Here is a 288,358-nt window from a genome sequence, read left to right on the forward strand (position 1 = left end):
CACTAGATTTAGTGAAACAAAGTGAGCAAGTGTCATCCCAGCTAAATTAATTCTCTTTTCATCACATGAATCTGCAACCAAAAGACATGTCACGCCTCTTTTGAAGCATTCCTGATAGAACAAAATTTCATAGAATATCTTCTTTCAATTGTTATTTTTTGTCATGTAGTTCCTCTAGTTGTTTGTCGTTTGGGCGTGATAAAAAACAGTCCATCTCTTATATATGTGAAATACTTTCTATTAGTAATAATACTGAAAAAATGCATCTCTTCTATGTAACCACAAATTCACGTTCTAAATAGTAATTTTCCGTCATATGGTGTTCCAACTTTTAGATTTAAGTTTCTAAATCAGTTCACAGATATTTTTAATGATTTATTAGTACGTCAGCTAGCCCATGTAGTTTCACACGTTGATAATTTGTGCCATTCGAAGACTGAATAGTACGTGGAGGATCTCCTCCTGTTGCTCCTGCTGCTGCTTGAGGGCCTCGTGGAGGATCTTGGCGCTGATGGAGGAGGGCACGAACTCCTCCTCCTCGGCCTGGTGGCGCTTGGCGGCGCCGGAGCGACGACGCTTCCTGGCCGCATCGGCGTCGGCGCCGAGCGGCAGGCGGCTGCCCTTGGGCTGCTTCTTGGAGGACTTGTGCTTCTTGCCAGTCATGGCCGCTGGCTCGGGCCTCGGTGGTGGTCTGCCAGGTAGGAGGTGGGGCGGCGGGGGACGGAGGTGGGGAGGGAGACGGCGGTGCTGCATAGTAAAACCCTAGAGGAGGAAGGAGGATGGCGGATTGGCGGGTTTTGTTTTTATGGACTTGTGGACTTGTGGAGGCCTCGCTCGTCATTGCTGGGCCTGCTTGCTTCTTCTCCTTGCTTAAGGGGCCGGCCATCATGTCATACTCAGGAGGCTGGCCGAACAATGCCTCAGATTTTTTTGAATGATTTGAAGATTGCTCGAACAATGCATCAGTTAAATGTGCTATTTTGAAAAAAGGGAAATCGGAATACAGAGGTACACTCCGCCAATCCATGAGCGTGTTAATATCATATTTCAGTTACTGGTTATAGTTGCTTTTAGCTAATTCAAGTTTGGCATTAGCAATCTTTGCCATCCGAGTATATTTTGTCTTGGAAGTCAGTAAATTCCAATGAGTCATCAGTTGATAAAAGCGATAGACAAAACTGGGAGAAGCTCATCCACTATATATGCTTTATTCCGTCAGTTCACATTGTAAAAAAGGGTACTTAGGATTTCTTATTGTCTTGATTCAAATGATGTTCTATATATCCCATTGACACTTTTATAAATCCAATGTTGGTGTTTCTCCAAAAAGGAAACAAATGATTGCTTGTTATGCCTTCAAATATAATGAACATTCAGTATATATGCAAGTAGCCGCCTTCTTCGTCATGTAAGTGCCTTATTTTTGAAATATATAATTGCGCATTTGAGTCAGATCTATATATCTAGGTAGATGACTAGGATCTCTCTAGAAGTGCCAACTAGAAAAGAAACCGACATTATGAGAGAAAAGTTCTACTTATTATTTTCAACTATAAAAATATGAGTAATGAGGCAGATTCCTCCAAACATTCCAAATACTTTGATGATGATTTTTTTATTAATCCAAAAGTCCCAACATCAATCACTATGGATCGGTAGGTTTCTAACTTGAGGGTCGTTGTGATCCATTTTTGGTTTTGGGCCTTGTGATGCCATGCCTCCATAGGTCTCCAAATATGAAATTCGCTGCCGTCACAAAGAGGTTATTCACTAGATTTAGTGAAAGATGGTGAGCAAGTGTCATCCCAACTGAATAAATTCTGTTGTCATCACATGAATCTGCAACCAAAAGACATGTCACACCTCTTCTGAAGCATGCATGATAAAACAAAATTTCATAGAATTTCTTCTTGCAAAAGTTAATTGTTTGTCATGTAGTTCCTCTAGTCGTTTGTTTGTTTGTGCGTCATATCAAACAGTCCATCTCTTATATATGTGAAAACTTTCTATTAGTAATAATCCCTGTTCAAGAATTCATCCGATTAACCAGTTAACTTGCCGATTAATCCCTAGTCGTAGGGTCACCGAGTAGCCGATTAACTGATTAATCACCCGAGTAATTGATTAAATGGCCGATTAACTTTCCGATTAGCCTATTAATCCCCTACTCCCCAACCAACCGAGCAGCTACCAGTTAACGATTTCCTCAACAATGGTAATAATACTAAAAAAATGGATCTCTTCCAGTGGTAACTATACTAAAAAAATGTGTTCATGTACCCAGTGAAAATATATAGCGCATGTAGTACATATCAGGCTTCGTATAACAATCGGAGTATTGGCACCATGGTCGCAAGGTAATAAGCAATTTATATCCAAGAATATGCGGATGGATACCTTGGATCTCAGCCGATGGAAAACTTACTGCATACTGCAAACCCTGCGCTTCGGGCACAACAAACTGTGTCCACAACAGTTAAGGATACGTGTATCACGTAACCACAAATACATGTTCTAAATAGTAGTTTTCCGTCATATGGTGTTCTAAGTTTTAGTTTTAAGTTTCTAAATATGTTCACAAATATTTTTAATGATTTATAGTACGTCAGCTACCCCATGCAGATGCATGGGATGATAACTAGTGCCATTCTAAGACTGAATAGCACTACAGTACCGGCGATGGATGTAGTGAACTATGCATTTATTTTAGGCTGATGTGATTACTACATCCTATAGTTGTATACTGATGGGGTAAACATGCCACAAGAGATTTTGGTATAGATAATAGTGTATTGAGCGCATGCCTTTTGCACATATAATTTCAAGTAAATAAAATACAATACACAGTTGTAGGTTCAACCAAAATTAGAAATCTCTCCGCGTAATGAGAGTACATAGCCCTTGATTATAGTATAATAGTACATCTCTCTCCGGGGCTCATATGAACCTTAAAATAAACATAAATTTACTTGTCTAAAAGCTAGATACAAAGGTGACACAATGGACATATTTCTCAAAGAATCAACCTTCTAGCATGCTTGCCATGGTAAACTACATGTAAAAGATGATTTAACTTGACATAGAGTCCATCATAGATTTGATGTCATTAGCGATATTCTTGGCATCTGTTGCAATACCAGCTAATCCTCTCCTCGCCAACCCAGCACAGTAAAGCCCATTTCCACCTTTCCAATGATTCGGATATTTTTGGATGGGCAGTCCGTTGCCATTTAACATGCTCTCACCATTCTGGATTAAAAACACATAGACCCTGTTAGCAGATTTAATAATGGTTACACCAAGAAAACAAACTCAGACATGTTCAAACACAAGCTATATTACCTTGAGCCACATATTTGCCGTGCTTTTGTATCTAGTTGCAAACACAATTGCATCAAATGACATTCTTTTGCTGCATTGAAATTTAATTATGTTGCCCTTGATCTTACTAATGCTCCCTTGAACCTTTAGGAGATAAAAAATACATTGATAACTTGGCATATCAAATCAACATATGTTATAAATTTATGCCATGTCAAGGATATACTTACTTTGATGATGCCTTTTTTGATCAATCCAACAGTCCCAACATCAATTACTGCAGATCGGCCTGTTTCTGATTTGAGGGTCATTGGACCCATTTTTGGCCTTGTGATGCCATGCTGTGACAGGTCTCCAAATATTAAATATGCTACCATCACAAGGAGTTGATCCACTAGATTCAATGGAAGACGGTGAGCAAGTGTCATCCCCAAACGAATTAATTCCTTTGTCATTACATGAATCTGCAACCACAAAACATGTCACACCTCTTTTGAAGTATGCACTATAAAAATAGAATTTCTTCTTTCAAGAAATAAATTTTTGTCATGTGGTTCCTCTAGTCTTTCAGTTGTTTGTGTGTGATATAAAACAGTCCATCTCTTTTTCTATGTGAAATACTTCCTATTAGTAATAACACTAAAAATTGCATCTATTCTATTAATAACTATACTAAGAGTTTGCGTTCATGCATCCAATGAAAATATATAGTGCATGTACGTACCGGGCTTCGTATAACAATCCATGTGTTGGCACCATGGGTCGCAAGGTCATAAGCAATTTCCATCCCGGAGTTGCCAGATCCAATGACCAATACATTCTTGCCAGAGTAGCTCTTGCCTGACTTGTAGCTTGAGGAGTGGATAACATCACCTGGAAAGTTTTCCAGTCCAGGGAACATTGGAATATTCTCTGCACTATTCTCACCACTTGCCACAACAAGAAACTTCGCCGTGAACTTGACTGTGGTGCACTTTGACATGTCCTTTGCCACAATGGACCAACATTTTTCATCATTGTCATATGTGGATGACTCCACGCTGGTGAGATACTTTGGTTGAATGTTGAAACGCTCAACATAGTCATCCAAGTACTTCACAAACAAGGTTTTTGGTATGTACGTTGGTGCATCTACAGGGTATGACATGTGTGGCAACTCATAGAACTCCTTTGCGAGATGCAGCTTGAGGCGATCATACGCGCGGTTGCGCCAGAGTGACGCGCTACAGCTCTCGCGCTCGACGATGGCATAAGGAATCGAGAATTGGCTAAGGCATGCTGCCGTTGTGAGGCCTGCTGGCCCAGCACCAACAATCAACACTGTAACACCCTCCATTTCAAAGAGAAGACTTGACAAAGCTGTGGGATAAGTTCGGTGGTAGTCCAGTGTTTGTGTGTTTGCTCGATGAACTTTGGATGACATGCTCGTGTATGGGGGCATATATATACTGGTATCCTTCATGGGCCAATCCGTTTTATGGATTGAGGGATGAAAAAGGTAAATATTTATTGAGGCCTAATCCTAGTGTGTAGGAGTATTTCCATCTAAAAATGGAGCCGTTGTTGGTTGTGAAGGCGTGTACTGATACAAAATAGGTAGGAAACACACCGTTGATCGATTGTTGGTATTGGAAACTTATCGACCATCTTTTTTATGTGTAGATTAAAGATTCTTCATGTTTCTTTCCTTTTGCATCATCACCAATGACAATTACTACTCTAATAATATTCAAGTGTTTCTTCCTCTTTGTATATGATATAGGATATTATAAGGATAAGTCTGATTTCCAAACACACATTTATAGGCAAAGTCAAATATAATGTGGATGACAAAAGGAAACAATCATCTGAGAAGGATTTGTTACCAACCATGTTAACCGGTTTTGTCGGCTAGTTTTGCATCCGGTTCAGTTGTATGATGGTCAGTTTTGGTTTTGCCTCCGGTTGAGTTGACGACCATTGCCATACCTTTGGTGTCAACACAACGAGCCGTTCGATGTTGTGAACAAAAAGAAGTGGAACTTTAGTTCAAATATTTGAAACCATTTTTTTTAATATAAATTCGTTTCTATACTGAACACTCGTTTAATGTGAGGCCATATTTCAACTTTGGTACATGCATATTGTCCTATGCCTGAACATCAAATTGAACGCTCATTGTATTTTTAACTCTACACACCAGAGTGTGGATATATTTTGTTAAAAAGATAATAAACCAATTTACTGAAAATCAAAATTGTCAATCCTGTCTCAATGCGGTTTTGCAAACTTGTGTGGTTCCAAACTGACTGACACAGATTAATCACAATTGTACGCAACTTCCATGCAAAACTGAACTGGAGAAGTGGATCTCGTACAGTTCATCGGATTTTGATTTGCCCAACAGAATAATCCACTACCTTCTGTGACTTACATTTAGCATGGCACAAACTGCAGACTAAACCTATCGAATAGATGATTACATTCGATTTACGACCGTCGAGTCCAAATGATTTCAACATCTATCAGACTACCACTCTGCCTCCCGCAGTTGGATCTTCTAAAGACTTGTGTGCTGGGTAGGTATATTCAGGCCTTCCTCACATGAAGGATCGTGTGGTATAGACAAGTAGCATCTTCTCTTCTTTCCAGATGGTCACTTCCCTTGGATCATTTTTGCGTGCGGAGGAACTCCCGCATTTCTTGGTGGAACTCCCCACTCACTATCAACCGCATCTTCTTCGCGTCCTCCCACAACAAGTACCCATTATCCCTTGCGTGGTCACAACATTGGTCAAACATGTCCTACGCAAATAAGCGGCACCCAGATGTAAGTATAGTGGTAATCAGACTACTAGAGTACATGTTTTGAAATGTGTCCAAGCACCGTCCATCCGCAAGGAGCTGAAAGGGTTTGATGGGTGAAGGGTTTATTAATCCAACTGTCCCAACTCAATCGTTGTGGGTCGGTTGGTTTCTAACTTGAGGGTCATTCGACCATTTTTGGTTTTGGGCCTTGTGACTCCATATACCTCGATCGATCTCCAAATATGACATTCGCTACCATCACAAAGAGGTCACCCACTAGATTTAGTGAAACAAAGTGAGCAAGTGTCATCCCAGCTAAATTAATTCTCTTGTCATCACATGAATCTGCAACCAAAAGACATGTCACGCCTCTTTTGAAGCATTCCTGATAGAACAAAATTTCATAGAATATCTTCTTTCAATTGTTATTTTTTGTCATGTAGTTCCTCTAGTTGTTTGTCGTTTGGGCGTGATAAAAAACAGTCCATCTCTTATATATGTGAAATACTTTCTATTAGTAATAATACTGAAAAAAATGCATCTCTTCTATGTAACCACAAATTCACGTTCTAAATAGTAATTTTCCGTCATATGGTGTTCCAACTTTTAGATTTAAGTTTCTAAATCAGTTCACAGATATTTTTAATGATTTATTAGTACGTCAGCTAGCCCATGTAGTTTCACACGTTGATAATTTGTGCCATTCGAAGACTGAATAGTACGTGGAGGATCTCCTCCTGTTGCTCCTGCTGCTGCTTGAGGGCCTCGCGGAGGATCTTGGCGCTGATGGAGGAGGGCACGAACTCCTCCTCCTCGGCCTGGTGGCGCTTGGCGGCGCCGGAGCGACGACGCTTCCCGGCGTCGGCCACCGCATCGGCGTCGGCGCCGAGCGGCAGGCGGCTGCCCTTGGGCTGCTTCTTGGAGGACTTGTGCTTCTTGCCAGTCATGGCCGCTGGCTCGGGCCTCGGTGGTGGTCTGCCAGGTAGGATGTGGGGCGGCGGGGGACGGAGGTGGGGAGGGAGACGGCGGTGCTGCATAGTAAAACCCTAGAGGAGGAAGGAGGATGGCGGATTGGCGGGTTTTGTTTTTGTGGACTTGTGGAGGCCTCGCTCGTCATTGCTGGGCCTGCTTGCTTCTTCTCCTTGCTTAAGGGGCCGGCCCATCATGTCATACTCAGGAGGCTGGCCGAACAATGCCTCAGATTTTTTTGAATGATTTGAAGATTGCTCGAACAATGCATCAGTTAAATGTGCTATTTTGAAGAAAGGGAAATCGGAATACAGAGGTACACTCCGCCAATTCATGAGCGTGTTAATATCATATTTCAGTTACTGGTTATAGTTGCTTTTAGCTAATTCAAGTTTGGCATTAGCAATCTTTGCCATCCGAGTATATTTTGTCTTGGAAGTCAGTAAATTCCAATGAGTCATCAGTTGATAAAAGCGATAGACAAAACTGGGAGAAGCTCATCCACTATATATGCTTTATTCCGTCAGTTCACATTGTAAAAAAGGGTACTTAGGATTTCTTATTGTCTTGATTCAAATGATGTTCTATATATCCCATTGACACTTTTATAAATCCAATGTTGGTGTTTCTCCAAAAAGAAAACAAATGATTGCTTGTTATGCCTTCAAATATAATGAACATTCAGTATATATGCAAGTAGCCGCCTTCTTCGTCATGTAAGTGCCTTATTTTTGAAATATATAATTGCGCATTTGAGTCAGATCTATATATCTAGGTAGATGACTAGGATCTCTCTAGAAGTGCCAACTAGAAAACAAACCGACATTATGAGAGAAAAGTTCTACTTATTATTTTCAACTATAAAAATATGAGTAATGAGGCAGATTCCTCCAAATATTCCAAATACTTTGATGATGATTTTTTTATTAATCCAAAAGTCCCAACATCAATCACTATGGATCGGTAGGTTTCTAACTTGAGGGTCGTTGTGATCCATTTTTGGTTTTGGGCCTTGTGATGCCATGCCCCCATAGGTCTCCAAATATGAAATTCGCTGCCGTCACAAAGAGGTTATTCACTAGATTTAGTGAAAGATGGTGAGCAAGTGTCATCCCAACTGAATAAATTCTGTTGTCATCACATGAATCTGCAACCAAAAGACATGTCACACCTCTTCTGAAGCATGCATGATAAAACAAAATTTCATAGAATTTCTTCTTGCAAAAGTTAATTGTTTGTCATGTAGTTCCTCTAGTCATTTGTTTGTTTGTGCGTCATATCAAACAGTCCATCTCTTATATATGTGAAAACTTTCTATTAGTAATAATCCCTGTTCAAGAATTCATCCGATTAACTAGTTAACTTGCCGATTAATCCCTACTCGTAGGGTCACCGAGTAGCCGATTAACTGATTAATCACCCGAGTAATTGATTAAATGGCCGATTAACTTTCCGATTAGCCTATTAATCCCCTACTCCCCAACCAACCGAGCAGCTACCAGTTAACGATTTCCTCAGCAATGGTAATAATACTAAAAAAATGGATCTCTTCCAGTGGTAACTATACTAAAAAATTGTGTTCATGTACCCAGTGAAAATATATAGTGCATGTAGTACATATCAGGCTTCGTATAACAATCGGAGTATTGGCACCATGGTCGCAAGGTAATAAGCAATTTATATCCAAGAATATGCGGATGGATACCTTGGATCTCAGCCGATGGAAAACTTACTGCATACTGCAAACCCTGCGCTTCGGGCACAACAAACTGTGTCCACAACAGTTAAGGATACGTGTATCACGTAACCACAAATACACGTTCTAAATAGTAGTTTTCCGTCATATGGTGTTCTAAGTTTTAGTTTTAAGTTTCTAAATATGTTCACAAATATTTTTAATGATTTATAGTACGTCAGCTACCCCATGCAGATGCATGGGATGATAACTAGTGCCATTCTACGACTGAATAGCACTACAGTACCGGCGATGGATGTAGTGAACTATGCATTTATTTTAGGCTGATGTGATTACTACATCCTACAGTTGTATACTGATGGGGTAAACATGCCACAAGAGATTTTGGTATAGATAATAGTGTATTGAGCGCATGCCTTTTGCACATATAATTTCAAGTAAATAAAATATAATACACAGTTGTAGGTTCAACCAAAATTAGAAATCTCTCCGCGTAATGAGAGTACATAGCCCTTGATTATAGTATAATAGTACATATCTCTCCGGGGCTCATATGAACCTTAAAATAAACATAAATTTACTTGTCTAAAAGCTAGATACAAAGGTGACACAATGGATATATTTCTCAAAGAATCAACCTTCTAGCATGCTTGCCATGGTAAAATACATGTAAAAGATGATTTAACTTGACATAGAGTCCATCATAGATTTGATGTCATTAGCGATATTCTTGGCATCTGTTGCAATACCAGCTAATCCTCTCCTCGCCAACCCAGCACAGTAAAGCCCATTTCCACCTTTCCAATGATTCGGATATTTTTGGATGGGCAGTCCGTTGCCATTTAACATGCTCTCACCATTCTGGATTAAAAACACATAGACCCTGTTAGCAGATTTAATAATGGTTACACCAAGAAAACAAACTCAGACATGTTCAAACACAAGCTATATTACCTTGAGCCACATATTTGCCGTGCTTTTGTATCCAGTTGCAAACACAATTGCATCAAATGACATTCTTTTGCTGCATTGAAATTTAATTATGTTGCCCTTGATCTTACTAATGCTCCCTTGAACCTTTAGGAGATAAAAAATACATTGATAACTTGGCATATCAAATCAACATATGTTATAAATTTATGCCATGTCAAGGATATACTTACTTTGATGATGCCTTTTTTGATCAATCCAACAGTCCCAACATCAATTACTGCAGATCGGCCTGTTTCTGATTTGAGGGTCATTGGACCCATTTTTGGCCTTGTGATGCCATGCTGTGACAGGTCTCCAAATATTAAATACGCTACCATCACAAGGAGTTTATCCACTAGATTCAATGGAAGACGGTGAGCAAGTGTCATCCCCAAACGAATTAATTCCTTTGTCATTACATGAATCTGCAACCACAAAACATGTCACACCTCTTTTGAAGTATGCACTATAAAATAGAATTTCTTCTTTCAAGAAATAAATTTTTGTCATGTGGTTCCTCTAGTCTTTGAGTTGTTTGTGTGTGATATAAAACAGTCCATCTCTTTTTCTATGTGAAATACTTCCTATTAGTAATAACACTAAAAATTGCATCTATTCTATTAATAACTATACTAAGAGTTTGCGTTCATGCATCCAATGAAAATATATAGTGCATGTACGTACCGGGCTTCGTATAACAATCGATGTGTTGGCACCATGGGTCGCAAGGTCATAAGCAATTTCCATCCCGGAGTTGCCAGATCCAATGACCAATACATTCTTGCCAGAGTAGCTCTTGCCTGACTTGTAGCTTGAGGAGTGGATAACATCACCTGGAAAGTTTTCCAGTCCAGGGAACATTGGAATATTCTCTGCACTATTCTCACCACTTGCCACAACAAGAAACTTCGCCGTGAACTTGACTGTGGTGCACTTTGACATGTCCTTTGCCACAATGGACCAACATTTTTCATCATTGTCATATGTGGATGACTCCACGCTGATGAGATACTTTGGTTGAATGTTGAAACGCTCAACATAGTCATCCAAGTACTTCACAAACAAGGTTTTTGGTATGTACGTTGGTGCATCTACAGGGTATGACATGTGTGGCAACTCACAGAACTCCTTTGCGAGATGCAGCTTGAGGCGATCATACGCGCGGTTGCGCCAGAGTGACGTGCTACAGCTCTCGCGCTCGACGATGGCATAAGGAATTGAGAATTGGCTAAGGCATGCTGCCGTTGCGAGGCCTGCTTGCCTAGCACCAACAATCAACACTGTAACACCCTCCATTTCAAAGAGAAGACTTGACAAAGCTGTGGGATAAGTTCGGTGGTAGTCCAGTGTTTGTGTGTTTGCTCGATGAACTTTGGATGACATGCTCGTGTATGGGGGCATATATATACTGGTATCCTTCATGGGCCAATCTGTTTTATGGATTGAGGGATGAAAAAGGTAAATATTTATTGAGGCCTAATCCTAGTGTGTAGGAGTATTTCCATCTAAAAATGGAGCAGTTGTTGGTTGTGAAGGCGTGTACTGATACAAAATAGGTAGGAAACACACCGTTGATCGATTGTTGGTATTGGAAACTTATCGACCATCTTTTTTATGTGTAGATTAAAGATTCTTCATGTTTCTTTCCTTTTGCATCATCACCAATGACAATTACTACTCTAATAATATTCAAGTGTTTCTTCCTCTTTGTATACGATATAGGATATTATAAGGATAAGTCTGATTTCCAAACACACATTTATAGGCAAAGTCAAATATAATGTGGATGACAAAAGGAAACAATCATCTGAGAAGGATTTGTTACCAACCATGTTAACCGGTTTTGTCGGCTAGTTTTGCATCCGGTTCAGTTGTATGATGGCCAGTTTTGGTTTTGCCTCCGGTTGAGTTGACGACCATTGCCATACCTTTGGTGTCAACACAACGAGCCGTTCGATGTTGTGAACAAAAAGAAGTGGAACTTTAGTTCAAATATTTGAAACCATTTTTTTTAATATAAATTCGTTTCTATACTGAACACTCGTTTAATGTGAGGCCATATTTGAACTTTGGTACATGCATATTGTCCTATGCCTGAACATCAAATTGAACGCTCATTGTATTTTTAACTCTACACACCAGAGTGTGGATATATTTTGTTAAAAAGATAATAAACCAATTTACTGAAAATCAAAATTGTCAATCCTGTCTCAATGCGGTTTTGCAAACTTGTGTGGTTCCAAACTGACTGACACAGATTAATCACAATTGTACGCAACTTCCATGCAAAACTGAACTGGAGAAGTGGATCTCGTACAGTTCATCGGATTTTGATTTGCCCAACAGAATAATCCACTACCTTCTGTGACTTACATTTAGCATGGCACAAACTGCAGACTAAACCTATCGAATAGATGATTACATTCGATTTACGACCGTCGAGTCCAAATGATTTCAACATCTATCAGACTACCACTCTGCCTCCCGCAGTTGGATCTTCTAAAGACTTGTGTGCTGGGTAGGTATATTCAGGCCTTCCTCACATGAAGGATCGTGTGGTACAGACAAGTAGCATCTTCTCTTCTTTCCAGATGGTCACTTCCCTTGGATCATTTTTGCGTGCGGAGGAACTCCCGCATTTCTTGGTGGAACTCCCCACTCACTATCAACCGCATCTTCTTCGCGTCCTCCCACAACAAGTACCCATTATCCCTTGCGTGGTCACAACATTGGTCAAACATGTCCTACGCAAATAAGCGGCACCCAGATGTAAGTATAGTGGTAATCAGACTACTAGAGTACATGTTTTGAAATGTGTCCAAGCACCGTCCATCCGCAAGGAGCTGAAAGGGTTTGATGGGTGAAGGGTTTATTAATCCAACTGTCCCAACTCAATCGTTGTGGGTCGGTTGGTTTCTAACTTGAGGGTCATTCGACCATTTTTGGTTTTGGGCCTTGTGACTCCATATACCTCGATCGATCTCCAAATATGACATTCGCTACCATCACAAAGAGGTCACCCACTAGATTTAGTGAAACAAAGTGAGCAAGTGTCATCCCAGCTAAATTAATTCTCTTGTCATCACATGAATCTGCAACCAAAAGACATGTCACGCCTCTTTTGAAGCATTCCTGATAGAACAAAATTTCATAGAATATCTTCTTTCAATTGTTATTTTTTGTCATGTAGTTCCTCTAGTTGTTTGTCGTTTGGGCGTGATATAAAACAATCCATCTCTTATATATGTGAAATACTTTCTATTAGTAATAATACTGAAAAAATGCATCTCTTCTATGTAACCACAAATTCACGTTCTAAATAGTAATTTTCCGTCATATGGTGTTCCAACTTTTAGATTTAAGTTTCTAAATCAGTTCACAGATATTTTTAATGATTTATTAGTACGTCAGCTAGCCCATGTAGTTTCACACGTTGATAATTTGTGCCATTTGAAGACTGAATAGTACGTGGAGGATCTCCTCCTGTTGCTCCTGCTGCTGCTTGAGGGCCTCGCGGAGGATCTTGGCGCTGATGGAGGAGGGCACGAACTCCTCCTCCTCGGCCTGGTGGCGCTTGGCGGCGCCGGAGCGACGACGCTTCCCGGCGTCGGCCACCGCATCGGCGTCGGCGCCGAGCGGCAGGCGGCTGCCCTTGGGCTGCTTCTTGGAGGACTTGTGCTTCTTGCCAGTCATGGCCGCTGGCTCGGGCCTCGGTGGTGGTCTGCCAGGTAGGAGGTGGGGCGGCAGGGGACGGAGGTGGGGAGGGAGATGGCGGTGCTGCATAGTAAAACCCTAGAGGAGGAAGGAGGATGGCAGATTGGCGGGTTTTGTTTTGTGGACTTGTGGACTTGTGGAGGCCTCGCTCGTCATTGCTGGGCCTGCTTGCTTCTTCTCCTTGCTTAAGGGGCTAGCCCATCATGTCATACTCAGGAGGCTGGCCGAACAATGCCTCAGATTTTTTTGAATGATTTGAAGATTGCTCGAACAATGCATCAGCTAAATGTGCTATTTTGAAAAAAGGGAAATCGGAATACAGAGGTACACTCCGCAAATCCATGAGCGTGTTAATATCATATTTCAGTTACTGGTTATAGTTGCTTTTAGCTAATTCAAGTTTGGCATTAGCAATCTTTGCCATCCGAGTATATTTTGTCTTGGAAGTCAGTAAATTCCAATGAGTCATCAGTTGATAAAAGCGATAGACAAAACTGGGAGAAGCTCATCCACTATATATGCTTTATTCCGTTAGTTCACATTGTAAAAAAGGGTACTTAGGATTTCTTATTGTCTTGATTCAAATGATGTTCTATATATCCCATTGACACTTTTATAAATCCAATGTTGGTGTTTCTCCAAAAAGAAAACAAATGATTGCTTGTTATGCCTTCAAATATAATGAACATTCAGTATATATGCAAGTAGCCGCCTTCTTCGTCATGTAAGTGCCTTATTTTTGAAATATATAATTGCGCATTTGAGTCAGATCTATATATCTAGGTAGATGACTAGGATCTCTCTAGAAGTGCCAACTAGAAAACAAACCGACATTATGAGAGAAAAGTTCTACTTATTATTTTCAACTATAAAAATATGAGTAATGAGGCAGATTCCTCCAAATATTCCAAATACTTTGATGATGATTTTTTTATTAATCCAAAAGTCCCAACATCAATCACTATGGATCGGTAGGTTTCTAACTTGAGGGTCGTTGTGATCCATTTTTGGTTTTGGGCCTTGTGATGCCATGCCTCCATAGGTCTCCAAATATGAAATTCGCTGCCGTCACAAAGAGGTTATTCACTAGATTTAGTGAAAGATGGTGAGCAAGTGTCATCCCAACTGAATAAATTCTGTTGTCATCACATGAATCTGCAACCAAAAGACATGTCACACCTCTTCTGAAGCATGCATGATAAAACAAAATTTCATAGAATTTCTTCTTGCAAAAGTTAATTGTTTGTCATGTAGTTCCTCTAGTCATTTGTTTGTTTGTGCGTCATATCAAACAGTCCATCTCTTATATATGTGAAAAATTTCTATTAGTAATAATCCCTGTTCAAGAATTCATCCGATTAACCAGTTAACTTGCCGATTAATCCCTACTCATAGGGTCACCGAGTAGCCGATTAACTGATTAATCACCCGAGTAATTGATTAAATGGCCGATTAACTTTCCGATTAGCCTATTAATCCCCTACTCCCCAACCAACCGAGCAGCTACCAGTTAACGATTTCCTCAACAATGGTAATAATACTAAAAAAATGGATCTCTTCCAGTGGTAACTATACTAAAAAATTGTGTTCATGTACCCAGTGAAAATATATAGTGCATGTAGTACATATCAGGCTTCGTATAACAATCGGAGTATTGGCACCATGGTCGCAAGGTAATAAGCAATTTATATCCAAGAATATGCGGATGGATACCTTGGATCTCAGCCGATGGAAAACTTACTGCATACTGCAAACCCTGCGCTTCGGGCACAACAAACTGTGTCCACAACAGTTAAGGATACGTGTATCACGTAACCACAAATACACGTTCTAAATAGTAGTTTTCCGTCATATGGTGTTCTAAGTTTTAGTTTTAAGTTTCTAAATATGTTCACAAATATTTTTAATGATTTATAGTACGTCAGCTACCCCATGCAGATGCATGGGATGATAACTAGTGCCATTCTAAGACTGAATAGCACTACAGTACCGGCGATGGATGTAGTGAACTATGCATTTATTTTAGGCTGATGTGATTACTACATCCTACAGTTGTATACTGATGGGGTAAACATGCCACAAGAGATTTTGGTATAGATAATAGTGTATTGAGCGCATGCCTTTTGCACATATAATTTCAAGTAAATAAAATATAATACACAGTTGTAGGTTCAACCAAAATTAGAAATCTCTCCGCGTAATGAGAGTACATAGCCCTTGATTATAGTATAATAGTACATATCTCTCCGGGGCTCATATGAACCTTAAAATAAACATAAATTTACTTGTCTAAAAGCTAGATACAAAGGTGACACAATGGATATATTTCTCAAAGAATCAACCTTCTAGCATGCTTGCCATGGTAAAATACATGTAAAAGATGATTTAACTTGACATAGAGTCCATCATAGATTTGATGTCATTAGCGATATTCTTGGCATCTGTTGCAATACCAGCTAATCCTCTCCTCGCCAACCCAGCACAGTAAAGCCCATTTCCACCTTTCCAATGATTCGGATATTTTTGGATGGGTAGTCCGTTGCCATTTAACATGCTCTCACCATTCTGGATTAAAAACACATAGACCCTGTTAGCAGATTTAATAATGGTTACACCAAGAAAACAAACTCAGACATGTTCAAACACAAGCTATATTACCTTGAGCCACATATTTGCCGTGCTTTTGTATCCAGTTGCAAACACAATTGCATCAAATGACATTCTTTTGCTGCATTGAAATTTAATTATGTTGCCCTTGATCTTACTAATGCTCCCTTGAACCTTTAGGAGATAAAAAATACATTGATAACTTGGCATATCAAATCAACATATGTTATAAATTTATGCCATGTCAAGGATATACTTACTTTGATGATGCCTTTTTTGATCAATCCAACAGTCCCAACATCAATTACTGCAGATCGGCCTGTTTCTGATTTGAGGGTCATTGGACCCATTTTTGGCCTTGTGATGCCATGCTGTGACAGGTCTCCAAATATTAAATACGCTACCATCACAAGGAGTTTATCGACTAGATTCAATGGAAGACGGTGAGCAAGTGTCATCCCCAAACGAATTAATTCCTTTGTCATTACATGAATCTGCAACCACAAAACATGTCACACCTCTTTTGAAGTATGCACTATAAAAATAGAATTTCTTCTTTCAAGAAATAAATTTTTGTCATGTGGTTCCTCTAGTCTTTGAGTTGTTTGTGTGTGATATAAAACAGTCCATCTCTTTTTCTATGTGAAATACTTCCTATTAGTAATAACACTAAAAATTGCATCTATTCTATTAATAACTATACTAAGAGTTTGCGTTCATGCATCCAATGAAAATATATAGTGCATGTACGTACCGGGCTTCGTATAACAATCGATGTGTTGGCACCATGGGTCGCAAGGTCATAAGCAATTTCCATCCCGGAGTTGCCAGATCCAATGACCAATACATTCTTGCCAGAGTAGCTCTTGCCTGACTTGTAGCTTGAGGAGTGGATAACATCACCTGGAAAGTTTTCCAGTCCAGGGAACATTGGAATATTCTCTGCACTATTCTCACCACTTGCCACAACAAGAAACTTCGCCGTGAACTTGACTGTGGTGCACTTTGACATGTCCTTTGCCACAATGGACCAACATTTTTCATCATTGTCATATGTGGATGACTCCACGCTGGTGAGATACTTTGGTTGAATGTTGAAACGCTCAACATAGTCATCCAAGTACTTCACAAACAAGGTTTTTGGTATGTACGTTGGTGCATCTACAGGGTATGACATGTGTGGCAACTCACAGAACTCCTTTGCGAGATGCAGCTTGAGGCGATCATACGCGCGGTTGCGCCAGAGTGACGCGCTACAGCTCTCGCGCTCGACGATGGCATAAGGAATTGAGAATTGGCTAAGGCATGCTGCCGTTGCGAGGCCTGCTGGCCCAGCACCAACAATCAACACTGTAACACCCTCCATTTCAAAGAGAAGACTTGACAAAGCTATGGGATAAGTTCGGTGGTAGTCCAGTGTTTGTGTGTTTGCTCGATGAACTTTGGATGACATGCTCGTGTATGGGGGCATATATATACTGGTATCCTTCATGGGCCAATCTGTTTTATGGATTGAGGGATGAAAAAGGTAAATATTTATTGAGGCCTAATCCTAGTGTGTAGGAGTATTTCCATCTAAAAATGGAGCCGTTGTTGGTTGTGAAGGCGTGTACTGATACAAAATAGGTAGGAAACACACCGTTGATCGATTGTTGGTATTGGAAACTTATCGACCATCTTTTTTATGTGTAGATTAAAGATTCTTCATGTTTCTTTCCTTTTGCATCATCACCAATGACAATTACTACTCTAATAATATTCAAGTGTTTCTTCCTCTTTGTATACGATATAGGATATTATAAGGATAAGTCTGATTTCCAAACACACATTTATAGGCAAAGTCAAATATAATGTGGATGACAAAAGGAAACAATCATCTGAGAAGGATTTGTTACCAACCATGTTAACCGGTTTTGTCGGCTAGTTTTGCATCCGGTTCAGTTGTATGATGGTCAGTTTTGGTTTTGCCTCCGGTTGAGTTGACGACCATTACCATACCTTTGGTGTCAACACAACGAGCCGTTCGATGTTGTGAACAAAAAGAAGTGGAACTTTAGTTCAAATATTTGAAACCATTTTTTTAATATAAATTCGTTTCTATACTGAACACTTGTTTAATGTGAGGCCATATTTGAACTTTGGTACATGCATATTGTCGTATGCCTGAACATCAAATTGAACGCTCATTGTATTTTTAACTCTACACACCAGAGTGTGGATATATTTTGTTAAAAAGATAATAAACCAATTTACTGAAAATCAAAATTGTCAATCCTGTCTCAATGCGGTTTTGCAAACTTGTGTGGTTCCAAACTGACTGACACAGATTAATCACAATTGTACGCAACTTCCATGCAAAACTGAACTGGAGAAGTGGATCTCGTACAGTTCATCGGATTTTGATTTGCCCAACAGAATAATCCACTACCTTCTGTGACTTACATTTAGCATGGCACAAACTGCAGACTAAACCTATCGAATAGATGATTACATTCGATTTACGACCGTCGAGTCCAAATGATTTCAACATCTATCAGACTACCACTCTGCCTCCCGCAGTTGGATCTTCTAAAGACTTGTGTGCTGGGTAGGTATATTCAGGCCTTCCTCACATGAAGGATCGTGTGGTACAGACAAGTAGCATCTTCTCTTCTTTCCAGATGGTCACTTCCCTTGGATCATTTTTGCGTGCGGAGGAACTCCCGCATTTCTTGGTGGAACTCCCCACTCACTATCAACCGCATCTTCTTCGCGTCCTCCCACAACAAGTACCCATTATCCCTTGCGTGGTCACAACATTGGTCAAACATGTCCTACGCAAATAAGCGGCACCCAGATGTAAGTATAGTGGTAATCAGACTACTAGAGTACATGTTTTGAAATGTGTCCAAGCATCGTCCATCCGCAAGGAGCTGAAAGGGTTTGATGGGTGAAGGGTTTATTAATCCAACTGTCCCAACTCAATCGTTGTGGGTCGGTTGGTTTCTAACTTGAGGGTCATTCGACCATCTTTGGTTTTTGGGCCTTGTGACTCCATATACCTCGATCGATCTCCAAATATGACATTCGCTACCATCACAAAGAGGTCACCCACTAGATTTAGTGAAACAAAGTGAGCAAGTGTCATTCCAGCTAAATTAATTCTCTTGTCATCACATGAATCTGCAACCAAAAGACATGTCACGCCTCTTTTGAAGCATGCCTGATAGAACAAAATTTCATAGAATATCTTCTTTCAATTGTTATTTTTTGTCATGTAGTTCCTCTAGTTGTTTGTCGTTTGGGCGTGATATAAAACAGTCCATCTCTTATATATGTGAAATACTTTCTATTAGTAATAATACTGAAAAAAATGCATCTCTTCTATGTAACCACAAATTCACGTTCTAAATAGTAATTTTCCGTCATATGGTGTTCCAAATTTTAGATTTAAGTTTCTAAATCAGTTCACATATATTTTTAATGATTTATTAGTACGTCAGCTAGCCCATGTAGTTTCACACGTTGATAATTTGTGCCATTCGAAGACTGAATAGTACGTGGAGGATCTCCTCCTGTTGCTCCTGCTGCTGCTTGAGGGCCTCGCGGAGGATCTTGGCGCTGATGGAGGAGGGCACGAACTCCTCCTCCTCGGCCTGGTGGCGCTTGGCGGCGCCGGAGCGACGACGCTTCCCGGCGTCGGCCACCGCATCGGCATCGGTGCCGAGCGGCAGGCGGCTGCCCTTGGGCTGCTTCTTGGAGGACTTGTGCTTCTTGCCAGTCATGGCCGCTGGCTCGGGCCTCGGTGGTGGTCTGCCGGGTAGGAGGTGGGGCGGCGAGGGACGGAGGTGGGGAGGGAGACGGCGGCGCTGCATAGTAAAACCCTAGAGGAGGAAGGAGGATGGCGGATTGGCGGGTTTTGTTTTTGTGGACTTGTGGACTTGTGGAGGCCTCGCTCGTCATTGCTGGGCCTGCTTGCTTCTTCTCCTTGCTTAAGGGGCCGGCCCATCATGTCATACTCAGGAGGCTGGCCGAACAATGCCTCAGATTTTTTTGAATGATTTGAAGATTGCTTGAACAATGCATCAGTTAAATGTGCTATTTTGAAAAAAGGGAAATCGGAATACAGAGGTACACTCCGCCAATCCATGAGCGTGTTAATATCATATTTCAGTTACTGGTTATAGTTGCTTTTAGCTAATTCAAGTTTGGCATTAGCAATCTTTTCCATCCGAGTATATTTTGTCTTGGAAGTCAGTAAATTCCAATGAGTCATCAGTTGATAAAAGCGATAGACAAAACTGGGAGAAGCTCATCCACTATATATGCTTTATTCCGTCAGTTCACATTGTAAAAAAGGGTACTTAGGATTTCTTATTGTCTTGATTCAAATGATGTTCTATATATCCCATTGAAACTTTTATAAATCCAATGTTGGTGTTTCTCCAAAAAGAAAACAAATGATTGCTTGTTATGCCTTCAAATATAATGAACATTCAGTATATATGCAAGTAGCCGCCTTCTTCGTCATGTAAGTGCCTTATTTTTGAAATATATAATTGCGCATTTGAGTCAGATCTATATATCTAGGTAGATGACTAGGATCTCTCTAGAAGTGCCAACTAGAAAACAAACCGACATTATGAGAGAAAAGTTCTACTTATTATTTTCAACTATAAAAATATGAGTAATGAGGCAGATTCCTCCAAATATTCCAAATACTTTGATGATGATTTTTTTATTAATCCAAAAGTCCGAACATCAATCACTATGGACCGGTAGGTTTCTAACTTGAGGGTCGTTGTGATCCATTTTTGGTTTTGGGCCTTGTGATGCCATGCCTCCATAGGTCTCCAAATATGAAATTCGCTGCCGTCACAAAGAGGTTATTCACTAGATTTAGTGAAAGATGGTGAGCAAGTGTCATCCCAACTGAATAAATTCTGTTGTCATCACATGAATCTGCAACCAAAAGACATGTCACACCTCTTCTGAAGCATGCATGATAAAACAAAATTTCATAGAATTTCTTCTTGCAAAAGTTAATTGTTTGTCATGTAGTTCCTCTAGTCGTTTGTTTGTTTGTGCGTCATATCAAACAGTCCATCTCTTATATATGTGAAAACTTTCTATTAGTAATAATCCCTGTTCAAGAATTCATCCGATTAACCAGTTAACTTGCCGATTAATCCCTACTCGTAGGGTCACCGAGTAGCCGATTAACTGATTAATCACCCGAGTAATTGATTAAATGGCCGATTAACTTTCCGATTAGCCTATTAATCCCCTACTCCCGAACCAACCGAGCAGCTACCAGTTAACGATTTCCTCAACAATGGTAATAATACTAAAAAAATGGATCTCTTCCAGTGGTAACTATACTAAAAAATTGTGTTCATGTACCCAGTGAAAATATATAGTGCATGTAGTACATATCAGGCTTCGTATAACAATCGGAGTATTGGCACCATGGTCGCAAGGTAATAAGCAATTTATATCCAAGAATATGCGGATGGATACCTTGGATCTCAGCCGATGGAAAACTTACTGCATACTGCAAACCCTGCGCTTCGGGCACAACAAACTGTGTCCACAACAGTTAAGGATACGTGTATCACGTAACCACAAATACACGTTCTAAATAGTAGTTTTCCGTCATATGGTGTTCTAAGTTTTAGTTTTAAGTTTCTAAATATGTTCACAAATATTTTTAATGATTTATAGTACGTCAGCTACCCCATGCAGATGCATGGGATGATAACTAGTGCCATTCTACGACTGAATAGCACTACAGTACCGACGATGGATGTAGTGAACTATGCATTTATTTTAGGATGATGTGATTACTACATCCTACAGTTGTATACTGATGGGGTAAACATGCCACAAGAGATTTTGGTATAGATAATAGTGTATTGAGCGCATGCCTTTTGCACATATAATTTCAAGTAAATAAAATATAATACAAAGTTGTAGGTTCAACCAAAATTAGAAATCTCTCCGCGTAATGAGAGTACATAGCCCTTGATTATAGTATAATAGTACATCTCTCTCCGGGGCTCATATGAACCATAAAGTAAACATAAATTTACTTGTCTAAAAGGTAGATACAAAGGTGACACAATGGATATATTTCTCAAAGAATCAACCTTCTAGCATGCTTGCCATGGTAAACTACATGTAAAAGATGATTTAACTTGACATAGAGTCCATCATAGATTTGATGTCATTAGCGATATTCTTGGCATCTGTTGCAATACCAGATAATCCTCTCCTCGCCAACCCAGCACAGTAAAGCCCATTTCCACCTTTCCAATGATTCGGATATTTTTGGATGGGCAGTCCGTTGCCATTTAACATGCTCTCACCATTCTGGATTAAAAACACATAGACCCTGTTAGCAGATTTAATAATGGTTACACCAAGAAAACAAACTCAGACATGTTCAAACACAAGCTATATTACCTTGAGCCACATATTTGCCGTGCTTTTGTATCCAGTTGCAAACACAATTGCATCAAATGACATTCTTTTGCTGCATTGAAATTTAATTATGTTGCCCTTGATCTTACTAATGCTCCCTTGAACCTTTAGGAGATAAAAAATACATTGATAACTTGGCATATCAAATCAACATATGTTATAAATTTATGCCATGTCAAGGATATATTTACTTTGATGATGCCTTTTTTGATCAATCCAACAATGCCAACATCAATTACTGCAGATCGGCCTGTTTCTGATTTGAGGGTCATTGGACCCATTTTTGGCCTTGTGATGCCATGCTGTGACAGGTCTCCAAATATTAAATACGCTACCATCACAAGGAATTTATCCACTAGATTCAATGGAAGACGGTGAGCAAGTGTCATCCCCAAACGAATTAATTCCTTTGTCATTACATGAATCTGCAACCACAAAACATGTCACACCTCTTTTGAAGTATGCATTATAAAAATAGAATTTCTTCTTTCAAGAAATAAATTTTTGTCATGTGGTTCCTCTAGTCTTTTAGTTGTTTGTGTGTGATATAAAACAGTCCATCTCTTTTTCTATGTGAAATACTTCCTATTAGTAATAACACTAAAAATTGCATCTATTCTATTAATAACTATACTAAGAGTTTGCGTTCATGCATCCAATGAAAATATATAGTGCATGTACGTACCGGGCTTCGTATAACAATCGATGTGTTGGCACCATGGGTCGCAAGGTCATAAGCAATTTCCATCCCGGAGTTGCCAGATCCAATGACCAATACATTCTTGCCAGAGTAGCTCTTGCCTGACTTGTAGCTTGAGGAGTGGATAACATCACCTGGAAAGTTTTCCAGTCCAGGGAACATTGGAATATTCTCTGCACTATTCTCACCACTTGCCACAACAAGAAACTTCGCCGTGAACTTGACTGTGGTGCACTTTGACATGTCCTTTGCCACAATGGACCAACATTTTTCATCATTTTCATATGTGGATGTCTCCACGCTAGTGAGATACTTTGGTTGAATGTTGAAACCCTCAACATAGTCATCCAAGTACTTCACAAACAAGGTTTTTGGTATGTACGTTGGTGCATCTACAGGGTATGACATGTGTGGCAACTCACAGAACTCCTTTGCGAGATGCAGCTTGAGGCGATCATACGCGCGGTTGCGCCAGAGTGACGCGCTACAGCTCTCGCGCTCGACGATGGCATAAGGAATTGAGAATTGGCTAAGGCATGCTACCGTTGCGAGGCCTGCTGGCCCAGCACCAACAATCAACACTGTAACACCCTCCATTTCAAAGAGAAGACTTGACAAAGCTATGGGATAAGTTCGGTGGTAGTCCAGTGTTTGTGGGTTTGCTCGATGAACTTTGGATGACATGCTCGTGTATGGGGGCATATATATACTGGTATCCTTCATGGGCCAATCTGTTTTACGGATTGAGCGATGAAAAAGGTAAATATTTATTGAGGCCTAATCCTAGTGTGTAGGAGTATTTCCATCTAAAAATGGAGCCGTTGTTGGTTTTGAAGGCGTGTACTGATACAAAATAGGTAGGAAACACACCGTTGATCGATTGTTGGTATTGGAAACTTATCGACCATCTTTTTTATGTGTAGATTAAAGATTCTTCATGTTTCTTTCCTTTTGCATCGTCACCAATGACAATTACTACTCTAATAATATTCAAGTGTTTCTTCCTCTTTGTATACGATATAGGATATTATAAGGATAAGTCTGATTTCCAAACACACATTTATAGGCAAAGTCAAATATAATGTGGATGACAAAAGGAAACAATCATCTGAGAAGGATTTGTTACCAACCATGTTAACCGGTTTTGTCGGCTAGTTTTGCATCCGGTTCAGTTGTATGACGGTCAGTTTTGGTTTTGCCTCCGGTTGAGTTGACGACCATTGCCATACCTTTGGTGTCAACACAACGAGCCGTTCGATGTTGTGAACAAAAATAAGTGGAACTTTAGTTCAAATATTTGAAACCATTTTTTTTAATATAAATTCCTTTCTATACTGAACACTGTTTAATGTGAGGCCATATTTGAACTTTGGTACATGCATATTGTCCTATGCCTGAACATCAAATTGAACGCTCATTGTATTTTTAACTCTACACACCAGAGTGTGGATATATTTTGTTAAAAAGATAATAAACCAATTTACCGAAAATCAAAATTGGCAATCTTGGTGGAACTCCCCACTCACTATCATCCGCATCTTCTTCGCGTCCTCCCACAACAAGTACCCGTTATCCCTTGCGTGGTCACAACATTGATCGAACATGTCCTACGCAAATAAGCGGCACCCAGATGTAAGTATAGTGGTAATCAGACTACTAGAGTACAGGTTTTGAAATGTGTCCAAGCACCGTCCATCCGCAAGGAGCTGGAAGGATTTGATGGGTGAAGGGTTTGTTAATCCAACTGTCCCAACTCAATCGTTGTGGGTCGGTTGGTTTCGAACTTGAGGGTCATTCGACCATTTTTGGTTTTGGGCCTTGTGACGCCATATACCTCGATCGATCTCCAAATATGACATTCGCTACCATCACAAAGAGGTCACCCACTAGATTTAGTGAAACAAAGTGAGCAAGTGTCATCCCAACTAAATTAATTCTCTTGTCATCACATGAATCTGCAACCAAAAGACATGTCACGCCTCTTTTAAAGCATGCCTGATAGAACAAAATTTCATAGAATTTCTTCTTTCAATTGTTATTTTTTGTCATGTAGTTCCTCTAGTTGTTTTGCCGTTTGTGCGTGATATTAAACAGTCCATCTCTTATATATGTGAAATACTTTCTATTAGTAATAATACTGAAAAATGCATCTCTTCTATGTAACCACAAATTCACATTCTAAATAGTAGTTTTCCGTAATATGGTGTTCCAACTTTTAGATTTAAGTTTCTAAATCAGTTCACAGATATTTTTAATGATTTATTAGTACGTCAGCTAGCCCATGTAGTTTCACACGTTGATAATTTGTGCCATTCGAAGACTGAATAGTACGTGGAGGATCTCCTCCTGTTGCTCCTGCTGCTGCTTGAGGGCCTCGCGGAGGATCTTGGCGCTGATGGAGGAGGGCACGAACTCCTCCTCCTCGGCCTGGTGGCGCTTGGCGGCGCCGGAGCGACGACGCTTCCCGGCGTCGGCCACCGCATCGGCGTCGGCGCCGAGCGGCAGGCGGCTGCCCTTGGGCTGCTTCTTGGAGGACTTGTGCTTCTTGCCAGTCATGGCCGCTGGCTCGGGCCTCGGTGGTGGTCTGCCGGGTAGGAGGTGGGGTGGCGGGGGACGGAGGTGGGGAGGGAGACGGCGGCGCTGCATAGTAAAACCCTAGAGGAGGAAGGAGGATGGCGGATTGGCGGGTTTTGTTTTTGTGGGCTTGTGGAGGCCTCGCTCGTCATTGCTGGGCCTGCTTGCTTCTTCTCCTTGCTTAAGGGGCCGGCCCATCATGTCATACTCAGGAGGCTGGCCGAACAATGCCTCAGATTTTTTTGAATGATTTGAAGATTGCTCGAACAATGCATCAGTTAAATGTGCTATTTTGAAAAAAGGGAAATCGGAATACAGAGGTACACTCCGCCAATCCATGAGCGTGTTAAGATTATATTTCAGTTACTGGTTATAGTTGCTTTTAGCTAATTCAAGTTTGGCATTAGCAATCTTTGCCATCCGAGTATATTTTGTATTGGAAGTCAGTAAATTCCAATGAGTCATCAGTTGATAAAAGCGATAGACAAAACTGGGAGAAGCACATCCCATATATATGCTTTATTCCGCCAGTTCACATTGTAAAAAAGGGTACTTAGGATTTCTTATTGTCCTGATTCAAATGATGTTCTATATATCCCATTGACACTTTTATAAATCCAATGTTGGTGTTTCTCCAAAAAGAAAACAAATGATTGCTTGTTATGCCTTCAAATATAATGAACATTCAGTATATATGCAAGTAGCCGCCTTCTTCGTCATGTAAGTGCCTTATTTTTGAAATATATAATTGCGCATTTGAGTCAGATCTATATATCTAGGTAGATGACTAGGATCTCTCTAGAAGTGCCAACTAGAAAACAAACCGACATTATGAGAGAAAAGGTCTACTTATTATTTTCAACTATAAAAATATGACTAATGAGGCAGATTCCTCCAAATATTCCAAATACTTTGATGATGATTTTTTTATTAATCCAAAAGTCCCAACATCAATCACTATGGATCGGTAAGTTTCTAACTTGAGGGTCGTTGTGATCCATTTTTGGTTTTGGGCCTTGTGATGCCATGCCTCCATAGGTCTCCAAATATGAAATTCGCTGCCGTCACAAAGAGGTTATTCCCTAGATTTAGTGAAAGATGGTGAGCAAGTGTCATCCCAACTGAATAAATTCTGTTATCATCATATGAATCTACAACCAAAAGACATGTCACACCTCTTCTAAAGCATGCATGATAAAACAAAATTTCATAGAATTTCTTCTTGCAAAAGTTAATTGTTTGTCATGTAGTTCCTCTAGTCGTTTGTTTGTTTGTGCGTCATATCAAACAGTCCATCTCTTATATATGTGAAAACTTTCTATTAGTAATAATACTAAAAAAATGGATCTCTTCCAGTGGTAACTATACTAAAAAAATGTGTTCATGTACCCAGTGAAAATATATAGTGCATGTAGTACATATCAGGCTTCGTATAACAATCGGAGTATTGGCACCATGGTCGCAAGGTAATAAGCTATTTATATCCAAGAATATGCGGATGGATACCTTGGATCTCAGCTGATGGAAAACTTACTGCATACTGCAAACCCTGCGCTTCGGGCACAACAAACTGTGTCCACAACAGTTAAGGATACGTGTATCACGTAACCACAAATACACGTTCTAAATAGTAGTTTTCCGTCATATGGTGTTCTAAGTTTTAGTTTTAAGTTTCTAAATATGTTCACAAATATTTTTAATGATTTATAGTACGTCAGCTACCCCATGCAGATGCATGGGGTGATAACTAGTGCCATTCTAAGACTGAATAGCACTACAGTACCGGCGATGGATGTAGTGAACTATGCATTTATTTTAGGCTGATGTGATTACTACATCCTACAGTTGTATACTGATGGGGTAAACATGCCACAAGAGATTTTGGTATAGATAATAGTGTATTGAGCGCATGCCTTTTGCACATATAATTTCAAGTAAATAAAATATAATACACAGTTGTTGGTTCAACCAAAATTAGAAATCTCTCCGCGTAATGAGAGTACATAGCCCTTGATTATAGTATAATAGTACATCTCTCTCCGGGGCTCATATGAACCTTAAAATAAACATAAATTTACTTGTCTAAAAGCTAGATACAAAGGTGACACAATGGATATATTTCTCAAAGAATCAACCTTCTAGCATGCTTGCCATGGTAAACTACATGTAAAAGATGATTTAACTTGACATAGAGTCCATCATAGATTTGATGTCATTAGCGATATTCTTGGCATCTGTTGCAATACCAGCTAATCCTCTCCTCGCCAACCCAGCACAGTAAATCCCATTTCCACCTTTCCAATGATTCGGATGTTTTTGGATGGGCAGTCCGTTGCCATTTAACATGCTCTCACCATTCTAGATTAAAAACACATAGACCCTGTTAGCAGATTTAATAATGGTTACACCAAGAAAACAAACTCAGACATGTTCAAACATAAGCTATATTACCTCGAGCCACATATTTGCCGTGCTTTTGTATCCAGTTGCAAACACAATTGCATCAAATGACATTCTTTTGCTGCATTGAAATTTAATTATGTTGCCCTTGATCTTACTAATGCTCCCTTGAACCTTTAGGAGATAAAAAATACATTGATAACTTGGCATATCAAATCAACATATGTTATAAATTTATGTCATGTCAAGGATATACTTACTTTGATGATGCCTTTTTTGATCAATCCAACAGTCCCAACATCAATTACTGCAGATCGGCCTGTTTCTGATTTGAGGGTCATTGGACCCATTTTTGGCCTTGTGATGCCATGCTGTGACAGGTCTCCAAATATTAAATACGCTGCCATCACAAGGAGTTTATCCACTAGATTCAATGGAAGACGGTGAGCAAGTGTCATCCCCAAACGAATTAATTCCTTTGTCATTACATGAATCTGCAACCACAAAACATGTCACACCTCTTTTGAAGTATGCACTATAAAAATAGAATTTCTTCTTTCAAGAAATAAATTTTTGTCATGTGGTTCCTCTAGTCTTTCAGTTGTTTGTGTGTGATATAAAACAGTCCATCTCTTTTTCTATGTGAAATACTTCCTATTAGTAATAACACTAAAAATTGCATCTATTCTATTAATAACTATACTAAGAGTTTGCGTTCATGCATCCAATGAAAATATATAGTGCATGTACGTATCGGGCTTCGTATAACAATCGATGTGTTGGCACCATGGGTCGCAAGGTCATAAGCAATTTCCATCCCAGAGTTGCCAAATCCAATGACCAATACATTCTGGCCAGAGTAGCTCTTGCCTGACTTGTAGCTTGAGGAGTGGATAACATCACCTGGAAAGTTTTCCAGTCCAGGGAACATTGGAATATTCTCTGCACTATTCTCACCACTTGCCACAACAAGAAACTTCGCCGTGAACTTGACTGTGGTGCACTTTGACATGTGCTTTGCCACAATGGACCAACAATTTTCATCATTGTCATATGTGGATGACTCCACGCTGGTGAGATACTTTGGTTGAATGTTGAAACGCTCAACATAGTCATCCAAGTACTTCACAAACAAGGTTTTTGGTATGTACGTTGGTGCATCTACAGGGTATGACATGTGTGGCAACTCACAGAACTCCTTTGCGAGATGCAGCTTGAGGCGATCATACGCGCGGTTGCGCCAGAGTGACGCGCTACAGCTCTCGCGCTCGACGATGGCATAAGGAATTGAGAATTGGCTAAGGCATGCTGCCGTTGCGAGGCCTGCTGGCCTAGCACCAACAATCAACACTGTAACACCCTCCATTTCAAAGAGAAGACTTGACAAAGCTGTGGGATAAGTTCGGTGGTAGTCCAGTGTTTGTGTGTTTGCTCGATGAACTTTGGATGACATGCTCGTGTATGGGGGCATATATATACTGGTATCCTTCATGGGCCAATCTGTTTTACGGATTGAGCGATGAAAAAGGTAAATATTTATTGAGGCCTAATCCTAGTGTGTAGGAGTATTTCCATCTAAAAATGGAGCCGTTGTTGGTTGTGAAGGCGTGTACTGATACAAAATAGGTAGGAAACACACCGTTGATCGATTGTTGGTATTGGAAACTTATCGACCATCTTTTTTATGTGTAGATTAAAGATTCTTCATGTTTCTTTACTTTTGCATCGTCACCAATGACAATTACTACTCTAATAATATTCAAGTGTTTCTTCCTCTTTGTATACGATATAGGATATTATAAGGATAAGTCTGATTTCCAAACACACATTTATAGGCAAAGTCAAATATAATGTGGATGACAAAAGGAAACAATCATCTGAGAAGGATTTGTTACCAACCATGTTAACCGGTTTTGTCGGCTAGTTTTGCATCCGGTTCAGTTGTATGATGGTCAGTTTTGGTTTTGCCTCCGGTTGAGTTGACGACCATTGCCATACCTTTGGTGTCAACACAACGAGCCGTTCGATGTTGTGAACAAAAAGAAGTGGAACTTTAGTTCAAATATTTGAAACCATTTTTTTAATATAAATTCATTTCTATACTGAACTCTCGTTATATGTGAGGCCAGATTTTAACTTTGGTACATGCATATTGTCCTATGCCTGAACATCAAATTGAACGCTCATTGTATTTTTAACTCTACACACCAGAGTGTGGATATATTTTGTTAAAAAGATAATAAACCAATTTACTGAAAATCAAAACTGTCAATCCTGTCTCAATGCGGTTTTGCAAACTTCTGTGGTTCCAAACTGACTAACACACATTAATCACAATTGTACGCAACTTCCATGCAAAACTGAACTGGAGAAGTGGATCACGTACAGTTCATCGGATTTTGATTTACCCAACAGAATAATCCACTACCTTCTGTGACTTACATTTAGCATGACACAAACTGCAGACTAAACCTATCGAACATATGATTACATTCGATTTACGACCGTCGAGTCCAAATGATTTCAACATCTTCCAGACTACCACTCTGACTCATGCAGTTGGATCTTCTAAAGACTTGTCTGCTGGGTATGTATATTCAGGCCTTCCTCACATGAAGCATCGTGTGGTACAGACAAGTAGCATCTTCTCTCCTTTCCAGATGGTCACTTCCCTTGGATCATTTATTCGTGCGGAGGAACTCCCGCATTTCTTGGTGGAACTCCCCACTCACTATCATCCGCATCTTCTTCGCGTCCTCCCACAACAAGTACCCGTTATCCCTTGCGTGGTCACAACATTGATCGAACATGTCCTACGCAAATAAGCGGCACCCAGATGTACGTATAGTGGTAATCAGACTACTAGAGTACAGGTTTTGAAATGTGTCCAAGCACCGTCCATCCGCAAGGAGCTGGAAGGGTTTGATGGGTGAAGGGTTTATTAATCCAACCGTCCCAACTATATCGTTGTGGGTCGGTTGGTTTCGAACTTGAGGGTCATTCGACCATTTTTGGTTTTGGGCCTTTTGACGCCATACACCTCGATCGATCTCCAAATATGACATTCGCTACCATCACAAAGAGGTCACCCACTAGATTTAGTGAAACAAAGTGAGCAAGTGTCATCCCAACTAAATTAATTCTCTTGTCATCACATGAATCTGCAAACAAAAGACATGTCACGCCTCTTTTGAAGCATGCCTGATAGAACAAAATTTCATAGAATTTCTTCTTTCAATTGTTATTTTTTGTCATGTAGTTCCTCTAGTTGTTTTGCCGTTTGTGCGTGATATTAAACAGTCCATCTCTTATATATGTGAAATACATTCTATTAGTAATAATACTGAAAAATGCATCTCTTCTATGTAAACACAAATTCACGTTCTAAATAGTAATTTTCCGTCATATGGTGTTCCAACTTTTAGATTAAGTTTCTAAATCAGTTCACATATATTTTTAATGATTTATTAGTACGTCAGCTAGCCCATGTAGTTTCACACGTTGATAATTTGTGCCATTCGAAGACTGAATAGTACGTGGAGGATCTCCTCCTGTTGCTCCTGCTGCTGCTTGAGGGCCTCGCAGAGGATCTTGGCGCTGATGGAGGAGGGCACGAACTCCTCCTCCTCGGCCTGGTGGCGCTTGGCGGCGCCGGAGCGACGACGCGTCCCGGCGTCGGCCACCGCATCGGCGTTGGCGCCGAGCGGCAGGCGGCTGCCCTTGGGCTGCTTCTTGGAGGACTTGTGCTTCTTGCCAGTCATGGCCGCTGGCTTGGGCCTCGGTGGTGGTCTGCCGGGTAGGAGGTGGGGCGGCGGGGGACGGAGGTGGGGAGGGAGACGGCGGCGCTGCATAGTAAAACCCTAGAGGAGGAAGGAGGATGGCAGATTGGCGGGTTTTGTTTTTGTGGACTTGTGGAGGCCTCGCTCGTCATTGCTGGGCCTGCTTGCTTCTTCTCCTTGCTTAAGGGGCCGGCCCATCATGTCATACTCAGGCGCCTGGCCGAACAATGCCTTAGATTTTTTTGAATGATTTGAAGATTGCTCGAACAATGCATCAGTTAAATGTGCTATTTTGAAAAAACGGAAATCGGAATACAGAGGTACACTCCGCCAATCCATGAGTGTGTTAAGATTATATTTCAGTTACTGGTTATAGTTGCTTTTAGCTAATTCAAGTTTGGCATTAGCAATCTTTGCCATCCGAGTATATTTTGTCTTGGAAGTCAGTAAATTCCAATGAGTCATCAGTTGATAAAAGCGATAGACAAAACTGGGCGAAGCTCATCCACTATATATGCTTTATTCCGTCAGTTCACATTGTAAAAAAGGGTACTTAGGATTTCTTATTGTCCTGATTCAAATGATGTTCTATATATCCCATTGACACTTTTATAAATCCAATGTTGGTGTTTCTCCAAAAAGAAAACAAATGATTGCTTGTTATGCCTTCAAATATAATGAACATTCAGTATATATGCAAGTAGCCGCCTTCTTCGTCATGTAAGTGCCTTATTTTTGAAATATATAATTGCGCATTTGAGTCAGATCTATATATCTAGGTAGATGACTAGGATCTCTCTAGAAGTGCCAACTAGAAAACAAACCAACATTATGAGAGAAAAGGTCTACTTATTATTTTCAACTATAAAAATATGACTAATGAGGCAGATTCCTCCAAATATTCCAAATACTTTGATGATGATTTTTTTATTAATCCAACAGTCCCAACATGAATCACTATGGATCGGTAGATTTCTAACTTGAGGGTCGTTGTGATCCATTTTTGGTTTTGGGCCTTGTGATGCCATGCCTCGATAGGTCTCCAAATATGAAATTCGCTGCCGTCACAAAGAGGTTATTCACTAGATTTAGTGAAAGATGGTGAGCAAGTGTCATCCCAACTGAATAAATTCTGTTGTCATCACATGAATCTGCAACCAAAAGACATGTCACACCTCTTCTGAAGCATGCATGATAAAACAAAATTTCATAGAATTTCTTCTTGCAAAAGTTAATTGTTTGTCATGTAGTTCCTCTAGTCGTTTGTTTGTTTGTTTGTGTGTCGTGTCAAACAGTCCATCTCTTATATATGTGAAAACTTTCTATTAGTAATAATACTATAAAATGGATCTCTTCCAGTGGTAACTATACTAAAAAATTGTGTTCATGTACCCAGTGAAAATATATAGTGCATGTAGTACATATCAGGCTTCGTATAACAATCAGAGTATTGGCACCATGGTCGCAAGGTAATAAGCAATTTATATCCAAGAATATGCGGATGGATACCTTGGATCTTAGCCGATGGAAAACTTACTGCATACTGCAAACCCTGCGCTTCGGGCACAACAAACTGTGTCCACAACAGTTAAGGATACGTGTATCACGTAACCACAAATACACGTTCTAGATAGTAGTTTTCCGTCATATGGTGTTCTAAGTTTGAGTTTTAAGTTTATAAATGTGTTCACAAATATTTTTAATGATTTATAGTACGTCAGCTACCCCATGCAGATGCATGGGATGATAACTAGTGCCATTCTAAGACTGAATAGCACTATAGTACCGACGATGGATGTAGTGAACTATGCATTTATTTTAGGCTGATGTGATTACTACATCCTACAGTTGTATACTGATGGGGTAAACATGCCACAAGAGATCTTGGTATAGATAATAGTGTATTGAGCGCATGCCTTTTGCACATATAATTTCAAGTAAATAAAATATAATACACAGTTGTAGGTTCAACCAAAATTAGAAATCTCTCCGCGTAATGAGAGTACATAGCCCTTGATTATAGTATAATAGTACATCTCTCTCTGGGGCTCATATGAACCTTAAAATAAACATAAATTTACTTGTCTAAAAGCTAGATACAAAGGTGACACAATGGATATATTTCTCAAAGAATCAACCTTCTAGCATGCTTGCCATGGTAAACTACATGTAAAAGATGATTTAACTTGACATAGAGTCCATCATAGATTTGATGTCATTAGCGATATTCTTGGCATCTGTTGCAATACCAGCTAATCCTCTCCTCGCCAACCCAGCATAGTAAAGCCCATTTCCACCTTTCCAATGATTCAGATATTTTTGGATGGGCAGTCCGTTGCCATTTAACATGCTCTCACCATTCTGGATTAAAAACACATAGACCCTGTTAGCAGATTTAATAATGGTTACACCAAGAAAACAAACTCAGACATGTTCAAACACAAGCTATATTACCTTGAGCCACATATTTGCCGTGCTTTTGTATCGAGTTGCAAACACAATTGCATCAAATGACATTCTTTTGCTGCATTGAAATTTAATTATGTTGCCCTTGATCTTACTAATGCTCCCTTGAACCTTTAGGAGATAAAAAATACATTGATAACTTGGCATATCAAATCAACCTATGTTATAAATTTATGTCATGTCAAGGATATACTTACTTTGATGATGCCTTTTTTGATCAATCCAATAGTCCCAACATCAATTACGGCAGATCGGCCTGTTTCTGATTTGAGGGTCATTGGACCCATTTTTGGCCTTGTGATGCCATGCTGTGACAGGTCTCCAAATATTAAATACGCTGCCATCACAAGGAGTTTATCCACTAGATTCAATGGAAGACGGTGAGCAAGTGTCATCCCCAAACGAATTAATTCCTTTGTCATTACATGAATCTGCAACCACAAAACATGTCACACCTCTTTTGAAGTATGCACTATAAAAATAGAATTTCTTCTTTCAAGAAATAAATTTTTGTCATGTGGTTCCTCTAGTCTTTCAGTTGTTTGTGTGTGATATAAAACAGTCCATCTCTTTTTCTACGTGAAATACTTCCTATTAGTAATAACACTAAAAATTGCATCTATTCTATTAATAACTATACTAAGAGTTTGCGTTCATGCATCCAATGAAAATATATAGTGCATGTACGTACCGGGCTTCGTATAACAATCGATGTGTTGGCACCATGGGTCGCAAGGTCATAAGCAATTTCCATCCCGGAGTTGCCAGATCCAATGACCAATACATTCTTGCCAGAGTAGCTCTTGCCTGACTTGTAGCTTGAGGAGTGGATAACATCACCTGGAAAGTTTTCCAGTCCAGGGAACATTGGAATATTCTCTTCACTATTCTCACCACTTGCCACAACAAGAAACTTCGCCGTGAACTTGACTGTGGTGCACTTTGACATGTCCTTTGCCACAATGGACCAACATTTTTCATCATTGTCATATGTGGATGACTCCACGCTGGTGAGATACTTTGGTTGAATGTTGAAAAGCTCAACATAGTCATCCAAGTACTTCACAAACAAGGTTTTTGGTATGTACGTTGGTGAATCTACAGGGTATGACATGTGTGGCAACTCACAGAACTCCTTTGCGAGATGCAGCTTGAGGCGATCATACGCGCGGTTGCGCCAGAGTGACGCGCTACAGCTCTCGCGCTTGACGATGGCATAAGGAATTGAGAATTGGCTAAGGCATGCTGCCGTTGCGAGGCCTGCTGGCCCAGCACCAACAATCAACACTGTAACACCCTCCATTTCAAAGAGAAGACTTGGCAAATCCGTGGGATAAGTTCGGTGGTAGTCCAGTGTTTGTGTGTTTGCTCGATGAACTTTGGATGACATGCTCGTGTATGGGGGCATATATATACTGGTATCCTTCATGGGCCAATCTGTTTTATGGATTGAGGGATGAAAAAGGTAAATATTTATTGAGGCCTAATCCTAGTGTGTAGGAGTATTTCCATCTAAAAATGGAGCCGTTGTTGGTTGTGAAGGCGTGTACTGATACAAAATAGGTAGGAAACACACTGTTGATCGATTGTTGGTATTGGAAACTTATCGACCATCTTTTTTATGTGTAGATTAAAGATTCTTCATGTTTCTTTCCTTTTGCATCGTCACCAATGACAATTACTACTCTAATAATATTCAAGTGTTTCTTCCTCTTTGTATACGATATAGGATATTATAAGGATAAGTCTGATTTCCAAAAACACATTTATAGGCAAAGTCAAATATAATGTGGATGACAAAAGGAAACAATCATCTGAGAAGGATTTGTTACCAACCATGTTAACCGGTTTTGTCGGCTAGTTTTGCATCTGGTTCAGTTGTATGATGGCCAGTTTTGGTTTTGCCTCCGGTTGAGTTGACGACCATTGCCATACCTTTGGTGTCAACACAACGAGCCGTTCGATGTTGTGAACAAAAAGAAGTGGAACTTTAGTTCAAATATTTGAAACCATTTTTTTAATATAAATTCGTTTCTATACTGAACACTCGTTTAATGTGAGGCCATATTTGAACTTTGGTACATGCATATTGTCCTATGCCTGAACATCAAATTGAACGCTCATTGTATTTTTAACTCTACACACCAGAGTGTGGATATATTTTGTTAAAAAGATAATAAACCAATTTACTGAAAATCAAAATTGTCAATCCTGTCTCAATGCGGTTTTGCAAACTTGTGTGGTTCCAAACTGACTGACACAGATTAATCACAATTGTACGCAACTTCCATGCAAAACTGAACTGGAGAAGTGGATCTCGTACAGTTCATCGGATTTTGATTTGCCCAACAGAATAATCCACTACCTTCTGTGACTTACATTTAGCATGGCACAAACTGCAGACTAAACCTATCGAATAGATGATTACATTCGATTTACGACCGTCGAGTCCAAATGATTTCAACATCTATCAGACTACCACTCTGCCTCCCGCAGTTGGATCTTCTAAAGACTTGTCTGCTGGGTAGGTATATTCAGGCCTTCCTCACATGAAGGATCGTGTGGTACAGACAAGTAGCATCTTCTCTTCTTTCCAGATGGTCACTTCCCTTGGATCATTTTTGCGTGTGGAGGAACTCCCGCATTTCTTGGTGGAACTCCCCACTCACTATCAACCGCATCTTCTTCGCGTCCTCCCACAATAAGTAACCATTATCCCTTGCGTGGTCACAACATTGGTCAAACATGTCCTACGCAAATAAGCGGCACCCTGATGTAAGTATAGTGGTAATCATACTACTAGAGTACATGTTTTGAAATTTGTCCAAGCACCGTCCATCCGCAAGGAGCTGAAAGGGTTTGATGGGTGAAGGGTTTATTAATCCAACTGTCCCAACTCAATCGTTGTGGGTCGGTTGGTTTCTAACTTGAGGGTCATTCGACCATTTTTGGTTTTGGGCCTTGTGACTCCATATACCTCGATCGATCTCCAAATATGACATCCGCTACCATCACAAAGAGGTCACCCACTAGATTTAGTGAAACAAAGTGAGCAAGTGTCATCCCAGCTAAATTAATTCTCTTGTCATCACATGAATCTGCAACCAAAAGACATGTCACGCCTCTTTTGAAGCATTCCTTATAGAACAAAATTTCATAGAATAAATTCTTTCAATTGTTATTTTTTGTCATGTAGTTCCTCTAGTTGTTTGTCGTTTGGGCGTGATATAAAACAGTTCATCTCTTATATATGTGAAATACTTTCTATTAGTAATAATACTGAAAAAAATGCATCTCTTCTATGTAACCACAAATTCACGTTCTAAATAGGAATTTTCCGTCATATGGTGTTCCAACTTTTAGATTTAAGTTTCTAAATCAGTTCACAGATATTTTTAATGATTTATTAGTACGTCAGCTAGCCCATGTAGTTTCACACGTTGATAATTTGTGCCATTCGAAGACTGAATAGTACGTGGAGGATCTCCTCCTGTTGCTCCTGCTGCTGCTTGAGGGCCTCGCGGAGGATTTTGGCGCTGATGGAGGAGGGCACAAACTCCTCCTCCTCGGCCTGGTGGCGCTTGGCGGCGCCGGAGCGACGGCGCTTCCCGGCGTCAGCCACCGCGTCGGCGTCGGCGCCGAGTGGCAGGCGGCTGCCCTTGGGCTGCTTCTTGGAGGACTCGTGCTTCTTGCCGGTCATGGCCGCTGGCTCGGGCCTCTTTGTATACGATATAGGATATTATAAGGATAAGTCTGATTTCCAAACACACATTTATAGGCAAAGTCAAATATAATGTGGATGACAAAAGGAAACAATCATCTGAGAAGGATTTGTTACCAACCATGTTAACCGGTTTTGTTGGCTAGTTTTGCATCCGGTTCAGTTGTATGATGGTCAGTTTTGGTTTTGCCTCCGGTTGAGTTGACGACCATTGCCATACCTTTGGTGTCAACACAACGAGCCGTTCTATGTTGTGAACAAAAAGAAGTGGAACTTTAGTTCAAATATTTGAAACCATTTTTTTAATATAAATTCATTTCTATACTGAACTCTTGTTATATGTGAGGCCAGATTTTAAATTTGGTACATGCATATTGTCCTATTTCTGAACATCAAATTGAACGCTCATTGTATTTTTTACTCTGCACACCAGAGTGTGGATATATTTTGTTAAAAAGATAATAAACCAATTTACTGAAAATCAAAATTGTCAATCCTGTCTCAATGCGGTTTTGCAAACTTCTGTGGTTCCAAACTGATTAACACAGATTAATCACAATTGTACGCAACTTCCATGCAAAACTGAACTGGAGAAGTGGATCACGTACAGTTCATCGGATTTTGATTTACCCAACAGAATAATCCACTACCTTCTGTGACTTACATTTAGCATGACACAAACTGCAGACTAAACCTATCGAACATATGATTACATTCGATTTACGACCGTCGAGTCCAAATGATTTCAACATCTACCAGACTACCACTCTGACTCATGCAATTGGATCTTCTAAAGACTTGTCTGCTGGGTACGTATATTCAGGCCTTCCTCACATGAAGGATCGTGTGGTACAGACAAGTAGCATCTTCTCTCCTTTCCAGATGGTCACTTCCCTTGGATCATTTATTCGTGCGGAGGAACTCCCGCATTTCTTGGTGGAACTCCCCACTCACTATCATCCGCATCTTCTTCGCGTCCTCCCACAACAAGTACCCGTTATCCCTTGCGTGGTCACAACATTGATCGAACATGTCCTACGCAAATAAGCGGCACCCAGATGTAAGTATAGTGGTAATCAGACTACTAGAGTACATGTTTTGAAATGTGTCCAAGCACCGCCCATCCGCAAGGAGCTGAAAGGGTTTGATGGGTGAAGGGTTTATTAATCCAACCGTCCCAACTATATCGTTGTGGGTCGGTTGGTTTCGAACTTGAGGGTCATTCGACCATTTTTGGTTTTGGGCCTTTTGACGCCATACACCTCGATCGATCTCCAAATATGACATTCGCTACCATCACAAAGAGGTCACCCACTAGATTTAGTGAAACAAAGTGAGCAAATGTCATCCCAACTAAATTAATTCTCTTTTCATCACATGAATCTGCAAACAAAAGACATGTCACGCCTCTTTTGAAGCATGCCTGATAGAACAAAATTTCATAGAATTTCTTCTTTCAATTGTTATTTTTTGTCATGTAGTTCCTCTAGTTGTTTTGCCGTTTGTGCGTGATATTAAACAGTCCATCTCTTATATATGTGAAATACTTTCTATTAGTAATAATACTGAAAAATGCATCTCTTCTATGTAAACACAAATTCACGTTCTAAATAGTAATTTTCCGTCATATGGTGTTCCAACTTTTAGATTAAGTTTCTAAATCAGTTCACAGATATTTTTAATGATTTATTAGTACGTCAGCTAGCCCATGTAGTTTCACACGTTGATAATTTGTGCCATTCGAAGATTGAATAGTACGTGGAGGATCTCCTCCTGTTGCTCCTGCTGCTGCTTGAGGGCCTCGCGGAGGATCTTGGCGCTAATGGAGGAGGGCACGAACTCCTCCTCCTCGGCCTGGTGGCGCTTGGCGGCGCCGGAGCGACGACGCTTCCCGGCGTCGGCCACCGCATCGGCGTTGGCGCCGAGCGGCAGGCGGCTGCCCTTGGGCTGCTTCTTGGAGGACTTGTGCTTCTTGCCAGTCATGGCCGCTGGCTCGGGCCTCGGTGGTGGTCTGCCGGGTAGGAGGTGGGGCGGCGGGGGACGGAGGTGGGGAGGGAGACGGCGGCGCTGCATAGTAAAACCCTAGAGGAGGAAGGAGGATGGCGGATTGGCGGGTTTTGTTTTTGTGGACTTGTGGACTTGTGGAGGCCTCGCTCGTCATTGCTGGGCCTGCTTGCTTCTTCTCCTTGCTTAAGGGGCCGGCCCATCATGTCATACTCAAGAGGCTGGCCGAACAATGCCTTAGATTTTTTTGAATGATTTGAAGATTGCTCGAACAATGCATCAGTTAAATGTGCTATTTTGAAAAAAGGAAAATCGGAATACAGAGGTACACTCCTCCAATCCATGAGTGTGTTAAGATTATATTTCAGTTACTGGTTATAGTTGCTTTTAGCTAATTCAAGTTTGGCATTAGCAATCTTTGCCATCCGAGTATATTTTGTCTTGGAAGTCAGTAAATTCCAATGAGTCATCAGTTGATAAAAGCGATAGACAAAACTGGGCGAAGCTCATCCACTATATATGCTTTATTCCGTCAGTTCACATTGTAAAAAAGGGTACTTAGGATTTCTTATTGTCCTGATTCAAATGATGTTCTATATATCCCATTGACACTTTTATAAATCCAATGTTGGTGTTTCTCCAAAAAGAAAACAAATGATTGCTTGTTATGCCTTCAAATATAATGAACATTCAGTATATATGCAAGTAGCCGCCTTCTTCGTCATGTAAGTGCCTTATTTTTGAAATATATAATTGCGCATTTGAGTCAGATCTATATATCTAGGTAGATGACTAGGATCTCTCTAGAAGTGCCAACTAGAAAACAAACCAACATTATGAGAGAAAAGGTCTACTTATTATTTTCAACTATAAAAATATGACTAATGAGGCAGATTCCTCCAAATATTCCAAATACTTTGATGATGATTTTTTTATTAATCCAACAGTCCCAACATGAATCACTATGGATCGGTAGATTTCTAACTTGAGGGTCGTTGTGATCCATTTTTGGTTTTGGGCCTTGTGATGCCATGCCTCGATAGGTCTCCAAATATGAAATTCGCTGCCGTCACAAAGAGGTTATTCACTAGATTTAGTGAAAGATGGTGAGCAAGTGTCATCCCAACTGAATAAATTCTGTTGTCATCACATGAATCTGCAACCAAAAGACATGTCACACCTCTTCTGAAGCATGCATGATAAAACAAAATTTCATAGAATTTCTTCTTGCAAAAGTTAATTGTTTGTCATGTAGTTCCTCTAGTCGTTTGTTTGTTTGTTTGTGTGTCGTGTCAAACAGTCCATCTCTTATATATGTGAAAACTTTCTATTAGTAATAATACTATAAAATGGATCTCTTCCAGTGGTAACTATACTAAAAAATTGTGTTCATGTACCCAGTGAAAATATATAGTGCATGTAGTACATATCAGGCTTCGTATAACAATCAGAGTATTGGCACCATGGTCGCAAGGTAATAAGCAATTTATATCCAAGAATATGCGGATGGATACCTTGGATCTTAGCCGATGGAAAACTTACTGCATACTGCAAACCCTGCGCTTCGGGCACAACAAACTGTGTCCACAACAGTTAAGGATACGTGTATCACGTAACCACAAATACACGTTCTAGATAGTAGTTTTCCGTCATATGGTGTTCTAAGTTTGAGTTTTAAGTTTCTAAATATGTTCACAAATATTTTTAATGATTTATAGTACGTCAGATACCCCATGCAGATGCATGGGATGATAACTAGTGCCATTCTAAGACTGAATAGCACTACAGTACCGGCGATGGATGTAGTGAACTATGCATTTATTTTAGGCTGATGTGATTACTACATCCGACAGTTGTATACTGATGGGGTAAACATGCCACAAGAGATCTTGGTATAGATAATAGTGTATTGAGCGCATGCCTTTTGCACATATAATTTCAAGTAAATAAAATATAATACACAGTTGTAGGTTCAACCAAAATTAGAAATCTCTCCGCGTAATGAGAGTACATAGCCCTTGATTATAGTATAATAGTACATCTCTCTCCGGGGCTCATATGAACCTTAAAATAAACATAAATTTACTTGTCTAAAAGGTAGATACAAAGGTGACACAATGGATATATTTCTCAAAGAATCAACCTTCTAGCATGCTTGCCATGGTAAACTACATGTAAAAGATGATTTAACTTGACATAGAGTCCATCATAGATTTGATGTCATTAGCGATATTCTTGGCATCTGTTGCAATACCAGCTAATCCTCTCCTCGCCAACCCAGCACAGTAAAGCCCATTTCCACCTTTCCAATGATTCGGATATTTTTGGATGGGCAGTCCGTTGCCATTTAACATGCTCTCACCATTCTGGATTAAAAACACATAGAGCCTGTTAGCAGATTTAATAATGGTTACACCAAGAAAACAAACTCAGACATGTTCAAACACAAGCTATATTACCTTGAGCCACATATTTGCTGTGCTTTTGTATCCAGTTGCAAACACAATTGCATCAAATGACATTCTTTGGCTGCATTGAAATTTAATTATGTTGCCCTTGATCTTACTAATGCTCCCTTGAACCTTTAGGAGATAAAAAATACATTGATAACTTGGCATATCAAATCAACATATGTTATAAATTTATGCCATGTCAAGGATATACTTACTTTGATGATGCCTTTTTTGATCAATCCAACAGTCCCAACATCAATTACTGCAGATCGGCCTGTTTCTGATTTGAGGGTCATTGGACCCATTTTTGGCCTTGTGATGCCATGCTGTGACAGGTCTCCAAATATTAAATACGCTGCCATCACAAGGAGTTTATCCACTAGATTCAATGGAAGACGGTGAGCAAGTGTCATCCCCAAACGAATTAATTCCTTTGTCATTACATGAATCTGCAACCACAAAACATGTCACACCTCTTTTGAAGTATGCACTATAAAAATAGAATTTCTTCTTTCAAGAAATTAATTTTTGTCATGTGGTTCCTCTAGTCTTTCAGTTGTTTGTGTGTGATATAAAACAGTCCATCTCTTTTTCTATGTGAAATACTTCCTATTAGTAATAACACTAAAAATTGCATCTATTCTATTAATAACTATACTAAGAGTTTGCGTTCATGCATCCAATGAAAATATATAGTGCATGTACGTACCGGGCTTCGTATAACAATCGATGTGTTGGCACCATGGGTCGCAAGGTCATAAGCAATTTCCATCCCGGAGTTGCCAGATCCAATGACCAATACATTCTTGCCAGAGTAGCTCTTGCCTGACTTGTAGCTTGAGGAGTGGATAACATCACCTGGAAAGTTTTCCAGTCCAGGGAACATTGGAATATTCTCTGCACTATTCTCACCACTTGCCACAACAAGAAACTTCGCCGTGAACTTGACTGTGGTGCACTTTGACATGTCCTTTGCCACAATGGACCAACATTTTTCATCATTGTCATATGTGGATGACTCCACGCTGGTGAGATACTTTGGTTGAATGTTGAAAAGCTCAACATAGTCATCCAAGTACTTCACAAACAAGGTTTTTGGTATGTACGTTGGTGAATCTACAGGGTATGACATGTGTGGCAACTCACAGAACTCCTTTGCGAGATGCAGCTTGAGGCGATCATACGCGCGGTTGCGCCAGAGTGACGCGCTACAGCTCTCGCGCTCGACGATGGCATAAGGAATTGAGAATTGGCTAAGGCATGCTGCCGTTGCGAGGCCTGCTGGCCCAGCACCAACAATCAACACTGTTACACCCTCCATTTCAAAGAGAAGACTTGACAAATCTGTGGGATAAGTTCGATGGTAGTCCAGTGTTTGTGTGTTTGCTCGATGAACTTTGGATGACATGCTCGTGTATGGGGGCATATATATACTGGTATCCTTCATGGGCCAATCTGTTTTATGGATTGAGGGATGAAAAAGGTAAATATTTATTGAGGCCTAATCCTAGTGTGTAGGAGTATTTCCATCTAAAAATGGAGCCGTTGTTGGTTGTGAAGGCGTGTACTGATACAAAATAGGTAGGAAACACACCGTTGATCGATTGTTGGTATTGGAAATTTATCGACCATCTTTTTTATGTATAGATTAAAGATTCTTCATGTTTCTTTCCTTTTGCATTGTCACCAATGACAATTACTACTCTAATAATATTCAAGTGTTTCTTCCTCTTTGTATACGATATAGGATATTATAAGGATAAGTCTGATTTCCAAACACACATTTATAGGCAAAGTCAAATATAATGTGGATGACAAAAGGAAACAATCATCTGAGAAGGATTTGTTACCAACCATGTTAACCGGTTTTGTCGGCTAGTTTTGCATCTGGTTCAGTTGTATGATGGTCAGTTTTGGTTTTGCCTCCGGTTGAGTTGACGACCATTGCCATACCTTTGGTGTCAACACAACGAGCCGTTCGATGTTGTGAACAAAAAGAAGTGGAACTTTAGTTCAAATATTTGAAACCATTTTTTTAATATAAATTCGTTTCTATACTGAACACTCGTTTAATGTGAGGCCATATTTGAACTTTGGTACATGCATATTGTCCTATGCCTAAACATCAAATTGAACACTCATTGTATTTTTAACTCTACACACCAGAGTGTGGATATATTTTGTTAAAAAGATAATAAACCAATTTACTGAAAATCAAAATTGTCAATCCTGTCTCAATGCGGTTTTGCAAACTTGTGTGGTTCCAAACTGACTGACACAGATTAATCACAATTGTACGCAACTTCCATGCAAAACTTAACTGGAGAAGTGGATCTCGTACAGTTCATCGGATTTTGATTTGCCCAACAGAATAATCCACTACCTTCTGTGACTTACATTTAGCATGGCACAAACTGCAGACTAAACCTATCGAATAGATGATTACATTCGATTTACGACCGTCGAGTCCAAATGATTTCAACATCTATCAGACTACCACTCTGCCTCCCGCAGTTGGATCTTCTAAAGACTTGTCTGCTGGGTAGGTATATTCAGGCCTTCCTCACATGAAGGATCGTGTGGTACAGACAAGTAGCATCTTCTCTTCTTTCCAGATGGTCACTTCCCTTGGATCATTTTTGCGTGCGGAGGAACTCCCGCATTTCTTGGTGGAACTCCCCACTCACTATCAACCGCATCTTCTTCGCGTCCTCCCACAACAAGTACCCATTATCCCTTGCTTTGTCACAACATTGGTCAAACATGTCCTACGGAAATAAGCGGCACCTTGATGTAAGTATAGTTGTAATCATACTACTAGAGTACATGTTTTGAAATGTGTCCAAGCACCGTCCATCCGCAAGGAGCTGAAAGGGTTTGATGGGTGAAGGGTTTATTAATCCAACTGTCCCAACTCAATCTTGTGGGTCGGTTGGTTTCTAACTTGAGGGTCATTCGACCATTTTTGGTTTTGGGCCTTGTGACTCCATATACCTCGATCGATCTCCAAATATGACATTCGCTACCATCACAAAGAGGTCACCCACTAGATTTAGTGAAACAAAGTGAGCAAGTGTCATCCCAGCTAAATTAATTCTCTTGTCATCACATGAATCTGCAACCAAAGGACATGTCACGCCTCTTTTGAAGCATTCCTTATAGAACAAAATTTCATAGAATATCTTCTTTCAATTGTTATTTTTTGTCATGTAGTTCCTCTAGTTGTTTGTCGTTTGGGCGTGATATAAAACAGTCCATCTCTTATATATGTGAAATACTTTCTATTAGTAATAATACTGAAAAAAATGCATCTCTTCTATGTAACCACAAATTCACGTTCTAAATAGTAATTTTCTGTCATATGGTGTTCCAAGTTTTAGATTTAAGTTTCTAAATCAGTTCACAGATATTTTTAATGATTTATTAGTACGTCAACTAGCCCATGTAGTTTCACACGTTGATAATTTGTGCCATTCGAAGACTGAATAGTACGTGGAGGATCTCCTCCTATTGCTCCTGCTGCTGCTTGAGGGCCTCGCGGAGGATCTTGGCGCTGATGGAGGAGGGCACAAACTCCTCCTCCTCGGCCTGGTGGCGCTTGGCGGTGCCGGAGCGACGGCGCTTCCCGGCGTCAGCCACCGCGTCCGGGTCGGCGCCGAGTGGCAGGCGGCTGCCCTTGGGCTGCTTCTTGGAGGACTCGTGCTTCTTGCCGGTCATGGCCGCTGGCTCGGGCCTCGGTGGTGGTCTGCCAGGTAGGAGGCGGGGCGGCGGGGGACGGAGGTGGGGAGGGAGACGGCGGCGCTGCGTAGTAAACACTGCCTTCTGTGACTTACATTTAGCATGGCCTTCTGTGACGGGGCGGCGGGCCTCGGGTTTTGATTTTCCCAACAGAATAATCCACTACCTTCTGTGACTTACATTTAGCATGGCACAAACTGCAGACTAAACCTATCGAACATATGATTACATTCGATTTACGACCGTCGAGTCCAAATGATTTCAACATCTACCAGACTACCACTCTGACTCATGCAGTTGGATCTTCTAAAGACTTGTCTGCTGGGTACGTATATTCAGGCCTTCCTCACATGAAGGATTGTGTGGTACAGACAAGTAGCATCTTCTCTTCTTTCCAGATGGTCACTTCCCTTGGATCATTTATTCGTGCGGAGGAACTCCCGCATTTCTTGGTGGAACTCCCCACTCACTATCATTCGCATCTTCTTCGCGTCCTCCCTCAACAAGTACCCATTATCCCTTGCGTGGTCACAACATTGATCGAACATGTCCTACGCAAATAAGCGGCACCCAGATGTAAGTATAGTGGTAATCAGACTACTAGAGTACAGGTTTTGAAATGTGTCCAAGCACCGTCCATCCGCAAGGAGCTGGAAGGGTTTGATGGGTGAAGGGTTTATTAATCCAACTGTCCCAACTCAATCGTTGTGGGTCGGTTGGTTTCGAGCATGAGGGTCATTCGACCATTTTTGGTTTTGGGCCTTGTGACGCCATATACCTCGATCGATCTCCAAATATGACATTCGCTACCATCACAAAGAGGTCACCCACTAGATTTAGTGAAACAAAGTGAGCAAGTGTCATCCCAACTAAATTAATTCTCTTGTCATCACATGAATCTGCAACCAAAAGACATGTCACGCCTCTTTTGAAGCATGCCTGATAGAACAAAATTTCATAGAATTTCTTCTTTCAATAGTTATTTTTTGTCATGTAGTTCCTCTAGTTGTTTTGCCGTTTGTGCGTGATATTAAACAGTCCATCTCTTATATATGTAAAAATGCATCTCTTCTATGTAACCACAAATTCACGTTCTAAATAGTAGTTTTCCGTCATATGGTGTTCAAACTTTTAGATTTAAGTTTCTAAATCAGTTCACAGATATTTTTAATGATTTATTAGTACGGCAGTGCTGGGGTACTGACCCACGAGCACCTATGGGACCGGCGGACCGAGTCCCTTTCGGTTCGGCGGGGGCGGGGGTCGCACGAAGAGCGGATCGAGGCGAAGCATACGAGCGGTTTACCCAGGTTCGGGCCGCACGGATGCGTAAAATCCTACTCCTACTTTGTGGTTTGTATTGAGTTCTTGCTCGGGAGCGCAGAGTGCCACAGTACACTCTAGCAACTAACGAGACCGAGCGTGAGAGTTCTTCCTCCTTCCCCTATGTTGCGCATGGGCCTCCTTTTATATGCTCAAGGGGTCACCGACAGGTGGCAACGTAGACAAGGGTAAAAATGTAAAGGTGCTGCGGTTGGTACAGCTACCTGCTACAGTGTATCATACCTAACCCTGACAGCAGGGGACAAGGGCATTAAATGCCCGTCTGCGTCACCTAAATAGTGCAAAAGGGACCGTCAGGGACGCCACCGCTCGCCACGATGGCAATCTTGTCAGCGCCGCTTGCCACCGCGCACCGCTGGCTGCACAGCCTCCCGCCACGTACGCTTGGAAGGGTCCCAGAGCGACACGTTGGTGGGTGTGCTGGAGCGTGGACACAGAGTGGTGGCTTGCCGCGGCAAGTGCCTTGCCGCGGTCGTTGTCTTGTCGCATCCGGGAGCTTGTCGCTCACCGGGCCTTGCCGGGACGCGTGGCGCGTCGCGGCAAGTTCCTTGAGACGCCTTGGTTGGCCTTCCCGGCAAGCTCCTCTTGCCGGGGTCTTGTCTCCTTGAATGGCCCCAGGGGAACCACGGAGGACCTTGGCGGTCACCCGGCAAGCCTTGCCGCGGGATGCTGCGACTACCCGTGCACAAGTTCGGGATACTAGGGTACCCCTACTCTAGTACACCGACAGGAGCCCCCGGGCCTGGGCCATACACGGTGCCGAGCGCTGTTGGGCCAGGCCCAAAACAGGGCACGGGCACGCGCGGCCTGGGCTACGCCGTATCTCTCTCCGTATCCACCGCGCCCTCCCCGAACGACACGCGTTGAATGCGGCGTCGTGGGAGAGATCGTGGGTGGTTTCTTTATTCGGAAATGCGGAACGTCCGCCCCCTCCCTCCTTATAAGCAGGGGAAACAGGGGCAGTTCGCCCATTCGCCGGTTGCTACTCCAATCTCGGAAATCTCCGCCGCTCCCTCGTCTTCCCAAAGCCGAAAGGGAGCAGCGCCTCGCCCAACATTGCCACCAGCACCACCAACGCCGTCGACCTCCTCCACCACTTCCGCCATGGCTCCGAAAGCTGACAAGGGGAAGGTTGTGAAGTCGACCGAGGCGCAGCGGCTTGCGGCGCTGTGAAAGGAGCGGGTAGTCTTCCCCCCAAGCTTGCCGCGAGGGAGCTGAGGGAGAACTACTATCTCTTCTGGTCGACGGAGACGCGAGCGCATCCGCGCACGAAGGTACTTCCAGCCACCGCTTGGAAAATGGCTCCAAACGGATATCCTTTCTTCGCCTTGTTCTTCTACTGCGGGCTCTGCCCGCCCTTCTCTGAGTTCTTCTGCGATATCATGAACACCTACGGATTCCATCTCCTTGACTTCACCCCCAATGCCGTTCTGACCATGGCAGTTTTCGCACATCTCTGTGAAAACTTTGTCGGAGTCCATCCCAATGTAGCCCTTTTCCGCCACTTCTTTATGCCCCGAGTAGAGAGAGGAGAACCTTTATCCGGCGGAATCACCTGGATCTCGAGGGCCGGCAAGAAGGACACTTATCTGGAGGGAGAGTTCCGCGGCAAGTGGGAGGAATGGAGAGCAGACTGGTGCTGGATTGACGAGGAGAACCCGCAGCCGTTTACCGCCCAGCGCCAAACCCCAGTAGCACGCGGCAGCGATTGGAGTGACGTGGCCCCGGAAGATGATAGGCTTAAGATTGCCGTCACCCGGATCCTACGCCTCAGGCTTGCCGGGCTCACTGTAGGCGCTGTTAGCGCAGATTTCCTTCGCCGCTGCATTGCCCCCCTGCAGGAACGGGGGAGGCCCACTTGGGAATTCAAGAATGCGGCGGATATCATGAGGCTGCGTCCGGGCCTCAACTTCAACTTCACTGTTTTGGAGCTCAACGCAATGCTCCAGGAGCTGTTCAAGTACGACCCTCAACATCCTGAAGTGTTCAGGTTGCCGGGGGGTGTTGTTCCGCTGTGCAACAACTCTGCGCTCGACCGCATCCGTGCAAGGATGCCGCTGTGCGATTCGCATGGAATTGTCCCAACTTGGCAAGAGCCTGCAGACGACGTTGTGCAGCAGTTCTTTGACGACTTGGTAGAAGTGCCGATCTGCTCCGATGAAAAGGATAGGCTCACCCGCGACACCACCGATGAGGAGATGACACGCATCGCCACCAGGCTAGAAGAGGCGGCGGCAGCCGCAGCCGCGGGCGAATTTGGATTCACCGTAGAGGAGGCAGATGCAGCAGAGGCGGCAAGCCATGCCGAGTGAGGGGAGCTCGCCGGCGAGAAAGTGCTTGCCGGGCATAATGCCGAGTCGAGCGAGCCCGCCAAGGATTCGAGCGGCTCGCTGGAGATCAACTCCTCTTCCTCCTCATCTTCAGGCAGCTCGCCGCAAGCAGAGCCTCCATCCCCACCAAGAAGGCGTCTCCGCAAGGCCGGGGACGTAGCGGGGCGGCAGGCGAGTGAACAGTCGCTGCGCCGCGTGACGCGCTCCACCGCGGCAAGCACTGTTGCTGCGGGAGCACCTCATGCTGCTACGGCAACTGGAGCGGGGTCGTCTCAGGCCACCGCCACTGTTCCCGCCAAGCGGCCAAGGGAAACTACTCCTCCGCCTCCTCGCGCTGGACGTGGGCCGGACTTCCACTTCTCCGCGTTCAGCTCCGACGAGGAAGAAGAAGAAGAGTAAGATTCTCTTGTTGTACTTGTAGTTCTTCAATTCTTGCCATTTTATCTTGTATCTCATTTGCTTTGCTCTAAACTTGTTCCTTTTCAGGACTCTGGCCCAGAGAACAGCGAAGAGGGCCAAGGTCCCGGTGATTATCATCGAGGACGAACCCACCGCGACAGCAGGGGGTGCGCCCGAGACAACCTTGCCGGACCCGGCAACTTTTCTCCAGAGCAGCCCCCAGCGTAAGTATATGGTTCGCTTTCCGCTGTGAGGCGCGCATGGATACTCTGTATTTGCTAATATCTGATTGTTGATTTGTGTAGGCGCAGAGCAGCCCCACCAGGAGCGCCCAGAGACTGCCCCCGAAAGGCCAAGGGAGAGTCCTCCGGCAAGGGGGAATTCTCCGGCAAGGGACAGCACCAGCGTCCCCCCGGCGGCGGGGACTACGACTGCCGAACCCAGTAGAGGTAATATTCTCTTCAAAGCTTCCCTTGGGTTCTTCTTATTGTTGGGTATTTGTTTGACCTTTCTCCCCTTTTCCGGCAATCAGACCCATCTGCTGCAGAGCCGATGGAGATCGAGGTTGCCACCGGCGATGAGGCCGCCAAAGCTGCCGCCGCAGCAGCTGGCGGGTGGTCTGGCGATCGCACTGATGGCCCTGAGGCCACAGGAGCGCCAGGCGCTACGTCGACCGCCGACCCGTCCGCCGCTGCCGCAGCGCCAGGCTCCGAAGAGCCCCAGCCAGGTATCTACTTGAAGGCCGGCGATGGCGTCTTCATCAACCTCCCCTGGGCGTCAAGCTCCAGGGCGCCGATCGAAGGAGAGAGCTTTGACGGAGAGGTGCTCGCCTCCGCTGGGTTGACGCTAGTTGATGCGCCGAGCAGCAGCAGCGGCGAGCTTGAGGAGGAGCGGCTGCTGCGGAAGCTGTTGTCGCTCTACCGCGCGCGGCAAGCCAAGCTGGAATCCCGCGAGGCGCTTGTCGCGAAGGCGGGAGCGGACATCGAGAAGCGCACCGAGGAGCTCCGAGGTCTCAACCAGGAAGCTCTCCGGTCCCTGGCAGAGGAGCGGGAGCAGCTCGCCGAAGAGCAGAAGGCCTTCTTCCTTGAGAAGGCCGAAGCTGAAGAGCAACAACGGCTTGCCGCTGAGAAGCTGTTCGCGCAGGAGGGCGAGCTGGCGCAGCGGAAGGTTAACCTCGACAGCCACGAGGAGGAGCTTGCCACGCGTGAGCTGGAAATCGGCGGAGCCCTTAAGCAAGCAGAGGATGCTGCCGCAGTTGCCGAGGCCGCCAAGAAGGAGCTGGAGACGAAGGTGGCGCAGCTGGAGGCCGATCTCAAGGCTAGTGGTGAAGAACTTGCCATGCTCAAGCTTGAGCGGGAGAAGGATGCCCACAGCAACTCAGAGCTGCAGGCTCGCCTCGCCGAGAAGGGAAAAGAGCTCAGCGCCGCCAAGGACTCCAATGCAGATCTTGAGTTGAAGCTGACCACTTTGACCAAGACGCTGGAGAAAGTGGAGCACTGGACGGAGGGTCTCGTGAGTGCTGCCGCAGATATCGACAGGGAGCTGGCACAGCTGGGGGTGGAGGATCTCGGGTATCCCTCCGATGAGAACCTCCAACCCAGCGCCAAGCTCACCTTGTTCTTCAAAGGCGTGGCGATGGCCCTCCAGCGGCTCTGAGAGAAGATCCAAAAGCAGCTGGCCGACGAGTCACGCAAGATCTGCGCGGGAGCTCTTCAAAAGGTGTTGGTGAAGGTGGCCTTCCGCAACCCAGGCCTCAACCTCACCAACGTCCTCAAGACTCTGCCGCCGGATGCTGATCTGGAGGCGATCAAGACCCTTGTCGCACCCATTGTGGACAAGGTGAGCGGGATCAAGAGGGTTGAGGGCGACCGCGTAGACTAGGCCGCCCGTTTTCTTCTTTTCTTGTCGCTGCTGGTCATGTTATGAAAACAATCTGTTAGAGCCGCGACAAGCTACTTTGTAATATAACTCTATTCTGGGCAATGATTGCAATGTTATTCCCTTTACTTGATTCCTCCCTTTGTATGTTTTTGCCCTACGCTTTTAGGGAACTTGCCGGTGCAGGCACCTTAGCCGCGAGCGCTGAGTGCGGGACGTCAACAGCCTGCTGGCGATGCCGCTACCGACAAGAAACCTTGTCGCAATTAGTCGCAGCTGACTTAAGTTGTTGAGCGGACTCGAAACAAAGTAAGGGCGCAACTAGCTGCGAGTTGGTTCCTCCGCGCATAGGTTTTCCATACAAAGTGCGGTCGTTCAAGGGAGATAACTTAAAAATTTAAAAAATCTGATTGCTCAAACTTTGGCAACTTAGCTTTTCTGTTGTTTGCTTCCCGGTAAGGCGAAACTTTCTCGAACGACGCCTGGTCCACACCATTATCTTCTCCTTCCCCCCGGCAAACTTGTGGGCAAGGGAACCTTCCTTTCCTTGAGAAAAAAGAAAGAGGAGAAAATAAAGATATGGAGCCTTACGGCTCGTTATTGCTTACCGGGGAGTAGGTGCTGCACAAAGTGTCAGATAACACATGAAAAAAATAGAAAGCATGAAATTGACAAGATGTGCGGAGCACATGAGCTTTACTTATGCACGGGGTCTGCGCCCGGCTTTGTACAAAGGATTACATGCAACAGCGGCAAGACTTGTACAAAAGGTGGTTGCCGGAACAGGTTCCGGCAACCGCGCCTTACGGGTAAAACTTACGAAGATGCTCAATGTTCCAGGAGTTGCTCACCGGAATGGCATCTTTGGTCTCCAGGCGGACAGCGCCAGGCCTAGTGACTCGTTTCACCCGGTAAGGGCCTTCCCACTTCGGCGTCAACTTGTTGGAATTCTTGGCGGACTGAACACGCCGAAGAACAAGGTCGCCTTCCTCGAGACTTCTGGCGTTAACTTTGCGGCTATGGTAGCGGCGCAAAGCCTGCTGGTAGCAAGCAGCTCGCACAGCAGCCTGAAGACGGTCTTCCTCAAGGAGCAGCGCGTCATCTTGTTGCAGCTGCTCTTGCTCAAGCTCATCATAAGTGAGCACTCGAGGTGACCCGTATACGAGTTCCGTGGGGAGAACTGCCTCTGCTCCATAGACTAGAGTGAAAGGTGTCTGGCCAGTGGCTCGATTTGGCGTCGTCCTGATCGACCAAAGAACCACCGGCAGCTCCTCGATCCAGTTTCTTCCGCACTTGTGCAGCCTGTCGAAAGTCCTGGTCTTGAGCCCATGCAGCACTTCAACATTTGTCCTCTCCGCTTGACCGTTGCTTCTCGGGTGAGCAATAGAAGCGAAGCAGACCTTGGCGCCAAGATCTTGGACGTACTGCATGAAGGTGCGGCTCGTAAATTGCGTACTGTTGTCGGTGATTATCCTGTTAGGGATCCCAAAATGGTAAACAATCGACCTGAAGAACTTGACTGCTGACTGTGCTGTCACGTTCCTCACTGCTTCCACTTCCGGCCACTTTGTGAACTTGTCGATTGCAACGTACAAGTACTCAAAGGCCCCGATTGCTCGGGGAAAGGGGCCGAGGATGTCGAGCCCCCAGACCGAAAATGGCCAGGATAAAGGGATCGTCTGGAGAGCTTGAGCTGGTTGGTGTATCTGCTTGGAATGGAACTGGCACGCTTCACACTTGGTTACTTGTGCAGTTGCATCCTGGAGGGCTGTCGGCCAAAAGAAACCTTGCCGGAATGCTTTGCCGGCAAGTGCTCTTGCGCCAATGTGGTGACCACATATGCCTCCATGTATCTCTGCCAACAGCTTTTTTCCGTCTTCCCGGTGAATACACTTCAATTTCACACCGTTGAGTCTTCTTCTGTACAGTGTCTTGTCGACAAACTGGTACATACTTGACTGCCGGGCTACTCTTTCCGCTTCTTCTTGCTCTTCGGGAAGTTCTCCTGTCTGAAGGAAACGGACAATCTGCTGTGCCCATGCTGGAGCTTGTGGCTCGACAACAAGGACTAAAGGCAAATCTGCTGCTGTGGGAACATCCGCTTCTACGGCAAGAACCTGCGGCTCTACCGGAGCTTGACGTTCCCCGGCAAGCTTGCCGGAGCAAAACTTGCCGGGAGTTTGTGCTTCAACGGAACAAACCCTAGGGCTTGCCAGAGCAGACTGCTCCTCAGCACTCTTGGCGTTGATCTCAGCTGCTGCGGGAACATCCGCTCCTACGGTGAGAACCTGCGGCTCTGCCGGAGCTTGATGTTCCCCGACAAGCTTGCCGGAGCAAAACTTATCGGGAGCTTCTGCTTCAACGGAACAAACCCTAGGGTTTGCCGGAGCAGACTGCTCCTCAGCATTCTTGGTGTTGATCTTGGGGACCTTCTTGGCGGCGGCTTTGGGAAGCTCTGCCGGAAAATAGTCACCAGAAATCAACTTCCTCTTCTTGCTCTGTCCAGTTGATGGCGTTATGGACGGTTGAGTCAGCTTGAGCACAAAGATCCCTGGTTCCACAGGTAACTTAAGTGCGGCGCACTTTGATAGGCCATCGGCAATGTCGTTCTGAGCTCTTGGAACATGCTCCATCTGTAGGCCGTCAAAGTGCTCTTCTAGCTTTCTCACTTCGTCGACGTAGGCTTCCATCAACGGACTCTGATAGCTCTTGTTCACTTGGCGGACGACAAGCTGCGAGTCACCCCTGACAATGAGCTTCTTGATCCCAAGGTCTGCCGCGATCCTGAGACCGGCAAGCAAGCCTTCATACTCTGCAGTATTGTTTGTTGCTTGCTCCTTGGAAAAGTGCATTTGGACTACGTACTTGAGGTGCTCTCCGGTGGGTGCGACAAGCAGCACGCCAGCGCCGGCGCCTTGCAGCGAAAAGGCACCATCAAAGTACATCAGCCACTCTTTGCTTGCTTCCTCGCCGGGGATGCTCGTTTCTGGAATTTCTTCATCTGGTGTTGGCGTCCATTCTGCTATGAATTCTGCCAATGCTCTGCTTTGGATAGTTGAAGTACTCTCAAACTTGAGGCCAAAGCTTGACAGTTCCAGTGCCCACTCAACAATCCTGCCTGTTGCTTCTGGATTCTGTAGTATCCTCTTCAGCGGAAAGCGAGTGACAATTGTGATCTCATGTGCTTGGAAGTAATGGCGCAGCTTTCTTGAGGCCATGAGAAGGCCGAAAAGCAATTTCTGCATGCCAGAGTACCTTGTCCTAGCCCCCTGTAGAAGGGAACTGACAAAGTAAACTGGGCGCTGCACCATTCTCTTCTGTATCTCCTCGCGCGTCTGCGCAGATCCATCCTTGTTGGGACCAGAGCTTGTCGGGGAAGCCCCCTGCTTGTCGCTGGATGCGCCTGCCGTGGTTGCTGGCTCGTCATCTGCCTCCCTCTCTGCCACTAACGCAGCACTAACCACTTGATTGGTTGCCGCTATATACAACAACAACTTCTCTTGTGGCTTAGGTGCGACAAGTGTTGGAGGGGCGGACAGGTATCTCTTTAAGTCTTGCAGCGCAGCCTCCGCTTCCGGAGTCCATTTCATTGGACCTGCCTTTTTCAATATTTTGAAAAATGGCAGGGCGCGCTCAGCAGACCTAGAAATAAACCTGCTGAGATTAGCCACGCAACCGGCAAGTCTTTGTACATCCTTGACGCGCTTTGGTGCTTCAATCTGCTCAATGGCCTTGATCTTTTCGGGGTTGGCTTCGATTCCCCGCTGAGACACGAAGAACCCGAGAAGCTTGCCGGAGTGGACTCCAAACACACACTTCTCGGGGTTGAGCTTGAGGCTGATCTTGCGCAGATTTGCAAAGGTCTCGTCTAAATCTTGAATCAGAGTTGCCTTGTCCTTGCTCTTGACTACTATGTCATCCATGTAGGCTTCCACATTTCTGTGTATTTGTGGCTTAAGAGCGACATGGACTACCCTTGCAAATGTTGAACCAGCATTCTTTAAACCGAAAGGCATCCGTATGAAACAGTACGTGCCACATGGAGTAATGAATGCAGTCTTCTCCTCATCCTCTTCTGCCATGAAGATCTGATGATATCCTGAGTATGCGTCAAGAAATGAAAGCAAGTCACATCCGGCCGTGGAGTCAACAATCTAGTCAATGCACGGCAAAGGAAATGGGTCTTTGGGACAAGCTTTGTTAACATCGGTAAAGTCGATACAAAGTCTCCATTTCCCATTCGCCTTGCGCACGACTACAGGATTGGCCAACCACGTAGGATGGAACACTCCTCTGACAAGGCCTGCTGCTTCCAACTTCTTGATCTCTTCTGCGATGAATTCTTGGCGCTCCACTGCTTGCTTCCTGACCTTCTGCTTGACGGGCCGCGCATGAGGACAAACGGCAAGATGGTGCTCAATTACTTTCCTGGGAACACCGGGGATGTCAGACGGTTGCCACGCAAACACGTCGATGTTCGCCCGCAGGAAAGCAATGAGCGCGCTTTCCTATTTAGGGTCGAGAGTGGCACTGATGGTGAAGGTACCACCAGTGCTGTCCTCCTTGGCGGACACCTTCTTGGTCTCTGGCGGAGCTGCCATTGTCTTCTTACACTTGCCGATGGAGCTCGATGGTGCGTCCTCGACGGTAGCGCAGCACTCCGAAGAGGTGCGCTTGCCGGAGTGGGCATCAGAACTCTTGCCGGAATTGGTCTTCTTCTTCCTCCCGGGAGCTTCAATGGCAGGTGACTTGCGATCTGCTGCGGCTGCCGCTTCCCGGTAGATCTTGTCGGCGCAGATAAGAGCATCCTTCTTGTCGCCAGGGACAGAGATGACGCTTATCGGGCCTGGCATCTTCAGCATATTGTATGCGTAGTGAGAGGCTGCCATGAACTTGGCGAGTGCTGGACGGCCGAGTATCCCATTGTAAGGCAATGGAAAATCGGCAACGTCAAAAGTGACCCTCTCAGTTCTGAAGTTCAACTCGCTGCCAAATGTTACTGGCAACGTGACCTTCCCCTTTGGCTTGCTCCTTCCCGGGTTGATTCCTTGGAATGTGCCGGTCTGTTCAAGCTCGCTGTCAGGGATCTGGAGTTTCTGGAGTACAGCAGAGGAGATCAGGTTCAAGCCGGCCCCGCCGTCAACTAGCATCTTAGTGACCTTGAGGTTGCGGATAGTTGGTGAAACCAACATCGGCAAGCACCCGACCGCAGTTATGCGATCAGGGTGGTCCTCAATATCAAAGATGATAGGCGTGCTGGACCACTTCAGAAGCTTGCCTGACTCGACAGGTGGTTCCGCCGCATTGACTTCCCGCACCCACTGCTTGAGTTGGCGGTGCGAAGTATGCAGAGAAGCACCGCCGTCAACGCACAAGACCTCTGTGGCTTTTTGGAACTCCTGCTCACTGGTCTCGACATCATCCATGTCTTCGTCATCTTCATCCTTATCGCGGCCGCGGGGATGTCTGTCTCCTTGCCGCTGCTTGGCCTTGCCGCGGCGTCCTCCCCGGCCGGCGCGCTTCTTGCCGGATTCTCCAGCGCCTCCTTGGGCCCTCTCCTTGTCGCGTCGCTCGTACTCAGCCTTTTGCTGCTGGACAAGCTGCTCGACCTTCTTGCAGCTCTGGAGGTCATGGCCCTTGGTGCGGTGGATCTTGCAGTACTGCTTGTCGGTGCCGTCCTGCTTGTCGGCGACCGCCACAGCCTGGCAGTTGGTGCATGCGGCAATCTCCTTGCCGGAGCTACCAGCCTTGGCTTTCTTGGCGCCACCTTCGTTGCCGGACTGCTCAACGACTAGCACATCTTTGCCTTTCTTCTTTCTGTTGTTCCACCGCCGGTTTTTCTTTGCCGGGGCAGCATCCTCGCTGTCAGATCCTCCTGCTCCTACATTCTCTCCGGGGAGTTTCCTCCCTTATTCAGCACGTGCACACTTGTCGGCCAGGGCATACAGCTCACTGACGTCTCTGATCTTGCACATCGCCATCTCCTCCTGCATCCTGCGGTTACGCACGTTCTGATGGAACGCGCTGATGACCGTGGCAGGGTGGACATCTGGGATGTTGTGCTGTACACGGCTGAATCTCTGAATGTACTTGCGCAGGGGCTCTCCTTCCTTCTGGGCGAGCAGATGAAGGTCACTCTCTTGGCCATGAGGTTTGTGGCCGCCTGTAAAGGCGCCGACAAACTGATGGCATAGGTCTGCCCAGGAAGATATGGAGCTGTCCGGCAAGTGCATGAGCCAGGACCTGACGTTGGGCTTTAGCACCAGCGGGAAGTAGTTGGCAAGGATCTTGTCGTCCCGCCCCCAGCAGCCTGCACCGCGATGGTGTAGATGCTGAGGAACTCCGACGGATGCGACTTGCCGTCGTACTTCTCTGGTACATCTGGCTTGAAATTCTTCGTGCTGGGCCACTGGACTTGCCGCAGCTCATGAGTAAACGTAGGGCAACCTACCGCGTACGGCAAGCCGCCTGGTTCCCCTGGCGCATGCATGTCGACAGAGGGCCCAGCGCACTAGTCCGATTGACGCCGCGCTTCTCTTCGGCGCTCGATGCGAGTACGAGCTTCTTCTTGCTGTCGTTCGTGAAGAACTTGGCGCTGATCGCGACGAGCTCGTGGATCTGATGACGCGGTGGAGTCGCTGTCGAGGTGGATCCGGCGAGTCGGCGATCTTGGCCTTCGGGGCGGAGAGTGCACAGTGGTTGCACCCCCACCGGTCTTGTCGCCACCGGCTCGTGCCTAGCTGACTTGCCGCGGCTGCGACGTGCTCGGCTACCGTTGAGTGTCGCCGTTGGCGAAGCCGATGAGACTCTGAATGGTGGCCCTCCAGTCGTCGATCTTGTCTGCCGTTGGAGGGTAGTCCAGGAGCAGTTGAGCTCGCGCCAAAGTTTCTGCTGCAGTGGCGGGTGGCGGTGGCGAATGGTGTGAGGAGTGGGATATGCTCGGACTTCTAACTATGCTAGAAGGAGCAGTATCCCGTCCAGGCGACCGTGCCTCGCTTGTGCCAGCATGTTGGCGTGCATGCTGGTCTTGGGCACTCCGAGATCCACCAGCTCGATCTTGGTCCAGCAAACGCATGGTACCGTGAGTACCATGACGCTGCCGGTCCCGCGCCTCATGAGATGGGCGCGGTGCATGTACGGACGCCGAGGTCTTGGAGTGCGCCCGGTCGTTGTGGGAGCCAGCTACGCCGCCGATGGGTAGCGCGGCCTTGTCCTTGGACCTGGCAGCACCGTGAGCTCCCTCGTCGACGCCCGTTCTTCCGCCGGCGTCTGCCCCATCAGCCATTTGCTCCGGCGGTGGTGGGTTCGGCGCGGATGGAGCAGCCGCCTCCGAAGCCTTCTTCTTCGGCGGCATGTCGATGAAGATCTAGCTCATGTGAACACCGGATCTGGTTCACACAACCTCGACGCCCCCTACCTGGCGCGCCAAAGATGCCGGGGTACTGACCCACGAGCACCTATGGCACCGGCGGACCGAGTCCCTTTTGGTTCGGCGGGGGCGGGGGTCGCACGAAGAGAGGATCGAGGCGAAGCACACGAGCGGTTTACCCAGGTTCGGGCCGCACGGATGCGTAAAACCCTACTCCTGCTTTGTGGTTTGTATTGAGTTCTTGCTCGGGAGCGCGGAGTGCTACAGTACACTCCAGCAACTAACGAGACCGAGCGTGAGAGTTCTTCCTCCTTCCCCTACGTTGCGCATGGGCCTCCTTTTATATGCTCAAGGGGTCACCGACAGGTGGCAACGTAGACAAGGGTAAAAATGTAAAGGTGCTGCGGTTGGTATAGCTACCTGCTACAGTGTATCATACCTAACCCTGACGGTAGGGGACAAGGGCATTAAATGCCTGTCTGCGTCACCTAAATAGTGCAAAAGGGACCGTCAGGGACGCCACCGCTCGCCACGATGGCAATCTTGTCAGCGCCGCTTGCCACCGCGCACTGCTGGCTGCACAGCCTCCCGCCACGTACGCTTGGAAGGGTCCCAGAGCGACACGTTGGTGGGTGTGCTGGAGCGCGGACACAGAGTGGTGGCTTGCCGCGGCAAGCGCCTTGCCGCGGTCGTTGTCTTGTCGCATCCGGGAGCTTGTCGCTCACCGGGCCTTGCCGGGACGCGTGGCGCGTCGCGGCAAGTTCCTTGAGACGCCTTGGTTGGCCTTCCCGGCAAGCTCCTCTTGCCGGGGTCGTGTCTCCTTGGCTTTGATATGCCTTGGTTGGCCTTTCGGCAAGCTCCTCTTGACGGGGTCTTGTCTCCTTGAATGGCCCCAGGGGAACCACGGAGGACCTTGGCGGTCACCCGGCAAGCCTTGCCGCGGGATGCTGCGACTGCCCGTGCACAAGTTCGGGATACTAGGGTACCCCTACTCTAGTACACCGACAGTCAGCTTGCCCATGTAGTTTCACACGTTGATAATTTGTGCCATTCGAAGACTGAATAGTACGTGGAGGATCTCCTCCTGTTGCTCCTGCTGCTGCTTGAGGGCCTCGCGGAGGATCTTGGCGCTGATGGAGGAGGGCACGAACTCCTCCTCCTCGGTCTGGTGGCGCTTGGCGGCGCCGGAGCGACGACGCTTCCCGGCGTCGGCCACCGCATCAGCGTCGGCGCCGAGCGGCAGGCGGCTGCCCTTGGGCTGCTTCTTGGAGGACTTGTGCTTCTTGCCAATCATGGCCGCTGGCTCGGGCCTCGGTGGTGGTCTGCCGGGTAGGAGGTGGGGCGGCGGGGGACGGAGGTGGGGAGGGAGACGGCGGCGCTGCATAGTAAAACCCTAGAGGAGGAAGGAGGATGGTGGATTGGCGGGTTTTGTTTTTGTGGACTTGTGGACTTGTGGAGGCCTCGCTCGTCATTGCTGGGCCTGCTTGCTTCTTCTCCTTGCTTAAGGGGCCGGCCCATCATGTCATACTCAGGAGGCTGGCCGAACAAGGCCTCAGATTTTTTTGAATGATTTGAAGATTGCTCGAACAGAGGTACACTCTGCCAATCCATGAGCGTGTTAAGATTATATTTCAGTTACTGGTTATAGTTGCTTTTAGCTAATTCAAGTTTGGCATTAGCAATCTTTGCCATCTGAGTATATTTTGTCTTGGAAGTCAGTAAATTCCAATGAGTCATCAGTTGATAAAAGCGATAGACAAAATTGGGAGAAGCACATCCACTATATATGCTTTATTCCGTCAGTTCACATTGTAAAAAAGGGTACTTAGGATTTCTTATTGTCATGATTCAAATGATGTTCTATATATCCCATTGACACTTTTATAAATCCAATGTTGGTGTTTCTCCAAAAAGAAAACAAATGATTGCTTGTTATGCCTTCAAATATAATGAACATTCAGTATATATGCAAGTAGCCGCCTTCTTCGTCATGTAAGTGCCTTATTTTTGAAATATATAATTGCACATTTGAGTCAGATCTATATATCTAGGTAGAAGACTAGGATCTCTCTAGAAGTGCCAACTAGACAACAAACCAACATTATGAGAGAAAAGGTCTACTTATTATTTTCAACTATAAAAATATGACTAATGAGGCAGATTCCTCCAAATATTCCAAATACTTTGATGATGATTTTTTTATTAATCCAACAGTCCGAACATGAATCACTATGGATCGGTAGATTTCTAACTTGAGGGTCGTTGTGATCCATTTTTGGTTTTGGGCCTTGTGATGCCATGCCTCGATAGGTCTCCAAATATGAAATTCGCTGCCGTCACAAAGAGGTTATTCACTAGATTTAGTGAAAATGGTGAGCAAGTGTCATCCCAATTGAATAAATTCTGTTGTCATCACATGAATCTGCAACCAAAAGACATGTCACACCTCTTCTGAAGCATGCATGATAAAACAAAATTTCATAGAATTTCTTCTTGCAAAAGTTAATTGTTTGTCATGTAGTTTCTCTAGTCGTTTGTTTGTTTGTGCGTCATATCAAACACTCCATCTCTTATATATGTGAAAACTTTCTATTAGTAATAATACTAAAAAATGGATCTCTTCCAGTGGTAACTATACTAAAAAATTGTGTTCATGTACCCAGTGAAAATATATAGTGCATGTAGTACATATCAGGCTTCGTATAACAATCGGAGTATTGGCACCATGGTCGCAAGGTAATAAGCAATTTATATCCAAGACTATGCAGATGGATACCTTGGATCTCAGCCGATGGAAAACTTACTGCATACTGCAAACCCTGCGCTTCGGGCACAACAAACTGTGTCCACAACAGTTAAGGATACGTGTATCACGTAACCACAAATACACGTTCTAAATAGTAGTTTTCCGTCATATGGTGTTCTAAGTTTTAGTTTTAAGTTTCTAAATATGTTCACAAATATTTTTAATGATTTATAGTACGTCAGCTACCCCATGCAGATGCATGGGATGATAACTAGTGCCATTCTAAGACTGAATAGCACTACAGTACCGGCGATGGATGTAGTGAACTATGCATTTATTTTAGGCTGATGTGATTACTACATCCTATAGTTGTATACTGATGGGGTAAACATGCCACAAGAGATTTTGGTATAGATAATAGTGTATTGAGCGCATGCCTTTTGCACATATAATTTCAAGTAAATAAAATATAATACACAGTTGTAGGTTCAACCAAAATTAGAAATCTCTCCGCGTAATGAGAGTACATAGCCCTTGATTATAGTATAATAGTACATCTCTCTCCGGGGCTCATATGAACCTTAAAATAAACATAAATTTACTTGTCTAAAAGCTAGATACAAAGGTGACACAATGGATATATTTCTCAAAGAATCAACCTTCTAGCATGCTTGCCATGGTAAACTACATGTAAAAGATGATTTAACTTGACATAGAGTCCATCATAGATTTGATGTCATTAGCGATATTCTTGGCATCTGTTGCAATACCAGCTAATCCTCTCCTCGCCAACCCAGCACAGTAAAGCCCATTTCCACCTTTCCAATGATTCGGATATTTTTGGATGGGCAGTCCGTTGCCATTTAACATGCTCTCACCATTCTGGATTAAAAACACATAGACCCTGTTAGCAGATTTAATAATGGGTACACCAAGAAAACAAACTCAGACATGTTCAAACACAAGCTATATTACCTTGAGCCACATATTTGCCGTGCTTTTGTATCCAATTGCAAACACAATTGCATCAAATGACATTCTTTTGCTGCATTGAAATTTAATTATGTTGCCCTTGATCTTACTAATGCTCCCTTGAACCTTTAGGAGATAAAAAATACATTGATAACTTGGCATATCAAATCAACATATGTTATAAATTTATGTCATGTCAAGGATATACTTACTTTGATGATGCCTTTTTTAATCAATCCAAAGTTCCCAACATCAATTACTGAAGATCCGCCTGTTTCTGATTTGAGGGTCATTGTACCCATTTTTGGCCTTGTGATGCCATGCTGTGACAGGTCTCCAAATATTAAATACGCTGCCATCACAAGGAGTTTATCCACTAGATTCAATGGAAGACGGTGAGGAAGTGTCATCCCCAAACGAATTAATTCCTTTGTCATTACATGAATCTGCAACCACAAAACATGTCACACCTCTTTTGAAGTATGCATTATAAAAATAGAATTTCTTCTTTCAAGAAATAAATTTTTGTCATGTGGTTCCTCTAGTCTTTCAGTTGTTTGTGTGTGATATAAAAAGTCCATCTCTGTTTCTATGTGAAATACTTCCTATTAGTAATAACACTAAAAATTGCATCTCTTCTATTAATAACTATACTAAGAATTTGCGTTCATGCATCCAATGAAAATATATAGTGCATGTACGTACCGGGCTTCGTATAACAATCGATGTGTTGGCACCATGGGTCGCAAGGTCATAAGCAATTTCCATCCCGGAGTTGCCAGATCCAATGACCAATACATTCTTGCCAGAGTAGCTCTTGCCTGACTTGTAGCTTGAGGAGTGGATAACATCACCTGGAAAGTTTTCCAGTCCAGGGAACATTGGAATATTCTCTGCACTATTCTCACCACTTGCCACAACAAGAAACTTCGCCGTGAACTTGACTGTGGTGCACTTTGACATGTCCTTTGCCACAATGGACCAACATTTTTCATCATTGTCATATGTGGATGTCTCCACGCTGGTGAGATACTTTGGTTGAATGTTGAAACCCTCAACATAGTCATCCAAGTACTTCACAAACAAGGTTTTTGGTATGTACGTTGGTGCATCTACAGGGTATGACATGTGTGGCAACTCACAGAACTCCTTTGCGAGATGCAGCTTGAGGCGATCATACGCGCGGTTGCGCCAGAGTGACGCGCTCGACGATGGCATAAGGAATTGAGAATTGGCTAAGGCATGCTACCGTTGCGAGGCCTACTGGCCCAGCACCAACAATCAACACTGTAACACCCTCCATTTCAAAGAGAAGACTTGACAAAGCTATGGGATAAGTTCGGTGGTAGTCCAGTGTTTGTGGGTTTGCTCGATGAACTTTGGATGACATGCTCGTGTATGGGGGCATATATATACTGGTATCCTTCATGGGCCAATCTGTTTTACGGATTGAGCGATGAAAAAGGTAAATATTTATTGAGGCCTAATCCTAGTGTGTAGGAGTATTTCCATCTAAAAATGGAGCCGTTGTTGGTTTTGAAGGCGTGTACTGATACAAAATAGGTAGGAAACACACCGTTGATCGATTGTTGGTATTGGAAACTTATCGACCATCTTTTTTATGTGTAGATTAAAGATTCTTCATGTTTCTTTCCTTTTGCATCGTCACCAATGACAATTACTACTCTAATAATATTCAAGTGTTTCTTCCTCTTTGTATACGATATAGGATATTATAAGGATAAGTCTGATTTCCAAACACACATTTATAGGCAAAGTCAAATATAATGTGGATGACAAAAGGAAACAATCATCTGAGAAGGATTTGTTACCAACCATGTTAACCGGTTTTGTCGGCCAGTTTTGCATCCGGTTCAGTTGTATGACGGTCAGTTTTGGTTTTGCCTCCGGTTGAGTTGACGACCATTGCCATACCTTTGGTGTCAACACAACGAGCCGTTCGATGTTGTGAACAAAAATAAGTGGAACTTTAGTTCAAATATTTGAAACCATTTTTTTTAATATAAATTCCTTTTTATACTGAACACTGTTTAATGTGAGGCCATATTTGAACTTTGGTACATGCATATTGTCCTATGCCTGAACATCAAATTGAACGCTCATTGTATTTTTAACTCTACACACCAGAGTGTGGATATATTTTGTTAAAAAGATAATAAACCAATTTACTGAAAATCAAAATTGTCAATCCTGTCTCAATGTGGTTTTGCAAACTTCTGTGGTTCCAAACTGACTGACACAGATTAATCACAATTGTACGCAACTTCCATGCAAAACTGAACTGGAGAAGTGGATCTCGTACAGTTCATCGGATTTTGATTTGCCCAACAGAATAATCCACTACCTTCTATGACTTACATTTAGCATGGCACAAACTGCAGACTAAACCTATCGAACATATGATTACATTCGATTTACGACCGTCGAGTCCAAATGATTTCAACATCTACCAGACTACCACTCTGACTCATGCAGTTGGATCTTCTAAAGACTTGTGTGCTGGGTAGGTATATTCAGGCCTTCCTCACATGAAGGATCGTGTGGTACAGACAAGTAGCATCTTCTCTTCTTTCCAGATGGTCACTTCCCTTGGATCATTTATTCGTGCGGAGGAACTCCCGCATTTCTTGGTGGAACTCCCCACTCACTATCATCCGCATCTTCTTCGCGTCCTCCCACAACAAGTACCCGTTATCCCTTGCGTGGTCACAACATTGATCGAACATGTCCTACGCAAATAAGCGGCACCCAGATGTAAGTATAGTGGTAATCAGACTACTAGAGTACATGTTTTGAAATGTGTCCAAGCACCGTCCATCCGCAAGGAGCTAAAAGGGTTTGATGGGTGAAGGGTTTATTAATCCAACTGTCCCAACTCAATCGTTGTGGGTCGGTTGGTTTCTAACTTGAGGGTCATTCGACCATTTTTTGGTTTTGGGCCTTATGACGCCATATACCTCGATCGATCTCCAAATATGACATTCGCTACCATCACAAAGAGGTCACCCACTAGATTTAGTGAAACAAAGTGAGCAAGTGTCATCCCAACTAAATTAATTCTCTTGTCATCACATGAATCTGCAACTAAAAGACATGTCACGCCTCTTTTGAAGCATTCCTGATAGAACAAAATTTCATAGAATATCTTCTTTCAATTGTTATTTTTTGTCATGTAGTTCCTCTAGTTGTTTGCCGTTTGGGCGTGATATAAAACAGTCCATCTCTTATATATGTGAAATACTTTCTATTAGTAATAATACTAAAAAAATGCATCTCTTCTATGTAACCACAAATTCACGTTCTAAATAGTAGTTTTCCGTCATATGGTGTTCTAACTTTTAGATTTAAGTTTCTAAATCAGTTCACAAATATTTTTAATGATTTATTAGTACGTCAGATAGCCCATGTAGTTGCACACGTTGATAATTTGTGCCATTCGAAGACTGAATAGTACGTGGAGGATCTCCTCCTGTTGCTCCTGCTGCTGCTTGAGGGCCTCGCGGAGGATCTTGGCGCTGATGGAGGAGGGCACGAACTCCTCCTCCTCGGCCTGGTGGTGCTTGGCGGCGCCGGAGCGACGACGCTTCCCGGCGTCGGCCACCGCATCGGCGTCGGCGCCGAGCGGCAGGCGGCTGCCCTTGGGCTGCTTCTTGGAGGACTTGTGCTTCTTGCCAGTCATGGCCGCTGGCTCGGGCCTCGGTGGTGGTCTGTCGGGTAGGAGGTGGGGCGGCGGGGGACGGAGGTGGGGAGGGAGAAGGCGGCGCTGCATAGTAAAACCCTAGAGGAGGAAGGAGGATGGCGGATTGGCGGGTTTTGTTTTTGTGGACTTGTGGACTTGTGGAGGCCTCGCTCGTCATTGCTGGGCCTGCTTGCTTCTTCTCCTTGCTTAAGGGGCCGGCCCATCATGTCATACTCAGGAGGCTGGCCGAACAATGCCTCAGATTTTTTTGAATGATTTGAAAATTGCTCGAACAATGCATCAGTTAAATGTGCTATTTTGAAAAAATGGAAATCGGAATACAGAGGTACACTCCACCAATCCATGAGCGTGTTAATATCATATTTCAGTTACTGGTTATAGTTGCTTTTAGCTAATTCAAGTTTGGCATTAGCAATCTTTGCCATCCGAGTATATTTTGTCTTGGAAGTCAGTAAATTCCAATGAGTCATCAGTTGATAAAAGCGATAGACAAAACTGGGAGAAGCTCATCCACTATATATTTTTTATTCCGTCAGTTCACATTGTAAAAAAGGGTACTTAGGATTTCTTATTGTCTTGATTCAAATGATGTTCTATATATCCCACTAACACTTTTATAAATCCAATGTTGGTGTTTCTCCAAAAAGAAAACAAATGATTGCTTGTTATGCCATCAAATATAATGAACATTCAGTATATATGCAAGTAGCCGCCTTCTTCGTCATGTAAGTGCCTTATTTTTGAAATATATAATTGCGCATTTCAGTCAGATCTATATATCTAGGTAGATGACTAGGATCTCTCTAGAAGTGCCAACTAGAAAACAAACCGACATTATGAGAGAAAAGGTCTACTTATTATTTTCAACTATAAAAATATGACTAATGAGGCAGATTCCTCCAAATATTCCAAATACTTTGATGATGATTTTTTTTATTAATCCAACAGTCCCAACATGAATCACTATGGATCGGTAGATTTCTAACTTGAGGGTCGTTGTGATCCATTTTTGGTTTTGGGCCTTGTGATGCCATACCTCGATAGGTCTCCAAATATGAAATTCGCTGCCGTCACAAAGAGGTTATTCACTAGATTTAGTGAAAATGGTGAGCAAGTGTCATCCCAACTGAATAAATTCTGTTGTCATCACATGAATCTGCAACCAAAAGACATGTCACACCTCTTCTGAAGCATGCATGATAAAACAAAATTTCATAGAATTTCTTCTTGCAAAAGTTAATTGTTTGTCATGTAGTTTCTCTAGTCGTTTGTTTGTTTGTGCGTCATATCAAACACTCCATCTCTTATATATGTGAAAACTTTCTATTAGTACTAATACTAAAAAAATGGATCTCTTCCAGTGGTAACTATACTAAAAAATTGTGTTCATGTACCCAGTGAAAATATATAGTGCATGTAGTACATATCAGGCTTCGTATAACAATCGGAGTATTGGCACCATGGTCGCAAGGTAATAAGCAATTTATATCCAAGACTATGCGGATGGATACCTTGGATCTCAGCCGATGGAAAACTTACTGCATACTGCAAACCCTGCGCTTCGGGCACAACAAACTGTGTCCACAACAGTTAAGGATACGTGTATCACGTAACCACAAATACACGTTCTAAATAGTAGTTTTCCGTCATATGGTGTTCTAAGTTTTAGTTTTAAGTTTCTAAATATGTTCACAAATATTTTTAATGATTTATAGTACGTCAGCTACCCCATGCAGATGCATGGGATGATAACTAGTGCCATTCTAAGACTGAATAGCACTATAGTACCGACGATGGATGTAGTGAACTATGCATTTATTTTAGGCTGATGTGATTACTACATCCTACAGTTGTATACTGATGGGGTAAACATGCCACAAGAGATCTTGGTATAGATAATAGTGTATTGAGCGCATGCCTTTTGCACATATAATTTCAAGTAAATAAAATATAATACACAGTTGTAGGTTCAACCAAAATTAGAAATCTCTCCGCGTAATGAGAGTACATAGCCCTTGATTATAGTATAATAGTACATCTCTCTCTGGGGCTCATATGAACCTTAAAATAAACATAAATTTACTTGTCTAAAAGCTAGATACAAAGGTGACACAATGGATATATTTCTCAAAGAATCAACCTTCTAGCATGCTTGCCATGGTAAACTACATGTAAAAGATGATTTAACTTGACATAGAGTCCATCATAGATTTGATGTCATTAGCGATATTCTTGGCATCTGTTGCAATACCAGCTAATCCTCTCCTCGCCAACCCAGCACAGTAAAGCCCATTTCCACCTTTCCAATGATTCGGATATTTTTGGATGGGCAGTCCGTTGCCATTTAACATGCTCTCACCATTCTGGATTAAAAACACATAGACCCTGTTAGCAGATTTAATAATGGTTACACCAAGAAAACAAACTCAGACATGTTCAAACACAAGCTATATTACCTTGAGCCACATATTTGCCGTGCTTTTGTATCCAGTTGCAAACACAATTGCATCAAATGACATTCTTTTGCTGCATTGAAATTTAATTATGTTGCCCTTGATCTTACTAATGCTCCCTTGAACCTTTAGGAGATAAAAAATACATTGATAACTTGGCATATCAAATCAACATATGTTATAAATTTATGTCATGTCCAGGATATACTTACTTTGATGATGCCTTTTTTGATCAATCCAACAGTCCCAACATCAATTACTGAAGATCGGCCTGTTTCTGATTTGAGGGTCATTGGACCCATTTTTGGCCTTGTGATGCCATGCTGTGACATGTCTCCAAATATTAAATACGCTGCCATCACAAGGAGTTTATCCACTAGATTCTATGGAAGACGGTGAGCAAGTGTCATCCCCAAACGAATTAATTCCTTTGTCACTACATGAATCTGCAACCACAAAACATGTCACACCTCTTTTGAAGTATGCATTATAAAAATAGAATTTCTTCTTTCAAGAAATAAATTTTTGTCATGTGGTTCCTCTAGTCTTTCAGTTGTTTGTGTGTGATATAAAACAGTCCATCTCTTTTTCTATGTGAAATACTTCCTATTAGTAATAACACTGAAAATTGCATCTATTCTATTAATTACTATACTAAGAGTTTGCGTTCATGCATCCAATGAAAATATATAGTGCATGTACGTACCGGGCTTCGTATAACAATCGATGTGTTGGCACCATGGGTCGCAAGGTCATAAGCAATTTCCATCCCGGAGTTGCCAGATCCAATGACCAATACATTCTTGCCAGAGTAGCTCTTGCCTGACTTGTAGCTTGAGGAGTGGATAACATCACCTGGAAAGTTTTCCAGTCCAGGGAACATTGGAATATTCTCTGCACTATTCTCACCACTTGCCACAACAAGAAACTTCACCGTGAACTTGACTGTGGTGCACTTTGACATGTCCTTTGCCACAATGGACCAACATTTTTCATCATTGTCATATGTGGATGACTCCACGCTGGTGAGATACTTTGGTTGAATGTTGAAACGCTCAACATAGTCATCCAAGTACTTCACAAACAAGGTTTTTGGTATGTACGTTGGTGCATCTACAGGGTATGACATGTGTGGCAACTCACAGAACTCCTTTGCGAGATGCAGCTTGAGGCGATCATACGCGCGGTTGCGCCAGAGTGACGCGCTACAGCTCTCGCGCTCGACGATGGCATAGGGAATTGAGAATTGGCTAAGGCATGCTGCCGTTGCGAGGCCTGCTGGCCCAGCACCAACAATCAACACTGTAACACCCTCCATTTCAAAGAGAAGACTTGACAAATCTGTGGGATAAGTTCGATGGTAGTCCAGTGTTTGTGTGTTTGCTCGATGAACTTTGGATGACATGCTCGTGTATGGGGGCATATATATACTGGTATCCTTCATGGGCCAATCTGTTTTATGGATTGAGGGATGAAAAAGGTAAATATTTATTGAGGCCTAATCCTAGTGTGTAGGAGTATTTCCATCTAAAAATGGAGCCGTTGTTGGTTGTGAAGGCGTGTACTGATACAAAATAGGTAGGAAACACACCGTTGATCGATTGTTGGTATTGGAAACTTATCGACCATCTTTTTTATGTGTAGATTAAAGATTCTTCATGTTTCTTTCCTTTTGCATCGTCACCAATGACAATTACTACTCTAATAATATTCAAGTGTTTCTTCCTCTTTGTATACGATATAGGATATTATAAGGATAAGTCTGATTTCCAAACACACATTTATAGGCAAAGTCAAATATAATGTGGATGACAAAAGGAAACAATCATCTGAGAAGGATTTGTTACCAACCATGTTAACCGGTTTTGTCGGCTAGTTTTGCATCCGGTTCAGTTGTATGATGGTCAGTTTTGGTTTTGCCTCCGGTTGAGTTGACGACCATTGCCATACCTTTGGTATCAACACAACGAGCCGTTCGATGTTGTGAACAAAAAGAAGTGGAACTTTAGTTCAAATATTTGAAACCATTTTTTAATATAAATTCGTTTCTATACTGAACACTCGTTTAATGTGAGGCCATATTTCAACTTTGGTACATGCATATTGTCCTATGCCTGAACATCAAACTAAACGCTCATTGTATTTTTAACTCTACACACCAGAGTGTGGATATATTTTGTTAAAAAGATAATAAACAAATTTACTGAAAATCAAAATTGTCAATCCTGTCTCAATGCGGTTTTGCAAACTTGTGTGGTTCCAAACTGACTGACACAGATTAATCACAATTGTACGCAACTTCCATGCAAAACTGAACTGGAGAAGTGGATCACGTACAATTCATCGGATTTTGATTTGCCCAACAGAATAATCCACTGCCTTCTGTGACTTACATTTAGCATGGCACAAACTGCAGACTAAACCTATCGAATAGATGATTACATTCGATTTACGACCGTCGAGTCCAAATGATTTCAACATCTACCAGACTACCACTCTGACTCATGCAGTTGGATCTTCTAAAGACTTGTCTGCTGGGTACGTATATTCAGGCCTTCCTCACATGAAGGATCGTGTGGTACAGACAAGTAGCATCTTCTCTTCTTTCCAGATGGTCACTTCCCTTGGATCATTTATTCGTGCGGAGGAACTCCCGCATTTCTTGGTGGAACTCCCCACTCACTATCATCCGCACTCTTCGCGTCCTCCCACAACAAGTACCCGTTATCCCTTGCGTGGTCACAACATTGATCGTACATGTCCTACGCAAATAAGCGGCACCCAGATATAAGTATAGTGGTAATCAGACTACTAGAGTACATGTTTTGAAATGTGTCCAAGCACCGTCCATCCGCAAGGAGCTGAAAGGGTTTGATGGGTGAAGGGTTTATTAATCCAACTGTCCCAACTCAATCGTTGTGGGTCGGTTGGTTTCTAACTTGAGGGTCATTCGACCATTTTTTGGTTTTGGGCCTTATGACGCCATATACCTCGATCGATCTCCAAATATGACATTCGCTACCATCACAAAGAGGTCACCCACTAGATTTAGTGAAACAAAGTGAGCAAGTGTCATCCCAACTAAATTAATTCTCTTGTCATCACATGAATCTGCAACCAAAAGACATGTCACGCCTCTTTTGAAGCATTCCTGATAGAACAAAATTTCATAGAATATCTTCTTTCAATTGTTATTTTTTGTCATGTAGTTCCTCTAGTTGTTTGCCGTTTGGGCGTGATATAAAACAGTCCATCTCTTATATATGTGAAATACTTTCTATTAGTAATAATACTAAAAAATGCATCTCTTCTATGTAACCACAAATTCACGTTCTAAATAGTAGTTTTCCGTCATATGGTGTTCTAACTTTTAGATTTAAGTTTCTAAATCAGTTCACAAATATTTTTAATGATTTATTAGTACGTCAGATAGCCCATGTAGTTGCACACGTTGATAATTTGTGCCATTCGAAGACTGAATAGTACGTGGAGGATCTCCTCCTGTTGCTCCTGCTGCTGCTTGAGGGCCTCGCGGAGGATCTTGGCGCTGATGGAGGAGGGCACGAACTCCTCCTCCTCGGCCTGGTGGTGCTTGGCGGCGCCGGAGCGACGACGCTTCCCGGCGTCGGCCACCGCATCGGCGTCGGCGCCGAGCGGCAGGCGGCTGCCCTTGGGCTGCTTCTTGGAGGACTTGTGCTTCTTGCCAGTCATGGCCGCTGGCTCGGGCCTCGGTGGTGGTCTGCCGGGTAGGAGGTGGGGCGGCGGGGGACGGAGGTGGGGAGGGAGAAGGCGGCGCTGCATAGTAAAACCCTAGAGGAGGAAGGAGGATGGCGGATTGGCGGGTTTTGTTTTTGTGGACTTGTGGACTTGTGGAGGCCTCGCTCGTCATTGCTGGGCCTGCTTGCTTCTTCTCCTTGCTTAAGGGGCCGGCCCATCATGTCATACTCAGGAGGCTGGCCGAACAATGCCTCAGATTTTTTTGAATGATTTGAAAATTGCTCGAACAATGCATCAGTTAAATGTGCTATTTTGAAAAAATGGAAATCGGAATACAGAGGTACACTCCACCAATCCATGAGCGTGTTAATATCATATTTCAGTTACTGGTTATAGTTGCTTTTAGCTAATTCAAGTTTGGCATTAGCAATCTTTGCCATCCGAGTATATTTTGTCTTGGAAGTCAGTAAATTCCAATGAGTCATCAGTTGATAAAAGCGATAGACAAAACTGGGAGAAGCTCATCCACTATATATTTTTTATTCCGTCAGTTCACATTGTAAAAAAGGGTACTTAGGATTTCTTATTGTCTTGATTCAAATGATGTTCTATATATCCCACTAACACTTTTATAAATCCAATGTTGGTGATTCTCCAAAAAGAAAACAAATGATTGCTTGTTATGCCATCAAATATAATGAACATTCAGTATATATGCAAGTAGCCGCCTTCTTCGTCATGTAAGTGCCTTATTTTTGAAATATATAATTGCGCATTTCAGTCAGATCTATATATCTAGGTAGATGACTAGGATCTCTCTAGAAGTGCCAACTAGAAAACAAACCGACATTATGAGAGAAAAGGTCTACTTATTATCTTCAACTATAAAAATATGACTAATAAGGCAGATTCCTTCAAATATTCCAAATACTTTGATGATGATTTTTTTTATTAATCCAACAGTCCCAACATCGGTCACTATGGATCGGTAGGTTTCTAACATGAGGGTCGTTGTGATCCATTTTTGGTTTTGGGCCTTGTGATGCCATGCCTCCATAGGTCTCCAAATATGAAATTCGCTGCCGTCACAAAGAGGTTATTCACTAGATTTAGTGAAAGATGGTGAGCAAGTGTCATCCCAACTGAATAAATTCTGTTGTCATCACATGAATCTGCAACCAAAAGACATGTCACACCTCTTCTGAAGCATGCATGATAAAACAAAATTTCATAGAATTTCTTCTTGCAAAAGTTAATTGTTTGTCATGTAGTTCCTCTAGTCGTTTGTTTGTTTGTGCGTCATATCAAACAGTCAATCTCTTATATATGTGAAAACTTTCTATTAGTAATAATACTAAAAAATGGATCTCTTCCAGTGGTAACTATACTAAAAAATTGTGTTCATGTACCCAGTGAAAATATATAGTGCATGTAGTACATATCAGGCTTCGTATAACAATCGGAGTATTGGCACCATGGTCGCAAGGTAATAAGCAATTTATCTCCAAGACTATGCGGATGGATACCTTGGATCTCAGCCGATGGAAAACTTACTGCATACTGCAAACCCTGCGCATCGGGCACAACAAACTGTGTCCACAACAGTTAAGGATACGTGTATCACGTAACCACAAATACACGTTCTAAATAGTAGTTTTCCGTCATATGGTGTTCTAAGTTTTAGTTTTAAGTTTCTAAATATGTTCACAAATATTTTTAATGATTTATAGTACGTCAGCTACCCCATGCAGATGCATGGGATGATAACTAGTGCCATTCTAAGACTGAATAGCACTACAGTACCGGCGATGGATGTAGTGAACTATGCATTTATTTTAGGCTGATGTGATTACTACATCCTATAGTTGTATACTGATGGGGTAAACATGCCACAAGAGATCTTGGTATAGATAATAGTGTATTGAGCGCATGCCTTTTGCACATATAATTTCAAGTAAATAAAATATAATACACAGTTGTAGGTTCAACCAAAATTAGAAATCTCTCCGCGTAATGAGAGTACATAGCCCTTGATTATAGTATAATAGTACATCTCTCTCATATGAACCTTAAAATAAACATAAATTTACTTGTCTAAAAGCTAGATACAAAGGTGACACAATGGATATATTTCTCAAAGAATCAACCTTCTAGCATGCTTGCCATGGTAAACTACATGTAAAAGATGATTTAACTTGACATAGAGTCCATCATAGATTTGATGTCATTAGAAATATTCTTGGCATCTGTTGCAATACCAGCTAATCCTCTCCTCGCCAACCCAGCACAGTAAAGCCCATTTCCACCTTTCCAATGATTCGGATATTTTTGGATGGGCAGTCCGTTGCCATTTAACATGCTCTCACCATTCTGGATTAAAAACACATAGACCCTGTTAGCAGATTTAATAATGGTTACACCAAGAAAACAAACTCAGACATGTTCAAACACAAGCTATATTACCTTGAGCCACATATTTGCCGTGCTTTTGTATCCAATTGCAAACACAATTGCATCAAATGACATTCTTTTGCTGCATTGAAATTTAATTATGTTGCCCTTGATCTTACTAATGCTCCCTTGAACCTTTAGGAGATAAAAAATACATTGATAACTTGGCATATCAAATCAACATATGTTATAAATTTATGTCATGTCAAGGATATACTTACTTTGATGATGCCTTTTTTGATCAATCCAACAGTCCCAACATCAATTACTGAAGATCGGCCTGTTTCTGATTTGAGGGTCATTGGACCCATTTTTGGCCTTGTGATGCCATGCTGTGACAGGTCTCCAAATATTAAATACGCTGCCATCACAAGGAGTTTATCCACTAGATTCAATGGAAGACGGTGAGCAAGTGTCATCCCCAAACGAATTAATTCCTTTGTCATTACATGAATCTGCAACCACAAAACATGTCACACCTCTTTTGAAGTATGCATTATAAAAATAGAATTTCTTCTTTCAAGAAATAAATTTTTGTCATGTGGTTCCTCTAGTCTTTCAGTTGTTTGTGTGTGATATAAAAAGTCCATCTCTGTTTCTATGTGAAATACTTCCTATTAGTAATAACACTAAAAATTGCATCTCTTCTATTAATAACTATACTAAGAATTTGCGTTCATGCATCCAATGAAAATATATAGTGCATGTACGTACCGGGATTCGTATAACAATCGATGTGTTGGCACCATGGGTCGCAAGGTCATAAGCAATTTCCATCCCGGAGTTGCCAGATCCAATGACCAATACATTCTTGCCAGAGTAGCTCTTGCCTGACTTGTAGCTTGAGGAGTGGATAACATCACCTGGAAAGTTTTCCAGTCCAGGGAACATTGGAATATTCTTTGCACTATTCTCACCACTTGCCACAACAAGAAACTTCGCCGTGAACTTGACTGTGGTGCACTTTGACATGTCCTTTGCCACAATGGACCAACATTTTTCATCATTGTCATATGTGGATGACTCCAAGCTGGTGAGATACTTTGGTTGAATGTTGAAACGCTCAACATAGTCATCCAAGTACTTCACAAACAAGGTTTTTGGTATGTACGTTGGTGCATCTACAGGGTATGACATATGTGGCAACTCACAGAACTCCTTTGCGAGATGCAGCTTGAGGCGATCATACGCGCGGTTGCGCCAGAGTGACGCGCTACAGCTCTCGCGCTCGACAATGGCATAAGGAATTGAGAATTGGCTAAGGCATGCTGCCGTTGCGAGGCCTGCTGGCCCAGCACCAACAATCAACACTCTAACACCCTCCATTTCAAAGATAAGACTTGACAAAGCTGTGGGATAAGTTCGGTGGTAGTCCAGTGTTTGTGTGTTTGCTCGATGAACTTTGGATGACATGCTCGTGTATGGGGGCATATATATACTGGTATCCTTCATGGGCCAATCTGTTTTACGGATTGAGCGATGAAAAAGGTAAATATTTATTGAGGCCTAATCCTAGTGTGTAGGAGTATTTCCATCTAAAAATGGAGCCGTTGTTGGTTGTGAAGGCGTGTACTGATACAAAATAGGTAGGAAACACACCCTTGATCGATTGTTGGTATTGGAAACTTATCGACCATCTTTTTTATGTGTAGATTAAAGATTCTTCATGTTTCTTTCCTTTTGCATCGTCCCCAATGACAATTACTACTCTAATAATATTCAAGTGTTTCTTCCTCTTTGTATACGATATAGGATATTATAAGGATAAGTCTGATTTCCAAACACACATTTATAGGCAAAGTCAAATATAATGTGGATGACAAAAGGAAACAATCATCTGAGAAGGATTTGTTACCAACCATGTTAACCGGTTTTGTCGGCTAGTTTTGCATCCGCTTCAGTTGTATGACGGTCAATTTTGGTTTTGCCTCTGGTTGAGTTGACGACCATTGCCATACCTTTGGTGTCAACACAACGAGCCGTTCGATGTTGTGAACAAAAAGAAGTGGAACTTTAGTTCACATATTTGAAACCATTTTTTTAATATAAATTCATTTCTATATTGAACTCTCGTTTAATGTGAGGCCATATTTTAACTTTGGTACATGCATATTGTCCTATGCCTGAACATCAAATTGAACGCTCATTGTATTTTTAACTCTACACACCAGAGTGTGGATATATTTTGTTAAAAAGATAATATACCAATTTACCGAAAATCAAAATTGGCAATCTTGTCTCAATGCGGTTTTGCAAACTTCTGTGGTTCCAAACTGACTGACAAAGATTAATCACAATTGTATGCAACCGCCATGCAAAACTGAACTGGAGAAGTGGATCATGTACAATTCATCGGATTTTGATTTGCCCAACAGAATAATCCACTACCTTCTGTGACTTACATTTAGCATGGCACAAACTGCAGACTAAACCTATCGAACATATGATTACATTCGATTTACGACCGTCGAGTCCAAATGATTTCAACATCTACCAGACTACCACTCTGACTCATGCAGTTGGATCTACTAAAGACATGTCTGCTAGGTACGTATATTCAGGCCTTCCTCACATGAAGGATCGTGTGGTACAGACAAGTAGCATCTTGTCTTCTTTCCAGATGGTCACTTCCCTTGGATCATTTATTCGTGCGGAGGAACTCCCGCATTTCTTGGTGGAACTCCCCACTCACTATCATCCGCATCTTCTTCGCGTCCTCCCACAACAAGTACCCGTTATCCCTTGCGTGGTCACAACATTGATCGAACATGTCCTACGCAAATAAGCGGCACCCAGATGTAAGTATAGTGGTAATCAGACTACTAGAGTACAGGTTTTGAAATGTGTCCAAGCACCGTCCATCCGCAAGGAGCTGGAAGGATTTGATGGGTGAAGGGTTTGTTAATCCAACTGTCCCAACTCAATCGTTGTGGGTCGGTTGGTTTCGAACTTGAGGGTCATTCGACCATTTTTGGTTTTGGGCCTTGTGACGCCATATACCTCGATCGATCTCCAAATATGACATTCGCTACCATCACAAACAGGTCACCCACTAGATTTAGTGAAACAAAGTGAGCAAGTGTCATCCCAACTAAATTAATTCTCTTGTCATCACATGAATCTGCAACCAAAAGACATGTCACGCCTCTTTTAAAGCATGCCTGATAGAACAAAATTTCATATAATTTCTTCTTTCAATTGTTATTTTTTGTCATGTAGTTCCTCTAGTTGTTTTGCCGTTTGTGCGTGATATTAAACAGTCCATCTCTTATATATGTGAAATACTTTCTATTAGTAATAATACTGAAAAATGCATCTCTTCTATGTAACCAGAAATTCATGTTCTAAATAGTAATTTTCCGTCATATGGTGTTCCAACTTTTAGATTTAAGTTTCTAAATCAGTTCACAGATATTTTTAATGATTTATTAGTACGTCAGCTAGCCCATGTAGTTTCACACGTTGATAATTTGTGCCATTCGAAGACTGAATAGTACGTGGAGGATCTCCTCCTGTTGCTCCTGCTGCTGCTTGAGGGCCTCGCAGAGGATCTTGGCGCTGATGGAGGAGGGCACGAACTCCTCCTCCTCGGCCTGGTGGTGCTTGGCGGCGCCGGAGCGACGACGCTTCCCGGCGTCGGCCACCGCATCGGCGTCGGCGCCGAGCGGCAGGCGGCTGCCCTTGGGCTGCTTCTTGGAGGACTTGTGCTTCTTGCCAGTCATGGCCGCTGGCTCGGGCCTCGGTGGTTGTCTGCCGGGTAGGAGGTGGGGCGGCGGGGGACGGAGGTGGGGAGGGAGACGGCGGCACTGCATAGTAAAACCCTAGAGGAGGAAGCAGGATGGTGGATTGGCGGGTTTTGTTTTTGTGGACTTGTGGACTTGTGGAGGCCTCGCTCGTCATTGCTGGGCCTGCTTGCTTCTTCTCCTTGCTTAAGGGGCCGGCGCATCATGTCATACTCAGGAGGCTGGCCGAACAATGCCTCAGATTTTTTTGAATGATTTGAAGATTGCTCGAACAATGCATCAGTTAAATGTGCTATTTTGAAAAAAGGGAAATCGGAATACAGAGGTACACTCCACCAATCCATGAGCGTGTTAATATCATATTTTAGTTACTGGTTATAGTTTCTTTTAGCTAATTCAAGTTTGGCATTAGCAATCTTTTCCATCAGAGTATATTTTGTCTTGGAAGTCAGTAAATTCCAATGAGTCATCAGTTGATAAAAGCGATAGACAAAACTGGGAGAAGCTCATCCACTATATATGCTTTATTCCGTCAGTTCACATTGTAAAAAAGGGTACTTAGGATTTCTTATTGTCTTGATTCAAATGATGTTCTATATATCCCATTGACACTTTTATAAATCCAATGTTGGTGTTTCCCCAAAAAGAAAACAAATGATTGCTTGTTATGCCATCAAATATAATGAACATTCAGTATATATGCAAGTAGCCGCCTTCTTCGTCATGTGAGTGCCTTATTTTTGAAATATATAATTGCGCATTTGAGTCAGATCTATATATCTAGGTAGATGAGTAGGATCTCTCTAGAAGTGCCAACTAGAAAACAAACCGACATTATGAGAGAAAAGTTCTACTTATTATTTTCAACTATAAAAATATGAGTAATGAGGCAGATTCCTCCAAATATTCCAAATACTTTGATGATGATTTTTTTATTAATCCAACAGTCCCAACATCAATCACTATGGATCGGTAGGTTTCTAACTTGAGGGTCGTTGTGATCCATTTTTGGTTTTGGGCCTTGTGATGCCATGCCTCCATAGGTCTCCAAATATGAAATTCGCTGCCGTCACAAAGAGGTTATTCACTAGATTTAGTGAAAGATGGTGAGCAAGTGTCATCCCAACTAAATAAATTCTGTTGTCATCACATGAATCTGCAACCAAAAGACATGTCACACCTCTTCTGAAGCATGCATGATAAAACAAAATTTCATAGAATTTCTTCTTGCAAAAGTTAATTGTTTGTCAGGTAGTTCCTCTAGTCGTTTGTTTGTTTGTGCGTCATATCAAACAGTCAATCTCTTATATATGTGAAAACTTTCTATTAGTAATAATACTAAAAAATGGATCTCTTCCAGTGGTAACTATACTAAAAAATTGTGTTCATGTACCCAGTGAAAATATATAGTGCATGTAGTACATATCAGGCTTCGTATAACAATCGGAGTATTGGCACCATGGTCGCAAGGTAATAAGCAATTTATATCCAAGACTATGCGGATGGATACCTTGGATCTCAGCCGATGGAAAACTTACTGCATACTGCAAACCCTGCGCTTCGGGCACAACAAACTATGTCCACAACAGTTAAGGATACGTGTATCACGTAACCACAAATACACGTTCTAAATAGTAGTTTTCCGTCATATGGTGTTCTAAGTTTTAGTTTTAAGTTTCTAAATATGTTCACAAATATTTTTGATGATTTATAGTACGTCAGCTACCCCATGCAGATGCATGGGATGATAACTAGTGCCATTCTAAGACTGAATAGCACTACAATACCGACGATGGATGTAGTGAACTATGCATTTATTTTAGGCTGATGTGATTACTACATCCTACAGTTGTATACTGATGGGGTAAACATGCCACAAGAGATTTTGGTATAGATAATAGTGTATTGAGCGCATGCCTTTTGCACATATAATTTCAAGTAAATAAAATGTAATACACAGTTGTAGGTTCAACCAAAATTAGAAATCTCTCTGCGTAATGAAGTACATAGCCCTTGATTATAGTATAATAGTACATCTCTCTCCGGGGCTCATATGAACCTTAAAATAAACATAAATTTACTTGTCTAAAAGCTAGATACAAAGGTGACACAATGGATATATTTCTCAAAGAATCAACCTTCTAGCATGCTTGCCATGGTAAACTACATGTAAAAGATGATTTAACTTGACATAGAGTCCATCATAGATTTGATGTCATTAGCGATATTCTTGGCATCTGTTGCAATACCAGCTAATCCTCTCCTCGCCAACCCAGCACAGTAAAGCCCATTTCCACCTTTCCAATGATTCGGATATTTTTGCATGGGCAGTCCGTTGCCATTTAACATGCTCTCACCATTCTGGATTAAAAACACATAGACCCTATTAGCAGATTTAATAATGGTTACACAAAGAAAACAAACTCAGACATGATCAAACACAAGCTATATTACCTTGAGTGTGACGCCCCCGATTTAATCGTACACTAATCATACACGCAAACGTGTACGATCAAGATCAGGGTCTCACGGGAAGATATCACAACACAACTCTACAAATAAAATAAGTCATACAAGCATCATATTACAAGCCAGGGGCCTTGAAGGCTCGAATACAAGAGCTCAATCATAGACGAGTCAGCGGAAGCAACAATATCTGAGTACAGACATAAGTTAAACAAGTTTGCCTTAAGAAGGCTAGCACAAACTGGGATACAGATCGAAAGAGGCGCAGGCCTCCTGCCTGGGATCCTCCTAACTACTCCTGGTCGTCGTCAGCGGGCATCACGTAGTAGTAGGCACCTCCGGTGTAGTAGGAGTCGTCGTCGAAGGTGGCGTCTGGCTCCTGGGCTCCAACATCTGGTTGCGACAACCAGGTAGAAGGGATAGGGGGAAAAGAGGGAGAAAGCAACCGTGAGTACTCATCCAAAGTACTCGCAAGCAAGGAGCTATACTACATATGTATGCATTGGTATCAAATGGAATAAGGGTATCATATGTGGACTGAACTGCAGAAAGCCGGAATAAGGGGGGGATAGCTAGTCCTTTCGAGGACTACGCTTCTGGCAGCCTCCGTCTTGCAGCATGTAGAAGAGAGTAGATTGAAGTCCTCCAAGTAGCTTCGTATAGCATAATCCTAACCGATGATCCTCCCCTCGTCGCCCTGTGAGAGAGCGATCACCGGTTGTATCTGGCACTTGGAAGGGTGTGTTTTATTAAGTATCCGGTTCTAGTTGTCATAAGGTCAAGGTACAACTCCAAGTCGTCCTGTTACCGAAGATCACGGCTATTCGAATAGATTAACTTCCCTGCAGGGGTGCACCACATTCCCCAACACGCTTGATCCCATTTGGCCGGACACACTTTCCTGGGCATGCCCGGACGCGGAAGATCAACACGTCGCAGCCCCACCTAGGCACAACAGAGAGGTCAGCACGCCGGTCTAAACCTAAGCGCACAGGGGTCTGGGCCCATCGCCCATAGCACACCTGCACGTTGCGAACGCGGCCGGAAGCAGATCTAGCCCCCTTAATACAAGCGCGAGCTTACGATCCAATGCGGCACGCGCCACTCAGTCGCTGACGTCACGAAGGCTTCGGCTGATACCACAACGCCGGGATACCCATAACTACTCCCGCGTAGATGGTTAGTGCGTATAGACCAAATGGCCAGACTCAGATCAAAAACCCAGATCTCGTTAAGCGTGTTAAGTATCCGCGAACGCCGACCAGGGCCAGGCCCACCTCTCTCCTAGGTGGTCTCAACCTGCCCTGTCGCTCCGCCTCAAAGTAACAGTCGGGGGCCGTCGGGAACCCAGGCCCACCTCTACCGGGATGGAGCCACCTGCCCCTTCAGCCCCCATCTCCGAACAGTATCACAGGTAAGGTAACTGTGTAAAGTATATTGTATATGCCCGTGATCACCTTCCAAAGTGATCACCCCCCATCTCCGAGCAAGGATAGGCTATGCATGTGCACCGTTGCTATTATACAAGGAATCACAACTTACATGTATGAGATATTCATGCTATTATACAAGGAATCACAACTTACATGTCGATGAGTATGACGGCGACAAGGATGATCATGGAGCCCCAAGATGGAGATCAAAGGAGCTATGTGATATTGGCCATATCATGTCACTATTATTATTTGATTGCATATGATGTTTATCATGTTTTGCATCTTGTTTACTTAGAACGACGGTAGTGAATAAGATGATCCCTTACAACAATTTCAAGAAGTGTTCTCCCCTAACTGTGCACCGTTGCTACAGTTCGTCGCTTCGAAGCACCACGTGTTAATCGGGTGTGATAGATCCTTTCGTTCACATACAACGGGTGTAAGAAGTTTTACACATGCAAAAACACTTAGGGTTAACTTGACGAGCCTAAGCATGTGAAGACATGGCCTCGGAACACAGAGACCGAAAGGTCGAACACGAGTCGTATGGAAGATATGATCAACATGGAGATGTTCACCGACGATGACTAGTCCGTCTCACGTGTTAATCGGACATGGCTTAGTCGACTTGGATCGTGTAACACTTAGATGACTAGAGGGATGTCTAATATGAGTGGGAGTTCATTAATAATTTGATTAGATGAACTTAATTATCATGAACTAGTCTAAAATCTTCACAATATGTCCTATAGATCAAATGGCCAACGTTGTATTCAATTTCAACGCGTTCCTAGAGAAAACCAAGCTCAAAGACGACGGCAGCAACTATACGGACTAGGTCCGGAACCTGAGGATCATCCTCATAGCTGCCAAGAAAGATTATGTCCTACAAGCACCGCTAGGTGATCCACCCGTCCCACAGAACCAAGACGCTATGAACGCTTGGCAGACACGTACTGATGACTACTCCCTCGTTCAGTGCGGCATGCTTTACAGCTTAGAACCGGGGCTCCAAAAGCGTTTTGAGAGACATGGAGCATATGAGATGTTCGAAGAGCTAAAAATGGTTTTTCAAGCTCATGCCCGGATCGAGAGATATGAAGTCTCCGATAAGTTCTTCAGCTGTAAGATGGAGGAAAATAGTTCTGTCAGTGAGCACATACTCACTATGTCTGGGTTACATAACCGCTTGACTCAGCTGGGAGTTAATCTCCCGGATGACGCGGTCATTGACAGAATCCTCTAGTCGCTTCCACCAAGCTACAAGAGCTTTGTGATGAACTTCAATATGCAGGGGATGGTAAAGACCATTCCTGAAGTATTTGCTATGCTGAAATCAGCAGAGGTAGAAGTCAAGAAGGAACATCAAGTGTTGATGATGAATAAAACCACTAAGTTCAAAAAGGGCAAGGGTAAAAAGAACTTCAAGAAGGACGGCAAGGAAGTTGCTGCACCCGGCAAGCAAGCTGTCGGGAAGAAGTCAAAGAATGGACCCAAGCCTGAGACAGAGTGCTTTTATTGCAAAGGGAAGGGTCACTGGAAGCGGAACTGCCCCAAATACTTAGCAGATAAGAAGGCCGGCAACACCAAAGGTATATTTGATATACATGTGATTGATGTGTACCTTACCAGTACTCGTAGTAACTCCTGGGTATTTGATACCGGTGTCGTTGCTCATATTTGTAACTCACCGCAGGAGCTGCGAAATAAACGAAAACTGGAAAAGGACGAGGTGACGATGCGCGTCGGGAATGGTTCCAAGGTCGATGTGATCGCTGTGGGCACGCTACCTCTACATTTACCTACGGGATTAGTTATAAACCTCAATAATTGTTATTTAGTGCCTATATTGAGCATGAACATTGTATCAGGATCTCGTTTAATACGAGATGGCTACTCATTTAAATCCGAGAATAATGGTTATTCTATTTATATGAGAGATATGTTTTATGGTCATGCTCCGATAGTCAATGCTTTATTCTTAATGAATCTCGAGCGTATTACTACACATGTTCATAGTGTGAGTACCAAAAGATGTAAGGTTGATAATGATAGTCCCACATACTTGTGGCACTGCCGCCTTGGTCACATAGGTGTCAAACGCATGAAGAAGCTCCATGCAGATGGACTTTTAGAGTCTCTTGATTATGAATCATTTGACACGTGCGAACCATGCCTCATGGGTAAAATGACCAAGACTCCGTTCTCAGGAACAATGGAGCGAGCAACCAACTTATTGGAAATCATACATACTGATGTGTGCGGTCCAATGAGTGTTGAGGCTCGCGTTGGCTATCGTTATGTTCTCACCCTCACTGATGACTTGAGTAGATATGGGTATGTCTACTTAATGAAACACAAATCTGAAACCTTTGAAAAGTTTAAAGAATTTCAGAGTGAGGTTGAGAATCAACGTGACAGAAAAATCAAGTTTCTACGATCAGATCGTGGAGGAGAATACTTGAGTCACGAATTTGGCACACACTTAAGTAAATGTGGAATAGTTTCACAACTCACGCCGCCTGGAACACCTCAGCGCAATGGTGTGTCCAAACGTCGTAATCGCACTCTATTAGATATGGTGCGATCTATGATGTCTCTTACCGATTTACCGCTATCTTTTTGGGGCTATGCTTTAGAGACTGCCGCATTCACTTTAAATAGGGCTCCGTCGAAATCCGTTGAGACGACACCGTATTAATTATGGTTTGGGAAGAAACCTAAGCTGTCGTTTCTAAAAGTTTGGGGATGCGATTCTTATGTCAGGAAACTTCAACCTGAAAAGCTCGAACCCAAGTCGGAAAAATGCATCTTCATAGGATACCCTAAAGAAACTTATGGGTATACCTTCTACCTCAGATCTGAAGGCAAGATCTTTGTTGCCAGGAATGGATTCTTTCTAGAGAAAGAGTTTCTCTCGAAAGAAGTAAGTGGGAGGAAAGTAGAACTTGATGAAGTATTGCCTCTTGAACCGGTAAATGGCGCAACTCAAGAAAATGTTCTTGAGGTAGTTATTGATGAAGTTATTGATGATGATCAAGATACTTCTGATCAAGCTCTTACTGAAATTCGAAGGTCCACAAGGACACGTTCCGCACCAGAGTGGTACGGCAACCCTGTCTTGGAAATCATGTTGTTAGACAACGGTGAACCTTCGAACTATGAAGAAGCGATGGCGGGCCCGGATTCCGACAAATGGCTAGAAGCCATGAAATCCGAGATAGGATCCATGTATGAAAACAAAGTATGGACTTTGACTGACTTGCCCGTTGAACGGCGAGCCATAGAAAATAAATGGATCTTCAAGAAGAAGACAGACGCGGATGGTAATGTGACCATCTATAAAGCTCGGCTTGTCGCTAAGGGTTATCGACAAGTTCAAGGAATTGACTACGATGAGACTTTCTCACCGGTAGCGAAGCTAAAGTCCGTCCGAATCATGTTAGCAATTGCCGCATTCTATGATTATGAGATATGGCAAATGGACGTCAAAACAGCATTCCTTAATGGTTTCCTTAAGGAAGAGTTGTATATGATGCATCCGGAAGGTTTTGTCGATCCTAAGAATGCTGACAAGGTGTGCAAGCTCCAACGCTCGATTTATGGGCTGGTGCAAGCATCTCGGAGTTGGAACATTCGCTTTGATGAGATGATCAAAGCGTTTGGGTTTACGCAGACTTATGGAGAAGCCTGCGTTTACAAGAAAGTGAGTGGGAGCTCTGTAGCATTTCTCATACTATATGTAGATGACATACTTTTGATGGGAAATGATATAGAACTCTTGGACAGCATGAAGGACCTTGGAGAAGCTGCTTATATATTAGGCATCAAGATCTATAGAGATAGATCAAGACGCCTCATAGGTCTTTCACAAAGCACATACCTTGATAAGATTTTGAAGAAGTTCAAAATGGATCAGTCCAAGAAAGGGTTCTTGCCTGTTTTGCAAGGTGTGAGATTGAGTTCAGCTCAATGCCCGACCACGGCAGAAGAGATAGAAGAGATGAGTATCATCCCCTATGCCTCAGCCATAGGTTCTATTATGTATGCCATGCTGTGTACCAGACCTGATGTAAACCTTGCCGTAAGTTTGGTAGGAAGGTACCAAAGTAATCCCGGCAAGGAACACTGGACAGCGGTCAAGAATATCCTGAAGTACCTGAAAAGGACAAAGGACATGTTTCTCGTTTATGGAGGTGACGAAGAGCTCGTCGTAAAGGGTTACGTCGACGCTAGCTTCGACACAGATCTGGATGACTCTAAGTCATAAACCGGATACGTGTATATGTTGAATGGTGGAGCAGTGAGCTGGTGCAGCTGCAAACAGAGCGTCGTGGCGGGATCTACATGTGAAGCGGAGTACATGGCAGCCTCGGAGGCAGCACATGAAGCTATATGGGTGAAGGAGTTCATCACCGACCTAGGAGTCATACCCAATGCGTCGGGGCCAATCAAACTCTTTTATGACAACACTGGAGCTATTGCACTTGCCAAGGAGCCCAGGTTTCACAAGAAGACAAGGCACATCAAGCGTCGCTTCAACTCCATTCGTGAAAATGTTCAAAATGGAGACATAGAGATTTGTAAAGTACATACGGACCTGAATATAGCAGATCCGTTGACTAAACCTCTCCCTAGGGCAAAACATGATCAACACCAGAATTCCATGGGTGTTCGATTCATCACAATGTAACTAGATTATTGACTCTAGTGCAAGTGGGAGACTGTTGGAAATATGCCCTAGAGGCAATAATAAAAGCATTATTATTATATTTCTTTGTTCATGATAATTTTCTTTATTCATGCTATAACTGTATTATCCGGAAATCATAATACACGTGTGAATACATAGACCATAATATGTCCCTAGTAAGCCTCTAGTTGACTAGCTCGTTGATCAACAGATAGTCATGATTTCCTGGCTATGGACATTGGATGTCATTGATAACGGGATCACATCATTAGGAGAATGATGTGATGGACAAGACCTAATCCTAAGCATAGCACAAAGATCGTGTAGTTCGTTTGCTAGAGCTTTTCCAATGTCAAGTATCTTTTCCTTTGACCATGAGATCGTGTAACTCCCGGATACCGTAGGAGTGCTTTGGGTGTATCAAACGTCACAACGTAACTGGGTGACTATAAAGGTGCATTACAGGTATCTCCGAAAGTGTCTGTTGGGTTGACACGGATCGAGACTGGGATTTGTCACTCCATATAACGGAGAGGTATCACTGGGCCCACTCGGTAATGCATCATCATTATGAGCTCAAGGTGACCAAGTGGTTGATCACGGGATCATGCATTACGGTACGAGTAAAGTGACTTGCCGGTAACGAGATTGAACAAGGTATTGGGATACCGACGATCGAGTCTCGGGCAAGTAACATACCGATTGACAAAGGGAATTGTATACGGGGTTGATTAATCCTCGACATCGTGGTTCATCCGATGAGATCATCGTGGAGCATGTGGGAGCCATCATGGGTATCCAGATCCCGCTGTTGGTTATTGACCGGAGAGTCGTCTCGGTCATGTCTGCTTGTCTCCCGAACCCGTAGGGTCTACACACTTAAGGTTCGGTGACGCTAGGGTTATGAAGATATGTATATGCAGTAATCCGAATGTTGTTCGGAGTCCCGGATGAGATCCCGGACGTCACGAGGAGTTCCGGAATGGTCCGGAGGTAAAGAATTATATATAGGAAGTGCTGTTTCGGCCATCGGGACAAGTTTCGGGGTTATCGGTATTGTACCGGGACCACCGGAGGGGTCCCGGGGGCCCACCGGGTGGGGCCACCTGTCCAGGGGGCCACATGGGCTGTAGGGGGTGCGCCTTGGCCTATATGGGCCAAGGGCACCAGCCCTACTAGGCCCATGCGCCTAGGGTTTCCACCACGGAGGAGTCCAAGTGGTGGAAGGCACCCCGAGGTGCCTTGGGGGGAGGGAAACCCTCCCCTGGCCGCCGCACCTAGGAGATCAGATCTCCTAGGCTGCGCACCACCCCCCCTTGGCCCTCCTATATATAGTGGGGGAGAGGAGGGATTTCATACCTCAGCCTTTGGTGCTTCCTCTCTCCCCGTTACGTCTCTCTCTCGCAGTATAGGCGAAGCCCTGCTACTGTGACGCCCTGCATCCACCACCACGCCGTCGTGTTGCTGGATCTTCATCAACCTCTCTTCCCCCCTTGCTGGATCAAGAAAGGAGGAGACGTCATCCGTTCTGTATGTGTGTTGAACGCGGAGGCACCGTCCGTTCGGTGCTAAGATCATCGGTGATTTGAATCACGTCGTGTTCGACTACATCATCCCCGTTCTTTGAACGCTTCCGCTCGCGATCTACAAGGTATGTAGATGCATCTAATCACTCGTTGCTAGATGAACTCCTAGATGGATCTTGGTGAAACCGTAGGAAAATTTTTGTTTTCTGCAACGTTCCCCAACAGTGGCATCATGAGCTAGGTCTATGCGTAGTTCTCTTGCACGAGTAGAACACAAAGTAGTTGTGGGCATTGATTTTGTTCAATATGCTTGCCGTTACTAGTCTTATCTTGCTTCAATGGAATTGTGGGATGAAGCGGCCCGGACCGACCTTACACGTACTCTTACGTGAGACAGGTTCCACCGACAAACATGCACAAGTTGCATAAGGTGGCTGGCGGGTGTCTGTCTCTCCTACTTTAGTTGGAGCGGATTCGATGAACAGGGTCCTTATGAAGGGTAAATAGAAGTTGACAAATCACGTTGTGGCTTTAACGTAGGTAAGAAGACGTTCTTGTTAGAACCCTACTTCAGCCACGTAAAACCTGCAACAACAATTAGAGGACGTCTAACTTGTTTTTGCAGCAAGTGCTTTGTGATATGATATGGCCAAAGTTGTGATGAATGATGAATGATCAAGATGTGATGTATGAGATATTCATGCTATTATACAAGGAATCACAACTTACATGTCGATGAGTATGACGGCGACAAGGATGATCATGGAGCCCCAAGATGGAGATCAAAGGAGCTATGTGATATTGGCCATATCATGTCACTATTATTATTTGATTGCATATGATGTTTATCATGTTTTGCATCTTGTTTACTTAGAACGACGGTAGTGAATAAGATGATCCCTTACAACAATTTCAAGAAGTGTTCTCCCCTAACTGTGCACCGTTGCTACAGTTCGTCGCTTCGAAGCACCACGCGTTAATCGGGTGTGATAGATCCTTTCGTTCACATACAACGGGTGTAAGAAGTTTTACACATGCAAAAACACTTAGGGTTAACTTGACGAGCCTAAGCATGTGAAGACATGGCCTCGGAACACAGAGACCGAAAGGTCGAACACGAGTCGTATGGAAGATATGATCAACATGGAGATGTTCACCGACGATGACTAGTCCGTCTCACGTGTTAATCGGACATGGCTTAGTCGACTTGGATCGTGTAACACTTAGATGACTAGAGGGATGTCTAATATGAGTGGGAGTTCATTAATAATTTGATTAGATGAACTTAATTATCATGAACTAGTCTAAAATCTTCACAATATGTCCTATAGATCAAATGGCCAACGTTGTATTCAATTTCAACGCGTTCCTAGAGAAAACCAAGCTCAAAGACGACGGCAGCAACTATACGGACTAGGTCCGGAACCTGAGGATCATCCTCATAGCTGCCAAGAAAGATTATGTCCTACAAGCACCGCTAGGTGATCCACCCGTCCCACAGAACCAAGACGCTATGAACGCTTGGCAGACACGTACTGATGACTACTCCCTCGTTCAGTGCGGCATGCTTTACAGCTTAGAACCGGGGCTCCAAAAGCGTTTTGAGAGACATGGAGCATATGAGATGTTCGAAGAGCTAAAAATGGTTTTTCAAGCTCATGCCCGGATCGAGAGATATGAAGTCTCCGATAAGTTCTTCAGCTGTAAGATGGAGGAAAATAGTTCTGTCAGTGAGCACATACTCACTATGTCTGGGTTACATAACCGCTTGACTCAGCTGGGAGTTAATCTCCCGGATGACGCGGTCATTGACAGAATCCTCTAGTCGCTTCCACCAAGCTACAAGAGCTTTGTGATGAACTTCAATATGCAGGGGATGGTAAAGACCATTCCTGAAGTATTTGCTATGCTGAAATCAGCAGAGGTAGAAGTCAAGAAGGAACATCAAGTGTTGATGATGAATAAAACCACTAAGTTCAAAAAGGGCAAGGGTAAAAAGAACTTCAAGAAGGACGGCAAGGAAGTTGCTGCACCCGGCAAGCAAGCTGTCGGGAAGAAGTCAAAGAATGGACCCAAGCCTGAGACAGAGTGCTTTTATTGCAAAGGGAAGGGTCACTGGAAGCGGAACTGCCCCAAATACTTAGCAGATAAGAAGGCCGGCAACACCAAAGGTATATTTGATATACATGTGATTGATGTGTACCTTACCAGTACTCGTAGTAACTCCTGGGTATTTGATACCGGTGTCGTTGCTCATATTTGTAACTCACCGCAGGAGCTGCGAAATAAACGAAAACTGGAAAAGGACGAGGTGACGATGCGCGTCGGGAATGGTTCCAAGGTCGATGTGATCGCTGTGGGCACGCTACCTCTACATTTACCTACGGGATTAGTTATAAACCTCAATAATTGTTATTTAGTGCCTATATTGAGCATGAACATTGTATCAGGATCTCGTTTAATACGAGATGGCTACTCATTTAAATCCGAGAATAATGGTTATTCTATTTATATGAGAGATATGTTTTATGGTCATGCTCCGATAGTCAATGCTTTATTCTTAATGAATCTCGAGCGTATTACTACACATGTTCATAGTGTGAGTACCAAAAGATGTAAGGTTGATAATGATAGTCCCACATACTTGTGGCACTGCCGCCTTGGTCACATAGGTGTCAAACGCATGAAGAAGCTCCATGCAGATGGACTTTTAGAGTCTCTTGATTATGAATCATTTGACACGTGCGAACCATGCCTCATGGGTAAAATGACCAAGACTCCGTTCTCAGGAACAATGGAGCGAGCAACCAACTTATTGGAAATCATACATACTGATGTGTGCGGTCCAATGAGTGTTGAGGCTCGCGTTGGCTATCGTTATGTTCTCACCCTCACTGATGACTTGAGTAGATATGGGTATGTCTACTTAATGAAACACAAATCTGAAACCTTTGAAAAGTTTAAAGAATTTCAGAGTGAGGTTGAGAATCAACGTGACAGAAAAATCAAGTTTCTACGATCAGATCGTGGAGGAGAATACTTGAGTCACGAATTTGGCACACACTTAAGTAAATGTGGAATAGTTTCACAACTCACGCCGCCTGGAACACCTCAGCGCAATGGTGTGTCCAAACGTCGTAATCGCACTCTATTAGATATGGTGCGATCTATGATGTCTCTTACCGATTTACCGCTATCTTTTTGGGGCTATGCTTTAGAGACTGCCGCATTCACTTTAAATAGGGCTCCGTCGAAATCCGTTGAGACGACACCGTATTAATTATGGTTTGGGAAGAAACCTAAGCTGTCGTTTCTAAAAGTTTGGGGATGCGATTCTTATGTCAGGAAACTTCAACCTGAAAAGCTCGAACCCAAGTCGGAAAAATGCATCTTCATAGGATACCCTAAAGAAACTTATGGGTATACCTTCTACCTCAGATCTGAAGGCAAGATCTTTGTTGCCAGGAATGGATTCTTTCTAGAGAAAGAGTTTCTCTCGAAAGAAGTAAGTGGGAGGAAAGTAGAACTTGATGAAGTATTGCCTCTTGAACCGGTAAATGGCGCAACTCAAGAAAATGTTCTTGAGGTAGTTATTGATGAAGTTATTGATGATGATCAAGATACTTCTGATCAAGCTCTTACTGAAATTCGAAGGTCCACAAGGACACGTTCCGCACCAGAGTGGTACGGCAACCCTGTCTTGGAAATCATGTTGTTAGACAACGGTGAACCTTCGAACTATGAAGAAGCGATGGCGGGCCCGGATTCTGAAAAATGGCTAGAAGCCATGAAATCCGAGATAGGATCCATGTATGAAAACAAAGTATGGACTTTGACTGACTTGCCCGTTGAACGGCGAGCCATAGAAAATAAATGGATCTTCAAGAAGAAGACAGACGCGGATGGTAATGTGACCATCTATAAAGCTCGGCTTGTCGCTAAGGGTTATCGACAAGTTCAAGGAATTGACTACGATGAGACTTTCTCACCGGTAGCGAAGCTAAAGTCCGTCCAAATCATGTTAGCAATTGCCGCATTCTACGATTATGAGATATGGCAAATGGACGTCAAAACAGCATTCCTTAATGGTTTCCTTAAGGAAGAGTTGTATATGATGCAGCCGGAAGGTTTTGTCGATCCTAAGAATGCTGACAAGGTGTGCAAGCTCCAACGCTCGATTTATGGGCTGGTGCAAGCATCTCGGAGTTGGAACATTCGCTTTGATGAGATGATCAAAGCGTTTGGGTTTACGCAGACTTATGGAGAAGCCTGCGTTTACAAGAAAGTGAGTGGGAGCTCTGTAGCATTTCTCATACTATATGTAGATGACATACTTTTGATGGGAAATGATATAGAACTCTTGGACAACATGAAGGACCTTGGAGAAGCTGCTTATATATTAGGCATCAAGATCTATAGAGATAGATCAAGACGCCTCATAGGTCTTTCACAAAGCACATACCTTGATAAGATTTTGAAGAAGTTCAAAATGGATCAGTCCAAGAAAGGGTTCTTGCCTGTTTTGCAAGGTGTGAGATTGAGTTCAGCTCAATGCCCGACCACGGCAGAAGAGATAGAAGAGATGAGTATCATCCCCTATGCCTCAGCCATAGGTTCTATTATGTATGCCATGCTGTGTACCAGACCTGATGTAAACCTTGCCGTAAGTTTGGTAGGAAGGTACCAAAATAATCCCGGCAAGGAACACTGGACAGCGGTCAAGAATATCCTGAAGTACCTGAAAAGGACAAAGGACATGTTTCTCGTTTATGGAGGTGACGAAGAGCTCGTCGTAAAGGGTTACGTCGACGCTAGCTTCGACACAGATCTGGATGACTCTAAGTCATAAACCAGATACGTGTATATGTTGAATGGTGGAGCAGTGAGCTGGTGCAGCTGCAAACAGAGCGTCGTGGCGGGATCTACATGTGAAGCGGAGTACGTGGCAGCCTCGGAGGCAGCACATGAAGCTATATGGGTGAAGGAGTTCATCACCGACCTAGGAGTCATACCCAATGCGTCGGGGCCAATCAAACTCTTTTATGACAACACTGGAGCTATTGCACTTGCCAAGGAGCCCAGGTTTCACAAGAAGACAAGGCACATCAAGCGTCGCTTCAACTCCATTCGTGAAAATGTTCAAAATGGAGACATAGAGATTTGTAAAGTACATACGGACCTGAATATAGCAGATCCGTTGACTAAACCTCTCCCTAGGGCAAAACATGATCAACACCAGAATTCCATGGGTGTTCGATTCATCACAATGTAACTAGATTATTGACTCTAGTGCAAGTGGGAGACTGTTGGAAATATGCCCTAGAGGCAATAATAAAAGCATTATTATTATATTTCTTTGTTCATGATAATTTTCTTTATTCATGCTATAACTGTATTATCCGGAAATCATAATACACGTGTGAATACATAGACCATAATATGTCCCTAGTAAGCCTCTAGTTGACTAGCTCGTTGATCAACAGATAGTCATGATTTCCTGGCTATGGACATTGGATGTCATTGATAACGGGATCACATCATTAGGAGAATGATGTGATGGACAAGACCTAATCCTAAGCATAGCACAAAGATCGTGTAGTTCGTTTGCTAGAGCTTTTCCAATGTCAAGTATCTTTTCCTTTGACCATGAGATCGTGTAACTCCCGGATACCGTAGGAGTGCTTTGGGTGTATCAAACGTCACAACGTAACTGGGTGACTATAAAGGTGCATTACAGGTATCTCCGAAAGTGTCTGTTGGGTTGACACGGATCGAGACTGGGATTTGTCACTCCATATAACGGAGAGGTATCACTGGGCCCACTCGGTAATGCATCATCATTATGAGCTCAAGGTGACCAAGTGGTTGATCACGGGATCATGCATTACGGTACGAGTAAAGTGACTTGCCGGTAACGAGATTGAACAAGGTATTGGGATACCGACGATCGAGTCTCGGGCAAGTAACATACCGATTGACAAAGGGAATCGTATACGGGGTTGATTAATCCTCGACATCGTGGTTCATCCGATGAGATCATCGTGGAGCATGTGGGAGCCATCATGGGTATCCAGATCCCGCTGTTGGTTATTGACCGGAGAGTCGTCTCGGTCATGTCTGCTTGTCTCCCGAACCTGTAGGGTCTACACACTTAAGGTTCGGTGACGCTAGGGTTATGAAGATATGTATATGCAGTAATCCGAATGTTGTTCGGAGTCCCGGATGAGATCCCGGATGTCACGAGGAGTTCCGGAATGGTCCGGAGGTAAAGAATTATATATAGGAAGTGCTGCTTCGGCCATCGGGACAAGTTTCGGGGTTATCGGTATTGTACCGGGACCACCGGAGGGGTCCCGGGGGCCCACCGGGTGGGGCCACCTGTCCCGGGGGGCCACATGGGCTGTAGGGGTGCGCCTTGGCCTATATGGGCCAAGGTCACCAGCCCTACTAGGCCCATGCGCCTAGGGTTTCCACCACGGAGGAGTCCAAGTGGTGGAAGGCACCCTGAGGTGCCTTGGGGGGGAGGGAAACCCTCCCCTGGCCGCCGCACCTAGGAGATCAGATCTCCTAGGCTGCGCACCACCCCCCCTTGGCCCTCCTATATATAGTGGGGGAGAGGAGGGATTTCATACCTCAGCCTTTGGTGCTTCCTCTCTCCCCGTTACGTCTCTCTCTCGCAGTATAGGCGAAGCCCTGCTACTGTGACGCCCTGCATCCACCACCACGCCGTCGTGTTGCTGGATCTTCATCAACCTCTCTTCCCCCCTTGCTGGATCAAGAAAGGAGGAGACGTCATCCGTTCTGTACGTGTGTTGAACGCGGAGGCACCGTCCGTTCGGTGCTAAGATCATCGGTGATTTCAATCACGTCGTGTTCGACTACATCATCCCCGTTCTTTGAACGCTTCCGCTCGCGATCTACAAGGTATGTAGATGCATCTAATCACTCGTTGCTAGATGAACTCCTAGATGGATCTTGGTGAAACCGTAGGAAAATTTTTGTTTTCTGCAACGTTCCCCAACAGCGATACCGGCGAAGGGGGGAAACATCCGGGAAAGTATTCCCAGTGTTTCACGTTTTCGGACAGATGAACCGGAGGGGGAAAGTTGCGTGTTTGCTATGCTAGGGATGCGTGGCGGACGAACGGGCTGCGTATCCGAAATCGTCTCGTCGTTCTGAGCAACTTTCATGTACAAAGTTTTTCCATCCGAGCTACGGTTTATTTTATATTAATTTTAAAAGGTTTAATTCATTTTCTAAAATTATCAGATTAATTTAATTCGAAATAAATGTGAATTGCTAGGTGCACCCAGCTCTGGGTACACATAAGTGTACCAGAGGGGCTGCCATGTGGGTCCAAGGGGTCCCAGTTGACCAGTCAAACTTTGACTAGTCAACAGGGGGTGGGGCCCCCTTTTCATACACCGTTTTACTAACCTAACAGATTAAAAGACTAATTAGGTTATTAGGTTAACTAACACAGGTTAATTAAGTTAATTAGCTAACTAAACAGGATTAATTAAGTTAATTATTTAGATAATTAATTAATATTATTATTATTATTATTTTTATTTTATTTTGCTCAGGGCGTGGGCCCCGTTCGTCATAGGGCCAAAGGCCAAAGGGGCGCCGGTGCTAGCAGGTTACAGGCGCAGGGGCGCTGCGGGTGTGCGGGTGCTTTGCCCGGGAGGGCGCTGTGGAGCGGCTGGCGGGACCGAGTGCCGGCGCTCCGGCGTGGAGCTCCGGCGGGCCGCCACCGGGCGGAGCAGCAGGGAAGTAGTGCAGCGGCGCGACGAGGGGCTGGAGGAGCACAACCACTACAGCAGCAGCAATCGCGAGCTCCGACAAGGGAGCGGAGGGCCGTGGTGGAGGGCGCGCGGCGAGCACGGCCGCGAGCGGCAGCACGGCGAGACGGGGTGAGCGCGGGCGGTGCACATGCGCGATGGACGGCTAACGGCCGCGCGACGCGGGTGCGAACGACGCAAGGCCGATGTCGGGCGCGTCCACACGGTGAGGCAGGGGGCGTGAGCACGGCGCTGGGTGCGCACGGGGAGGGGGCCGCGGAGGCGGTGACCGCGGCCGCGAGCGAGGCACGTGCGCGGTGAGGGGGGGTCAACGATGGGAGAGAGGGAGTGAGGAGGGGAGGCGGCGGCTCACAGGGGTGCTGCAGGGGTTCGGGCAGCGGGGGAACGAGGAGGTGGACGGGGACGACGCGCGTAGACGGGGAAGTCCGGCGGCGTCCGGGACGGCTTCGGGTGACGGAGTCGGGGTCGAGGCGGTGATGGGGGGGCGGCGCCAGGAGGAAGCAGAGGCGCTAGGAGGTCGGTCGGGGAAGAGGGTTGAGGAGGCAGTGTGGGGAGGCGACGAGGAGGCGCCGGCGGAGACGGGCGGCGCCTGCCGACGACGGGGCGTAGGGATGAGGCGGCGGTGTCGGGGCGCCGTTTCCCCCGATCCAAATCGGGGGGAGCGAGTGGGGGCGAGGGGAATGGGGAGTGGGGGGTTACGGGTTAGGGTTTCCCCCTCATGGGGATAAGGCAGGGGCGGTTCGGCCGGCTGGGCCAGGTGGGCCGGCCTGGTCGGTGAGCTGGGCCGTCTGGCCCAGTTGGCCAGGGGGCTTTTTTTTCTTTTTAGTTTTGTTTTATTTTTACTTTTTCTTTTCTGCTTTCTTTTATTTATTTAATAATTTATAGTTTTACAAAAAGTAAAACCCATACCTAAAATAGAGTTACAATTCCAACTACTTTCACAGAAAGTTTTACCCCTGATCAAAATAGTTTAGTATTTCATAACATTCAGAGACATTTATTCAATAGTTTTACCAATTGTTTTAATCATTTAAGTGCATTTAAACCTTTTATAAAATTGTGGTTTCTCCACAATAATTACCTATGCATTATTTGGCAATACCCCAACATTTTAGTTTTAATATTTGCAAACCTTTACCGTTTGACTTTATTTTAAGTTTGAATTTCGAATCGATTTTGGACTAACACGAGATTAACAACAGTAACTGTGGTGATGTGGCATCATTAACGTGGGATTACTGTAGCCTAATTATCCGGGCGTCACAATTCTCCTCCACTACAAGAAATCTCGTCCCGAGATTTAGGAGGGGAGTAAGGGGGAAAGACTAGGTTGCGAAATTCTAATGGGTCTTCTCGGTCTTTGTTGCACTTCCCGAAGTAGTTGATCCTTTATGTTGATGTCTCCATTTCTCTGCTTCAGGTCATCATGATGAAGTCGGCATCCTTTCTTCGGGATCTTCATCGTATCTACGAATAGGTAACGGGGCAGATCGGCAACGACAGAATGCTATAAGGGTAATAATCTGGGATTAACCCATGAATGAGCATAGGAGTACCTCTCGAGTTGAACAAATAAAACACATCGAGAGTAAAGTTGGAAGGTACAATAAGAAGTTTCAAGCACATAGGCAATCGTTCGTTGCCTGAAGCGATGTGTGAAAGGGGTTCAGAGCAATGGGAATAAGTATTGCGTCTGATACCAGATTGATGATCTCATCGGAAGGTGGCTCGTGAATTACACACGAGGCCACGCGTGAGGAATAATCTTTGGGAACAGGGGGTGTACAGGAGAGTCAGGTTTCAATCCTGTGGAACTGTGGGTTATGGGCCCACCATGTGGGTTAAAAGTAGGAAGCGCGTTGACATCTTGCATGGTCATGTAGGCAAGGCATGTCAGAGGTTAGTCTGTCGGTTATGCCGACAACAACATCGGTACCAAGGGCGAGGGACGAAGAGAACCAGTTTTCCTGCTCGTTCAACGAGGCGGACCAATAGGCAAAGTTCTCATCCATCGGTGGTTACCGGAATGTCATCAACAATAGAAACAGGGTCTTACTGACATGGTTGTACACCAAGGTGTTTACATACGCATAAGAATATTACTGCTTAAATCATATGGATCACAAGGAAGATTAAACAAATCAATGGAAAGGAAAATGTGGTCATCAGATTAAATAGAGCAATGGAAAGGAAAATGTGTTTAAACACATTATTCAGGGGTATATCCTTCGCTAAGGACAAACAGAGAATGATATCCACAACAGGACATAATGTAGAAAACCCTTTAGGAAAGGGGAGAGAAACTTCATGACATTACCCATACAACGGTGTTTGGATAATTGATAAAGAAAATTCAACGTTGTGCGTCAAATGTTCTTATTGATGATCGGAGTACCACCGACATGCTTCGAGATAGCATTGCCATGGTCAACAGGTAAAGACCGGGCTATGGATACATAAGGGATCCATCAGGATCAACTTATAGAATAAGTCTTATAATTTCCTCAGGGAAGAATGGTTAACCTTGCTAATAAGGAAACTATAACAGCAGGTCATCCGGCCAGGTGTGCTGGACATGCCATCACATTACCGAGTCATATAAAGACCAATGCTATAACTCTTGGATATATGTCCCAACCATCATATTTGACCAAGATTCAGATCTGATTGGTGTTAGGATAACTCAGATTCAGGATGCCTAAGAAGAAAGGTGCAACACAAATTGTCGAGATGACATTGTAAGGTTCTCAGGGAAATGAACTATGGGAGAGGGTTCCTGGAATAATAGTTCATCATTAAACCAAGGAGGGGATGAGAAGGTGGCTGATGGGCATCAGCGACAATTCATCGAGAATTTCAAACGGATGGCTTTCCACAATAATGTGAACAAGAAGATGACACTAGTCAATTCAAATGATATAATTTGGTATGCTCTAGGAAAACATACACCATCAATCATAGTTGAAAGGTGCAACCGAAATGTGGGCTTATAGTAGCATGATCAACGTTAGAATGGTGGTTCAGCAACCGATAGGCTAAGAATGAATTATCGATCATTAACTCCAAAGCAATAGGGTTGCTAGTAGGGCAAAATCCAAACAGCACCGTTCACTTGTTGGTACCCCGGTTGGAATCAATATGAGGACCAAGAAAGAATGGTCATGGTGAGAAGTATCACTATACCAAGAATTCTTAAGTGGTGGAGCAATCCTCACAACATTCTTGACATCAAAGATGGTAATACTCCGCGGTAGAACATAACATAAGTTGGATAGCAAGGAACTCAAGGTACAACACAAAACAGGAACAAGTTTTGTGTTGGAGGGAATGCAATAATGTTGTCGATGATAACCCAAATCATCGAGGGCAAAGGATGCTATTTCTCATCAAGAATTCGATAGATAACATGGAAGACCTCATAAGGTTGATGATGTTCACGACACATTTGTCGAGAGATTTCAAGATGTAAACAATCAGCAACGATATCGAGTCAAAGAAATGATGAATCGGAAGGTCATTGGAACCATGGGTAGGACACAAACTTTAAATCAAGCTTGTTGCTCAAGGTGAACTGATATGACGAGCAAGATCGATGTAAGCTTAGCTCATCATCGAAAGTGGTGCTCCGAGATTAAGGACCAGGTAGCACAGTTAAAATTTAGCACGATAATGATATAGTCGATCAGGCTAGGAATGACTTGAAGGATTATTAAACTCGTAAGCAACAAGAATTACTTAGAGTTTATTGAATCAGAGTGCGGAATCGATTCACTTATTGGTGTTCTCGAGTGACTAATATCTCAGAACCTGGGGGGATCCGAGATCGGTGAGAAACAATACTAGATGAAGTCTCGCAGGAAGCAACACAGTACTCGAGATACCAGAGGTTAATACTCGAGGAAGATCAAAAATAGAGGCTGCAGAGATGTATCGATCAACAAAAGACAAGTGCTTTAACTTGTCTGAGAAATGGAATCAAGGAGAAAATGTGGTCGGGCAAATGATCAATACATAGGTACCAGATGATGTCATATCAAGGAAATAGTTAATATTGCAAGAAGCTTCTATGATAGGATCTACATCATGTCCATGGGCATGAACACAAAGTTCAAGGTCGACTCCCACTTCTTTAATGCATAACCTTTCATTTACTTCTCGCCTTCAACGAAGTTGTGGTGTTGACAATTTTATTCGTCATAACACTAGTAGAGTATGACCCGTAGTAAGTTCCGGGTTCACACAGATTAGAAAAAAGCATATGTTCAACCCGTCAGGGTATCGTGGAAACACATACCACAAGCTTCAATAGTAAATACCACAAGCTTGAAAGCAGAGCATGGTTGGTCAATCAGAGGATAGGATTTACCAATGGAGAAAGAACTTCCAAAGGGATTGAATATGAAGGACGCTATCGGATAAAATCCAACAAAGGATCCGGTGGTCCTCAAAGGATCTGATGTGAGCATCGGTACTCAACCAGAAGAGGAAAGAATGCAAATGCAACAGGTTGTGGAATCATTTGAATAATTCGAAGCTTAAATGCAAAGGTATTATGATTCCAAATCGAAGGATCAGAAGCAGATGCATCTGATCAAGGATGGATAAGTTGAATAGACTTAGGGGCACAATCGACGGCAATTTGATTGGTCGAGAACTAGCTCCTATTCAAAATGACGTCTGAGCCAGAAGGTTGAATTCTAGGATCTGATTGAGAATTGCGAGCATTCGCAACAAATTGAATCAACGGACTCAAAATGATAATGACAAGAGATGCCAATAAGATTACGAGACTTATGGGATTAACCATAATGCAAGCAAGCAAGAATTTCAAGAGCAAGAGGATGCTCAAGATTTTTGGAAGATCGAATGGTATTTCAAAGTCTTTTGCGAAACACATGAACAACTGGGAATGAGCGGATACTCGATAAGTGCGAGGAATTATCCGTAGGGGTATTCAGGTGACAAGGAACAGCAAGGCGGTAAGCTCAAGGAGTATCGAAACAACGACGAGTATTTCGGGGTATCTTATAATAACAAGATCAACTATGGATGAATGTAAGAATAACAACTGCAAGTAGTTATCCATAAGGGTTGACGGTGGAAGGGGAATTGCAAACGCGATGAACACAAGTTCTCGGGTTAACAGCGGAGAGTATCTTCAGGGTCTTCACGTGCAGCAGACGATCATCAGTAATAAGGGGCTCTCCAGGTGAAAGTGATAACGAGATCCTAATGTTAGATTTAGCAAAATTCATTTAACCCGAGTAGGAGAGAGTTCAGAGTCCCAGAGTAAGGATCGAGGAGTAAAAGATCCTAATACCACCCAGATGGCGATGTGGGCCCGTAAGGCACACAACCATGTTAGTAAAAGATTTTGTAATGTCTAGACTCAACTTTGGCCAAGGAGTGTGGAAGGGGGATTCCTACAGGCAATCGGCTCTGATACCAACTTGTGACGCCCCCGATTTAATCGTACACTAATCATACATGCAAACGTGTACGATCAAGATCAGGGTCTCACGGGAAGATATCACAACACAACTCTACAAATAAAATAAGTCATAGAAGCATCATATTACAAGCCAGGGGCCTCGAAGGCTCGAATACAAGAGCTCGATCATAGATGAGTCAGCGGAAGCAACAATATCTGAGTACAGACATAAGTTAAACAAGTTTGCCTTAAGAAGGCTAGCACAAACTGGGATACAGATCGAAAGAGGCGCAGGCCTCCTGCCTGGGATCCTCCTAACTACTCTTGGTCGTCGTCAGTGGGCATCACGTAGTAGTAGGCACCTCCGGTGTAGTAGGAGTCGTCGTCGAAGGTGGCGTCTGGCTCCTGGGCTCCAACATCTGGTTGCGACAACCAGGTAGAAGGGATAGGGGGAAAAGAGGGAGAAAGCAACCGTGAGTACTCATCCAAAGTACTCGCAAGCAAGGAGCTATACTACATATGTATGCATTGGTATCAAAGGGAATAAGGGTATCATATGTGGACTGAACTGCAGAAAGCCGGAATAAGGGGGGGATAGCTAGTTCTTTCGAAGACTACGCTTCTGGCAGCCTCCGTCTTGCAGCATGTAGAAGAGATTAGACTAAAGTTCTCCAAGTAGCATCGTAACCGATGATCCTCCCCTCATCGCCCTATGAGAGAGCGATCACCGGTTGTATCTGGCACTTGGAAGGGTGTGTTTTATTAAGTATCCGGTTCTAGTTGTCATAAGGTCAAGGTACAACTCCAAGTCGTCCTGTTACCGAAGATCACGACTATTCGAATAGATTAACTTCCCTGCAGGGGTGCACCACATTCCCCAACACGCTTGATCCCATTTGGTCGGACACACTTTCCTGGGGCATGCCCGGCCGCGGAAGATCAACACGTCGCAGCCCCACCTAGGCACAACAGAGAGGTCAGCACGCCGGTCTAAACCTAAGCGCACAGGAGTCTGGGCCCATCGCCCATAGCACACCTGCACGTTGCGAACGCGGCCGGAAGCAGATCTAGCCCCCTTAATACAAGCGCGAGCTTACGATCCAATGCGGCGCGCGCCACTCAGTCGCTGACATCACGAAGGCTTCGGCTGATACCACGACGCCAGGATACCCATAACTATTCCCGCATAGATGGTTAGTGCGTATAGACCAAATGGCCAGACTCAGATCAAAAACCCAGATCTCGTTAAGCGTGTTAAGTATCCGCGAACGCCGACCAGGGCCAGGCCCACCTCTCTCCTAGGTGGTCTCAACCTGCCCTGTCGCTCCGCCTCAAAGTAACAGTCGGGGGCCGTCGGGAACCCAGGCCCACCTCTACCAGGATGGAGCCACCTGCCCCTTCAGCCCCCATCTCCAAACAGTATCACAGGTAAGGTAACTGTGTAAAGTATATTGTATATGCCCGTGATCACCTCCCAAAGTGATCACGGCCCAGTAGTATAGCATGGCAGACGGACAAGAGTGTAAGGCCACTGATGGAACACTAGCATCCTATACTAAGCAGTAGGATAGCAGGTAATGGTATCAACAGTAGTAGCAAGGATAGGCTATGCATCAGGATAGGAATAACGGAAAGCAGTAACATACTACACTACTCTAATGCAAGCAGTATAGAGAAGAGTAGGCGATATCTGGTGATCAAGGGGGGGGCTTGCCTGGTTGCTCAGACAAGGAGGGGTCGTCAACACCATAGTCGATCGGGGTACCAGCAGCAGCGTCAGTCTCGTAGTCTACCGGAAAGATGTAACGGAGGGGGAACAAAATAAATAACAGAGCAATCAAATGTAACACAAAGCAAGACGCGGCAATACGTTGTGCTAGGGGTGACCTAACATAGGGATAGGCGATACCGGCGAAGGGGGGAAACATCCGGGAAAGTATTCCCAGTGTTTCACATTTTCGGACAGATGAACCGGAGGGGGGAAGTTGCGTGTTTGCTATGCTAGGGATGCGTGGCGGACGAACGGGCTGCGTATCCGAAATCGTCTCGTCGTTCTGAGCAACTTTCATGTACAAAGTTTTTCCATCCGAGCTACGGTTTATTTTATATTAATTTTAAAAGGTTTAATTCATTTTCTAAAATTATCAGATTAATTTAATTCGAAATAAATGTGAATTGCTAGGTGCACCCAGCTCTGGGTACACATAAGTGTACCAGAGGGGCTGCCATGTGGGTCCAAGGGGTCCCAGTTGACCAGTCAAACTTTGACTGGTCAACAGGGGGTGGGGCCCCCTTTTCATACACCGTTTTACTAACCTAACAGATTAAAAGACTAATTAGGTTATTAGGTTAACTAACACAGGTTAATTAAGTTAATTAGCTAAGTAAACAGGATTAATTAAGTTAATTATTTAGATAATTAATTAATATTATTATTATTTTTTTTATTTTATTTTGCTCAGGGCGTGGGCCCCGTTCGTCATAGGGCCAAAGGCCAAAGGGGCGCCGGTGCTAGCAGGTTACAGGCGTAGGGGCGCTGCGGGTGTGCGGGTGCTTTGCCCGGGAGGGCGCTGTGGAGCGGCTGGCGGGACCGAGTGCCGGCGCTCCGGCGTGGAGCTCCGGCGGGCCGCCACCAGGCGGAGCAGTAGGGAAGTAGTGCAGCGGTGCGACGAGGGGCTGGAGGAGCACAACCACTGCAGCAGCAGCGATCGCGAGCTCCGACAAGGGAGCGGAGGGCGGTGGTGGAGGGCGCGCGGCGAGCACGGCCGCGAGCGGCAGCACGGCGAGACGGGGTGAGCGCGGGCGGTGCACATGCGCGATGGACGGCTAACGGCCGCGCGACGCGGGCACGAACGGCGCAAGGCCGATGTCGGGCGCGTCCACATGGTGAGGCAGGGGGCGTGAGCACGGCGCTGGGTGCGCACGGGGAGGGGGCCGCGGAGGCGGTGACCGCGGCCGCGAGCGAGGGGGGGTCAACGATGGGAGAGAGGGAGTGAGGAGGGGAGGCAGCGGCTCACAGGGGTGCTGCAGGGGTTCGGGCAGCGGGGGAACGAGGAGGTGGACGGGGACGACGCGCGTAGACGGGGAAGTCCGGCGGCGTCCGGGACGGCTTCGGGCGACGGAGTCGGGGTCGAGGCGGCGATGGCGGGGCGGCGCCAGGAGGAAGCAGAGGCGCTAGGAGGTCGGTCGGGGAGGAGGGTTGAGGAGGCGGTGTGGGGAGGCGACGAGGAGGCGCCGGCGGAGACAGGCGGCGCCTGCCGACGACGGGGCGTAGGGATGAGGCAGCGGTGTCGGGGCGCCGTTTCCCCCGATCCAGATCGGGGGGAGCAAATGGGGGCGAGGGGAATGGGGAGTGGGGGGTTATGGGTTAGGGTTTCCCCCTCATGGGGATAAGGCAGGGGCGGTTCGGCCGGCTGGGCCAGGTGGGCCGGCCTGGTCGGTGAGCTGGGCCGTCTGGCCCAGTTGGCAAGGGGGCTTTTTTTTCTTTTTAGTTTTGTTTTATTTTTACTTTTTCTTTTCTGCTTTCTTTTATTTATTTAAAAATTTATAGTTTTACAAAAAGTAAAACCCATACCTAAAATAGAGTTACAATTCCAACTACTTTCACAGAAAGTTTTACCCCTGATCAAAATAGTTTAGTATTTCATAACATTCAGAGACATTTATTCAATAGTTTTACCAATTGTTTTAATCATTTAAGTGCATTTAAACCTTTTATAAAATTGTGGTTTCTCCACAATAATTACCTATGCATTATTTGGCAATACCCCAACATTTTAGTTTTAATATTTGAAAACCTTTACCGTTTGACTTTATTTTAAGTTTGAATTTCGAATCGATTTTGGACTAACACGATATTAACAACAGTAACTGTGGTGATGTGGCATCATTAACGTGGGATTACTGTAGCCTAATTATCCGGGCGTCACATTGAGCCACATATTTGCCGTGCTTTTGTATCCAGTCGCAAACACAATTGCATCAAATGACATTCTTTTACTGCATTGAAATTTAATTATGTTGCCCTTGATCTTACTAATGCTCCCTTGAACCTTTAGGAGATAAAAAATACATTGATAACTTGGCATATCAAATCAACATATGTTATAAATTTATGTCATGTCAAGGATATACTTACTTTGATGATGCCTTTTTTGATCAATCCAACAGTCCCAACATCAATTACTGCAGATCGGCCTGTTTCTGATTTGAGGGTCATTGGACCCATTTTTGGCCTTGTGATGCCGTGCTGTGACAGGTCTCCAAATATTAAATACGCTGCCATCAAAAGGAGTTTATCCACTAGATTCAATGGAAGACGGTGAGCAAGTGTCATCCCCAAACGAATTAATTCCTTTGTCATTACATGAATCTGCAACCACAAAACATGTCACACCTCTTTTGAAGTATGCATTATAAAAATAAAATTTCTTCTTTCAAGAAATAAATTTTTGTCATGTGGTTCCTCTAGTCTTTCAGTTGTTTGTGTGTGATATAAAACAATCCATCTCTTTTTCTATGTGAAATACTTCCTATTAGTAATAACACTAAAAATTGCATCTATTCTATTAATAACTATACTAAGAGTTTGCGTTCATGCATCCAATGAAAATATATAGTGCATGTACGTACCGGGCTTCGTATAACAATCGATGTGTTGGCACCATGGGTCGCAAGGTCATAAGCAATTTCCATCCCGAAGTTGCCAGATCCAATGACCAATACATTCTTGCCAGAGTAGCTCTTGCCTGACTTGTAGCTTGAGGAGTGGATAACATCACCTGGAAAGTTTCCCAGTCCAGGGAACATTGGAATATTCTCTGCACTATTCTCACCACTTGCCACAACAAGAAACTTCGGCGTGTACTTGACTGTGGTGCACTTTGACATGTCCTTTGCCACAATGGACCAAAATTTTGCATCATTGACCTATGTGGATGACTCCACGCTGGTGAGATACTTTGGTTGAATGTTGAAACGCTCAACATAGTCATCCAAGTACTTCACAAACAAGGTTTTTGGTATGTATGTTGGTGCATCTACAGGGTATGACATGTGTGGCAACTCACAGAACTCCTTTGCGAGATGCAGCTTGAGGCGATCATACGCGCGGTTGCGCCAGAGTGACGCGCTACAGCTCTCACGCTCGACGATGACATAAGGAATTGAGAATTGGCTAAGGCATGCTGCCGTTGCGAGGCCTGCTGGCCCAGCACCAACAATCAACACTGTAACACCCTCCATTTCAAAGAGAAGACTTGACAAAGTTGTGGGATAAGTTCGGTGGTAGTCCGGTGTTTGTGTGTTTGCTCGATGAACTTTGGATGACATGCTCGTGTATGGGGGCATATATATACTGGTATCCTTCATGGGCCAATCTGTTTTATGGATTGAGGGAAGAAAAAGGTAAATATTTATTGAGGCCTAATCCTACTGTGTAGGAGTATTTCCATCTAAAAATGGAGCCGTTGTTGGTTGTGAAGGCGTGTACTGATACAAAATAGGTAGGAAACACACTGTTGATCGATTGTTGGTATTGGAAACTTATCGACCATCTTTTATATGTGTAGATTAAAGATTCTTCATGTTTCTTTCCTTTTGCATCATCACCAATGACAATTACTACTCTAATAATATTCAAGTGTTTCTTCCTCTTTGTATACGATATAGGATATTATAAGGATAAGTCTGATTTCCAAACACACATTTATAGGCAAAGTCAAATATAATGTGGATGACAAAAGGAAACAATCATCTGAGAAGGATTTGTTACCAACCATGTTAACCGGTTTTGTCGGCTAGTTTTGCATCCGGTTCAGTTGTATGATGGTCAGTTTTGGTTTTGCCTCCGGTTGAGTTGACGATCATTGCCATACCTTTGGTGTCAACACAACGAGCCGTTCGATGTTGTGAACAAAAAGAAGAGGAACTTTAGTTCAAATATTTGAAACCATTTGTTTAATATAAATTCGTTTCTATACTGAACACTCGTTTAATGTGAGGCCATATTTCAACTTTGGTACATGCATATTTTCCTATGCCTGAACATCAAATTGAACGCTCATTGTATTTTTAACTCTACACACCAGAGTGTGGATATATTTTGTTAAAAAGATAATAAACCAATTTACTGAAAATCAAAATTGTCAATCCTGTCTCAATGCGGTTTTGCAAACTTGTGTGGTTCCAAACTGACTGGCACAGATTAATCACAATTGTACGCAACTTCCATGCAAAACTGAACTGGAGAAGTGGATCACGTACAATTCATCGGATTTTGATTTGCCCAATAGAATAATCCACTACCTTCTGTGACTTACATTTAGCATGGCACAAACTGCAGACTAAACCTATCGAATAGATGATTACATTCGATTTACGACCGTCGAGTCCAAATAATTTCAACATCTATCAGACTACCACTCTGCCTCCCGCAGTTGGATCTTCTAAAGACTTGTCTGCTAGGTAGGTATATTCAGGCCTTCCTCACATGAAGGATCGTGTGGTACAGACAAGTAGCATCTTCTCTTCTTTCCAGATGGTCACTTCCCTTGGATCATTTATTCGTGCGGAGGAACTCCCGCATTTCTTGGTGGAACTCCCGACTCACTGTCATCCGCACTCTTCGCGTCCTCCCACAACAAGTACCCGTTATCCCTTGCGTGGTCACAACATTGATCGTACATGTCCTACGCAAATAAGCGGCACCCAGATATAAGTATAGTGGTAATCAGACTACTAGAGTACATGTTTTGAAATGTGTCCAAGAACCGTCCATCCGCAAGGAGCTGAAAGGGTTTGATGGGTGAAGGGTTTATTAATCCAACTGTCCCAACTCAATCGTTGTGGGTCGGTTGGTTTCTAACTTGAGGGTCATTCGACCATTTTTTGGTTTTGGGCCTTATGACGCCATATACCTCGATCGATCTCCAAATATGACATTCGCTACACTCACAAAGAGGTCACCCACTAGATTTAGTGAAACAAAGTGAGCAAGTGTCATCCCAACTAAATTAATTCTCTTGTCATCACATGAATCTGCAACCAAAAGACTTGTCACGCCTCTTTTGAAGCATTCCTGATAGAACAAAATTTCATAGAATATCTTCTTTCAATTGTTATTTTTTGTCATGTAGTTCCTCTAGTTGTTTGCCGTTTGGGCGTGATATAAAACAGTCCATCTCTTATATATGTGAAATACTTTCTATTAGTAATAATACTAAAAAATGCATCTCTTGTATGTAACCACAAATTCACGTTCTAAATAGTAGTTTTCCGTCATATGGTGTTCTAACTTTTAGATTTAAGTTTCTAAATCAGTTCACAAATATTTTTAATGATTTATTAGTACGTCAGATAGCCCATGTAGTTGCACACGTTGATAATTTGTGCAATTCGAAGACTGAATAGTACGTGGAGGATCTCCTCCTGTTGCTCCTGCTGCTGCTTGAGGGCCTCGCGGAGGATGTTGGCGCTGATGGAGGAGGGCACAAACTCCTCCTCCTCGGCCTGGTGGCGCTTGGCGGCGCCGGAGCGACGGCGCTTCCCGGCGTCGACCACCGCGTCTGCGTCGGCGCCGAGTGGCAGGCGGCTGCCCTTGGGCTACATCTTGGAGGACTCGTGCTTCTTGCCGGTCATGGCTGCTGGCTCGGGCCTCGGTGGTGGTCTGCCGGGTAGGAGGCGGGGCGGCGGGGACGGAGGTGGGGAGGGAGACGGCGGCGCTGCGTAGTAAAACCCTAGAGGAGGAAGGAGGATGGCGGATTGCTGGGTTTTGATTTTGTGGACTTGTGGACTAGTGGAGGCCTCGCTCGTCATTGCTGGGCCTACTTGCTTCTTCTCCTTGCTTAAGGGGCCGGCCCATCATGTCATACTCAGGAGGCTGGCCGAACAATGCCTCAGATTTTTCTGAATGATTTGAAGATTGCTCGAACAATGCATCAGTTAAATGTGGTATTTTGAAAAAAGGGAAAACAGAATACAGAGGTACACTCCGCCAATCCACGAGCGTGTTAATATCATATTTAAGTTACTGGTTATAGTTGCTTTTAGCTAATTCAAGTTTGGCATTAGCAATCTTTGCCATCCGAGTATATTTTGTCTTGGAAGTCAGTAAATTCCAATGAGTCATCAGTTGATAAAAGCGATAGACTAAACTGGGAGAAGCACATCCACTATATATGCTTTATTCCGTCAGTTCACATTGTAAAAAAGGGTACTTACGATTTCTTATTATCCTGATTAAAATGATGTTCTATATATCCCATTGACACTTTTATAAATCCAATGTTGGTGTTTCTCCAAAAAGAAAACAAATGATTGCTTGTTATGCCTTCAAATATAATGAACATTCAGTATATATGCAAGTAGCCGCCTTCTTCGTCATGTAAGTGCCTTATTTTTGAAATATATAATTGCGCATTTGAGTTAGATCTATATATCTTGGTAGATGACTAGGATCTCTCTAGAAGTGCCAACTACAAAATAAACCAACATTATGAGAGAAAAGGTCTACTTATTATTTTCAACTATAAAAATATGACTAATGAGGCAGATTCCTCCAAATATTCCAAATACTTTGATGATGATTTTTTTATTAATCCAACAGTCCCAACATGAATCACTATGGATCGGTAGATTTCTAACTTGAGGGTCGTTGTGATCCATTTTTGGTTTTGGGCCTTGTGATGCCATGCCTCGATAGGTCTCCAAATATGAAATTCGCTGCCGTCACACAGAGGTTATTCACAAGATTTAGTGAAAATGGTGAGCAAGTGTCATCCCAACTGAATAAATTCTGTTCTCATCACATGAATCTGCAACCAAAAGACATGTCACACCTCTTCTGAAGCATGCATGATAAAACAAAATTTCATAGAATTTCTTCTTGCGAAAGTTAATTGTTTGTAATGTAGTTCCTCTAGTCGTTTGTTTGTTTCTGCGTCATATCAAACAGTCCATCTCTTATATATGTGAAAACTTTCTATTAGTAATAATACTAAAAAAATGGATCTCTTCCAGTGGTAACTATACTAAAAAATTGTGTTCATGTACCCAGTGAAAATATATAGTGCATGTAGTACATATCAGGCTTCGTATAACAATCGGAGTATTGGCACCATGGTCGCAAGGTAATAAGCAATTTATATCCCAGAATATGCGGATGGATACCTTGGATCTCAGCCGATGGAAAACTTACTGCATACTGCAAACCCTGCGCTTCGGGCACAACAAACTGTGTCCACAACAGTTAAGGATACGTGTATCACGTAACCACAAATACACGTTCTAAATAGTAGTTTTCCGTCATATGGCGTTCTAAGTTTTAGTTTTAAGTTTCTAAATATGTTCACAAATATTTTTAATGATTTATAGTACGTCAGCAACCCCATGCAGATGCATGGGATGATAACTAGTGCCATTCTAAGACTGAATAGCACTACAGTACCGGCGATGGATGTAGTGAACTATGCATTTATTTTAGGCTGATGTGATTACTACATCCTACAGTTGTATACTGATGGGGTAAACATGCCACAAGAGATTTTGGTATAGATAATAGTGTATTGAGCGCATGCCTTTGGCACATATAATTTCAAGTAAATAAAATATAATACACAGTTGTAGGTTCAACCAAAATTAGAAATCTCTCCGCGTAATGAGAGTACATAGCCCTTGATTATAGTATAATAGTACATCTCTCTCCGGGGCTCATATGAACCTTAAAATAAACATAAATTTACTTGTCTAAAAGCTAGATACAAAGGTGACACAATGGATATATTTCTCAAAGAATCAACCTTCTAGCATGCTTGCCATGGTAAACTACATGTAAAAGATGATTTAACTTGACATAGAGTCCATCATAGATTTGATGTCATTAGCGATATTCTTGGCATCTGTTGCAATACCAGCTAATCCTCTCCTCGCCAACCCAGCACAGTAAAGCCCATTTCCACCTTTCCAATGATTCGGATATTTTTGGATGGGCAGTCCGTTGCCATTTAACATGCTCTCACCATTCTGGATTAAAAACACATAGACCCTGTTAGCAGATTTAATAATGGTTACACCAAGAAAACAAACTCAGACATGTTCAAACACAAGCTATATTACCTTGAGCCACATATTTGCCGTGCTTTTGTATCCAGTTGCAAACACAATTGCATCAAATGACATTCTTTTGCTGCATTGAAATTTAATTATGTTGCCCTTGATCTTACTAATGCTCCCTTGAACCTTTAGGAGATAAAAAATACATTGATAACTTGGCACATCAAATCAACATATGTTATAAATTTATGTCATGTCCAGGATATACTTACTTTGATGATGCCTTTTTTGATCAATCCAACAGTCCCAACATCAATTACTGAAGATCGGCCTGTTTCTGATTTGAGGGTCATTGGACCCATTTTTGGCCTTGTGATGCCATGCTGTGACATGTCTCCAAATATTAAATACGCTGCCATCACAAGGAGTTTATCCACTAGATTCAATGGAAGACGGTGAGCAAGTGTCATCCCCAAACGAATTAATTCCTTTGTCACTACATGAATCTGCAACCACAAAACATGTCACACCTCTTTTGAAGTATGCATTATAAAAATAGAATTTCTTCTTTCAAGAAATAAATTTTTGTCATGTGGTTCCTCTAGTCTTTCAGTTGTTTGTGTGTGATATAAAACAGTCCATCTCTTTTTCTATGTGAAATACTTCCTATTAGTAATAACACTGAAAATTGCATCTATTCTATTAATTACTATACTAAGAGTTTGCGTTCATGCATCCAATGAAAATATATAGTGCATGTACGTACCGGGCTTCGTATAACAATCGATGTGTTGGCACCATGGGTCGCAAGGTCATAAGCAATTTCCATCCCGGAGTTGCCAGATCCAATGACCAATACATTCTTGCCAGAGTAGCTCTTGCCTGACTTGTAGCTTGAGGAGTGGATAACATCACCTGGAAAGTTTTCCAGTCCAGGGAACATTGGAATATTCTCTGCACTATTCTCACCACTTGCCACAACAAGAAACTTCGCCGTGAACTTGACTGTGGTGCACTTTGACATGTCCTTTGCCACAATGGACCAACATTTTTCATCATTGTCATATGTGGATGACTCCACGCTGGTGAGATACTTTGGTTGAATGTTGAAACGCTCAACATAGTCATCCAAGTACTTCACAAACAAGGTTTTTGGTATGTATGTTGGTGCATCTACAGGGTATGACATGTGTGGCAACTCACAGAACTCCTTTGCGAGATGCAGCTTGAGGCGATCATACGCGCGGTTGCGCCAGAGTGACGCGCTACAGCTCTCGCGCTCGACGATGGCATAAGGAATTGAGAATTGGCTAAGGCATGCTGCCGTTGCGAGGCCTGCTAGCCCAGCACCAACAATCAACACTGTAACACCCTCCATTTCAAAGAGAAGACTTGACAAATCTGTGGGATAAGTTCGGTGGTAGTCCAGTGTTTGTGTGTTTGCTCGATGAACTTTGGATGACATGCTCGTGTATGGGGGCATATATATACTGGTATCCTTCATGGGCCAATCTGTTTTATGGATTGAGGGATGAAAAAGGTAAATATTTATTGAGGCCTAATCCTAGTGTGTAGGAGTATTTCCATCTAAAAATGGAGCCGTTGTTGGTTGTGAAGGCGTGTACTGATACAAAATAGGTAGGAAACACACCGTTGATCGATTGTTGGTATTGGAAACTTATCGACCATCTTTTTTATGTGTAGATTAAAGATTCTTCATGTTTCTTTCCTTTTGCATCGTCACCAATGACAATTACTACTCTAATAATATTCAAGTGTTTCTTCCTCTTTGTATACGATATAGGATATTATAAGGATAAGTCTGATTTCCAAACACACATTTATAGGCAAAGTCAAATATAATGTGGATGACAAAAGGAAACAATCATCTGAGAAGGATTTGTTACCAACCATGTTAACCGGTTTTGTCGGCTAGTTTTGCATCCGGTTCAGTTGTATGACGGTCAGTTTTGGTTTTGCCTCCGGTTGAGTTGACGACCATTGCCATACATTTGGTGTCAACACAACGAGCATTTCGATGTTGTGAACAAAAAGAAGTGCAACTTTAGTTCAAATATTTGAAACCATTTTTTTTAATATAAATTCATTTCTATACTGAACTCTCGTTTAATGTGAGGCCATATTTTAACTTTGGTACATGCATATTGTCCTATGCCTGAACATCAAATTGAACGCTCATTGTATTTTTAACTCTACACACCAGAGTGTGGATATATTTTGTTAAAAAGATAATATACCAATTTACCGAAAATCAAAATTGTCAATCATGTCTCAATGTGGTTTTGCAAACTTCTGTGGTTCCAAACTGACTGACAAAGATTAATCACAATTGTACGCAACTTCCATGCAAAACTGAACTAGAGAAGTGGATCACGTACAATTCATCGGATTTTGATTTGCCAACAGAATAATCCACTACCTTCTGTGACTTACATTTAGCATGGCACAAACTGCAGACTAAACCTATCGAACATATGATTACATTTGATTTACGACCGTCGAGTCCAAATGATTTCAACATCTACCAGACTACCACTCTGACTCATGCAGTTGGATCTACTAAAGACTTGTCTGCTAGGTACGTATATTCAGGCCTTCCTCACATGAAGGATCGTGTGGTACAGACAAGTAGCATCTTGTCTTCTTTCCAGATGGTCACTTCCCTTGGATCATTTATTCGTGCGGAGGAACTCCCGCATTTCTTGGTGGAACTCCCCACTCACTATCATCCGCATCTTCTTTGCGTCCTCCCACAACAAGTACCCGTTATCCCTTGCGTGGTCACAACATTGATCGAACATGTCCTACGCAAATAAGCGGCACCCAGATGTAAGTATAGTGGTAATCAGACTACTAGAGTACAGGTTTTGAAATGTGTCCAAGCACCGTGCATCCGCAAGGAGCTGGAAGGGTTTGATGGGTGAAGGGTTTATTAATCCAACTGTCCCAACTCAATCGTTGTGGGTCGGTTGGTTTCGAACTTGAGGGTCATTCGACCATTTTTGGTTTTGGGCCTTGTGACACGATATACCTCGATCGATCTCCAAATATGACATTCGCTACCATCACAAAGAGGTCACCCACTAGATTTAGTGAAACAAAGTGAGCAAGTGTCATCCCAACTAAATTAATTCTCTTGTCATCACATGAATCTGCAACCAAAAGACATGTCACGCCGCTTTTAAAGCATGCCTGATAGAACAAAATTTCAAATAATTTCTTCTTTCAATTGTTATTTTTTGTCATGTAGTTCCTCTAGTTGTTTTGCCGTTTGTGCGTGATATTAAACAGTCCATCTCTTATATATGTGAAATACTTTCTATTAGTAATAATACTGAAAAATGCATCTCTTCTATGTAACCAGAAATTCACGTTCTAAATAGTAATTTTCCGTCATATGGTGTTCCAACTTTTAGATTTAAGTTTCTAAATCAGTTCATAGATATTTTTAATGATTTATTAGTATGTCAGCTAGCCCATGTAGTTTCACACGCTGAAAATTTGTTCCATTCGAAGACTGAATAGTACGTGGAGGATCTCCTCCTGTTGCTCCTGCTGCTGCTTGAGGGCCTCGCAGAGGATCTTGGCGCTGATGGAGGAGGGCACGAACTCCTCCTCCTCGGCCTGGTGGTGCTTGGCGGCGCCGGAGCGACGACGCTTCCCGGCGTCGGCCACCGCATCGGTGTCGGCGCCGAGCGGCAGGCGGCGGCCCTTGGGCTGCTTCTTGGAGGACTTGTGCTTCTTGCCAGTCATGGCCGCTGGCTCGGGCCTCGGTGGTGGTCTGCCGGGTAGGAGGTGGGGCGGCGGGGGACGGAGGTGGGGAGGGAGACGGCGGCGCTGCATAGTAAAACCCTAGAGGAGGAAGGAGGATGGCGGATTGGCGGGTTTTGTTTTTGTGGACTTGTGGACTTGTGGAGGCCTCGCTCGTCATTGCTGGGCCTGCTTGCTTCTTCTCCTTGCTTAAGGGGCCGGCCCATCATGTCATACTCAGGAGGCTGGCCGAACAATGCCTCAGATTTTTTTGAATGATTTGAAGATTGCTCGAACAATGCATCAGTTAAATGTGCTATTTTGAAAAAAGGGAAATCGGAATACAGAGGTACACTCCACCAATCCATGAGCGTGTTAATATCATATTTCAGTTACTGGTTATAGTTGCTTTTAGCTAATTCAAGTTTGGCATTAGCAATCTTTGCCATCCGAGTATATTTTGTCTTGGAAGTCAGTAAATTCCAATGAGTCATCAGTTGATAAAAGCGATAGACAAAACTGGGAGAAGCTCATCCACTATATATGCTTTATTCCGTCAGTTCACATTGTAAAAAAGGGTACTTAGGATTTCTTATTGTCTTGATTCAAATGATGTTCTATATATACCACTGACACTTTTATAAATCCAATGTTGGTGTTTCTCCAAAAAGAAAACAAATGATTGCTTGTTATGCGATCAAATATAATGAACATTCACTATATATGCAAGTAGCCGCCTTCTTCGTCATGTAAGTGCCTTATTTTTGAAATATATAATTGCGCATTTGAGTCAGATCTATATGTCTAGGTAGATGACTAGGATCTCTCTAGAAGTGCCAACTAGAAAATAAACCGACATTATGAGAGAAAAGGCCTACTTATTATTTTCAACTATAAAAATATGAATAATAAGGCAGATTCCTTCAAATATTCCAAATACTTTGATGATGATTTTTTTTATTAATCCAACAGTACCAACATCGGTCACTATGGATCGGTAGGTTTCTAACATGAGGGTCGTTGTGATCCATTTTTGGTTTTGGGCCTTGTGATGCCATGCCTCCATAGGTCTCCAAATATGAAATTCGCTGCCATCACAAAGAGGTTATTCACTAGATTTAGTGAAAGATGGTGAGCAAGTGTCATCCCAACTGAATAAATTCTGTTGTCATCACATGAATCTGCAACCAAAAGACATGTCGCACCTCTTCTGAAGCATGCATGATAAAACAAAATTTCATAGAATTTCTTCTTGCAAAAGTTAATTGTTTGTCATGTAGTTCCTCTAGTCGTTTGTTTGTTTGTGCGTCATATCAAACAGTCAATCTCTTATATATGTGAAAACTTTCTATTAGTAATAATACTAAAAAATGGATCTCTTCCAGTGGTAACTATACTAAAAAATTGTGTTCATGTACCCAGTGAAAATATATAGTGCATGTAGTACATATCAGGCTTCGTATAACAATCGGAGTATTGGCACCATGGTCGCAAGGTAATAAGCAATTTATATCCAAGACTATGTGGATGGATACCTTGGATCTCAGCCGATGGAAAACTTACTGCATACTACAAACCCTGCGCTTCGGGCACAACAAACTATATCCACAACAGTTAAGGATACGTGTATCACGTAACCACAAATACACGTTCTAAATAGTAGTTTTCCGTCATATGGTGTTCTAAGTTTTAGTTTTAAGTTTCTAAATATGTTCACAAATATTTTTAATGATTTATAGTACGTCAGCAACCCCATGCAGATGCATGGGATGATAACTAGTGCCATTCTAAGACTGAATAGCACTACAGTACCGGCGATGGATGTAGTGAACTATGCATTTATTTTAGGCTGATGTGATTACTACATCCTACAGTTGTATACTGATGGGGTAAACATGCCACAAGAGATTTTGGTATAGATAATAGTGTATTGAGCGCATGCCTTTGGCACATATAATTTCAAGTAAATAAAATATAATACACAGTTGTAGGTTCAACCAAAATTAGAAATCTCTCCGCGTAATGAGAGTACATAGCCCTTGATTATAGTATAATAGTACATCTCTCTCCGGGGCTCATATGAACCTTAAAATAAACATAAATTTACTTGTCTAAAAGCTAGATACAAAGGTGACACAATGGATATATTTCTCAAAGAATCAACCTTCTAGCATGCTTGCCATGGTAAACTACATGTAAAAGATGATTTAACTTGACATAGAGTCCATCATAGATTTGATGTCATTAGCGATATTCTTGGCATCTGTTGCAATACCAGCTAATCCTCTCCTCGCCAACCCAGCACAGTAAAGCCCATTTCCACCTTTCCAATGATTCGGATATTTTTGGATGGGCAGTCCGTTGCCATTTAACATGCTCTCACCATTCTGGATTAAAAACACATAGACCCTGTTAGCAGATTTAATAATGGTTACACCAAGAAAACAAACTCAGACATGTTCAAACACAAGCTATATTACCTTGAGCCACATATTTGCCGTGCTTTTGTATCCAGTTGCAAACACAATTGCATCAAATGACATTCTTTTGCTGCATTGAAATTTAATTATGTTGCCCTTGATCTTACTAATGCTCCCTTGAACCTTTAGGAGATAAAAAATACATTGATAACTTGGCACATCAAATCAACATATGTTATAAATTTATGTCATGTCCAGGATATACTTACTTTGATGATGCCTTTTTTGATCAATCCAACAGTCCCAACATCAATTACTGAAGATCGGCCTGTTTCTGATTTGAGGGTCATTGGACCCATTTTTGGCCTTGTGATGCCATGCTGTGACATGTCTCCAAATATTAAATACGCTGCCATCACAAGGAGTTTATCCACTAGATTCAATGGAAGACGGTGAGCAAGTGTCATCCCCAAACGAATTAATTCCTTTGTCACTACATGAATCTGCAACCACAAAACATGTCACACCTCTTTTGAAGTATGCATTATAAAAATAGAATTTCTTCTTTCAAGAAATAAATTTTTGTCATGTGGTTCCTCTAGTTTTTCTATGTGAAATACTTCCTATTAGTAATAACACTGAAAATTGCATCTATTCTATTAATTACTATACTAAGAGTTTGCGTTCATGCATCCAATGAAAATATATAGTGCATGTACGTACCGGGCTTCGTATAACAATCGATGTGTTGGCACCATGGGTCGCAAGGTCATAAGCAATTTCCATCCCGGAGTTGCCAGATCCAATGACCAATACATTCTTGCCAGAGTAGCTCTTGCCTGACTTGTAGCTTGAGGAGTGGATAACATCACCTGGAAAGTTTTCCAGTCCAGGGAACATTGGAATATTCTCTGCACTATTCTCACCACTTGCCACAACAAGAAACTTCGCCGTGAACTTGACTGTGGTGCACTTTGACATGTCCTTTGCCACAATGGACCAACATTTTTCATCATTGTCATATGTGGATGACTCCACGCTGGTGAGATACTTTGGTTGAATGTTGAAACGCTCAACATAGTCATCCAAGTACTTCACAAACAAGGTTTTTGGTATGTACGTTGGTGCATCTACAGGGTATGACATGTGTGGCAACTCACAGAACTCCTTTGCGAGATGCAGCTTGAGGCGATCATACGCGCGGTTGCGCCAGAGTGACGCGCTACAGCTCTCGTGCTCGACGATGGCATAAGGAATTGAGAATTGGCTAAGGCATGCTGCCGTTGCGAGGCCTGCTAGCCCAGCACCAACAATCAACACTGTAACACCCTCCATTTCAAAGAGAAGACTTGACAAATCTGTGGGATAAGTTCGGTGGTAGTCCAGTGTTTGTGTGTTTGCTCGATGAACTTTGGATGACATGCTCGTGTATGGGGGCATATATATACTGGTATCCTTCATGGGCCAATCTGTTTTATGGATTGAGGGATGAAAAAGGTAAATATTTATTGAGGCCTAATCCTAGTGTGTAGGAGTATTTCCATCTAAAAATGGAGCCGTTGTTGGTTGTGAAGGCGTGTACTGATACAAAATAGGTAGGAAACACACCGTTGATCGATTGTTGGTATTGGAAACTTATCGACCATCTTTTTTATGTGTAGATTAAAGATTCTTCATGTTTCTTTCCTTTTGCATCGTCACCAATGACAATTACTACTCTAATAATATTCAAGTGTTTCTTCCTCTTTGTATACGATATAGGATATTATAAGGATAAGTCTGATTTCCAAACACACATTTATAGGCAAAGTCAAATATAATGTGGATGACAAAAGGAAACAATCATCTGAGAAGGATTTGTTACCAACCATGTTAACCGGTTTTGTCGGCTAGTTTTGCATCCGGTTCAGTTGTATGACGGTCAGTTTTAGTTTTGCCTCCGGTTGAGTTGACGACCATTGCCATACATTTGGTGTCAACACAACGAGCCGTTCGATGTTGTGAACAAAAAGAAGTGGAACTTTAGTTCAAATATTTGAAACCATTTTTTTAATATAAATTCATTTCTATACTGAACTCTCGTTTAATGTGAGGCCATATTTTAACTTTGGTACATGCATATTGTCCTATGCCTGAACATCAAATTGAACGCTCATTGTATTTTTAACTCTACACACCAGAGTGTGGATATATTTTGTTAAAAAGATAATATACCAATTTACCGAAAATCAAAATTGTCAATCATGTCTCAATGTGGTTTTGCAAACTTCTGTGGTTCCAAACTGACTGACAAAGATTAATCACAATTGTACGCAACTTCCATGCAAAACTGAACTAGAGAAGTGGATCACGTACAATTCATCGGATTTTGATTTGCCAACGGAATAATCCACTACCTTCTGTGACTTACATTTAGCATGGCACAAACTGCAGACTAAACCTATCGAACATATGATTACATTTGATTTACGACCGTCGAGTCCAAATGATTTCAACATCTACCAGACTACCACTCTGACTCATGCAGTTGGATCTACTAAAGACTTGTCTGCTAGGTACGTATATTCAGGCCTTCCTCACATGAAGGATCGTGTGGTACAGACAAGTAGCATCTTGTCTTCTTTCCAGATGGTCACTTCCCTTGGATCATTTATTCGTGCGGAGGAACTCCCGCATTTCTTGGTGGAACTCCCCACTCACTATCATCCGCATCTTCTTTGCGTCCTCCCACAACAAGTACCCGTTATCCCTTGCGTGGTCACAACATTGATCGAACATGTCCTACGCAAATAAGCGGCACCCAGATGTAAGTATAGTGGTAATCAGACTACTAGAGTACAGGTTTTGAAATGTGTCCAAGCACCGTGCATCCGCAAGGAGCTGGAAGGGTTTGATGGGTGAAGGGTTTATTAATCCAACTGTCCCAACTCAATCGTTGTGGGTCGGTTGGTTTCGAACTTGAGGGTCATTCGACCATTTTTGGTTTTGGGCCTTGTGACGCGATATACCTCGATCGATCTCCAAATATGACATTCGCTACCATCACAAAGAGGTCACCCACTAGATTTAGTGAAACAAAGTGAGCAAGTGTCATCCCAACTAAATTAATTCTCTTGTCATCACATGAATCTGCAACCAAAAGACATGTCACGCCTCTTTTAAAGCATGCCTGATAGAACAAAATTTCATATAATTTCTTCTTTCAATTGTTATTTTTTGTCATGTAGTTCCTCTAGTTGTTTTGCCGTTTGTGCGTGATATTAAACAGTCCATCTCTTATATATGTGAAATACTTTCTATTAGTAATAATACTGAAAAATGCATCTCTTCTATGTAACCAGAAATTCACGTTCTAAATAGTAATTTTCCGTCATATGGTGTTCCAACTTTTAGATTTAAGTTTCTAAATCAGTTCATAGATATTTTTAATGATTTATTAGTATGTCAGCCTTTCCACCTTTCCAATGAATCGGATATTTTTGGATGGGCAGTCCGTTGCCATTTAACATGCTCTCACCATTCTGGATTAAAAACACATAGACCCTGTTAGCAGATTTAATAATGGTTACACCAAGAAAACAAACTCAGACATGTTCAAACACAAGCTATATTACCTTGAGCCACATATTTGCCGTGCTTTTGTATCCAGTTGCAAACACAATTGCATCAAATGACATTCTTTTACTGCATTGAAATTTAATTATGTTGCCCTTGATCTTACTAATGCTCCCTTGAACCTTTAGGAGATAAGAAATGTTGGAAATATGCCCTAGAGGCAATGATAAAAGCATTATTATTATATTTCCTTGTTCATGATAATTGTCTTTATTCATGCTATAATTGTGTTATCCGGAAATCGTAATACATGTGTGAATAACAGACACCAACATGTCCCTAGTAAGCCTCTAGTTGACTAGCTCGTTGATCAACAGATAGTCATGATTTCCTGACTATGGACATTGGATGTCATTGATAACGAGATCACATCATTAGGAGAATGATGTGATGGACAAGACCCAATCCTAAACATAGCACAAGATCGTATAGTTCGTCTGCTAGAGTTTTTCCAATGTCAAAGTATCTTTTCCTTAGACCACGAGATCGTGTAACTCCCGGATACCGTAGGAGTGCTTTGGGTGTACCAAACGTCACAACGTAACTGGGTGACTATAAAGGTAGACTACGGGTATCTCCGAAAGTGTCTGTTGGGTTGACATGGATCAAGACTGGGATTTGTCACTCCGTATGACGGAGAGGTATCACCGGGCCCACTCGGTAATGCATCATCATAATGAGCTCAAAGTGACCAAGTGTCTGGTCACGGGATCATGCATTACGGTACGAGTAAAGTGACTTGCCAGTAACGAGATTGAACGAGGTATTGGGATACCGACGATCGAATCTCGGGCAAGTAACATATCGATTGACAAAGGGAATTGCATACGGGGTTGATTGAATCCTCGACATCGTGGTTCATCCGATGAGATCATCGTGGAGCATGTGGGAGACAACATGGGTATCCAGATCCCGCTGTTGGTTATTGACCGGAGAGTCGTCTCAGTCATGTCTGCTTGTCTGCCGAACCCGTAGGGTCTACACACTTAAGGTTCGGTGACGCTAGGGTTGTGAAGATATGTATATGCAGTAACCCGAATATTGTTCGGAGTCCCGGATGAGATCCCGGACGTCACGAGGAGTTCCGGAATGGTTCGGAGGTAAAGAATTGTATATAGGAAGTGCTGTTTCGGCCATCGGGACAAGTTTCGGGGTCACCGGTATTGTACCGGGACCACCGGAAGGGTCCCGGGGGTCCACCGGGTGGGGCCACCTATCCCGGAGGGCCCCATGGGCTGAAGTAGGAGGGAACCCAGCCCATAGTGGGCTGGGGCGCCACCCCCTAGGGCCCATGCGGCTAGGGTTGAGGGGAAACCCTAGAGGGGGCGCCCCCTTGCTTGGGGGGCCAGCCCCCCACCCTAGGCCGCCGCCCCCCTAGTAGATCTCATCTACTAGGGCCGGCGCCCCCCCTGGCACCCCTATATATAGTTGAGGAGAGGGAGGGACTTCATACCTGAGCCTTGGCACCTCCCTCTTCCCCCTTTACGTCTCTCCCTCGTAGTATAGGCGAAGCCCTGCTACTGTGACGCCCTGCATCCACCACCACGCCGTCGTGCTGCTGGATCTTCATCAACCTCTCCTTCCCCTTGCTGGATCAAGAAGGAGGAGACGTCTCCCGTCCTGTACGTGTGTTGAACGCGGAGGTGCCGTCCGTTCGGCGCTTGGTCATCGGTGATTTGGATCACGTCGTGTTCGACTACATCATCACCATTCTTTGAACGCTTCCGTGCGCGATCTACAAAGGTATGTAGATGCATCCAATGACTCGTTGCTAGATGAACTCCTAGATGATCTTGTTGAAACGAGTAGGAAAATTTTTGTTTTCTGCAACATTCCCCAACAGTGGTATCAGAGCTAGGTCTATGCGTAGTTCTTCTTGCGCGAGTAGAACACAATTAGTGGTGGGCGTAGATTTGTCAACTTTCTTGCCGTTACTAGTCTTTTCTTGCTTCAGCGGTATTGTGGGATGAAGCGGCCCGGACCAACCTTACACGTACGCTTACGTGAGACCGGTTCCACCGACTAACATGCACTAGTTGCATAAGGTGGCTGGCGGGTGTCTGTCTCTCCCACTTTAGTTGGAGCGGATTCGATGAACAGGGTCCTTATGAAGGGTAAATAGAAGTTCACAAATCACGTTGTGGCTTTAACGTAGGTAAGAAGACGTTCTTGCTAGAACCCTAATTCAGCCACGTAAAACTTGCAACAACAATTAGAGGACGTCTAACTTGTTTTTGCAGCAAGTGGTTTGTGATATGATATGGCCAAAGTTGTGATGAATGATGAATGATATATATGTGATGTATGAGATGTTCATGCTATTGTAATAGGAATCACGACTTGCATGTCGATGAGTATGACAACCGGCAGGAGCCATAGGAGTTGTCTTTATTCTTTTATATGACCTGCATGTCATCAAGAAACGCCATGTAAATTACTTTACTTTATTGCTAAACGCGTTAGCCATAGTAGTAGAAGTAATAGTTGGCAAGCAACTTCATGGAGACACGATGATGGAGATCATGATGATGGAGATCATGGTGTCAAGCCGGTGACAAGATGATCATGGAGCCCCAAGATGGAGATCAAAGGAGCCATGTGATATTGGCCATATGATGTCACGTTAATTTTTGATTACATGTGATGTTTATCATGTTTTGCATCTTGTTTACTTAGAACGACGGTAGTAAATAAGATGATCCCTCATAACAATTTCAAGAAGTGTTCTCCCCTAACTGTGCACCGTTCCTAAAGTTCGTCGTTTCTAAGCACGCCGTGATGATCGGGTGTGATGGATCCTTACGTTCACATACAACGGGTGTTGACGAGCCTAGCATGTACAGACATGGCCTCGGAACACATGCAAAACACTTAGGGTTAACTTGACGAGCCTGGCATGTACAGACATGGCCTTGGAACACAGAAGACCGAAAGGTCGAGCATGAGTCGTATAGAAGATACGATCAACATGAAGATGTTCACTAACGTTGACTAGTCCGTCTCACGTGATGATCAGACACGGCCTAGTCAACTCGGATCATGTAATACTTAGATGACTAGAGGGATGTCTAATCTAAGTGGGAGTTCATTAATAATTTGATTAGATGAACTTAATTATCATGAACTTAGTCTAAAATCTTTGCAATATGTCTTGTAGATCAAATGGCCAACGTAGTCCTCAACTTCAACGCGTTCCTAGAGAAAACCAAGCTGAAAGACGACGGCAGCAACTATACGGACTGGGTCCGGAACCTGAGGATCATCCTCATAGCTGCCAAGAAAGATTATGTCCTACAAGCACCGCTAGGTGATCCACCCGTCCCACAGAACCAAGACGTTATGAACGCTTGGCAGACACGTGTTGACGACTACTCCCTCGTTCAGTGCGGCATGCTTTACAGCTTAGAGCCGGGGCTCCAAAAGCGTTTTGAGAGACATGGAGCATATGAGATGTTCGAAGAGCTGAAAATGGTTTTTCAAGCTCATGCCCGGATCGAGAGATATGAAGTCTCCGATAAGTTCTTCAGCTATAAGATGGAGGAAAATAGTTCTGTCAGTGAGCACATACTCACTATGTCTGGGTTACACAACCGCTTGTCTCAGCTGGGAGTTAATCTCCCGGATGATGCGGTCATTGACAGAATCCTCCAGTCGCTTCCACCAAGCTACAAGAGCTTTGTGATGAACTTCAACATGCAGGGGATGCAAAAGACAATTCCTGAGTTGTTCTCAATGCTGAAATCAGCGGAGGTAGAAGTCAAGAAGGAGCATCAAGTGTTGATGGTCAATAAAACCACTAAGTTCAAGAAAGGCAAGGGTAAAAAGAGCTTCAAGAAGGGCGGCAAGGAAGTTGCCGCGCCCGGCAAGCAAGCTGCCGGGAAGAAGCCAAAGAATGGACCCAAGCCTGAGACGGAGTGCTTTTATTGCAAAGGGAAGGGTCACTGGAAACGGAACTGCCCCAAATACTTAGCGGACAAGAAGGCCGGCAACGCCAAAGGTATATTTGATATACATGTAATTGATGTGTACCTTACCAGTACTCGTAGTGACTCCTGGGTATTTGACACCGGTGCCGTTGCTCATATTTGTAACTCACAGCAGGAGCTGCGGAATAAACGGAGACTAGCGAAGGACGAGGTGACGATGCGCGTCGGGAATGGTTCCAAGGTTGATGTGATCGCCGTCGGCACGCTGCCTCTACATTTACCTATGGGATTAGTTTTAAACCTCAATAACTATTATTTAGTGCCAGCTTTGAGCATGAACATTGTATCGGGATCTCATTTAATTCGAGATGGCTACTCATTTAAATCTGAGAATAATGGTTGTTCCATTTATATGAGAGATATGTTTTATGGTCATGCTCCTATGGTGAATGGTTTATTCTTAATGAATCTCGGACGTATTACTACACATGTTCATAATGTGAGTACCAAAAGATGTAAGGTTGATAATGATAGTCCCACATACTTGTGGCACTGCCGCCTTGGTCACATAGGTGTCAAACGCATGAAGAAGCTCCATGAAGATGGACTTTTAGAGTCTCTTGATTATGAATCATTTGACACGTGCGAACCATGCCTCATGGGTAAAATGACCAAGACTCCATTCTCAGGAACAATGGAGCGAGCAACCAACTTATTGGAAATCATACATAATGATGTGTGCGGTCCAATGAGTGTTGAGGCTCGCGGTGGCTATCGTTATGTTCTCACCCTCACTGATGACTTGAGTAGATATGGGTATGTCTACTTAATGAAACACAAGTCTGAAACCTTTGAAAAGTTCAAGGAATTTCAGAGTGAGGTTGAGAATCAACGTGACAGGAAAATCAAGTTTCTACGATCGGATCGTGGAGGATAATACTTGAGCCACGAATTTGGCACACACTTAAGAAAATGTGGAATAGTTTCACAACTCACGCCGCCTGGAACACCTCAGCGTAACGGTGTGTCCGAACGTCGTAATCGCACTCTATTGGATATGGTGCGATCTATGATGTCTCTTACCGATTTACCGCTATCTTTTTGGGGCTATGCTTTAGAGACTGCCGCATTCACTTTAAATAGGGCTCCGTCGAAATCCGTTGAGACGACACCGTATGAATTATGGTTTGGGAAGAAACCTAAGCTGTCGTTTCTAAAAGTTTGGGGATGCGATGCTTATGTCAAGAAACTTCAACCTGAGAAGCTCGAACCCAAGTCGGAAAAATGCGTCTTCATAGGATACCCTAAAGAAACTATTGGGTATACCTTCTACCTAAGATCCGAAGGCAAGATCTTTGTTGCCAAAAACGGACTCTTTCTGGAGAAAGAGTTTCTCACGAAAGAAGTAAGTGGGATGAAAGTAGAGCTTGATGAAGTATTACCTCTTGAACCGGTAAATGGCGCAACTCAAGAAAATGTTCCTGAGGTGCCTGCACCGACTAGAGAGGAAGTTAATGAAAATGATCAAGATACTTCTGATCAAGCTCCTACTGAAATTCGAAGGTCCACAAGGACACGTTCCGCACCAGAGTGGTACGGCAACCCTGTCTTGGAAATCATGTTGTTAGACAACGGTGAACCTTCGAACTATGAAGAAGCGATGGCGGGCCCGAATTCCGAAAAATGGCTAGAAGCCATGAAATCCGAGATAGGATCCATGTATGAAAAAGAAGTATGGACTTTGACTGACTTGCCCGTTGAACGGCGAGCCATAGAAAATAAATGGATCTTTAAGAAGAACACAGACGCGGATGGTAATGTGACCATCTATAAAGCTCGACTTGTCGCTAAGGGTTATCGACAAGTTCAAGGGGTTGACTACGATGAGACTTTCTCACCGGTAGCGAAGCTAAAGTCCGTCCGAATCATGTTAGCAATTGCCGCATTCTACGATTATGAGATATGGCAAATGGACGTCAAAACGGCATTCCTTAATGGTTTCCTTAAGGAAGAATTGTATATGATGCAGCCGGAAGGTTTTGTCGATCCTAAGAATGTTGACAAAGTGTGCAAGCTCCAACGCTCGATTTATGGGCTGGTGCAAGCATCTCGGAGTTGGAACATTCGCTTTGATGAGATGATCAAAGCGTTTGGGTTTACGCAGACTTATGGAGAAGCCTGCGTTTACAAGAAAGTGAGTGGGAGCTCTGTAGCATTTCTCATATTATATGTAGATGACATACTATTGATGGGAAATGATATAGAACTCTTGGACAGCATCAAGGCCTACTTGAATAAGAGTTTTTCAATGAAGGACCTTGGAGAAGCTACTTATATATTAGGCATCAAAATCTATAGAGATAGATCGAGACGCCTCATAGGTCTTTCACAAAGCACATACCTTGATAAAATATTGAAGAAGTTCAATATGGATCAATCTAAGAAGGGGTTCTTGCCTGTGTTACAAGGTATGAAATTGAGCTCAGCTCAATGTCCGACCACGGCAGAAGATATAGAAGAGATGAGCGTCATCCCCTATGCATCAGCCATAGGTTCTATTATTTATGCCATGCTGTGTACCAGACCTGATGTAAACCTTGCCGTAAGTTTGGTAGGAAGGTACCAAAGTAATCCCGGCAAGGAACACTGGACAGCGGTCAAGAATATCCTGAAGTACCTGAAAAGGACTAAGGAAATGTTTCTCGTTTATGGAGGTGACGAAGAGCTCGTCGTAAAGGGTTACGTCGACGCTAGCTTGGACACAGATCTGGATGACTCTAAGTCACAAACCGGATACGTGTATATTTTGAATGGTGGGGCAGTAAGCTGGTGCAGTTGCAAGCAAAGCGTCGTGGCGGGATCTACATGTGAAGCGGAGTACATGGCAGCCTCGGAGGCAGCACATGAAGCAATATGGGTGAAGGAGTTCATCACCGACCTAGGAGTCATACCCAATGCGTCGGGGCCGATCAAGCTCTTCTGTGACAACACTGGAGCTATTTCTCTTGCCAAGGAGCCCAGGTTTCACAAGAAGAAAAGGCACATCAAGCGTCGCTTCAACTCCATTCGTGAAAATGTTCAAGATGGAGACATAGAGATTTGTAAAGTGCATACGGACCTGAATGTAGCGGATCCGTTGACTAAACCTCTCCCTAGAGCAAAACATGATCAACACCAGAATTCCATGGGTGTTCGATTCATCACAATGTAACTAGATTATTGACTCTAGTGCCAGTGGGAGACTGTTGGAAATATGCCCTAGAGGCAATAATAAAAGCATTATTATTATATTTCCTTGTTCATGATAATTGTCTTTATTCATGCTATAATTGTGTTATCCGGAAATCGTAATACATGTGTGAATAACAGACACCAACATGTCCCTAGTAAGCCTCTAGTTGACTAGCTCGTTGATCAACAGATAGTCATGATTTCCTGACTATGGACATTGGATGTCATTGATAACGAGATCACATCATTAGGAGAATGATGTGATGGACAAGACCCAATCCTAAACATAGCACAAGATCGTATAGTTCGTCTGCTAGAGTTTTTCCAATGTCAAAGTATCTTTTCCTTAGACCATGAGATCGTGTAACTCCCGGATACCGTAGGAGTGCTTTGGGTGTACCAAACGTCACAACGTAACTGGTTGACTATAAAGGTAGACTACGGGTATCTCCGAAAGTGTCTGTTGGGTTGACATGGATCAAGACTGGGATTTGTCACTCTGTATGACGGAGAGGTATCACTGGGCCCACTCCATAATGCATCATCATAATGAGCTCAAAGTGAACAAGTGTCTGGTCACGGGATCATGCATTACGGTACGAGTAAAGTGACTTGCCGGTAACGAGATTGAACGAGGTATTGGAATACCGACGATCGAATCTCGGGCAAGTAACATATCGATTGACAAAGGGAATTGCATACGGGGTTGATTGAATCCTCGACATCGTGGTTCATCCGATGAGATCATCGTGGAGCATGTGGGAGCCAACATGGGTATCCAGATCCCGCTGTTGGTTATTGACCGGAGAGTCGTCTCGGTCATGTCTGCTTGTCTCCCGAACCCGTAGGGTCTACACACTTAAGGTTCGATGACGCTAGGGTTGTGAAGATATGTATATGCAGTAACCCGAATATTGTTCGGAGTCCCGGATGAGATCCCGGACGTCACGAGGAGTTCCGGAATGGTCCAGAGGTAAAGAATTGTATATAGGAAGTGCTGTTTCGGCCATCGGGACAAGTTTCGGGGTCACCGGTATTGTACCGGGACCACCGGAAGGGTCCCGGGGGTCCACCGGGTGGGGCCACCTATCCCGGAGGGCCCCATGGGCTGAAGTAGGAGGGAACCCAGCCCATAGTGGGCTGGGGCGCCACCCCCTAGGGCCCATGCGGCTAGGGTTGAGGGGAAACCCTAGAGGGGGCGCCCCCTTGCTTGGGGGGCAAGCCCCCCACCCTAGGCCGCCGCCCCCCCCTAGTAGATCTCATCTACTAGGGCCGGCGCCCCCCCTGGCACCCCTATATATAGTTGAGGAGAGGGAGGGACTTCATACCTGAGCCTTGGCGCCTCCCTCTTCCCCCTTTACGTCTCTCCCTCGTAGTATAGGCGAAGCCCTGCTACTGTGACGCCCTGCATCCACCACCATGCCGTCGTGCTGCTGGATCTTCATCAACCTCTCCTTCCCCTTGCTGGATCAAGAAGGAGGAGAGGTCTCCCGTCCCGTACGTGTGTTGAACGCGGAGGTGCCGTCCGTTCGGCGCTTGGTCATCGGTGATTTGGATCACGTCGTGTTCGACTACATCATCACCGTTCTTTGAACGCTTCCGTGCGCGATCTACAAAGGTATGTAGATGCATCCAATGACTCGTTGCTAGATGAACTCCTAGATGATCTTGGTGAAACGAGTAGGAAAATTTTTGTTTTCTGCAACGTTCCCCAACAAAAAATACATTGATAACTTGGCATATCAAATCAACATATGTTATAAATTTATGTCATGTCAAGGATATACTTACTTTAATGATGCCTTTTTTGATCAATCCAACAGTCCCAACATCAATTACTACAGATCGGCCTGTTTCTGATTTGAGGGTCATTGGACCCATTTTTGGCCTTGTGATGCCATGCTGTGACAGGTCTCCAAATATTAAATACGCTGCCATCACAAGGAGTTTATCCACTAGATTCAATGGAAGACGGTGAGCAAGTGTCATCCCCAAACGAATTAATTCCTTTGTCATTACATGAATCTGCAACCAGAAAACATGTCACATCTCTTTTGAAGTATGCATTATAAAAATAGAATTTCTTCTTTCAAGAAATAAATTTTTGTCATGTGGTTCCTCTAGTCTTTCAGTTGTTTGTGTGTGATATAAAAAGTCCATCTCTGTTTCTATGTGAAATACTTCCTATTAGTAATAACACTAAAAATTGCATCTCTTCTATTAATAACTATACTAAGAATTTGCGTTCATGCATCCAATGAAAATATATAGTGCATGTACGTACCGGGCTTCGTATAACAATCGATGTGTTGGCACCATGGGTCGTAAGGTCATAAGCAGTTTCCATCGCGGAGTTGCCAGATCCAATGACCAATACATTCTGGCCAGAGTAGCTCTTGCCTGACTTGTAGCTTGAGAAGTGGATAACATCACCTAGAAAGTTTTCCAGTCCAGGGAACATTGGAATATTCTCTGCACTATTCTCACCACTTGCCACAACAAGAAACTTCGCCGTGAACTTGACTGTGGTGCACTTTGACATGTCCTTTGCCACAATGGACCAACATTTTTCATCATTGACCTATGTGGATGACTCCACGCTGGTGAGATACTTTGGTTGAATGTTGAAACGCTCAACATAGTCATCCAAGTACTTCACAAACAAGGTTTTTGGTATGTATGTTGGTGCATCTACAGGGTATGACATGTGTGGCAACTCACAGAACTCCTTTGCGAGATGCAGCTTGAGGCGATCATACGCGCGGTTGCGCTAGAGTGACGCGCTACAGCTCTCACGCTCGACGATGACATAAGGAATTGAGAAATGGCTAAGGCATGCTGCCGTTGCGAGGCCTGCTGGCCCAGCACCAACAATCAACACTGTAACACCCTCCATTTCAAAGAGAAGACTTGACAAAGTTGTGGGATAAGTTCGGTGGTAGTCCGGTGTTTGTGTGTTTGCTCGATGAACTTTGGATGACATGCTCGTGTATGGGGGCATATATATACTGGTATCCTTCATGGGCCAATCTGTTTTATGGATTGAGGGATGAAAAAGGTAAATATTTATTGAGGCCTAATCCTACTGTGTAGGAGTATTTCCTTCTAAAAATGGAGCCGTTGTTGGTTGTGAAGGCGTGTACTGATACAAAATAGGTAGGAAACACACCGTTGATCGATTGTTGGTATTGGAAACTTATCGACCATCTTTTTTATGTGTAGATTAAAGATTCTTCATGTTTCTTTCCTTTTGCATCGTCACCAATGACAATTACTACTCTAATAATATTCAAGTGTTTCTTCCTCTTTGTATACGATATAGGATATTATAAGGATAAGTATGATTTCCAAACACACATTTATAAGCAAAGTCAAATATAATGTGGATGACAAAAGGAAACAATCATCTGAGAAGGATTTGTTACCAACCATGTTAACCGGTTTTGTCGGCTAGTTTTGCATCCGGTTCAGTTGTATGACGGTCAGTTTTGGTTTTGCCTCCGGTTGAGTTGACGACCATTGCCATACCTTTGGTGTCAACACAACGAGCCGTTCGATGTTGTGAACAAAAAGAAGTGGAACTTTAGTTCAAATATTTGAAACCATTTTTTTAATATAAATTCATTTCTATATTGAGCACTCATTTAATGTGAGGCCATATTTCAACTTTGGTACACGCATATTGTCCTATGCCTGAACATCAAATTGAACGCTCATTGTATTTTTAACTCAACACACCAGAATGTGGATTTAGTTTGTTAAAAAGATAATAAACCAATTTACTGAAAATCAAAATTGTCAATCCTGTCTCAATGCGGTTTTGCAAACTTGTGTGGTTCCAAACTGACTGACACAGATTAATCACAATTGTACGCAACTTCCATGCAAAACTGAACTGGAGAAGTGGATCACATACAGTTCATCGGATTTTGATTTGCCCAACAGAATAATCCACTAACTTCTGTGACTTACATTTAGCATGGCACAAACTGCAGACTAAACCTATCGAACATATTATTACATTCGATTTACGACCGTCGAGTCCAAATGATTTCAACATCTACCAGACTACCACTCTGACTCCTGCAGTTGGATCTTCTAAAGACTTGTCTGCTGGGTAGGTATATTCGGGCCTTCCTCACATGAAGGATCGTGTGGTACAGACAAGTAGCATCTTCTCTTCTTTCCAGATGGTCACTTCCCTTGGATCATTTTTGCGTGCGGAGGAACTCCCGCATTTCTTGGTGGAACTCCCCACTCACTATCAACCGCATCTTCTTCGCGTCCTCCCACAACAAGTACCCGTTATCCCTTGCGTGGTCACAACATTGGTCAAACATGTCCTACGCAAATAAGCGGCACCCAGATGTCAGTATAGTGGTAGTCAGACGACTAGAGTACATGTTTTGAAATGTGTCCAAGCACCATCCATCCGCAAGGAGCTCGAAGGGTTTGATGGGTGAAGGGTTTATTAATCCAACTATCCCAACTCAATCGTTGTTGGTCAGTTGGTTCCTAACTTGAGGGTCATTCAACCATTTTTGGTTTTGGGCCTTGTGACGCCATATACCTCGATCGATCTCCAAATATGACATTCTCTACCATCACAAAGAGGTCACCCACTAGATTTAGTGAAACAAAGTGAGAAAGTGTCATCCCAACTAAATTAATTCTCTTGTCATCACATGAATCTGCAACCAAAAGACGTGTCACGCCTCTTTTGAAGCATGCCTGATAGAACAAAATTTCATAGAATTTCTTCTTTCAATTGTTATTTTTTGTCATGTAGTTCCTCTAGTTGTTTTGCCATTTGGGCGTGATATAAAACAGTCCATCTCTTATATATGTGAAATACTTTCTATTAGTAATAATACTAAAAAATGCATCTCTTCTATGTAACCACGAATTCACATTCTAAATAGTAGTTTTCCATCATATGGTGTTCTAACTTTTAGATTTAAGTTTCTAAATCAGTTCGCAGATATTTTTAATGAGTTATTAGTACGTCAGCTAGCCCATGTAGTTGCACACGTTGATAATTTGTGCCATTCGAAGACTGAATAGTACGTGGAGGATCTCCTCCTGTTGCTCCTGCTGCTGCTTGAGGGCCTCGCAGAGGATCTTGGCGCTGATGGAGGGGGGCACAAACGCCTCCTCCTCGGCCTGGTGGCGCTTGGCGGCGGCGGAGCAACGACGCTTCCCGGCGTCGGCCACCGCGTCGGCGTCGGCGCTGAGTGGCAGGCGGCTGCCCTTGGGTTGCTTCTTGGAGGACTTGTGCCCATTGCCGGTCATGGCCACTGGCTCGGGCCTCGGTGGTGGTCTACCGGGTAGGAGGCGGGGCGGCGGGGGACGGAGGTGGGGAGGGAGACGGCGACGCTGCATAGTAAAACCCTAGAGGAGGAACGAGGATGGCAGATTGGCGGGTTTTGTTTTTGTGGACTTGTGGAGGCCTTGCTCGTCATTGCTGGGCCTACTTGCTTCTTCTCCTTGCTTAAGGGGCCGACCCATCATGTCATACTCAGGAGGCTGGCCGAACAATGCCTCAGATTTTTTTGAATGATTTGAAGATTTCTCGAACAATGCATCAGTTAATTGTGCTATTTTGAAAAAAGGGAAAACAGAATACAGAGGTACACTCCGCCAATCCACGAGCGTGTTAAGATCATATTTTAGTTACTGGTTATAGTTTCTTTGAGCTAATTCAAGTTTGGCATTAGCAATCTTTGCCATCCGAGTATATTTTGTCTTGGAAGTCAGTAAATTCCAATGAGTCATCACTTGATAAAAGCGATAGACAATACTGGGAGAAGCTCATCCACTATATATGCTTTATTCCGTCAGTTCACATTGTAAAAAAGGGTACTTAGGATTTCTTATTGTCCTGATTCAAATGATATTCTATATATCCCATTGACACTTTTATAAATCCAATGTTGGTGTTTCTCCAAAAAGAAAACAAATGATTGCTTGTTATGCCTTCAAATATAATGAACATTCAGTATATATGCAAGTAGCCGCCTTTTTCGTCATGTAAGTGCCTTATTTTTGAAATATATAATTGCGCATTTGAGTTAGATCTATATATCTAGGTAGATGACTAGGATCTCTCTAGAAGTGCCAACTAGAAAACAAACCGACATTATGAGAGAAAAGGTCTAATTATTATTTTCAACTATAAAAATATGACTAATAAGGCAGATTCCTTCAAATATTCCAAATACTTTGATGATAATTTTTTATTAATCCAACAGTCCCAACATCAATCACTATGGATCGGTAGGTTTCTAACTTGAGGGTCGTTGTGATCCATTTTTGGTTTTGGGCCTTGTGATGCCATGCCTCGATAGGTCCCCAAATATGAAATTCGCTGCCGTCACAAAGAGGTTATTCACTAGATTTAGTGAAAGATGGTGAGCAAGTGTCATCCCAACTGAATAAATTCTTTTGTCATCACATGAATCTGCAACCAAAAGACATGTCACACCTCTTCTGAAGCATGCATTTTAAAACAAAATTTCATAGAATTTCTTCTTGCAGAAGTTAATTGTTTGTCATATAGTTCCTCTAGTCGTTTGTTTGTTTGTGCGTCATATCAAACAGTCCATCTCTTATATATTTGAAAACTTTCTATTCGTATTAATACTAATAAAATGGATCTCTTCGAGTGGTAACTATACTAAAAAATTGTGTTCATGTACCCAGTGAAAATATATAGTGCATGTAGTAGATATCAGGTTTCGTATAACATTCGGAGTATTGGCACCATGGTCGCAAGGTAATAAGAAATTTATATCCAAGACTATGCGGATGGATATCTTGGATATCAGCCGATGGAAAACTTACTGCATACTGCAAACCCTGCGCTTCGGCCACAACAAACTGTGTCCACAACAGTTAAGGATACGTGTATCACGTAACCACAAATACATGTCTAAATAGTAGTTTTCCGTCATATGGTGTTGTATGTTTTAGTTTTAAGTTTCTAAATATGTTCACAAATATTTTTAATGATTTATAGTACGTCAGCTACCCCATGCAGATGCATGGGATGATAACTAGTGCCATTCTAAGACTGAATAGCACAACAGTACCGGCGATGGATGTAGTGAACTATGCATTTATTTTAGGCTGATGTGATTACAACCTCCTACAGTTGTATACTGATGGGGTAAACATGCCACAAGAGATTGTGGTATAGATAATAGTGTATTGAGCACATGCCTTTTGCACATGTAATTTCAAGTAAATAAAATATAATACACAGTTGTAGGTTCAACCAAAATTAGAAATCTCTCTGCGTAATAAGAGTACAGAGCCCTTGATTATAGTATAATAGTACATCTCTCTCCGGGGCACATATGAACCTTAAAATAAACATAAATTTACTTGTCTAAAAGCTAGATACAAAGGTGACACAATGGATATATTTCTCAAAGAATCAACCTTCTAGCATGCTTGCCATGGTAAACTACATGTAAAAGATGATGTAACTTGACATAGAGTCCATCATAGATTTGATGTCATTTGCGATATTCTTGGCACCTGTTGCAATACCTGCTAATCCTCTCCTCGCCAACCCAGCACAGTAACGCCCATTTCCACCTTTCCAATGATTTGGATATTTTTGGATGGGCAGTCCATTGCCATTTAACATGATCTCACCATTCTGAATTAAAAACACATAGACCCTGTTAGCAGATTTAATAATGGTTACACCAAGAAAACAAACTCAGACATGTTCAAACACAAGCTATATTACCTTGAGACACATATTTGCCGTGCTTTTGTATCCAGTTGGAAACACAATTGCATCAAATGGCATTCTTTTACTGCATTGAAATTTAATTATGTTGCCCTTGATCTTACTAATGCTCCCTTGAACCTTTAGGAGATAAAAAATAAATTGATAACTTGGCATATCAAATCAACATATGTTATAAATTTATGTCATGTCAAGGATATACTTACTTTGATGATGCCTTTTTTGATCAATCCAACAGTCCCAACATCAATTACGGCAGATCGGCCTGTTTCTGATTTGAGGGTCATTGGACCCATTTTTTGCCTTGTGATGCCATGCTGTGACAGGTCTCCAAATATTAAATACGCTGCCATCACAAGGAGTTTATCCACTAGATTCAATGGAAGACGGTGAGCAAGTGTCATCCCCAAACGAATTAATTCCTTTGTGATTACATGAATCTGCAACCACAAAACATGTCACACCTCTTTTGAAGTATGCATTATAAAAATAGAATTTCTTCTTTCAAGAAATAAATTTTTGTCATGTGGTTCCTCTAGTCTTTCAGTTGTTTGTGTGTGATATAAAACAATCCATCTCTTTTTCTATGTGAAATACTTCCTATTAGTAATAACACTAAAAATTGCATCTATTCTATTAATAACTATACTAAGAGTTTGCGTTCATGCATCCAATGAAAATATATAGTGCATGTACGTACCGGGCTTCGTATAACAATCGATGTGTTGGCACCATGGGTCGCAAGGTCATAAGCAATTTCCATCCCGAAGTTGCCAGATCCAATGACCAATACATTCTGGCCAGAGTAGCTCTTGCCTGACTTGTAGCTTGAGGAGTGGATAACATCACCTGGAAAGTTTCCCAGTCCAGGGAACATTGGAATATTCTCTGCACTATTCTCACCACTTGCCACAACAAGAAACTTTGCCGTGCATTTGACTGTGGTGCACTTTGACATGTCCTTTGCCACAATGGACCAACATTTTTCATCATTGTCATATGTGGATGACTCCACGCTGGTGAGATACTTTGGTTGAATGTTGAAACGCTCAACATAGTCATCCAAGTACTTCACAAACAAGGTTTTTGGTATGTATGTTGGTGCATCTACAGGGTATGACATGTGTGGCAACTCACATAACTCCTTTGCGGGATGCAGCTTGAGGCGATCATACGCGCGGTTGCGCCAGAGTGACGCGCTACAGCTCTCGCGCTCGACGATGGCATAAGGAATTGAGAATTGGCTAAGGCATGCTGCCGTTGCGAGGCCTGCTGGCCCAGCACCAACAATCAACACTGTAACACCCTCCATTTCAAAGAGAAGACTTGAAAAAGTTGTGGGATAAGTCCGGTGGTAGTCCAGTGTTTGTGTGTTTGCTCGATGAACTTTGGATGACATGCTCGTGTATGGAGGCATATATATACTGGTATCCTTCATGGGCCAATCTGTTTTATGGATTGAGGGATGAAAAAGGTAAATATTTATTGAGGCCTAATCCTAGTGTGTAGGAGTATTTCCATCTAAAAATGGAGCCGTTGTTGGTTGTGAAAGCGTGTACTGATACAAAATAAGTAGGAAACACACCGTTTATTAATTGTTGGTATTGCAAACTTATCGACCATCTTTTTTATGTGTAGATTAAAGATTCTTCATGTTTCTTTCCTTTTGCATCGTCACCAATGACAATTACTACTCTAATAATATTCAAGTGTTTCTTCCTCTTTGTATACGATATAGGATATTATAAGGATAAGTCTGATTTCCAAACACACATTTATAGGAAAAGTCAAATATAATGTGGATGACAAAAGGAAACAATCATCTGAGAAGGATTTGTTACCAACCATGTTAACCGGTTTTGTCGGCTAGTTTTGCATCCGGTTCAGTTGTATGACGGTCAGTTTTGGTTTTGCCTCCGGTTGAGTTGACGACCATTGCCATACCTTTGGTGCCAACACAACGAGCCGTTCGATGTTGTGAACAAAAAGAAGTGGAACTTTAGTTCAAATATTTGAAACCATTTTTTTAATATAAATTCGTTTCTATAGTGAACACTCGTTTAATGTGAGGCCATATTTCAACTTTGGTACATGCATATTGTCCTATGCCTGAACATCAAATTGAACGCTCATTGTATTTTTAACTCTACACACCAGAGTGTGGATATATTTTGTTAAAAAGATAATAAACCAATTTACTGAAAATCAAAATTGTCAATCCTGTCTCAATGCGGTTTTTGAAAACTTGTCTGGTTCCAAACTGACTGACACAGATTAATCACAATTGTACGCAACTTCCATGCAAAACTGAACTGGAGAAGTGGATCACGTACAGTTCATCGGATTTTGATTTGCCCAACAGAATAATCCACTACCTTCTATGACTTATATTTAGCATGGCACAAACTGCAGACTAAACCTATCGAACATATGATTACATTCGATTTACGATCGTCGAGTCCAAATGATTTCAACATCTACCAGACTACCACTCTGACTCCTGCAGTTGGATCTTCTAAAGACTTGTCTACTGGGTAGGTATATTCAGGCCTTCCACACATGAAGGATCGTGTGGTACAGACAAGTAGCATCTTCTCTTCTTTCCAGATGGTCACTTCCCTTGGATCATTTTTTCCTGCGGAGGAACTCCCGCATTTCTTGGTGGAACTCCCCACTCACTATCAACCGCATCTTCTTCGTGTCCTCCCACAACAAGTACCCGTTATCCCTTGCGTGGTCACAACATTGGTCAAACATGTCCTACGCAAATAAGAGGCGCCCAGATGTAAGTATAGTGGTAATCAGACTACTAGAGTACAGGTTTTGAAATGTGTCCAAGCACCGTCCATCCGCAAGGAGCTGGAAGGGTTTGATGGGTGAAGGGTTTATTAATCCAACTGTCCCAACTCAATCGTTGTGGGTCGGTTGGTTTCTAACTTGAGGGTCATTCGACCATTTTTGGTTTTGGGCCTTGTGACGCCATATACCTCGATCAATCTCCAAATATGACATTCGCTACCATCACAAAGAGGTCACCCATTAGATTTAGTGAAACAAAGTGAGCAAGTGTCATCCCAACTAAATTAATTCTCTTGTTATCACATGAATTTGCAACCAAAAGACATGTCATGCCTCTTTTGAAGCATGCCTGATAGAACAAAATTTCATAGAATTTCTTCTTTCAATTGTTATTTTTTGTCATGTAGTTCCTGTAGTTGTTTTGCCGTTTGTGCGTGATATAAAACAGTCCATCTCTTATATATGTGAAATACTTTCTATTAGTAATAATACTGAAAAATGCATCTCTTCTATGTAACCACAAATTCACGTTCTAAATAGTAGTTTTCCGTCATATGGTGTTCTAACTTTTAGATTTAAGTTTCTAAATCAGTTTACAGATATTTTTAATGATTTATTAGTATGTCAGCTAGCCCATGTAGTTGCACACGTTGATAATTTGTGCCATTCGAAGACTGAATAGTACGTGGAGGATCTCCTCCTGTTGCTCGTGCTGCTGCTTGAGGGCCTCGCGGAGGACCTTGGCGCTGATGGAGGAGGGCACGAACTCCTCCTCCTCGGCCTGGTGGCTCTTGGCAGCGCCGGAGCGACGGCGCTTCCCGGCGTCGGCCACCGCATCAGCGTCGGTGCCGAGCGGCAGGCGGCTGCCCTTGGGCTGCTTCTTGGAGGACTTGTGCTTCTTGCCGGTCATGGCCGCTGGCTCGGGCCTCGGTGGTGGTCTGCCGGGTAGGAGGCGGGGCTGCGGGGGACGGAGGTGGGGAGGGAGACGTCGGCGCTGCATAGTAAAACCCTAGAGGAGGAAGGAGGATGGCGGATTGGCGGGTTTTGTTTTTGTGGACTTGTTGACTTGTGGAGGCCTCGCTCGTCATTTCTGGGCCCGCTTGCTTCTTCTCCTTGCTTAAGGGTCCGTCCCATCATGTCATACTCATTAGCCTGGCCGAACAATGCCTCCGATTTTTTTGAATGATTTGAAGATTGCTCGAACAATGCATCAGTTAAATCTGCTATTTTGAAAAAAGGAAAACAGAATACACAGGTACACTCCTCCAATCCACGAGCGTGTTAAGATCATATTTCAGTTACTGGTTATAGTTTCTTTTAGCTAATTCAAGTTTGGCATTAGCAATCTTTGCCATCCGAGTATATTTTGTCTTGGAAGTCAGTAAATTCCAATGAGTCATCAGTTGATAAAAGCGATAGAAAAAACTGGGAGAAGCTCATCCACTATATATGCTTTATTCCGTCAGTTCACATTGTAAAAAAGGGTACTTAGGATTTCTTATTGTCTTGATTCAAATGATGTTCTATATATCCCATTGACACTTTTATAGATCCAATGTTGGTGTTTCTCCAAAAAGAAAACAAATGATTGCTTGTTATGCCTTCAAATATAATGAACATTCAGTATATATGCAAGTAGCCGCCTTCTTCATCATGTAAGTGCCTTATTTTTGAAATATATAATTGCGCATTTGAGTCAGATCTATATATCTAGGTAGATGACTAGGATCTCTATAGAAGTGCCAACTAGAAAACAAACCGACATTATGAGAGAAAAGGTCTAATTATTATTTTCAACTATAAAAATATGACTAATAAGGCAGATTCCTTCAAATATTCCAAATACTTTGATGATGATTTTTTATTAATCCAGCAGTCCCAACATCAATCACTATGGATCGGTAGGTTTCTAACTTGAGGGTCGTTGTGATCCATTTTTGGTTTTGAGCCTTGTGATGCCATGCCTCGATAGGTCCCCAAATATGAAATTCGCTGCCGTCACAAAGAGGTTATTCACTAGATTTAGTGAAAGATGGTGAGCAAGTGTCATCCCAACTGAATAAATTCTGTTGTCATCACATGAATCTGCAACCAAAAGACATGTCACACCTCTTCTGAAGTATCCATTTTAAAACAAAATTTCATAAAATTTCTTCTTGCAGAAGTTAATTGTTTGTCATATAGTTCCTCTAGTCGTTTGTTTGTTTGTGCATCATATCAAACAGTCTGTGGTGCCCCTGATTTGAGCATACACTAATCATACACGCAAATGTGTACGACCAAGATCAAGAACTCACGGGAAGATATCACAACACAACTCTAGACACAAATTAAAATAATACAAGCTTTATATTACAAGCCAAGGGCCTCGTAGGCTCGAATACAATGCTCGAAGGCACAAGAGTCAGCGGAAGCAACAATATCTGAGTACAGACATAAGTTAAACAAGTTTGCCTTAAGAAGGCTAGCACAAACTGGGATACAGATCGAAAGAGGCGCAGGCCTCCTGCCTGGGATCCTCCTAACTACTCCTGGTCGTCGTCAGCGGGCATCATGTAGTAGTAGGCACCTCCGGTGTAGTAGGAGTCGTCGTCGAAGGTGGCGTCTGGCTCCTGGGCTCCAACATCTGGTTGCGACAACCAGGTAGAAGGGATAGGGGAAAAGAGGGAGAAAGCAACCGTGAGTACTCATCCAAAGTACTCGCAAGCAAGGAGCTACGCTACATATGCATGGGTATATGTGTAAGGGGCCATATCAGTGGACTGAACTGCAGAATGCCAGAATAAGAGGGGGAAAGCTAATCCTGTCGAAGACTACGCTTCTGGCAGCCTTCGTCTTGCAGCATGTAGAAGAGAGTAGACTGAAGTCCCCCAAGTATCATCGCATAGCATAATCCTAACCGATGATGCTCCCCTCGTTGCCCTGTGAGAGAGCGATCACCGGTTGTATCTGGCACTTGGAAGGGTGTGTTTTATTAAGTATCCGGTTCTAGTTGTCATAAGGTCAAGGTACAACTCCAAGTCGTCCTGTTACCGAAGATCACGGCTATTCGAATAGATTAACTTCCCTGCAGGGGTGCACCACATACCCCAACACGCTTGATCCCATTTGGCCGGACACACTTTTTGGGGTCATGCCCGGCCGCGAAAGATCAACCCGTCGCAGCCCCACCTAGGCACAATAGAGAGGTCAGCACGCCGGTCTAAACCTAAGCGCACAGGGGTCTGGGCCCATCGCCCTTAGCACACCTGCATGTTGCGAACGCGGCCGGAAGCAGAACTAGCCCCCTTAATACAAGAGCAGGCTTACATTCCAATCCGGCGCGCGCCGCTCAGTCGCTGACGTCACGAAGGCTTCGGCTGATACCACGACGCCGAGATACCCATAACTACTCCCACGTAGATGGTTAGTGCGTATAGACCAAATGGCCAGACTCAGATCAAAAACCCAGATCTCGTTAAGCGTGTTAAGTATCCGCAAATGCCGACCAGGGCCAGGCCCACCTCTCTCCTAGGTGGTCTCAACCTTCCCTGTCGCTCTGCCTCAAAGTAACAGTCGGGGGCCGTCGGGAACCCAGGCCCACCTCTACCGGGATGGAGCCACCTGCCCCTTCAGCCCCCAACTCCGAACAGTACCACAGGTAATGTAACTGTGTAAAGTATATAGTATATGCCCGTGATCACCTCCCGAAGTGATCACGGCCCAGTAATATAGCATGGCAGACGGACAAGAGTGTAGGGCCACTGATGGAACACTAGCATCCTATACTAAGCAGTAGGATAGCAGGTAATGGTAACAACAGTAGTAGCAAGGACAGGCTATGCATCAGGATAGGATTAACGGAAAGCTGTAACAAGCTACACTACTCTAATGCAAGCAGTATAGAGAAGAGTAGGCGATATCTGGTGATCAAGGGGGGGCTTGCCTGGTTGCTCTGGCAAGAGAGAGGGGTCGTCAACACCGTAGTCGTACTGGGTAGCAGCGGCGTCGGTCTCGGCGTCTAGCGAGAGAAGAGGGGGAAGAAACAATAATTATAATGCAAACAGATGCATAATGATGCATGACATGACAAAACATGATGCTAGGTGTGCCCTAATGCGGTACGAGGGGGTACCGGTGAAGGGGGAAACATCCGGGAAAGTATTCCCGGTGTTTCGCGTTTTAAGACAGATGAACCGGAGGGGGGAAAATTGTGTCTTCGCTATGCTAGGGATGCATGGCGGACGAATGGGCCACGTACCCGGGTTTGTCTCGTCGTTCTGAGCAACTTTCATATACAAAGTTTTTTCATCCGAGCTACGGTTTATTTTATATGATTTTTCAAAGTTTTAAACAATTTCTAAAATTTTCTGAATTTATTTATCATTTCAAAATTAAAGGTGAAATTGCTAAGTGTACCCACAGCTTGTACACAACAATGTACTAAAGGGGCTGACAGGTGGGGTCCAGTTGACTTCCAAGTCAATAGTCAACTGGGACCGTTGACTGGTCAAAGGGGTCTAGTGGGACCCTCCTGTCAATGGCTATACTGTTAATTAACAGTAGTTAATTAGGTTAAGTAGTTAATTAGGTTAATTAAATTAGGATTAATTAAGTTAATTAATTCTTTAATTAATTAATTAATTTTTTTTAACACACATATATATATTTTTTTGTTCTAGGCGTGGGGCCCGTTGTCCAGTGGCCCCTGGGGCCTAAGCGGATCGGGCGTGCGGCGCAGCCCGTGCGGGCGGGCAAGCCCGGCAGGGCGCCGGAGTAGGGAGAGGCCGGTGGCCATGGCGAGCTAGGCAGGGCGCGGGGAGCTGGGGCATGCGGTGGGGCGCACTAGGGCGTGGCCGCGGCGGGGGCGAGGCCGTGGCGGGGCGCACGAGCACACGGGGAGGGCGCGAAGGGGGAGCCGGGGCGCACAAGAGGGACGCCCCAGGGCCATGGTGAGCGCGGCCGGCGCGGAGCTGCAGCAGACAGCGGCAGTAGCAGTGCCAGCAGCTGCTGCGTTGCAGCACTGGACGGCGACGGTTGGGCGCGCGGGGCTGCCGGTGCAGAGGGCGGGAGGAGAGGCCGGAGGAGGCCACGACGACGAACGCGTGTGGAGGAGCTCGTCGGGGCGGTCGGGAGCGGCGACGTGCGACAGAGAGGGGAAGAGGGAGGGAGCTCACGATGGGGCGCAGGGACTAAGGCAGCGGCGTGAGGAGGAGGACGGGGAAGCGAGATCCGGCGATGGGGCGGCGACACGACGGCGCGGTAGCTTCAGGGCGGCGTCGGCGATGCCGGTAGGTGGCGGTTCCTCAGGCACGGGCGCTCCGAGAGGAGGGGAGCGAACAGGGGCGCCCCTCCTCCGTGCGTATGCGTGTGTGGGTGTGTGGTCTTATACGCCGGCGAGTTGGGGCGACGGGCGGCGGGATTAGCGATGGGGACGGGGCGGCAGCGTCGTGGGGGGGGGGCGCAGGCCGTCGGCCCGATCCCGATCCAGAACTGGATCGGGGGGAGGGGGAGGGAGCGAGTGGGGGTGTGGTTGGTTTGGGTTTCGGGGGTGGGGAGGGGATAAGGGAGGCGGGGTGGGCCTCCTGGTGGCCTGGGTGTGTGGCCGAATGGGCCGGCCTGCTGGGCCGAGGCCCAGGGGGCAGGGGGGTTTCTCTTTTTTTCTTTTGTTGTTTTGTCTTTTCCTTTTATTTATTCTTTCCTGCTTTATTTTAGTTGCATCCTATTTTAGTAAAATATACACTTAGTATCTAAATTAGTATTACAACTTAGCCCATAGTCACAAAAAAGTCTAGACCCCAATTAACTTAGCTTGACATTTTATTAAATTAAAAAAAGTATTGAAATAATCATTTTTGCTACTGTTTTATTCATCTCATAGTATTTAAACATTTTATAAATGTGTGGTTTTTCCACCATAATTATCTATGCAATATTTGGTTCACTTAGAACATTTTAATTTTAATATTTGAAAATTTTATTGTTTGCCTGTTTTTTTTGAACTTGAAGTTGAACCGGTTTCGAACTAACTCGAGATTAGCAACTATAAACGAGGTGATGTGGCATCATTAGCAGAGGATCACTGTAGCTTAATTACCCGGGCGTCACAATTCTCCTCCACTACAAGAAATCTCATCCTGAGATTTAAGAGGGGAGTAAGGGAAAGATGTGGCTACGAAATTCTATCGAGACTTCTCGGTCTTGGTTGCTCTTCTCGAAGAGGTCGATCCATTACGTTGAAGTCTTTATTTGTCTGCTGCAGGTCATCATGATCAAGTCGTCATCCCTTTCTTTGGGGGTTCCATCGTACTTACGAAAGAATAAGGGGTTATTCCGGGAGAACGAACCTCTACAAGGTTGACTATCTGGTCGATAACATCGGGGAAGGTGGCGGAAGGTAACTCTCGAATTGAAACTTAAGTAAATATTGAGAGCAAGTAATGAGGTTTCATGGGAAGTTACGAGCGAGCAGGCAACCGTTCGATGCCTGAACAGGGCTGAAAGGGGCTCAAAGCAATCGGGACTAAGTATTGCGTCCGGTAACAGATTTGATGATCTCTTGGAAGGTGGCTCGTGAATTACATACGAGGCCACACGTGAGGAAGAACCTTGGGAACAGGGGGGTGCAGGAGAGTCAAGTTTTGATCCTGTGGAACTGTGGGTTATGGGCCCACCATGTGGGTTAAAGGTAGGAAGGGGGGCTGACATCTTGCACAGTCACAATAGCAAGGTATGCCAGAGGGTAGCCTGTTAGTTATGTCGGCAACAACATCGATACCAAGGGCGAGGGACGAAGAGAACCATTTTCCTGCTCGTTGAACGAGGCGGACCAATAGGCAAGGTTCCCGTCCATCGGTGGTTACCGAAGTGTCATCAACAATAGTAACAGGGTCTGACTGATAAGGTGGTACACCGAGGTGTTTTCGTAAGCAGGAAAATATTACTGCTTAGATCATCTAAACCTCAAGAAAGGTTAAACCAAACAATGGAAAGGATAATATGATTATCAAATTAATCAGAACAATGGAAAGGAAAATGTGTTTAAACACATATATCAGGGGTATATCCTCCCCAAAGTCAAGCAGAGGATGATATCCAAGACATGATATAAAGTAGAAAACCTTTTAGGTAAGGGGGGAGGAATCTCATGAAATTACCCATACAACGGTGTTAGGATAAATGATAAATAAAATTTAGCATCGTGCTTCAAATGTTCCTGTTGAAAATTGGAGTACCATTGACATGATTCGAGATAGCATTGACATGGTCATCAGGTGAAGATCAGACTTTGGAAACACGAAGGATCCATCAGGAATAACTTGTAGAATAAGTCTTACAATTTCCTCATGGAAGAATGGATAGCCTTGTGAAAAATGAAACGGTAACAATAGGTCCTCCGGCCAGGTGTGCTAGGCACGATATCACCTTACCGGGTCATATAAAGTCCAGTGTTATGACTCTTGGAAAAGGTTCCAACCATCATATCTGACCGAGATTCAGATCTCGTTAATGTCAGGATACCTCAGACTCAGGACGCCTGAGAAGAAAAGGTGCAACACAAATAGACGAGATGACAATGTAAGATTCTCGGGAAATGAAATATGGGAGCGAGTTCCGACACAAGAGTTCATTTAAATCAAGGAGAGGATGAGGTGGCTGATGGGCTCAGGGACAATCCATCGAGATTTCCAAAAAGATGAATTTCCACAACCATGTGAACAACGAGATAACATTTGTCTAGTCAAATAACATAATGATGTATGCTCGAGGGAAACATACACAATTTAAACATTGGTTGAAAGGTGCACCCGAAATATGGGCTTAGGTAGCATGATCAGTATTAGATTGGTGATCGTGATAAGTATCACTTGTATCAAAAATTCTCCAGAGGTGGTGAAATTCTCATGATAATCCTGACATAAAAGATGGTAATACCCCAAGGTAAAGAAGAACAAAGGCTGGATAGCAAGGATCTCAAGGTATAACACAAAACACGAGCAAGTTTGTGTTCGAGGGAAGGCAATAATGTTGTCGGTGATAACACAAATCATCGAGGGACAAGGATGGTTACCTGTCATCATCCATTTGGTTGATATTCTGGAAGGAATCAAAATGTTGTTTGACGACCATGACAAATTTAGTTGAGAGGCTCCACGAAGATGTAATCGATCGGCGATGACATCAAGTAAAAGGAATGATGAAGCGAAAGGTTATTGGAACCATGGGTATGACACAAACTCAAAATCAAGTTTGTTGTTCAGGGAGAAATGATATGACAAGGAAGACCGACGTAAGATTAGCTTACATTGAAATTTATGCTCCGGGAAAAAGGACCAGGTAGCACAGTTAAAAATTCTAGCACAATAATGATATAGCCGGTTAGGCTAGGAATGACTTGAAGGATTATTAAACTCGTAAGAAACAAAAATTACTTAGAGTTATTGAATCGGAGTGTGGACTCGGTTCAGTTATCGGTGTCCTTGAGTGTTTAATAACTCAGAGCCCATGAAAAATTGTAATCAGTGAGAATGTAGTACTTGATGAAGAACTCATAGGAAGTTATGCAGTTCCAAGATAGTCTCAAGATACCAGGGGGTAGTACTCGACGACAGGTCAAAGTAGAGGTTGGACTAGAGTAATGCTCTACAGAAGACAAGTGCTCAAACTTGCACGAGAAATGGAATCAAGGAGAAAATATGGCTGGAACCACGATTGTAAAGAATCAATTCACAGATACCAAATGATAATATATCAAGGGAATAGTTATTATTTCAAGAAGCTTCCATGATAGAATATACATCGTGTCCATGGGCATGAACACAAAGTTCAAGGTCGACTCCCACTTCTTCAATGCATAACCTTTCGTTCACTCCTCGCGTTTCAAAAATGACACTAGGGTTGAAATTTTTTCCCTGGTGAAATACCAGATAAGTATGAAACGTGAAATCTTTCGGGATCACACAGATTAGGGAAGGCGTTGGTTCAACCCATCGGGGGATCGTGGAAATATTTACCACAAGCTTCAATAGTAAATATCACCAGCTCGAAAGCAGAGCATGGTTGGCCAAATCAAGGATTAAGATTTACCAAAGGCATTATGTATCAGGGAAAGAACTTCCGAACATGATTGAATATGAAGGACGTTGTTGGATAAAATCCAACAAGGTTCTGATGGCCAATAAAGGATCTGATGTGAGTATCGGCTCACAACCAGAGGAAGAATCAATGCAAAGACATTGGATTATAGAAACAACTGAGTAACTTAGAGCTCAATTGCAAAGGAATTATGATTTACAAAGCGAAGGATCAGGAGCAGACGCTCTGATCATGGATGGATAAGTTCAATATACTTAGGGGCACAATCGACGACAATTTCATTGGCGAGAACCAGCTCACGTTTGAAATGACGTCTGAGCCGGAAGGATGAATCCTAGGATATGACTGAGTATTGAGAGCATTCACATCATATTGGATCAATGGACTCAAAATGATATTGACAAAGGATGCCAATAAGATTACGAGATTTATGGTATTAACCATAACGCAAGCAAGCAAGAAAGAAATTTAGGAGCAACAGGTTGCTCAGGATTTTTGGAAGACCGAATGGTATTTCGAAGACCTTAGTGAAACACATAAACAACGGGGAAAGAACGGATATCTAGTAAGTGTGAGGAATTATCTGTAGGGGGAATTCATGTGGCAAGAACTGCAAGGCAGTGGGCATAAAGTATACTCGAAACATTATAGAGAATTTCGGGTTATCTTGTAATAACAAGATCAACGGGGAATAAAAGTAAGAACGACAGGTGTAAGTATTTCACCACAGGGATATTTCGGTGGAAGGGAATTGCAAAAGCAACGGGCACAAGGTCTTGAGAGAATATCGAAGAGTATCTTCGAAATCTTCTAGTGCAGCCGGCAATCATCTGGACTGAAGGGGCTCTCCGGGAGAAAGTATTTTCGAGAACCTAAAGTTAGATTTTGCAAAATTCATTTAACCCGAATAGAAGAGAGTTCAGAGTCCCAGAGTAAGGATCGAGGAGTAAAAGATCCTAATACCACCCAGATGGCGACGTGGGCCCGTAAGCCACACAGCCATGTTAGTAAAAGTTTTTCAATGACTAGACTCGACTTCGGCCAAGGAGTTGGAAAGGGGGATTCCTACAGGCAGTCGGCTCTGATACCAACTTGTGGTGCCCCCGATTTGACCGTACACTAATCATACACGCAAATGTGTACGACCAAGATCAGGAACTCACGGGAAGATATCACAACACAACTCTAGACAGAAATTAAAATAATACAAGCTTTATATTACAAGCCAAGGGCCTCGTAGGCTCGAATACAATGCTCGAAGGCACAAGAGTCAGCGGAAGCAACAATATCTGAGTACAGACATAAGTTAAACAAGTTTGCCTTAAGAAGGCTAGCACAAACTGGGATACAGATCGAAAGAGGCGCAGGCCTCCTGCCTGGGATCCTCCTAACTACTCCTGGTCGTCAGCGGGCATCATGTAGTAGTAGGCACCTCCGGTGTAGTAGGAGTCGTCGTCGAAGGTGGCGTCTGGCTCCTGGGCTCCAACATCTGGTTGCGACAACCAGGTAGAAGGGATAGGGGAAAAGAGGGAGAAAGCAACCGTGAGTACTCATCCAAAGTACTCGCAAGCAAGGAGCTACGCTACATATGCATGGGTATATGTGTAAGGGGCCATATCAATGGACTGAACTGCAGAATGCCAGAATAAGAGGGGGAAAGCTAATCCTGTCGAAGACTACGCTTCTAGCAGCCTCCGTCTTGCAGCATGTAGAAGAGAGTAGACTGAAGTCCCCCAAGTATCATCGCATAGCATAATCCTAACCGATGATCCTCCCCTCGTCGCCCTGTGAGAGAGCGATCACCGGTTGTATCTGGCACTTGGAAGGGTGTGTTTTATTAAATATCCGGTTCTAGTTGTCATAAGGTCAAGGTACAACTCCAAGTCGTCCTGTTACCGAAGATCACGGCTATTCGAATAGATTAACTTCCCTGCAGGGGTGCACCACATACCCCAACACGCTTGATCCCATTTGGCCGGACACACTTTTCGGGGTCATGCCCGGCCGCGAAAGATCAACACGTCGCAGCCCCACCTAGGCACAACAGAGAGGTCAGCACGCCGGTCTAAACCTAAGCGCACAGGGGTCTGGGCCCATCGCCCTTAGCACACCTACACGTTGCGAAAGCGGCCGGAAGCAGAACTAGCCCCCTTAATACAAGAGCAGGCTTACGTTCCAATCCGGCGCGCGCCGCTCAGTCACTGATGTCACGAAGGCTTCGTCTGATACCACGACGCCAGGATACCCATAACTACTCCCGCGTAGATGGTTAGTGCGTATAGACCAAATGGACAGACTCAGATCAAAAACCCAGATCTCGTTAAGCGTGTTAAGTATCCGCGAACGCATACCAGGGCCAGGCCCACCTCTCTCCTAGGTGGTCTCAACCTGCCCTGTCGCTCCGCCTCAAAGTAACAGTCGGGGGCCGTCGGGAACCCAGGCCCACCTCTACCAGGATGGAGCCACCTGCCCCTTCAGCCCCCAACTCCGAACAGTACCACAGGTAATGTAACTGTGTAAAGTATATAGTATATGCCCGTGATCACCTCCCGAAGTGATCACGGCCCAGTAATATAGCATGGCAGACGGACAAGAGTGTAGGGCCACTGATGGAACACTAGCATCCTATACTAAGCAGTAGGATAGCAGGTAATGGTAACAACAGTAGTAGCAAGGATAGGCTATGCATCAGGATAGGATTAACGGAAAGCAGTAACAAGCTACACTACTCTAATGCAAGCAGTATAGAGAAGAGTAGGCGATATCTGGTGATCAAGGGGGGGGGGCTTGCCTGGTTGCTCTGGCAAGAGAGAGGGGTCGTCAACACCGTAGTCGTACTGGGTAGCAGCGGCGTCGGTCTCGGCGTCTAGCGAGAGAAGAGGGGGAAGAAACAATAATTATAATGCAAACAGATGCATAATGATGCATGACATGACAAAACATGATGCTAGGTGTGCCCTAACGCAGTACGAGGGGGTACCGGTGAAGGGGGAAACACCCGGGAAAGTATTCCCGGTGTTTCGCGTTTTCGGACAGATGAACCGGAGGGGGGAAAATTGCGTGTTCGCTATGCTAGGGATGCGTGGCGGACGAATGGGCCACGTACCCGGGTTCGTCTCATCGTTCTGAGCAACTTTCATGTACAAAGTTTTTTCATCCGAGCTACGGTTTATTTTATATGATTTTTCAAAGTTTTAAACAATTTCTAAAATTTTCTGAATTTATTTAACATTTCAAAATTAAAGGTGAAATTGCTAAGTGTACCCACAGCTTGTACACAACAATGTACTAAAGGGGCTGACAGGTGGGGTCCAGTTGACTTCCAAGTCAACAGTCAACTGGGACCGTTGACTGGTCAAAGGGGTCTAGTGGGACCCTCCTGTCAATGGCTATACTGTTAATTAACAGTAGTTAATTAGGTTAAGTAGTTAATTAGGTTAATTAAATTAGGATTAATTAAGTTAACTAATTCTTTAATTAATTAATTATTATTATTTTTAACACACATATTTTTTTTTTGTTCTAGGCATGGGGCTCGTTGTCCAGTGGCCCCTGGGGCCTAAGCGGATCGGGCGTGGGGCGCAGCCCGTGCGGGCGGGCAAGCCCGGCAGGGCACCGGAGCAGGGAGAGGCCGGTGGCCACGGCGAGCTAGGCAGGGCGCGGGGAGCTGGGGCATGCGGTGGGGCGCACTCAGGCGTGGCCGCGGCGGGGCGCATGAGCACACGGGGAGGGCGCGAAGGGGGAGCCGGGGCGCACAAGAAGGACGTCCCAGGGCCATGGTGAGCGCGGCCGGCGCGGAGCTGTAGTAGACAGCGGCAGTAGCAGTGCCAGCAGCTGCAGCGTTGCAGCACTGGACGGCGACGGTTGGGCACGCGGGGCTGCCGGTGCAGAGGGCGGGAGGAGAGGCCGGAGGAGGCCACGGCGACGAACGCGTGCGGAGGAGCTCCTCGGGGTGGTCGGGAGCGGCAACGTGCGACAGAGAGGGGAAGAGGGAGGGAGCTCACGATGGGGCGCAGGGACTAAGGCAGCGGCGTGAGGAGGAGGACGGGGAAGCGAGATCCGGCGATGGGGCGGCGACACGACGGCGCGATAGCTTCAGGGCGGCGTCGGCGATGCCGGTAGGTGGCGGTTCCTCGGGCACGGGCTCTCCGAGAGGAGGGGAGCGAACAGGGGCGCCCCTCCTCCGTGCGTATGCGTGTGTGGGTGTGTGGTCTTCTACGCCGGCGAGTTGGGGCGACGGGCGGCGGGATTGGCGATGGGGACGGGGCGGCAGCGTCGTGGGGGGGGGCGCAGGGCGTCGGCCCGATCCCGATCCAGAACTGGATCGGGGGGAGGGGGAGGGAGTGAGTGGGGGTGTGGTTGGTTAGGGTTTCGGGGGTGGGGAGGGGATAAGGGAGGCGGGGTGGGCCTCCTGGTGGCCTGGGTGTGTGGCCGAATGGGCCGGCCTTTTGGGCCGAGGCCCAGGGGGCAGGGGGGGTTTCTCTTTTTTTCTTTTGTTGTTTTGTCTTTTCCTTTTATTTATTCTTTCCTGCTTTATTTTAGTTGCATTCTATTTTAGTAAAATATACACTTAGTATCTAAATTAGTATTACAACTTAGCCCATAGTCACAAAAAAAGTCTAGACCCCAATTAACTTAGCTTGACATTTTATTAAATAAAAAAAAGTATTTAAATAATCATTTTTGCTACTGTTTTATTCATCTCATAGTATTTAAACATTTTGTAAATGTGTGGTTTTTCCACCATAATTATCTATGCAATATTTGGTTCACTTAGAACATTTTAGTTTTAATATTTGAAAACTTTTATTGTTTGCCTGTTTTTTTTTGAACTTGAAGTTGAACCGGTTTCGAACTAACTCAAGATTAGCAACTATAAATGAGGTGACGTGGCATCATTAGCAGAGGATCACTGTAGCTTAATTACCCGGGCGTCACACAGTCCATCTCTTATATATGTGAAAACTTTCTATTAGTATTAATACTAATAAAATGGATCTCTTCGAGTGGTAACTATACTAAAAAATTGTGTTCATGTACCCAGTGAAAATATATAGTGCATGTAGTAGATATCAGGTTTCGTATAACAATCGGAGTATTGGCACCATGGTCGCAAGGTAATAAGCAATTTATATCCAAGACTATGCGGATGGATACCTTGGATATCAGCCGATGGAAAACTTACTGCATACTGCAAACCCTGCGCTTCGGGCACAACAAACTGTGTCCACAACAGTTAAGGATACGTGTATCACGTAACCACAAATACACGTTCTAAATAGTAGTTTTCCGTCATATGGTGTTTTATGTTTTAGTTTTAAGTTTCTAAATATGTTCACAAATATTTTTAATGATTTATAGTACGTCAGCTACCCCATGCAGATGCATGGGATGATAACTAGTGCCATTCTAAGACTGAATAGCACTACAGTACCGGCGATGGATGTAGTGAACTATGCATTTATTTTAGGCTGATGTGATTACTACCTCCTATAGCTGTATCCTGATGGGGTAAACATGCCACAAGAGATTTTGGTATAGATAATAGAGTATTGAGCGCATGCCTTTTGCACATATAATTTCAAGTAAATAAAATATAATACACAGTTGTAGGTTCAACCAAAATTAGAAATCTCTCCGCGTAATAAGAGTACAGAGCCCTTGATTATAGTATAATAGTACATCTCTCTCCGGGGCACATATGAACCTTAAAATAAACATAAATTTACTTTTCTAACAGCTAGATACAAAGGTGACACAATGGATATATTTCTCAAAGAATCAACCTTCTAGCATGCTTGCCATGGTAAACTACGTGTAAAAGATGATTTAACTTGACATAGAGTCCATCACAGATTTGATGTCATTTGAGATATTCATGGCATCTGTTGCAATACCAGCTAATCCTCTCCTCGCCAACCCAGCACAGTAAAGCCCATTCCACCTTTCCAATGATTCGGATATTTTTGGATGGGCAGTCCGTTGCCATTTAACATGCTCTCACCATTCTGGATTAAAAACACATAGACCATGTTAGCAGATTTAATAATGGTTACACCAAGAAAACAAACTCAGACATGTTCAAACACAAGCTATATTACCTTGAGCCACATATTTGCCGTGCTTTTATATCCAGTTGCAAACACAATTGCATCAAATGACATTCTTTTACTGCATTCAAATTTAACTATGTTTCCCTTGATCTTACTAATGCTCCCTTGAACCTTTAGGAGATAAAAAATACATTGATAACTTGGCATATCAAATCAACATATGTTATAAATTTATGTCATGTCAAGGATATACTTACTTTGATGATGCCTTTTTTGATCAATCCAACAGTCCCAACATCAATTAGTGCAGATCGTCCTGTTTCTGATTTGAGGGGCATTGGACCCATTTTTGGCCTTGTGATTCCATGCTGTGACAGGTCTCCAAATATTAAATACGCTGCCATCAAAAGGAGTTTATCCACTAGATTCAATGGAAGACGGTGAGCAAGTGTCATCCCCAAACGAATTAATTCCTTTGTCATTACATGAATCTGCAACCACAAAACATGTCACACCTCTTTTGAAGTATGCATTATAAAAATAGAATTTCTTCTTTTAAGAAATAAATTTTTGTCATGTGGTTCCTCTAGTCTTTCAGTTGTTTGTGTGTGATATAAAACAGTCCATCTCTTTTTCTATGTGAAATACTTCCTATTAGTAATAACACTAAAAATTGCATCTCTTCTATTAATAACTACACTAAGAATTTGCGTTAGTGCATCCAATGAAAATATATAGTGCATGTATGTACCGGGCTTCGTATAACAACTGATGTGTTGGCACCATGGGTCGCAAGGTCATAAGCAATTTCCATCCCGGAGTTGCCAGATCCAATGACCAATACATTCTTGCCAGAGTAGCTCTTGCCTGACTTGTAGCTTGAGGAGTGGATAACATCACCTCGAAAGTTTTCCAGTCCAGGGAACATTGGAATATTCTCTGCACTATTCTCACCACTTTCCACAACAAGAAACTTCACCGTGAACTTGACTGTGGTGCACTTTGACATGTCCTTTGCCACAATGGACCAATATTTTTCATCATTGTCATATGTGGATGACTCCACGCTGGTGAGATACTTTGGTTGAATGTTGAAACACTCAACATAGACATCCAAGTACTTCATAAACAAGGTTTTTGGTATGTATGTTGGTGCATCTATAGGGTATGACATGTGTGGCAACTCACAGAACTCCTTTGTGAGATGCAGCTTGAGGCGATCATACGCGCGGTTGCGCCAGAGTGACGCGCTACAGCTCTCGCGCTCGACGATGGCATAAGGAATTGACAATTGGCTAAGGCATGCTGCCGTTGCGAGGCCTGCTGGCCCAGCACCAACAATCAACACTGTAACACCCTCCATTTCAAAGAGAAGACTTGACAAAGTTGTGGGATAAGTTCGATGGTAGTCCAGTGTTTGTGTGTTTGCTCGATGAACTTTGGATGACATGCTCGTGTATGGGGGCATATATATACTGGTATCCTTCATGGCCCAACCTATTTTATGGATTGAGGGATGAAAAAGGTAAATATTTATTGAGGCCTAATCCTAGTGCGTAGGAGTATTTCCATCTAAAAATGGAGCCGTTGTTGGTTGTGAAAGCGTGTACTGATACAAAATAGGTAGGAAACACACCGTTGATCGATTGTTGGTATTGGAAACTTATCGACCATCTTTTTTATGTGTAGATTAAAGATTCTTCATGTTTCTTTCCTTTTGCATCGTCACCAATGACAATTACTACTCTAATAATATTCAAGTGTTTCTTCCTCTTTGTATACGATATAGGATATTATAAGGATAAGTCTGATTTCCAAACACACATTTATAGGCAAAGTCAAATATAATGTGGATGACAAAAGGAAACAATCATCTGAGAAGGATTTGTTACCAACCATGTTAACCGGTTTTGTCGGCTAGTTTTGCATCCGGTTTAGTTGTATGACGGTCAGTTTTGGTTTTGCCTACGGTTGAGTTGACGACCATTGCCATACCTTTGGTGTCAACACAACTAGCCATTCGATGTTGTGAACAAAAAGAAGTGGAACTTTAGTTCAAATATTTGAATCCATTTTTTAATATAAATTCTTTTCTATACTGAACACTCGTTTAATGTGAGGCCATATTTCAACTTTGGTACATGCATATTGTCCTATGCCTGAACATCAAATTGACCGCTCATTGTATTTTTAACTCTACATAGCAGAGTGTGGATATATTTTGTTAAAAAGATAATAAACCAACTTACTGAAAATCAAAATTGTCAATCTTGTCTCAATGCGGTTTTGCAAACTTGTCTGGTTCCAAACTGACTGACACAGATTTATCACAATTGTACGCAACTTCCATGCAAAACTAAACTGGAGAAGTGGATCACGTACAGTTCATCGGATTTTGATTTGCCCAACAGAATAATCCACTACCTTCTGTGACTTACATTTATCATGGCACAAACTGCAGACTAAACCTATCGAACATATGATTACATTCGATTTACGACCGTCGAGTCCAAATGATTTCAACATCTACCACACTACCACTCTAACTCCTGCAGTTGGATCTTCTAAAGACTTGTCTGCTGGGTAGGTATATTCAGGCCTTCCTCACATGATGGATCGTGTGGTACAGACAAGTAGCATCTTCTCTTCTTTCCAGATGGTCACTTCCCTTGGATTATTTTTGCCTGCGGAGGAACTCCCGCATTTCTTCGTGGAACTCCCCACTCACTATCAACCGCATCTTCTTCGCGTCCTCCCACAACAAGTACCCGTTATCCCTTGTTGTTTGGAAACGTAGCAATAATTCAAAATTTTCCTACGTGTCACCAAGATCAATCTAGGAGATACTAGCAACGAGAGAGAGGGAGTGCATCTTCATACCCTTGAACATCGCTAAGCGGAAGCGTTACAAGAATGCGGTTGATGGAGTCGTACTCGCGGCGATTCAAATCGCGGAAGATCCGATCTAGTGCCGAACGGACGGCGCCTCCCCGTTCAACACACGTACAGCCCGGGGACGTCTCCTCCTTATTGATCCAGCAAGGGGAGAGGAGAAGTTGAGGGAGAACTCCAGCAGCACGACGGCGTGGTGGTGGAGCTTGTGGTATTCCTGCAGGGCTTCGGCAAGCTCTACGGAGGAGAAGGAAGAGTTGGAGGAGGCAGATGCTGCGCCAGGGAAGGGGTGTGGCTGCCCTCCCACCCCTCCACTATATATAGGGGCAAGGGGAGAGGGGGAGGCGCCCTACGGTTTCTCCTAGGGGGCGGCGGCCAAGCAGATTGGATTTCCCTAGGGAAAATCCTAGGGAGACTTGCCCCCCAAGCCAAGCAGGTGGAGGCTTGCCTCCCAAGCCAGGTGGAGGTGCCCCACCTCCCCAAGTTGTAAAATAGGGTCTAGCATATTGTACATGTACACGTATTTGTATACGTATGTAATTGTATTCTGATCATCTATATATTGAGACGTGAGGCTAGATGTTATCCACCCACGCAAAACCCTAAACCCAGTGTTTCAACTTGGTATCAGCTAGGTCAGGCCGCCGCCGCAGGTCCCTCGCACCGCCGCTTGATCCTCTCTCCGCGTAGCCGCCGCTTCCGCTTGCTACTTCACATACGAGATTAATCCAGCCAGAGGAATCCATCCAGCTGCTTGCTAGCTAGCTAGCTTTGCCTGTACGCTGCGCCGCTTCCGATCGCTGCTCCCGCGCGTGTCATCTTCCGCGCCGCCGCCGCATCTTGCCTCAGCAGCCGCCGCGTGACGTTCTTCTCCACGCCGCCGCAGCGATGTCATCTTCTGCCCTCTCCACCGGCCAAACTGCCGGCGCCCTCGTCTCGTCCCCCGTCGCCATGATTCCCGCCGCGCTCACCGTCTCGACGATCTCCGTCCGCCTCGGTCGTCACAACTTCATGCTTTGGGGAGGCATCACCAGCACTGTCCTTGCCGGTGCCAACCTCCACGGACACCTCGATGGCACCAAGGTGGCACCGGCCAAAACACTCGTTGTCGGCACCAGCGACGCTGCTACCGCCGTCGACTACCCGGAGTACCACCAGTGGTGGGTTCAAGATCAGCGCGTCAAGGGGCTCCTTCTCACCTCCATGGATGAGGATATTGCATGCCAACTCATTGGCTACGAGTCGGAGCATGCGGTGTGGATAGCCGTCGCCGCCATGTTCGGCGCCCAGAGCCGCGCCAACGTCCGTCACATTCGGCGGCAACTTTAGTCGCTGAGGAAGGACGATCTCTCCGCCGCGGAATACATGCACAATATGAAGGCGCTTGCCGACACTATGGCTGCCGCCGGCTCCCCGATCCGCGATGATGAGCTTATCGATCACATCCTCACCGGCCTCGGCTCCGCCTACAACTCCATCCCTGCCTCCTTGGGTGTGAGTAACGCACCCACGCCCTACTCCAGCTTTTACTCATTGGTTCTATCCTTCGAGGCGCTGCAGGCACAGAAGAGTGCGGTGGAGGGGTGGACTTCCTCGGCTAACGCCGTGACTCGCTCTGGCCCCTCCAGACATGGTGGACGCACTCCCTACTCGGAGCACTACCCCTCCCAGGGTGGGGGTCGCCCGGCCGATGGCAACGGCCAGCCCGGGCAAGGCCGTCAAGGCGGCAACGGCGGCCCCAACGGTGGCCGCGACCGCAACTCCTCCTACGCCGGCAATGGTCGGCAAGGTGGCAGGGGTAACGGCGGCAACAACGGTGGTGGTGGCCGTCGCAACAACCGCTGGCGCCCCCGGTGTCAAATTTGCAAAAAACTGGGGGCATGAGGCCGATGATTGCCGCAAGCATTATGACCAGGACCACAACTCTCGCTCCGCCAACTCGGCCTCCACCAACACCGTCGACTATCCTTGGGTGCTGGACACCGGAGCTACGGATCACCTGACGAGTGATCTTGAACGCCTCCAGGTTCATGAGTGCTATGATGGCAAGGACCAGGTTCAGGTGGCCAATGGTGCAGGTTTGTCTATTTCACACATTGGTCATTCCCGTTTACTCGGTTCATCTCTCAAACTGCGCAACATCCTTCATGTTCCACACATCAGAGAGCATCTTCTTTCTGTCTATTGCCTTGTTTGTGATAATGACGTGTTTGTTGAATTTCACCGTCGGTTTTTCTTTGTTAAGGACAAAGCAACCAGGCGCGTCATTCTTCAAGGTAGCAGTCGAGGGGGGGTCTATCCGATTCCCTTTACTTGTGCTTTGTCATCTCGCCATGCTTCATCCAGTGTCCGTGTTTCATCGTCGCAATGGCATCAACGTCTAGGTCACCCTACAAATAATGTGGTCACCTCCATTGTTCGGAGTCATGATCTTCCCTGCTCTAGTTCAAATACTTCACCATTAGTGTGTGATGCATGTCAGCGTGCTAAGAGTCATCAGCTACCGTATTCCACGTCTTATCATGTCACTACTATACCTCTTGAATTAATACATTTAGATGTTTGGGGTCCCGCTATTGCGTCTTCGGGGGGGGGGGGGGTACAAGTATTATGTCAGTTTTGTTGATGATTACACGCGCTTCACTTGGATTTATTTGCTTAAACATAAGTCCGATGTTGAGCAAGTCTTCTATAGCTTTCAGGCTCATGTCGAACGCCTCTTGGATTGCAAAATCAAGGCTGTTCAGTCCGACTGGGGTGGTGAATACCACAAGCTCCATCACTATTTTCAACGCACGGGCATCTCTCACCATGTGTCGTGTCCACATACATCTCAGCAGAACGGTATTGCCGAGCGCAAACACCGTCATTTGGTCGAGACCGGTCTTGCCTTACTGGCACACTCGTCTCTCCCACTCTGGTTTTGGGATGAGGCCTTTCTTACGGTGTGTTATCTCATCAATCGTATGCCCACTCCGGTTCTCAACAAAGACACGCCTCTGTTCCGCCTGTTTCATGTTCAACCCAATTATTCCTCTCTCAGGATTTTTGGGTGTGCTTGCTGGCCTAGTCTCCGCAAGTATAATGCTCACAAGCTAGAGTTCCGTTCGAAGATGTGTGTCTTCCCTGGCTATAGCCCTCTGCATAAGGGCTATAAGTGTCTTGATCGCACCTCGGGTAGGATCTACATCTCCCATGATGTTGTTTTTGACGAGTCAGTTTTCCCTTACTCTAGCCCGGCTGTCTCGGTTGACATTGCCTCCATTGAGCATGCTCTCACTTTTCCATCTAATGAACCGGTTTCGGATGTCCATGTGCGGAAATACGACCTGTCCTATTTGTCACCTGACTTGTTTTCTGCAGATGCTGCTCTAATTTCTTCCCAGGAACCCGCAGTCGCACCTGTATCCACCGGAGCGATCGACGTGCATGGCCCCGACGTGCATGTCACGCCTCCCGAGGCAGCCTTGTCGGCCTCGCCCACTGGCGCGTTCGCGGTCCCGTCTGCCTCGCCCGCTGGCGCGACCGCAGGCACGACTGGGTTGCCCGCTGCGTTCCCCGCCTCGCCTGGGTTGGCCTAGCCCGCCTCGCCTACTTTGGTTGTCGTCGAGTCGCCAGCCGCATCCTCTGGGTTGCCGTCTCCACCTGGATCTCCCTCGTCGCCTGTTTCGGCCCAGTCCGACGCGTCCCCCCGGCCCGTGTCGCCTGTTACTGACGATCAGTCAGCCGCGACACCACCGGCCAGGTCTCCTTCTTCGCCGCCACCTTCTACCAGTGATGCAGCTACCGGGCACACTATGGTCACCCGTCACCGCGATCATACGCGTAAGGCCAAGACATATACGGATGGTACGGTGCGGTATGACACTCGTCGGTGTGCATTCTTCGCCGCACCCACCTCTCATCGTGATGCTCTTGGTGAACCGGCTTGGCGTGCCGCCATGTCTGAGGAATTTGCTGCCCTTCGTCACACAAACACATGGGTGTTGGTGCCTCAGCCTCCTGGTGTTAATATTATGGGTTGCAAGTGGATCTTTAAGACCAAACATCATCCGGATGGTTCTGTTGACAAGCACAAAGCTCGCCTCGTTGCTCGTGGTTTTACTCAACAGCAAGGGATAGACTATGGAGATACTTTCAGCCCCGTGGTGAAGCCTACCACGGTTCGTCTCGTCCTCTCTCTCGCCATCTCCCGCGGGTGGTGTCTTCGCCAGATTGATGTGAGTAATGCTTTTCTTCACGGATTTTTGGCCGAAGATGTCTACATGCAGCAGCCCCCTGGCTTTGAGGATGCTCATCATCCCTCTCATGTCTGCAAACTCCAGAGGTCCATCTACGGGCTCAAACAGTCGCCGCGTGCCTGGTATGCTCGGTTGAGTCAGCGTCTCTCATAGCTTGGCTTTGTTCCTTCCAAGGCGGATGCGTCCTTGTTCATATTTTCACATGGTGCTATTCAGATCTACATGCTGGTGTATGTTGATGATATTGTGATTGCCGGTTCTACACCTCATGTGGTGGATCGCCTTGTCCAGTCCTTGTCTATGAGTTTTCCCATCAAAGACTTGGGCAGGCTGGAGTACTTTCTTGGATTGGAAGCGTCCTTTCATTCAGGGGGCATGACATTGACACAGAAGAAGTATGCACTTGATCTTCTTCATCGCGTCAACATGGAGAACTGCAAGTCCACTTCCACTCCACTTTCTACATCTGAGAGCCTCTCGCGTCACAATGGAGCATTGCTGAGTATCGATGACTCTTTCAGGTACCGCAGTGTAGTTGGAGCACCGCAGTATCTGACACTCACCCGTCCAGATATCTCCTTTGTCGTGAACAAAGTGTGCCAGTTCCTGTCTCAGCCTACCCAAGTTCATTGGGAAGCAGTTAAGCGTATTCTGAGGTATATCAAAGGTACGCTAGACACGGGACTACAGATTCGTAAGTCCAGATTTACTGGAGTCAGTATATTCACCGACGCAGACTGGGCAGGTTGTGTTGATGACCGGCGTTCTACTAGTGGCTTTGCTATATTTGTTGGACCCAATCTTATATCTTGGAGTTCCAAGAAGCAACCTACGGTCTCGAGGTCTAGCACCGAGGCAGAGTATAAGGCATTGGCAAATGGCGCGGCTGAAGCCATTTGGATAGACACAGTTCTCATAGAACTTGGAGTCACACGGCGGCGCACACCCATATTGTGGTGTGATAACTTAGGGGCAACTTACCTGGCGGCGAATCCAGTGTTTCATGCTCGTACCAAACACATTGAGATTGATTTCAATTTTGTGAGGGAACGGGTAGCTGTTGGTAAACTGGAAGTCGGGTTTATATCAACTGATGATCAGTTAGCGGATGTATTTACTAAACCCGCTACTCGACAGATGCTAGACCGTTTTAGAACCAATCTGAATCTTGTATGTAGTTCAGATTGAGGGGGCATGTAAAATAGGGTCTAGCATATTGTACATGTACACGTATTTGTATACGTATGTAATTGTATTCTGATCATCTATATATTGAGACGTGAGGCTGGATGTTAGCCACCCACGCAAAACCCTAAACCCAGTGTTTCAACTCAAGTAACGTGGGAAAGGGTGTGGGGGGCGCACCACCCCTTAGTGGGTTGGTTTGCCCCTTCCCCTTTGGCCCATGAGGCCCTCCAACACTTGCCGGGGCTCCCGAAACACCTTTCGGTCATGCTGGCCATAGCCTGGTACCCCGAGAACACTTCTGGACTCCAATACCCTTCGTCTAATATATCAATCTTCCCCGCTGGACCATTCCGGAACTCCTCGTGACGTCCGGGATCTCATCCGGGACTCCGAACCACCTTCGGTAACCACATACTATTTCCCATAACTCTAGCGTCACCGAACCTTAAGTGTGTAGACCCTATGGGTTCGGGAACCATATAGACATGACCGAGACACCTCTCCGAACAATAACCAATAGCGGGATCTGGATACCCATATTGGCTCCCACATGTTCCATGATGATCTCATCGGATGAACCACGATGTCGGGGATTCGATCAATCCCGTATTCAATTCCCTTTGTCAATCGGTATGTTACTTGCCCGAGATTCGATCATCGGTATCCCAATACCACGTTCAATCTCGTTACCGGCAAGTCACTTTACTCGTTCCGTAATGCATGATCCCGTGACTAACTACTTAGTCACATTGAGCTCATTATGATGATGCACTATCGAGTGGGCCCAGAGATACCTCTCCGTCATACGGAGTGACAAATCCCAGTCTCGGTTCGTGCCAACCCAAAAGACACTTTCGGAGATACCTGTAGTGCACCTTTATAGTCACCCAGTTACGTTGTGATGTTTGATACACCCAAAGCACTCCTACGGTATCCGGGAGTTGCACAATCTCATGGTCTAAGGAAATGATACTTGACATTAGAAAATCTCTAGCAAACGAACTACACGATCTTGTGCTATGCTTAGGATTGGGTCTTGTCCATCACATCATTCTCCTAATGATGTGATCCCGTTATCAATGACATCTAGTGTCCATGGTCAGGAAACCATAACCATCTATTGATCAACGAGCTAGTCAACTAGAGGCTCACTAGGGACATGTTGTGGTCTATGTATTCACACATTACGGTTTCCAATTAATACAATTATAGCATGAACAATATACAATTATCATGAACAAGGAAATGCAATAATAACCATTTTATTATTACCTCTAGGGCATATTTCAACAGTCTCCCACTTGCACTAGAGTCAATAATCTAGTTCACATCACTATGTGATTGTAATGAATCCAACACCCATGGGGTTTGATCATATCTCGCTTGTGAGAGAGGTTATTAGTCAACGGGTCTGAACCTTTCAGATCCGTGTGTGCTTTACAAATCTCTATGTCATCTTGTAGATGCAGGTACCATGCGCTACTTGGAGCTATTCCAAATAACTGCTCTATTATACGAATCCGGTTTACTACTCAGAGTCATCCGGTTTAGTGTCAAAGTTTGCATCGACGTAACCCTTTACGACGAAGTCTTTTACCACCTCCATGATCGAGAAAATTCATTAGTCCACTAGTTACTAAGGATAAGTTCGACCGCTGTCATGTGATCCATTCCTGGATCACTCTGGTACCCCTTGACTAACTCATGGATAGGCACACTTCAGGTGCGGTACACAACATAGCATACTATAGAGCCTACGTCTAAAGCATAGGGGATGACCTTCGTCCTTTCTCTCTCTTCTGCCGTGGTCAGGTCTTGAGTCTTACTCAATACTCACACCTTGTAACACAGCCAAGAACTCCTTCTTTGCTGATCTATTTTGAACTCCTTCAAAATCTTGTCACGGTACGTATTCATTTGAAAGTACTATTAAGCATTTTGATCTATCCTTATAGATCTTGATGCTCAATGTTCAAGCAGCTTTGTCTATGTTTTCCATTGAAAAACACTTTCAAATAACCCTGTATGCTTTCCAGAAATTCTACATCATTTCTGATCAACAATATGTTAACAACATATACTCATCAAAAAATTTATAGAGCTCCCACTCACTTCTTTGGAAATACAAGTTTCTCATAAACTTTGTATAAACGCAAAATCTTTGATCATCTCATCAAAGCGTACATTCCAACTTCGAGATGGTTACTCCAGTCCTTAGAAGGATTGCTGGAGCTTTGCATACTTGGTAGCATCTTTCAGGATTGACAAAACCTCCTGGTTGTATCATATACAACCTTTCCTCAAGAAAATTGTCGAGGAAACAATGTTTTGACATCCTATCTGCAAGATTTCATAAATAATGCAGTAACTGGTAATACAATTCCAACTGTAGTTAACTCCTTGAACTTGTCGGAAAACATCTTAACGACAAGTCGAGCTTTCTTAATGGTGATACTTACCATCATTGTCCGTCTTCCTTTTAAAACCCATCTGTACCCAATAGCCTTACGACCATCAAGTAGTTCTTCCAAAGTCTATACTTTGTTTTCACATGGATCCTCTCTCGGATTTTATGGCTTCGAGCCATTCGACGGAATCCGGGCCCACCATCGCTTCTCCATAGCTCGTAGGTTCATTGTTGTCTAGCAACATGACTTCCAAGACAGGGTTACGTACCACTCTGAAGTAGTACGCATCCTTGTCGACCTACGAGGTTTGGTAGTGACTTGATCCGAAGTTTCATGATCACTATCATAAGCTTCCACTTCAATTGGTGTAGGTGCCACAGGAACAACTTCATGTGCCCTGCGACACACTAGTTGAACTGACGGTTCAATAACCTCATCAAGTCTCCACCATCCTCCCACTCAATTCTTTCGAGAGAAACTTTTCCTCGAGAAAGGACCCGTTTCTAGAAACAATCACTTTTGCTTCCGGATCTGAAATAGGAGGTATACCCAACTGTTTTTGGGTTCTCTATGAAGATGCATTTATCCGCTTTGGGTTCAAGCTTATCAGCCTGAAACTTTTTCACATAAGCGTTGCAGCCCCAAACTCTTAAGAAATGACAGCTTAGGTTTCTCTAAACCATAGTTCATACGGTGTCATCTCAAGGAATTACGTGGTGCCCTATATAAAGTGAATGTGGTTGTCTCTAATGCCTAACCCATAGACGATAGTGATAATTCGATAAGAGACATCATGGTATGCACCACATCCAATAGGGTGCAGCTATGATGTTCGGACACACCATCACACTATGGTGTTCCAGGCGGTATTAGTCGTGAAACAATTTCCACAATGTTTTAATTTTGTGCCAAACTCGTAACTCAGATATTCATCTCTATGATCATATCATAGACATTTTATCCTCTTGTCACGATAATCTTCAACTTCACTCTGAAATTACTTGAACCTTTCAATAATTCAGACTTGTGTTTCATCAAGTAAATATACTTAGCATCTACTCAAATCATCTGTGAAGTAAGAACATAACGATATCCACTGTGTGCCTCAACACTCATTGGACTGCACACATCAAAATGTATTACTTCCAACAAGTTGCTTTCTTGTTCCATCTTATTGAAAATGAGGTCTTTAAGTCATCTTGCCCATGTGGTATGATTTGCATGTCTCAAGTGATTCAAAACCAAGTGAGTCCAAACGATCCATCTGTATGGAGTTTCTTCATGCATATATACCAATGGACATGGTTCGCATGTCTCAATCTTTTAAAAAACGAGTGAGTCCAAAGATCCATAAACATGGAGCTTCTTCATGCGTTTTATACCAATATGACTCAAATTGCAGTGCCACAAGTATGTGGTACTATCATTACTATCTTATATCTTTTGGCATGAACATGTGTATCACTATGATCGAGATTCAACAAACCATTCATTTTAGGTGCAAGACCATTGAAGGTATTATTCAAATAAACAGAGCAACCATTATTCTCCTTAAATGAATAACTGTATTGCGATAAACATAATCCAATCATGTCTATGCTCAACGCAGACACCAAATAACAATTATTTAGGTTTACCACCAATCCCGATGGTAGAGGGAGCGTGCGATGTTTGATCACATCAACCTTGGAAACACTTCCAACACATATCGTCGTCTCACCTTTGGCTAGTCTCCGTTTATTCTATAGCCTTTTATTTTGAGTTACTAACACTTAGCAACCGAACCAGTATCTAATACCCTGGTGCTACTAGGAGTACTAGTAAAGTACACATTAATATAATGTATATCCAACATACTTCTGTCGACCTTGCCAGCCTTCTCATCTACCAAGTATCTAGGGTAGTTCTGCTTCAGTGACCGTTCCCCTTATTACAGAAGCACTTAGTCTCGGGTTTGGGTTCAACCTTGGGTTTCTTCACTAGAGCAGCAACTGATTTGTCGTTTCATGAAGTATCCCTTTCTTGCCCTTGCCCTTCTTGAAACTATTGGTTTTACTAACCATCAACAATTGATGCTCCTATTTGATTTCTACTTTCGCGGTGTCACGAATAGCTCAAGGATCATCATATCTATCCCTGATATGTTATATTTCATCATGAAGCTCTAGTAGCTTGGTGGCAGTTGTTGGGGAACGTAGTAATTTCAAAAAATTTCCTACGCACACACAAGATCATGGTGATGCATCGCAACGAGAGGGGAGAGTGTTATCTACGTACCCTCGTAGACCGGAAGCGGAAGCGTTAGCACAACGCGGTTGATGTAGTCGTACGTCTTCACGGCCCGACCGATCAAGCACCGAAACTACGGCACCTCCGAGTTCTAGCACACGTTCAGCTCAATGACGATCCCCGGACTCTGATCCAGCAAAGTGTCGGGGAAGAGTTCTGTCAGCACGACGACGTGGTGACGATCTTGATGTTCTACCGTCGCAGGGCTTCGCCTGAGCACCGCCACAATATTATCGAGGATTATGGTGGAGGGGGGCACCGCACATGGCTAAGAGAACGATCACGAAGATCAACTTGTGTGTCTAGAGGTGCCCCCTGCCCCTGTATATAAAGGAGCAAGGGGGAGAGGCCGGCCGGCCCTTGGGCTGCGCCAAGGAGGGGGGGAGTCCTCCTCCTAGTAGGAGTAGGACTCCCCTTTCCTAGTCCAACTAGGAAGAGAGAAGGGGGAAGGAAAGAGTGGGAGAGGGAGAGGGAAAGAGGGGTCGCGCCCCCCTCCCCTAGTCCAATTCGGACTCCCCATGGGAGGGGCGCGCCACCTCCTGGGCTGCTGCCCTCTCTCTCCCCTCAGGCCCACTAAGGCCCAATACTTCCCCGGGGGGTTCCGGTAACCCTTCCGGCACTCCGATTTTCTCCGAAATCACCCGAAACACTTCTGGTGTCCGAATATAGCCGTCCAATATATCGATCTTTATGTCTCGACCATTTCGAGACTCCTTGTCATGTCCGTGATCATATCCAGGACTCCGAACAACCATCGGTACATCAAAATATATAAACTCATAATGAAACTGGCATCAAAACGTTAAGCGTGCAGACCCTACGGGTTCGAGAATAATGTAGACATGATCGAGACACGTCTCCGGTCAATAACCAATAGAGGAACCTGGATGCTCATATTGGCTCCTACATATTCTACGATGATCTTTTATCGGTCAGACCGCATAACAACATACGTTGTTCCTTTTGTCATCGGTATGTTACTTGCCCGAGATTTGATCGTCGGTATCTCAATACCTAGTTCAATCTTGTTACCGTCAAGTCTTTTTACTCGTTCCGTAATACATCATCCCGCAGCTAACTTATTAGTTGCAATGCTTGCAAGGCTTATGTGATGTGCATTATCGAGAGGGCCCAGAGATACCTCTCCGACAATCGGAGTGACAAATCCTAATCTCGAAATACGCCAACCCAACAAGTACCTTCGGAGACACCTATAGAGCACCTTTATAATCACCCAGTTACGTTGTGATGTTTGGTAGCACACAAAGTGTTCCTCCGGTAAACGGGAGTTGCATAATCTCATAGTCATAGGAACATGTATAAGTCATGAAGAAAGCAATAGCAACAAACTAAATGATCAAGTGCTAATCTAACAAAATGGGTCAAGTCAATCACATCATTCTCCTAATGATGTGATCCCGTTAATCAAATGACAACTCATGTCTATGGTTAGGAAACATAACCATCTTTGATCAACGAGCTAGTCAAGTAGAGGCATACTAGTGACACTCTGTTTGTCTATGTATTCACACATGTATTATGTTTCCGGTTAATACAATTCTAGCATGAATAATAAACATTTATCATGATATAAGGAAATAAATAATAACTTTATTATTGCCTCTAGGGCATATTTCCTTCAGTCTTCCACTTGCACTAGAGTCAATAATCTAGTTCACATCGCCATGTGATTTAATACCAATAGTTCACATCACCATGTGATTAACACCCATTGTTCACATCGACATGTGACCAACACCAAAAGGGTTTACTAGAGTCAATAATCTAGTTCACATCGCTATGTGATTAACACCCAAAGGGTACTGAGGTGTGATCATGTTTTGCTTGTGAGAGAAGTTTAGTCAACGAGTCTGCCACATTCAGATCCGTAAGTATTTTGCAAATTTCTATGTCAACAATGCTCTACACGGAGCTACTCTAGCTAATTGCTCCCACTTTCAATATGTATCCAGATTGAGATTTAGAGTCATCTGGATCAGTGTCAAAATTGGCATCGATGTAACCCTTTACGACGAACCTTTTTGTCACCTCCATAATCGAGAAACATATCCTTATTCCACTAAGGATAATTTTGACCGCTCTCCAGTGATCTACTCCTAGATCACTATTTTACTCCCTTGCCAAAAACAGTGTAGGGTATACAATAGATCTGGTACACAGCATGGCATATTTTATAGAACCTATGGCCAAGGCATAGGGAATGAGTTTCATTCTCTTTCTATCTTATGCCATAGTCGGGCTTTGAGTCTTACTCAGTTTCACACCTTGTAATATAGGCAAGAACTCTTTCTTTGACTGTTCCATTTTGAACTACTTCAAAATCTTGTCAAGGTATGTACTCATTGAAAAACTTATCAAGCGTCTTGATCTATCTCTATAGATCTTGATGCTCAATATGTAAGCAGCTTCACCGAGGTCTTTCTTTGAAAAACTCCTTTCAAACACTCCTTTATGATTTGCAGAATAATTCTACATTATCTCCGATCAACAATATGTCATTCACATATACTTATCAGAAATGGTGTAGTGCTCCCACTCACTTTATTGTAAATACAGGCTTCACCGCAAGTCTGTATAAAACTATATGCTTTGATCAACTTATCAAAGCGTATTCCAACTCCGAGATGCTTGCACCAGTCCATAGATGGATCGCTGGAGCTTGCATATTTTGTTAGCACCTTTAGGATTGACAAAACCTTATGGTTGCATCATATACAACTCTTCTTTAATAAATCCATTAAGGAATGCAGTTTTGTTTATCCATTTGCCAGATTTCATAAAATGTGGCAATTTCTAACATGATTCGGACAGACTTAAGCATAAATACGAGTGAGAAACTCTCATCGTAGTCAACACCTTGAACTTGTCGAAAACCTTTTGCGACAATTCTAGCTTTGAAGATAGTAACACTACTATCAACATCCGTCTTCCTCTTGAAGATCCATTTAATCTCAATGGCTCGCCGATCTTTGGGCAAGTCAATCAAAGTCCATACTTTGTTCTCATACATGGATCTCATCTCAGATTTCATGGCCTCAAGCCATTTCGCGGAATCTGGGCTCATCATCGCTTCCTCATAGTTCGTAGGCTCATCATGGTCAAGTAACATGACCTCCAGAACATGAATACCGTACCACTCTGGTGCGGATCTCACTCTGGTTTACCTACGAGGTTTGGTAGTAACTTGATCTGAAGTTACATGATCATCATCATTAGCTTCCTCACTAATTGGTGTAGTAGTCACAGGAATAGATTTCTGTGATGAACTACTTTCCAATAAGGGAGCAGGTATAGTTACTTCATCAAGTTCTACTTTCCTCCCACTCACTTCTTTCTAGAGAAACTCCTTCTCTAGAAAGGATCCATCCAAAGCAACGAATATCTTGCCTTTGGATCTATGATAGAAGGTGCCCAACATTTTCTTTTGGGTATCCTATGAAGACGCACTTCTCCGATTTGGGTTTGAGCTTATCAGGTTGAAACTTTTTCACATAAGCATTGCAACCTCAAACTTTAAGAAACGACAACTTTGGTTTCTTGCCAAAACATAGTTCATACTGTGTCGTCTCAACGAATTTAGATGGTGCCCTATTTAACGTGAATGCAGCTGTCTCTAATGCATAACCCCAAAATGATAGTGGTAAATCGGTAAGAGACATCATAGATCGCACCATATCTAATAAAGTACGTTTACGACATTCGGATACACCATTACACTGTGGTGTTCCAGGTGGCGTGAGTAGTGAAACTATTTCACATTGTTTTAACTGAAGGCCAAACTCGTAACTCAAATATTCTCCTCCACGATCAGATCGTAGAAATTTATTTTCTTGTTACGATGATTTTCCACTTCACTCTGAAATTATATGAACTTTTCAAATATTTCAGACTTTTGTTTCATCAAGTAGATCTACTCATATCTGCTCAAATCAACTATGAAGATCAGAAAATAATGATACCTGTCATGAGCTTCAATATTCATCGGACCACATACATCAGTATGTATGATTTCCAACAAATCTGTTGCTCGCTCCATTGTTCCAGAGAACGGAGTCTTAGTCATCTTGGCCATGAGGCATGGTTCGCAAGCATCAACTGATTCATAATCAAGTGATTCCAAAAGCCCATCAACATGGATTTTCTTCATGCGCTTTACACCAATATGACCTAAACGGCAGTGCCACAAATAAGTTACACTATCATTATTAACTTTGCATCTTTTGGCTTCAATATTATGAGAATGTGTATCACCATAATCGAGATCCAACAAAACATTTTCATTGGGTGTATGACCATAGAAGGTTTTATTCATGTAAACAGAACAACAATTTATTCTCTTACTTAAATGAATAACTGTATTGCAATAAACATGATCAAATCATATTCATGCTCAACGCAAACACCAAATAACACTTATTTAGGTTCAACACTAATCCCGAAAGTATATGGAGTGTGCGATGATGATCATATCAATCTTGGAACCACTTCCAACACACATCGTCACTTCACCCTTAACTAGTCTCTGTTCATTCTGCAACTCCCGTTTCGAGTTACTACTCTTTGCAACTGAACCAGTATCAAATACCGAGGGGTTGCTATGAACACTAGTAAAATACACATCAATAATCTATATATCAAATATACCTTTGTTCACTTTGCCATCCTTCTTATCCGCCAAATATTTGGGGCAGTTCCGCTTCCAGTGACCAGTCCCTTTGCAGTAGAAGCACTTAGTCTCAGGCTTAGGGCCAGACTTGGGCTTCTTCACTTGAGCAGCAACTTGGTTGCCTTCTTCTTGAAGTTCCCTTTCTTTCCCTTTTCCCTTTTCTTGAAACTAGTGGTCTTGTTAATCATCAACACTTGATGCTCTTTCTTGATTTCTACCTTCATCGATTTCATCATCATGAAAAGCTCGGGAATCGTTTTCATCATCCCTTGCATACTATAGTTCATCACGAAGTTCTACTAACTTGGTGGTGGTGACTAGAGAATTCTGTCAATCACTATTTTATCTGGAAGATTAACTCCCACTTGATTCAAGCGATTGTAGTACCCAGAAAATCTGAACACATGCTCACTGCTTGAGCTATTCTCCTCCATATTTTAGCTATAGAACTTGTTGGAGACTTCATATCTCTCAACTCGGGTATTTGCTTGAAATATTAACTTCAACTCCTGGAACATCCATATGATCCATGACGTTCAAAACGTCTTTGAAGTCCTGATTCTAAGCTGTTAAGCATGGTGCACTAAACTATCAAGTAGTCATCATATTGAGCTAGCCAAACGTTCATGACGTCTGCATCTGCTCCTGCAATAGGTCTGTCACCTAGCGGTGCATTAAGGACATAATTCTTCTGTGCAGCAATGAGGATAAACCTGAGATCACGGATCCAATCCGCATCATTGCTACTAACATCTTTCAACTTAGTTTTCTCTAGTAACATATCAAAAATAAAACAGGGGAGCTACACGCGAGCTATTGATCTACAACATAGATATGCTAATGCTACCAGGACTAAGTTCATGATAAATTTAAGTTCAATTAATTAATCATATTACTTAAGAACTCCCACTTAGATAGACATTCCTCTAATCCTCTAAGTGATCACGTGATCCAAATCAACTAAACCATGTCCGATCATCACGTGAGATGGAGTAGTTTCAATGGTGAACATCACTATGTTGATCATATCTACTATATGATTCACGCTCGACCTTTCGGTCTCCGTGTTCCGAGGCCATATCTTTTATATGCTAGGCTCGTGAAGTTTAACCTGAGTATTCTGCGTGTGCAACTGTTTTGCACCCGTTGTATTTGAACGTAGAGCCTATCACACCCGATCATCACGTGGTGTCTCAGGACAAAGAACTTTCGCAACGGTGCATACTCAGGGAGAACACTTGTACCTTGATAATTAGTGAGAGATCATCTTATAAAGCTACCGTCGAACTAAACAAAATAAGATGTATAAAAGATAAACATCACATGCAATCAAAATATGTGACATGATATGGCCATCATCATCTTGTGCCTTTGATCTCCATCTCCAAAGTATCGTCATGATTTCCATCGTCACCGGCATGACACCATGATCTCCATCATCTTGATCTATATCAATGTGTCGTCACATGGTCGTCTCGCCAACTACTGCTCTTGCAACTATTGCTATCGCATAGCGATAAAGTAAAGCAATTATTTGGCGCTTGCATCTTATGCAATAAAGAGACAACCATAAGGCTATTGTCAGTTGCCGATAACTTCAACAAAACATGATCATCTTATACAACAACTTATATCTCATCACATCTTGACCATATCACATCACAACATGCCCTGCAAAAACAAGTTAGACGTCCTCTACTTTGTTGTTGCAAGTTTTACATGGCTGCTACGGGCTGAGCAAGAACCATTCTTACCTACGCATCAAAACCACAACGATAGTTTGTCAAGTTAGTGCTGTTTTAACCTTCTCAAGGATAGGGCGTAGCCACACTCGGTTCAACTAAAGTTGGAGAAACTAACACCTGCTAGTCACCTGTGTGCATAGCACGGCGGTAAAACCAGTCTCGCGTAAGCGTACGCGTAATGTCAGTCCGGGCCGCTTCATCCAACAATATCGCCGAACCAAAGTGTGACATGCTGGTAAGCAGTATGACTTATATCGCCCACAACTCACTTGTGTTCTACTCGTGCATATTACATCTGTAACATCCCAAATTTTCAATTTGGAATGTTATACATTAGATCATCATTGCTATCATATTTTATATTGCATTTTGGTTGATCCTAGAAATTCTACGCAACTCAATGACCCATGGAGAGAGTTGGGGATTTCGTTATTTTCATATTTGAGTTTTCTCAAATTTTGAGAATAGGATCATTTGATTTTATTTATTTTATCATCAATTATTTCTATTACAAAAATATGAGAGAGGGAATAAAATGACTTTCCCAAAATAAAGAAATATTGAGGATTTAATAATAAAATCAAATAAGATTTTATTTTGGAGTTTTTCAGTGTGTTATTTGAATTTAGGAAAAATGTGCGTTTTTAAAAATTGCATTTAGGTCCCAAATAAATGTTCACCTTGTGCGGCTTGATTTTAGAAGCCTGTGAAAATTTATTTCGGAATTTTTGGAGTCCGTATAGTATTTCTTTTTATTTTTCTTCTGCATGTAAAAAAACGAACCGACCTAACCGGGCCGTGTCCGTCCGGGACTCTGGCCCGGCAGGCTTTATAAGCCGGGGCAGCCCACCTGGGCAAACCCTAGCCCCGAGCCGCCCGAGCCGCCCCGCCGCCACCGCCCGCCGCCGCTGCCGCAAGCTCGCCGAGGTTCGCCGCCGCCTCGAAATCCATGCCGTTTTTTTATTTTTTTTTCAAAAACCGTTCGGTGTTTCCGTCAGTTTTTTTAAATAGATCGGTTTTCTGGTTTATTTAAATAGTGAGCGTCCGTCCGTTCGTTCGTTCTAACGAACGTTCGTCGTTTTTCTTTTCTCGGATTAAATCCGCGATTTTTCTGATCGCGATTTCTGATCCGATTTTCGTTTTAGTTTAACTTTTCGCTCGTTTATCGGAATCAGGCGATTCAAGCGCCTAGAGTTTAGTCTCGAAACCCTCTATCCGTTTAACCAACTTAAACAAGATTTTGCTACTGTAAAATTTGCCCTAGATCCAGATTAGTAGAATGAAGTTGTTTTCTTTCGCCGTTTGACTTTCGTTGCTTCGTTTGATTTGATTCTTTTTGCCAACCAGAGTTCTTAAGTTGAACCTTCTGGTTAGATCTCTTATTTGAGTTTTACCCGTGCTTTAGTTGAGTACTTATTGTATGCTTGTTTGTTTGTCTGCGATAGAATACGCGGAGTGCGCCGCTTGTTACTTCGAATCTCTAGGTTTCGCGGATCATCAGCAAGGCAAGTAACACTTTGATCATACCTTTCCTACTACCAGTTTTATTGCATTAGATCAAACCTCACACATTGCATGATTAGGATCTAATTAAATTGTGGGATGGGAAGTAGTTGAGGTAGTACCTATTACCTGTTTACTATCAAACCTTTGGGAGTTACTTCTACGTTTGCTTATTATGCCATTGCTATGCTAGTAGACGTGGATTGGGTGAGTGATATCCATGACAGATGTGAGTATTGTTAATTAATGGTTTATCTAAGGTGGCAACTTAAACACACATCTGGGTGGATTGAGGCACCTAGGTATTCCAAGACTTGCCTGTTTTCTTTTGGACCGCCACCCAGGCTCAAAGGGATCATGAGACTATTCATACTAGAAACTTCCGTGTGCAGCCACAAGCTATTATGGGATCTAGCATAGTTGACTAAGTCATGCGAACTCTTACAGTGGTAGACTAGCAGATGTAGGGGATGTAGGTGGTACGGTCTACCCGATCGTAAGGTGCTAGCGCTTCTGAAAGACTATGTCTCGGTCATCCGTCTTCTCAAACACCATGTAGTGCGAGAAACCAAACGGAGGCAATCGAGTCTTGTGGGGAAAAGTGTGCAAACCTCTGCAGAGTGTAATAAACTAATCATGGTTAGCCGTGTCCCCGGTTATGGACATCTTGAGTATCTAGTACCTGGATTATCATGTGAATCTCAACATGTTACTCTAAATTAATTTTGTTGGGTTATGTTTAATGATGATGCTTAATTGGGATTGAGAATGCTGTCAACCATTCTCAATGATTAACAACTACCATGATAGTTAAATAAATTTTATTCCTTTGAAGTAGGGAAAAATTGGCTTTATGCAAAACTGTAACCATAGAGCTTTCCACCAGCCAAATATGCATATAGTATATCTATTTCATTCCATTGCTCTCTATGTATTACCTTGCCAGCATATTCCATGTGCTGACCCGTTTCGGGCTGCAACGTTAATGTTGCAGACTTTTTAGACGATGATTAAGGATTTTTAGGTCATGGTTCTATACTCAGTGATGCTGTCGGAGTTGATGGACTCACTTATCTTCCAAGCCTTCCGCTGTTATCGTTATTAGATGGCCTTAAGCCATATTTATTGTAATATGTTCTCTTATGAGACACTCGTTGTAATAAGTGTGTGATTGCTACTCTGCTATAAATCCTCCGAGTACTGTGTGGTGTCAGCATTACTGATCCAGGGATGACACCGGAGCACAGAGATCAGACTGTTTGAGGTCTGGTCGCTACAACATCAACGCATAAAACCAGGCTCGGATGCCACTGTTGGGGAACGTAGTAATTTCAAAAAATTTCCTACGCACACACAAGATCATGGTGATGCATAGCAACGAGAGGGGAGAGTGTTATCTACGTACCCGCGTAGATCGGAAGCAGAAGCGTTAGCACAACACGGTTGATGTAGTCGTATGTCTTCACGGCCCGACCGATCAAGCACCGAAACTACGGCACCTCCGAGTTCTAGCACACGTTCAGCTCGATGACGCTCCCCGGACTCTGATCCAGCAAAGTGTCGGGGAAGAGTTCTGTCAGCACGACGGTGTGGTGACGATCTTGATGTTCTACCGTCGCAGGGCTTCGCCTAAGCACCGCTACAATATTATCGAGGATTACGGTGGAGGGGGGCACCGCACACGGCTAAGAGAACGATCACGAAGATCAACTTGTGTGTCTAGAGGTGCCCCCCTGCCCCTGTATATAAAGGAGCAAGGGGGAGAGGCCGGCCGGCCCTGGGGCGCGCCAAGGAGGGGGGAGTCCTCCTCCTACCTAGTCCAACTAGGAAGAGAGAAGGGGGAAGGAAAGAGAGGGAGAGGGAGAGGGAAAGAGGGGCCGCGCCCCCCTCCCCTAGTCCAATTCGGACTCCCCATGGGAGGGGGCGCGCCACCTCCTGGGCTGCTGCCCTCTCTCTCCCCTCAGGCCCACTAAGGCCCAATACTTCCCTGGGGGGTTCCGGTAACCCTTCCGGCACTCCGATTTTCTCCGAAATCACCCGAAACACTTCCGGTGTCCGAATATAGCCGTCCAATATATCGATCTTTATGTCTCGACCATTTCGAGACTCCTTGTCATGTCCGTGATCATATCCGGAACTCTGAACAACCTTCGGTACATCAAAATATATGAACTCCTAATGAAACTATCATTGTAACGTTAAGCGTGCGGACCCTACGGCTTCGAGAATAATGTAGACATGACCGAGACACGTCTCCGGTCAATAACCAATAGTGGAACCTGGATGCTCATATTGGCTCCTACATATTCTACGAAGATCTTTTATCGGTCAGACCGCATAACAACATACATTGTTCCCTTTGTCATCGGTATGTTACTTGCCCGAGATTTGATCGTCGGTATCTCAATACCTAGTTCAATCTCGTTACCGGCAAGTCTCTTTACTCGTTCCGTAATACATCATCCCGCAGCTAACTTATTAGTTGCAATGCTTGCAAGGCTTATGTGATGTGCATTATCGAGAGGGCCCAGAGATACCTCTCCGACAATCGGAGTGACAAATCCTAATCTCGAAATACGCCAACCCAACAAGTACCTTCGGAGACACCTATAGAGCACCTTTATAATCACCCAGTTACGTTGTGACGTTTGGTAGCACACAAAGTGTTCCTCCGGTAAATGGGAGTTGCATAATCTCATAGTCATAGGAACCTGTATAAGTCATGAAGAAAGCAATAGCAACAAACTAAACGATCAAGTGCTAAGCTAACAAAATGGGTCAAGTCAATCACATCATTCTCCTAATGATGTGATCCCGTTAATCAAATGACAACTCATGTCTATGGTTAGGAAACATAACCATCTTTGATCAACGAGCTAGTCAAGTAGAGGCATACTAGTGACACTCTGTTTGTCTATGTATTCACACATGTATTATGTTTCCGGTTAATACAATTCTAGCATGAATAATAAACATTTATCATGATATAAGGAAATAAATAATAACTTTATTATTGCCTCTAGGGCATATTTCCTTCAGCAGTGACTTTGGAGAACCATCACTATCTTATCTGGAAGATTAACTCCCACTCGATTCAAGCGATTGTAGTAATCATACAATCTGAGCACATGCTCAATGATTGAGCTTTTCTCCTTAGTTTGCAGGCTTAAGAAACTTTTCAGAGGTCTCATACCTCTTGACATGGGCACTAGCCTGAAATCCCAATTTCAGTCCTTGAAACTGTGATATGTTCTATGATGTTTCAAAAACGTCTTTGATGCCTTAATTCTAAACCATTTAGCATTACACACTGAACTATCATGTAGTCATCAAAACATGTATGTCAGATGTTCGCAACATCCACAACCGACGCTCGAGGTTCAGCACACTGAGTGGTGCATTAAGGACATAATCCTTCTGCGCAGCAATGAGGACAATGCTCAGTTTACGGACCCAGTCCGCATAATTGCTACTATCAACTTTCAACTAAATTTTCTCTAGGAACATATCTAAAATAGTAAAATGAAAGCGTGAGCTACGACATAATTTTCAAAGACCATTTGACTATGTTCATGATAATTAAGTTCATCTAATCAAATTATTTAATGAACTCCCACTTAGATAGACATCCCTCTAGTCATCTAAGTGATATATGATCTGAGTCAACTAGGCCGTGTCCGATCATCACGTGAGACAGACTAGTCATCGTCGGTGAACATCTTCATGTTGATCGCATCTACCATACGACTCATGTTCGAACTTTCAGTCTCTCGTGTTCCGAGGCCATGTCTGTACATGCTAGGCTCGTCAAGTCAACCTAAGTGTTTCGCATGTGTAAATCTGGCTTACACCCATTGTATGCGAACGTTAGAATCTATCACACCCGATCATCACGTGGTGCTTCGAAACAACGAACCTTCGCAACGGTGCACAATTAGGGGGAACACTTTCTTGAAATTATTGCGAGGGATCATCTTATTTATGCTACTGTCGTTCTAAGAAAATAAGATGTAAACATGACAAACATCACATGCAAATCATAAAGTGACATGATATGGCCAATATCATCTTGCGCCTTTTGATCTCCATCTTCGAGGTGCGGCATGATCACCTTCGTCACCGGCATGACACCATGATCTCCATCATCATGATCTCCATCATCGTGTCTTCATGAAGTTGTCTCGCCAACTTTTACTTCTACTACTATGGCTAACGGTTAGCAATAAAGTAAAGTAATTACATGGCGTTTTTCATTGACATGCAGGTCATACAATAAATTAAGACAACTCCTATGGCTCCTGCCGGTTGTCATACTCATCGACATGCAAGTCGTGATTCCTATTACAAGAACATGACCAATCTCATACATCACATATATATAATTCATCACAACCTTTTGGCCATATCACATCACATAGTATACCCTACAAAAACAAGTTAGACGTCCTCTAGTTGGTGTTGCATGTTTTACATGGCTGCTATGGGTTTCTAGCAAGAACGTTTCTTACCTACGCAAAAGCCACAACGATGATATGCCAATTGCTATTTACCCGTCATAAGGACCCTCTTCATCGAATCCGATCCGACTAAAGTGAGAGAGACAGACACCCGCTAGCCACCTTATGCATCAAGTGCATGTCAGTCGGTGGAACCTGTCTCACGTAAGTGTACGTGTAAGGTCGGTCCGGGCCGCTTCATCCCACAATGCCGCCGAATCAAGATAAGACTGGTAATGGCAAGCAAATTGAACAAATCATCGCCCACAACTACTTTGTGTTCTACTCGTGCATAGAATCTACGCATAGACCTAGCTCTGATACCACTGTTGGGGAACGTAGCAATAATTCAAAATTTTCCTACGTGTCACCAAGATCAATCTAGGAGATACTAGAAACGAGAGAGAGGGAGTGCATCTTCATACCCTTGAAGATCGCTAAGCGGAAGCGTTACAAGAACGCGGTTGATGGAGTCGTACTCACGGCGATTCAAATCACGGAAGATCCGATCTAGCGCCGAACGGACGGAGCCTCCGTGTTCAACACACGTACAGCCTGGGGACGTCTCCTCCTTCTTGATCCAGCAAGGGGAGAGGAGAAGTTGAGGGAGAACTCCAGCAGCATGACGGCGTGGTGGTGGAGCTTGTGGTATTCCTGCAGGGCTTCGCCAAGGTCTACGGAGGAGAAGGAAGAGTTGGAGGAGGGAGGGGCTGCGCCAGGGAAGGGGTGCGACTGCCCTCCCACCCCTCCATTATATATAGGGGCAAGGGGAGAGGGGGAGCCGCCCAAGGGTTTCTCCTAGGGGGCGGCGACCAAGTATATTGGATTTCCCTACACTGGTAGAAAAAGGGCCTATAGTCCCGGTTCGTAAGGGCCTTTAGTCCCGGTTCCGGAACCGGGACTAAAGTGTCGGTACTAATACCTCCCCCCTTTAGTCCCGGTTCAATACAGAACCGGGACTAAAGGCCCTCCACGTGGGCAGTGTGCAGAGCCCAGTCGGGAGACCCTTTGGTCCCGGTTGGTGGCACCAATCGGGACCAATAGGCATCCACGCGTCAGCACTTCTGTGGCTGGGGTTTTTGTTTTTTTTGAAGGGGGGGGTTGGGGGTTTTGGGGGGTTAATTTAGGTGTTTCATATATTGTGTTAGCTAGTTATAATTAATAGAGAGAAGTGTCCTCTGTTATGTCCGTGCTTGGTCGACGCTACGTACTATACATACGTATATAGAGAGGACTAGACACGCTAGCTAGCTAGTAAGCAAACGAAGGAAACAGAAGATCGTCATGAACATATATGCATATATACAGAGAGAAGTGATATCGACCACCTCTCCTTCTCCGAGAGATTGGTCGAACAACAAGTTCTCGTATATCTATCTGACACTACCGGCTACATATATACAATAATTATCTCTTACAAATATAATCATACGGACTCAGGGTCCACATAGAATTGTCCGTCTTCAGGGATCACGTGGTCAAGAAAGAATGCCACCAATTCCTCTTGAATTGCTCGCATGCGAGCTGGTGCTAGGAGTTCATCCCGCTTCCGAAACATCTAATTTGAAGAAGGGGGTCAATACATATATATATATATATATATATAAATGAATGAAACTCAACACAAATGATGGTAATAAAATAAAATTGTGAATGTTGTTATTTACGTACTTCATATTGTTCGTTAGAGTACCCGCCCCGCTCACAGGTCGTGTGGCGGATGGACTCGCAGATGTAGTATCCATAGAAATCATTCCCTTGTTCCTGCCACAACCACTTTACAAGAAATAGAGGTCAATCAAACTGATAAGCAAGAATGCTAAATGGTATTGATGAAACTAGCGCTTGAATCACTAGGAGATGCGCGGAACATGCTACTATAGTACTTACTTTTGGGTGTCTAAATTCCAGCTCCTTCGGCAGTCCCGGAACTGTTTTGGTGAATTTTCTCCAAACCCTGCCGGACAAAGAAAACAATTACTTGATATCAGGAAATGAACAAAGTTGATGATATGGTGGATAATGATCGATTTAACTTACTTCTTGAGGATTTCAGTCATGTCCGCATACTCCTTGGGATCTTTTCGTTTAGAGTCCAAGACGGTTACTACTCCCTGCTCAAGCTTAATCTCTAGGAGAATATAGTGGAAACTGCATACACATGCATAACTCATGAATTACATTACTATAACCTTGACTAATATATAAGGGAAACCGAATACGCACAAGACAGTAACACTCACCTGAAGTTGTAAGGAAAGAGTATTATATCTTTCTTTTGATTTATTACGAACGATCGTAGCAAGTTGGCTCGGTAGCTACGGCATGAAGTTTAACCTGAGTTGCATCTATGATATATGTGTTAATGAACCCAATATCACCGACTTGTCTTTTCTTCAATTCGGCGATCTTCAATCTGCATAATATAGTGAGGATGATTATAAATACATGCAATGAAAGAGCTAAGCTATGTAGAGAAACTTAATGACAGAAGTAGTACTACTTACAGACAGTAGCAGGCGACCGTTGTTTTATCGAGGGCCAATTGATTGAAAAACTGATAGAACTCCTCAAATGGAACAGGCAACAGATCAATTCCAACGAGGTCATCCTCCTTTTTAACTTTCACATACAAAGTACTCCTCCCCCCAGAGTCTCTGCAGATTTTCAAGTACCAATCATGCAATCTTCGCATCATCGTTGATAGAGATCTTTCATCTTTGACGAGAGGCTTCCCGTACTCGTATCTTTGTATTTGCACCTCCATGGGTTCATAATGTACTTCGTCGGGCAGGTAATCTGCAAGATTGCTATAACCGGGCACCATCCTCGGATCATTATCGACGTTGTGGCTAGGCACCTTGAGCGGGGGGCACGATTGCTTCGCTTGTTCGCCGAGCTGGGCAATTTGTTTCCCAGCTCGTCGTTCTTTCAGCCTTTGATCACTGACAGTACTTCCCGACCGCTCTGCTTCGGCAAATTCCTTTCCAATAATGCGGTCATAGTTTCCTTTCAGCGGATCAGACTTCGGTGGTTTTGTCAGGGCAGCAAGAGTGCGCTTCACTTTCACCCGATATACCTTCTCCTCCGGAGGTGGATGTTTCTTTGCTTTCACCCCTTCAAAGAAGTTCCTCACTCCTTCTCGCGCGATCTCGGCGTTCTCCTCCAGGGTCCTCTCGTATGGTAACTTCTCTGGAGTCTTCAGAGAAGGACCGAATCTGTATGTCCTCCCGCCTCTGGTTGTACTGCTAGACGCCGACCGAGCAGACGGAGCGGTTTTCTTCTTTACTTGCTTAAGCGGCGGAGGAGAAGCACTACGACGCGCCGGAGCAGCTGGAGCGGCGGCAGGTCTCTTCCGCCCTTGCTGACGAGGCGGAGAAGGAGGAGGCTGGCTGCTCGGGCGCGTCAGCGCAGGCGGAGAAGGAGGCGGAGTGCCGCCACGCGCCGGAGAAGGAGCCGGCCGAGGGCCCTGATCGTCACTCGCCGGAGGAGGAGGCGGAGTGCCCTGACTCGCCGGAGGAGGAGGAGGAGGCGGTGGCGTCCAGTTCGGAAGGTTGATGAGCTCCTTCCGCCATAGGCATGGAGTCTTCAGAGCAGACCCCAGCCGAGTCTCCCCTTCACCGGTAGGGTGGTCAAGCTGGAGGTCCTCAAATCCCTCCGTTATCTCATCCACCATCACCCTAGCATATCCTTCTGGAATCGGCCGGCAGTGAAAAGTTGCGCCGGGTTCAGTAGGATAAACAGAGCTAACAGCCGCCTTGACCTTCAAATTCATCCATTGCGTCATAAGGTGGCAATTTTGAGACTCCATTATAGCATCCACGGGATAGCTGGCAGGAGCCGTCAAGGCATGCTCCAGCTGAAGTAGCTCAGTGGAAGCCACGCTGCTTCTGCGCTGAGATGGCGGGGTAGCTTCGGGGGAGGCTTCGGCAGTACGTTTGCTGCGATTTGCTTCTCGTTCCTCTATCGCGTCTACTCTTGCTTGCAGCGCCTGTATTTGGGTCTGCTGCACTTTTTTCCTCCTCTCATGGGATTTGTAACAGCCTATGTCCGGAAACCCAACCTTCCACGGAATAGAGCCTGGCGTGCCTCGTGTCCGTCCAGGGTGCTCAGGATTCCCGAGGGCCATTGTGAGCTCATCATTCTCTCTGTCTGGAAAGAACGTCCCTTCCTGCGCTGCTTCGATATACTGCTTAAGCTTACTGACTGGTATGTCCATTTGATCGGTCGTCCAAATGCACTTCCCTGTTACAGGGTCCAGTGTTCTGCCAGCCCCGAAGAACCAAGTCCGGCAACGGTCTGGCCAGTTAATTGTCTCTGGTTCGATCCCTTTATGAACCAGATCATTCTCAGTCTTGGACCACTTAGGCCGGGCTACGAGGTAGCCACCTGACCCCGTGCGATGGTGAAGCTTCTTCTTCGCAGCATTTTGCTTGTTTGTCGCCGACATCTTCTTACTCTTTTCTGATGTCTTGTGGGCCACAAATGCGGGCCAGTGATCTCTGATCTTCTCATATCTGCCCTTGAATTCTGGTGTCTCATTATTTTCGACAAACTTATTCAGCTCTTTCTTCCACCTCCTGAATAGTTCTGTCATCCTCTTCAGAGCAAAAGACTTGATTAATTTCTCTTTAACTGGGTTCTCTGGATTATCCTCAGGCGGTAGGGTGAAATTTGACTTCAGCTCAGTCCAAAGATCATTTTTCTACATATCATTGACATAAGACACCTCACGGTCTTCTGTAGCCGGCTTAAACCATTGCTGGATGCTTATCGGGATCTTCTCCCTAACCAGAACCCCGCACTGAGCAACAAATGCGCTCTTTGTCCGGAGGGGTTCAATAGGTTGGCCGTCGGGCGCGATTGCTATGATCTCAAACTTTTCATCCGAGCTCAACTTTTTCTTCGGGCCTCGTCTCTTTACCGAAGTTGTGCTCGATTCGGAGGGCTAGAAAAAAGAACAAAGACTTAATTAATATGTGTACATACCAAAACAATGAATGCATCAATCAGCTAGTCAGCATAGGCTTAACTAATATATATACCTGGCCGGACTCGGTTCGGTCACCGGAGCCGTCATCACGGTCTCCTTCTTGCACCGGCATTGGGTCACCGGAGCCGTCCTCATGTTCTTCTTCTTGCAGCGGCATTAGGTCACCGTAGCCAGCTTGTTCACCCTCTCCTTCCAGACCATCGGTTTCATTGAGAAACAACGAGATGGCATCACTTCCTTCTGCGATTATGTCCCTCAACAACGCTTCTTTTGTTGCTTCGTCTAGGGCGGTGTCCATAGTTTCTACAAATATTTACAACATGGCAATTATTATTCAAACATGACAGATGGATATATTAGTGCCAAACGTAGAACTAGCTACCTAATCATAGTAAGCTATCGGGAGGGGGTATATATCGACAACGACGACACTACATCTATGTCCCTTGACGACCCTCGTTCCCGATAAAAAAAGAGGAAGAAGAAGAAATATAAGAGGAGAAGAAAGAATAGAGGAGAAGATCTCCTCTATTCTTTCTTCTCCTCTTTTTTTTCTTCTTCCTCTTCTTTTTTTATCCTCTTCTTCCTATCATGTTCGATAGGATCGCCGAGGGGTCGGGAGGTTGCCTAGTGTCAAGGGATTCAACAAAACCATGTCTTCATCATTAGGCGAAAGTAACATGTGCATGATGGTACGAAGCTCTTCAAAGTTGTTCTGGAACGGAGTCCCAGATAGGATAATTCGCTTTTTGGTACAAAGTTCAGCAAGAGCCTTCCGAATATTGCTATTTTGAAGGCCTTTGCTGAATTCGTACCAAAAGGCGGATTATTCTATCCGGGACTCCATTCCAGAACAACTTTGCAGAACTTCGTACCAACATGCCCTGGTTACTTCCGGCTAATGATGAAGGCATGGATTTCTTCAATACTTTGACACTAGGAAACCTCTCTCTACTTCCGGCTAATAAGAATAAGAAGAAGAAGAAGAAGAATAAGAAGAAGAAAAGAAGAAAAAAAAGAGGAGAAGAAGAAAGGAATAGAGGAGAAAAGAGAAAATAGAATATATTCTATTTTATCTTCTTCTCCACTATTCCTTTCTTCTTCTCCTCTTCTTTTTCTTCTTTTTTCTTCTTCTTATTTATTTCTCCTCTTCTTTTCGGTAGAGGAAACCCTAAATAGCTAGCAAGTATCGTGGGTGTGAGATACATGTGGCCTTCGGTGTCGGACACTACATCCACGTCCCACAAGTGACGTGGGCGTCGAAGCCCGCGCCACTTGTGGGATGTGGGTGTAGTGTCCGACACCGACGGTACATGTATCTCACACCGACGATACTTTCTATTTAGGGTTTCTCCTCTACCGCTCCTCGACCTCTCAACGACCCTCGATCCTGATAAAATAAAGAGGAAGAAGAAGAAGAAAAAAAGAAGAGAAGAAAGAATAGAGGAGAAGACTTCCTCTTCTTCCTCTCCTCTTCTTCTCCCTCTTCTTCCCCTTCTTCCTCGCCTCTCTCATGAATGTCCGGCGCTCTCGACCCCCCCCCCCCACGTGTCGAAGAAAAAAAAGAAGAAAAAAAAGAGGAGAAGAAGAAAGGAATAGAGGAGAAAAGAGAAAATAGAATATATATTCTATTTTTCTCTTCTTCTCCACTATTCCTTTCTTCTCCTCCTCTTCTTTTTCTTCTTTTTTCTTCTTCTTATTTATTTCTCCTCTTCTTTTCGGTAGAGGAAACCCTAAATAGCTAGCAAGTATCGTGGGTGTGAGATACATGTGGCCTTCGGTGTCGGACACTACATCCACGTCCCACAAGTGACGTGGGCGTCGAAGCCCGCGCCACTTGTGGGATGTGGGTGTAGTGTCCGACACCGACGGTACATGTATCTCACACCGACGATACTTTCTATTTAGGGTTTCTCCTCTACCGCTCCTCGACCTCTCAACGACCCTCGATCCTGATAAAATAAAGAGGAAGAAGAAGAAGAAAAAAGAAGAGAAGAAAGAATAGAGGAGAAGACTTCCTCTTCTTCCTCTCCTCTTCTTCTCCCTCTTCTTCCCCTTCTTCCTCGCCTCTCTCATGAATGTCCGGCGCTCTCGACCCCCCCCCCCCACGTGTCGAAGAAAAAAAAGAAGAAAAAAAGAGGAGAAGAAGAAAGGAATAGAGGAGAAAAGAGAAAATAGAATATATATTCTATTTTTCTCTTCTTCTCCACTATTCTTTCTTCTTCTCCTCTTCTTTTTCTTCTTTTTTCTTCTTCTTATTTATTTCTCCTCTTCTTTTCGGTAGAGGAAACCCTAAATAGCTAGCAAGTATCGTGGGTGTGAGATACATGTGGCCTTCGGTGTCGGACACTACATCCACGTCCCACAAGTGACGTGGGCGTTGAAGCCCGCGCCACTTGTGGGATTTGGGTGTAGTGTCCGACACCGACGGTACATGTATCTCACACCGACGATACTTTCTATTTAGGGTTTCTCCTCTACCGCTCCTCGACCTCTCGACGACCCTCGTTCCCGATAAAATAAAGAGGAAGAAGAAGAAGAAAAAAGAAGAGAAGAAAGAATAGAGGAGAAGACTTCCTCTTCTTCCTCTCCTCTTCTTCTCCCTCTTCTTCCCCTTCTTCCTCGCCTCTCTCATGAATGTCCGGCGTTCTCGACCCCCCCCCCCCCACGTGTCGAAGAAAAAAAAGAAGAAAAAAAAGAGGAGAAGAAGAAAGGAATAGAGGAGAAAAGAGAAAATAGAATATATATTCTATTTTTCTCTTCTTCTCCTCTATTCCTTTCTTCTTCTCCTCTTCTTTTTCTTCTTCTTATTTATTTCTCCTCTTCTTCCTCTCCCCTCTTCTTCTCCTTTCTTCCTCTTCTTATTTCCTTTTTCCTCTCATTCTTTTTCTTCTTCTTCCTTCTTAAAAATACAAGAAGTAGTATTGCCTAATTCATTGTTCATATGAATATACAAACATTTGCATATTTACAATAATTAATATCACCAAAAAAATCTATGAACAGAAAAAATCCTAATTTTTCTAAAAAACAATCTTTTGCATTGTTCACATACACATATACATTATAGCCACATACACATATACATCACATATGAATAAAAAAATTAAAGTAATAAAAATAAAAAAACAGAGCCGGGCGGCGGCTCACAGTGCGGGGGCAGGCGAGGGCGCCGGCGCGTGGGGGCGGGACGGGGCAGGGGCTGGGCGACGGCGAGCACGGGGCGGCGACGGCGAGCCCGTAGTAGGGGAGCTCGAGGCGACGGCGGGGGCGGCGAGGGCGCCGGCGCGCGGGGGCGGGACGGGGCAGGGGCAGGGCGACGGCGAGCACGGGGCAGGGGCGACGGCGACGGCGAGCACGGGGCAGGGGCGCGGGGTGACGGCGAGCACGGGCAGCTTGACGGCGTCGTCGGGGCGAGCTCGGGCAGCCAGGCGGCGGCGGCGGGGCGGGGAACTGGCGATGAAATCTGAAAAAACGCTAAGTCTTTGCTTATATAGAAAAGGCTTTGGTCCCAGTTCGTGGCACAAACCGGGACCAATGCCCCCTTTAGTCCCGGTTGGTGCCACGAACCGGGACCAAAGGCCAATTTTCAGCAGCCCAAAGGGCGGGAAGCGGCGGCCTTTGGTCCCGGTTGGTGCCACCAACCGGGACTAAAGGGTGGCATTGGTCACGGTTGGTGCCACGAACCGGGACCAATGCCCCCTTTAGTCCCGGTTGGTGCCACCAACCGGGACCAATGGCCTTTGCTGCCCCGAGCCCAAAAGTTTAGTCCCACATCGCTAGCTGAAGGGCGCCGGCACTGGTTTATAAGCGCTGGTGTTCCTACCCATTCGAGCTCCTCTCTAATGCAGGCTTTCGGGCCTAAACTTGCTACTGCCTGTGGGCCTATTGGGCCTTCTACGGGCCTGAATCCTGGCCCATGTAGGGTTTCTAGTCGTATTCAGGCCGTGGAGGCCCAGTAGGAGGCCTTTATTTGGTTTTTTCTTTTTTATTTCTATAATTTTTTGGTTTTTTATTTTTTTTTTATTTCTACTTAAAACTAAATACTTACAGTTTTTTAGTGATTTCTTTTTGCTTTTAGATCACAAAAATTATAAACTTTCTGTTAGTGCCATTAGTTTTAAATTTTAAATAGTTTAAATTTGAATTTTTTAAAAATTTGTGTGAATCACTAGTTTATGAATAACTTTACTATAAAAATAGAATTTTTTTTCTATTTATTTTTTATTTCTACTTACAACTAAATACTTACAGTTTTTTAGTGATTTCTTTTTGCTTTTAGGTCACAAAAATTATAAACTTTCTGTTAGTGCCATTAGTTCTAAATTTTAAATAGTTTAAATTTGAATTTTTAAAAATTTGTGTGAATCACTAGTTTATGAATAACTTTACTACAAAAATAGAATTTTTTTTCTATTTATTTTTTATTTCTACTTACAACTAAATACTTACAGTTTTTTAGTGATTTCTTTTTGCTTTTAGGTCACAAAAATTATAAACTTTCTATTAGTGCCATTAGTTTTAAATTTTAAATAGTTTAAATTTGAATTTTTAAAAATTTGTGTGAATCACTAGTTTATGAATAACTTTACTATAAAATTAGAATTTTTTTCTTCTTTGCAATTTATTTTTTATTTATACTTACAATTAAATACTTATAGTTTGATTTTTGGTCACAAAAATTATATTCTTTTTGCTATTGAAGAATATTATAGTTTTATTTTAGTTGATCATAACATAATATATTAATTGATTGTTTTTATTTTCATAAAAGTTTTGTAGTTTATTCTGTTTGCTATTAATTCATTCTTTGAGCTAAATGACTCTGAAATTGGAAAGCATTTCAAAATGAACTCTGAAAAGGTTGAAAGTTGGCATGGTATCATCATTTCACCTACATAGCATGTTCCAAAAAGTAGAGAGGGTTATGACAAAAACTTGATGCACTTCGTGTACAAAATGGACAATCACTTTCGAAGTATCAAAGTTTCAAACCATAAGACATGAAAGCATTTCAAATGAACTCTGAAAAAGTTGAAAGTTGGGATGGTATCATAATTTCACCCACATAGCATGTGCATGTACAAAACGGACAATGGTAGCATGTTCGTCTGTTACAAATTTGGCATGGTATCATCATAATAGTTGCAGGAGAAAGTCTTCACTTTTTCTTCGCTTGTGTCATTTGCTTATTGCGCCGTAACCATGGATAATCTTCATTGTTTATCAGGATGCTTGGGTCAGCCTTGACATTGAAGGGAGGAATTTCATGAAACTTTTCATAATCTTCAGACATGTCTGTCTTGCCGTCCACTCCCAGGATGTCCCTTTTTCCTGAAAGAACTATGTGGCGCTTTGGCTCATCGTATGATGTATTCGCTTCCTTATCTTTTCTTTTTCTCGGTTTGGTAGACATGTCCTTCACATAGATAACCTGTGCCACATCATTGGCTAGGATGAATGGTTCTTTTGATTGGTGCTCTTTTGATCTTGGGCGATCGTGTAAAATGTATTCCCATTTATCTTGTATCCTTTGTAAGTCAATACAGTCAAAGATGGTCCCTGGACAACAAGTACAACTCATCACAAACAGTGTTGTCACCTCTGAGACGTGTTTCCAACCAACTGCTGAAAGTCCTGATGTGTTCACATGTAATCCAGTCGTCGCACTGCTCCGGGTGTTTGGAGCGCAGACTGTTCTTGTGTTCATCGACATACGGGGTCACCAAGGTAGAGTTCTGTAGAACTGTGTAGTGTGCTTGAGACCAAGAATATCCATCCCTGCATATTATTGAGTCTCTTCCAAGAGTGCCTTTTCCAGTCAGTCTCCCCTCATACCGCGATCTAGGGAGACATATCTTGTTAAGGCTAGGAATGAAGTCAACACAAAACCTGATAACATCCTCTGTTTGATGGCCCATGGAGATGCTTCCTTCTGGCCTAGCGCAGTTACAGACATATTTCTTTAGGACTCCCATGAACCTCTCAAAGGGGAACATATTGTGTAGAAATACGGGCCCCAGGATGACAATCTCGTCGACTAGATAAACTAGGACGTGCGTCATGATATTGAAGAAGGATGGTGGGAACACCAGCTCGAAACTGACAAGACATTGCGCCACATCACTCCTTAGCCTTGGTACAATTTCTGGATCGATCACCTTCTGAGAGATTGCATTGAGGAATGCACATAGCTTCACAATGGCTAATCGGACGTTTTCCGGTAGAAGCCCCCTCAATGCAACCGAAAGGAGTTGCGTCATAATCACGTGGCAGTCATGAGACTTTAGGTTCTGAAACTTTTTCTCTGGCATATTTATTATTCCCTTTATATTCGACGAGAAGCCAGTCGTGACCTTCATACTGAGCAGGCATTCAAAGAAGATTTCTTTCTCTTCTTTCGTAAGAGCGTAGCTGGCAGGACCTTTATACTGCTTCGGAGGCATGCCGTCTTTTTCGTGCAAACGTTGCAGGTCCTCTCGTGCCTCAGGTGTATCTTTTGTCTTCCCATACACGCCCAAGAAGCCTAGCAGGTTCACGCAAAGGTTCTTCTTCACGTGCATCACGTCGATTGAGGAGCGGACCTCTAGGTCTTTCCAGTAGGGTAGGTCCCAAAATATAGATTTCTTCTTCCACATGGGTGCGTGTCCCTCAGCGTCATTCGGAACAGCTAGTCCACCAGGACCCTTTCCAAAGATTACGTAGTGTAAATCATTGACCATAGCAAGCACGTGATCACCGGTGCGCATGGCGGGCTTCTTCCGGTGATCTGCCTCGCCTTTGAAATGCTTGCCTTTCTTTCGACATTGATGGTTGGTCGGAAGAAATCGACGATGGCCCAGGTACACATTCTTCCTGCATTTGTCCAGGTATATACTTTCAATGTCATCTAAACAGTGCGTGCATGCGTGGTATCCTTTGTTTGTCTATCCTGAAAGGTTACTGAGAGCGGGCCAATCGTTGATGGTCACGAACAGCAACGCCTTAAGGTTAAATTCCTCCTGTCTGTGCTCATCCCATGTACGTACACCGTTTCCATTCCACAGCTGTAAAAGTTCTTCAACTAATGGCCTTAGGTACACATCAATTTCGTTGCCGGGTTGCTTAGGGCCTTGGATGAGAACTGGCATCATAATGAACTTCCGCTTCATGCACATCCAAGGAGGAAGGTTATACATACATAGAGTCATGGGCCAGGTGCTGTGATTGCTGCTCTGCTCCCCGAAAGGATTAATGCCATCCGCGCTTAAAGCAAACCATACATTCCTTGGGTCCTTTGCAAACTCATCCCAGTACTTTCTCTCGATTTTTCTCCACTGCGACCCGTCAGCGGGTGCTCTCAACTTCCCATCTTTCTTTCGGTTCTCACTGTGCCATCGCATCAACTTGGCATGCTCTTCGTTTCTGAACAGACGTTTCAACCGTGGTATTATATGAGCATACCACATCACCTTCGTAGGAACCCTCTTCCTGAGGGGCTCGCCGTCAACATCACTAGGGTCATCTCGTCTGATCTTATACCGCAACGCACCGCATACCGGGCATGCGTTCAGATCCTTGTATGCACCACGGTAGAGGATGCAGTCATTAGGGCATGCATGTATCTTCTCCACCTCCAATCCTAGAGGGCATACGACCTTCTTTGCTGCGTATGTACTGTCGGGCAATTCGTTATCCTTTGGAAGCTTCTTCTTTAATATTTTTAGTAGCTTCTCAAATCCTTTGTCATCCACAGCATTCTCTGCCTTCCACTACAGCAATTCCAGTACGGTACCGAGCTTTGTGTTGCCATCTTCGCAATTGGGGTATAACCCTTTTTTGTGATCCTCTAACATGCGATCGAACTTCAGCTTCTCCTTTTGACTAATGCATTGCGTCCTTGCATCGACAATGACCCGGCGAAGATCATCATCATCGGGCACATCGTCTGGTTCCTCTTGATCTTCACCAGCTCCCCCCATTGCAGCATCACCGTATTCAGGGGGCACATAGTTGTCATCGTACTCTTCTTCTTCGCCGTCTTCCATCATAACCCCTATTTCTCCGTGCCTCGTCCAAACATTATAGTGTGGCATGAAACCCTTGTAAAGCAGGTGGGAGTGAAGGATTTTCCGGTTAGAGTAAGACCTCATATTCCCACATTCAGTGCATGGACAACACATAAAACCATTCTGCTTGTTTGCCTCAGCCGCATCGAGAAACTCATGCACGCCCTTAATGTACTCGCGGGTGTGTCTGTCACCGTACATCCATTGCCGGTTCATCTGCGTGCATTATATATAATTAAGTGTCCAAATTAATAGAAGTTCATCATCACATTAAAACCAAAGTGCATACATAGTTCTCATCTAACAACATATAGCTCTCCAGAGCATCTAATTAATTAAACCATACATTGAAACTATGTAAAACATTTCAATGCGAAAACAAATGCGATCATAATTGCAACCAAGGTAACAATTGATCCAACGGCATAATGATACCAAGCCTCGGTATGAATGGCATATTTTCTAATCTTTCTAATCTTCAAGCGCATTGCATCCATCTTGATCTTGTGATCATCGACGACATCGGCAACATGCAACTCCAATATCATCTTCTCCTCCTCATTTTTTTTTATTTTTTCCTTCAACAAATTGTTTTCTTCTTCAACTAAATTTAACCTCTCGACAATAGGGTTGGTTGGCATTTCCGATTCACATACATCCTAGATAAATAAAATCTATGTCACGTTGGTCGGCATAATTTTCATAAACAATAAATGAACCAATAGTTATAAAGATAATATACATACCAAATCCGAATCATAGACAGGACAAGGGCCGACGGGGGCGGATACCAAAACCATCGCACTATATAAGATGCAATAATAAATGTAAGAAAATGATACAAGTATCTATCTAAACATACAAGTAAGAATATTTTTCCTTTCAGAAAGAAGATAAGAACAAGAGGCTCACCACGGTGGTGTCGGTGATGAGATCGGCGCGGGTGATCGACGGCGGTGAAGGCGGGGACGGGGCGTGGCGGACCGCTAAATCTAGACAAATCTCGAGGAAAATGGAGCTTGGAGGTCGAGCTTCGAGAGGAGAAAGCTTAAGTAGTGTGGCTCGGGCATTCCATCGAACACCTCATGTGCATAGGAGGTGAGCTAGAGCACCACAAAGCCCTCTCCCCCTTGGCCAGAAAAAACAGAGCACTGTGCTCTGCTCTTGCGCGAGGGGGTATATATAGGCACCTCATTGGTCTCGGTTGGTGGCATGAACCGGGACTAAAGGGGAGCCTTTGGTCCCGGTTCAAGCCACCAACCGGGACCAATGGTGGTGGGCTAGGAGCGAGGCCCATTGGTCCCGGTTCGTCCCACCAACCGGGACCAATAGGTCCAGACGAACCGGGACCAATGGCCCACGTGGCCGGGCCGGCCCCCTGGGCTCACGAACCGGGACCAATGCCCACATTGGTCCCGGTTCTACACTGAACCGGGACTAATGGGCTGAGCCGGCCTGGACCATAGCCCTGTTTTCTACTAGTGCTAGGGAAAATCCTAGGGAGACTTGCCCCCCAAGCCAAGCAGGTGGAGGCTTGCCTCCCAAGCCAGGTGGAGGCGCCCCACCTCCCCAAGTAACGTGGGAAAGGGTGTGGGGGGCGCACCTCCCCTTAGTGGGCTGGTTTGCCCCTTCCCCTTTGGCCCATGAGGCCCTCCAACACTTGTCGGGGCTCTCGAAACACCTTTCGGTCATGCTGGCCATAGCCTGGTACCCCCAGAACACTTCCGGACTCCAATACCCTTCGTCCAATATATCAATCTTCACCGCCGGACCATTCCGGAACTCCTCGTGACGTCCGAGATCTCATCCGGGACTCTGAACCACCTTCGGTAACCACATAATGTTTCCCATAACAACTCTAGCGTCACCGAACCTTAAGTGTGTAGACCCTACGGGTTCGGGAACCATGCAGACATGACCGAGACACCTCTCCGAGCAATAACCAATAGCGGGATCTGGATACCCATATTGGCTCCCACATGTTCCACGATGATCTCATCGGATGAACCACGATGTCGGGGAATCGATCCATCCCGTATTCAATTCCCTTTGTCAATCAGTATGTTACTTGCCCGAGATTCGATCGTCGGTATCCCAATACCTCGTTCAATCTCGTTACCGGCAAGTCACTTTACTCGTTCCGTAATGCATGATCCCGTGACTAACTGCTTAGTCACATTGAGCTCATTATGATGATGCATTACCAAGTGGGCCCAGAGATACCTCTCCGTCATACGGAGTGACAAATCCCAGTCTCGATTCGTCCCAATCCAACAGACACTTTCGGAGATACCTGTAGTGCACCTTTATAGTCACCCAGTTACGCTGTGACATTTGATACACCCAAAGCACTCCTACGGTATCCGGGAGTTGCACAATCTCATGGTCTAAGGAAATGATACTTGACATTAGAAAAACTCTAGCAAACGAACTACACGATCTTGTGCTATGCTTAGGATTGGGTCTTGTCCATCACATCATTCTCCTAATGGTGTGATCCCATTATCAATGACATCTAGTGTCCATGGTCAGGAAACCATAACCATCTATTGATCAACGAGCTAGTCAACTAGAGGCTCACTAGGGACATGTTGTGCTCTATGTATTCACACATGTATTATGGTTTCCAGTTAATACAATTATAGCATGAACAATAGACAATTATCATGAACAAGGAAATACAATAATAACCATTTTATTATTGCCTCTAGGGCATATTTCCAACACTTGCGTGGTCACAACATTGGTCAAACATGTCCTACGCAAATAAGCGGCACCCAGATGTAAGTATAGTGGTAATCAGAGTACTAGAGTACATGTTTTGAAATGTGTGCAAGCACCGTCCATCCGCAAGGAGCTGGAAGGGTTTGATGAGTGAAGGGTTTATTAATCCAACTATCGGAGTAATTAGACACGGATACCCCAAAGACGGCGAGACAAGAATTCAAGACATCGGGGCTAGCAAAGCCCCTCAGTCCAACTACCTGGCCGGCAGCTGACTGCTGGCTACCGACTGCTCCACCAGGCCGACTGCTGGCTGCCGACTGCTCCACCAGGCCGACTGCTGATGCCGACTGCTGGCTGCCGACTGCTCCACCAGGCCGACTACTCTAGTAGGCCGACTGCTAGCTGCCGACTGCTCCACCAGGCCGACTGCTGGCTGCCGACTGCTGGCTGCCGACTACTCCACCAGGCCGACTGCTGGCTACCGACTCCTCCATCAGGCCGACTGCTAGCTGCCGACTCCTCCGTCAGGCCGACTGCCCGAAGTCAACTGCAGCCTGACGAGACACCGACGGGACGACCATACCGTGATGTCATCTACAGTGTACTGTGTCCCCTGGGTACTGATTTATAAAGTACCCCAAGGGACAAGCATGACATGCACCATGCCACTAGCCATGCCTACATAGCTTGGCTTGTAAGCTACCCAAGGTAGCTTACAACCAACGCTACCACCACCCCCTACCACTATATAAGCTAGCTCCATCCATCCATCAGGGGGAGGCCTCACGCATGCATGCTAGCTAGCAAGATAGCTAGCTAGCAAACACACACACACATGCATGGCCACTAGTTCATACGGCCACTCGGCCATGGGCACGCATGCCCAAGATACAGCTCCAGGAGCAACTCTGTACCAGATATACCACATATACTCAGACATGCAGGAGTACGGGTGTTATCTCTCCGGAGAGCCCCGAACCTGGGTAAACTAGCGCGTGATACTTGCATACCCGTCCCTGGATATTCCAGCAGCAGTCTTGCCCTGACACGAAGCCACCTTGTGGCATATGTCGTCTTGCACACCCCCCGTGAGAATACTACGACATTTGGCGCCCACCGTAGGGTGGTACTATGCTACCACAATGCTGCTGGTTTCGCAGTCCGGGCGGGACCATCTTCGTCTCCACTGCCACGGCATCGCGCCGTCACTCCGACCGCGCTCGAGGGCTCGACATCAACTCTCCCCTGAGGCGGCCGCACGGAGCGGCGCGTCCTCGCTGTCGGCCTCGCCATCTTCGTCAGCACCGGCGCGGCGTCGCCGCCGTCTCTCCGGTGGCACTCGGGGTCCCGACATCGACACGACCCCGGGGCGGCTGCGCGTGCCGGCGCGTCCTCGCCGTCGGTCTTGGCATCAAGCGCCTTCGCCACGCCCACGCGCGCTGCTGCTCGCCTGCCTTTTTTGTTCGCCATACACTTTCCAGATGTGGCCATACACTCCTCGTACACAAGCCAGACAATGGTTGTGCCTCATATATAGCCTGTACATTACCCACGCATTAGCCATATGCCTAGTACACTCCTCGTGCAGCAACCATGCACTACTCGGACATCTGTCAGGCAATGGCCAGACCCTCCGCTGTTCTCCGTCTGCGCACGCGCGCAGCGCTCCCCGCTCCAGCAACGACCACGGCGGCTCCCTCCTGCCCGCTTATCTGCTGCGGCTCCTGCCGGAGCACCCACGCCGGCTGGCCGGCTCGCCGCGGCCAGCGTCGGGTCCAGCTCCTCCAACATCTCGTCCGGCAGCCGCCTCCCGCGTGCCCGGTCAGGGCCGGCTACGAACTCGACCGCGCTCCCCGCCCACATCCCCCGGTGCCGCTGGCTATGCTCGGCGCCCCGCCCCGCCTGCTGCTTGGCGCACGCGGCGGCTGCGCCTCGCCCCTTCTCCGCCTCGCCGACCCGGCTCCGCCCGTCCCCGCCCCTGCCTGTGCGCCCGCGTGCATCCGCCCGCGTTGCCGCGGCCGGGATCCGCCTCCGCCCCGTCCGGCGTCCCGCCTACCGGCTATGGGCCGTCGCGACCTAGCCGCGCCCGCTCGTTCCGCGCGGCGGGCCCGGTCCGGCATCTCGCGACCCAGCCACGCCCGCTCGCGGATCCTCGGCCGCCTCTCGGCTCCTCCCCCGAGCTCTCCTCCGGCCGCCCTGGCCCCTGCTTCACCCGCGGCCGGGCCGCGACCCCGCCCTCTCCTCCAACCGGCTTCCGCCCTGCCGCGTCCGGGTCCGACTGCTCCCGCGCGCCCACGGCTCCGCCCCGTCTCGCGCCTCCAGGCGCCCGTGGCCGGCTCCCCAGCCGGGCCCGCCTCCGTTCGTGGCCAGGTGCTCTGCTCCCGCCGGGTCATGCTGCCGATTCGCCACTATCGCTCTGCTGCGACCCGGGCCGTCTCCGCATCCCGGCCGCTCCCGGACCCGGCCTCCTGCGCTGGCCGGCTCCGCCCGGCCACCCGGCCTGCCGGCTTCCCCGCCACCCGGACGCTGGCCTCTGGCGCGACCCGACCGTTGGTTTCCGGCGCGCCCCGCTCCTACCGGCTCGTCAGGCAGAGCACAAAAAGAATAGAGAAAAGAAGAGGCCGACTGCCGGCTGAAAAAGTCAAAGGTCGGATGCTTGAGGCCGGCTGGAATGTGTCCGACTGCACACAGCACACTGGCAAAAAAAAGTGAGAGAGATGTGCATTCGACGGCACGCAATCAGCTGGAATATGCGTCCGACCGCCAGATGTGCGTCCGACTGCTGACTGCCTGGCCGGCTATAAAGAGCCCGACTGCTGTGCCGAAATCCGCCTGCCCAACCAGCTGACGAGAAAAAGAGAAGAAAAGAAAATATGCATGTCTGTCCGTCCGCCTGCTTCGCCACTCGGACAGTCAGTCGTGACCCGCGCTGCCGGCTGTGTCAGGTCGGCTGGACTGCCTCCTGCTCCGACGACGCATCGAGTGGGTGCGCTGACGCGCCCCGGCGAAGAAGAAGACAAAGTAGTTGCCAGGAGATCTGGCCCGACTGCTCAGCAGTCGGCCCAGATCTCGGTGGCTACACCCAGCGGGTGCGCTGATGCGCCCCGCGAAGAAGAAGACAAAGTAGTTGCCGGGAGATCCGGCCTGACTGCTCAGCAGTCGGCCCAGATCTCGGGGGCTACACCCAGCGGGTGCGCTGACGCGCCCCCCATGAAGAAGAAGACATAGTAGTTGCTGGGAGATCCGGCCCGACTGCTCAGTAGTCAGCCCAGATCTCGGGGGCTACACCCAGCGGGTGCGCTGATGCGCTGTTGGAAATATGCCCTAGAGGCAATAATAAATTAGTTATTATTATATTTCCTTGTTCATGATAATCGTTTATTATCCATGCTATAATTGTATTGATATGAAACTCAGATACATGTGTGGATACATAGACAACACCATGTCCCTAGTAAGCCTCTAGTTGATTAGCTCGTTGATCAATAGATGGTTACGGTTTCCTAACCATGGATATTGGATGTCGTTGATAACGGGATCACATCATTAGGAGAATGATGTGATGGACAAGACCCAATCCTAAGCCTAGCACAAGATCATGTAGTTCGTATGCTAAAGCTTTTCTAATGTCAAGTATCATTTCCTTAGACCATGAGATTGTGCAACTCCCGGATACCGTAGGAGTGCTTTGGGTGTGCCAAACGTCACAACGTAACTGGGTGACTATAAAGGTGCACTACGGGTATCTCCGAAAGTGTCTGTTGGGTTGGCACGAATCGAGACTGGGATTTGTCACTCCGTGTAAACGGAGAGGTATCTCTGGGCCCACTCGGTAGGACATCATCATAATGTGCACAATGTGATCAAGGAGTTGATCACGGGATGATGTGTTACGGAACGAGTAAAGAGACTTGCCAGTAACGAGATTGAACAAGGTATCGGGATACCGACGATCGAATCTCGGGCAAGTATCGTACCGATAGACAAAGGGAATTGTATACGGGATTGATTAAGTCCTTGACATCGTGGTTCATCCGATGAGATCATCGTGGAACGTGTGGGAGCCAAAATGGGTATCCAGATCCCGCTGTTGGTTATTGACCGGAGAACGTCTCGGTCATGTCTGCATGTCTCCCGAACCCGTAGGGTCTAAACACTTAAGGTTCGATGACGCTAGGGTTATAAAGGAAGTTTGTATGTGGTTACCGAATGTTGTTCGGAGTCCCGGATGAGATCTCGGACGTCACGAGGAGTTCCGGAATGGTCCGGAGGTAAAGATTTATATATGGGAAGTCCTGTTTTGGTCACCGGAAGAGTTTCGGGGTTTATCGGTAATGTACCGGGACCACCGGGAGGGTCCCGGGGGTCCACCAAGTGGGGCCACCTGCCCCGGGGGGGCCACATGGGCTGTAGGGAGTGTTCCTTGGCCTACTTGGGCCAAGGGCACCAGCCCCACTAAGGCCCATGCGCCTAGAAGGGGAGAGGGGGCAAACCCTAAGGGCAGATGGGCCCTAAGGCCCATATACCCTGCGCCTCCCTCTCCTCCCCCTCGTGGTCGCCACCCCTTGGCCATCTAGGGCTGCCGCCCCCCTAGGGGTGGGAACCCTAGAGGGGGCGCAGCCTCCACCCCTTCCCCTATATATATGAGGCCTAGGGGGCTGCCCAAAAGACACGTGATTTGATCTCTGCCTGATGGTGCAGCCTTCCCTCTCTCCCTCCTCTTCTGTGGTGCTTGGCGAAGCCCTGCAGGATTGCCATGCTCCTCCATCACCACCACGCCATTGTGCTGCTGCTGGATGGAGTCTTCCTCAACCTCTCCCTCTCTCCTTGCTGGATCAAGGCTTGGGAGACGTCACCGGGCTGTACGTGTGTTGAACGCGGAGGTGCCGTCCGTTCGGCACTTGGTCATCGGTGATTTGAATCACGACGAGTACGACTCCATCAACCCCGTTCACTTGAACGCTTCCGCTTAGCGATCTACAAGGGTATGTAGATGCACTCTCCTTCCCCTCGTTGCTAGTCTCTCCATAGATAGATCTTGGTGACACGTAGGAAAATTTTGAATTTATGCTACGTTACCCAACAGTGGCATCAAGAGCTAGGTCTATTGCGTAGATTCTATGCACGAGTAGAACACAAAGTAGTTGTGGGCGTTGATTTTGTTCAATATGCTTGCCGTTACTAGTCTTATGTTGATTCGGCGGCATCGTGGGATGAAGCGGCCCGGACCGACCTTACACGTACTCTTACGTGAGACAGGTTCCACCGACTGACATGCACTAGTCGCATAAGGTGGTTAGCGGGTGTCTGTCTCTCCTACTTTAGTCGGATCGGATTCGATGAAAAGGGTCCTTATGAAGGGTAAATAGCAATTGGCATATCACGTTCTGGTCTTTGCGTAGGTAAGAAACGTTCTTGCTAGAAACCCATAGCAGCCACGTAAAACATGCAAACAACAATTAGAGGACGTCTAACTTGTTTTTGCAGGGTATGCTATGTGATGTGATATGGCCAAAGGATGTGATGAATGATATATGCGATGTATGAGACTGATCATGTTCTTGTAATAGGAATCACGACTTGCATGTCGATGAGTATGACAACCGGCAGGAGCCATAGGAGTTGTCTTAATTTATTTATGACCTGCGAGTCAACATAAACGTCATGTAATTACTTTACTTTATTGCTAATCGTTAGTTGTAGTAGTAGAAGTAATAGATGACGTGACAACTTCAAGAAGACACGATGATGGAGATCATGATGATGGAGATTATGGTGTCATGCCGGTGACGATGATGATCATGGAGCCCCGAAGATGGAGATCAAAAGGAGCAAAGTGATGATGGCCATATCATGTCACTATTTGATTGCATGTGATGTTTATCATGTTTATACATCTTATTTGCTTAGAACGACGGTAGTAAATAAGATGATCCCTCATTAAAATTTCAAGAAGTGTTCTCCCCTAACTGTGCACCGTTGCTACAGTTCGTCGTTTCTAAGCACGCCGTGATGATCGGGTGTGATGGATTCTTACGTTCACATACAACGGGTGTTGACGAGCCTAGCATGTACAGACATGGCCTCGGAACACAGCAAAACACTTAGGGTTAACTTGACGAGCCTAGCATGTACAGACATGGCCTCGGAACATAGAAGACCGAAAGGTCGAGCATGAGTCGTATAGAAGATACGATCAACATGAAGATGTTCACCGACGTTGGCTAGTCCGTCTCACGTGATGATCGGACACGGCCTAGTTGACTCGGATCATGTAATCACTTAGATGACTAGAGGGATGTCTATCTAAGTGGGAGTTCATAAGATGAACTTAATTATCCTGAACATAGTCAAAAGGATTTTGCAAATTATGTCGTAGCTCACGCTATAGTTCTACTGTTTAGATATGTTCCTAGAGAAAAACAAATTAGTTGAAAGTTGAAAGTAGCAATTATGCGGACTAGGTTCGTAAACTGAGGATTGTCCTCATTGCTTCATAGAAGGCTTATGTCGTTAATGCACCGCTCAGTGTGCTGAACCTCGAACATCGTCTGTGGATGTTGCGAACATCTGACATACACATTTTGATAACTGCGTGATAGTTCAGTTAAACGGTTTAGAATTAAGGCACCGAAAACGTTTTTGAAACGTCGCGAAACATATGAGATGTTTCGAGGGCTGAAATTGGGATTTCAGGCTCGTGCCCACGTCAAGAGGTATAAGACCTCCGACGATTTTCTTAGCCTGCAAACTAAGGGAGAAAGGCTCAATTGTTGAACTTGTGCTCAGATTGTCTGAGTACAACAATCGCTTGAATCAAGTGGGAGTTGATCTTCCAGATAAGATAGTGATGTTTCTCCGAAGTCATTACCACCAAGCTGCTAGAGCTTCGTGATGAACTATAATATATCGAGGACATATATGATGATCCTTGAGATATTCGCGATGTTTGACACCGCAAAAGTAGAAATCAAGAAGGAGCATCAATTGTTGATGGTTGGTGAAACCACTAGTTTCAAGAAGGGCAAGGGCAAGAAGGGATACTTCATGAAACGGCAAATCAGCTGCTGCTCTAGTGAAGAAACCCAAGGTTGAACCCAAACCCGAGACTAAGTGCTTCTGTAATAAGGGGAACAGCCACTGGAGCAGTATTACCCTAGATACTTGGTAGATGAGAAGGCTGGCAAGGTCGATAGAAGTATATTGGATATACATTGTGTTGATGTGTACTTTACTAGTACTCCTAGTAGCACCAGGGTATTAGATACCGGTTCGGTTGCTAAGTGTTAGTAACTCGAAATAAAAGCTACGGAATAAACGGAGACTAGCTAAAGGTGAGCTGATGGTATGTGTTGGAAGTGTTTCCAATGTTGATATAATCATATATCGTACGCTCCTTCTACCATCGAGATTGGTGTTTGTGTTGAGCATAGACATGATTGGATTATGTCTATCGCAATACGGTTATTCATTTAAGGAGAATAATGGTTACTCTGTTTATTTGAATAATACCTTCAATGGTCTTACACCTAAAATGAATGGTTTATTGAATCTCGATCGTAGTGATGCACATGTTCATGCCAAAAGATAGTAATGATAGTACCACCTACTTGTGGCACAGCCACGTAAGTCATATTGGTATAAAACGCATGAAGAAGCTCCATGTTGATGGATCTTTGGACTCACTCATTTTTGAAAAGTTTGAGACATGCGAACCATGTCTATTGGTGTGTATGCATGAAGAAACTCCATGAAAATGGACCGTTTAGACTCACTTGATTTTGAATCACTTGAGGCATGCAAATCATACCACATGGGCAAGATGACTGAAAGCCTCGGTTTCAGTAAAATGGAACTAGAAAGCAAATTGTTGGAAGTAATACATTTTGATGTGTGCAGTCCAATGAGTGCTGAGGCATGTAGTGGATATCGTTATGTTCTTTCTTCACAGATGATTTGAGTAGATGTTGAGTACGTTTACTTGATGAATCACGAGTCTGAATTATTGAAAGGTTCAAGTAATTTCAGTGTGAAGTTGAAAGATCGTCGTGACAAGAGGATAAAAGATCTATGATATGATCATAGAGATGAATATCTGAATTACGAGTTTGGCACAAAATTAAGACATTGTGGAAATCATTTCACAACTAATACAGCCTGGAACACCATAGTGTGATGGTGTGTCCGAACATCATAACTGCACCCTATTGGATATGATGCATACCATGATGTCTCTTATCGAATTACCACAATAGTTTATGGGTTAAGCATTAGAGACAACCACATTCACTTTAAATAGGGCACCACGTAATTCCGATGAGATGACACCGTATGAACTATGGTTTAGAGAAACCTAAGCTGTCATTTCTTAAAAGTTTGGGGCTGCGACGCTTATGTGGAAAAGTTTCAGGCCGATAAGCTCGAACCCAAAGCGGATAAATGCAACTTCATAGGACAACCCAAAAACAGTTGGGTATACCTCCTGTCTCAGATCCGAAAGCAATTGTTTCTAGAATCGGGTTCTTTCTCGAGAAAAGTTTCTCTCGAAAGAATTGAGTGGGAGGATGGTGGAGACTTGATGAGGTTATTGAACCGTCACTTCAACTAGTGTATAGCAGGGCACAAAGAGTTGTTCCTGTGGCACCTACACCAATTGAAGTGGAAGCTTATGATATTGATCATGAGACTTCGGATCAAGTCACTCCCAAACCTCGTGGGATGACAAGGATGCGTACTACTTCAGAGTGGTACGTAATCCTGTCTTGGAAGTCATGTTGCTAGACAACAATGAACCTACGAGCTATGGAGAAGCGATGGTGGGCCTGGATTCCGATAAATGGCTTGAGGCCATAAAATCCGAGAGAGGATCCATGTATGAAAACAAAGTGTAGACTTTGGCAGAACGGCTCGATGGTCGTAAGGCTATTGAGTGCAGATGGATTTTAAAAGGAAGACGGACAATGATGGTAAATGTCACCATTAAGAAAGCTCGACTTGTCGTTAAGATGTTTTTCCGACAAGTTCAAGGAGTTGACTACGGTGAGACTTTCTCACTCATAGCGATGCTAAGAGTCTGTTGGAATTATATTAGCGATTACTGCATTATTTATGAAATCTTGCAGATAGGATGTCAAAACATTGTTTCCTCGACGATTTTCTTGAGGAAAGGTTGTATGTGATACAACCGGAAGGTTTTGTCAATCCTGAAAGATGCTAATAAGTATGCAAAGCTCCAGCAATCCTTCTGAGGACTGGAGTAAGCATATCGGAGTTGGAATGTATGCTTTGATGAGATGATCAAAGATTTTGGGTTTATACAAAGTTTATGAGAAACTTGTGTTTCCAAAGAAGTGAGTGGGAGCACTATAGAATTTCTGATGAGTATATGTTTTAACATATTGTTGATCGGAAATGACGTAGAATTTCTGGAAAGCATATAGGGTTATTTGGAAAGTGTTTTCAATGGAAAACCTGGATTAAGCTACTTGAGCATTGAGCATAAAGATCTATAAGGATAGATCAAAACGCTTAATGGTACTTTCAAATGAGCACATACCTTGACATGATCTTGAAGTTGTTCAAGATGGATCAGTCAAAGAAGGAGTTCTTGCCTGAGTTGTAAGGTATGAAGTTAAGACTTAAAGCTCGACCACGGCAGAATAGAGAGAAAGGACGAAGGTCATCCCCTATGCTTAAGACATAGGCTCTACAGTATGCTATGCTGTGTGCCGCACCTGAAGTGTGCCTTGCCATGAGTCAGTCAAGGGGTACGAGAGTGATCCAAGAACGGATCACAGGACAGTGGTCAAAGTTATCCTTAGTAGCTAGTGGACTAAGGAATTTTCTCGATTATGGAGGTGGTAAAAGAGTTCGTCGTAAAGGGTTACGCCAATGCAAACTTTGACACTAATCCAGATTATTCTGAGTAGTAAACTGGATTCGTATAGTAGAACAGTTATTTGGAATAGCTCCAAGTAGAACGTGGTAGCTTCATCTAGGAGATGACATAGAGATTTGTAAAGCACACACGGATCTGAAAGGTTCAGACCCGTTGACTAAAACCTCTCTCACAAGCAACATGATCAAACCCAGAACTCTTTGGGTGTTAGTCACATGGCGATGTGACCTGTGAGTGTTAATCACATGGCGATGTGAACTAGATTATTGACTCTAGTGCAAGTGGGAGACTGTTGGAAATATGCCCTAGAGGCAATAATAAATTAGTTATTATTATATTTCCTTGTTCATGATAATCGTTTATTATCCATGCTATAATTGTATTGATAGGAAACTCAGATACATGTGTGGATACATAGACAACACCATGTCCCTAGTAAGCTTCTAGTTGACTAGCTCGTTGATCAATAGATGGTTACGGTTTCCTAACCATGGATATTGGATGTCGTTGATAACGGGATCACATCATTAGGAGAATGATGTGATGGACAAGACCCAATCCTAAGCCTAGCATAAGATCATGTAGTTCGTATGCTAAAGCTTTTCTAATGTCAAGTATCATTTCCTTAGACCATGAGATTGTGCAACTCCCGGATACCGTAGGAGTGCTTTGGGTGTGCCAAACGTCACAACGTAACTGGGTGACTATAAAGGTGCACTACGGGTATCTCCGAAAGTGTCTGTTGGGTTGGCACGAATCGAGACTGGGATTTGTCACTCCGTGTAAACGGAGAGGTATCTCTGGGCCCACTCGGTAGGACATCATCATAATGTGCACAATGTGATCAAGGAGTTGATCACGGGATGATGTGTTATGGAACGAGTAAAGAGACTTGCCGGTAACGAGATTGAACAAGGTATCGGGATACCGACGATCGAATCTCGGGCAAGTATCGTACCGATAGACAAAGGGAATTGTATACGGGATTGATTAAGTCCTTGACATCGTGGTTCATCCGATGAGATCATCGTGGAACGTGTGGGAGCCAAAATGGGTATCCAGATCCCGCTGTTGGTTATTGACCGGAGAACGTCTCGGTCATGTCTGCATGTCTCCCGAACCCGTAGGGTCTACACACTTAAGGTTCGATGACGCTAGGGTTATAAAGGAAGTTTGTATGTGGTTACCGAATGTTGTTCGGAGTCCCGGATGAGATCCCGGACGTCACGAGGAGTTCCGGAATGGTCCGGAGGTAAAGATTTATATATGGGAAGTCCTGTTTTGGTCACCGGAAGAGTTTCGGGGTTTATCGGTAATGTACCGGGACCACCGGGAGGGTCCCGGGGGTCCACCAAGTGGGGCCACCTGCCTCGGGGGGGGCCACATGGGCTGTAGGGAGTGTTCCTTGGCCTACATGGGCCAAGGGCACCAGCCCCACTAAGGCCCATGCGCCTAGAAGGGGAGAGGGGGCAAACCCTAAGGGCAGATGGGCCCTAAGGCCCATATACCCTGCGCCTCCCTCTCCTCCCCCTTGTGGCCGCCACCCCTTGGCCATCTAGGGCTGCCGCCCCCCTGGGGGTGGGAACCCTAGAGGGGGCGCAGCCTCCACCCCTTCCCCTATATATATGAGGCCTAGGGGGCTGCCCAAAAGACACGTGATTTGATCTCTGCCTGATGGTGCAGCCTTCCCTCTCTCCCTCCTCTTCTGTGGTGCTTGGCGAAGCCCTGCAGGATTGCCATGCTCCTCCATCACCACCACGCCATTGTGCTGCTGCTGGATGGAGTCTTCCTCAACCTCTCCCTCTCTCCTTGCTGGATCAAGGCTTGGGAGACGTCACCGGGCTGTACGTGTGTTGAACGCGGAGGTGCCGTCCGTTCGGCACTTGGTCATCGGTGATTTGAATCACGACGAGTACGACTCCATCAACCCCGTTCACTTGAACGCTTCCGCTTAGCGATCTACAAGGGTATGTAGATGCACTCTCCTTCCCCTCGTTGCTAGTCTCTCCATAGATAGATCTTGGTGACACGTAGGAAAATTTTGAATTTATGCTACGTTACCCAACACGCGCCCCCGTGAAGAAGAAAACGAAGTAGTTGCCGGAAGATCCGGCCCGACTGCTCAGGAGTCGACCCGAATCTCAGGGGCTACATCCAGCAGGTGCGCTGACGCGCCCCCGCGAAGATTGCAGACAAGAGAAGAGTTTTGTCCGGCTCCGAGCGGCCGCCTGCAAGACGCCTCGCCCCCCTGGCCGGTCGAGCCTGACCGGCCGGGACCCCTTCGAGCACCCGAAGGCTCGAAGGCTGCACCCAGCGGGTGCGCCAGCGTTCTCCGCGAGCGCCGAGCCGCACCGGCTGTCTTCAGCAAAACTCCGCCTCGGCAACACGAAAACGAATGTGAGCTCCTCACCCGCATATTTTTTGCACCACGCAATCACGGATAACCCCGAGCGATGCTCGGGGGCTGTCTCCGCATTTTTATTACAGTTGCACCATTGTTCGCCCTCGTGCCAGCCAGAGTTAGCCCGGGGGCCGGTCGCTTGGCCTAAGATGTTTTTTCCCGCAGACGTCTTAGTAGCGTGTGCAGTACCAAAAGCCAACCTCTCAGCCACAGACCGCAGATTGGCTGTCCGGCTTGCGAGAGCAAAATCTGAAGGTCACCCCACGTGAAAAAACGTCCGCGAAGAGAAACGCTTCGGGCGACCCAACCGTTTCCTTTATGAGTATCTGCTCGGTTAAATCCACTCCCAGAGTCCGAGTACTGTACACTCCACTTTGCGGCCCACTCTCAGCCACAGACCGCAGAGCGGCTGTCCAGTGAGCAAGAGCACAAGCCAAAAAGCGGAGGGAACACGAAAAAGATTAAGGGGGCTCGGACGAAACTGAGTCGGCACCCTCCGCATAAAATTTGCAATGCTAAAAGCAAACATTAGATATATCTGCGTTGACTAACTTTGTCTTTTTCATGATCATTCCCATGAACACTCACCAAAAAACCTCCGCCCAACTTTGCCAAGTTGCCCGGAGGCTTGGGGGCTATTGTCGGAGTAATTGGACACGGATACTCCGAAGACGGCGAGACAAGAATTCAAGACATCGGGGCTAGCAAAGCCCCTCAGTCCAACTACCTGGCCGGCGGCTGACTGCTGGCTGCTGACTGCTCCACCAGGCCAACTGCTGGCTGCCGACTGCTCCACCAGGCCGACTGCTAGCTGCCGACTGCTGGCTGCCGACTGCTCCACCAGGCCGACTGCTGGCTGTTGACTGCTCCACCAGGCCGACTACTGGCTGCCGACTACTCCACCAGGCCGACTGCTGGCTACCAACTCCTCCATCAAGCCGACTGCTGGCTGCCGACTCCTCCGCCAGGCCGACCGCCCGAAGTCAACTGCAGCCTGACGAGACACCGACGGAACGACCATACCGTGATGTCATCTACAGTGTACTGTGTCCCCTGGGTACTGATTTATAAAGTACCCTAGGGAACAAGCATGACATGCACCATGCCACTAGCCATGCCTACATAGCTTGGCTTGTAAGCTACCCAAGGTAGCTTACAACCAACGCTACCACCAGCCATGCCTACCACTATATAAGCTAGCTCCATCCATCCATCAGGGGGGAGGCCTCACGCATGCATGCTAGCTAGCAAGATAGCTAGCTAGCACACACACACACACACATGCATGGCCACTAGTTCATACGGCCACTCGGCCATGGGCACGCATGCCCGAGATACAGCTCCAGGAGCAACTCTGTACCAGATATACCACATATACTCAGACATGCAGGAGTAGGGGTGTTATCTCTCCGGAGAGCCCCGAACCTGGGTAAACTAGCATGTGATACTCGCATACCCATCCCTGGATATTCCGGTAGCAGTCTTGCCCTCACACGAAGCCACCTTGTGGCATATGTCGTCTTGCACACCCCCCGTGAGAATACCACGACACCAACTGTCCCAACTCAATCGTTGTGGGTCGGTTGGTTTCTAACTTGAGGGTCATTCGACCATTTTTGGTTTTGGGCCTTGTGACGCCATATACCTCGATCGGTCTCCAAATATGACATTCGCTATCATCACAAAGAGGTCACCCACTAGATTTAGTGAAACAAAGTGAGCAAGTGTCATCCCAACTAAATTAATTCTCTTGTCATCACATGAATCTGCAACCAAAAGACATGTCACGCCTCTTTTGAAGCATGCCTGATAGAACAAAATTTCATAGAATTTCTTCTTTCAATTGTTATTTTTTGTCATGTAGTTCCTCTAGTTGTTTTGCCGTTTGTGCGTGATATAAAACAGTCCATCTCTTATATATGTGAAATACTTTCTATTAGTAATAATACCAAAAAAATGCATCTCTTCTATGTAACCACAAATTCACGTTCTAAATAGTAGTTTTCCGTCATATGGTGTGCTAACTTTTAGATTTAAGTTTCTAAATCAGTTCACATATATTTTTAAGAGTAAATTCCGGTTTTTACCCCCTATTTTGACATTTTTGACACTAATTACCCCATTTAGCAGGATTTCATCCATTTTACTCTATTTAGTAGAAATGTTGCCATAATTTACCCTGTTTAATTTTTTGTGAGCATTCTAACCGGCAGGTCCAATTGTGTTGGGCCTATTTACCCTATCTATTTTTTGGAGTTGATGGTATTCTCCTATTATTTATAAAATAGATCCTTCTCTATTATTTGCAACAGATCATGGAAATAAAATGCAAAAAATTTGTGTTATGACAACTATTTCTGCCTATTTGTTCCCTGGGTCATGATGTCAATTCGTCTCCTTATTCAAGGATCATGCTGTCAAATTATCTCTCTTTTGCCAAACAGATCGTATTTCTGCTTCACACTACTGTCAAAACTGATTAATATAGGCTATAGACTGCTCTGGATTCACATGTTCGAAACAGGATTGAATAATGCTTCCCATTTATAGATAGCTTCACTAGTTCACAACTACACAAACTACAGAATACACCAAACAGTGGCAGTGGCAATGACAGGCTACACAAGCAGCGGCACAAACACCTTGTCAGTCTTCACCTTTCTTAGCTCCTACACATTGCAGAAGCTTGACATGTATACACATGATCTTCAATAAGCATCTTAATTCTGTCCTAATGAAACGCCTCGCCGGCTAATGCATGAGTCGGGAAAATATCAGACTACACAAATTGCTATGATAGATATGGTCAAAATCTTGTGGAATGGGGTACGACTGAGAGGGATTGTTTGTTCACCAACCTCACTAATTTGTTGGACCAGCCATCGCCATAGCCCCGCCATCAACTGAGCACATCCTCATGGGGTCCCTGCTATGTCGCCAAAGTAGTAAGATGAACTGGTCACAGCCTGATGGGATCATGTACATGGACGTGCCTATGCCAACGTCGGCGAGCTTGACGGAGCCATCGGATTCCACGGGGTCATTTCTTGCTTGGATGCCGCGGCCATACAACCCTGCTCGAGGAGGTATGAAATCGCATGGCCGGCCGCTCAGCACTCATCGCCGCCACCGCCGTCATCATCACCGCTGCCTGACAATCCCCAACCCAAGGTTCGAGCGAGCCTAGCATGCGTGTGGGTTGGAAACCTAGACGGGCGATGCAATCGATAGGGGACAGGCAACACAAGCAAGAACCGACTGGAGGCAAGCGTGGCCCACGGCCGACTCAGGCGTTGTGCGTTGGATGCGACGCGAGCGACCTCCATCGGGCTGGTCCTGTTCCCGGTCAAGGAGAAGCTGGCAGGACCGGTCCAGCAGGAAGAAAATAGGCAGGAAAAAACGGTCGATGTGGGATGCCAAGTGGACCTGACAATTGGGACATGTCGGTCAGAACGCTCACAAAATTTTAAACAGGGTAAATTGTGGCAGAACTTTTGTTAAATTGGGTAAAATGGATGAAATATGGCTAAATGGGGTAATTAGTGTCAAAAATATCAAAATAGGGGGTAAAAACGGGAATTTACTCTATTTTTAATGATTTATTAGTACGTCAGCTAGCCCATGTAGTTACACACATTGATAATTTGTGCCATTCGAAGACTGAATAGTACGTGGAGGATCTCCTCCTGTTGCTCCTCACTACTAGGGAAAAGCCTATACACAGAATCTTACCAGCAGCGCGCTATAAAATCAGGCGCTGCTGCGAAGTAGAAGTAGCGCGGGCTGTGGAAACTCGCTGCTGAAACAAGTTTATCAGTAGCGCGCGCACTCCAAGCGGCGCTACTGCTAAAATTCCCACGACGCCGCCGCGAGGCCAGTTATAGCAGCAGCGCATTAAAATAGACAGCGCTACTGCTACGTAACGTAGCACCAGCGCATTCAAGCAATAATCGCTACTGCTAAATTAACTACAGATCTCACTAGCCTCGTCCACAGATCACACTCACACACACTCACGGTCTCCTCCTCACCCCCCGCGCCGCCGGTCCTCCCCCGTCGCCCCTCCCCCGATCTGCGCCGCTGTCGCCTCGTCCTCCTCGCTGGACTCGGTACCGGCCTCCTCCTCCGTCCTCCCTCCACTCGCCACTGGCCGCCCCCTCCTCGCTCCGCCTTCCTCCTCGATCCGTCCTCTCTCCACTCGCCACCGGCCGGACCCTCCTCGCTCCGCCTTCCTCCTTCGTCCTACTATCTTCTCCCTCCTCGAGTCGCCCCTCCTCCCTGATACATTTTGATTTAGTAGTCTTTCATATGTAACATTTTGATTTAGTTGATTTAGTATGCTAGTGGATTAGTATGCTAGTTGATTTAGTATGCTAGTTGATTTAGTCGATTTAGTTGATATGATTCAGTTGATTTAGTAGGCTAGTTAATTTAGAACATTTTGATTTAGTTTATTTAGTAGGCTAGTTGATTTAGTAGGCTAGTTGATTTAGAACATTTTGATTTAGTTGATTTAGTAAAATGGCGCCACCACCAGCACCACTATGTCGACTGTGCAAGTCAAGGTGCGGCAGCAGCCTTGCAACTGGCAAGCTGTTCGGCATCTACTTCCATCCGAGTTTTTGTCATGCGGCGGTAAGAAATTAGATGAAATGTAACAACTATTTTATTTTTAGTGTTGGCATTACTGCATTGTGTCATTTTGCTTTTCTTACACAGATCGTCCCATGCAATGTGAGGTTGAAATTCAACAAGCTGACATGAGACACTGTGACATTTGAGGCTCCTGGGGGGCCGTACACTATGGAGGTCGAGAAAGGACGCAATATGTCGCAGATTGGAGGAGATGGATGGGCCCGTTTCCTCGCTCGCATGTGTCTTACTGGTGGTGAGTTGATCAGATTCTCCTTCAGAGCAGAAAGACCCAAGCTGGTTGTCATTTATATCAACCTGGTGGAAGATGATGAAGATGACAAAGATGATGAAGATAATGAGGACCCACTCAATGAAGATGATGAGAACCCACTTCATGAAGCCATCATAGCGTAAAGAATGAGGCTGAGCGAGGAGGAGGTGTGCAACCTATGGGACATAATTCCGCCACGTGATGACTTTGTCGGGGTGCCATTCGTGACCCGCCTGACAAGTACCATGGTCGATAGGCATGAAATGGTATGTTATACGTACTGCATGTAGTAATTTGATGATATATATATGCTTTATTGTTATACTTACAAATGCAAATTATCCGATTATATGCTTAGTGAATCCGATGATATGCTTAGTGTAGAGTCCAATGATATGCTTTGTGGAATCTAGTCGATGATATACTTTAGTGTAGAGTCTGATCACATGCTTAGGCTATTTATTAATTGATATGTTTTTCTTATTCAGAGATTGCCAAAGAACCTATCTGTGAGTTGTGGTATCGAGCCTGATGACGAAGGCTCAGTTGGACTACGCCTTACCGCAAGGGGCTCCGTCACCGCATGTACTTACCGCATATATAGGCACAGATGGTCGCACACACTTGAACTCGGTTGGGTGGAAGAGATTCCTCGTTGGCAAGAATCTTCGTGCTAGACAGGCCATCCTAATTACTATCAGGAACACCCACCGCCTAGGCTTGAGGATGATGATCGTCGTCGATATCATCTAGAACTACATATGATGATCGTCGTCGATATCATGTAGAACTACATATGATGATCGTCGTCAATATCATCTAGAACTAAATATGATGATCGTCGTCGATGTCACCTTGTACTGCTTGAGGATGCATGTTGAGTATATATGAAATTGTTATCAAGTACTCCCTCGGTTCCAAATTACTCGTCGTGGTTTGAGTTCAAATTTGAACTAAAACCACGACGAGTAATTTCGAACCGAGGACTAAAACCACGACGAGTAATTTCGAACCGAGGGAGTACTACCTAGTACCTATAATGCTTTATGAAATTGATATCTAGTAGTACCTAGTATCTGGAAATTGCAGTTTATCAAAGCCGGAATGGGGAAATGGTGAAAGATATAACAGTAGTGCGGGACCGGGAAATCGCTACAGCTAAGTAATAGCGGCGCGTTCCTGAAAAGTGCTGCTGCTATAGTCAATAGTGGTAGCGCGGGTACAGGCAGCACTACTACTAAGAGTTAGCTGTAGCGCCTTATTGGTAGCGCGGGTACCCACGCTGCTGATAGGCCTAAAACCCGCGCTGCTGCTAGCCTTTTCCCTAGTAGTGCCTGCTGCTACTTGAGGGCCTCGCGGATGATCTTGGCGCTGATGGAGGAGGGCACGAACTCCTCCTCTCGGCCTGGTGGCGCTTGGCGGCGCCGGAGCGACGGCGCTTCCTGACGTCGGCCACCGCGTCGGCTTCGGCACCGAGCGGCAGGCGGCTGCCCTTGGGCTTCTTCTTGGAGGACTTGTGCTTCTTGCCGGTCATGGCCGCTGGCTCGGGCCTCGGTGGTGGTCTGCCGGGTAGGAGGCGGGGTGGCGGGGGACGAAGGTGGGGAGGGAGACGACGGCGATGCGTAGTAAAACCCTAGAGGAGGAAGGAGGATGGCGGATTGGCGGGTTTTGTTTTTGTGGACTTGTGGACTTGTGGAGGCCTCGCTCGTCATTGCTGGGCCTGATTGCTTCTTCTCCTTGCTTAAGGGCCCGGCCCATCATGTCATACTCAGGAGGCTGGCCGAACAATGCCTCAGATTTTTTTGAATGATTTGAAGATTGCTCGAACAATGCATCAGTTAAATGTGCTATTTTGAAAAAAGGGAAAACAGAATACAGAGGTACACTCCGCCAATCCACGAGCGTGTTAAGATCATATTTCAGTTACTGGTTATAGTTGCTTTTAGCTAATTCAAGTTTGGCATTAGCAATCTTTGCCATCCGAGTAAATTTTGTCTTGGAAGTCAGTAAATTCCAATGAGTCATCAGTTGATAAAAGCGATAGACAAAACTGGGAGAAGCTCATCCGCTATATATGCTTTATTCCATTAGTTCACATTGTAATAAAGGGTACTTAGGATTTCTTATTGTCTTGATTCAAATGATGTTCTATATATCCCATTGACACTTTTATAAATCCAATGTTGGTGTTTCTCCAAAACGAAAACAAATGATTGCTTGTTATGCCTTCAAATATAATGAACATTCAGTATATATGCAAGTAGCCGCCTTCTTCGTCATGTAAGTGCCTTAGTTTTTGAAATATATAATTGCGCATTTGACTCACATCTATATATCTAGGTAGATGACTAGGATCTCTCTAGAAGTGCCAACTAGAAAACAAACCGACATTATGAGAGAAAAGGTCTACTTATTATTTTCAACTATAAAAATATGACTAATAAGGCAGATTCCTTCAAATATTCCAAATACTTTGATGATGATTTTTTTATTAATCCAACAGTCCCAAGATCAATCACTATGGATCGGTAGGTGTCTAACTTGATGGTCGTTGTGATCCATTTTTGGTTTTGGGCCTTGTGATGCCATGCCTCGATAGGTCTCCAAATATGAAATTCGCTGCCGTCACAAAGAGGTTATTCACTAGATTTAGTGAAAGATGGTGAGCAAGTGTCATCCCAACTGAATAAATTATGTTGTCATTACATGAATCTGCAACCAAAAGACATGTCACACCTCTTCTGAAGCATGCATGATAAAACAAAATTTCATAGAATTTCTTCTTGCAAAAGTTAATTGTTTGTCATGTAGTTCCTCTAGTCATTTGTTTGTTTGTGCGTCATATCAAACAGTCCATCTCTTATATATGTGAAAACTTTCTATTAGTAATAATACTAAAAAAAATGGATCTCTTCCAATGGTAACTATACTAAAAAATTGTGTTCATGTACCCAGTGAAAATACATAGTGCATGTAGTACATATCAGGCTTCGTATAACAATCGAAGTATTGGCACCATGGTTGCAAGGTAATAAGCAATTTATATCCAAGACTATGTGGATGGATACCTTGGATCTCAGTCGATGGAAAACTTACTGCATACTGCAAACCCTGCGCTTCGGGCACAACAAACTGTGTCCACAACAGTTAAGGATACGTGTATCACGTAACCACAAATACACGTTCTAAATAGTAGTTTTCCGTCATATGATGTTCTAAGTTTTAGTTTTAAGTTTCTAAATATGTTCACAAATATTTTTAATGATTTATAGTGCGTCAGCTACCCCATGTAGATGCATGGGATGATAACTAGTGCCATTCTAAGACTGAATAGCACTACAGTACCGGCGATGGATGTAGTGAACTATGCATTTATTTTAGGCTGATGTGATTACTACCTCCTACAGTTGTATGTTGATGGGGTAAACATGCCACAAGAGATTTTGGCATAGATAATAGAGTATTGAGCGCATGCCTTTTGCACATATAATTTCAAGTAAATAAAATATAATACACAGTTGTAGGTTCAACCAAAATTAGAAATCTCTCCGCGTAATAAGAGTACAGAGCCCTTGATTATGGTATAATAGTACATCTCTCTCCGGGGCACATATGAACCTTAAAATAAACATAAATTTACTTGTCTAAAAGCTAGATACAAAGGTGACACAATGGATATATTTCTCAAAGAATCAACCTTCTAGCATGCTTGCCATGGTAAACTACATGTAAAAGATGATTTAACTTGACATAGAGTCCATCACAGATTTGATGTGATTAGCGACATTCTTGGCATCTGTTGCAATACCAGCTAATCCTCTCCTCGCCAACCCAGCACTGTTAAGCCCATTTCCACCTTTCCAATGATTCGGATATTTTTGGATGGGCAGTCCGTTGCCATTTAACATGCTCTCACCATTCTGGATTAAAAACACATAGACCCTGTTAGCAGATTTAATAATGGTTACACCAAGAAAACAAACTCAGACATGTTCAAACACAAGCTATATTACCTTGAGCACATATTTGCCGTGCTTTTGTATCCAGTTGCAAACACAATTGCATCAAATGACATTCTTTTACTGCATTGAAATTTAACTATGTTGCCCTTGATCTTACTAATGCTCCCTTGAACCTTTAGGAGATAAAAAATACATTGATAACTTGGCATATCAAATCAACATATGTTATAAATTTATGTCATGTCAAGGATATACTTACTTTGATGATGCCTTTTTTTTGATCAATCCAACAGTCCCAACATCAATTACTGCAGATCGGCCAGTTTCTGATTTGAGGGTCATTGGACCCATTTTTGGCCTTGTGATGCCATGCTATGACAGGTCTCCAAATATTAAATACGCTGCCATCACAAGGAGTTTATCCACTAGATTCAATGGAAGACGGTGAGCAAGTGTCATCCCCAAACGAATTAATTCCTTTGTCATTACATGAATCTGCAACCACAAAACATGTCACACCTCTTTTGAAGTATGCATTATAAAAATAGAATTTCTTCTTTCAAGAAATAAATTTTTGTCATGTGGTTCCTCTAGTCTTTCAGTTATTTGTGTGTGATATAAAACAATCCATCTCTTTTTCTATGTGAAATACTTCCTATTAGTAATAACACTAAAAATTGCATCTCTTCTATTAATAACTATACTAAGAATTTGCCTTCATGCATCCTGTCGGGGATATACCCCGCGGTGTAAACCGGCCGGAAGTATAACCCGACCGGACTTGGTGTTTTACTTGAGACCCGGCTGAGACTTAACGATTCACTGGCGACCCGTTTGGACCTGGCGGTTTACGATTCATTGGTAATCCGGCAGGCGGGTCAGAGGAGTGACAAGACCCGATGGCCCAACGGGCGGTTCATGAAGGCCGGTTCATACTATGGTGGGCCGGTTTAAGAGGAAAGGCGTGAGGAATATTTGTCTTACAAGGAGTTAAGAGCTGGACTTGTATCCGGTTTGTATTAGAGATAGACTAGTCCTAATCCTAATAGGACTCCACATGTAACCCGCCCCTTCAACTTATATAAGGAGGGGCAGGGCTCCCCAAAGAGGGAGAGAAACAATCTTTAGGGCTAGACACTAAGAGGCGGCTTACCGGCGACTCCCTCATGATAATAATGAGACATAGACACTAAGATGATGTTTCCCGGGGCCCGAAGCTGTCTAAACCCTTGTCTTGTGTTGCGTCTCTCGATTCCGCTCAACCCCTCTCAAGCTACTACATAGATGCATTGGCCTTACATCTAAGTCCTCACATGAAGACATCTACCGTGACAATTTCACGACAGTTGGCGCCCACCGTGGGGCTCGCGCACGGTGGTGATGAGTTCTTGAAGGGATCTCTCCTAGGGTTCGAGAAGCTCGCGATTTCGTCGGATGAGGAGGAGCCGACAAGTTCATTGTTTTGTGATCTGGAACATGATTAAACTTTGGAGTCAAAGCGTACAAGATTGAGATCGAGGAAAATTAGGGCTGCGATCAACCACCATCTCATGATCAGTTTAATTGCTTTCAAGTTACCAAGACCATCAGCGAGTCGCCCAGATGATGAATTTCTGGAAAAGATATGTCTAATCAATCGATGAGTCGCCCTACGACCCCGCCTTCACCTCGAATCCACCTTGGATTTGTCCTGCACCGGACACCTTGCTCCGCGCCTTGTGCGGGTCACGACCGCCTCGGGATGGGTCAAACGACTGAACCACCACGGCATCGACCTGAAAATTGACTTGCATTAGAAGATGGAAGACGACAAGATTGCACTACAGCATCAAAAATTTCCAAGTACTGATGGAAGACGACCCCGGGGCGGATTGACCACGGGCTCGGACTCTTCTGTCGACCCGCATCGTTGACCCGCCGAATTTGAACAGGATACTCCTCGGCCATTACGCCTTCGCCATCGCCGGCGCACCTCCAAGTCTCCGGCCGTTGTGAACCGCCTCTACCTCCAGTTTGCCGCCTCGCCACTGCGGGTGCATCTTGCGCCGAGTCGTCCGGCATCGAGTGATCTACGCCACTGCCGTGAGCCGCTGGCCGTCGTGGTTGCCTGCAAACCGCCGACCGTCATCGTTGTCTGCGAGCCGCCGGCCGTCGTCCGAATCACGGGTCGCGACCCCGCCGCTCCAAGATGCCCTACTACCCTGTTGTTCTGAGCTGCCTGGCCCCGATTTGCCTCAAGCCGCCATGGCCCTTTGCCTTAAGTCGCCGTGGCCTCGGGCCAGATCTTACGTCGCATACCCACTGGCGTCGTCCACGCATGGTTTCCTCCTCTGCTGGCTGCGCGTTGAGCTGCCATTGCTCCGCCCCGCGCCGCGATTTTGAGCCGGCCTGCCTCAACTGCAGCAGGGGCAAGGCTGTGAGCCGCCGCCCGCTGGCTGCCTCCTCCGCTGATTTTGCCTTGAGTCGCCACCTCCGCGTTGGCGGACTGCCCCGTGCCGTCCCTACGGCCTCACGGCGAGTCACCGGCCGCCGACGCAGTCCGTTTCGCTTCAACAAGCTCGTTCGAGTCGCCTCACAGAATCGCCATTCCCCGCGCCCAAATCCGGCTCACGATATAAGCATAACCCGCCGGCCTCGCGCTGTTTCTACAAGCGGCCGTTTTGAGTCGCCGGGCTCCCAATCCGCCTTGAACGACTCTGCTGCCGTGGCCCTGTTTTCACCGGCTTCTGAGTCGTCCTGTACATGCCACCGTATATCCTGCTGTTAAGTCAGTTTTGGTCGCTGCTTGTGCCCGCCTGTTTTTGAGAAAGCATTTGAAGGTTCTGTCGAAGGTTCAGACAAGAGAATTTTGTTCCTTGGCGGGGACTACATGGAGGGCCAAAACAAACTACTACTGTCAACACATCGCGTCATAGGCGTGGTTGGATGGATCAATTCTGCTACATATTCCATGGATGTAACGAATACGAACTGCAATTCAGCTGAGCGGCCGAGCCGCCGTGTTTCATTATACTATTAGTGTTACAACGGATAACACTGGGGACTAGTACACCTGGAGGCAGCCCTGGTGTGCTTGCTCAAGGGGCACGACTCATTTAAAAGCTGGATGGGTGCGTGGTGATTTTTGCTTGGACGTGAAGGCCGTCGTTTTGGCAAATTGCTGTACAGCCACCTCGTCTAAAAGATACATCAGGTGATACCCTTCCTATTATTTTATCTATATACAGTAATTTATCTGCGAAAAATTACTTTGGTCCACGGTATTTTTTTCGCAGAATCATTATTCATTACAAAGGTGTCGTTATATTGCGGAGATGGAGGCGCGCCAACATCATTTGGCACAGGTGGTCGTCCGTGTCGCGTTACTCAAATGGACTCCTGCACCGGCTTACAACACCGTGGCCGTCTCTCGCGACCGCACCGGCTTACAATCTGTGGCCAACTCACCCGTCCGCGCCGCCTTATAACACCACAGACGACTCGCTCATCTGCCCTCGTGGCCGGTTCATGCGTCTGCACCGGTTTACAACGCGGAGGACAACTTGCTCGTCCGCGCAGGTTTACAACGCCACGGACGACTCGCCCGTCCACTCTCATGGCCGGTTCACGCGTCCACGCCGGCTCACAACGAGGAGGACAACTTGCTCGTCCACGCCGGCTTACAACGCCGCGGCCAACTCATTTGTCTGTTTCTGTGGCCGGCTCGCCTATAATTGATTTCAGCTTCACTGTGGTGATCGGCAACTCCGTGGTGGATAAATTACTGGCTTAACGTATCAGGTGAAATCCATCCAGTATATTTTTATATTATATATTACTTTCTTTAAAAAGAGCGATTACTTTGTCTTGTGAAGTTCTCCAATGCAGGACAAGCTATATCACTGAGCTGTTGACTGATTCATACCGGTTTATATCACGGTCAAATATGGAGAGTCTCAAGCCAAACTCCTCGAGTCACCTTGAGACTCGGGGGCTACAATGACATGACTCAGCAAATCTTGCCAGTTTCAGCAAATTTAAAAACCCCAGGACGATGGAGGGAAAGATAACCTGGTTCCGGAGGCTACTGTTATATTGATGAAAATTTAAAGGCCGTCAGAAAATTTCCGGCTTAGAATGTATATGACAGTTACAAAATCCCGGCTCAATGAAGAAATTCCAGGTCATCAGGAAGAATTCCGGTTTACAAATCCGGTTCAAGGGAAATATGTCTCCCACAAAGCTCTGACGCTCTCAATATCCAGTTCAAAATCCCGGTTCAAGAAGAATTTATCTCTTGCAAAAAGTTAAAGGTTGCCGAAGAGGACCTGTTGCCATGACGTGCGGTTCAAACATGGGTTATCCTGTCTTATTGGCTTATCATATTATTGATCACATGGGGGCTTCTGTTTATAAAGCGGAGTTCTGATTACATATTGATCCGGCTATCAAGCCAATATTGTCATGAGGGGCCAAAGAGAGTCTGTTGCACATCACAACTCAAACATGGGTATCCCTTGAGCATAATTCATAATATCACTTGGGGGCTATGTTTGAACCATAGTCACACTTCTTGATCGGTGTAAGGCCACCAGGGAAATCACTTGGGAGCTTGGTCGTATTGGAACCATAGCTACACCTCTTGATCGGCGTAAGGCTACTAGGGAAGTTACTTGGGGGCTCTTTGCTTCGCAACGAACTAAGAGTTTGCACCCTTATAATAGGCTATCAAGCCAGGCTTGGAAGCCAGGTGTACGCACCTAAAACCCCGGATTAACCTGCCTTCTTTAAGTAAGTCACTCCGCCCAGGTAAACCTGGTACGACCCGCGAACGTTTGACAGTCAATCTCATAGACCCTGAACTTGTCAAAGTTAAAACGTGATTGGTTAAAGATTGAGGTCCATCTTAAAAGGCTTTGTGAAATGGTTAATTCAGTGGCCTGACAGCCCATGAAAAGCCTCGATTTGGAGCCTGGCAGCTCGTAAAAAGCCTCGCATGTTCTTTTTGAGTTCTATTTGCCAAGTTTTTCCGCCTTTGTTGAGGTTCATAATATCTTCTAATAAACCGGCGTCCTTGACCCGGCTTGGCTTTCAACTACAAGTTGTCAGTACATGATCAGTTATAATCCGGAGACTATCAGCCCGGTCTGGTTCCGACTCAAGGTCACCAGTATTGAATAAACCGGTGTTTATCACAACCCGGAACGGTTTTATCATAAACCGGCAAAATATGGGAGGAGTTATCAGTACTCAAGATTTGGGTTATCACCCTTACTACAAAAAGTTGGTAAGCCAACGATGTGATTCAATGTCACATGTATGATATATTTCATATTTGATTATTCTTAAGTGCAGCCTTGGTTATACACCCGGGTTATATGTTGGGCATTATGACCCGTCCGGCGGTAAACCGCCAGGACAATTTAAACTTGTTGTATAGAGAAACAGGTTGAATAAAGCATGATTATAAATCACCAGCGTTTATTAACCCGGCCTGGCTATAAATCGCCAGTATGATGATAAATTATCCAGTGTTTATTAAACCGGTCTGGCTTTGGACTATAAGTCGCTAGTATATATATTTGGATTGCGCCATTGGAATCATGTGCTTATAAATCATTGAGTATATTATTCAAATCTTTAAATAGCCAACATGGCTGCATTTTTTATTATGGTTATCAACAGATGAGGTATTCAAAGTCGCTTTGGCGCAATGGCTATTATTTTATCAATGGATATGGTTTATTCTACAATGGAAGGAATAGTCCCGAGTCGCTGCAGGCTTACGACCCGACACTTGGGGCTACATTATTTAAATTGAGATTATATCAAATATGCAAGTCTCATGTCGCTGCAAGCATGCACCATGATACTTGGGGGCTAATGCAAAGTCATTTTTTGCTCATCTTATTGAAGACCCGACTCATCATATCATAATGAGCCGGCCTTTGGGGGCTACCAATTGCTCCTGTCAAACATTCAAGGTATACAAGCCTTAATCCATTATATTAAAGGGTTCATTGCTCAGTTGGTAAAGCACAAAGCTCTTAACCTTGTGGACTGGGTTCAAGCCCTACGATGGAAGCTACATTATAATATGTTATTTCCATTGAAGAATATATCAAGTCCCGGTTCAGTATTATCTTACTAAGCCGGCCCTTGGGGGCTACACATCACTGCTAAAATATACATGATTATATTTACAAAGTCCCTGCTCATTATTGCATAATGACCCGACCCTTGGGGGCTACACCGATTGAAGATTTTATAAGCAATTACAAGTCCCAGGTTGCTGCAAGCATGACAACCCGGCACTTGGGGGCTACATATATGGAGCATTCAATTTATATGATTGAGATGAATAAACCGGATTTCTTCAAGGTTGAAACACTTATTGGAGCAAGTCTTAAGTTATCACTATGTTCTCCTCTTAAGACTTGGGGGCTACAGGTATTATGCATATAAAGGAGGAACGTCTTGAGTTTATCAGTTTTGAGCAAATCAGGAAGATCAATTACATGACTCGGTGTCGACAACAATTATGACCCGGTACCATCAATATTTATAAACCGGCAATTTTGGTAATATTAAACCGGCAAGTTTTACATCTTCAAACCGGCTGAATATCAGATAAGTATTTCAAGACCCATATTTCTTAAACCGGCGCTTTGGAAGCCGACTCAAGTGGATTATTCTTCACAATATTTCTCTGTGAGAAACCAATGTCAGCAAATTGAGTATGAAGCTGGCTTGTTAACCCGGATTTTCTAGAAGAAGGAAATTACAAGGACATAAGGATGTTCAGGTGCCAGTTTATAGGAATTCTTAACCCGGAGCACAACCTGTCAAATTTGTTCTTGTGTTTATTTTGCAGCATAAGTTTACCATGGATAAATCCAAGCTAAACTGGGGGCTAATGTCGGGGATATACCCCACGGTGTAAACCGGCCGGAAGTATAACCCGACCGGACTTGGTGTTTTACTTGAGACCCGGCTGAGACTTAACGATTCACTGGCGACCCGTTTGGACCTGGCGGTTTACGATTCATTGGTAATCCGGCAGGCGGGTCAGAGGAGTGACAAGACCCGATGGCCCAACGGGCGGTTCATGAAGGCCGGTTCATACTATGGTGGGCCGGTTTAAGAGGAAAGGCGTGAGGAATATTTGTCTTACAAGGAGTTAAGAGCTGGACTTGTATCCGGTTTGTATTAGAGATAGACTAGTCCTAATCCTAATAGGACTCCACATGTAACCCGCCCCTTCAACTTATATAAGGAGGGGCAGGGCTCCCCAAAGACGGAGACAAACACTCTTTAGGGCCAGACACTAAGAGCCGGCTTACCGGCGACTCCCTCATGATCATAATGAGACCTAGCCACAAACAGCATGTAGGGTTATTACCAGATGATGTTTCCCGGGGCCCGAAGCTGTCTAAACCCTTGTCTTGTGTTGCGTCTCTCGATTCCGCTCAACCCCTCTCAAGCTACTACATAGATGCGTTGGCCTCACGTATAAGTCCTCACATCAGGACATCTGCCATGACATTCCACGACACATCCAATGAAAATATATAGTGCATATACGTAACGGGCTTCGTATAACAATCGATGTGTTGGCACCATGGGTCGCAAGGTCATAAGCAATTTCCATCCCGGAGTTGCCAGATCCAATGACCAATACATTCTTGCCAGAGTAGCTCTTGCCTGACTTGTAGCTTGAGGAGTGGATAACATCACCTGGAAAGTTTTCCAGTCCAGGGAACATTGGAATATTCTCTGCATTATTCTCACCACTTGCCACAACAAGAAACTTCGCCGTGAACTTGACTGTGGTGCACTTTGACATGTCCTTTGCCACAATGGACCAACATTTTTCATCATTGTCATATGTTGATGACTCCACGCTAGTGAGATCCTTTGGTTGAATGTTGAAACACTCAACATAGTCATCCAAGTACTTCACAAACAAGGTTTTTGGTATGTATGTTGGTGCATCTACAGGGTATGACATGTGTGGAAACTCACAGAACTCCTTTGCGAGATGCAGCTTGAGGCGATCATACGTGCGGTTGCGCCAGAGTGACGCGCTACAGCTCTCGCGCTCGACGATGGTATAAGGAATTGAGAATTGGCTAAGGCATGCTGCCGTTGCGAGGCCTGCTGGCCCAGCACCAAAAATCAACACTGTAACACCCTCCATTTCAAAGAGAAGACTTGACAAAGTTGTGTTGGAAATATGCCCTAGAGGCAATAATAAATTAGTTATTATTACATTTCCTTGTTCATGATAATCGTTTATTATCCATGCTAGAACTGTATTGATAGGAAACTCAGATACATGTGTGGATACATAGACAACACCATGTCCCTAGTAAGCCTCTAGTTGACTAGCTCGTTGATCAATAGATGGTTACGGTTTCCTGACCATGGACATTGGATGTCATTGATAACGGGATCACATCATTAGAGGAATGATGTGATGGACAAGACTCAATCCTAAGCATAGCTCATAGATCGTGTAGTTCGTATGCTAAAGCTTTTCTAATGTCAAGTATCATTTCCTTAGACCATGAGATTGTGCAACTCCCGGATACCGTAGGAGTGCTTTGGGTGTACCAAATGTCACAACATAACTGGGTGACTATAAAGGTGCACTACGGGTATCTCCGAAAGTGTCTGTTGGGTTGGCACGAATTGAGACTGGGATTTGTCACTCCGTGTAAACGGAGAGGTATCTCTGGGCCCACTCGGTAGGACATCATCATAATGTGCACAATGTGACCAAGGAGTTGATCACGGGATGATGTGTTACGGAACGAGTAAAGAGACTTGCCGGTAACGAGATTGAACAAGGTATCGGGATACCGACGATCGAATCTCGGGCAAGTATCGTACCGCTAGACAAAGGGAATTGTATACGGGATTGATTAAAGTCCTTGACATCGTGGTTCATCCGATGAGATCATCGTGGAACATGTGGGAGCCAACATGGGTATCCAGATCCCGCTGTTGGTTATTGACCGGAGAACGTCTCGGTCATGTCTGCATGTCTCCCGAACCCGTAGGGTCTACACACTTAAGGTTCGATGACGCTAGGGTTATAAAGGAAGTTTGTATGTGGTTACCGAATGTTGTTCGGAGTCCCGGATGAGAACCCGGACGTCACGAGGAGTTCCGGAATGGTCCGGAGGTAAAGATTTATATATGGGAAGTCCTGTTTCGGCCATCGGGACAAGTTTTCGGGGTCATCGGTATTGTACCGGGACCACCGGAAGGGTCCCGGGGGTCCACCGGGTGGGGCCACCTATCCCGGAGGGTCCCATGGGCTGAAGTGGGAAGGGATCCAGCCCAAAGTGGGCTGGGGCGCCACTTTCCCCTAGGGCCCACGCGCCTAGTGTGGGGAAACCGTAAAAGGAAGAGTCCTAGGAGGGGAAGGCACCTCCTAGGTGCCTTGGGGGGGAGGGAATCCTCCCTTGGCCGCCACCCCAAGGCCCATCTAGGGCTGCCGCCCCTCTAGGGGTGGGAACCCTAGAGGGGGCGCACCCTCCTCCCTCTCCCCTATATATAGTGAGGCCTGGGGCTGCCCATAACACGCGATCAGATCTCTCTCGTTGGTGCAGCCCTCCCTCTTCTTCCTCCTCTCCCGTGGTGCTTGGCGAAGCCCTGCAGGATTGCCACGCTCCTCCACCACCACCACGCCGTTGTGCTGCTTCTGGATGGAGTCTTCCTCAACCTCTCCCTCTCTCCTTGCTGGATCAAGGCGTGGGAGACATCGTCGGGCTGTACGTGTGTTGAACGCGGAGGTGCCGTCCGTTCGGCACTAGGATCATCGGTGATTTGGATCACGACGAGTACAACTCCATCAACCCCATTCTCTTGAACGCTTCCGCTTAGCGATCTACAAGGGTATGTAGATGCACTCTCCTTCCCTTCGTTGCTAGTCTCTCCATAGATAGATCTTGGTGACACGTAGGAAAATTTTGAATTTCTGCTACGTTCCCCAACAGTGGCATCATGAGCTAGGTCTATGCGTAGTTTCTATGCACGAGTAGAACACAAAGTAGTTGTGAGCGTTGATTTTGTTCAATATGCTTACCGTTACTAGTCCAATCTTGATTCGGTGGCATTGTGGGATGAAGCGGCCCGGACCGACCTTACACGTACTCTTACGTGAGACTGGTTCCACCGACTGACATGCACTAGTTGCATAAAGGTGGCTAGCGGGTATCTGTCTCTCCCACTTTAGTCGGATCGGATTCGATGAAAAGGGTCCTTATGAAGGGTAAAAAGCAATTGGCATATCACGTTGTGGTTTTTGCGTAGGTAAGAAACGTTCTTGCTAGAAACCCATAGCAGCCACGAAAAACATGCAAACAACAATTAGAGGACGTCTAACTTGTTTTTGCAGGGTATGTTATGTGATGTGATATGGCCAAAAGGATGCGATGAATGATATATGTGATGTATGAGATTGATCATGTTCTTGTAATAGGAATCACGACTTGCATGTCGATGAGTATGACAACCGGCAGGAGCCATAGGAGTTGTCTTAATTTATTTATGACCTGCGTGTCAACATAAACGTCATGTAATTACTTTACTTTATTGCTAACCGGTAGCCATAGAAGTAGAAGTAATAGTTGGCGAGACAACTTCTGAAGACACGATGATGGAGATCATGATGATGGAGATCACGGTGTCATGCCAGTGACAAGATGATCATGGAGCCCCAAGATGGAGATCAAAGGAGCTATATGATATTGGCCATATCATGTCACTATTATTTGATTGCATGTGATGTTTATCATGTTTACACATCTTATTTGCTTAGAACGACGGTAGTAAATAAGATGATCCCTCATTACAATTTCAAGAATGTGTTCTCCCCTAACTGTGCACCGTTGCTAAAGTTCGTCGTTTCGAAGCACCACGTGATGATCGGGTGTGATAGATCCTTACGTTCACATAGAACGGGTGTAAGACAATTTTACACATGCAAAACACTTAGGGTTAACTTGACGAGCCTAGCATGTTTATAGACATGGCCTCGGAACACAGAAGACCGAAAGGTCGAGCATGAGTCGTATAGAAGATACAATCAACATGAAGATGTTCACCGACGTTGACTAGTCCGTCTCACGTGATGATCGGACACGGCCTAGTTGACTCGGATCATGTAATCACTTAGATGACTAGAGGGGTGTCTATCTGAGTGGGAGTTCATAAGATGAACTTAATTATCCTGAACATAGTCAAAAGGTTTTTGCAAATTATGTCGTAGCTCGCGCTTCAGTTCTACTGTTTAGATATGTTCCTAGAGAAATTATAGTTGAAAGTTGATAGTAGCAATTATGCGGACTAGGTCCGTTAACTGAGGATTGTCCTCATTGCTTCATAGAAGGCTTATGTCCTTAATGCACCGCTCAGTGTGCTGAACCTCGAACGTTGTCTGTGGATGTTGCGAACATGTGACATACACATTTTGATAACTACGTGATAGTTTAGTTAAATGGTTTAGAATTGAGGCACCGAAGACGGTTTTGAAACGTCGCGAAACATATGAGATGTTTCGAGGGCTGAAATTGGGATTTCAGGCTCGTGCCCACGTCAAGAGGTATAAGACCTCCGACGATTTTCCTAGCCTGCAAACTAAGGGAGAAAAGCTCAATCGTTGAGCTTGTGCTCAGATTGTCTGAGTACAACAATCGCTTGAATCAAGTGGGAGTTGATCTTCCAGATAAGATAGTGATGTTTCTCCGAAGTCATTACCACCAAGCTGCTAGAGCTTCGTGATGAACTATAATATATCGGGGACATATATGATGCTTGAGGTATTCGCGATGTTTGACACCACAAAAGTAGAAATCAAGAAGGAGCATCAATTGTTGATGGTTGGTGAAACCACTAGTTTCAAGAAGGGCAAGGGCAAGAAGGGATACTTCATGAAACGGCAATTCAGCTGCTGCTCTAGTGAAGAAACCCAAGGTTGAACCCAAACCCGAGACTAAGTGCTTCTATAATAAGGGGAACAACCACTGGAGCAGAATTACCCTACATACTTGGTAGATGAGAAGGCTGGCAAGGTCGATAGAAGTATATTGGATATACATTATGTTAATGTGTACTTTACTAGTACTCCTAGTAGCACCAGGGTATTAGATACCGGTTCGGTTGCTAAGTGTTAGCAACTCGAAATAAAAGCTACGGAATAAACAGAGACTAGCTAAAGGTGAGCTAACGATATGTGTTGGAAGTTTTTCCAAGCTTGATGTGATCAAGCATCGCATGCTCCCTCTACCATCGAGATTGGTGTTTGAGTTGAGCATAGACATGATTGGATTATGTCTATCGCAATACGGTTATTCACTTAAGGAGAATAATGGTTACTCTGTTTATTTGAATAATACCTTCAATGGTCTTGCACCTAAAATGAATGGTTTATTGAATCTCGATCGTAGTGATACACATGTTCATGCCAAAAGATAGTAATGATAGTACCACCTACTTGTGGCACTGCCACGTAAGTCATATCGGTATAAAACGCATGAAGAAGCTCCATGTTGATGGATCTTTGGGCTCACTCATTTTTGAAAAGTTTGAGACATGCGAACCATGTCTATTGGTGTATATGCATGAAGAAACTCCATGCAAATGGACCGTTTGGACTCACTTGATTTTGAATCACTTGAGACATGCAAATCATACCACATGGGCAAGATGACTGAAAAGCCTCGTTTTCAGTAAAATGGAACTAGAAAGCAACTTGTTGGAAGTAATACATTTTGATGTGTGCAGTCCAATGAGTGCTGAGGCATGAAGTGGATATCGTTATGTTCTTACTTCACAGATGATTTGAGTAGATGTTGAGTATATTTACTTGATGAATCACGAGTCTGAATTATTGAAAGGTTCAAGTAATTTCAGGGTGAAGTTGAAAGATCGTCATGATGATAAAATATCTATGATATGATCATAGAGATGAACATCTAAATTACGAGTTTGGCACAGAATTAAGACATTGTGGAAATTTTTTCACAACTAATACAGCCTGGAACACCATAGTGTGATGGTGTGTCCGAACATCATAACTGCACCCTATTGGATATGATGCATACCATGATGTCTCTTATCAAATTACCACGATAGTTTATGGGTTAGGCATTAAAGACAACCGCATTCACTTTAAATAGGGCACCACGTAATTCCGACGAGATGACACCGTATGAACTATGGTTTAGAGAAACCTAAGCTGTCATTTCGTAGAAGTTTGGGGCTGCGACGCTTATGTGAAAAAGTTTCAGGCTGATAAGCTCGAACCCAAAGCGGATAAATGCATCTTCATAGGACACCCAAAACAGTTTGGTATACCTCCTGTCTCAGATCCGAAAGCAATAAGGGATTGTTTCTAGAATCGGGTTCTTTCTCGAGGAAAAGTTTCTCTCGAAAGAATTGAGTGGGAGGATGGTGGAGACTTGATGAGGTTGTCGAACCATCTCTTCAACTAGTGTGTGGCAGGGCACAGGAAGTTGTTCCTGTGGCACCTACACCAATTGAAGTGGAAGCTTATGATAGTGATCATGAAACTTCAGATCAATTCACTACCAAATCTCGTGGGATGACAAGGATGCGTACTACTTCAGAGTGGTACGTAATCCTGTCTTGGAAGTCATGTTGCTAGACAACAATGAACCTACGAGTTATGGAGAAGCGATGGTGGGCCCGGATTCCGATAAATGGCTCGAGGCCATAAAATCCGAGAGAGGATCCATGTATGAAAAGAAAGTGTAGACTTTGGAAGAACTACTTGATGGTCGTGAGGCTGTTGAGTACAGATGGATTTTAAAAGGAAGACGGACAATGATGGTAAATGTCACCATTAAGAAAGCTTGATTTGTCGTTAAGATGTTTTCCGACAAGTTCAAAGAGTTGACTACGATGAGACTTTCTCACTCGTAGCGATGCTAAGAGTCTGTTGGAATTATATTAGCGATTACTGCATTATTTATGAAATCTTGCAGATAGGATGTCAAAACATTGTTTCCTCGACGATTTCTAAGGAAAGGTTGTATGTGATACAACCGGAAGGTTTTGTCAATCCTGAAATATGCTAATAAGTATGCAAAGCTCCAGCAATCCTTCTAAGGACTGGAGTAAGCATCTCGGAGTTGGAATGTATGCTTTGATAAGATGATCAAAGTTTTGGGTGTGCACAAAGTTTATGAGAAACTTGTATTTCCAAAGAAGTGAGTGGGAGCACTATAGAATTCCTGATGAATATATGTTGTTGACATATTGTTGATCAAAAATGACGTAGAATTTCTGGAAAGCATATAGGGTTATTTGTAAAGTGTTTTTCAATGGAAAGCCTGGATTAAGCCACTTGAACATTGAGCATCAAGATCCATAAGGATAGATCAAAACGCTTAATGGTACTTTCAAATGAGCACATACCTTGACATGATCTTGAAGGTGTTCAAGATGGATCAGTCAAAGAAGGAGTTCTTACCTGAGTTGTGAGGTATGAAGTTAAGACTTAAAGCTCGACCACGGCAGAATAGAGAGAAAGGACGAAGGTCGTCCCCTATGCTTAAGACATAGGCTCTACAGTATGCTATGCTGTGTACCGCACCTGAAGTGTTTCTTGCTATGAGTTAGTCAAGGGGTATAAGAGTGATCCAAGAATGGATCACAGGACAGCGGTCAAAGTTATCCTTAGTAACTAGTGGACTAAGGAATTTTCTCGATTATGGAGGTGGAAAAGAGTTCGTCGTAAAGGGCTACGTCGATGCAAGCTTAACACCTATCCGGATAGCTCTGAGTAGAGATACCAGATACGTATAATGGAGCAACAATTTAGAATAGCTCCAAGTAGAACAGTTATTTGGAATAGCTCCAAATAGAACGTGGTAGCTACATCTAGGAGATGACATAGAGATTTGTAAAGCACACACGGATCTGAAAGGTTCAGAACCGTTGACTAAAACCTCTCTCACAAGCAACATGGTCAAACCCAGAACTCATCGAGTGTTAATCACATGGTAAATGTGAACTAGATTATTGACTCTAGTAAACTCTTTGGGTGTTAGTCACATGGGGATGTGACCTTGAGTGTTAATCACATATCGATGTGAACTGGATTATTGACTCTAGTGCAAGTGGGAGACTGTTGGAAATATGCCCTAGAGGCAATAATAAATTAGTTATTATTATATTTCCTTGTTCATGATAATCGTTTATTATCCATGTTAGAACTGTATTGATAGGAAACTCAGATACATGTGTGGATACATAGACAACACCATGTCCCTAGTAAGCCTCTAGTTGACTAGCTCGTTGATCAATAGATGGTTACGGTTTCCTGACCATGGACATTGGATGTCATTGATAACGGGATCACATCATTAGAGGAATGATGTGATGGACAAGACCCAATCCTAAGCATAGCTCATAGATCGTGTAGTTCGTATGTTAAAGCTTTTCTAATGTCAAGTATCATTTCCTTAGACCATGAGATTGTGCAACTCCCGGATACCGTAGGAGTGCTTTGGGTGTACCAAACGTCACAACGTAACTGGGTGACTATAAAGGTGCACTACGGGTATCTCCGAAAGTGTCTGTTGGGTTGGCACGAATCGAGACTCGGATTTGTCACTCCGTGTAAATGGAGAGGTATCTCTGGGCCCACTCAGTAGGACATCATCATAATGTGCACAATGTGACCAAGGAGTTGATCATGGGATGATGTGTTACGGAACGAGTAAAGAGACTTGCCGGTGACGAGATTGAATAAGGTATCGGGATACCGACGATCGAATCTCGGGCAAGTATCGTACCGCTAGACAAAGGGAATTGTATACGGGATTGATTAAAGTCCTTGACATCGTGGTTCATCCGATGAGATCATCATGGAACATGTGGGAGCCAACATGGGTATCCAGATCCCGCTGTTGCTTATTGACCGGAGAACGTCTCGGTCATGTCTACATGTCTCCCGAACCCGTAGGGTCTACACACTTAAGGTTCGATGACGCTAGGGTTATAAAGGAAGTTTGTATGTGGTTACCGAATGTTGTTCGGAGTCCCGGATGAGAACCCGGACGTCACGAGGAGTTCCGGAATGGTCCGGAGGTAAAGATTTATATATGGGAAGTCCTGTTTCGGCCATCGGGACAAGTTTTCGGGGTCATCGGTATTGTACCGGGACCACCGGAAGGGTCCCGGGGGTCCACCGGGTGGGGCCACCTATCCCGGAGGGTCCCATGGGCTGAAGTGGGAAGGGATCCAGCCCAAAGTGGGCTGGGGCGCCACTTTCCCCTAGGGCCCATGCGCCTAGTGTGGGGAAACCGTAAAAGGAAGAGTCCTAGGAGGGGAAGGCACCTCCTAGGTGCCTTGGGGGGGGGAGGGAATCCTCCCTTGGCCGCCACCCCAAGGCCCATCTAGGGCTACCGCCCCTCTAGGGGTGGGAACCCTAGAGGGGGCGCACCCTCCTCCCTCTCCCCTATATATAGTGAGGCCTGGGGCTGCCCATAACAGGCGATCAGATCTCTCTCGTTGGTGCAGCCCTCCCTCTTCTTCCTCCTCTCCCGTGGTGCTTGGCGAAGCCCTGCAGGATTGCCACGCTCCTCCACCACCACCACGCCGTTGTGCTGCTGCTGGATGGATTCTTCCTCAACCTCTCCCTCTCTCCTTGCTGGATCAAGGCGTGGGAGACATCGTCGGGCTGTACGTGTGTTGAACGCGGAGGTGCCGTCCGTTCGGCACTAGGATCATCGGTGATTTGGATCACGACGAGTATGACTCCATCAACCCAGTTCTCTTGAACGCTTCCGCTTAGCGATCTACAAGGGTATGTAGATGCACTCTCCTTCCCTTCGTTGCTAGTCTCTCCATAGATAGATCTTGGTGACACGTAGGAAAATTTTGAATTTCTGCTACGTTACCCAACAAGTTGTGGGATAAGTTCGGTGGTAGTCCAGTGTTTGTGTGTTTGCTTGATGAACTTTGGATGACATGCTCGTGTATGGGGGCATATATATATTGGTATCCTTCATGGGCTAATCTGTTTTATGGATTGAGGGATGAAAAAGGTAAATATTTATTGAAGCCTAATCCTAGTGTGTAGGAGTATTTCCATCTAAAAATGGAGCCGTTGTTGGTTGTGAAAGCGTGTACTGATACAAAATAGGTAGGAAACACATCGTTGATCGATTGTTGGTATTAGAAACTTATCGAGCATCATTTTTACGTGTAGATTAAAGATTCTTCATGTTTCTTTCCTTTTGCATCATCACCAATGACAATTAATACTCTAATAATATTCAAGTGTTTCTTCCTCTTTTTATACGATATAGGATATTATAAGGATAAGTCTGATTTCCAAACACACATTTATAGGCAAAGTCCAATGTAATGTGGATGACAAAAGGAAACAATCATTTGAGAAGGATTTGTTACCAACCATGCTAACCGGTTTTGCCGGCTAGTTTTGCATCCGGTTCAGTTGTATGACGGTCAGTTTTGATTTTTCCTCCGGTTGAGTTGACGACCATTGCCATACCTTTGGTGTCAACACAACGAGCCGTTCGATGTTGTGAAAAAAAAGAAGTGGAACTTTAGTTCAAATATTTGAAACCATTTTTTTAATATAAATTCGTTTCTATACTGAACACTCGTTTAATGTGAGGCCATATTTCAACTTTGGTACATGCATATTGTCCTATGCCTGAACATCAAATTAAACGCTCATTGTATTTTTAACTCTACACACCAGAGTGTGGATATATTTTGTTAAAAAGATAATAAACCAATTTACTGAAAATCAAAATTGTCAATCCTGTCTCAATGCGGTTTTTGAAAACTTGTCTGGTTCCAAACTGACTGACACAGATTAATCACAATTGTACGCAACTTCCATGCAAAACTGAACTGGAGAAGTGGATCACATACAGTTCATCGGATTTTGATTTGCCCAATAGAATAATCCACTACCTTCTATGACTTATATTTAGCATGGCACAAACTGCAGACTAAACCTATCGAACATATGATTACATTCGATTTACGATCGTCGAGTCCAAATGATTTCAACATCTACCAGACTACCACTCTGACTCCTGCAGTTGGATCTTCTAAAGACTTGTCTACTGGGTAGGTATATTCAGGCCTTCCACACATGAAGGATCGTGTGGTACAGACAAGTAGCATCTTCTCTTCTTTCCAGATGGTCACTTCCCTTGGATCATTTTTTCCTGCGGAGGAACTCCCGCATTTCTTGGTGGAACTCCCCACTCACTATCAACCGCATCTTCTTCGTGTCCTCCCACAACAAGTACCCGTTATCCCTTGCGTGGTCACAACATTGGTCAAACATGTCCTACGCAAATAAGAGGCGCCCAGATGTAAGTATAGTGGTAATCAGACTACTAGAGTACAGGTTTTGAAATGTGTCCAAGCACCGTCCATCCGCAAGGAGCTGGAAGGGTTTGATGGGTGAAGGGTTTATTAATCCAACTGTCCCAACTCAATCGTTGTGGGTCGGTTGGTTTCTAACTTGAGGGTCATTCGACCATTTTTGGTTTTGGGCCTTGTGACGCCATATACCTCGATTGATCTCCAAATATGACATTCGCTACCATCACAAAGAGGTCACCCACTAGATTTAGTGAAACAAAGTGAGCAAGTGTCATCCCAACTAAATTAATTCTCTTGTCATCACATGAATCTGCAACCAAAAGACATGTCACGCCTCTTTTGAAGCATTCCTGATAGAACAAAATTTCATAGAATTTCTTCTTTCAATTGTTATTTTTTGTCATGTAGTTCCTCTAGTTGTTTTGCCGTTTGTGCGTGATATAAAACAGTCCATCTCTTATATATGTGAAATACTTTCTATTAGTAATAATACTGAAAAAATGCATCTCTTCTATGTAACCACAAATTCACGTTCTAAATAGTAGTTTTCCGTCATATGGTGTTCTAACTTTTAGATTTAAGTTTCTAAATCAGTTCATAGATATTTTTAATGATTTATTAGTACGTCAGCTAACCCATGTAGTTGCACACGTTGATAATTTGTGCCATTCGAAGACTGAATAGTACGTGGAGGATCTCCTCCTGTTGCTCCTGCTACTTCTTGAGGGACTCGAGAAGGATCTTGGCACTGATGGAGGAGGGCACGAACTCCTCCTCGGCCTGGTGGCGTTTGGCGGCGCCGGAGCGACAGCACTTCCCGGCGTCGGCCATCGCGTCTGCTTAGGTGCCGAGCGGCAGGCGGCTGCCCTTGGGCTGCTTCTTGGAGGACTTGTGCTTCTTGCCGGTCATGGCCACTGGCTCGGGCCTCGGTGGTGGTCTGCCGGGTAGGAGGCGGGGCGGCGGGGGACGGAGGTGGGGAGGGAGACGGCGGTGATGCGTAGTAAATCCCTAGAGGAGGAAGGAGGATGGCGGATTGGCAGGTTTTGTTTTTGTGGACTTGTGGACTTGTGGAGGCCTCACTCGTCATTGCTGGGCCTGCTTGCTTCTTCTCCTTGCTTAAGGGACCGACCCATCATGTCATACTCAGGAGGCTGGCCAAACAATGCCTCGGATTTTTTTGAATGATTTGAAGATTGCTCGAACAATGCATCAGTTAAATGTGCTCTTTTGAAAAAAGGGAAAACAGAATACAGAGGTACACTCTGCCAATCCACGAGCGTGTTAAGATCATATTTCAGTTACTGGTTATAGTTTCTTTTAGCTAATTCAAGTTTGGCATTAGCAATCTTTGCCATTCGAGTATATTTTGTCTTGGAAGTCATTAAATTCTAATGAGTCATCAGTTGATAAAATTGATAGACAAAACTGGGAGAAGCTCATCCACTATATTTGCTTTATTCCGTCAGTTCACATTGTAAAAAAGGGTACTTAGGATTTCTTATTGTCTTGATTCAAATGATGTTCTATATATCCCATTGACACTTTTATAAATCCAATGTTGGTGTTTCTCCAAAAAGAAAACAAATGATTGCTTGTTATGCCTTCAAATATAATGAACATTCAGTATATATGCAAGTAGCCGCCTTCTTCGTCATGTAAGTGCCTTATTTTTGAAATATATAATTGCGCATTTGAGTCAGATCTATATATCTAGGTAGATGACTAGGATCTCTCTAGAAGTGCCAACTAGAAAACAAATCGACATTATGAGAGAAAAGGTCTACTTATTATTTTCAACTATAAAAATATTACTAATAAGGCAGATTCCTTCAAATATTCCAAATACTTTGATGATGATTTTTTTATTAATCCAACAGTCCCAACATCAATCACTATGGATCGGCAGGTTTCTAACTTGAGGGTCATTGTGATCCATTTTTGGTTTTGGGCCTTGTGATGCCATGCCTCGATAGGTCTCCAAATATGAAATTCGCTGCCGTCACAAAGAGGTTATTCACTAGATTTCGTGAAAGATGGTGAGCAAGTGTCATCCCAACTGAATAAATTCTGTTGTCATTACATGAATCTACAACCAAAAGACATGTCACACCTCTTATGAAGCATGCATGATAAAACAAAATTTCATAGAATTTCTTCTTGCAAAAGTTAATTGTTTGTCATGTAGTTCCTCTAGTCGTTTGTTTGTTTGTGCGTCATATCAAACAGGCCATCTCTTATATATGTGAAAACTTTCTATTAGTAATAATACTAAAAAAATGGATCTCTTCCAGTGGTAACTACACTAAAAAATTGTGTTCACGTACCCAGTGAAAATATATAGTGCATGTAGTACATATCAGGCTTCGTATAACAATCAAAGTATTGGCACCATGGTCGCAAGGTAATAAGCAATTTATATCCAAGACTATGCGGATGGATACCTTGGATCTCAGCCGATGGAAAACTTACTGCATACTGCAAACCCTGCGCTTCGGGCACAACAAACTGTGTCCACAACAGTTAAGGATACGTGTATCACATAACCACAAATACACGTTCTAAATAGTAGTTTTCCGTCATATGGTGTTCTAAGTTTTAGTTTTAAGTTTCTAAATATGTTCACAAATATTTTTAATGATTTATAGTACGTCAGCTACCCCATGCAGATGCATGGGATGATAACTAGTGCCATTCTAAGACTGAATAGCACTACAGTACTGGCGATGGATGTAGTGAACTATGCATTTATTTTAGGCTGATGTGATTACTACCTCCTACAGTTGTATGTTGATGGGGTAAACATGCCACAAGAGATTTTGGCATAGATAATAGAGTATTGAGCGCATGCCTTTTGCACATATAATTTCAAGTAAATAAAATATAATACACAGTTGTAGGTTCAACCAAAATTAGAAATCTCTCCGCGTAATAAGAGTACAGAGCCCTTGATTATGGTATAATAGTACATCTCTCTCCGGGGCACATATGAACCTTAAAATAAACATAAATTTACTTGTCTAAAAGCTAGATACAAAGGTGACACAATGGATATATTTCTCAAAGAATCAACCTTCTAGCATGCTTGCCATGGTAAACTACGTGTAAAAGATGATTTAACTTGACATAGAGTCCATCACAGATTTGATGTCATTAGCGATATTCTTGGCATCTGTTGCAATACCAGCTAATCCTCTCCTCGCCAACCCAGCACTGTTAAGCCCATTTCCACCTTTCCAATGATTCGGATATTTTTGGATGGGCAGTCCGTTGCCATTTAACATGCTCTCACCATTCTGGATTAAAAACACATAGACCCTGTTAGCAGATTTAATAATGGTTACACCAAGAAAACAAACTCAGACATGTTCAAACACAAGCTATATTACCTTGAGCACATATTTGCCGTGCTTTTGTATCCAGTTGCAAACACAATTGCATCAAATGACATTCTTTTACTGCATTGAAATTTAACTATGTTGCCCTTGATCTTACTAATGCTCCCTTGAACCTTTAGCAGATAAAAAATACATTGATAACTTGGCATATCAAATCAACATATGTTATAAATTTATGTCATGTCAAGGATATACTTACTTTGATGACTCCTTTTTTGATCAATCCAACAGTCCCAACATCAATTACTGCAGATCGTCCTGTTTCCGATTTGAGGGTCATTGGACCCATTTTTGGCCTTGTGATGCCATGCCGTGACATGTCTCCAAATATTAAATACGCTGCCATCACAAGGAGTTTATCCACTAGATTCAATGGAAGATGGTGAGCAAGTGTCATCCCCAAACGAATTAATTCCTTTCTCATTAAATGAATCTACAACCACAAAACATGTCACACCTCTTTTGAAGTATGCATTATAAAAATAGAATTTCTTCTTTCAAGAAATAATTTTTTGTCATGTGGTTCCTCTAGTCTTTCAGTTGTTTGTGTGTGATATAAAACAATCCATCTCTTTTTCTATGTGAAATACTTCCTATTAGTAATAACACTAAAAATTGCATCTCTTCTATTAATAACTATACTAAGAATTTGCGTTCATGCATCCAATGAAAATATATAGTGCATGTACGTACCGGGCTTCGTATAACAATCGATGTGTTGGCACCATGGGTCGCAAGGTCATAAGCAATTTCCATCCCGGAGTTGCCAGATCCAATGACCAATACATTCTTGCCAGAGTAGCTCTTGCCTGACTTGTAGCTTGAGGAGTGGATAACATCACCTAGAAAGTTTTCCAGTCCAAGGAACATTGGAATATTCTCTGCACTATTCTCACCACTTGCCACAACAAGAAACTTCGCCGTGAACTTGACTGTGGTGCACTTTGACATGTCCTTTGCCACAATGGACCAACATTTTTCATCATTGTCATATGTGGATGACTCCACGCTGGTGAGATACTTTGGTTGAATGTTGAAACGCTCAACATAGTCATCCAAGTACTTCACAAACAAGGTTTTTGGCATGTATGTTGGTGCATCTATAGGGTATGACATGTGTGGAAACTCACAGAACTCCTTTGCGAGATGCAGCTTGAGGCGATCATACGCGCGGTTGCGCCAGAGTGACGCGCTACAACTCTCGCGCTCGACGATGGCATAAGGAATTGAGAATTGGCTAAGACATGCTGCCGTTGCGAGGCCTGCTGGCCCAGCACCAACAATCAACACTGTAACACCCTCCATTTCAAAGAGAAGACTTGACAAAGTTGTGGGATAAGTTCGATGGTAGTCCAATGTTTGTGTGTTTGCTCGATGAACTTTGGATGACATGCTCGTGTATGGGGGCATATATATACTGGTATCCTTCATGGGCCAATCTGTTTTATGGATTGAGGGATGAAAAAGGTAAATATATATTAAGGCTTAATCCTAGTGTCTAGGAGTATTTCCATCTAAAAATGGAGCCGTTGTTGGTTGTGAAAGCGTGTACTGATACAAAATAGGTAGGAAACACACCGTTGATCGATTGTTGGTATTGGAAACTTATCGACCATCTTTTTTATGTGTAGATTAAAGATTCTTCATGTTTCTTTCCTTTTGCATCGTCACCAATGACAATTACTACTCTAATAATATTCAAGTGTTTCATCCTCTTTGTATACGATATAGGATATGATAAGGATAAGTCTGATTTCCAAACACACATTTATAGGCAAAGTCCAATATAATGTGGATGACAAAAGGAAACAATCATCTGAGAAGGATTTGTTACCAACCATGTTAACCGGTTTTGTCGGCTAGTTTTGCATCCAGCTCAGTTGTATGACGGTCAGTTTTGGTTTTGCCCCCGGTTGAGTTGACGTCCATTCCCATACCTTTGGTGTCAACACAACGAGCCGTTCAATGTTGTGAACAAAAAGAAGTGGATCTTTAGTTCAAATATTTGAAACCAATTTTTTAATATAAATTCGTTTCTATACTGAAAACTCGTTTAATGTGAGACCATATTTCAACTTTGGTACATGCATATTGTCCTATGCCCGAACTTCAAATTGAACGCTCATTGTATTTTTAACTCTACACACCAGAGTGTGGATATATTTTGTTAAAAAATAATAAACCAATTTACTGAAAATCAAAATTGTCAATCCTGTCTCAATGCGGTTTTGCAAACTTGTCTGGTTCCAAACTAACTGACACAGATTAATCACAATTGTACGCAACTTCCATGCAAAACTGAACTGGAGAAGTGGAGCACGTAAAGTTCATCGGATTTTGATTTTCCTAACAGAATAATACACTACCTTCTGTGAATTACATTTAGCATGGCACAAACTGCAGACTAAACCTATCAAACATATGATTACATTCGATTTACGACCGCCGAGTCCAAATGATTTCAACATCTACCAGACTACCACTCTGACTCCTGCAGTTGGAACTTCTAAAGACTTGTCTGCTGGGTAGGTATATTTAGGCCTTCCTCACATGAAGGATCGTGTGGTACAGACAAGTATCATCTTCTCTTCTTTCCAGATGGTCACTTCCCTTGGATCATTTTTGCCTGCGGAGGAACTCCCGCATTTCTTGGTGGAACTCCCCACTCACTATAAACCGCATCTTCTTCGCGTCCTCCCACAACAAGTACCCGTTATCCCTAGCATGGTCACAACATTGGTCAAACACGTCCTACGCAAATAAGCGGCACCCAGATGTAAGTATAGTGGTAATCAGACTACTAGAGTACAGGTTTTGAAATGTGTCCAAGCATCGTCCATCCGCAAGGAGCTGGAAGGGTTTGATGGGTGAAGGGTTTATTAATCCAACTGTCCCAACTCAATCGTTGTGGGTCGGTTGGTTTCTAACTTGAGGGTCATTTGACCATTTTTGGTTTTGGGCCTTGTGGCGCCATATACCTCGATCGATCTCCAAATATGACATTCGCTACCATCACAAAGAGGTCACCCACTAGATTTAGTGAAACAACGTGAGCAAGTGTCATCCCAACTAAATTAATTCTCTTGTCATCACATGAATCTGCAACCAAAAGACATGTCACGCCTCTTTTGAAGCATGCCTGATACAACAAAATTTCATAGAATTTCTTCTTTCAATTGTTATTTTTTGTCATGTAGTTCCTCTAGTTGTTTTGCCGTTTGTGCGTGATATAAAACAGTCCATCTCTTATATATGTGAAATACTTTCTATTAGTAATAATACTGAAAAAATTGCATCTCTTCTATGTAACCACAAATGCACGTTCTAAATAGTAGTTTTCCTTCATATGGTGTTCTAACTTTTAGATTTAAGTTTCTAAATCAGTTAACAGATATTTTTAATGATTTATTAGTACGTCAACTAGCCCATGTAGTTGCACACGTTGATAATTTGTGCCATTCGAAGACTGAATAGTACGGGGAGGATCTCCTCCTGTTGCTCCTGCTGCTGCTTGAGGGCCTCGCGGAGGATCTTGGCGCTGATGGAGGAGGGCATGAACTCCTACTCCTCGTCCTGGTGGCGCTTGGTGGCGCCGAAGCGACGGCGCTTCCCGGCGTCGGCCACCGCGTCGGCGTCGGCGCCGAGCGGCAGGCGGCTGCCCTTGGGCTGCTTCTTGGAGAACTTGTGCTTCTTGCCGGCCATGGCCGCTGGCTCGGGCCTCGGTGGTGGTCTACCTGGTAGGAGGCGGGCGGCGGGGGACGGAGGTGGGGAGGGAGACGGCGGCGCTGCGTAGTAAAACCCTAGAGGAGCAAGGAGGATGGCGGATTGGCGGGTTTTGTTTTTGTGGACTTGTGTACTTGTGGAGGCCTCGCTCATCATTGCTGGGCCTGCTTGCTTCTTCTCCTTGCTTAAGGGCCCGGCCCATCATGTCATACTCAGGAGGCTGGCCGAACAATGCCTCCTATTTTTTTGAATGATTCGAAGATTGCTTGAACAATGCATGAGTTAAATATGCTATTTTGAAAAAAGGGAAAACAGAATACAGAGGTACACTCCGCCAATCCACGAGCATGTTAAGATCATATTTCAGTTATTGGTTATAGTTGCTTCTAGCTAATTCAAGTTTGGCATTAGCAATCTTTTCCATCCGAGTATATTTTGTCTTGGAAGTCAGTAAATTCCAATGAGTCATCAGTTGATAAAAGCAATAGACAAAACTGGGAGAAGCTCATCCACCATATATGCTTTATTCCGTCAGTTCACATTGTAAAAAAGGGTACTTAGGATTTCTTATTGTCTTGATTCAAATGATGTTCTATATATCCCATTGACACTTTTATAAATCCAATGTTGGTGTTTCTCCAAAAAGAAAACAAATGATTGCTTGTTATGCCTTCAAATATAATGAACATTCAGTATATATGCAAGTAGCCGCCTTCTTCGTCATGTAAGTGCCTTATTTTTGAAATATATAATTGCGCATTTGAGTCAGATCTATATATCTAGGTAGATGACAAGGATCTCTCTAGAAGTGCTAACTAGAAAACAAACCAACATTATGAGAGAAAAGGTCTACTTATTATTTTCAACTATAAAAATATGACTAATAAGGCAGATTCCTTCAAATATTCCAAATACTTTGATGATGATTTTTTATTAATCCAACAGTCCCAACATCAATCACTATGGATCGGTAGGTTTCTAACTTGAGGGTCATTGTGATCCATTTTTGGTTTTGGGCCTTGTGATGCCATGCCTCGATAGGTCTCCAAATATGAAATTCGCTGCCGTCACAAAGAGGTTATTCACTAGATTTAGTGAAAGATGGTGAGCCAGTGTCATCCCAACTGAATAAATTCTGTTGTCATCACATGAATCTGCAACCAAAAGACATGTCACACCTCTTCTGAAGCATGCATGATAAAACAAAATTTCATAGAATTTCTTCTTGCAAAAGTTAATTGTTTGTCATGTAGTTCCTCTAGTCGTTTGTTTGTTTGTGCGTCATATCAAACAGTCCATCTCTTATATATCTGAAAACTTTCTATTAGTAATAATACTAAAAAAATGGATCTCTTCCAATGGTAACTATACTAAAAAATTGTGTTCATGTACCCAATGAAAATATATAGTGCATGTAGTACATATCAGGCTTCGTATAACAATTGAAGTATTGGCACCATGGTCGCAAGGTAATAAGCAATTTATATCCAAGACTATGCGGATGGATACCTTGGATCTCAGCCGATGGAAAACTTACCGCATACTACAAACCCTGCGCTTCGGGCACAACAAACTGTGTCCACAACAGTTAAGGATATGTGTATCACGTAACCACAAATACACGTTCTAAATAGTAGTTTTCCGTCATATGGTGTTCTAAGTTTTAGTTTTAAGGTTCTAAATATGTTCACAAATATTTTTAATGATTTATAGTATGTCAGCTACCCCATGCAGATGCATGGGATGATAACCAGTGCCATTCTAAGACTGAATAGCACTACAGTATGGGCGATGGATGTAGTGAACTATGCATTTATTTTAGGCTGATGTGATTAGTACCTCCTACAGTTGTATGTTGATGGGGTAAACATGCCACAAGAGATTTTGGTATAGATAATAGAGTATTGAGCGCATGCCTTTTGCACATATAATTTCAAGTAAATAAAATATAATACACAGTTGTAGGTTCAACCAAAATTAGAAATCTCTCAGCGTAATAAGAGTATAGAGCCCTTGATTATAGTATAATAGTACATCTCTCTCCGGGGCACATATGAACCTTAAAATAAACATAAATTTACTTGTCTAAAAGCTAGATACAAAGGTGACACAATGGATATATTTCTCAAACAATCAACCTTCTAGCATTCTTGCCATGGTAAACTACATGTAAAAGATGATTTAACTTGACATAGAGTCCATCACAGATTTGATGTCATTAGCGATATTCTTGGCATCTGTTGCAATACCAGCTAATCCTCTCCTTGCCAGCCCAGCACAGTAAAGCCCATTTCCACCTTTCCAATGATTCGGATATTTTTGGATGGGCAGTCCATTGCCATTTAACATGCTCTCACCATTCTGGATTAAAAACACATAGACCATGTTAGCAGATTTAATAATGGTTACACCAAGAAAACAAACTCAGACATGTTCAAACACAAGTTATATTACCTTGAGCCACATATTTGCCGTGCTTTTGTATATAGTTGCAAACACAATTGCATGAAATGACATTCTTTTACTGCATTGAAATTTAACTATGTTGCCCTTGATCTTACTAATGCTCCCTTGAACCTTTAGGAGATAAAAAATACATTGATAACTTGGCATATCAAATCAACATATGTTATAAATTTATGTCATGTCAAGGATATACTTACTTTGATGATGCCTTTTTTGATAAATCCAACAGTCCCAACATCAATTACTGCAGATCGGCATGTTTCTGATTGCAGGGTCATTGGACCCATTTTTGGCCTTGTGATGCCATGCTGTGACATGTCTCCAAATATTAAATATGCTGCCATCACAAGGAGTTTATCCACTAGATTCAATGGAAGACGGTGAGCAAGTGTCATCCCCAAACGAATTAATTCCGTTGTCATTACATGAATCTGCAACCACAAAACATGTCACACCTCTTTTGAAGTATGCATGATAAAAATAGAATTTCTTCTTTCAAGAAATGAATTTTTGTCAAGTGGTTCCTCTAGTCTTTCAGTTGTTTGTGTGTGATATAAAACAATCCATATCTTTTTCTATGTGAAATACTTCATATTAGTAATAGCACTAAAAATTGCATCTCTTCTATTAATAACTATACTAAGAATTTGCGTTCCTGCATCCAATGAAAATATATAGTGTATGTACGTACCGGGCTTCGTATAACAATCGATGTGTTGGCACCATTGGTCGCAAGGTCATAAGCAATTTCCATCCCGGAGTTGCCAGATCCAATGACCAATACATTCTTGCCAGAGTAGCTCTTGCCTGACTTGTTGCTTGAGGAGTGGATAACATCACCTGGAAAGTTTTCCAGTCCAGGGAACATTGGAATATTCTCTGCACTATTCTCACCACTTTCCACAACAAGAAACTTCGCCGTGAACTTGACTGTGGTGCACTTTGACATGTCCATTGCCACAATGGACCAACATTTTTCATCATTGTCATATGTGGATGACTCCACGCTGGTGAGATACTTTGGTTGAATGATGAAACGCTCAACATAGTCATCCAAGTACTTCACAAACAAGGTTTTTGGTATGTATTTGGTGCATCTACAGGGTATGACATGTGTGGCAACTCACAGAACTCCTTTGCGAGATGTAGCTTGAGGCAATCATACACGCTGTTGCGCCAGAGTGACGCGCTACAGCTCTCGCGCTTGACGATGGCATAAGGAATTGAGAATTGGCTAAGGCATGTTGCTGTTGCGAGCCCTGCTGGCCCAGCACCAACAATCAACACTGTAACACCCTCCATTTCAAAGAGAAGACTTGACAAAGTTGTGGGATAAGTTCGGCGGTAGTCCAGTGTTTGTGTGTTTGCTCGATGAACTTTGGATGACATGCTCGTGTATGGGGGCATATATATACTGGTATCCTTCATGGGCCAATCTGTTTTATGGATTGAGGGATGGAAAAGGTAAATATTTATTGAGGCCTAATCCTAGTGTGTAGGAGTATTTCCATCTAAAAATGGAGCCGTTGCTGGTTGTGAAAGCGTGTACTGATACAAAATAGGTAGGAAACACGCCGTTGATCGATTGTTGGTATTGGAAACTTATGGACCATCTTTTTTATGTGTAGATTAAAGATTCTTCATGTTTGTTTCCTTTTGCATCGTTACCAATGACAATTACTACTCTAATAATATTCAAGTGTTTCTTCCTCTTTGTATACGATATAGGATATGATAAGGATAAGTCTGATTTCCAAACACACATTTATAGGGAAAGTCCAATATAATGTGGATGACAAAAGGAAACAATCATCTGAGAAGGATTTGTTACCAACCATGTTAACCGGTTTTGTCGGCTAGTTTTGCATCCGGTTCAGTTGTATGACGGTCAGTTTTGGTTTTGCCTCTGGTTGAGTTGACGACCATTGCCATACCTTTGGTGTCAACACAACGAGCCGTTCGATGTTGTGAACAAAAAGAAGTGGAACTTTAGTTCAAATATTTGAAACCAATTTTTTAATATAAATTCGTTTCTATACTGAACACTCGTTTAATGTGAGTCCATATTCAACTTTGGTACATGCATATTGTCCTATGCCTGAACATCAAATTGAACTCTCATTGTATTTTTAACTCTACACACCAGAGTGTGGATGTATTTTGCCAACAAGATAATAAACCAATTTACTGAAAATCAAAATTCTCAATCCTGTCTCAATGCGGTTTTGCAAACTTTTCTGGTTCCAAACCAACTGACACAGATTAATCACAATTGTACGCAACTTCCATCCAAAACTGAACTGGAGAAGTGGAGCACGTACAGTTCAACGGATTTTGATTTTCCTAACAGAATAATACACTACCTTCTGTGACTTACATTTAGCATGGCACAAACTGCAGACTAAACCTATCAAACATATGATTACATTCGATTTACGATCGTCGAGTCCAAATGATTTCAACATCTACCAGACTACCACTCTTCCTCCTGCAGTTGGATCTTCTAAAGACTTGTCTGCTGGGTAGGTATATTCAGGCCTTCCTCACATGAAGGATCGTGTGGTACAGACAAGTAGCATCTTCTCTTCTTTCCAGATGGTCACTTCCCTTGGATCATTTTTGCCTGCGGAGGAACTCCCGCATTTCTTGGTGGAACTCCCCACTCACTATCAACCGCATCTTCTTCGCGTCCTCCCATAACAAGTACCCGTTATCCCTTGCGTGGTCACAACATTGGTCAAACATGTCCTATGCAAATAAGCGGCCCCCAGATGTAAGTATAGTGGTAATCAGACTACTAGAGTACATGTTTTGAAATGTGTCCAAGAACCATCCATCCGCAAGGAGCTGGAAGGGTTTGATGGGTGAAGGGTTTATTAATCCAACTGTCCCAACTCAATCGTTGTGGGTCGGTTGGTTTCTAACTTGAGGGTCATTCGACCATTTTTGGTTTTGGGCCTTGTGACGCCATATACCTCAATCGATCTCCAAATATGACATTCGCTACCATCTCAAAGAGGTCACCCACTAGATTTAGTGAAACAAAGTGAGCAAGTGTCATCCCAACTAAATTAGTTCTCTTGTCATCACATGAATCTGCAACCAAAAGACATGTGACGCCTCTTTTGAAGCATGCCTGATAGAACAAAATTTCATAGAATTTCTTCTTTCAATTGTTATTTTTTGTCATGTAGTTCCTCTAGTTGTTTTGCTATTTGTGCGTGATATAAAACAGTCCATCTCTTATATATGTGAAATACTTTCTATTAGTAATAATACTGAAAAAATACATCTCTTCTATGTAACCACAAATTCACGTTCTAAATAGTAGTTTTCCGTCATATGGTGTTCTAACTTTTAGATTTAAGTTTCTAAATCAGTTCACAGATATTTTTAATGATTTATTAGCACGTCAGCTAGCCCATGTAGTTGCACACGTTGATAATTTGTGCCATTCGAAGACTGAATAGTACGTGCAGGATCTCCTCCTGTTGCTCCTGCTGCTGCTTGAGGGCCTTGCGGAGGATATTGGCGATGATGGAGGAGGGCATGAACTCCTCCTCCTCGGCCTGGTGGCGCTTGGCAGCGCTGGAGCGACGGCGCTTCCCGGTGTTGGTCACCGCGTCGGCGTCGGCGCTGAGCGGCAGGCGGCTGCCCTTGGGCTGCTTCTTGGAGGACTTTTGCTTCTTGCCGGTCATGGCCACTGGCTCGGGCCTCAATGGTGGTCTGCCGGGTAGGAGGCGGGGCGGCGGGAGATGGAGGTGGGGAGGGAGACGGCGGCGCTGCATAGTAGAACCCTAGAGGAGGAAGGAGGATGGCGGATTGGCGGGTTTTGTTTTTGTGGACTTGTGGACTTGTGGAGGCCTCGCTCATCATTGCTGGGCCTTCTTGCTTCTTCTCCTAGATTAAGGGGCCGGCCCATCATGTCATACTCAGGAGGCTGGCCGAACAATGCCTCCGATTAAATCAAAATAACAAATAAAACCAAAATAAATCTTATTTGATTTTTTTATTAAATCCTCAATATTTCTTTATTTTGGGAAAGTCATTTTATTCCCTCTCTCATATTTTGCAATAGAAATAATTGAAGATAAAATAAATAAAATCAAATGATCCTATTTTTGAAATTTGAGACAACTCAAATATGAAAATAACGAAATCCCCAACTCTCTCCGAGGGTCCTTGAGTTGCGTGAAATTTCTAGGATCAACCAAAATGCAATAAATATGATATGCAATGATGATCTAATGTATAACATTCCAAATTGAAAATTTGGGATGTTACAAACCTACCCCCCTTAAGATGAATCTCACCCTCGAGATTCGGGTTGGCTAGAAAATAGGTGAGGGTGGTCTTTCAGCAAATCTTCCTCTCGTTCACAGGTGGCTTCATCCTCCGTGTGGTGGCTCCACTGAACCTTGCAAAACTTGATAACCTTGCTGCGGGTGACTCGACTGGCATACTCTAGAATCTTGACTAGTTTCTCCTCATAGGTCAAATCACTGTCTAACTGAATTGCTTCCAGTGGTACCGTATCTCTCAGCGGTATATCAGCCATCTCTGCGTGGCACTTCTTCAACTGGGATACATGGAACACGTCGTGAACTCCCGACAATCCTTTGGGCAATTCCAACTTGTAGGCTACTTCTCCCATACGCTCCAAAACTTTGTATGGGCCTACAAAACATGGCGCTAACTTTCCCTTAACTCCAAAGCGCTTAACTCCTCGAAGTGGAGATACTCGAAGATAAACTCGGTCTCCGACTTCGTAAACTGTCGCCTTGTGTTTTGAATCTGGGTAGCTCTTCTGCCTGGACTGGGCTACTTTGAGCCTATCGCGAATCAATTTCACTTTCTGTTCAGACTCCTTAATCAGATCCGGTCCAAACAACTGGCGGTCTCCAACTTCATCCCAAGACAATGGGGTCCTGCACCTCCTTCCGTACAAGGCTTCGAAAGGGGCCATCTTCAAACTGGATTGATAGCTGTTGTTATAAGAGAACTCTGCATATGGAAAATTCTCGTCCCAACTAGATCCGTAATCTAGCGCACAAGCTCTTAGCATATCCTCCAAAATCTGATTGACTCTCTCAGTCTGTCCATCTGTCTGCGGGTGGAAAGTTGTGCTAAACTCTAGTCTGGTTCCCAAAGTTTCATGCAACTGATTCCAGAACTTTGAGGTAAACTGGGTTCCTCTATCTGATACTATGCTCCTTGGAACTCCATGCAGACAAATGATTCTAGTCATGTATATCTTTGCCAACTTTGCACTGGTATAGGTAGTCTTTACTGGAATGAAATGAGCTACCTTTGTCAAACGATCGACTACAACCCATATCGAGTCATAGCCTGAACGTGTTCTGGGCAATCCTGTAATAAAATCCATGCCTAACTTATCCCACTTCCATATGGGTATCGGCAATGGCTGTAGCAATCCGGCTGGCTTCTGATGCTCTGCCTTTACTCTCTGACATATATCACAAACTGCTACATATTTCGCAATATCCTTCTTCATTCCGGTCCACCAGAAAATATCCTTCAAATCCAAATACATCTTGGTATTTCCTGGGTGAATCCAATATGGTGAATCATGGGCCTCTTGTAAAATTAACTTCCTGATCTCCGGATCATTTGGCACATAAACACGGTCTTCAAACCATAAGGTATCATGCTCATCCTCACGAAATCCCTAAGCTTTTCCTTTGCTCATTTTCTCCTTTATCTCGGCAATCTCCTTACCAGTCTTTTGGGCTTCTCTTATCCTATCCATCAATGTAGACTGAATCTCTAATGCTGCTACATAGCCTCTCGGAACTATTTCCAAACAAAGCTCTCGAAGATTTTCGGCTAACTCCCTTAGTAAATCTCCCGTCATTAAGGTGTTGACGTGGCTCTTACAGCTCAACGCGTCAGCTACTATGTTAGCCTTTCTGGGGTGATAATGCAATTTCATATCATAATCCTTGATGAGCTCCAACCATCTCCTTTATTTGAGATTCAACTCCTTCTGTGTGAAAATATACTTCAAACTCTTATGATCCGTGTACACCTCGCAATGGTTTCCAATCAGAAAATGTCTCCAAGTCTTCAGTGCATGCACTACGGCTGCTAACTCCAAATCATGCGTAGCATAATTCAACTCATGAGGCTTAAGATGTCGTGAGGCATATGAAACAACTCTTCCTTCCTGCATAAGCACTGCTCCAAGTCCTCGATGTGAAGCGTCGCAATACACCTCATAATCCTTGGTCTGGTATGGCAAAATCAACACTGGTGAGGTAACCAAACATTTCTTCAACTCCTGGAAATTAGCCTCACATTCCTCAGTCCATATGAACTTGGTATCCTTCTTTAACAACTCCGTCATAGGTTTCGCAATCTTTGAGAAATTCTCAATAAACCTCCGGTAGTATCCTGCGAGTCCAAGAAAACTCCGGATCTCTCCAACTGTTGTTGGCGCTTCCCACTTGGTCACAGTATCAACTTTAGTGGGATCTACTGCTATACCTTCTCCGGATATAACGTGTCCGAGAAATCCAACTTCTTTCAACCAAAACTCACATTTGCTAAATTTGGCATATAATTGATGTTCTCTGAGCTTTCCAAGAACCAAACGCAAATGCTCCTTATGCTCCTCTTCATTTTTCGAATAAACCAGGATATCATCAATGAACACTACAATGAACTTATCCAAGAACTCCATAAACACTTTGTTCATCATGTTCATAAAATATGCAGGTGCGTTAGTCAGACCAAATGACATAACAGTATACTCGTACAGCCCATACCTGGTGGTAAAAGCCGTCTTGGGTATATCCTGTTCCCGAATCTTGAACTGGTGGTATCTTGATCGCAGATCGATCTTGGAAAATACCTTAGCTCCTTGCAATCGATCAAACAGATCATTGATCATCAGTAGTGGGTATTTGTTCTTGATGGTTACTTCATTCAATCCTCGATAATCGACAACCATCCTTAACGATCCATCCTTCTTTTCCACTAGAAGTACTGGCGATCCCCAAGGCGATGAACTTGGGCGAATGTATCCTTTATCTAGTAACTCCTTAATTTGCTTCTTAATTTCCACCAAATCCTTTGCAGGCATCCTATATGGTCCCTTTGATATTGGCCCGGTGCCTGGCAAAAGCTCAATCAAAAACTCAATATCTCTATCCGGTGGCATGCCTGGCAATTCTTCTGGAAATACTTCAGGGAAATCCTTCACTACTGGTACTTCCTCCTGCACAACTCATGTTAAACAATTGACTTGAATCCTCTTCGGCACATTCCGGGATACATACTTGATCCTTCTCCCTTCTGGGGTGGTAAGCAAGATTGACTTACTGGCGCAATCGATGTTTCCTCCATACATCGACAACCAATCCATACCCAGAATTACATCCAAACCTTGTGATTCCAATATTATCAAATCCGAGGGGAACACATGCCTACCTATACTTAATGGCACTTGAAAACATTCTTGGCTAGCCATATACTCCGCTCCTGGTGAGCTTACTAACATAGTTGTTCTAAATACTTTGGTGGGCAGGTTATACTTATCCACAAATCCCCTTGATATGTATGAATGCGATGCACCAGTATCGAAAAGAACAAGTGCAGTAAATGACTTAACCAAAAACTTACCGATTACTGCATCCGGCTGCTCTTCAACCTCCTACACGTTAACGTGGTTCACCTGTCTCCTGCTGAAAGGGTTCGACCTCTTCCCAGAGCTTCCATTGCCATTTCCATTCTGGGATTCAGGACATTCATTAGCATAATGTCCGGTCTTCTAGCACTTAAAGCAAGTGACTTGGGTCAGGTCTCTCTTGGCTGGGGTCGATGGGTTGGTGTGGTTCTGGCCGTTGCTTCCTCCATTACCATTACCATTCTTGGTGCCATTGTGATTGTGCGAGCTACCTCTTCCATGGGTATGCTGAAAATGTCCTCCCGGTCTAGGGGTAAGATGCAGCTTGAGGCGATCATACGTGTGGTTGCGCCAGAGTGACGCGCTACAGCTCTCGCGCTCGACGATGGCATAAGGAATTGAGAATTGGCTAAGGCATGCTGCCGTTGCGAGGCATGCTGGGTCAGCACCAACAATTAACACTGTAACACCCTCGATTTCAAAGAGGAGACTTGACAAAGTTGTGGGATAAGTTCGGTGGTAGTCCAGTGTTTGTGTGTTTGCTCGATGAACTTTGGATGAAATGCTCGTGTATGGGGGCATACATATACTGGTATCCTTCATGGGCCAACATGTTTTATGGATTGAGGGATGAAAAAGGTAAATATTTATTGAGGCCTAATCATAGTGTGTAGGAGTATTTCCATCTAAAAATGGAGCCGTTGTTGGTTGTGAAAGCGTGTACTGATACAAAATAGGTAGGAAACACACCGTTGATCGATTGTTGGTATTGGAAACTTATCGTCCATCTTTTTATGTGTAGATTAAAGATTCTTCATGTTTCTTTCCTTTTGCATCATCACCAATGACAATTACTACTCTAATAATATTCAAGTGTTTCTTCCTCTTTGTATACGATATAGGATATTATAAGGATAAGTCTGATTTCCAAACACACATTTATAGGCAAAGTCCAATATAATGTGGATGACAAAAGGAAAAAATCATCTGAGAAGGATTTGTTACCAACCATGTTAACTGGTATTGTCGACTAGTTTTGCATCCGGTTCAGTTGTATGACGGTCAGTTTTGGTTTTGCCTCCGGTTGAGTTGACGACCATTGCCATACCTTTGGTGTCAACACAACGAGCCGTTCGATGTTGTGAACAAAAAGAAGTGGAATTTAGTTCAAATATTTGAAACCAATCTTTTAATATAAATTCGTTTCTATACTGAACACTCGTTTAATGTGAGGCCATATTTCAACTTTGGTACATGCATATTGTCCCATGCCTGAACATCAAATTGAATGCTCATTGTATTTTTAACTCTACACACCAGAGTGTGGATATATTTTGTTAAAAAGATAATAAACCAATTTACTGAAATCAAATTTGTCAATCCTGTCTCAATGCGGTTTTGCAAACTTGTCTAGTTCCAAACCGACTGACACAGATTAATCACAATTGTACGCAACTTCCATGCAAAACTGAACTGGAGAAGTGGAGCACGTACAGTTCATCGGATTTTGATTTGCCTAACAGAATAATCCACTACCTTCTGTGACTTACATTTAGCTTGGCACAAACTTCAGACTAAACCTATCAAACATATGATTACATTCGATTTACGACCGTCGAGTCTAAATGATTTCAACATCTACCAGACTACCACTCTACCTCCTGCAGTTGGATCTTCTAAGGACTTGTCTACTGGGTAGGTATATTTAGGCCTTCCTCACATGAAGGATCTTGTGGTACAGACAAGTAGCATCTTCTCTTCTTTCTAGATGGTCACTTCCCTTGGATCATTTTTGCCTGCGGAGGAACTCCTACATTTCTTGGTGGAACTCCCCACTCACTATCAACCGCATCTTCTTCGCGTCCTCCCACAACAAGTACCCGTTATCCCTTGCGTGGTCACAACATTGGCCAAACATGTCCTACGCAAATAAGCGGCACCCAGATGTAAGTATAGTGGTAATCAGACTACTAGAGTACATGTTTTGAAATGTGTCCAAGAACCATCCATCCGCAAGGAGCTGGAAGGGTTTGATGGGTGAAGGGTTTATTAATCCAACTGTCCCAACTCAATCGTTGTGGGTCGGTTGGTTTCTAACTTGAGGGTCATTCGACCATTTTTGGTTTTGGGCCTTGTGATGCCATATACCTCGATCAATCTCCAAATATGACATTCGCTACCATCACAAAGGGGTCACCCACTATATTTAGTGAAACAAAGTGAGCAAGTGTCATCCCAACTAAATTAATTCTCTTTTCATCACATGAATCTGCAACCAAAAGACATGTCATGCCTCTTTTGAAGCATGCCTGATAGAACAAAATTTCATAGAATTTCTTCTTTCAATTTTTATTTTTCTATCAGGTAGTCCTGTATTGTTTTACTGTTTGTGCGTGATATAAAATAGTCCATCTCTTATATATGTGAAATACTTTCTATTAGTAATAATACTGAAAAATGCATCTCTTCTATGTAACCACAAATTCACGTTCTAAATAGTAGTTTTCCATCATATGGTGTTCTAACTTTTAGTTTTAAGTTTCTAAATCAGTTCACAATTTTTTTTAATGATTTATTAGTATAGCAGCTAGCCCATGTAGTTGCACACGTTGATAATTCGTGCCATTCGAAGATTGAATAGTACGTGGAGGATCTCCTCCTGTTGCACCTGCTGCTGCTTGAGGGCCTCGCGGAGGATCTTGGCGCTGATGGAGGAGGGCACAAACTCCTCCTCGGCCTGGTGGCGCTTGGCGGCGCCGGAGCGACGGCGCTTCCCGGTGTCGGCCATCGCGTCAGCGTCGGCGCCGAGCGGCAGACAGCTGCCCTTGGCCTGCTTCTTGGAGGACTTGTGCTTCTTGCGGGTCATGGCCGCTGGCTCAGGCCTCCGCGGTGGTCTGTCGGGTAGGAGGCGAGGCGGCGGGGGGCAGAGGTGGGGAGGGAGACGGCAGCGCTGCGTAGTAAAACCCTAGAGGAGGAAGGAGGATGGCGGATTGGCGGGTTTTGTTTTGGTGGACTTGTGGTGTAGCAACCAGACCTCAAACGGTCTAATCTCTGTGGTCAGGTGTCATCCCTGGATCAGTAATGCTGACACCACAGAGTACTTGAAGGATTTATAACAGAGTAGCAAGCACACACTTATTAAATCAAGTGTCTCAAAAGAGAACTTATTACAATAAATATGGCTTAAGGCCATCTAATAACGATAACAGCGGGTTTTGTTTTTGTGGACTTGTGGTGTAGCGACCAGACCTCAAACGGTCTAATCTCTGTGCTTAGGTGTCATCCCTGGATCAGTAATGCTGACGCCACAGTATTTGAAGGATTTATAACAGAGTAGCAATCACACACTTATTACATCGAGTGTCTCAAAAGAGAACTTATTACAATAAATATGGCTTAAGGCCATCTAATAACGATAACAGCGGAAAGCTTGGAAGATAAGTGAGTCCATCAACTCCAACGTCATCACTGAGTATAGAACCACGACCTAAAAACTACTTAATCATTTTATTCTAAATTCAAATAAAATAACAAATAAAACCAAAATAAATCTTATTTGAATTTTTTATTAAATCCTCAATATTTCTTTATTTTGGGAAAGTCATTTTATTCCCTCTCTCATATTTTGCAATAGAAATAATTGAAGATAAAATAAATAAAATCAAATGATCCTATTTTTGAAATTTGAGACAACTCAAATATGAAAATAACGAAATCCCCAACTCTCTCCGAGGGTCCTTGAGTTGCGTGAAATTTCTAGGATCAACCAAAATGCAATAAATATGATATGCAATGATGATCTAATGTATAACATTCCAAATTGAAAATTTGGGATGTTACAAACCTACCCCCCTTAAGATGAATCTCACCCTCGAGATTCGGGTTGGCTAGAAAATAGGTGAGGGTGGTCTTTCAGCAAATCTTCCTCTCGTTCCCTGGTGGCTTCATCCTCCGTGTGGTGGCTCCACTGAACCTTGCAAAACTTGATAACCTTGCTGCGGGTGACTCGACTGGCATACTCTAGAATCTTGACTAGTTTCTCCTCATAGGTCAAATCACTGTCTAACTGAATTGCTTCCAGTGGTACCGTATCTCTCAGCGGTATATCAGCCATCTCTGCGTGGCACTTCTTCAACTGGGATACATGGAACACGTCGTGAACTCCCGACAATCCTTTGGGCAATTCCAACTTGTAGGCTACTTCTCCCATACGCTCCAAAACTTTGTATGGGCCTACAAAACATGGCGCTAACTTTCCCTTAACTCCAAAGCGCTTAACTCCTCGAAGTGGAGATACTCGAAGATAAACTCGGTCTCCGACTTCGTAAACTGCCGCCTTGTGTTTTGAATCTGGGTAGCTCTTCTGCCTGGACTGGGCTACTTTGAGCCTATCACGAATCAATTTCACTTTCTGTTCAGACTCCTTAATCAGATCCGGTCCAAACAACTGGCGGTCTCCAACTTCATCCCAAGACAATGGGGTCCTGCACCTCCTTCCGTACAAGGCTTCGAAAGGGGCCATCTTCAAACTGGATTGATAGCTGTTGTTATAAGAGAACTCTGCATATGGAAAATTCTCGTCCCAACTAGATCCGTAATCTAGCACACAAGCTCTTAGCATATCCTCCAAAATCTGATTGACTCTCTCAGTCTGTCCATCTGTCTGCGGGTGGAAAGTTGTGCTAAACTCCAGTCTGGTTCCCAAAGTTTCATGCAACTGATTCCAGAACTTTGAGGTAAACTGGGTTCCTCTGATACTATGCTCCTTGGAACTCCATGCAGACAAATGATTCTAGTCATGTATATCTTTGCCAACTTTGCACTGGTATAGGTAGTCTTTACTGGAATGAAATGAGCTACCTTTGTCAAACGATCGACTACAACCCATATCGAGTCATAGCCTGAACGTGTTCTGGGCAATCCTGTAATAAAATCCATGCCTAACTTATCCCACTTCCATATGGGTATCGGCAATGGCTGTAGCAATCCGGCTGGCTTCTGATGCTCTGCCTTTACTCTCTGACATATATCACAAACTGCTACATATTTCGCAATATCCTTCTTCATGCCGGTCCACCAGAAAATATCCTTCAAATTCAAATACATCTTGGTATTTCCTGGGTGAATCCAATATGGTGAATCATGGGCCTCTTGTAAAATTAACTTCCTGATCTCCGGATCATTTGGCACATAAACACGGTCTTCAAACCATAAGGTATCATGCTCATCCTCACGAAATCCCTAAGCTTTTCCTTTGCTCATTTTCTCCTTTATCTCAGCAATCTCCTTACCAGTCTTTTGGGCTTCTCTTATCCTATCCATCAATGTAGACTGAATCTCTAATGCTGCTACATAGCCTCTCGGAACTATTTCCAAACAAAGCTCTCGAAGATTTTCGGCTAACTCCCTTAGTAAATCTCCCGTCATTAAGGTGTTGACGTGGCTCTTACAGCTCAACGCGTCAGCTACTATGTTAGCCTTTCTGGGGTGATAATGCAATTTCATATCATAATCCTTGATGAGCTCCAACCATCTCCTTTATTTGAGATTCAACTCCTTCTGTGTGAAAATATACTTCAAACTCTTATGATCCGTGTACACCTCGCAATGGTTTCCAATCAGAAAATGTCTCCAAGTCTTCAGTGCATGCACTACGGCTGCTAACTCCAAATCATGCGTAGCATAATTCAACTCATGAGGCTTAAGCTGTCGTGAGGCATATGAAACAACTCTTCCTTCCTGCATAAGCATTGCTCCAAGTCCTCGATGTGAAGCGTCACAATACACCTCATAATCCTTGGTCTGGTATGGCAAAATCAACACTGGTGAGGTAACCAAACATTTCTTCAACTCCTGGAAATTAGCCTCACATTCCTCAGTCCATATGAACTTGGTATCCTTATTTAACAACTCCGTCATAGGTTTCGCAATCTTTGAGAAATTCTCAATAAACCTCTGGTAGTATCCTGCGAGTCCAAGAAAACTCCGGATCTCTCCAACTGTTGTTGGCGCTTCCCACTTGGTCACAGTATCAACTTTAGTGGGATCTACTGCTATACCTTCTCCGGATATAACGTGTCCGAGAAATCCAACTTCTTTCAACCAAAACTCACATTTGCTAAATTTGGCATATAATTGATGTTCTCTGAGCTTTCCACGAACCAAAAGCAAATGCTCCTTATGCTCCTCTTCATTTTTCGAATAAACCAGGATATCATCAATGAACACTACAACGAACTTATCCAAGAACTCCATAAACACTTTGTTCATCATGTTCATAAAATATGCAGGTGCGTTAGTCAGACCAAATGACATAACAGTATACTCGCACAGCCCATACCTGGTGGTAAAAGCCATCTTGGGTATATCCTGTTCCCGAATCTTCAACTGGTGGTATCTTGATCGCAGATCGATCTTGGAAAATACCTTAGCTCCTTGCAATCGATCAAACAGATCATTGATCATCGGTAGTGGGTATTTGTTCTTGATGGTTACTTCATTCAATCCTCGATAATCGACAACCATCCTTAACGATCCATCCTTCTTTTCCACTAGAAGTACTGGCGATCCCCAAGGCGATGAACTTGGGCGAATGTATCCTTTATCTAGTAACTCCTTAATTTGCTTCTTAATTTCCACCAAATCCTTTGCAGGCATCCTATATGGTCCCTTTGATATTGGCCCGGTGCCTGGCAAAAGCTCAATCAAAAACTCAATATCTCTATCCGGTGGCATGCCTGGCAATTCTTCTGGAAATACTTCAGGGAAATCCTTCACTACTGGTACTTCCTCCTGCACAACTCATGTTAAACAATTGACTTGAATCCTCTTCGGCACATTCCGGGATACATACTTGATCCTTCTCCCTTCTGGGGTGGTAAGCAAGATTGACTTACTGGCGCAATCGATGTTTCCTCCATACATCGACAACCAATCCATACCCAGAATTACATCCAAACCTTGTGATTCCAGTATTATCAAATCCGAGGGGAACACATGCCTACCTATACTTAATGGCACTTGAAAACATTCTTGGCTAGCCATATACTCCGCTCCTGGTGAGCTTACTAACATAGTTGTTCTAAATACTTTGGTGGGCAGGTTATACTTATCCACAAATCCCCTTGATATGTATGAATGTGATGCACCAGTGTCAAAAAGAACAAGTGCAGTAAATGACTTAACCAAAAACTTACCGATTACTGCATCCGGCTGCTCTTCAACCTCCTACACGTTAACGTGGTTCACCTGTCTCCTGCTGAAAGGGTTCGGCTTCTTCCCAGAGCTTCCATTGCCATTTCCATTCTGGGATTCAGGACATTCATTAGCATAATGTCCGGTCTTCTAGCACTTAAAGCAAGTGACCTGGGTCAGGTCTCTCTTGGCTGGGGTCGATGGGTTGGTGTGGTTCTGGCCGTTGCTTCCTCCATTACCATTACCATTCTTGGTGCCATTGTGATTGTGCGAGCTACCTCTTCCATGGGTATGCTGAAAATGTCCTCCCGGTCTAGGGGTAAGACTTGGCTTCTGCTGAGCTCCTGACGTGTGCTTCCCTTGTCCATACTTCCTCTTGCGGTTCTCAATCTACTACTGCTTCACTTCAATCTTAGGGCACGATCTACCAACTCCTGGTAACTGTTGAAAGTGGCTACCATCAACTGCATTCTCAACTCATCATTTAGTCCTTCTAGAAACTTCTCCTGCTTTGCTGCATCCGTAGCAACATCATCTGGGGCATAACGTGCTAGCTTACTAAAATCCTCTACATACTGGCCAACTGTCCGTCCTCCTTGGCGCAAGTTGCAAAACTCTCGCTTCTTCATGGCCATAGCTCCTGCTGAAACATGGGCAGTTCGAAAAGCCTGCTGGAACTGGTCCCACGTGACAGTGTCGATAGGGAAAGTGGCGGTGAAATTCTCCCACCATGATACTGCTGGTCCTTCAAGCTGATGTGCGGCAAACTTCACCTTCTCCGCATCCGTGCATCCTGCTGTGGTCAACTCTCTAGCTGTCTTCCGGAGCCAATCATCTGCTACTATCGGCTCAGTGCTACTGGAAAACACCGGCGGATTCGGCCTAAGAAAACGGGCTAAGTGATCAACAGGTGGTGGTGGTGGTGGGTTGTTGTTGTTGTTCCCTTGATTCTGATTCTGGACTAGCAACTGCATCAATGTGTTCTGCTGCTGGCAGTGGCGGAGCCAGGATTTGAGTATAGGGGGGGCCGAGTACATATATTGATCTAATCTCGTTGGTAATTACTCATCGCTGCTACTAAAATTGTCGATCATTGGGGGGGCCAGGCCCCTGCTCGTCCCCCTGGCTCTGCCCCTGGCTACTGGATCAACTGGGTGAGCTCCGGTGGAAAGGTAAATCCGGGATCACGTCTCGGAGGCATCTGAGGGTTTAGAAAAGATGAGATTTAAGAATAGAGGGGGGTCTAAAGAGAAAACACTACCCATATGCACAGGAGGCAAAAGCAAATAATTCACTTCATTCAATCAATCAAACAAGGGCATACAATCGATCTAACTATCGCACAAGTGATCGGATTACTATATTTACATGGTGGACTACTACTACTGATGGGGTGGTCTACTAGAAATATTCTTCGATTGTAGACTCCATGATATCTGCTCCAGCTTCATCAACATAGTCATCATCTAGATCCGAGTCGGTGGCGTCGATGATGATGTAGTCTTCCGGGCAAATCTCCTTGGGTGCTTCGTCTTCTTCTACTGGTGTAGGGCCTCCCATAAATATTCCAATCTTCATTGTTAGGTCATCATTCTTATCCACTAATACTTCAATTTCCTCTTCATAATCTTCACGAGTAGCCTTGAGTTCTTCCTCTAGTTCCTTGATTCTTGTCCTTGCCTTCTTCAGATCTATCATGTCGGCGCACATCTGGTTCTCCTGACGTCGAATGTGCTGGTTTAACTCCTGGATAAAAGCTGCAATTGATCTATCCTTTCTGGTGTTGATCATCTCCCAGTTCTCATCTCGGCGCCTAGAAATCTGGTAGATAGTATCCTTGAGATCATTTCGGTAGACTTCTCTGATGCGCCCCATGGCGATGTGAGCTGCCATGCTCTTTCCTAGACTCCAAGTTGGTGCATCAAAAGAAAACTCTATGGGCTTAGTGACTGGCATGAACGTTCTTCCTGGAACTTGAACTTGAATCATCCAGAGCTCTTCTTCAGGTAAAGTGGCGTTGTAGGTTCCGGTGAAGCTTGGTACTCCTATATTCAGCTATCTAGTGACTTCCTTCAAATGACGTCCAAAGGGTGTATCTTCATCCGGTTGAGTGAACTTGTTCCTTGCATCCGCCATCCTAAAAGGGTAGAGAAGATGAGAAGACAGAAAGAGAAGAGAGTGAGTAGTGATCTAGGTCTTTTATCTTAGTGGTCGTGTCCTACAGTCAGCGTGTGCTCTGATACCATCTTGTAGCGACCAGACCTCAAACGGTCTGATCTCTGTGCTCATGTGTCATCCCTGGATCAGTAATGCTGACACCACACAGTACTTGAAGGATTTATAACAGAGTAGCAATCACACACTTATTACATCGAGTATCTCAAAAGAGAACTTATTACAATAAATATGGCTTAAGGCCATCTAATAACGATAACAGCGGAAAGCTTGGAAGATAAGTGAGTCCATCAACTCCAACATCATCACTGAGTATAGAACCATGACCTAAAAACTACTTAATCATCGTCTGAAAAGTCTGCAACATTAACGTTGTAGCCCGAAACGGGTCAGCACATGGAATATGCTGGCAAAGTAACACATAGAGAGTAATGGAATGAAACAGCTATTCTATATGCATATTTGGCTGGTGGAAAGCTCTATGATTACAGTTTTGCGTAAAGCCAATTTTTCCCTACTGCAAAGGAATAAATTTATTTAACTATCATTGTGGTTGTTAAACATTGAGAATGGTTGACAGCATTATCAATCCCAGTTAAGCATCATCATTAAACAAACCCATCAAAATTAATTTATAGTAACATGTTGAGATTCACATGATAATCCAAGTACTAGATACTCAAGATGTCCATAACCGGGGACACGGCTAACCATGATTAGTTTATACACTCTGCAGAGGTTTGCGCAGTTTTCCCCACAAGACTCGATCTCCTCTATTTGGTTTCTCGGACTACATGGTGTTTGAGAAGATGGATGACCGAGACATAGTCTTTCAGAAGTGCTAGCACCTTACGATCGGGTAGACCGTTACACCTACTTTCCCCTACATCTGCTAGTCTACCACTGTAAGAGTTCGCACAACTTAGTCAAGTATGCTAGAGCCCATAATAGCTTGTGGCTGCACACGGAAGTTTCTAGCATGAATAATCTCATGATCCCTTTGAGCCTGGGTGGCGGTCCATAAAGAAAACAGGCAATCCTGGAATACCCAGGTACCTCAATCCACCCAGATGTGTGTTTAAGTTGCCACCTTAAGTAAACCATTAATTAACAATCTCACATCTGTCATGAATACACTCACCCAATCCACGTCTACTAGCATAGCATGGCATAATAAACAGGTAATAGCTACTACCTCAACTACTTCCCAAGCCCACAATTTAATTAGATCCTAATCATGCAATGTGTGAGGATTGATCTAATGCAATAAAACTGGGTAGTGGGAAGCATGATCAAAGTGTTACTTGCCTTGCTAATGGTCCGGGAAACCTAGCAATTCGAAGTAGAAAGCGGCGCACTCCGGGAACTCTATCGCAAACAAACAAGCATACAATAAGTACTCAACTAATGCATAGGTAAAACTCAAATAAGAGATCTAACCAGAAAGTTCAACTTAAGAACTCCGGTTGGCAAAAAGAATCAAATCGAACGAAGCAACGAAAGACAAACGGCAAAAGAAACAGGCTTCCTTTACTATTCTGGATCTAGGGCAATTTTTACAGTGGCAAAAACTTGTTTAAGTTGGTTAAATGGAAAGAGGGTTTCGAGATGAAACTCCAGGCGCTTGAATCGCCTGATGCCGATAAACGAGCGAAAAGTTAGACTAAAACGAAAATCGGATCAGAAATTGCGATCAGAAAAATCGCGGATTTAATCCGAGAAAAGAAAAATGACGAACGTTCGCTAGAACGAACGAACGGACGAACGCTCGCTATTTAAATAAACTGGAAAAACCGATCTATTTAAAAAAAACCAAAACTAAAAAACGAACAAAACCGTCGGAAAAACCGAACGATTTTTCGGGAAAAACCGGTGACTAAAAAATACTACCTCCGGCAACTCCGGCGACGGATCCGGCGGGCGGCGGCGGCGGTCGGCGGCGACGCGAGGCGGCGGGGAGGCGGCGCAGCGCGGCGGCGGCGGCGGCGAAGGCGGCGGCGCTAGGGTTTGGGAGGTCCCGGGCTGGGCTCCCCGGCTTATAAAGCCTGGACGGCCTAGTGTCCGGGTCGGACACGGCCCGTAGGTCGGTGCGTTTTTTTTAAATAGTTATGCTCGGAAAAAAACAAAAGGAATACTGAACGGACTCCAAAAATCCCGAAATAAATTTTCCCCGGCTTCTAAAATCAAGCCGCACAAGATGAACATTTATTTGGGGCCTAAATGCAATTTTGAAAAACGCGCATTTTTCCTAAATTCAAATAAAATAACAAATAAAACCAAAATAAATCTTATTTGATTTTTTATTAAATCCTCAATATTTCTTTATTCTGGGAAAGTCATTTTATTCCCTCTCTCATATTTTGTAATAGAAATAATTGAAGATAAAATAAATCAAATCAAATGATCCTATTTTCGAAATTTGAGACAACTCAAATATGAAAATAACGAAATCCCCAACTCTCTCCGTGGGTCCTTGAGTTGCGTGAAATTTCTAGGATCAACCGAAATGCAATAAATATGATATGCAATGATGATCTAATGTATAACATTCCAAATTGAAAATTTGGGATGTTATATGTGGACTTGTGGAGGCCTCTCTCATCATTGCTGGTCCTACTTGCTTCTTCTCCTGGCTTAAGGGGCCGACCCATCATGTCATACTCAGGAGGCTGGCCGAACAATGCCTCCGATTTTTTTGAATGATTTGAAGATTGCTCGAACAATGCATCAGTTAAATGTGCTATTTTGAAAAGGGGAAAACAGAATATAGAGGTACACTCCCCCAATCCACGAGCGTGTTAAGATCATATTTCAGTTACTGGTTATAGTTGCTTTTAGCTAATTCAAGTTTGGCATTAGCAATATTTGCCATCTGAGTATATTTTGTCTTGGAAGTCAGTAAATTCCAATGAGTCATCAGTTGATAAAAGCGATAGACAAAACTGGGAGAAGCTCATCCACTATATATGCTTTATTCCGTTAGTTCACATTGTAAAAAAAGGGTACTTAGGATTTCTTATTGTCTTGATTCAAATGATGTTCTATATATCTCATTGAAACTTTTATAAATCCAATGTTGGTGTTTCTCCAAAAAGAAAACAAATGATTGCTTGTTATGCCTTCAAATATAATGAACATTCAGTATATATGCAAGTAGCCGCCTTCTTCGTCATGTAAGTGCCTTATTTTTTAAATATATAATTGCGCATTTGAGTCCGATCTATATATCTAGGTAGATGACTAGGATCTCTCTAGAAGTGCCAACTAGAAAACAAACCGACATTATGACACTAGTGCAGAACCGGGCAATAGCACCGGTTCGTAAGGCCCTTTAGTGCCGGTTTGGTAACTGGCGCTAAAATGTAGGCACTAAAGCCCCCCCCCTCCTTTAGTACCGGTTCAGCACGAACCGGTCCTAAAGGGCAACCACGTGGCACGAGCCAGCTTCGGGGGCAGGGAGCCCTTTAGTACCGGTTGGTGTCACCAACCGGTATTAAAATGTTGGGGAGGGGGGGATTAGGTTTATGATTTCTTTTTCATTTAATTTTGTGTTTTCCATTTAATTATTTTTCGTTTGCTGGTATTTTACGATACTACATATTGTACACGTTATGCAGATATATAAATAGAATTTCTAGTAGAACCGATCATAATATATATATATATGTGTGTGTGTGTGTGTGTGTGTGAATTAATTAATGGTGGTTGTGTGAGACATTCGATGTTATATATATACAATTTCTCCTAATTGGTGCCTTCGGAGCCAGTGGCATTAGCCTAGTTAATTGGTGCCTTTGGAGCACGATAACAATTGGAAGTGGTTCATGGGGGCGGTAGCGGGTAATAGTATTCTCCTTTGGGATCTATGACCTGGTCGAGCAAAAATCCCGCTATTTCCTCTTGAATTGCTTCTATGCGGTCCTGTGCTAGGAGCTTGTCCCGCACCTCTTTGAACTGTTAAGAAGGAAATCAATATGCATGTGTATTAGTTGTGTGACTAGATATCGATAATGGTGTAAAAATTGTGAATAGTGTTCTAACAATCGATATCGTACCCACTCCTGTCTTTGAGATTTGCTCCTTTCGGACGCTATCATGCGAATGTTCTCGCAAATGTAGTATGCACATATATGATTCCCCGGCGCCTACTTCAGGGCCTTTACGAGAATGGAATTTGATCAGATAATAATTAATCAAGCATGATAATTAAAGAGATGGCAGCTAGCTAGTACTACTTAATTACTTACCTTGGGTCGATATCATTTCAGATTTTGTTTCCATGGGCCTGGAGTGGCCCTGATGAACTTTGCCCAAGCCCTGCCCGCCGACAAAGAAAACGAATAAATGGGTTATTAAATAGTTGTTATCAGGAAATGACGAACTAATTAAATAGGCCGAGATATAGTTAATAATGATTGAAATTACCTGTTGACTATCCCCTTCACGATGGTGTAGTCATTTGCTTTCTTAAGTAGTGAGTCTAGTACTTCAACTATTCCTTCATCAACTTTAATGATTAACAAGATCTAGTGAAATTTGCATGCACACACGTTTGCATGTCTTAATTAAGCGGGCATATGTCAGCAAAAACATGTAGCTATAGCTAGTAGGGAAAAACAGAATTTGTAGTACAAGACAGTGTGACTCACTGGAAGTTGTAAGGAAGTAGTATATCTTCATTGTATTTGAGTTCCTTGAAGAACTATAGCATGCTTTCCTCTACACATTTTTTGTGATATGGATCTATTTTCCATGTGTGTTCATTAATGGTATTTGGGTCAATGAACCCAATGCCATAGCGTCCACCTTTTTTCCTTTCATAAATCTTCACCCTGCATAATACCACAGAAAAGAATATAGTGAGGATAATTACAGGTAATGATTGATCCAAATGATCACTACAGCTAGCTTGAGACTTAAATTACAGAAGGAAATCACTTACAGACCATAGCAACTGACGATAGATTTGTCGAGTGCGTCTTTATTGTATAGCTGAAATAGTTCTGAATACTCAACGGTCACAGCTTTCTTATGGTAGTAATGCTCCTTGTTGACATTCACCATGAGGGACTCTCGATTGGAAATCTTGGTAATGTCCATGTACCATTGATGCAATTCATACATTCTCGTAGGGAGCTTATTGACCTCCTATGGCTCGACCAAAGGTTGGCCCCGGGCATATTTCCATTTTATTTCCTCCTCTCTAGTCGAAGACATGGGCTCGATATCGAGGAGTTGTCCAACAGTGATCCCGATCGATTCAGCCTGCGCAATATGCTCCTCGGTTATTACCACATATCGCCCACCCCGGGAACGTTAACGGTTTGCCCACAATAATATTGGGCGCGCCTACTCTCATGTGTTGTTGGCACAACAAGCGGGGGGATTGATTGCGCCGCCTGTTCTCCCAGCTGGGGAACGGTTTTACCGCTCCTTTTGCCAGCTGATTTGCTCGAGCTCGAGCTCGCCTCTTTCTGTAAACATGCTCGATTTAACTTCTTGATGTGGCGCTCATAGTCTGTGTCAACAGCCTTGGGAGCTGGTGTTCTAGTCATACGAATGAAGTGGTCAATATTTTCCACAGGCACTTTCTCCCTTGGCGGCGGTGGCGGTTTCGGTGCAAAATGGGCTTCCACCTCGGCCTTCGATATGGCTACGTTTTCCTCCTCGGACTTGTCGTAAGGCCTCTGCGAAGAGGCACGAGGCTTGGACCATATTGAAATCGCTTGCCTCCGCCTGTACCTCCAGTACTACCTCGACTTGTACCGCTACGCACCATAGCTCAGGCGGCTCTCTTCCGTGATTGCTGAGGCGGCAAAGACGGCTGACGTGGCTGAGTTGGAGGAGGAGGAGTGGCCTGAAGCTGTGCCGGACTTGGAGGAGGAGTGGCCTGAAGCTGTGCCGGACTTGGAGGAGGAGTGGCCTGACGCTTTGCCGGACTTGGAGGAGGAGGAGTGGCCTGAAGCTGTGCCGGACTTGGAGGAGGAGTGGCCTGACGCGTTGGTGGACTTGGAGGAGCGGGAGTCTACTGACTCGGTGGCGGACTGCGACGAGGAGTCGGATGACGCGGTGTCGGTGGCCTTCAAAAGATGATGCAATCCTTTCTCCATAGGATGCTACGATGGTTGACCTCTCCTAGTGTGTGCTCATCGTCACCTCCAGGAATGTCAAGCTCTAGCCCCGAATATTGGTCCACCACCTCATCAACCAAGACACGAGCATAGCCCGCTGGAATCGGGTTGCAATGGAAGGTTGCCTCGGGGGATTTGTAAAAGCAAGGGCGTCCGCCACCTTCATGGATATGTTCTTCATTTTGAAGTGTAGCTCGCAGTTAGTGTTCTCCATGATGTCATCCACTGGGTAGCTATCCAGCAATGCGTCGCCCGGGGCGGAACCCACGCTGCTTCTCGGCATGTATGGGACGGTGCTATCCATTGGTGGATCATCCGCTAGCTGATGAGACCCCCTTTGCTGGCTAAGTGAGTCGATCTGCTCCTGCTGCCGCTGGAATTTGACTGCCAAGTCCGCGTGCGCTGATTCTAGGCCATGAAGGCGTTCATAGTCTAGCTTCCTCTGCTCCTCCTCCATCTTCCTCTTCTTCTCCTCCGCAATCTTCTTTCTCGCACGGGTTCTGTAGTCGGCGTTCCAGTCCGAAAACCCCTCATACCATGGAATAGCGCCCATGCCTCATGTTCTTCCCGGGTGAGGGAGTCCTGGATTAGGGGGTGTTCGGATAGCCTAACTATACCTTCAGCCGAACTCCTGGACTATAAAGATACAAGATTGAAGACTCCGTCCCGTGTCCGGAAGGGACTTTCCTTGGCGTGGAAGGCAAGCTTGGTGATACGGATGTTCAGATCTCCTACCATTGTAACCGACTCTATGTAACCCTAACCCTCTCCGGTTTCTATATAAACCGGAGGGTTTTTGTCCGTAGGACGACATACACATCAACAATCATACCATAGGCTAGCTTCTAGGGTTTAGCCTCTCTGATCTCGTGGTAGATCTACTCTTGTACTACCCATATCATCAATATTAATCAAGCAGGACGTAGGGTTTTACCTCCATCGAGAGGGCCCGAACCTGGGTAAAACTTCGTGTCCCTTGCCTCCTGTTACCATCCGGCCTAGACGCACAGTTCGGGACCCCCTACCCGAGATCCGCCGGTTTTGAAACCGACATTGGTGCTTTCATTGAGAGTTCCTCTGTGCCGTCACCGTTAGGCTCGATGGCTCCTACGATCATCAATAGCGATGCAGTCCAGGGTAAGACCTTCCTCCCCGGACATATCTTCGTCTTTGGCGGCTTCGCACTGCGGGCCAATTCACTTGGCCATCTAGAGCAGATCGAAAGCTACGCCCCTGGATGTCAGGTCAGATTCGGAAGTTTAAACTACATGGCTGACATCCGCGGGGACTTGATCTTCGACGGATTCGAACCACTGCCGAGCGCGCCACACTGTCATGACGAGCATGATCTAACTCTGCCGCCGAACGGTGCCCTGGAGGCCGCACCTGCACCGGCTCCGACCCTTAGTTCGGAGTCAACTGCGCCAATCGAGGATGGGCGGTTGGACGCCACCTCGGGGGCTGCGATCCAAACGGCGATTGAGCCAAACACCAGCCCCGTACTCTGCGAGGCTCATGACTCCAAGGAGCCAAACTCCTCTCCAGACTCCGAACCCTCCGCGCCCCTGCCAGCCGAATCTGATTGGGCGCCGATCATGGAGTTCACTGCTGCAGACATCTTTCAGCACTCGCCTTTCGGCGATATCCTGAAGTCACTGAAGTCTCTCTCTTTATCAGGAGAGCCCTGGCCAGACTACGGTCAGCAAGGTTGGGGTATGGACGATGAAGAAATTCAAAAGCCACCCACCACCCACTTTGTAGCCACTGTCGACGACTTAACCGACATGCTCGACTTCGACTCCGAAGACATCGACGGTATGGACGCCGATGAAGGAGATGATGAAGAACCAGCGCCTACTAGGCCCTGGAAAGCCACCTTGTCATATGACATATACATGGTGGACACCCCAAAAGAGGGAGAGGGCGATGGAACAGCGGAGGATGACCCCTCCAAGAAACAGCCCAAGCGCCGGCGCCAGCGGCGCCGCTCAAAATCCCGCCAACACAAAAACGGTGATTCCAGCATGGGAGATAATAATACTCTGGAGAGTGCCGAAGAAAACCCCCTCCAGCAAGGTTTAGCACAGGAGGATGGAGAAATCAGCCCTCATGAGAGAGCGGCAGACAGAGAGGTCGAGGACGATAATTATATGCCTCCCTCCGAAGACGAGGCAAGCCTCGACGACGACGAATTCGTCGTGCCAGAGGATCCCGTTGAGCAAAAGCGTTTCCAACGCAGGCTTATGGACACGGCAAGAAGCCTCAAGAAAAAACAGCAACAGCTTAGAGCTGATCAAGATTTGCTGGTTGACAGATGGACTGAAGTCCTTGCGGTCGAAGAGCATAAACTCGAACGCCCCTCCAAGAGTTACCCAAAGCGCAAGTTGCTACCCTGATTAGAGGAGGAAGCACTTGATGCGGCTGAACGGCCACCTCGTGGCTGCGACAGAGAGGCCTCCCGGCCCTCCACTCAAGCCGCACCCCGTACCAAGGCACGGGAATATGCGCCGGACTTACGAGACATGTTGGAGGACAAGGCAAGGCAAACACGAACGATCTATGGATCGCGTGGGCACCCCACGGCTCGAGACGGTAACCGTCACGCCGGCCACAAATTCGGCTGGGCCGAACATGGTAGACAAAGCTCATTGGAGCTACGTCATGATATCGCCCAGTACAGAGGCGCCGCACACCCACTGTGCTTTACAGACAAAATAATGGATCATCAAATCCCCGAGGGTTTCAAACCCGTAAACATCGAATCATATGATGGCACAACAGACCCTGTGGTATGGATCGAGGATTATCTACTTCATATCCACATGGCCCGCGGCGACGATTTTCACGCCATCAAATACCTCCACTCAAGCTTAAAGGACCAGCTCGGCATTGGCTCAACAGCTTGCCAACAGGATCAATCAGTTGTTGGGAGGACCTGGAAGCCGCATTCCTCGACAATTTCCAGGGCACTTATGTACGACCCCCAGACGCCGATGACCTAAGTCACGTAATCCAGCAGCCAGAGGATTTGGCCAGACAATTCTGGGAACGGTTCCTAACAAAGAAAAATCAAATAGTTGACTGTCCGCACGCTGAGGCCCTAGCAGCCTTCACGCACAATATCCGTGACGAGTGACTGGCCCGGCACCTCGGACAGGAAAAGACAAAATCTTTGGAAGCACTCACGACACTCATGACCTGCTTTTGCGTGGGAGAAGACAGCTGGCTCGCTCGTAGCAACAATATGACCAAGAACCCTGGTAGTTCGAACACCAGGGACATTAGTGGCAGGTCGCGTCGCAACAAGCAGAAGCACCGCATTAACGGCGACAATGCTGAGGATACGGCAGTTAATGCCGGATTCAGAGGCTCTAAATCCAGTCAGCGGAAGAAGCCATTCAAAAGGAATCATAGGGGCCCGTCCATCTTGGACCGAATACTCGACCGCTTGTGCCAAATACATGGCACCCCCGAAAAGCCGGCCAATCACACCAACAGGGATTGTTGGGTGTTCAACCAGGCAGGCAAGCTAAGCACCGACAATGAAGACAAGGGGCTGCATAGCGATGACGACGAGGAGCCCCGGCCGCCGAACAACAATGGACAGAAGGGTTTTCCCCCACAAGTGCGGACGGTGAACATGATATACGCCACCCACGTCCCCAAAAGGGAGTGGAAGCGCGCATTAAGGGACGTATACGCGGTAGAGCCAGTCGCCCCAAAGTTCAACCCATGGACCTCCTGCCTGATCACCTTTGATCGAAGAGACCATCCCACTAGCATCCGTCATGGCGGATTTGCCGCATTGGTTCTAGACCCAATTATTAACGGATTTCATCTCACTAGAGTCCTCATGGATGGCGGCAGCAGCCTGAACTTGCTTTACCAGGATACAGTGCGAAAAATGGGCATCGATCCCTCGAGGATTAAGCCCACCAAAACGACCTTTAAAGGCGTAATACCAGGTGTAGAGGCCAACTGTACAGGCTCAGTCACACTTGAAGTGGTCTTAGAATCCCCGGATAATTTCCGAAGCGAGGAATTGATCTTCGACATAGTCCCATTCTGCAGTGGCTATCATGCACTGCTCGGACGAACCGCATTCGCCAAATTCAATGCGGTACCGCACTATGCATACCTTAAGCTCAAGATGCCAGGCCCTCGTGGAGTAATTACGGTCAATGGAAACACCGAACGCTCCCTCCGAACGGAGGAGCACACGGCGGCCCTTGCAGCGGAAGTACAAAGCAGCCTCTCCAGGCAGTTCTCCAGTCCGGCCATTAAACGTCCGGACACCGTCAAGCGCGCCCGAAGTAACCTACAACAAGACCGCCTGGCATGTTCGAGCAGGCGTAGCAATGCGGCCCCAACCCCAACCCTCGCAAAAAGGCGATGCCAGTACTTCGCGTCCATAACTACGCTCTGGAAATACCATGGGCATAGGGGGAGGGGCACCATCACGGCACGCCCAAAACATGTCTTAAACCGCACCAGGGGCTGCCGATTTTTTACTTTTCTCTTACTTCCAGGACTCTACTCTTCGGAAGGCCTGTTCGGCAGTTCAATTGCCGCACAAACGATGCAAGGACCAGGGAAGCAGACAAGCCATGCCGCATTACGGAAATCCCAGGTGGTCTCTATCACGAGCAGTATACCTGTTTCGCATACTATTCCGTAGCTTGCCCCTGGAGCAGACATGTTAAATAGTCCAACTTTTCGCTTATCGCATTACTTGTATCGTTCTGCTTTGATCGCAGTTATTTTTAATAAACAAATGCATAGCTTTTGTCTATTTTTAGCATTATCTTTTTACAAATAAATGTTCCTTAACGACATGTTGCACCCGTACAACTTGGTACGGCCAAAATACGCCAGGGGCTTTTAGCACCCCTCAATATGGTGTGAGAAGTCCGAACACTTTCACAAGTGCGGCACCCCGAACTTATAGCACTATATGCATCGGCTCCGAATCATGTCTTGGGTCAATAGTTGGGTTTGCCCGGCTCCTATGTTTTGGTGCCTTACGTTCCGCTATATCGGCTAAGGTAGCACTAGGAGAACCACTGCGATTGTGCCCCAGTTGAGCTGGGCCGAGCACCTCAGTGGAGAAAGCTAAAACTGACTGTCATGATGAAGCGAGAGCTGGTCGCTGTTCGAGAGGTTTTTTCGAGTCCCTAAAGACTTATGCCGCTTAGGGCAAGGAGTCGGCTCTGTCCGGCCAAGGCATGGATAGCGCCCCGAACTCGGTCTTCCGAATACTAGGGGCTTCGCCGAAATTTAAAATTATAGAATTCTATGGCTAAGTGAGAGTGTTCACGCATTATAGTCTGATTGCCTCGTTCGTTGGGTTGAGCGCCTCCCTCGAAGGACCCAAATATGGGAAAAAGAGCGCCCAGGTTTATCCCCGAACACCCCAGCACTAGCGGCAAGGGGGCAGAAGCCGACGACTCACCATCTCTCAGTATTGATAAACAGCCGCATAGAAGGTAATATTTTAAATTCAAGCACCATTGCTCAACGCATATGAACAAGTTTTCAGCGCACAGGACAAACACGAGCGAGTTTTACTCAAAAATTACATCCCTGGTACATTCATCTGCCACAAGGCGAGCACCCTTCAGAACATCCTTATAGTAATTTTTGGGCTTGCGATGCTCTTTCCCCGCTGGTGGCCCGTCCTTCACAAGCTTCTTCACATCCAGCCTGCCCCAGTGCACCTTAGCACGGGCGAAGGCCATACGGGCACCTTCAATACAGACGGAGCGCTTGATGACTTCGAGCCTTGGACAGGCCTCCACCAGCCGCCGCACCAGCCCGAAATAGCTCCCAGGCAGAGCCTCTCCAGGACACAACCGAACTAGGAGGCCCTTCATGGCCTGTTCGGCCGCCTTGTGGAGCTCGACCAGTTGCTTCAGCTGGTCGCTCAGGGGCACGGGGTGTCCGGCCTCATCATACGGAGACCAGAACACCTTCTTCGTCAAGCTGCCCTCCTCGGCTCGATAGAATGCGGCGGCTATCTTCTTCGTCAACCCAGGGGCACGTTTACGTGTTTACTTTGCATAAAGAATGCCTTACCCGCCGCTATCTTCTTCACCTCATCCAACTCCTGGAGGGTCTTCTGGGATTCGGTCTTGGCAGACTTGGCATTTTCAATAACTGCCGCGAGCTCGGACGCTCGCGTCTTCGAGTCAAGCTCCAAACTCTCATGTTTCTTCATGAGAACCTGGAGCTCTTGTCGCGCCTTGCCAACCTCGGCCTCATACCTCTCCCGCTCGGTGCGCTCCGTGGCCGCACTCTTCTCGGCCTCGAGCAGCGCTTGCTTAAGGGTCGCCACCTCAGATATGGCCCCTACAATAGCCATGTTAATCCTGTCAGTTCTTGCAATTGCACCTTTTTTATATATACATATTCAACCAAGGTATTTCTTACCTTAATTGTCCTCGAGCTGCTTCTTGGCACGCTCAAGATCTTGCTCGGACCTTCCAAGGTCCTGCTTTAGCATGTCCACTTCCGCAGTCAGTGCGGCAGACGCAAGCAGAGTAGCCTGCACATGCATATTGACTCATTTTTGTTAGACTCCTGCGAATTCTGTTTGATCCTCTATTCGGCTTTTCTTCCCGAATGCCAAACATAGCATCGGGGCCTACTATCTATGCGGTACTATTATTTAAACTTTCTTTACTTACCTCGAAGCCTGTCAAAAGTCTAGTACAAGATTCAGTCAGTCTGGTTTTTGCGGACTGAACCTTCTGGACCACCGCACTCATAATAGCGTGGTGCTCCTCGTCGATGGAGGCGCCTTGGAGTGCGTCCAGCATATTGTCCGGCGCCTCCGGTTGGACGGAGGCCGCCGGCACGGTGGACTTGCTCCTCTTGGAAGGAGGTCCCCCACCGGACTCCGGAACCTTTGAAGGTTCCGGAGTGGTGTCTGGCCTAGGGCCGGACTTGGAGCCCTGGGGGGTTTCATCCCCCTTACTCCTGGAGTCTGGGAGGTTGCCACGCGGCGCCTCCAGGACCACCTCCTCCCGGATTGGAACCTGTTGGGACAACACTTCGGTGTCGTCCGTAGGGCGGGGGGAGGAAGCCGTCGGAAGTGAGTTCACATCCGGCGAGTCCAGTGAGCCACTCGACGACGCGTCGAGCTGGTCTTTGGGTGGGCTACATAAGCAAATTCGACATAAGGGAAAGCTGTGCAATAAACGAATACTATGAATTACTCCGGTATCCGGATACTTACGATTTTGCCAGGGGCTTGGCCCTGGGTTGCCACTCATCTCCGCCGTCATTGGCATCGGCGGAGTAGTCTGGAGGAAGGGTTTTCCCCTTCTTGGACCCTCCGGCCTCCTCGGAGAGGGCGGCCCTCCTTTTCTTCTCTCCTCCCGCTGGAGGGGGAGAGGTTTCTTCTTCTTCCTCCTCGTCTTCGCGAGAAGAAGGCGCTTTGGGACCGTCGGATGATGAATCCGACACCTCCTGGCGCCGGGCGCTCTTTCGAGTCCCCGTGGCCCTTTTCGTGGCCTTCTTCTCCAGCACCACATAGGGCGCCGGAACCAGCAGCCTCGCCAAGCGAGCGTCCGCTGGGCCTTCGGGCAAAGGGGCCGGACAGTTGATCTGTCCGGACGTCACCTGCCAATCCTGTCAGAGGAAAGGTAGCTTAGATCCCGCATAGAGTCAAAATATGGAAAACTGATACCTTGTAAAAGGAAAAAACAGCTTACCACGAGCGCGTGACGCTGCACGCTGAATCCGCGATCCTCAGTAGCGGATGCGGGAGCCTCGGCGCCCTTGAAAAGCATCCTCTAGGCATCTTCGTATGTCGTGTCGAAGAGCCTGTTTAGAGTTTGATGTTGCGCCGGGTCGAACTCCCACAGATTGAAGGCCCATCATTGACACGGGAGGATCAGGCGGATGAGCATAACCTGGACTACGTTGACAAGCTTGAGCTTCTTGTCCACCAGGGTTTGGATGCATGTTTGGAGTCCGGTCAGCTCTCCTTTTTTACCCCAAGACAGGCCTGTCTCCTTCCAGGAGGTGAGCTGCGTAGGGGGCCGGATCGAAACTCAGGGGGTGCGACCCATTCGGCGTCGCGTGGCTCGGTGACGTAAAACCACCATGATTGCCACCCCTTAAGGGTCTCCACAAAGGAGCCCTCGAGCCACAGGACGTTGGCCATCTTGCCAACCATGGCACCACCGCACTCCGCCTGGCTGCCGCGCACGACCTTTGGCTTGACGTTGAAAGTCTTAAGCCATAGGCCGAAATGGGGCCGGATGCGGAGGAACGCCTCGCACACGAGATGAACGCCGAGATGTTGAGGATGAAGTTCGGGGCCAGATCATGGAAATCCAGGCCGTAGTAAAACATGAGCGCCCGGACAAATGGATGCAGAGGGAAGCCCAGTCCGCAGAGGAAATGGGGGAGGAATACCACCCTGTCATGGGGCCTAGGAGTGGGGACGAGCTGCCCCTTTTCGGGAAGCCGGTGCGTGATGTTGCTAGCCAGATATCCGGCCTTCCTCAGCTTTTTGATGTGTCCCTCCGTGACGTTGGAGACCATCCACTTGCCGCCCGCTCCGGACATGACTGGAGAAGGTTGAGGTGGTAGTGCGGACTTGGGCGCTGGAGCTCGAGTGTGCAAGAATGGATAGGCAAAGGAGGAAGAAGGCGTGGGTGAAAAGGTGGATCCTTATCCCCTTATATGGGTGGACGCAACTATGTGTCCCCACCAGCCTGGTAAAACTCGCTTATCTCCAAGCGCCGTAATCAATGGCGTGGTTGGGTTACCCACGCCCGTATTGATGAGAATCCCGGAATAAGGGGCACGATCTCTGCTTTAACAAGACGTGCCAAGGAAACCGCCTCGCATAACGCGCTAAGATGGAACAGTAAAACGGTTCGAATAAAAGCTTGGCTGTGGTGTGATGTCACACTATGGAGTACGTCAGCAGATTAGATTTGTGTAAATATTATTCTCTCTATGGCAATATGTGGAAACTTATTTTGTAGAGCCGGACACTATCTTTGTGTTCAAAATCTTCTATGAAGTACTTGGAGGAGGAACCCGCCTTGCAATGCCGAAGACAATCTGTGCGCCGGACTCGTCGTCATTGAAGCCTGGTTCAGGGGCTACTGAGGGAGTCCTGGATTAGGGGGTGTTCGGATAGCCGAACTATACCTTCAGCCGGACTCCTGGACTATGAAGATACAAGATTGAAGACTCCGTCCCGTGTCCGGAATGGACTTTCCTTGGCGTGGAAGGCAAGCTTAGCGATACGGATGTTCAGATCTCCTACCATTGTAACCGACTCTATGTAACCCTAACCCTCTCCGGTGTCTATATAAACCGGAGGGTTTTAGTCCGTAGGACGACATACACATCAACAATCATACCATAGGCTAGCTTCTAGGGTTTAGCCTCTCTGATCTCGTGGTAGATCTACTCTTGTACTACCCATATCATCAATATTAATCAAGCAGGACGTAGGGTTTTACCTCCATCGAGAGGGACCGAACCTGGGTAAAACTTTGTGTCCCTTGCCTCCTGTTACCATCCGGCCTAGACGCACAGTTCGGGACCCCCTACCCGAGATCTGCCGGTTTTGACACCGACACCAGGTGTTTAGGATTTCCCAGGGCATGTGTAAGCTCGTCGTTCTCTCTGTTGGGCTCGAACAACCCCGATCGAGCCTCTTCTATTGTAACAAGTAGCTTATCTTCGGCTCCGTCCAGACATGCCTTCTTCGAAACTTTGCCTGTCTTCGGGTCCAACTCTCCCCATGCGCATAGAACCAAGTCCTGCACCTGGGGGGCCAGCTCAATGTTTCTGGAGTGACACCTGCATCCATCATCTCTTTCTCAAACTTATCCCACTTAGGCATTCCCACCGCATAGCCACCTGGCCCCAGCTTATGGAACTTATCCTTTTTTGCGGCATTGGCCTTGTTTATTCTGGACCGTTCCTTAGATAATTCTGAATCCTTGAATTTCACGAAATCGTCCTAATGAGCACTTTGCTTCTCTAGTGTTCCCTCGAATACTGGAGTCTTCCTTCCTCCCTTGACGTACTTGGCCCATTCACGAACCTTGTGGTTCTTGAATGCAACTGCCATCTTCCTAAGAGCAGCGTCCTTGACTTTCTCCACATCTGCATCTGTGAAATGATCTGGTAGGGTGAAATGTTCCATGAGCGTCTCCCAAAGCAAATGTTTTTGTCAGTCGTCGACAAAAGTAACTCCTGGACGTGGCTTTGCTGGCTCTCTCCATTCTTGAAGGGAGATCGGGAGTTGGTCCTTCACAAGAACTCCGCACTGACGAATGAACTTGTCCGCAATCTTCTTAGGCGCTAATGGTTCGCCATTAGGTCTGATTGGCTCGATATTGTACTTTATTCCCTCCTTCAACTTTTTGTTCGGGCCTTGTTTCGTCCTGTTTCCTGAAGATTTGCTCGATCCGAATGGCTGAAAGAAGAAAGATCGATTCGTTAATATATCTTCAAGTCATTTGAAACATGTGATAATCACCAGATGCCTGCTTATATAAATATATATACCTCGCCGGTCTTTGTTGTTTCAAGATCAACATTTTCTTCGTCATGTTCATAGTTCATGACTTCATCAATTTGGTCGTCGCGATCGAATATCATATCACCCTCCCCGGTGTTGTTTAGATATTCGGAGCCGTCATAATCTTCTTCATTCTGATCATCATCTGGCCCGCGAGGATTGCGTATGATATTGAACAGGGCCTCTTCTCCCTCTCTGCCAGTATTGTCCGCCATAGGTTTTGTTTAACTAATCCAAAAGAAATATATTCAAATTACAATGCATGGATCGATGCAATCAATTAATAAGGAAAAACTGAATCAATCATAGTACATAATAAGCATCATCGAATATAATCTCGAATACGTCGTCTCGAATAATAGATATAATTTCGAATACATCGTCTCAAATAATAGATATAATCTCGAATACATCATCTCGAATAATATATAATCTCGAATACATCGTCTTGAATATTATATATCGAATACATCACTGGCTAGGTAGTTAATAAAGATCGAATACTACAGAAGAATCTAGGACACTCGCGGTTCCTGCGGCGCGGGCGGTGGACACCCAAAGAGAAGGAACCCTCACAGGATCATAGCTGAAGTGAGATCCCTGAAGAAACTGCCAGGTATTGGAGAACCTGCCGCCCTCTAACGTAACCATGTAGCGATGGATGTGCTCGTCCTCCTCCCTGACACGGCGACGTACCACCTCCGGCGGGGCCGGCTCCCTCCGCACCGAAACTGGCCCACGCGAACGCCACCAAACGAGATCAGGGTCGACGACGGGACCCGGGGCCGGGTTCCTCATCAAGCGGCGCGCCCCTCCAGGCAGCACCTCCCAGTGCCAGCCCGGCGGAGCCCAGTCCCGGACATGGGTCAGCCGGACGGGTCAACGGCGAGGATGCGGGCCGGGCATCATCAAGAACAAATACTAGCTATATGCCCGCAAAAAGTAACATTTTTTTAATGATTGGATTTTGATAACTAAAATTTCTAACATTTCTATATAACTAAGATTCCTATAACATTTCTAACTATGCTATATAACTAACATTTCTAATATTTCTATAACTAAAAAACAAAAAAAATTATAACATTTCTATATATATATAACTAACATTTGTATAACATTTCTAATATTTCTATAACTAAAAATAAGAAAAATTTCTAACTTTTTATAACTATTTCTATAACTAAAAACAGAAAAATTTCTAACAATTCTAACTTTTTTATAACTATTTCTGTTACTAAAAAACAGAAAAGTTTCTAACAATTATAACATTTCTAACAATGCTATATAACTAACTATTTCTATAACTAAAAAAAGAAAAATTTCTAACATTTTTATAACTATTTCTATAACTAAAAAACTAAAAAAATGTGTGTGTGTGCTCACCGGCGAGGCGAGAGGCGACGGGGTGCGGCGACGGGGACGGCGACGGGCGCGGCGACGACGGGGATGGCGACGGCGGGGACAGGGACGGGGCGGCATCAACGGGGACGGGGACGTACGGGCCGGGGCGGTGACGACGGGGACGGGGCGGCGATGACAGGGACAGGGATGACGCGGGACGGGGCAGCGGTGACGACGGGGACGGGGCGGCGACGACGGGGACGGGGCGGCGATGGGGGCGGCGACGAGGGATATGGAGACAGGGGCAGCGGGCGATGGGGCAGAGGAGAAGAAGCGGATGAGAAACTGAAATTTTTGAAGTGTTTAGTTATATAGGATGGACCTTTAGTACCGGTTGGACCCACCAACCGGTACTAATGGCCTGTTTTGGCCAGGCCAAGCGGCGGGAAGCGCACCCCCTTTAGTATCGGGTGGTGGCTCCAACCGGTACTAAAGGTCCCCCCTTTAGTACCGGTTGGTGCCACCACCCGGTACTAAAGGGGTGTGCTGGGGCAGGTGCGGTGCAGCAAGTTTAGTCCCACCTCGCTAGCCGAGGGGCGTCCGCACTGGTTTATAACCCCCGGTGCGGTAGCTCTCTCGAGCTCCTCTCCAAAGCAGGCCTACTGGGCCTACATGTTCTGTGCTGCCCTGTGGGCCTACTGGGCCTTTGCGGGCCTGCATCCTGGCCCAACAACAGGTTGGGTTTCTAGTCGTATGCAGGCCGCTTGGCCCAGTAGGCGGGCTTTTTTATTTTTTTTTGCTTTATTTATTTTTGAGTTGTTTTTTGTGTATTTAGAGTTTCTTTGTGAATATTTTTTGCTTTAGGTACAAAAAATTACAAACTTTCTGTTAGTGCCCGTATTTTTCAAATTTGAATACTTTAAATTTTGAATTATTTGAAATTAGTGTGAATCACTAGTCTGTGAATAACTTAACTTTAAAAATCAGTGTATTTAGAGTTTCTTTGTGAATATTTTTGCTTTAGGTACAAAAAATTACAAACTTTCTGTTAGTGCCCGTAGTTTTCAAATTTGAATAGTTTAAATTTTGAATTATTTGAAATTAGTGTGAATCACTAGTTTGTGAATAACTTAACCTTAAAAATCAGTAAAGGCATGAAATAATTTGTTTGCACATAAAATTTCTTCGCGTTTCAAATGCCAAAACACATAACTGCCCTAACTATTACAGAGATTCCCTCCTGGGTGTGAAAAACAGAAGAAAGTGATGATAGTGAAGCTGATCACATCCCAGATCTTTGGGTGTGAAACTTTTTCTTCACGTGTGTCCCTTTTTGCCGTAACCATGGAAAATCTTCATCATTTAATAGGATGCTCGGGTCAATATTCACTGTGAATGGAGCAATTTCATCAAACTTTTCATAATCTTCTGACATGTCTGTCTTGCCATCCACTCCCACGATGTTTCTCTTCCCAGAAAGAACTATGTGCCGCTTTGGCTCATCGTACGATGCATTCGCTTCCTTATCTTTTCTTTTTCTTGGCTTGGTAGACATGTCCTTCACATAGAAAACATGTGCCACATCATTGGCTAGGACGAATGGTTCGTCTGCATACGCAAGATTGTTGAGATCCACTGTTGTCATTCCGTACTTCCGGTCTTCCGTTACCCCGCCTCGTGTCATATTGACCCATTTGCACCGAAAGAAAGGGACCTTCAAACCACGTCGATAGTCAAGTTCCCATATGTCCTGTATATAACCATAATATGTTTCCTTTCCCGTCTGGGTTTTTGCATCAAAGCGGAAATCACTGTTTTGGTTGGTGCTCTTCTTATCTTGGGCGATCGTGTAAAATATATTACCATTTATCTCGTACCCTTTGAAAGTCATTATATTCGAAGACGGTAACTGGGACAGCAAGTACAGGTCATCTTCAATAGAGGTGTCATAAATGGTACGTGTCTGCAACCAGCTGGCGAAACTCCTGGTTTGTTCACGTGTAATCCAGTCATCGGACCGCTCCGGGTGTTTGGAGCGTAGCAAATTCTTGTGTTCATCCATATATGGAGCCACCAAGGCGGAATTCTGTAGAACTGTGTAGTGTGCTTCAGTGAGAGAATGTTCGTCCATACATATTATTTGTTCCCCTCCTAGCGTGCCTTTTCCATCCAGTCTACCCTTATGCCGCGATTCAGGAACACCAATCGGCTTAAGGTCAGGAATAAAGTCAATACAAAACTCAATGACCTCCTCATTTTCATGTCCCTTGGAGATGCTTCCTTCTGGCCTAGCACGTTTATGAACATATTTCTTTAAGACTCCCATGAACCTCTCAAAGGGGAACATATTGTGTAGAAATACAGGACCCAAAACGTTAATCTCTTCGCGTAGGTGAACTAGTACGTGAAGGAAATATGCCCTAGAGGCAATAATAAAGTTATTATTTATTTCCTTATAATCATGATCAATGTTTATTATTCATGCTAGAATTGTATTAACCGGAAACATAATACATGTGTGAATACATAGACAAACAAAGTGTCACTAGTATGCCTCTACTTGACTAGCTCATTAATCAAAGATGGTTATGTTTCCTAACCATGAACAATGAGTTGTTATTTGATTAACGAGGTCACATCATTAGTTGAATGATCTGATTGACATCACCCATTCCATTAGCTTAGCACCCGATCGTTTAGTATGTTGCTATTGCTTTCTTCATGACTTATACATGTTCCTATAACTATGAGATTATGCAACTCCCGTTTACTGGAGGAACACTTTGGGTAGTACCAAACGTCACAACGGAACTGGGTGATTATAAAGGAGTACTACAGGTGTCTCCAATGGTACATGTTGGGTTGGCGTATTTCGAGATTAGGTTTTGTCACTCCGATTGTCGGAGAGGTATCTCTGGGCCCTCTCGGTAATGCACATCACATAAGCATTGCAAGCATTACAACTAATATGTTAGTTGTGACATGATGTATTACGGAACGAGTAAAGAGACTTGCCGGTAACGAGATTGAACTAGGTATTGGATACCGACGATCGAATCTCGGGCAAGTAACATACCGATGACAAAGGGAACAAGGTATGTTGTTATGCGGTCTGACCGATAAAGATCTTCGTAGAATATGTAGGAGCCAATATGGGCATCCAGGTCCCTCTATTGGTTATTGACCGGAGACGTGTCTCGGTCATGTCTACATTGTTCTCGAACCCGTAGGGTCCGCACGCTTAAGGTTACGATGACAGTTATATTATGAGTTTATGCATTTTTGATGTACCGAAGGTTGTTCGGAGTCCCGGATGTGATCACGGACATGACGAGGAGTCTCGAAATGGTCGAGACGTAAAGATTGATATATCGGAAGCCTATGTTTGGACATCGGAAGTGTTCTGGGTGAAATCGGGATTTTACCGGAGTACCGGGAGGTTACCGGAACCCCCCGGGAATCATATGGGCCTTAGTGGGCCTTAGTGGAAAGGTGAAAGGGCTACCCATAAGGGCTGCGCGCCTCCCCCCTCCCCTAGTCCTATTAGGACTAGGAGAGGTGGCCGGCCACCCCTCTCCCTCTTTCCCCCTTGGGAATCCTAGTTGGATTAGGATTGGGGGGGAGTCCTACTCCCGATAGGAGTAGGACTCCTCCTGCGCCCTCCTCCTGGCCGGCGCACCTCTCCCCCTTGGCTCCTTTATATACAGAGGCAGGGGGCACCTCTAGACACACAAGTTGATCCACGTGATCTATTCCTTAGCCGTGTGCGGTGCCCCAAGCCACCATATTCCTCAATAATACTGTAGCGGAGTTTAGGCGAAGCCCTGCTGCTGTAGTACATCAAGATCGTCACCACGCCGTCGTGCTGACGGAACTCTTCCCCGACACTTTGCTGGATCGGAGTCCGGGGATCGTCATCGAGCTGAACGTGTGCTCGAACTCGGAGGTGCCGTAGTTTCGGTGCTTGATCGGTTGGATCGTGAAGACGTACGACTACTTCCTCTACGTCGTGTCAGCGCTTCCGCAGTCGGTCTGTGTTGGGTACGTAGACAACACTCTCCCCTCTCGTTGCTATGCATCACATGATCTTGCGTGTGCGTAGGAAATTTTTGAAATTACTACGAAACCCAACAGTGGCATCCGAGCCTAGGTTATTTATGTTGATGTTATATGCACGAGTAGAACACAAGTGAGTTGTGGGCGATATAAGTCATACTGCCTACCAGCATGTCATACTTTGGTTCGGCGGCATTGTTGGACGAGACGACCCGGACCAACCTTACGCGTATGCTTACGCGAGACCGGTTCCCCCGACGTGCTTTGCACACAGGTGGCTTGCGGGCGACTGTCTCTCCAACTTTAGTTGAACCAAGTATGGCTACGCCCGGTCCTTGCGAAGGTTAAAACGGAGTCTATTTGACAAACTATCGTTGTGGTTTTGATGCGTAGGTGAGATTGGTTCTTACTTAAGCCCGTAGCAGCCACGTAAAACTTGCAACAACAAAGTAGAGGACGTCTAACTTGTTTTTGCAGGGCATGTTGTGATGTGATATGGTCAAGGCATGATGCTGAATTTTATTGTATGAGATGATCATGTTTTGTAACCGAGTTATCGGCAATTGGCAGGAGCCATATGGTTGTCGCTTTATTGTATGCAATGCAATCGCGATGTAATGCTTTACTTTATTACTAAACGGTAGTGATAGTCGTGCAAGCATAAGATTGGCGAGACGACAATGATGCTACGATGGAGATCAAGGTGTCGCGCCGGTGACGATGGTGATCATGACGGTGCTTCGGAGATGGAGATCACAAGCACAAGATGATGATGGCCATATCATATCACTTATATTGATTGCATGTGATGTTTATCTTTTTATGCATCTTATCTTGCTTTGATTGACGGTAGCATTATAAGATAATCTCTCACTAAATTATCAAGAAGTGTTCTCCCTGAGTATGCACCGTTGCCAAAGTTCGTCGTGCCCAGACACCACGTGATGATCGGGTGTGATAAGCTCTACGTCCATCTACAACGGGTGCAAGCCAGTTTTGCACATGCAGAATACTCAGGTTAAACTTGACGAGCCTAGCATATGCAGATATGGCCTCGGAACACGGAGACCGAAAGGTCGAGCGTGAATCATATAGTAGATATGATCAACATAACGATGTTCACCATTGAAAACTACTCCATCTCACGTGATGATCGGTTATGGTTTAGTTGATTAGGATCACGTAATCACTTAGAAGATTAGAGGGATGTCTATCTAAGTGGGAGTTCTTAAGTAATTTGATTAATTGAACTTAAACTTATCATGAACTTAGTACCTGATAGTATCTTGCTTGTTTATGTTGATTGTAGATAGATGGCTCGTGTTGTTGTTCCGTTGGATTTTAATGTGTTCCTTGAGAAAGCAAAGTTGAAAGATGATGGTAGCAATTACACGGACTGGGTCCGTAACTTGAGGATTATCCTCATTTCTGCTCAGAAGAATTATGTCCTGGAAGCACCGCTGGGTGCCAGGCCTGCTGCTGGAGCAACACCAGATGTTATGAACGTCTGGCAGAGCAAAGCTGATGACTACTCGATAGTTCAGTGTGCCATGCTTTACGGCTTAGAATCGGGACTTCAACGACGTTTTGAACGTCATGGAGCATATGAGATGTTCCAGGAGTTGAAGTTAATATTTCAAGCAAATGCCTGGATTGAGAGATATGAAGTCTCCAATAAGTTCTATAGCTTCAAGATGGAGGAGAACAGTTCTGTCAGTGAGCATACACTCAAAATGTCTGGGTATAATAATCACTTGATTCAATTGGGAGTTAATCTTCCAGATGATTGCGTCATTGACAGAATTCTCCAATCACTGCCACCAAGCTACAAGAGCTTCGTGATGAACTATAATATGCAAGGGATGAACAAGACTATTCCCTCGCTCTTCGCAATGCTGAAAGCTGCGGAGGTAGAAATCAAGAAGGAGCATCAAGTGTTGATGGTTAACAAGACCACTAGTTTCAAGAAAAATGGCAAAGGGAAGAAGAAGGGGAACTTCAAGAAGAACAGCAAGCAAGTTGCTGCTCAGGAGAAGAAACCCAAGTCTGGACCTAAGCCTGAAACTGAGTGCTTCTACTGCAAGCAGACTGGTCACTGGAAGCGGAACTGCCCCAAGTATTTGGCGGATAAGAAGGATGGCAAGGTGAACAAAGGTATATGTGATATACATGTTATTGATGTGTACCTTACTAGAGCTCACAGTAGCACCTGGGTATTTGATACTGGTTCTGTTGCTAATATTTGCAACTCGAAACAGGGACTACGGAATAAGCGGGCACTGGCAAAGGACGAGGTGACGATGCGCGTGGGAAACGGTTCCAAAGTCGATGTGATCGCGGTCGGCACGCTACCTCTACATCTACCTTCGGGACTAATATTAGACCTAAATAATTGTTATTTGGTGCCAGCGTTGAGCATGAACATTATATCTGGATCTTGTTTAATGCGAGACGGTTATTCATTTAAATCAGAGAATAATGGTTGTTCTATTTATATGAGTAATATCCTTTATGGTCATGCACCCTTGAAGAGTGGTCTATTCTTATTGAATCTCGATAGTAGTAATACACATATTCATAATGTTGAAGCCAAAAGATGCAGAGTTGATAATGAAAGTGCAACTTATTTGTGGCACTGTCGTTTAGGTCATATCGGTGTAAAGCGCATGAAGAAACTCCATACTGATGGACTTTTGGAACCACTTGATTATGAATCACTTGGTACTTGCGAACCGTGCCTCATGGGCAAGATGACTAAAACACCGTTCTCCGGTACTATGGAGAGAGCAACAGATTTGTTGGAAATCATACATACCGATGTATGTGGTCCGATGAATATTGAGGCTCGTGGCGGATATCGTTATTTTCTCACCTTCACAGATGATTTAAGCAGATATGGGTATATCTACTTAATGAAACATAAGTCTGAAACATTTGAAAAGTTCAAAGAATTTCAGAGTGAAGTTGAAAATCATCGTAACAAGAAAATAAAGTTTCTACGATCTGATCGTGGAGGAGAATATTTGAGTTACGAGTTTGGTGTACATTTGAAAAACTGTGGAATAGTTTCGCAACTCACGCCACCCGGAACACCACAGCGTAATGGTGTGTCCGAACGTCGTAATCGTACTTTACTAGATATGGTGCGATCTATGATGTCTCTTACAGATTTACCGCTATCGTTTTGGGGTTATGCTTTAGAGACGGCCGCATTCACGTTAAATAGGGCATCGTCAAAATCCGTTGAGACGACACCGTATGAACTATGGTTTGGCAAGAAACCAAAGTTGTCGTTTCTTAAAGTTTGGGCCTGCGATGCTTATGTGAAAAAGTTTCAACCTGATAAGCT

The 288,358-nt window shown here is 44.4% G+C and overlaps 13 protein-coding genes and 7 pseudogenes across 13 annotated transcripts; 1 reads left to right on the forward strand and 19 right to left on the reverse strand.

The window, feature by feature from the left end:
• Positions 1-3,069: 3,069 nt before the first annotated feature.
• LOC147987689 (putative indole-3-pyruvate monooxygenase YUCCA10) lies at positions 3,070-4,744 on the reverse strand. The gene is made up of 4 exons (XM_087540405.1): positions 4,046-4,744; positions 3,552-3,785; positions 3,343-3,465; positions 3,070-3,249 (listed from the first exon to the last, which is right to left on the reverse strand). The coding sequence occupies exons 1-4, from the start codon at positions 4,742-4,744 to the stop codon at positions 3,070-3,072; spliced, it is 1,236 nt and encodes a 411-aa protein (XP_087396531.1).
• Positions 4,745-9,454: 4,710 nt separating this feature from the next.
• On the reverse strand, positions 9,455-11,128 carry LOC147987690 (putative indole-3-pyruvate monooxygenase YUCCA10). Its single transcript, XM_087540406.1, has 4 exons — positions 10,430-11,128; positions 9,937-10,170; positions 9,728-9,850; positions 9,455-9,634 (listed from the first exon to the last, which is right to left on the reverse strand). Exons 1-4 carry the CDS (start codon positions 11,126-11,128, stop codon positions 9,455-9,457), a joined length of 1,236 nt encoding a protein of 411 aa, XP_087396532.1.
• Positions 11,129-15,844: 4,716 nt separating this feature from the next.
• LOC147987691 (putative indole-3-pyruvate monooxygenase YUCCA10) lies at positions 15,845-17,519 on the reverse strand. Its single transcript, XM_087540407.1, has 4 exons — positions 16,821-17,519; positions 16,327-16,560; positions 16,118-16,240; positions 15,845-16,024 (listed from the first exon to the last, which is right to left on the reverse strand). The coding sequence occupies exons 1-4, from the start codon at positions 17,517-17,519 to the stop codon at positions 15,845-15,847; spliced, it is 1,236 nt and encodes a 411-aa protein (XP_087396533.1).
• Positions 17,520-22,237: 4,718 nt separating this feature from the next.
• LOC147987692 (putative indole-3-pyruvate monooxygenase YUCCA10) lies at positions 22,238-23,912 on the reverse strand. Its single transcript, XM_087540408.1, has 4 exons — positions 23,214-23,912; positions 22,720-22,953; positions 22,511-22,633; positions 22,238-22,417 (listed from the first exon to the last, which is right to left on the reverse strand). Exons 1-4 carry the CDS (start codon positions 23,910-23,912, stop codon positions 22,238-22,240), a joined length of 1,236 nt encoding a protein of 411 aa, XP_087396534.1.
• A 4,068-nt stretch (positions 23,913-27,980) lies between these two features.
• Positions 27,981-29,655, reverse strand: LOC147987693 (putative indole-3-pyruvate monooxygenase YUCCA10). Its single transcript, XM_087540409.1, has 4 exons — positions 28,958-29,655; positions 28,463-28,697; positions 28,254-28,376; positions 27,981-28,160 (listed from the first exon to the last, which is right to left on the reverse strand). Exons 1-4 carry the CDS (start codon positions 29,653-29,655, stop codon positions 27,981-27,983), a joined length of 1,236 nt encoding a protein of 411 aa, XP_087396535.1.
• A 4,507-nt stretch (positions 29,656-34,162) lies between these two features.
• On the reverse strand, positions 34,163-35,837 carry LOC147987694 (putative indole-3-pyruvate monooxygenase YUCCA10). Its single transcript, XM_087540410.1, has 4 exons — positions 35,139-35,837; positions 34,645-34,878; positions 34,436-34,558; positions 34,163-34,342 (listed from the first exon to the last, which is right to left on the reverse strand). The coding sequence occupies exons 1-4, from the start codon at positions 35,835-35,837 to the stop codon at positions 34,163-34,165; spliced, it is 1,236 nt and encodes a 411-aa protein (XP_087396536.1).
• A 6,521-nt stretch (positions 35,838-42,358) lies between these two features.
• LOC147987695 (putative indole-3-pyruvate monooxygenase YUCCA10) lies at positions 42,359-44,033 on the reverse strand. Its single transcript, XM_087540411.1, has 4 exons — positions 43,335-44,033; positions 42,841-43,074; positions 42,632-42,754; positions 42,359-42,538 (listed from the first exon to the last, which is right to left on the reverse strand). Exons 1-4 carry the CDS (start codon positions 44,031-44,033, stop codon positions 42,359-42,361), a joined length of 1,236 nt encoding a protein of 411 aa, XP_087396537.1.
• Positions 44,034-63,131: 19,098 nt separating this feature from the next.
• On the reverse strand, positions 63,132-64,791 carry LOC147987696 (putative indole-3-pyruvate monooxygenase YUCCA10; annotated as a pseudogene).
• A 4,514-nt stretch (positions 64,792-69,305) lies between these two features.
• Positions 69,306-70,980, reverse strand: LOC147987697 (putative indole-3-pyruvate monooxygenase YUCCA10; annotated as a pseudogene).
• Positions 70,981-75,482: 4,502 nt separating this feature from the next.
• LOC147987698 (putative indole-3-pyruvate monooxygenase YUCCA10) lies at positions 75,483-77,156 on the reverse strand. Its single transcript, XM_087540412.1, has 4 exons — positions 76,458-77,156; positions 75,965-76,198; positions 75,756-75,878; positions 75,483-75,662 (listed from the first exon to the last, which is right to left on the reverse strand). The coding sequence occupies exons 1-4, from the start codon at positions 77,154-77,156 to the stop codon at positions 75,483-75,485; spliced, it is 1,236 nt and encodes a 411-aa protein (XP_087396538.1).
• A 4,511-nt stretch (positions 77,157-81,667) lies between these two features.
• Positions 81,668-108,174, reverse strand: LOC125527070 (putative indole-3-pyruvate monooxygenase YUCCA10; annotated as a pseudogene).
• Positions 108,175-112,683: 4,509 nt separating this feature from the next.
• Positions 112,684-114,358, reverse strand: LOC125527071 (putative indole-3-pyruvate monooxygenase YUCCA10). Its single transcript, XM_087540413.1, has 4 exons — positions 113,660-114,358; positions 113,166-113,399; positions 112,957-113,079; positions 112,684-112,863 (listed from the first exon to the last, which is right to left on the reverse strand). The coding sequence occupies exons 1-4, from the start codon at positions 114,356-114,358 to the stop codon at positions 112,684-112,686; spliced, it is 1,236 nt and encodes a 411-aa protein (XP_087396539.1).
• Positions 114,359-118,871: 4,513 nt separating this feature from the next.
• LOC147987699 (putative indole-3-pyruvate monooxygenase YUCCA10) lies at positions 118,872-120,506 on the reverse strand. The gene is made up of 4 exons (XM_087540414.1): positions 119,808-120,506; positions 119,354-119,587; positions 119,145-119,267; positions 118,872-119,051 (listed from the first exon to the last, which is right to left on the reverse strand). The coding sequence occupies exons 1-4, from the start codon at positions 120,504-120,506 to the stop codon at positions 118,872-118,874; spliced, it is 1,236 nt and encodes a 411-aa protein (XP_087396540.1).
• A 2,091-nt stretch (positions 120,507-122,597) lies between these two features.
• Positions 122,598-132,839, reverse strand: LOC147987700 (putative indole-3-pyruvate monooxygenase YUCCA10; annotated as a pseudogene).
• Positions 132,840-137,324: 4,485 nt separating this feature from the next.
• On the reverse strand, positions 137,325-139,017 carry LOC147987701 (putative indole-3-pyruvate monooxygenase YUCCA10). The gene is made up of 4 exons (XM_087542476.1): positions 138,319-139,017; positions 137,825-138,058; positions 137,616-137,738; positions 137,325-137,522 (listed from the first exon to the last, which is right to left on the reverse strand). The coding sequence occupies exons 1-4, from the start codon at positions 139,015-139,017 to the stop codon at positions 137,325-137,327; spliced, it is 1,254 nt and encodes a 417-aa protein (XP_087398602.1).
• Positions 139,018-155,321: 16,304 nt separating this feature from the next.
• On the reverse strand, positions 155,322-156,995 carry LOC147987702 (putative indole-3-pyruvate monooxygenase YUCCA10; annotated as a pseudogene).
• Positions 156,996-159,325: 2,330 nt separating this feature from the next.
• LOC147987703 (uncharacterized) lies at positions 159,326-159,766 on the forward strand. The gene has a single exon (XM_087542477.1). It carries the CDS (start codon positions 159,326-159,328, stop codon positions 159,764-159,766), a length of 441 nt encoding a protein of 146 aa, XP_087398603.1.
• A 57,941-nt stretch (positions 159,767-217,707) lies between these two features.
• LOC147987704 (putative indole-3-pyruvate monooxygenase YUCCA10) lies at positions 217,708-234,920 on the reverse strand (annotated as a pseudogene).
• A 4,512-nt stretch (positions 234,921-239,432) lies between these two features.
• LOC147987705 (putative indole-3-pyruvate monooxygenase YUCCA10) lies at positions 239,433-241,106 on the reverse strand. Its single transcript, XM_087540415.1, has 4 exons — positions 240,408-241,106; positions 239,914-240,147; positions 239,715-239,827; positions 239,433-239,634 (listed from the first exon to the last, which is right to left on the reverse strand). Exons 1-4 carry the CDS (start codon positions 241,104-241,106, stop codon positions 239,433-239,435), a joined length of 1,248 nt encoding a protein of 415 aa, XP_087396541.1.
• Positions 241,107-245,618: 4,512 nt separating this feature from the next.
• LOC147987706 (putative indole-3-pyruvate monooxygenase YUCCA10) lies at positions 245,619-247,292 on the reverse strand (annotated as a pseudogene).
• Between the last annotated feature and the right edge of the window lie 41,066 nt (positions 247,293-288,358).

The sequence above is a fragment of the Triticum urartu genome, chromosome 2A (assembly GCF_056163025.1).
Source record: "Triticum urartu cultivar PI428250 chromosome 2A, HENAU_Tu73, whole genome shotgun sequence".
NCBI lineage: Eukaryota > Viridiplantae > Streptophyta > Magnoliopsida > Poales > Poaceae > Triticum > Triticum urartu.

Coding starts and splice junctions, on each gene's coding strand:
- LOC147987689 (XM_087540405.1), bottom strand. CDS start 4,744: ATGTCATCCAAAGTTCATCGAGCAAACACACAAACACTGGACTACCAC. Junction 3,786..4,045: donor GGATTGTTATACGAAGCCCG/GTACGTACATGC, acceptor TTGTGGTTGCAG/ATTCATGTAATGACAAAGGA. Junction 3,466..3,551: donor TCAAAAAAGGCATCATCAAA/GTAAGTATATCC, acceptor TATCTCCTAAAG/GTTCAAGGGAGCATTAGTAA.
- LOC147987690 (XM_087540406.1), bottom strand. CDS start 11,128: ATGTCATCCAAAGTTCATCGAGCAAACACACAAACACTGGACTACCAC. Junction 10,171..10,429: donor CGATTGTTATACGAAGCCCG/GTACGTACATGC, acceptor TTGTGGTTGCAG/ATTCATGTAATGACAAAGGA. Junction 9,851..9,936: donor TCAAAAAAGGCATCATCAAA/GTAAGTATATCC, acceptor TATCTCCTAAAG/GTTCAAGGGAGCATTAGTAA.
- LOC147987691 (XM_087540407.1), bottom strand. CDS start 17,519: ATGTCATCCAAAGTTCATCGAGCAAACACACAAACACTGGACTACCAC. Junction 16,561..16,820: donor CGATTGTTATACGAAGCCCG/GTACGTACATGC, acceptor TTGTGGTTGCAG/ATTCATGTAATGACAAAGGA. Junction 16,025..16,117: donor CGGCAAATATGTGGCTCAAG/GTAATATAGCTT, acceptor TTTTTAATCCAG/AATGGTGAGAGCATGTTAAA.
- LOC147987692 (XM_087540408.1), bottom strand. CDS start 23,912: ATGTCATCCAAAGTTCATCGAGCAAACCCACAAACACTGGACTACCAC. Junction 22,954..23,213: donor CGATTGTTATACGAAGCCCG/GTACGTACATGC, acceptor TTGTGGTTGCAG/ATTCATGTAATGACAAAGGA. Junction 22,418..22,510: donor CGGCAAATATGTGGCTCAAG/GTAATATAGCTT, acceptor TTTTTAATCCAG/AATGGTGAGAGCATGTTAAA.
- LOC147987693 (XM_087540409.1), bottom strand. CDS start 29,655: ATGTCATCCAAAGTTCATCGAGCAAACACACAAACACTGGACTACCAC. Junction 28,698..28,957: donor TCGATTGTTATACGAAGCCC/GATACGTACATG, acceptor TTTGTGGTTGCA/GATTCATGTAATGACAAAGG. Junction 28,377..28,462: donor TCAAAAAAGGCATCATCAAA/GTAAGTATATCC, acceptor TATCTCCTAAAG/GTTCAAGGGAGCATTAGTAA.
- LOC147987694 (XM_087540410.1), bottom strand. CDS start 35,837: ATGTCATCCAAAGTTCATCGAGCAAACACACAAACACTGGACTACCAC. Junction 34,559..34,644: donor TCAAAAAAGGCATCATCAAA/GTAAGTATATCC, acceptor TATCTCCTAAAG/GTTCAAGGGAGCATTAGTAA. Junction 34,343..34,435: donor CGGCAAATATGTGGCTCAAG/GTAATATAGCTT, acceptor TTTTTAATCCAG/AATGGTGAGAGCATGTTAAA.
- LOC147987695 (XM_087540411.1), bottom strand. CDS start 44,033: ATGTCATCCAAAGTTCATCGAGCAAACACACAAACACTGGACTACCAT. Junction 42,755..42,840: donor TCAAAAAAGGCATCATCAAA/GTAAGTATATCC, acceptor TATCTCCTAAAG/GTTCAAGGGAGCATTAGTAA. Junction 42,539..42,631: donor CAGCAAATATGTGGCTCAAG/GTAATATAGCTT, acceptor TTTTTAATCCAG/AATGGTGAGAGCATGTTAAA.
- LOC147987698 (XM_087540412.1), bottom strand. CDS start 77,156: ATGTCATCCAAAGTTCATCGAGCAAACACACAAACACTGGACTACCAC. Junction 76,199..76,457: donor CGATTGTTATACGAATCCCG/GTACGTACATGC, acceptor TTGTGGTTGCAG/ATTCATGTAATGACAAAGGA. Junction 75,663..75,755: donor CGGCAAATATGTGGCTCAAG/GTAATATAGCTT, acceptor TTTTTAATCCAG/AATGGTGAGAGCATGTTAAA.
- LOC125527071 (XM_087540413.1), bottom strand. CDS start 114,358: ATGTCATCCAAAGTTCATCGAGCAAACACACAAACACTGGACTACCAC. Junction 113,400..113,659: donor CGATTGTTATACGAAGCCCG/GTACGTACATGC, acceptor TTGTGGTTGCAG/ATTCATGTAGTGACAAAGGA. Junction 113,080..113,165: donor TCAAAAAAGGCATCATCAAA/GTAAGTATATCC, acceptor TATCTCCTAAAG/GTTCAAGGGAGCATTAGTAA.
- LOC147987699 (XM_087540414.1), bottom strand. CDS start 120,506: ATGTCATCCAAAGTTCATCGAGCAAACACACAAACACTGGACTACCAC. Junction 119,268..119,353: donor TCAAAAAAGGCATCATCAAA/GTAAGTATATCC, acceptor TATCTCCTAAAG/GTTCAAGGGAGCATTAGTAA. Junction 119,052..119,144: donor CGGCAAATATGTGGCTCAAG/GTAATATAGCTT, acceptor TTTTTAATCCAG/AATGGTGAGAGCATGTTAAA.
- LOC147987701 (XM_087542476.1), bottom strand. CDS start 139,017: ATGTCATCCAAAGTTCATCGAGCAAACACACAAACACTGGACTACCAC. Junction 138,059..138,318: donor CGATTGTTATACGAAGCCCG/GTACGTACATGC, acceptor TTGTGGTTGCAG/ATTCATGTAATCACAAAGGA. Junction 137,739..137,824: donor TCAAAAAAGGCATCATCAAA/GTAAGTATATCC, acceptor TATCTCCTAAAG/GTTCAAGGGAGCATTAGTAA.
- LOC147987703 (XM_087542477.1), top strand. CDS start 159,326: ATGTCATCTTCTGCCCTCTCCACCGGCCAAACTGCCGGCGCCCTCGTC.
- LOC147987705 (XM_087540415.1), bottom strand. CDS start 241,106: ATGTCATCCAAAGTTCATCGAGCAAACACACAAACATTGGACTACCAT. Junction 240,148..240,407: donor CGATTGTTATACGAAGCCCG/GTACGTACATGC, acceptor TTGTGGTTGTAG/ATTCATTTAATGAGAAAGGA. Junction 239,635..239,714: donor TACAAAAGCACGGCAAATAT/GTGCTCAAGGTA, acceptor ATCTGCTAACAG/GGTCTATGTGTTTTTAATCC.